At 42.3% G+C, this 280,777-nt stretch overlaps 21 protein-coding genes and 1 long non-coding RNA gene across 58 annotated transcripts in view; 7 read left to right on the top strand and 15 right to left on the bottom strand.

Moving 5' to 3' along the window:
- LOC135250187 (uncharacterized) overlaps positions 1–1,161 on the bottom strand; it is a 5,015-nt gene extending 3,854 nt beyond the window's left edge. The window contains exon 1 of the long non-coding RNA XR_010328870.1: positions 1,009–1,161. This is a non-coding gene — a long non-coding RNA (uncharacterized LOC135250187). The remainder of the gene's footprint in view (positions 1–1,008) is intronic.
- LOC135250185 (CD40 ligand-like) overlaps positions 1–2,977 on the top strand; it is a 4,476-nt gene extending 1,499 nt beyond the window's left edge. The window contains exons 2-5 of the mRNA XM_064326235.1: positions 101–244; positions 530–557; positions 1,157–1,243; positions 2,520–2,977. Of these exons, the coding sequence (XP_064182305.1) occupies positions 101–244; positions 530–557; positions 1,157–1,243; positions 2,520–2,890 (630 nt within the window). The 3' untranslated portion in view covers positions 2,891–2,977. The remainder of the gene's footprint in view (positions 1–100; positions 245–529; positions 558–1,156; positions 1,244–2,519) is intronic.
- Positions 2,978–7,377: 4,400 nt separating this feature from the next.
- On the bottom strand, positions 7,378–39,572 carry LOC135250183 (rho guanine nucleotide exchange factor 6-like). 3 transcript variants are annotated; one of them, XM_064326232.1, is made up of 21 exons: positions 39,234–39,572; positions 34,902–34,986; positions 31,637–31,758; positions 31,032–31,239; positions 30,450–30,520; positions 29,217–29,311; positions 28,329–28,424; positions 27,428–27,550; positions 25,520–25,658; positions 25,182–25,241; positions 22,040–22,186; positions 20,635–20,721; positions 20,321–20,402; positions 19,546–19,661; positions 18,638–18,811; positions 17,168–17,188; positions 15,038–15,131; positions 11,661–11,747; positions 9,695–9,794; positions 9,356–9,410; positions 7,378–9,223 (listed from the first exon to the last, which is right to left on the bottom strand). In XM_064326232.1, the coding sequence occupies exons 3-21, from the start codon at positions 31,685–31,687 to the stop codon at positions 9,101–9,103; spliced, it is 1,929 nt and encodes a 642-aa protein (XP_064182302.1). In that variant the 5' UTR covers positions 31,688–31,758; positions 34,902–34,986; positions 39,234–39,572; the 3' UTR covers positions 7,378–9,100. The 3 variants fall into 3 exon arrangements, with proteins under 3 accessions (XP_064182302.1, XP_064182304.1, XP_064182303.1); XM_064326234.1 differs by lacking the exon at positions 17,168–17,188; XM_064326233.1 differs by lacking the exon at positions 34,902–34,986.
- A 3,644-nt stretch (positions 39,573–43,216) lies between these two features.
- Positions 43,217–60,986, top strand: nxf1a (nuclear RNA export factor 1a). Of its 5 annotated transcripts, none has more exons than XM_064326218.1 (22): positions 43,253–43,370; positions 44,710–44,766; positions 45,612–45,822; positions 46,839–46,965; positions 47,957–48,040; positions 48,170–48,274; positions 48,600–48,680; positions 49,274–49,343; positions 49,540–49,628; positions 50,433–50,540; positions 50,639–50,748; positions 55,208–55,244; positions 56,393–56,461; positions 56,586–56,641; positions 56,967–57,074; positions 57,458–57,516; positions 58,053–58,168; positions 58,322–58,364; positions 58,632–58,704; positions 59,032–59,214; positions 59,399–59,459; positions 60,597–60,986. In XM_064326218.1, exons 1-22 carry the CDS (start codon positions 43,307–43,309, stop codon positions 60,633–60,635), a joined length of 1,950 nt encoding a protein of 649 aa, XP_064182288.1. In that variant the 5' UTR covers positions 43,253–43,306; the 3' UTR covers positions 60,636–60,986. The 5 variants fall into 5 exon arrangements, with proteins under 5 accessions (XP_064182290.1, XP_064182288.1, XP_064182289.1 ...); XM_064326219.1 differs by lacking the exon at positions 43,253–43,370 and adding an exon at positions 43,425–44,085; XM_064326220.1 differs by lacking the exon at positions 44,710–44,766 and having other exon boundaries at positions 43,217–43,370.
- Positions 60,987–61,447: 461 nt separating this feature from the next.
- Positions 61,448–85,340, top strand: atg2a (autophagy related 2A). The gene is made up of 41 exons (XM_064325227.1): positions 61,448–61,996; positions 62,424–62,586; positions 63,063–63,212; positions 63,973–64,075; positions 64,791–64,929; positions 65,875–66,027; positions 66,249–66,348; positions 66,634–66,807; positions 67,078–67,199; positions 67,875–67,950; positions 68,183–68,453; positions 69,307–69,448; positions 69,773–69,871; positions 69,981–70,142; positions 70,411–70,669; positions 71,317–71,404; positions 72,032–72,203; positions 72,748–72,890; positions 74,176–74,312; positions 74,595–74,746; positions 75,013–75,163; positions 75,291–75,475; positions 75,623–75,703; positions 75,982–76,088; positions 76,319–76,411; positions 76,556–76,723; positions 77,547–77,733; positions 77,934–78,060; positions 78,147–78,370; positions 78,488–78,717; positions 78,989–79,124; positions 79,805–80,026; positions 80,469–80,570; positions 81,102–81,186; positions 81,306–81,459; positions 81,566–81,635; positions 81,778–81,860; positions 82,074–82,195; positions 82,599–82,753; positions 83,004–83,156; positions 83,613–85,340. The coding sequence occupies exons 1-41, from the start codon at positions 61,826–61,828 to the stop codon at positions 83,847–83,849; spliced, it is 6,048 nt and encodes a 2,015-aa protein (XP_064181297.1). The 5' UTR covers positions 61,448–61,825; the 3' UTR covers positions 83,850–85,340.
- A 1,556-nt stretch (positions 85,341–86,896) lies between these two features.
- On the bottom strand, positions 86,897–90,736 carry LOC135250181 (peroxiredoxin-5, mitochondrial-like). The gene is made up of 6 exons (XM_064326228.1): positions 90,579–90,736; positions 89,572–89,706; positions 88,995–89,126; positions 88,368–88,406; positions 88,073–88,137; positions 86,897–87,499 (listed from the first exon to the last, which is right to left on the bottom strand). Exons 1-6 carry the CDS (start codon positions 90,588–90,590, stop codon positions 87,391–87,393), a joined length of 492 nt encoding a protein of 163 aa, XP_064182298.1. The 5' UTR covers positions 90,591–90,736; the 3' UTR covers positions 86,897–87,390.
- A 390-nt stretch (positions 90,737–91,126) lies between these two features.
- trmt112 (tRNA methyltransferase activator subunit 11-2) lies at positions 91,127–94,754 on the top strand. 3 transcript variants are annotated; one of them, XM_064326230.1, is made up of 5 exons: positions 91,127–91,472; positions 91,613–91,692; positions 91,955–92,056; positions 92,566–92,658; positions 93,530–94,754. In XM_064326230.1, exons 2-5 carry the CDS (start codon positions 91,618–91,620, stop codon positions 93,629–93,631), a joined length of 372 nt encoding a protein of 123 aa, XP_064182300.1. In that variant the 5' UTR covers positions 91,127–91,472; positions 91,613–91,617; the 3' UTR covers positions 93,632–94,754. The 3 variants fall into 3 exon arrangements, with proteins under 3 accessions (XP_064182300.1, XP_064182301.1, XP_064182299.1); XM_064326231.1 differs by lacking the exon at positions 91,613–91,692; XM_064326229.1 differs by having other exon boundaries at positions 91,127–91,692; positions 93,530–94,191.
- Positions 94,755–95,036: 282 nt separating this feature from the next.
- On the bottom strand, positions 95,037–115,214 carry LOC135250179 (steroid hormone receptor ERR1-like). 3 transcript variants are annotated; one of them, XM_064326226.1, is made up of 8 exons: positions 115,058–115,214; positions 110,165–110,258; positions 103,672–104,055; positions 103,221–103,337; positions 102,819–102,935; positions 101,610–101,777; positions 101,141–101,410; positions 95,037–100,488 (listed from the first exon to the last, which is right to left on the bottom strand). In XM_064326226.1, the coding sequence occupies exons 3-8, from the start codon at positions 104,048–104,050 to the stop codon at positions 100,235–100,237; spliced, it is 1,305 nt and encodes a 434-aa protein (XP_064182296.1). In that variant the 5' UTR covers positions 104,051–104,055; positions 110,165–110,258; positions 115,058–115,214; the 3' UTR covers positions 95,037–100,234. The 3 variants fall into 3 exon arrangements, with proteins under 3 accessions (XP_064182296.1, XP_064182293.1, XP_064182294.1); XM_064326223.1 differs by lacking the exon at positions 115,058–115,214 and adding an exon at positions 113,704–114,226; XM_064326224.1 differs by lacking the exon at positions 115,058–115,214 and adding an exon at positions 110,717–111,844.
- A 713-nt stretch (positions 115,215–115,927) lies between these two features.
- On the top strand, positions 115,928–125,858 carry tgfb5 (transforming growth factor, beta 5). Its single transcript, XM_064326227.1, has 7 exons — positions 115,928–120,558; positions 121,127–121,290; positions 121,409–121,541; positions 122,054–122,164; positions 122,464–122,641; positions 122,858–123,011; positions 124,668–125,858. The coding sequence occupies exons 1-7, from the start codon at positions 120,186–120,188 to the stop codon at positions 124,824–124,826; spliced, it is 1,272 nt and encodes a 423-aa protein (XP_064182297.1). The 5' UTR covers positions 115,928–120,185; the 3' UTR covers positions 124,827–125,858.
- Positions 125,859–130,359: 4,501 nt separating this feature from the next.
- LOC135250171 (hatching enzyme 1.2-like) lies at positions 130,360–132,763 on the bottom strand. Of its 2 annotated transcripts, none has more exons than XM_064326196.1 (9): positions 132,637–132,763; positions 132,496–132,532; positions 132,299–132,361; positions 131,885–132,025; positions 131,497–131,614; positions 131,211–131,389; positions 130,983–131,064; positions 130,759–130,887; positions 130,360–130,562 (listed from the first exon to the last, which is right to left on the bottom strand). In XM_064326196.1, exons 1-9 carry the CDS (start codon positions 132,703–132,705, stop codon positions 130,457–130,459), a joined length of 924 nt encoding a protein of 307 aa, XP_064182266.1. In that variant the 5' UTR covers positions 132,706–132,763; the 3' UTR covers positions 130,360–130,456. The 2 variants fall into 2 exon arrangements, with proteins under 2 accessions (XP_064182266.1, XP_064182267.1); XM_064326197.1 differs by having other exon boundaries at positions 130,360–130,567; positions 130,763–130,887.
- A 3,061-nt stretch (positions 132,764–135,824) lies between these two features.
- LOC135250169 (hatching enzyme 1.2-like) lies at positions 135,825–143,619 on the bottom strand. Of its 3 annotated transcripts, none has more exons than XM_064326191.1 (9): positions 143,493–143,613; positions 137,984–138,020; positions 137,787–137,849; positions 137,481–137,621; positions 137,091–137,208; positions 136,804–136,982; positions 136,483–136,564; positions 136,263–136,387; positions 135,825–136,039 (listed from the first exon to the last, which is right to left on the bottom strand). In XM_064326191.1, coding segments are annotated over exons 1-9 (816 nt in total). In that variant the 5' UTR covers positions 143,562–143,613; the 3' UTR covers positions 135,825–136,037. The 3 variants fall into 3 exon arrangements, with proteins under 3 accessions (XP_064182261.1, XP_064182263.1, XP_064182260.1); XM_064326193.1 differs by lacking the exon at positions 143,493–143,613 and adding an exon at positions 138,125–138,251; XM_064326190.1 differs by lacking the exons at positions 135,825–136,039; positions 136,263–136,387; positions 136,483–136,564; ... (3 more) ...; positions 137,787–137,849; positions 137,984–138,020 and adding exons at positions 141,060–141,302; positions 141,526–141,650; positions 141,746–141,827; ... (3 more) ...; positions 143,155–143,217; positions 143,352–143,388 and having other exon boundaries at positions 143,493–143,619.
- Positions 143,620–146,462: 2,843 nt separating this feature from the next.
- On the bottom strand, positions 146,463–148,899 carry LOC135250175 (hatching enzyme 1.2-like). 2 transcript variants are annotated; one of them, XM_064326214.1, is made up of 9 exons: positions 148,782–148,899; positions 148,641–148,677; positions 148,444–148,506; positions 148,028–148,168; positions 147,640–147,757; positions 147,354–147,532; positions 147,126–147,207; positions 146,906–147,030; positions 146,463–146,677 (listed from the first exon to the last, which is right to left on the bottom strand). In XM_064326214.1, coding segments are annotated over exons 1-9 (816 nt in total). In that variant the 5' UTR covers positions 148,851–148,899; the 3' UTR covers positions 146,463–146,675. The 2 variants fall into 2 exon arrangements, with proteins under 2 accessions (XP_064182284.1, XP_064182283.1); XM_064326213.1 differs by lacking the exon at positions 146,463–146,677 and having other exon boundaries at positions 146,892–147,030.
- A 2,898-nt stretch (positions 148,900–151,797) lies between these two features.
- LOC135250173 (hatching enzyme 1.2-like) lies at positions 151,798–183,993 on the bottom strand. 6 transcript variants are annotated; one of them, XM_064326212.1, is made up of 9 exons: positions 154,119–154,241; positions 153,978–154,014; positions 153,798–153,860; positions 153,467–153,607; positions 153,075–153,192; positions 152,794–152,972; positions 152,472–152,553; positions 152,252–152,376; positions 151,798–152,028 (listed from the first exon to the last, which is right to left on the bottom strand). In XM_064326212.1, coding segments are annotated over exons 1-9 (816 nt in total). In that variant the 5' UTR covers positions 154,188–154,241; the 3' UTR covers positions 151,798–152,026. The 6 variants fall into 6 exon arrangements, with proteins under 6 accessions (XP_064182282.1, XP_064182278.1, XP_064182277.1 ...); XM_064326211.1 differs by lacking the exons at positions 151,798–152,028; positions 152,252–152,376; positions 152,472–152,553; ... (4 more) ...; positions 153,978–154,014; positions 154,119–154,241 and adding exons at positions 181,525–181,902; positions 182,122–182,246; positions 182,346–182,427; ... (4 more) ...; positions 183,703–183,739; positions 183,848–183,990; XM_064326208.1 differs by lacking the exons at positions 151,798–152,028; positions 154,119–154,241 and adding an exon at positions 159,451–159,576 and having other exon boundaries at positions 152,238–152,376.
- LOC135250177 (hatching enzyme 1.2-like) lies at positions 162,409–164,992 on the bottom strand. The gene is made up of 9 exons (XM_064326217.1): positions 164,848–164,992; positions 164,707–164,743; positions 164,510–164,572; positions 164,093–164,233; positions 163,703–163,820; positions 163,416–163,594; positions 163,083–163,164; positions 162,863–162,987; positions 162,409–162,639 (listed from the first exon to the last, which is right to left on the bottom strand). Coding segments are annotated over exons 1-9 (816 nt in total). The 5' UTR covers positions 164,917–164,992; the 3' UTR covers positions 162,409–162,637.
- On the top strand, positions 166,377–188,533 carry LOC135250172 (hatching enzyme 1.2-like). Of its 8 annotated transcripts, none has more exons than XM_064326205.1 (9): positions 166,377–166,511; positions 166,616–166,652; positions 166,788–166,850; positions 167,091–167,231; positions 167,485–167,602; positions 167,703–167,881; positions 168,062–168,143; positions 168,243–168,367; positions 168,493–168,704. In XM_064326205.1, coding segments are annotated over exons 1-9 (816 nt in total). In that variant the 5' UTR covers positions 166,377–166,442; the 3' UTR covers positions 168,495–168,704. The 8 variants fall into 8 exon arrangements, with proteins under 8 accessions (XP_064182275.1, XP_064182274.1, XP_064182269.1 ...); XM_064326204.1 differs by having other exon boundaries at positions 166,378–166,511; positions 168,479–168,704; XM_064326199.1 differs by lacking the exons at positions 166,616–166,652; positions 166,788–166,850; positions 167,091–167,231; ... (3 more) ...; positions 168,243–168,367; positions 168,493–168,704 and adding exons at positions 185,738–185,756; positions 185,904–185,966; positions 186,345–186,485; ... (3 more) ...; positions 187,485–187,614; positions 188,195–188,525 and having other exon boundaries at positions 166,384–166,511.
- On the bottom strand, positions 171,370–174,012 carry LOC135250176 (hatching enzyme 1.2-like). The gene is made up of 9 exons (XM_064326215.1): positions 173,862–174,012; positions 173,721–173,757; positions 173,569–173,631; positions 173,318–173,458; positions 172,959–173,076; positions 172,672–172,850; positions 172,441–172,522; positions 172,226–172,350; positions 171,370–171,739 (listed from the first exon to the last, which is right to left on the bottom strand). Coding segments are annotated over exons 1-9 (816 nt in total). The 5' UTR covers positions 173,931–174,012; the 3' UTR covers positions 171,370–171,737.
- Positions 188,534–188,896: 363 nt separating the features above from the next.
- kcnk4a (potassium channel, subfamily K, member 4a) lies at positions 188,897–197,028 on the bottom strand. Of its 2 annotated transcripts, XM_064326194.1 has the most exons (7): positions 196,885–197,028; positions 194,222–194,488; positions 192,719–192,836; positions 192,163–192,323; positions 191,845–192,031; positions 191,586–191,722; positions 188,897–191,249 (listed from the first exon to the last, which is right to left on the bottom strand). In XM_064326194.1, exons 2-7 carry the CDS (start codon positions 194,408–194,410, stop codon positions 190,611–190,613), a joined length of 1,431 nt encoding a protein of 476 aa, XP_064182264.1. In that variant the 5' UTR covers positions 194,411–194,488; positions 196,885–197,028; the 3' UTR covers positions 188,897–190,610. The 2 variants fall into 2 exon arrangements, with proteins under 2 accessions (XP_064182264.1, XP_064182265.1); XM_064326195.1 differs by lacking the exon at positions 196,885–197,028 and having other exon boundaries at positions 194,222–195,263.
- A 6,549-nt stretch (positions 197,029–203,577) lies between these two features.
- si:dkeyp-115e12.6 (centromere protein F) lies at positions 203,578–230,709 on the bottom strand. Of its 4 annotated transcripts, XR_010328868.1 has the most exons (17): positions 230,450–230,709; positions 227,683–227,912; positions 226,299–226,495; positions 224,813–224,913; positions 224,210–224,277; positions 223,863–224,127; positions 219,552–219,754; positions 219,221–219,346; positions 218,457–218,585; positions 216,358–216,480; positions 215,341–215,476; positions 209,307–212,230; positions 208,530–208,904; positions 207,091–208,357; positions 206,743–206,888; positions 205,015–205,101; positions 203,578–204,554 (listed from the first exon to the last, which is right to left on the bottom strand). XR_010328868.1 is itself a non-coding variant. In XM_064326187.1 (16 exons), exons 2-15 carry the CDS (start codon positions 227,842–227,844, stop codon positions 206,773–206,775), a joined length of 6,192 nt encoding a protein of 2,063 aa, XP_064182257.1. In that variant the 5' UTR covers positions 227,845–227,912; positions 230,450–230,709; the 3' UTR covers positions 203,578–205,101; positions 206,743–206,772. The 4 variants fall into 4 exon arrangements, 3 of the variants coding, with proteins under 3 accessions (XP_064182257.1, XP_064182258.1, XP_064182259.1); XM_064326187.1 differs by having other exon boundaries at positions 203,578–205,101; XM_064326188.1 differs by having other exon boundaries at positions 203,578–205,101; positions 223,863–224,124.
- A 2,110-nt stretch (positions 230,710–232,819) lies between these two features.
- stx5a (syntaxin 5A) lies at positions 232,820–242,298 on the bottom strand. 3 transcript variants are annotated; one of them, XM_064326175.1, is made up of 11 exons: positions 242,146–242,298; positions 239,710–239,941; positions 239,321–239,391; positions 238,685–238,740; positions 238,443–238,513; positions 237,950–238,066; positions 237,672–237,728; positions 237,313–237,394; positions 236,986–237,086; positions 236,390–236,511; positions 232,820–236,227 (listed from the first exon to the last, which is right to left on the bottom strand). In XM_064326175.1, exons 2-11 carry the CDS (start codon positions 239,926–239,928, stop codon positions 236,068–236,070), a joined length of 1,056 nt encoding a protein of 351 aa, XP_064182245.1. In that variant the 5' UTR covers positions 239,929–239,941; positions 242,146–242,298; the 3' UTR covers positions 232,820–236,067. The 3 variants fall into 3 exon arrangements, with proteins under 3 accessions (XP_064182245.1, XP_064182247.1, XP_064182246.1); XM_064326177.1 differs by lacking the exon at positions 242,146–242,298 and adding an exon at positions 241,553–241,575; XM_064326176.1 differs by lacking the exon at positions 242,146–242,298 and adding an exon at positions 240,636–241,424.
- Positions 242,299–244,271: 1,973 nt separating this feature from the next.
- On the bottom strand, positions 244,272–265,732 carry vegfba (vascular endothelial growth factor Ba). 3 transcript variants are annotated; one of them, XM_064326182.1, is made up of 8 exons: positions 264,462–265,732; positions 254,733–254,775; positions 253,799–253,995; positions 253,139–253,212; positions 252,748–252,780; positions 251,807–251,890; positions 250,737–250,886; positions 244,272–249,474 (listed from the first exon to the last, which is right to left on the bottom strand). In XM_064326182.1, the coding sequence occupies exons 1-8, from the start codon at positions 264,537–264,539 to the stop codon at positions 249,453–249,455; spliced, it is 681 nt and encodes a 226-aa protein (XP_064182252.1). In that variant the 5' UTR covers positions 264,540–265,732; the 3' UTR covers positions 244,272–249,452. The 3 variants fall into 3 exon arrangements, with proteins under 3 accessions (XP_064182252.1, XP_064182253.1, XP_064182254.1); XM_064326183.1 differs by having other exon boundaries at positions 250,737–250,883; XM_064326184.1 differs by lacking the exon at positions 251,807–251,890.
- Positions 265,733–265,860: 128 nt separating this feature from the next.
- Positions 265,861–275,450, bottom strand: dnajc4 (DnaJ (Hsp40) homolog, subfamily C, member 4). Of its 2 annotated transcripts, none has more exons than XM_064326181.1 (7): positions 275,315–275,450; positions 273,251–273,388; positions 272,754–272,844; positions 270,929–271,077; positions 270,491–270,658; positions 268,068–268,154; positions 265,861–267,526 (listed from the first exon to the last, which is right to left on the bottom strand). In XM_064326181.1, the coding sequence occupies exons 2-7, from the start codon at positions 273,340–273,342 to the stop codon at positions 267,430–267,432; spliced, it is 684 nt and encodes a 227-aa protein (XP_064182251.1). In that variant the 5' UTR covers positions 273,343–273,388; positions 275,315–275,450; the 3' UTR covers positions 265,861–267,429. The 2 variants fall into 2 exon arrangements, with proteins under 2 accessions (XP_064182251.1, XP_064182250.1); XM_064326180.1 differs by having other exon boundaries at positions 275,304–275,444.
- A 476-nt stretch (positions 275,451–275,926) lies between these two features.
- On the top strand, positions 275,927–280,559 carry nudt22 (nudix (nucleoside diphosphate linked moiety X)-type motif 22). 2 transcript variants are annotated; one of them, XM_064326173.1, is made up of 7 exons: positions 275,927–276,342; positions 277,581–277,717; positions 277,981–278,785; positions 279,354–279,461; positions 279,564–279,661; positions 279,768–279,861; positions 280,136–280,559. In XM_064326173.1, the coding sequence occupies exons 2-7, from the start codon at positions 277,632–277,634 to the stop codon at positions 280,256–280,258; spliced, it is 1,314 nt and encodes a 437-aa protein (XP_064182243.1). In that variant the 5' UTR covers positions 275,927–276,342; positions 277,581–277,631; the 3' UTR covers positions 280,259–280,559. The 2 variants fall into 2 exon arrangements, with proteins under 2 accessions (XP_064182243.1, XP_064182244.1); XM_064326174.1 differs by lacking the exon at positions 275,927–276,342 and adding an exon at positions 276,694–276,715.
- Positions 280,560–280,777: the final 218 nt, after the last annotated feature.

Below are 280,777 nucleotides of genomic sequence, written 5' to 3'. Positions count from 1 at the left end.
ATATGCATTGATACATACAGTATAGAAACTCCAATGAAAACATGCATACATTGAAGCATCTTTTCCTCAAATTTTTATCTTTGGCTTTCTCCCTGTGAAGATGCAAAATGAGTTCTTGGGGAGGAGCTATGACGACTTCATAGTTCTCAAAAGACTACAGGAGTGTGACGATGGAAGTCTGGACTCTAACTCGTTGTTGGACTGCAGAAAGATCTTGGACAAATTCATGGCTGTGATATCAAAGGTGCTGGGTTCTACCATTAATACCATTAATTAATCTCCTCTAATCTCCTTTTTCAGATCTGTGTAACTAGACATGTTGAGGAGTACAAGAACATGTTTTATATGTGCAGTATTAAAAGTACAACAGGCCAACATTCCAAACTGAAATTATCTTATGTGTTCACACCTTTTCAGTTCATGACTTACAGCTGATTCATTTGGAAGTGCAAATAAAACAAGTCACAACTGGTAATGCAGGTACAGGATAGCATTAATATTGTTTTTCCCCTCTGTTTCTATTTTGTAGATATCACAAGCTGGAGCTGTAGGAAAAGGTATACCAAAGTTTTTCTGCATATTTTCTTGCATAGTTTAAATAAATTTACCCGCATCTGCTGCTGAAGCTGTAGTACTGCAATGTACTGACACTGTCACCTTGCCTGGCTATTTCAAATAAGAAACAGTTATAGTCAATGCTTTAGTCAAACTTTGGCAATATTGTTTAGCTCTCTGTCTAATTACTCATTTAGAGTGCATTATTTCTTATCATAGGATAAGCATGCACTTGGATTACATTCTATTTTGGCAGTTTGTTGCTGGTGTGTATGTGTGCGTACTTTGTTGAAATTGTGAATTAATTTAATTTCATAAAACCGACTTATATTCAAGATGCTGAGAGGGTGGGACAGTAATGGTGAATTGCACTTATATAGCACCTCTCATCTCTCACTTGCTATGTTCGGCAGCAAAAAATATCATAATGACCCATGACACCCTCGTACATACCTGAGCTCTCTGGATTTGTGTTTATAGACCCAGAACTCCAGAGCTATATCCCAGTGGCACGGTTAATAACCTGCATGGGAGCAGTTTACTCTGCTGTCTCGCTCCTTCTGAACAGCAAGCTAATGAGGCTGCCTTTTCTCCGTTTCAGGTGCGCTGCTCTCGGGTTCGATGCCCTTCCGTGTCTCTTCACCTGTGGCCCACATGGTGCCAGAACGCCAGCCCAAGCCTCCCACGCGTGAGTGCTGTTCTCTTCCTGTGTCTGCAACACCAAACCCTGCTCTTTCAAAACTGTTACTCATTTGCAGGAATTGTCCCAGTATCCAAAGGGGGCAAGTATTTCAAATAATTGCAATGCAAAAAATGTAATGCTAAAACCCAGCAGACAGCAATAAATAACTAAATATACTGCAAACAATTCAAAACGTACATCTCGCAACACAATTTAAATTAAAAAATGTATTACAACAATATACAACGTCTAATCTAAAGACCTTAAACAGCGGATGTTACAGGCATGGACAGGTTCTGTTACAGAAGAAATGAATGAAGGAAAATACCAAACCACAGTCTGTTTCTCCCTAAATATTCCCCAGTAAACAAATATCAAGGTTAAAAAAACCAAGACAGTGGAATATTCCAAAAAGCCAGGGATTAAAATGTAAAAATACTATATGAGCTGCAAGACAAAAACGTTAGACTGCACCAAACACCAAGCACACCAAACACCAAGAAAAAAAAATGGCCCAGATGCAAGGTATAGATTCCATAGATGGTAATAGCAGATATCAACCCCTGAATGTCCACTGCAACAGATGCTAACTGGCTGAAGCAGCAAAAAAGACCCACAAAGTAAATACAGTTTATGCTGTTGCAAGAGGAGGGGGGGTGGGGGGTGGATGGGAGAGGAAGTGGTTGAGAGAGAGGGGGTTTTATCTGAAGGCTAGAAAATGTATGTATTAAAGTGGCCTTATGTTTTTCAAAGTACAGTTAATCACTATGATATTATTATCAAAAGATTCCTTGTCTTGTAGTCTTTATAATGAGACCAAACATGAATATGCTAGGGGGTAATCCAGCTAAGTTATGAAATACCTATAAAACTGAAACCACTCTGAAAAATTTAGATTTCAGTTATCAGGCCTCAACAACCATCATCTATATAGATGTTAATATTTTCAATCAATGATTTGATGATCTGGCAACATCATCAAACCATGAATGCCATAGATGAATGGATGCACAAATAAAACGATTTCATACAATACTGTACAAAGATCATACATTATTCATATCATTATGGGCAATGCAGGTTGTGAGTACTCATTCAGCTCTTGCCTAACATAAACTGACATTTATATAAATAGTTCTCCAAGTGAAAACGCGTTTTTAATTTTGGCAATCGCTTGTCTTACAAAATCATGTTGCACTGGCCTTTAATTGCCAGGGGAAAGCTAAAGGCCAACACTGACGGCACTTTCACATCTAACATGAACATCCCCTCCTCTCCTCAGCCAAAATTGTGATGTGGAACAGGGATCACTCTCTGCTGGCAAAGGTGACCTACCTCTCTGGGCCGGGTGCACTGAAGATTCTCCAACCTGGGAATTACTACGTCTACTCCCAGGTCACCTTCACCAACACGAGCGCAACACATCCGCTCGCCCACAGCATAGTGCGCACGCGGACCTCTGGGGAAAAAACAGATATCTTACTCAGGGCTTACGCCAGCGTGAAGAGCAAAGACCAGCCGCCAGGAGCAACATCCTTCCAGGGAGGGGTCTTCAAGCTGGAGAAGGACGAGCAGCTGTTCCTCAACGTGACGGACGTCAAATCGCTAACCTTAGACGAGACTAGCACGACTTTTGGATTATTCATGCTGTGAATACAGTCGCCAAAAAAAACCAAAAAAACAATCCCACTGTTAGAATGTTGTTGTCTCCTGACGTAGAGGAAGACCTATCAGACAGACGCACGGACACTGTTTATGACAAAAATGCAGTGAATTTCCCCCACTGCAATAAGGATAATGGGCAAAGAGTCAAGCCCAAGATCAGCCTGAGGTTGGAGATACAGACTTGCTGTGTGCTGATTGGCTACGTGGGGCGTGGGAAACTTTACAAACATGGACTCCTATTGACTAAGGTATCCTAATAAGACCTAATTATCCTATCCTAATTATAATTTTGTTCTTTTTCAATCTCATATCTCTCTTTTTAATTACACTACAATCCAGCTTCATGCTGCACAGTCCAAATTGTGGAAAAAGAAGTATGCATTCGTTTATAGGTGCTGTGTTTCAGTTTAAACTGGGGAAAACCATGGGTCATTAGCACAAACTCCAATCTCCATTTTGATGGATATTCACTGATGCAATTCAGGTTAAGTACCTTGCTTTAGGGGAAAATGACAATTTAACCTGCATCCTGCATGCACTGATTCAAGCCTAGTTTCAAAACAGTAAATTGAAGATGCATATTTCACATTATTTCATCAATTTTTCAAAATTCAACAGTAATAATTGCAGGACTTAAGTATTGTATTCCCAGGCAAGATGCTATTGGTCCTCCATAAAATGAATGTAATGATAATGTGCACATGGGGTGGAGCCACAAATACTTTTCAGCCACCCCCTTCCAATTTCTTGTATCTACTTGTATTTATATATATTACTATATTTTAAAAACAAACAAAAATGTATTTAAAATGCAAGGCCAAAATCAGTCCAATAGCTATTTTTCTTGAGAGACAATAGTTGTTTTCCCAGAATATCTGTGATTAGGTAAGGAATTTTAAATGAAGTATTTTATATATTCATATATTCAATAATTTGTATTTTTTGTTGCTTGAATAATTTATTCTTAGATGTATTATAACAGATTGCTGTTGTAACTGAACATCTTTTATTTAAAAATTTTTCATATAATAATGTGTGTATATGTCTGTTGTGTTCATTTACCAGTCTATACTGGAAAATCAAGTCAAAACAAGACTTCATATTCACATTATGTGCTTTGGTATTTTGTGTAACATGCACTAAATAGATAGCAATAACATTTTACCCATTAGTAACCGCTTCCATTTAGGAAAAATAATAAAGGTTTCAGGTAATTGGGACTGCCACAATGCCCCCACAGTCTGGGTTGTACGGAGAATACTTACGCCAATCTGCCAACTGAATCTAGCAGGTTTTGTGCACTACCTCAAACAGTCTTCTCAGTGGGTGTACTGCAGCTCTGCTTTCCTCCCTCTCTGCGGGAAATTACAAAATACACAAGGAAGGTGTACATATGATTGCATATGATTGATTGATGATTTTGTTGATGACATGTTTTGTTGAAAACCCTCAAGGATCTGCAGCATGTAAAATAACTGAAGCATCTGAGCGAAGTCTGGTCCAGACACCCCCTCCGAGTTGTTATAATTGTCATAAAGGCAAGAGAAGCAGGGCCCTTTTCCCGCTGTACCAGGAAACAATATTATGGTTTCCTGCCACTGACCTAGATTAACTGACCAGATTATTGCCTAGTTCATCAGTATGTTCATCAGTATGCGCAAAGCTGGCAAGTTGGCCGGATTTACAGATTTATTGACTCATCATCATGCTTCTGGTAAATGGATATACGACAACACAAAAGCCTCGCTTGCCCCCAATTTTAAATGTTTGTATTGGTTTCAGTCTAGAAAACAAAATGTGGTGCGGTTACCCATCGATAGACCTATGAGCCACCAAAGTCTACTCTCCAGCACCACAATAAAAGCAGACCACCACCACATCAATAACAGCATGGGGGGGGGGGATAGAAATCCAGTAAATTAAAATGGTGGAGCTGATTGCTTTCAATTCATGAAATCAACGACTGCACAGCCATTGATTTCATGTCAGAAGGCTATTTGCAGCACGAAAGTATGGGAAGTGCTTTTTCTCTCCAGAAATGTATTGGGTTGCTGCCAGAAAAGTTTTTGCTTAATTCAGAAAAGCTTTAAAATGACCAAATGTGCAAAATATATTCTGCAAAATAACTGTATGTTCAAAGGATCTGAAAGGGACATGGTTGCCTGAGGAAACCAATCCCAGCATTCTGAGGAAAAGATAAAAGATGAACCAGAACATGCATTCCGAAGTTGGAGTGCTGATCATCTAGCATCAGTTTTTTTTTCCCATAATGGACGGTTAGGACAGTCCTACTCTGTTAGGCTTTATGAATGAAAGTCCCAGGCTTGTAAAATGAGTAAACCTTCGTGTTACTGGCAGGAACTTCAGAGTGCTTCAGAGTGAAACACTCTTGTCTTATTCGCTGAAGCAAGAGACCCTCATCAAATAGAATCCACCTTAACCTCCAGGGTTACCATGGACACTAATCGCTCATTGCTGGAATACTTATTAAGTTAGTTAAAATATATATATTTTCAAAAATCCCATAGAACTATCAGTAAATCGGATTTGTAAGATTAATTTAGGCTGAAAAAAAACTGCTTACATCTCATGTGATACAAAATGGAAAAAAAGGTATCTCTATGTTTTCCTATGAAATGTAATCACATTGCATTTTTTTTTTTTTTGGGAGGGGGGGCACTTGGTTGCGCAGCGTTTCAAACTCCCACACGGAAAGTGTGACAGCGGTGCTCAGCGAGGCCATTTCTGAGACACACATCCACTGTCGGCTCGCAAGATGTTTACCGGTTGCACATAGTTTCCTGTCAAACCCTTTTCACTCCTCCCTCCCTCCCTCCCCCTCCCCCTCCCCACCCCCTCCGACCCACAGCAAACAAACACAAACTCTGCTTGCTGCCGCAAAGTGAGACCGAACTCACAAGTGTGAATTCTCTGCAACTGCACCGACATGGTGCAAATATCTTTGCCCAATTTAACAAGCCATTTATTAACGACAACAAAATCAAAGTTACACTAAAAAACACTGCAGCTGATCGGTTAGATATAGACCTACTCTGTGCGTGTGCATTTCCAAGAATGTGCACTGGCATCTCATTTAGTATCAATGGTCTCATGCTTTTATTTTGTCTTCTGGAAAGTACGAAAAAAGTACTGTACACAATATTTGTGACCAACGGATGACACCCACAGCCCCTCACCAAGTCCTTGACATCCCTTTGGTTTCATATATCTTCAAATTCAAATGCCAATATCAGCATGACAATAACTACCCACCACTAAATGTTTTACACATATATTCTGTTTTTATTAAAAGAATGTTCTCACAGACAGTAAACAAATTATATATAGTATGCAAGTGCTAGAAAAAAATATTTATAATTGTAATTTGGTTGCATAGAATAAATTCAGAATTTACCAATATGGAATGGGCCGTAGACATGAACCATTTCCTACAAGAAAAAATCATGATCTACAGTAATGTACAATTTAACTCCCCCCTCTTCCACCTGACCTACCTCTCAGACAAATGACAAAAGTCTCCTTACTAACAAAACAGCTTTTAAATTTGAACATTTGCATGACAACTAAGACTCGCCATTGGAACAAAACGACCATTTAAAATGAAAATAAATGAAAAAGCAGAGTGTAAGACAATAATTTTATGAAAATATCACGACTCGTTAACACAACCCATTTGAAATGCTAGTTCTAAGGCTATAAGACACAATCATTCAGCTGACAGCATGCAGACATGATCTAAAGAAATTAATTCAAAGAACCCAACAGCACAGAATGTGAACAGTGTTAATAATCAGTGAAACATAGATGACCATATGATACATTAAAATGGCTGCCTTTATTCATTATTTATATTATTTTACAAAGCCAGTTTAATTGAACAGTTTAAGCCAAAGTCCACTGAAAGGGGAATATTAGGAGAATCAGGGAGAAATTTTTGCATGATTTACTAAGTGGATGACGTTTGTTTAAACCTGTCTCCATAGCAATGCACTATGCAGGCAGTTCCTCAACCATTTACTCTAAATGTGGACCTCCACCTCCATCTCCACCTTTCCCTGGTCACCCAATACTGTGCAATGAAATTTCAAAGCCCCATATGGAAAAATCAAATGGAGGGAAAAAAAGGAAGAAAAAAAACAATAAACCAAAATGGCCCCCCTGTATATAACTGCTTACTCAGGATCTCTGAGGCAGAATGAAAATGGTTCTTAACAGTCAAGGCACATATTTATTTGAAGGGGTGGGGCCTCTGTGAACTGTCTTTCCCAACATTTTAAAAAGTAATTTATTGTCAGATAAACTTCCAAGCCACCCTGGAAAAAAGCATCCCCTAACTGTCCAGATTCAATACAATGGAGTTGTGTGGTCACCCTATTTGGCAGGGATATGGCATTTGTTTTTTTTCTGTGCTTTACGAGGTGGGGGTGGGGGTGGGGTGGGGGGCGGGGTAGCAACAGTCTCCGTACGGGGGGCTGAAGCACTGCCATGACGCAGCAAAGCAGAATCCAGCCTCGTGTCAACAGACAATGAGGTAAAACCATCAAAGTTTTCACCAGTCAGCTGCCAGTACCAAAGATACAGTATTGCCTGCATACTTTAATATCTTTCTGTCAAACAAAAATAAATAAGCTATATAATATTTTGCCCAAAGGATAAAGCTATAAGATTTTTGTTGCTTAACAAGTATTTATTAGACAGTATTTTTCTATACGTATGCATATATAATATACATACGTACATATTGACGTGCTTGTATGTTCTTATTAGAATAATATCCCTGAAAGCTTTGGACTTTAATAAGGCCAACAGCTAAAGGAAATTGTCAAAATTGTATAATAGGATTTGTTTCCATTTTCTCATAAGCTCTTAAAAGCATTTTTCTTAAGCTTATAAAATGAAATGCGGAGCAGACATGCAGACTGGAAGATATATTGTTTGAGAAAACCATATAAGCACATCGTTTGTGATGCTAAAATCATACCAAAAGGCTGTATGGTAACTTTTTAAATCAACATTTTTCTCTAAAGTTAAATTCAGTCAAACCACAATGCCCTTTGGCCCTTAACTCTGAAAAACAAAGTACGCAAGTACAAAATTGTCTTCCCTTTTCAAAGTCATAGACAGTGCTTCGCAGTTGAATTTGGCCCTAAATAACTCAGATCTGTCCCATGTCAACAGTGTACATTTCTCTGTTTGTGTGTAGAAGGAAGACCAGTAAAAAAAATAAACCTGCTAAAACTGAACAGACTGAATGAACAGAATGCGGAGCCGACACTGAATCTGCTTCTGTGTCCTAAACCTAAAGCACAGGCATGCAGACGTAGATGTTTTACCCACCTATCAGAAGGTTTTTATGCCATTCCTTTAAAATCTGTGCAGTAGTCCATATATTCACCCTGAGCTCTGATTCACAGGCCACTGTTCAAAACCTTTTCTGTTGTTTTCCTCTTAAAGATCAGAACAATCTGTAATGGAGGCAACAGCTCACAGTGAGTACCGTAAGTCAGCTGACTGAATATCTTCATCCATTTTCCATGTCTTCTCTGTCCTGGTTTTCACTCCTCTTTGGAAAGGGTTTCAATGTGTCCTGACCATCCACGCGCTGGAGTCAAGTAAGGGCCACATAAAGCGTGGCTCCCATTGCCCCAAAAATGTTCCCATCATGTCCTAAAAAGAATCTTCAGCCCTCTGTCTGGTACTAATTTGTTTTTGGAATAAGTTTTTGTAGAAACTGACAAAACACAAACTTTCAACAAGTAATTTTGGTATTTCTATGCATCAAAGCTAGCTTCCCACACCAACACCCCCGGACCCCGGGCCCCCAACCCAGGCTCATAAAGTCCAAAATCTGCCAGAGCCATTCTAAAAGTCTGCTCCCCAACTGATCTGAGAAACGAAGCACTTATCTCCTTTCTCTTGGAGGAAAGGGGACTCCTGTTCTATGGGAATGCGCACGCAATTAACAATGTTCAGGCTTATAGCAGGCAGACACACGCGCGCACACACACACACTCACACACTCACACACTCACACACACACTCACACACTCACACACTCACACACTCACACACTCACACACTACACACACACACACACTCACACACTCACACACACACACACACAGACAAACAAACACACACACACACACACACACACACACACACACACACACAGTTTCAGTGGCCGCCATCTTCCCAGGTGCAGTCGTTCTTCTGTTTGGCCAGCCTCCTGACCACTCGCTCCAGCTCCTTCCGGGACTTCTGCTCCTCCTCCAGACACTGCCTCATCCGTTTATTCTCCTGAAGAACAGAGAGAAGACCAACTGTCACCGACCGCCCTCCTTCAATTCTTTCGACCGCTATTCAAAAAATTAATTCAACTGAATTGCTATTCCATTTCACTCGTCCAGGAGAATGTGGGGACAACATTACCTTCTTCAGCTCATGGACTTCATCCTTTAAAGCATACACAGCATCCACGAGGCTTCTGCAGCAGACAGATTTGTTTAAATATAGAGGAAAATGCACCTCCATGTAACATCCTCATACAGAATGGAATATACTAGAACATTGTAAATATGTGGGCTAGAACTACAGGTGTAATAAATATATATTTTTAGATGTGCATAAACCATACAATTTAAATGTAAATTAAAACAACCACATCATAATAAAAATAATAATAGATTACATGTATATATTGGGAGCAAAGGGCTTAATTTCCTACAGTAGAAGGGCTATGTGTAATTATGTGAATCCAATCCTTCATACTTTTCCTCGATGACTGTCTGCCCATTACTCTTCATTTCTTCCATGATGATCTTCTCCTCCTCGGGTAGAAGGACCTGTGGCGTTCCCTCCTTCCGTGCCACTGCAAACACACCAGTCTAGTCAAGCGCACTGCTGCTGCAATTCATAGTTTCACGCACATCAGCTATCCGGCTGAAAACCACCTCACATCCCTCTCACATACTGTATGCCTCACATCCATCAGACGTCCTGCTCACATCCATCAGCCATCCTGCTGAAAACCACCTCACACCCCTCTCACATACTGTTTGCCTCACACCCGACAGCCATCCTGCAGAAAACCACCTCACATCCCTCTCACATACTGTATGACTCACATCCATCAGACGTCCTGCTCACATTCATCAGCCATCCTGCTGAAAACCACCTCACACCCCTCTCACATACTGTCCGCCTGACACCTGACAGCCATCCCGCAGAAAACCACCTCACATCCCTTTCACATACTGTATGCCTCATATCCATCAACCAATCTGCTCACATCTATCAGACATCCTGCTCACATCAATCAGTCATCCAATTTGTGTCCAGCTAACACACCACTTACATCCACCTCACCACCTCATTATTATTGCATCTATTTTGCACCCAACCTCCATCCATCACACGACTATAAACCACATTATAATATCTCACATTTATCTGAAATGCAACCCTATATTCATCACATCACTGTCCGTCCACTGTCCAGTATTTTGTCTGAAAGTGGAGATTACATGCGGCTGGATTTAACAATTATTTGTCTACAAATATCCCCCCAAGCAGAAATAAACATCTATGATTTTTAGAGGTATTCAGTAGCTTAAATGAACACTTTAATTAATAATTACACAGTCTGCTTTTAGATAGGCCTTGATTTAAAAGAGCCTAAATTAGTTAAGTTCTTCTTTTTTTTAATTATAAATCCTCGATGTGTGCTCAAATGGCCATTGTGTAACTGACGAAGTCATGCATGCTGTAATGGGGAAAGTTTTGGCGCTCCATGCATTTGCAACTGAAGCCACAGAGAGGCGGTGAGGAGGGCTTCGACCTGCCCACGGCCTACAGTAGGACCACAGTGAGGAGGCTTGTGCTCCTGCACGCTGTTCCCCACCCACAACATTCAAACACGGGGCGTGTTTTCCTACGGCACTGGTTTCTTCTGCTAAAGTCTAACGCTTCGCTGCCAGTTGTGAAACTGTGAAGAAGGCCATACTGTATATATTTACATTTTACATCCAGAAGATCCATTTGCTACTTCAGTGTTTCTTAAACTATGGGTTGGAACACAAAACGGGTTGCGGCAGTGTACAAGGTGGGTTCCGGAATGAGTTTGTAGTCCACTAGGCTACGCTAGTATGTGTATTCAATAGGGCCCTGAAAGGTACTAAATCTCTCATTTTGGTCCTGATTCTAAAAAGGTATTTCTAATTTGGGTCCCGATATTAAAAAGATTAAGAAAAGGTGTTTGGATCAGTTTCCACAGAGTCCTTTGTGTGCTTTTCCATTTCATGTGACACACAGTAAACCATCAGCGGTGGCTAACAGCCGGCTACACTATCTCTGGCTGGAATCCCCCCAGCCAGGGGAGTGAGGTGGATGTGTTCCACTTGTCAAACTTGTGATAAATTACCAAGAAAACCACAACTGCACCAGGCAGACAAGCAGAGAAGAGAAGGACATGAACTGGAACACCCTGCCTGTGCTGAAATGATGCTGTGCGGGCAGGATGACGCAAAAGATTCCTCGTCCACCAAGCACGCATGCATACACTGCCCCGAACGCATGCACCATGGGAAGACTAGGGTAAGAATATACCTCAGGGAACCGTTTTGGTTGGAAAAACAAGCATTTATATTTGTGTGTGTGCATGTGTGAGCCATGTACACACACACACACGTACACCTACATTCACGCACACACATACACACACACACACATTCCTCACCTGTGCTGGCCTGTTGAAAGCTGGCCCCTGTGCAGTAGGCTTCAATGACCTTCAGAATCTGGGCATCCTCCTCCAGGGCTGCTGTGCCTGCCAATCACAAGAATTCATACTGGAGGTGGGTGGAGCCAGGGGCGGAGTTAGATACAGGACAAAGGGTGCCTGATGACTAGTATGGACACTGTTTTAATGTCAGATTTACCTCTTAGAACAGCTGATGACTGCGGTTCTTGCTGAAATTCTGTGTGCGAGTGGTGAAATCATACTTTGGCACTAAGGTGTGTGTCAGCTGCTTATGCGTGATATGCGTGTAATTGCTCTTGTGAGTGCACTACAAGCTCCGAGCCCATTTCTTAGCAGGGCTGAAATTCTTCTCGATTTTAAATTAGAAAAGGCGCGACACCCTGAAAATACTCGCTGATGTGGGAGCAGGAGACTCGGAAACTACTGAGAAACAAAATATGAATATGAATTCTGCCCTTCTGCCCTTCTGTCCTTATGAATTCTGAACTCTGCCCTTCCCTCTGACTCGGCCTCTGACACCCTGCTATCATCACTCTCCACTGCCATTAATACCCTCTGTCCTCTTGTCTCCAGGCCCACACGCCCATCTCCTCCATGCCCGTGGCTGACTGACGTTCTGCGATCTTCCAGGACTGCCCTGCGTGCAGCAGAGCGGAACTGGAAGAAGTCTAGAATGCCAACGGACCTCTCTGCCTACCAGTCCCTACTGAACTCCTTCTCCTCAGCAGTTGCCACTGCCAAGGCAACATACTACCACTCTAAAATACACAAATCTATTGCTAACCCCAGGCAACTGTTTTCAATTTTCTCCTCTCTCCTCAGTAAACCCTCACCCCCAACTCAGACCTCCCTTACTGCTGAAGACTTCGCAGCCTTCTTCGAAGCAAAGGTCACACTCATCCGCAGCTCCCTTGACCCTCCCGACTCCCCACCCTTCCCTCCCCCATCCCCTCTATGACCCTCCCCACATTCTCCACCTTCTCCCCACTCTCTCTCCCTGATGTCTCCCAACTCTTGCTCTCCCACCGTCCCACCACCTGTGCCCTTGATCCCCTCCCCTCTACCCTCCTCCAGCTGATCTCACCAGAGATCATCCCCTTCATCGCCCACCTGATTAACTCCTCCCTGACTTCTGGCACCTTCCCGTCATCTTTCAAAAGAGCCCACATCACCCCCATTCTGAAGAAACCAACACTAGACCCCTGCCTCACCCAGAACTACAGACCGGTATCCCTTCTTCCATTCCTATCTAAAACTCTCGAACGTGCTGCGTCTAACCAACTTTCCTCTTTTCTTTCTAAGCATAACCTCCAAGACCCTCAGCAGTCTGGTTTCAGACCCGGTCACTCGACGGAGACTGCCCTGCTCTCCGTCACTGAGTCTCTCCACGCAGCACACGCAGTATCCCGTTCATCTGTCCTAATTCTTCTTGACCTCTCAGCTGCCTTCGACACCGTTGACCATCCTACACTTCGGTCTTCCCTGACAGAATTGGGAATTTGCGGACCAGCCCTCAACTGGATTGCGTCCTATCTCTCCGGCCGCTCCTTCCAGGTTGCCTGGGCCGGTGCAGTATCAGCTCCTCGTCCCCTCACAACTGGGGTCCCTCAGGGCTCTGTCCTTGGTCCCCTCCTCTTTTCTCTGTATACTAGGTCCCTTGGCCCTGTTATTGCCGCCCATGGCATGTCATATCATCTCTATGCAGATGATATTCAACTTTTCTACTCTTTCTCTCCCACAGACACTCAGGTCTCCGATCGCATATCCGCCTGCCTGAGTGACATCCAGAGCTGGATGACCAAACACCAGCTCAAGCTCAACACAAGCAAAACGGAACTTCTCCATATTCCTTCTCTTACCTCTCCCACTTCTCATCTGCCCATTTCTTTAGGAGACACTCCCCTACACCCTTCGCAGAGTGCCCGAAATCTTGGAGTTGTGCTGGACAACAGGCTGGCACTCTCTGAGAATATCGCGGCAACCACCCGGTCGTGCAGGTTCATCCTGTACAATATCCGCAGAATAAGACCACTCCTCACCAATTATTCCACACAGCTCCTGGTCCAGGCCATGATACTGTCACGTCTGGACTACTGCAACTCCCTCCTGGCTGGCCTCCCAGCATCAGCCACCAGACCCCTTCAGCTCATCCAGAATGCAGCAGCACGTCTGGTTTACAACCTCCCTCGTGACTCCCACGTCACTCCCCTCCTCATCTCCCTCCACTGGCTACCAGTGCAAGCTCGCATCCGGTTTAAGACACTGGTGCTTGCTTTCCAAGCAGTCAAGGGGTCAGCTCCTGGTTATCTGCAGAAGATGATCAGACCCTACAAGCCGGCCAGATCGCTCCGATCGGCTACTACAGGGCGGCTGATTCCTCCCCCAACACGAGCAGCAACAAGGTCTCGACTCTTTGCAGTTCTGGCCCCACGATGGTGGAACGATCTTCCAGTGGAGGTCAGAACAGCAGAGTGTCTGAGCACCTTCAAACGGAAACTCAAGACGCACCTCTTCTCTGTGTACCTCTCTCCTCTTCCCTAAACCCCCTCCCATAACTATTAAAAAAAAAAAAAAAAAAAAAAAAAATTAATTTTTGGTTCAGACTATCTTGTTTCTCCTTAATGTATGCTATCATAGTAAAGGCTTTTTATCTGCATTTTGTTCAATGGACTTAAGTGGACTTGATCCTGAGTTTGGTTACACTGTTGTAAGTCGCTCTGGATAAGAGCGTCAGCTAAATGCCTATAATGTAATGTAATGTAATGAATTATTACAACATTATGATTACTACTTGGCCTATCTGATCGCTCCTCTGACACCTACAGAAACATATTTGTGTCACAAGAGCTCGCAAGTAGTCATCAATATCTTTTCATGTCATATCATGACAGTTAAATTCAGAAATGATCTGTGATTTTGCACGTTCCAGAATTATATCCGGAAACAGTCTTTAATTTTGAATGTTCCAGAGTTATATTTAGCTACTTATAACTGTGTGGGGCAGCATGACAAACCAGTGGGTGGAGCCAATATGGCTTGGAAATTATTGCCAAGTATCAAAGTTTTGACAGATACCACACCTCCACTCCCAACATCAAAATTTGTGGACCCATAATCCCTGCAACCAGCATCATTCCACACCTTATGAAGGGTAAGTGGGAGTACAGCCCCTAGTAGGGTTTCGTGACAATCCCATTCTCATGGATGTCCTGTATTTTGGCCCAAAAAAATTTGTACTCTACGGGATTCCCTTTGACCTTCCTAAATTTATAGTCATCTTCTTTGACTATGAAAGGTGATAGAAGTTGAGCCTCTTCCTTTATCACTATTTATCTGCATCACACTTTTAGGCTTACTTTTCCTCAGGAGGACGTCATCGTCTGACGGCTTTCTTTCCGTTTTTCGTTTTGGAAGAAATTTCTTAATTGGCCTGGGGCTTTTACTGGAGTCCTGTAGAAGTGAACCAGTCAAATGCAAGGGACAGCGGGAGGGAGGGAGGGAGAGAGGGAGAGACGGAGAGAGAAAATGGAGAGTAAGAATAGCATCTGAAGCGATCTCGCTGACACTAAAAGAAAAATTTTGATCCGACTATCAGTACATTGAGAATGCAAGCGTACAACAAAAACCCCAGAGTCATTGTCATTTTCTTTTGAATTCTACTTCTCCTTCAAGAGGTAAAATTCAATGCTTCGTTTACCTGGAGACCTCAGTTCATTTGTCAGCGATATTTAAGATCTGTAAGTGGGTGCAATTTCCTTTGATCTCAGCCAGACAGCGGGGTTTCCCCACAGGTAGAATACCTAATTTAACACTTCTAAAGGATGCCATTTTACATAATGGAAACTGAGCCTGGAGATGAAAATGTCATTTTTATGTCATATTTGGAAAAAGGAACCCTGAGTTTTAAAGCAGTGCAGTATGACACATGCTTAGTGCCCCAGAACCTTACAGTCATGAAACCCAAAACCTCAGGCCAAGGCTCCATTCATGACCAGATACATTAGTTACCCAGGCACATGTTCATATAGGGAACTAAATGTTTTTCAAAGTATCAAAAATAACTTCATGTGCACTGTTACCAATTCAGTGCATGCAACAGCTGCATTGCTTCATGTAACTGTCATGTCAGTGCAAAATGTACTATATACAGAAAGTTATTTTTTTCATGCATCATCTTGCAACAATAACAACAACAACAACAAAAACAAAATTATTTTTATCCACTAATTCTGTATCCCCCCAGTCAGCACACTGAAGTACAGATAGCAGAGCAGCAGGAAAGCAGTACACACATACATACAGATGCATACCTGCACACACAGACACACAAGGACGGTTTGGCTCCTCAAACCTACATGGTTAGCCAACAGTCTTAAAAAAGGACTTCCATTCTCACTCACTATCAATCAGCCACTGGTTGCAGCCAATTTACACACCCAGAACTGTCTACCCCCACAGTTAAAGGAGTTAAACTTAACAGCATGCAGATGTGGAAGGATCCTGTAGCCAGAATTAAGGCTCTCATCTTGTACCATTTTAACTACAGCAGTGTGAGGCAGTGTGTGGCAATTTCACAGGGGGATGGGTGAATGTGAAGTATGCCAGGTATTTGCATGTGTGCCAGTTGAAAAATCAATCTCGTGATAAAAATATATATTCTCCAAAACAAGAGACTTCCTTTTAAAGAAAAGGACCCCTATATCATGAAAGGTTAAAAACCGCAAACCCAGGAGATGATGAGCTAACAACATATCAGCCTGGGGCTTTTACGTGTTTTTCAAAATGGACACAAGGACAAAAGGGAAAGCACAGCCAATCCGAATTCATTGCATATGATAGTGCTCAGATATCGGACACAGGGTCCAGCAGAAAAGCCTTGCTGTAAATGAAAGGGTTTAAAAGCGAAAGTACTGTCCAAACGCCCTCCTGTCATCGGAGGGAAGGAATGCCTGGGACAGGAAATGTCAGAGCAGACCGCGCTGCGCTGCGTGACTTTATTTAGCGCACGGCAAAGCGCGAACAAGACTCTGACAGGAAGTGGCTTTCATCAGACAAAGGTGTGTGTGTGTGTGTGTGTGTGTGTGTGTGTGTGTGTATGTGTGTGTGTTTGTTTGACTGTGTGTGTGTGTGAGTGTGTGTGAGTGTGTGAGTGTGTGCGTGTGTGTGTGTGTGTGTGTGTGTGTGTGAGTGTGTGAGTGTGTATGTGTGTGTGTTTGTTTGACTGTGTGTGTGTGTGAGTGTGTGAGTGTGTGAGTGTGAGATTGTGAGAGTGTGAGAGTGTGAGAGTGTGTGTGAGTGTGTGTGTGCGCGCGTGTGTCTGCCTGCTATAGGCCTGAACATTGTTAATTGTGTGTGTATGTGAGTGAGAGAGAGGGAGAAAGAAAGTGAGAGAGAGAGAGAGAGAGAGAGAAAAGAAGCACAGTCCACAGTTATGGGATGCCATTAATGCACAAGCAGGCCAGCACACAAGCAGGACTAAACCTTACCTTCAGGATATAAGACATCCTCTACAGAGGCCAGTGTGGAGGGAAAGAGAAGACATGCATGAGAAAAACAGGTAAATGTGATCAGGTGAAAAAGACTTAGTGGCAATATGTAACAGTCATAACATCACTGCGGTCCCCATTGCTTTGTCCCTGGCTCACTGAAACCAAGGCCTGGGCTCAATCAATATGGACTCACGAAGGAAGCAGGAAGCAGTGTTTTTTTCCCCCCCAGAAACACAGTCTGATCATTTCACTGATTAACAAAACAAACTTGCCAAACTGAATTTGTGACGAAAAATAAATAAAGAGAGATCAAATCTATAGCCGTTGTCATGGCAACATTTCCGTTTAAAACTAAGGGCCAACGTGGAGGCTTACTTTACAGCATAAGGTCTCCACATAGAGTGAGAAGTGTGCAGGCATCCACCTTAACCACTTCTGGAAGCTCGGTGACTGAAATGCGGCTAATTGGACATTCATGGTCCCTATAGCGTCTCATTGTGCGTATCATGGGACGTCAATCTAGCTTGGAGAGTTCTGGAGTGCTGCTGGTACTTGCGTTATGGTGAATGTGTACAGTAATTCGTAGACAGGTGCCCATGAAAAGCTTGCATACTAGAGTCACGGAACCTGCAGAGGGGAATTTGTTTGCCCAGCAGATTTGTCCGACGTTCCACTGCCTTCTCCCATTCCCACATCACTTCAAATTATCTTATTTGTCAGTCTAATGGCAACCTGTCGTTAGAGGCAGTAGTACAGGGTTTCTTTTTGTGTTGGATTTTATTTCTGTTTGGAAGGAAAGAGTAAGATGTCTTGCGGCAACAGCGTCTTGGAACCAGTCCAACAGAGGCCTCACACTCTGTGGTGAAGTCACATAAATGTACGTTGTTAACTGCACATACCAGAACTACACTTCACCACTGTTTAGCATTTTAGAGCAGGGGTGTTCAATCTTATATGAAGAGCCCACCTCTTTGCCACCACAAACAGTTCAGTTGAATTAGGTGTCATAGTGCTTTGCTAAAAAAAGACAACAAAAAAAGAAACCTGCACCCACACTGGCCCTTTGTGAGGTGAGATGAGACTGGACACCTCTGGCTTAGAGCACACTTGCGTTTCTGCAGCCAGCAGTGTAATTAAGATGCTACATGCAAAGAGCTACGCCACATCATTTGCTGGAATTTTTTTGGCATCATTTTTTTGCTGGAATTTTTTTGCATCATTTTGCATCCCCCTGCCCGCCCCCCCCCCCCGCCCCCCCTGAGGCTCTACCGGTGGGCTGAGGACAGACCCTGGGCCCCTCGTACTTAGTCACAGCGATACCGCACTTCCTACACTGCCTGCTAAACAGGCCTCCCTATGCAGGCTGTGCTGCTGGGTTTTTTTCCATGCTCTCTTTTCTGAGAAACACGCCGACACACACACACACACACACACCAAAACAGAAATACGGGGGAGGGGGTCTCCTACCTCCTTGCAGCCCAGCGCGGCAGAGGGCTTGAGGGGCGGCGCGGGGCGCAGGCAGCTCAGGGACCAGGGCTTGCTGGTTTTCGGGGGCTCCAGGGGTCCCCGCGTTGTGGCGGGAGAGCCGTACCCCTGGTGGCTGGGGGTGCCGGCGGCGCTTCCGTGTCTGCTGTCAGCATTCTGAATTTAGGTAAAGAAAGCAAACATTCACAGAAGATGGAGTGGGATATAGTGTGGATCATGTGCTCAGCGCAGGCCAGAGGACAGCTCTGGAACCAGAATCAACACCAGACACCAACAAAAAAAACCGACATATGCTTTGCAATTTGGTTGACCACACCACACAAGTCTTCCACATAATAGGTCCAGATATGTTACATATTTAGGTTGGTTACGATTGAGTGAGAATGTGAAATAGAGCCTAACCAATAAGATAAGGAGCGTTAGTAAGTGATGATAAGGAGTTAGACAGAGGACTTCCTCCTTCGCTAACCTCAGCTACACAACCAGTCACAGGTTGTGTGTCCAGATTGACTCTCTTTATGTGACTGGCCCTCTTAGTTCGCCTGTGTTTAGACAGCCTCCCCATGCCAAAACTGACTCACTCAGTATACCTGGGCCCAGGCTTACTTTGCTGGTTTGCCTTTGCTCAGATAGAATCTCTGTGGTCTGACTGAATCTCTGTTCTCTGACTGAATCTCTGTGCTCTGACTGAATCTCTGTCCTCTGACTGAATCTCTGTGCTCTGACTGAATCTCTGGTTCTCTGACTGAATCTCTATGTTCAGACTGAATCACTGGCTTTGACTGAATCTCACAGCTCAGGCTTTCTCTGTTGATTTGCTTGTATTAAAACTGACTCTCTCGGTTCCCCTGTAGTCAGATCGGCTGTGGGAGCCTCCTCCATGGTGTTACCTTACTGATGGTGCCCCCAGGGCTGCCTCCTTTGGTGAGAGAGTGCAGGTGATCCAGCCACTCCTGAAGCTCTTGTTGGGTGCTGCAGAACACCATGATGCGATCGATCATGCTACCTGTACACACAAAACCCACACATCGACCAGATCAGACTCTTCAATGGTAGTGGCCATTCTCTGAAATGACTCAGGTTGCGTATAACACTTGATTCAGCACTGAAAGCACCACTTGTAGGCCTAGATTTAATCTACATTCATGCTTATCTTCCAGCTCACAATTAAATGGCAGAGTTTGCATTTTTCTTCACAAACATGATTTTGCTAGTTTAGCAATCAACGCTAGTAACTTGCCAAACTGTACGCATTGAAGGCAAACTTGAGGAAAAACAGAATACTGATTGAATCCTAGCCTTAGTGTATGCTTAGAACCTGCCAGACCAGCTAACCAGCCACTGTCCCTGGCTTATATTTCCAGATTTTATTTAAAAATCGCTCTTTGTTAATAATTGTTGGTGATTGTTCATTTCTTACGCAGTACCTCAGAAGCCAATGCAGCTGTTAGTATAACTCAAGGGGAGTCTGTTCTCCAGCTTAAAGGGAGAGGAAGCAAAGTAGATTCTGACTAACATCTGCAAATAGGCATTGGACCATGTGGAACAAGCTCTACGTTAAGCCACAGAGGAACCAATGATGAGTTCAGACCTCCAGGTCTCGGACACACGGAGAACAACATCTCAGAGGTGCCAGAGGTGTCCTGAGCATTTGGCAGCACACACCTGAGATCTCGAAGGCGAAGTGCGCACTGTCCACGTCCTCTATCTGTCTGCTCACTGTCATCCCCGTCAGAGGTAACCTTCCCTGGGAAGAGGTTAAAGACGGACACCTGTTGTTCTAATTGCAGATGGCACAGGGCTGACTCGTTTATACAAGGAGTGGGATTCTGATGGGTATTGTGTGTGTGTGGATGAAGTGAATGCAAAACAAACATATAAAGAAATCTATCTGTCCTTCCATCCATCCATCCACCTATCCATCCATCCATCTATCCACTCATCCATCGTGAGTTACCTTTGCCTTCCATGTTTCTCACCTGGTAGATGAATCCACTCATGCGAGGACTGGCTGACAGCATGAGCAGAACACCGGGAAACAGCAAGAAGTAGCGCTCCTCCTTATCCTACACCACACACACAAACACACACATGCGTGCACACACACACACACACAAGAAAGCACACAAGCACATAAACACACACACATACACACACACACACACGCACCCATGCACGCACACACACACATACATACACGCAGGCACACAAACACACATACGCGCACACACGTACACACATACACACACAAGCAAGCATGCAAGCGCATAAACACACACACATACAAACACACATACGCACACACACACACCCACATACACACAGACACACACACAAAGGAGAGCCACTATCAGCATCATATCAGCACTCTGACAATAGCAATAAAATGTTGCTACCAGTTCATTTGATGATGGCTTATGTGAAACGGCACACCTAAATTTAACCATGCCAAGTAATAATTATTCAGCTAACCCAAGAGGGAGAAGAGAGATGGAATATATCTGAAATGCCAGCAAATACTGAAGCAGATTTTGATTCAGTCAGAGCAAATGTAAATGACGATTTTCCTGCCTGTGGTAGCGCTAGCTGCCCACAGTAGCTCAGTTTCCCCTCATTACCCTTCACAGAAAAGGTATGCACAACCTGAAAGTGGGCCATCTTTTGCATGCTATATTTGGACCCCCTTCCATTTTTTTAGAGGGTGACAGATTGCAAATTCAATGAAGACATTATCATAAAACTTTGCAGGAAAATGAAGGTCAAAAGCCGCTGAAGCACAGACCTTCACTTTTTCCTGAACAGAAGATGGCACTGAAGGATACACAGCCAGTGAAGAGACACTGAAATATTTAGCAATGTCTCTGCTCAAGGGTGCTTGCTGAAGAACATTCACCTGGGGAGCTACGGTTTAGACAGAGAAGCCATTGGCCTACCGCCATTTCCTGACTGTCAAACAGAGTGAAAACAAAAAAAATAAAGGGGGGGGGGCACTACCAAGATGAGGGCAGCAGAATGGCCGCATGGCTGAGACATCTTCCCTTGTCATTAGGCAGCAGGCCCTAACACCCCCACCAACCCCCAAACTGCAAGAGAATTCCCCGGAGCCCTCAACATAAATCACTTGAGAGGGTGCTCTTAACCGTCCCTTGCTTTCTTACAAAAAATAAACAAAATCAAACACTGAAATTTTACCATCTTTGAATCCAGTTTCATACTGTGCTACGCTGCTAACAGCTATTTTTAAAGCAAGGTTTGTGGTTTTGCTTGCAGCGATTGTGACACGTCGCACTCAGCGACGTGGCGAACTCCCAAGGTCGCTCTGGCTAAGCGCGTCAGCTGAACGGCTACTTTGCGAACGGTGAATTGCCTCTCGAACTCGCTCACCTCACTGGCCGCACTCTGCATGTGCACCTGGGACATGTAGATCACGTGACCCAGAGACCTGATGCTCTCTCCCTCCCAGCCTCGCACCGGCTCCGACACGATCTGCAGCTCCAGGTTCCTGCGCTTCCGCACGTCCTGGCACTGAGACTGTGGGGGAGGGAGAGAAGAGGGAGGTGAGAGGGAGTGACATACAGCAGGGAGAGAGAGGGAAAGGAGAGGGTGCAGAGCGGGTGAAGGAGAGAAGAGGGGGATAAGATGGAGGTGAGAGGGAGCGGCATACAGCAGGGAGAGAGAGGGAAAGGAGAGGGTGCAGAGCGGGTGAAGGAGAGAAGAGGGGAATAAGATGGAGGTGAGAGGGAGCGGCATACAGCAGGGAGAGAGAGGGAAAGGGGAGGGTGCAGAGCGGGTGAAGGAGAGAAGAGGGGGATAAGATGGAGGTGAGAGGGAGCGGCTACAGCAGGGAGAGAGAGGAAAGGAGAGGTGGCAGAGCGGGGAAGGAGAGAAGAGGGGATAAGAGTGAGGAGGGAGCGACATACAGCAGGGAGAGAGAGGGAAAGGGGAGGGTGCAGAGCGGGTGAAGGAGAGAAGAGGGGGATAAGATGGAGGTGAGAGGGAGTGACATACAGCAGGGAGAGAGAGGGAAAGGAGAGGGTGCAGAGCGGGTGAAGGAGAGAAGAGGGGGATAAGAAAGAGAACAGAGGGAGCAACATACAGCAGGGAGAGAGAGGGAAAGGAGAGGGTGCAGAGCGGGTGAAGGACAGAAAAGGGAAGAAGCGGACGGAGAGGAAGAGGAAAGAATGAGGGAAGGGGAAGACGGTGGAAAGAGAGGAAGAGTTTCAGACAGAGAGCGACATGGAGAAGGAGAGAAGGAAAGGGTTCCATCATGTATGGATGAGCTGGCTGGCTGCACTGGGAACTTTTCTCAGACTATACTGGTTCTGCATGAAAGGGGATGAAAAATGAAAAAGACATAATCCCCTGCAGTATGACCTTAGGGTCACAGACTGACTGGCCAACTGAACATGGCAATATGAAGCAGCACTCAATTGTGCCATATATGAGTGCATCTGCATTTTGCATCAATGGTGATAAGGAGGCACATGCTAAATGGAAAGAAGTCAGACTTTCCTTTTAGAAAAAATGCATCGTACAGTAATGTAAAAATTAGACAAAGGGGTGTGTCTTAGGACTATAGCTGAATACAGAGAGGGGGGGAAAAGCCAAGTGTTTCACAAAAGAAAGGTCAGAACAAAAGTAAACAGTCAGAAAAAGAAGCCAGATATAGAATGCCACAGAAAAAGACATGCATTGTTCCAAACCAAAGCAATATGCCTCCTTAGTTTTTCATCATTATTATGACCAGAAAAAATCCCCAAAATATTTTCTCATAATGAAACAAACTCTGGGCGCAAAAGGGGACGCTAGGAGGAGGAAGCGACACGTTGAATTTAAAACACAACACAAACACCGGTACCTCAAAGGGAAACACGTAAAAACGTTGTCTAACACAACGATACTAGTCATGAGTAAAGCTACCAATACATTTTTCAACATGGCGGCGAGATGCTACACAGGCTGGTCTACAGAAATGCCATTGTCTATGGCAAAGATGTAACTAGCCTGTCATCACATTAGTCAAACCCATGAAGACAAAAATACACATCCACTTTTCTCCCTTTTAGAAGTGTCAAACCTACAGAAGAAAAAAATGCGTACTTCCCATGCCACCAACAGAAGGGAAAAAAAAAGCGAACCAAAGGTTAGATAATGTTACCACAATGTTCCATCTCGGTGAGAGAGGGTGCATATGCACATGCGGGTGGCAGCCCAGCGGTGCGGTAACCTTAGGGAAACCTGCAGGAGGGGCTGCAGGAATACTGAGTCACAGCTCCCCGCCGCCCACGCCTCTAAAACTGCTTTCGTTCTGCGCCTCAAACATGCCGCTTCTCCTCCACGAGTAAGCACCGCTTTCGGTACACGTCTACCCACCACGTCTCAGTCCCATACTAAAAATATACGTAGGAACATATGGACCAAGGCATAAAACAAGAATGAAAAGTTTGTGAAAATGACAAGGATTCAATTACTTTGCTGTAGATGCATTTGACTCCTAAGGTAATTAGTGGTACAAATATATTTGGACAACCAATTTTGAAAATGGTCTATACCTCAGGAACCTCTAACATATTTCAGGAGGTTACAATGGCTAAAAAACAACAAATCAAGACCCAAATAATACTGGCTACATAAACTAGGTTAGAAGCAACTTCTCCTCCAGAACTCCCCGATTTGTTCAAACACAATCCAAATTCAAGTACAGGCAGACATGGCAGTTACTCTGCGCATTCTGTTAATCTTCTATGCCACAGAAATTCATTTCAAAGACCACTATCACAGAGCCAATGGAGGAGTTCACAAATGGAGCACTCCTTTGCCCAAACCAACATAAAACGATTGCAAGAGTGAAAGTGGCTTTTAGTTTCCTAAAAATAGGTCCACCAACTCTTCAAAGTACAACAGGTTCTTAACAGCTTTAGTAGTGTGGTGGTAATGTGCAATAAAATGGTGATTATAACATTTTTTATCTACCAACCAAGTCAGACAGCTTATTAATTACTCAACAATTTAGTAAGCTAAATGAAAGCTTGTTATACCTATCAAATATCACTGGCATTGCATGTCTTGCCAACTAAATTAATTGGATAATAGTAAATAAAGCATTTGACTTATTAGCTGACTGCTAATATACATTATATGTATGTGTCAGTTTCCCCCAGTTTTGTATCTCTCCATTTTAATTTAATTGCTTGAACACCACTGGTCTTCTGCTGGCATCTAATGTTACTGCATAAGTAACGAACACCTATCACGTATTTCACCTTTATCTTAGTAGATGTACAAATACCACAACATAGCAGTTCTTACTTGATAAAGGTTATAATAGTATGTGCATTTGCATTTTAATATTCATTTATGGTGGGCAGTTATTATCCGTGGTGCAGACATTACCATGGTATTGCAACCTTATGCCATGAAATAGCATCGGTGCAACAGAATGCCTCTGTATTATATTGTGGCCACAGGCAGGAGACACCGAAGAGCGCACGGTCCCTGAGGTCCAGCGGCAGTTAGCGGAACTTACCGCCAAGTTCTTAAAGGCCGTTGTGGCTTTCAAAATGTCGCTATAGTCTGGGTGGGCTTCCTAGAAGAGGAGGAAAAAAGTTTTTCAATCATTAAAATAATAGTGATATTTTACATCTGTTCATCACTCATCTCACTTCCAACCTACAGGAGCTTATTTAGTAAACACAAGGGCAGTGGTGGCGTTTTCATCTATTGTAGTACCAAAACAAGGCAGCAGAGTGTGCCCAGAGATGGAGAGGGGGGCATGGCAGTGACGTAGTAAAGGAACAGTTGTAAGCTGTGGAGGCTTAAGGAGCAGCGGAGGTTAAATGTGATGACACGGCCAGGGAGGCTAACCTCCACGTGTCTTTCCAGCTCCTGGAGCAGGGTGGGGTATTTGTCCAGCCGCATGAAGGGCCTGCTGAGGCTGCTGGTCAGGGTCAGGACCCCGGGGCCGCTGGTCCCCTGGCTGTCCATGAACTTGTCCAGCTCCTCACTGGAACACAACAGTGCGCAAATGCACATACATATACACACACACACACAGACACACACGCGCACACACACACACACACACATGCACACAAAGACACACACACGCGCAGGTGCGCACACACGTACACACACGTACACACACACACACACACACACACACACAAACATCTATCAATGACAATGAGACAGCCTATGAGCTGAATTCAGGTACTTTCATTAAATGAATAAATGAAAATCATAAATCCTCTGCCAGGCATTCATCACTTTATTAACTTTTTTTTATTGACTTTTAAATTCCAGTTTAAAACTCCAAAAACTGTTAATGGGATCCATATCAATATCTACAATATTTAAACAGATGTTCCACACATTTTGATGAGCAATTCTTTTTAAATTTGCTTATTTCCTGCATAAGCTGCCAGTGATGTTTAATTCAAATGAGTTATGCTCTGAAAAAGGAAAGCATATCTTTGAACGGTTGCTCTCTGTTTCTGTGTTAAACCGCAGCTACTGATATCCTGTTAGATTGGGAGCAATTTCCTGTTTCACTCTCCCTGCTCTCCTCATGTCTCTTTTGTTACCTGAACAAACACGACCAGCAGACAAAAATAAGATATTTACACTGACATTAAAGAGACCACATACCACAGTCAAAAATCTTTAAAAATAGCACCTTTCACAAAAAATACAATTGCCATGAAAGTTGCAGCTGTTCCTGTGTGTGAACAGCGAGCTCTGAAATCTATGTCAATGTCAATTCTGTTGTCAAATTATGGCAATTATGCTATAATTTGTTTGTACAAATCATTTACGGGAGCCTTCCATAAGGTCAACATTTTCACGCAATGCAACAGTTTACTGGGTTCACCACTTACAGAAACATAAAGGCTGCCACCTAGTGGAACTATGAGGGAAGTAGTAAATCCTACTATCTACACTCTACATCAGAGGTCCTCAAACCTGGTCCAGGAGAGCGACAGGGCCTGCCAGGTTTTGTTTTCACCTTAAAATTAGCAACCAGATCAGACCCATTATACCAAGTGAACTGAGGTAACTGTTTAACCTCTTAAAATTCTCAATTAAATAGGGAGTAATAACAAGACCTCCCAGGTTGGTCACCTCCCTCACCTGGTCTAAACAGGGTCAAACAGCTGATAGGACAGAACTTGAACCATAGTAATATCCTTATAATGTTCTACCAGATTAAACACTATTTACTATTTTCTAAAATATCCTTTTTGGGGCTATCAAGACTTTTCCCAGCATGTATTTATTTAAAAACAACCAGAGGGCTAAACGTAAATTACATAATATAATTTATATTATGCCATTTAGCAGTCCCAAACCACTTACAGAGATTGCATTTTACATAAATTTACTTCATATATCTGCATATTTGACTGAAACAATTCAGTTTAAGTACTTTGCTCAGGGTACAACAGCAGCAGCCCAGCTAGGAATAAAGCCCACAACCTTTAATTTGAGCCCAGGTGTAATACCATTATGCTACACTGAGACCATTTATACTGATCAGTCCCCTACACACAAGGCTGAAATGTCTCTGCTGTGAATCATCCATCTCCGTGACTGCTCCTCTGGCCAACACTGGGGCACAATCCGGCCTGTGTGCATCAGTCATAATTCAGCCACAGATCCTGCAGACCCACCAGACACTCAGCTCATACAAGCCCGAATGAAACAAGTGTAGGTGCTGAGCATCTGGTGACTGTGGTGAATCTTTGGCTCAGTGCTGAAGTCCAGGGGACTCACCCGTGGTCAGTGAGCACACACACAGCAGAGGGATGGTTGGAACAGTACGACAGGTACAGCACCCTGATCTGACACAACAGGTTCAGGTAACAGCCACCCAGACGCTGCTGTCCCTCTGGCATTCTGGGGGAATGAGAGAAGAAGAGAGGGAGAGAGGGAGAGAGAGAGAAATATAAAGATATCCTCAACAGGGGTTGGGAGGGGCTACTGGCAAAGAGGTTTACATGAACTCATAACATATACAGTGTTCACAAAAACAAATGGATTAGGCTGTCAACTGTCTACTGCCAGTTTCCCTGTTTACCAACAGAGGGCGCTGCATGACCACAAAAGACTGAGAACACAAGCCACTTTTCCATGTGCTCACTGACAGCTGTAGGTCAGTTAAACCTGAGGACACCCAGAGATATTTCAACGTGATGCAAGCCAACCGCATGTTAGCTGGTGATATAATGAGGTTTATTTATTCAGCATCTCCAACCATACTGCTAGCCTTGTGCGCTAGATCTACATACAAGCAATTTCTTTTCCCAAATCCGTTTTGCCACTCTCTCTCTAAACTAGTTACCAAAAAGGCGGAAGCATAGCTTCATCCGTCACAGGCTGGCAAGTTAACTAAAATTTGTAATTAATTTGCAAATAAACCCAAGAGGCAGAAGAAACTATTCGTTACTGAAGCAACAGTTTGCTTCAACTGAAATGCTTGAAAAATTATATTAAAAACATTAAAACTTTGAAAATTTGAAAAATTCCTCAGTGCATAACATTCCCAAAGAGGAACATTGTCTGACATCACAGAAAAACCAGCCTCTTTTTTGATTAGACAAGAAACCCTCAAACACAGTAATCGGTACTCATAAATAAATAAAATAAAACAAAATGAAAAAAAAAAACCACTTACTTCGCACACTCTTCTAAGGCCACACAGAGGCCTTGCTGAAATGTCAGGACGTCTTCCAGGTTCCCCATCAGGCTTGTGCTGTCTGCACTGGATAGCCTGCTCAATTACAATTACCACACATTTCTAACGGGAAAGGATGGTCCAGTTGTTTCAATGCCCCATTCCATTTTTTAATGACATCCATTACAAACATGAAAAGGGGGGAAAAAATGTTGGAAAATGAGCTAAAGAATATCAATTACACACTGACACGAGGAAGTGCTTTTTTAAAAAAAATTTTGCTGTATGGAAGAGCTGGTTAGGTCATGTAATGTATGGAAGAGCTGGTTAGGTCATGTGATGTATGGAAGAGCTGGTTAGGTCATGTGATGTATGGAAGAGCCTGTTAGATCATGTGATAAAGGCAATAACATGGAGCATTCAAGTCCAGGCTTGGCACGATGCTGGGTAATTTTGAGTCTGTAGGTAACTTGTGTGCCAACATGGGCTGAATGGCCTGTCCTCACCATTCATGCATTCTCATGTCCGTAAACGGCACGGGGTGCTGAATATTTGAAGACTAACAGACTTTAAAAAGCTAAAAACGTAAAGCTCATCTAACCCCTATCCATGTTTTCTCCTACAGTACGGAGGAAGCTCAGGAGCACAGCCAGCATGGAGTTACAGACAGTCTTTCATCCCAGTCACCTGACAGCTAATTTGGGCCATTCATTAGGGTCTTTAAATGACTGCGCTCTTGGTGTTTAGTAATTTATGAACATCTGTGAAAGCCTGTGGTGTTGTGGCTCTCCTGGGAGCAGGGTTTATTAGGTCAGCTGATAATTGTGTTTATTCACCATCCCACTTCTCCCTTCCACAAACCCCCCCGCCCCGCCCCCGCCCCCTCACCTGTCGCTGGCCTGCAGGGGGCGCAGGTAGCAGCCCAGCAGGGCCTGCAGTTCCTTCACAAACTCTCGCTCAAACTCCAGAATGTCCTGGACCACCTGAGACATGGGAAACGCCAATCAGAGCATTAGACACGCCTCTCTATCTGAGCAGGGAGAATGCTCAGTGGAAGACTATCAAAGCAACGCATAATGAGCCTTCCATGCGACGAGGAACAGGAGCCACCGTGTAATCTGACCTGGATTCTATACTTAAATCAGCAGGCTCCCTCCATTTTCTGTATTCTGAATAAAATTAATATAACTAATCAAGGGAAAATAAGGCATGTGTTAATTTATCATCCTTTTATTTCATACTTTTCCAGATGAATAAGAAAATGAGAGCATCTGAATGGAGCACCAGCATTGATACTACTCTGATTGATACTAACTTTAAAGTGATTATAATAATTGAGGCAGGCTGAGGCACAGACAGCACCAAAACTAGAGCAGCAGGAAAGGAATTAATGACCCGACAGTCTGCATGCGACCCAGTGTGGCTATGATGAAATGCAAACGCAGACTCCAGTAGGGCTTTTAATGCCATCGTACAGGAGCAGGGAGCCAATGGAAGCTCGGTAAATAAAGGGAGGCTACTTTCAGCATGGCGCCTGGAGAAATAGCATCTGATCTTAGGGAGAGGTATCAGGAGAAAACATTTATGAATGACAAACGGGAGCGCTGCTTTCGCTCTGACCAAAAATTGAACATAATCAAAAGGGAGACGCTTGTTAAATATTAAAAACAGAAGTTACACAGCTGGTAATCATTACAGACTCAAATGACTGCTAAAGCATACATAGACCATTTTGGTTTTAAAAAATATATATATATTTGTATGCAATCATTATATTTAAATGATATCACATTTCTCTTTCTCTCTTGGTCTCTCTCATACACACACACAAACACACACATGCACACACATTTCTCCAACACCTTACGTAAAATCTTATAACATACGCAATAGGCTTAAGCAATAAAATTGAAGGTGTTAAACCAACTTAAACCAACTAAAAGGATTCCACCTTCCTTGTTCTACATGAACAAGGGGAGGTTTATGTGAATTAGGACAATGATTCTGGGTTCAGAGGTGCTGTACGAAAGGAGAGTCTATGAAACACTGGTGTAAGAAGCTGAGAGTTCACACACAGTGGGGTACTGGTGGTTAAAAGAGGTGGGGGGGGGGGGCACTCACCACACTATAGTAGTTCTTAGTCAGCTGGGGCAACTCAAACCCTTTCAGACCTCTGGGAGACATGGGCTTCTCTGGAGAACACAAACACAGACGCACACAGTCAGTGACTGACAGGTGCCTCGCAAAACTACACCCTCATGCATGCACAGAGCTAGATGCCTTCAAAGCCTCCCGCCACCTGCTCTTCATCAATCACCACTTCAAAACCCCCCGACCGCAAAGGGCAGGTCCACATCACAGTCTGGTGAAAAGTGTCTGCACACCTGGCACTCGCCCACAAGAAGCAGCCACACACTGCTTTACCTTTTTTTTTTTTTTTTTTACTTCATCATTATTATCTTTCGACTTGCCACACTTTCCAAGTTTGACGTGCAGTGCGGCGAGCCGCCATGACAACCAAAACGGCACTCGAAATAAAGCTACCATAACGAATAAAGCTACAGTAATAAATCTGAAAACGGCGGTTACGCAGTTGGAATTCCCAATATGTGCGTTCACGCTCACCTCTGAGACTCTTTCAGGACCAGTAAAATAATGAAAAGCACTAAAGCATGCGAGTGAGTGAGCGTTGTTCCCACTGACCAGAGGGCTTGACCTCTCGGACGTAGTTGCTAGGGAACCAGCCGGTGCGGCCGCCGACGGTGCCTTCCCACCAGCCGCCGTCCTCTTGGCGGGTGACGCAGATCAGGTCGCCCTTGCCGAAGGACAGCTCGTCCTCGTTGTTCTGCTTGAAGTTGAAGCGGGCCTTCACCAGCAGCTGCCCGCCGCCGCCACCGTTCTCCGACATCTCCTGGGGAGCGAGAAACGAGACGGGGGGGGGGGGGTTTATTGGTATAAACAAACCAACCTGGCTGGCTGACACCCGCTCATACTGCTCATTGGGTGTATATGTATAAGTACAGGTCCGAACACAAGCCCTTGAGGTACTCCCAATAAGTCCGGCAGAGTTTCAGCAATGGGGATAATGAGCTTCTCTAACATGTTTGGATTGCTTATGCAGTATGCATATGTTGTTGGAAAAGTAAGTGTGTGTGTGCATGTGTACACTTGTATGTGTGTGTGTGTGCATGTGTACGTTTGTGTGTGTATGTGTGTGTATGTATGTGTGGGGGTATGTATACAGTATGTATGTGTGTGCATGTGCGCATGTGGGTCTGTGTGTGCATGTGCGTGGGTGGCAGCCTTACCACAGATTTAGACTGTCTGCGCAGGGACCTGTTAGACTTGCACGAGGGCATAAAGCGTGCACAGGAAGCCAGGCAGGGTGCAGAAGCGCTGGGCCGGGGGCATGGCCTCTCAGAGACACAGTCTGCAGGCAGGAGCACAGCGTGAACACCAACGCTTCATGTTAAAGCACAAAAAGAAGGGGCTCAGTCTATCATACTGTGGGCACACACGGGTTGGCTGTCTTTAATATCACACATTTCTGCGCAGGCATTGTCACTCTGGCCCCATTTGGGGAAAGTGTGCAGGTGTACCACAGCACGTCCGTGTCACCTCATGTAGGACAAAGCTTGCACACAACAAAACTGATACCCAAGATGTCTTATTCACTCTCAGGGGAGAGCATGGTTTCAGTTCCGTCCTCAGTTCATAAACATAAAAATCTTATTGTAACAGCCAACAACAGGCACTCATATCCAGAGCGACCAACAAAAATACACACTAAAAGGCTTGCCAAAGAACAGAAATGGAAAACATCCCATTAATTAGTTAGAGGGGTCTACTGAAGGGATGTAGGCTATTATAAGAACGTATGTCACATGGTGTCTTCCACACATATCAGGACTTAGGACAATCAAATTATCAGAACCCCTCTTTTGGATGGAGATATCCAAGCTGAGGTCCTGACTCCTTGTGGTCATTTAAGAGATTACTGTCATTATTGCAAGGACTGAGGGGGTTACTTGATGTCCGGGCAATATTCACAACCCGGCATTCTCAACCTGTCTGCCGAATTATCCTCCATTTTACTTATCTTATGACTTCCTCTCTCTCCACCTCAGCTGAAATGTGGTGAGAGTTCTGGTGTAAAATGGCTGCCCTGTATAACCCAGTTGAGCGCTGCACACTGACAGCGGCTGACGTGAGTTTTGTCCTTTGCTACGAAGTGCTTTGTGATCACACGATGAAAGGCAATGTACAACAGCAAATTAATATTATTACTATCAAACAGGGGCTAAATTTAGAAATCACTTGATTGGGTTCAGTGCAAAACAGGAAATTAGCAGTTTCCACAAGCAAGGCCAATTTTCCTTTCAAGCAGTAGAGTCTGCAGACCACTTGTGAGAGCTGGCCGTGTGCCTTTTCATGGGAGGGGGTTGAGGAGGAGACCACAGTTATCACAGCAGGGTCAGAGCTGGCAACGCCAAACCGTACAACTGCATCTGTGCTGCCGGGGTGGGGTGGGGGGGGCACACGGTGAACCCTGCGAGTGCGTTTGATTCCACCTTCCCTACTATTACTGCTGTTTTTAGAGCCGTAGCCCATCTGAATGAATAATGTGCCCTTCTGAACTCTCACTGTTACCCACAGTCTATTCCTTGCTCGGGGGGCAGTGCAAGGCAAATGTACCACATCACCGCTCCATCACAGCACAGCCGTCAACCCAAATTTTACACTGCGCTTCTTCAGGACGGCACGCGATTCCAGCAGCGAGCAAAGACACTGCCGCCCTCCCTCCGCCCTACTTTCCCCACAGGAGGCCTACTCCTGCCTGTAGGCAAGTGAAACCAAAATGAATCATATTTCATTTTAATCAATGTTCTACTGAGTCTGACAAGCAAATAACTAAACCAAAATAATCAAATGGGGTCACATTCAATTTCTATGCAAGTTCATACATATTTTTTTACAATGACAGAGAGAAAAAAAAAAGGAGCTAGTCCTTGCTGTAAATTCAAATTTCTACTGTGCGGCTAATGATCTGCCAAGCTGAAATCATTGGACACACCTTCCCATAATCTTCCCAGTCTCACCTACTGAGGAAGTAGGAGAACACCGGCCCTGTTGCATACACACATTTGTGAGGACAATCCGGGTTACAGGATTAATTGCGTATCCTACTTATAACTATGAGACTGTGGGGGGGCAGAGGTGAGCAGATTGCAGCTGGTGGCTAATCCAGTGGGGGCCCAGTCATCATGGTTCCCCCCATCTTATCCTCTCATCGCAGATGAGGCCTGCTGGCAGCCTGGGTCAGGCAAGGCAACCAATCTGCCAGCTACAGGTGGTAAGGGTTTCAGAGCCAAGCGGCCCAGGGGACAGCCGTGAGCCACCAGTCGTGATGGCAGCCTCTGCCACCTGGAACCCGCAGGTGACCCAGATGGCAGGAAATGGCACAAGATCAACTGTCACCTTAGAAGCCACAGAGAGCAGGACTCAGATGGGGAGATGAAATGGTTAAGTGATATGGCCCTGCCATATCTGTATCAACAAATACAAGATCACTCAAAAAGCTGACCGTCACAGTTTAATATGACTGAAACTTTTACTAAAACCTTGCTCAAAGATACACAGCAGCAGACCAGCAAATCAGACAGCAGAGGCCTTTAAAGATTATTGCAGGCAAATAAGAAAGTGTGATCATAGGCAAAATAAGGTAATTGCCCATCTTGAAAGCAAATTTGTAAAATCTTTAAACCTATTTTTGAGATAAATAATGTACGGAAAAATATGAAAAATGTATGAAAAAAGTTCTTGCTCTCAATGGATTTTATTAACAGCACCAAATACAAAAGTTGAACTAAAACTGTTGACAGTCAATTTGACAGAAAAAAAATAACCTGCGTGTTCCTGGAGACCACAACGCTCAACACAAGGGGAACACACTGATCTGTAGCAAAGCCTCACACTTCCCCATGCCAGGGGACTACTGCACTAGGGGACCACATGATATTTTAAACACTGCAGTGGCTCAAACCATCTGTGTGGCTCTGTTCAGCTCCATACAATTTCAACAGAAGCAGAAAATCATCGGCGAGACGCAGCAACGTTAAAAAGGTTTACATTCGGAAACAGCGGCGGATCGAGTGGCCAGGCCCTCGTGTCCCTGCGATCTCAAACAGTGGGTCGCTGTAATGTGACCCTCCTTACATCAAAGATGCATGTGCCTCTGAATGCCACACTCGACAGTTTCTTCACTGTTGACTTGCACCACAGAATCTACAGACATACTGCATACGTAAAGGAACTGAATTATTTGCTTAGTTTGCCCATATCCAAAGCGATTTCCACAGCTTACAATATTTTACAAAGTATCCAGTTAAAAAGCTGGGCATTCTCAATGAAACAATTCAGGTTAATGGAGGAGAACAGCAGTGATCCACCTGATAGGTTAACTTTTCAAATTCCAAGAACAGTTTCTTACCCAGTATGCTATGCTGCCACCTGAAAAAAAGGAATAAATCTGAATAAAATGATGAAGAAGGGGGATGAGGGGAGGGGTCTTACCTTGAGTAGTGATGTTTACAGCCAACAGGGTGCTCAGAATCTTGCCGAAGTTCTCACCCAAATAAAGGTTCCAAGGTTCAAAACCCTGCCGAAGACACAGGCACTTCACAGTAAACACAAAGTCACTAAAAAGGGGGCAAAACAAGTAGGTCAAAAAAAAAAATCACACGAAAGCATCTTTTCCCCTGATCACAAAGAAGTGAGCAGAGGATGGCTTTGCTGATTTGCGAGCACAAATCGCGGCAGCGTGCGCTAACGTGCTGTTAGCGAGGGACTGAATGAAACCCGACGTGGAGAGGAAAAAAATAAATAAGCCGTCGGGAAAGCAACCCGCATTTTACTGATCCAGAAACAAATCGCTCTTTCCCGTTCGCGATTGGATGCGCTGGCTCTCTGCGTTTTGTTTGGCTCTGACCATTATCCTCTTCCCTTCAGAGGGTAAGGTTACACATGTTTAAATAAAACATCTTAAATATAGCGTTTGGGTGGCTTGGCTTGTGGGTTTTCCTGCCTAAACCTCCCCATACTGCCGGACAGCAGCAGCTGTTCCACTCTGGACACAGCAGATGCCTGCTCTTCAGTGGAAGCCTGTCCAAATGCACTCAGTCATTCATCCAGTCAGTTTACCCCAGCACCATCCATTGTATCCATTTTAATGCATTTCATGCATCACCTTCTGAAGGGGGGACAACACTCCATAATTCTACTGCACCAACGAAAGCATCGACTACTTGTGTTCTCCAGTCCTAATTATAGGCCCATGACATTTGCGTCTGTTGTCGTTTGTAACTATTAAACTTTATGAAGCTTCACACAGGCAGAATGAGCAGCCCATGGGGTCAGAAAAGAAAGCTGAGGTGCTGTGCTCCCGTCTCCTCGGCCCTTCTCTCCCTCTGCAAAGAAGAAGAAGAAGAAAACTTGAGGGCCCCGTTGCCCGCTCGCACGTCTAACCGGGCCTGCGCGCGTATTTTGACGGCGGATAAAAATAGGTTCACATTAAACAGAGCTGACCAGAGCAGGGGCGAGGCCCCGCGCAAACGGAGGAGAAAATACTAATGACACCCTAGCAGGCAGAAGCGGTCGGCTGGCTTTCTTTCTCCCTCGCTGATGTCATCCGCGGCCTTGCCACAAAGGGTCTAATTATGGACACCAAAAATGGCATCAGAGTCAAAAGGGGAAGATGTCTCATCTGCACTGCAGACCAAAAACCCTTTCAGTTTAAACTGCATTCCAGGCCAGCTGAAGAAGCTGCTTCCTTCGGGAACTGTTCATTCTTTAGCAGGGGAGAGAATTGAGAGGATTGCTCCCGAGCTATGGAGAAATGGAGGGGACATTCAAAGCCTCAGCAGTCTCAAGTCTGCCCCCTGAACAGGTGCCCTCTATAATGCCTGGGACAGTAAAAGGAAACACACTTAATTTTATGATGGGGAAATACACCCCCTTCTTACCCATGACCATATCACAGACCATGGCCATAAAACCCAGCATTGTGCATTGTGTGTTTACATAACAATCACGCTAACTGTTGATTTATGTTGTTTGGCTTATCATAAATCAACTGCAATGTCTAAAGTGAATTATATGATTTTCCCTAAAGAGAAAAAACAACCTCCTGTCTCATTATGCACCCTCCACATGAAATAATAATGAAGTGGATGCACCCTGTGCAGGAAGACTGGGGAGAAGTGAGAGTGATCGATAGCACACAGGGCGAAGGGCGGCATGCGGTTGACCGAGGTGTGTGTGTGTGTGTGTGTGTTTGTTTGTGTGTGTGCGAGAGTGTTTGTTTGTGTGTCTGTTTGGGTGTTTGTGTGCATGTGTGATTGCATGTGCACACACTTGTGAGCCCTCCACAGTGACTGCCTATTCAGGAACTGCAGTACGGAATAACCATACACATTGGAGGATTTCGCCCAACTCATTAAAACAAGAAGCAACAGTTAGCAGGAAAGGGGGGAGACTCATGTTTCCCTCCACAGGTTGTCAGGCAGGTCCTGTGTAAGCGAGCAGCCCCCTCAGCTGTGACCAGCGAGCAGCTCTGTCCCTCCGTCCCAGGTGACCAGGCCTGACGGCTGTTTATCAGGGCAATAAACGGAGCCACAGGGGAACAGGTGGGAACAGCGTCTGCTCTGGCACTCTGGCAGTTTTCCTCCAGATCCCCCAGACAACACAGGCGTGGGGACACTTAACCGAGCGATGTAGGCAAGATCTTCTTTAATTCAATCTTTCTATGTGGTCTTTGTACAAAAAAAGAAATTTTTTTTTGCACGAATTTCTGAATTTCTGCCCATCTGGAAGAAGACAAAATGGAAACAAAGAAACCCTTGTTTCCGATTCCCTTAAAAAGGAAGAATGTGAAATGCAGTTGTGTTAGGAGTATTACTAAATTTCTCCATCTTAATATATGCATTTTAAAGTAATGAAATTAAATGGAACTTATGCATTCATTAACCATTCAGATTCGTCACTGGAGTTCACTCACTTACTTGACGTGAAGAGTACAGCAATCTATTAATAAGGTAATGCATTATCTAAACTACATAGCTTATTTTCCAACTCAATGAACCATGAATGTCTCATCAAATAGGAAAAAAGCTCTGTAGAGCTATATATATACATATGCATATACAGTGCCATCTAAAAGTATGACAATGGCAGAGTGAAATTTGTCATTTTTGCTATATAACTAAGGCACTAGGAATTCAGATCAAAGGGTGAATGAGACAACAGTACAGACCATCAGCTGTTATTTCATGGCATTTACATGTGTATAAGTTTTACCATTTTACAGAAACAGTTGTTTTCGCGTTGAGTCCCCCCATTTTTAGTTGTGCAAAATTAAGTTAATAGATGACTGACTGGTGTTAACTGTTGCTCTTGCCTTTTGAACGGATTGTTCACACATGCGTGAGTGTCTAGTCTTGGTTTTAGGCTTTGTTTTCATCTGTGGAGATTGCATTTGGAATCAGAGGCATACGCCATCAAGAAAATAAGAGAACTATGGCTGAAAAACAACTAATCTATAAACTGAGATAACATAATTCATTAAGAAGGAACAGAAACTGGAATATTTTCTGCTGTACAAAAAGTACAGCAGTTTGGAAAGCGTTGAAAAGGAAATGACCCTTTGGTGGAAATAAACACCTTACAGGTCGGCCGAGGAAGACAACTACAGTGAATGACAGATAAACCAAAAGAACTGTGAACAAAGTGGGCAGAGGGCAGAGGTGAGAATATTACAAGCCACTGTACGCAGAAGACATTGAGAGCAGAATTATAGAGGTGACACTTCAAGGTGCAAACCCCTAATCAGCAGCGAGAATCAAAAGGCCAGGTTAGAATTTGCAATAAATATTAAAACACTAAGCCAGAGAGGTTCTAGAACAAAGTTGTATGAACATCAGTGAAACCAAAATAAACATCAACCAAAACGGTGGAAACCGGAAAGAGTGGAGAAAGGAACGAGCATCCCATGATACAAAAACATACCACCCTATCGCTGATATAGGGAGGAAGGGGTCGCATACATCAATGGGAAAAAGAGTCAGTCATCTGATTTAATCCAATCGAGCATGCATTTTACTTGCAAGAGAGGATACTAAAGACAACACACCCCGAAACACTGCAGCTGCAGTGAAGGCCTGGAGAAGCATTTAAATACCATGAAATAAAAGCTGATTGCCAGCAGTTTTGTCTCATCCATCTTTTGACCTCAAATTCAAATGCCTTAAGAATATAGAAAAAAAACCTCACTGTACTTCACTCGACCATCACCATACTTCAGGGCACTTTGTGTGTGTGTGTGTGTGTGTGTGTGTGCATATATTTGTTGGACTGAAAACGTCTTGAAACAGAATTCTGAAATCCTTCAAATTGCTAAATGCAATGCCATGCACAATTTTTGAGAGCACAAATCACAATAATATTTCTTATTGCTAACATATACGCTAGGATTTCCTAGGCCTACCTGTTTAATGAGCGTGTCAAACGTATTACCAATTTGCACGTAACTAGCTGTATTGAACAGGAAATTAAAGGTTACATGATGTTAAACACACAGGACATTTTTACAGTCGTAGACAGCAGGTGCAGCCCATGCAACTTCATAAAGTTCTGCAGAATAGCAATTCTAAGATGAAACCTAATTAGGCAGGAGTATCTTACCTAGCTACCCCTTCAGTCTTTGTTCGATGACATTTCTGTTCACGTCAAGAATAGTGGCAACTAGCATATTACTGTAGGTGACGAACATGAATCTGGAGAGTGCGCAGGAAAAGGCAAGAAGCGGTGCATAGAAGTAGCGTAATATGAAAAGTGACAAAGCACACTCACCTCAGTTTTCAGAGTTGTGCACCCGTTTTAGAGCTCTGTGTCTGAAATACATTCAGCTTCGTTTCTCGGATCCTGACAATACTAAATCATAAAACGAATGGGTAAATTATACATTTAGATCACTATCTTTTAGATCTTGGAAACTAACACGCAATCTCCAACATTTGTGCAAGCACTGCAACATAGTACTCCATGGTCGCTATATACCCAAGTGTGCTGTCTGACTCGTCTGCTTCAGTTTACAAACTGTGTACGCTACTTACTCCCTCTGTCGCCCTCCTTCATACATACAAACGCGCACTACAGGCGCTGTCACACTAGGGTGGGAGATAAAGCGGAAGTCCCGTTGAACGCCTTTTCCGGTATACTGCTACATGCTATGCTAGCGTATTTCACCATATACGGAAACAGCGCAGCTTCATAAAAGCACCCGAAGCATAGAATCGTTCTATAAACGTAAAATTTAAAATCTTAAAATCAACAACGAATGATCGATATGCAGCTTTACGACTGGCATGTCTCTTGGGACGTACCAAGACAGTCGCGACCAAGGGTTTTTTTTCCTCCTCGAGCTTGACAACGACAGCAGGTATTCCTTCATAGGGGCTACTGATGACATATAGAATACCTCCGTGTGATTAAGTTTATTACCCACTTAAAATGTCTTGCTTTGCACCAGACTGCAGTCATCAAATCTCCAGATACAAATGCTCCTTCTGTCGGTTTCCAGTCTGTCTAGCTGTCCGTGTAGCTTTAAAAACACGTACTGTATTCGTGATTGCAGAAGCTACAATGTATGATAAATAACTTTTTTTCCATTGAATATCTTAATCACACCAACACTGAGATTGCTGTCATGACATAAAACGGACTCTGAGACCATTTGACCCAAGATCACATTGAATTTGAATACAAATGTGTTATGCATAAGTTGCATAATGAAAGAGAAATTACATACAATGTCCCTATGTTGAATTAATGTATTGTTTATGTGTGCAAAAATAGATACTTGGTAAAATTTCATAGGGGTAAATGAAAACGTTTAACTTAGTTCTGCTTGTGAAATAAGTCTGGAACATGTTTCCATGGGAGTGAACTCTGCAATTTCAGTGATCGTCCATCCATCCATTATCTATACCCGCTTATCCTGAGAAGGGTTGCGGGGGGTGCTAGAGCCTATCCCAGCGTGCATTGGGCGAGAGGCAGGAATACACAATGGACAGGCTGTCAATCTAGCGCAGGGCACACATTCCATTCACTCACACACTCATACCTATGGGCAATTAGAGTCTCCAATTAGCCTACTTGCATGTCTTTGGACTGAGGGAGGAAACCGGAGTACCTGGAGGAAACCCACGCGGACACGGGGAGAATTCCACACAGAAAGGCCCCAAGTCAAGATTTGAACCCACAACCTACTTGCTGTGAGGCCACATTTTCAGTTATCAATATATCTAAATTTGTTGTGGAGGAAACTGTGGACCTGTGTGCCATCTGCTGGTGAGGGGTGGCTTGCACCATTACACACAAGAGTGGAACAGTTTGGATAACTGCTGACTTATCTCTTACCATTAGCAATAATTGATTGGTGAGTGGAAAGCATTTTTTTTCAGAAGAATTCATTGATCTTCTTTTCTTTACAAGTTTAAGTAGTTGATTGCATATATGACTCATAGCATTGAGGAAATCAGTAATGTTTAAGCAGAACAATTTATTGATGAACACAAGTAATTAGACCAATTTTTAATGTAAATCTTTTTAATTAATTTTGAATTAATGCCAGCCTTATGTGCCAGGGTTCGATAACATTATTACCAAAACCAAATAAGGATATTTCAAATTTAGACAATTGGAGACTGATAGCGTTAATGAATAAGGCTGCTAAAATACGCAGGCATTTTTGCAGAAAGACTTTTATTGCTTAGTTTTTGTATTACTACTGGTGTAAAGATAAAACTTATAGAAAACTTCTCTTAATTTATGGTAAATATTATTAAATGCAAATAGACTAACGAAAATCAAAAAATTCAAAAGCAATGAGATCATTGAGAATCTGTAAAGAATTGAAAGTAATTTAACAGAAATGTGGAACATGCTATTTAGATCAACCCCTGTATTTTTATGTAATTTTTGAGAAATCTGTTTTTATTTTCTTTGGCAGACATACATATGTATATTCTCTGTTATTATGTGAAAAATTGTAATATTTTTGTTATGATGAAAATGTACTTTAATTAAAGCAATAAAAAAAAAACATTAAAAAAAACTTGGTGTTCGTGACTGCATTACAACGTGGCATATGGAGCTGGTGGTTTGCAATCAACACTAACAAAGGAACACTCCTTATCTTAAAAAGACTACTAAATATTTTCTCTGAACAAAGTGCATGTGCTGTGCCTTCTTTGTCTGTCCAACACCAGTTGTATGCTATTAAGTAGCCTATACGCCACTCTTTAAGTGCACAATCTGTTCATTGCTAAGGAATAGGATACTAATGGCTGTAAAGCTCACTGTGTCAAGTTATTTACCATCACCAAAACAGGCGAGCAATATAAACATCACTCTCCACACTAAATCATTTATACTATTGAGCAAGAATTAGGACAAGAATAGACTCAACACTAAAAATAGATAAAGACTGAAATCCCACAGCATGCAGCATAGGCTGCTTCAAGAAGGCCAGAGAGGTTTCTCTTTTTAGCTTCCCCAGAGAACCAGACAGGTAATACATGTGAATAATATTGGCTACTATACTAATACCAATAAATTATGAACTGACTTATTTAATGCATTCATAAGCTACTTTGGAAGTCCTGCCCCAACAGCAGGAGTCTGTTATGGATTCGATTGTTCTGGGGATCTTTCAGTTGGATTCAAGGACGAGCGATCCTCCTTAGGACTTTCATGTGTTTTTTTGTGGTGTTAAATTTCATCTCATTGCAATTTTTTTTTTTTTTTACAACTTGAAAAAACAGTTGTTATTATATTGATAGACTGTTAATGCCTCAATTTGAAATGTATCATTCCTATGGCATTTTCCATAACATTCATGTCCACAGCTGTCAAAAAACTTTCCTACAACTTCTTAGAAGATAGAACCATGCCTAAACTCTAATTGGTTGCAGAGAAATTGATTTGATGTTAATGCACATTACATTGTTTGTAGGCATGATTTTTATTATTTTTTAACTGTTTTTGCACACTGTATCCATTACAGATTCTACCACAAGCATGAATCTTCCTTGAAAAATATTAGACTTTTCAACAATAAAAAAACAATGCAACCATCTATGTCAAATGTAGAACAAAATATGTAAGTCTAATGGCAACAGTGAACTATAAAATCATTGTCCCATCAACCCTGTTACTCCAGTCAGTCCTGCTATTGCAGTGTCAACCCTGTTACAGGGATTAATTTGATATAAAAAGAATAAATAACAAAATAAATGGCATTTTGCCCCCTTTGACTGGGTAAAAAGAACAATGGCCTATTAAGGACTTGGACATTCTGGGGGGTTTTCTTTTTTAAATGTTAGTCCTAAAAATACATTATGGGACACTTGAAAATCAGTTACCCTGGCATAATCATTACAAAAAAAGATAACATTTAAAAAACATTAATCTAAAAATTAACTCAGCATAGATAGGGACCAAAATGCTCTTAATATACCAGGCATTTACCTACAAATATTTCAAATATTAAGGCATATGTAACAGATTTGACACAATATCCAAAACATGCTGAGGATAATGATTTACAAAAGAGAAAGTGTATACAGAGTTGGCACGATACAATTTCCTATCAGTTAAAGTAGTCTATTTTCCCAAAGACTTGCAAAAATTGATTTAAAAAAACATCATTTGAAATGGTACCCTTTTCGTGGAATGACCCCTCAATAGAAATAATATGCTGCACAAACCAGGGTTGTAATCGGGAAGACTAGTTGGTCACGTGCACATCCACTAACCGTTAGTTAGGTTTTTACTGGCTGGAGTCCCTAATTGCTATTAAGTACTCATTTGTGGCGCCAACCTAATTATTTTTTAGGAAGACTCAATTATTGGTGACCAAGATGAAACCCTTCAGAAAGTGGTACCATAACTTTGCTGTGGTTACACATATGCACCGTGACCAAGGTAAAGAAATCAATTGTTGCTAGCTAGCTAATCTAGCTGCATCCGGAAATTGACCCGGCAAAGTTCAATGTTAAACTTATTTTGGTTAGTCTGTCTGCGAACTATAATTTTACAGAACACGTCTTCAAATATATTTAGGTAGTTAAGCAATTGTCAGATTTAATTGTAGAATAATATGCTTTGCAGCGTAACGTTAGCTCCGAACATTTTTGTGACACTCAGATTTAGCAAGGTAACCTTAGGCCGCAACCTTATTCGTTTGCTAGCCAGTGCACTAGATTACTGGTTGCCGTGTTTTAATTAGCTATCTTGGAAATGGATCCTGTTTTGCATGGTTTTGGGGCACATTAAAGGCATCAGCATTGACCTAACTCAGCAGCGATAATTAACCTGGCTTTGCATAAACTTTGCCTTGCCATTTCATACTGAAGACATTCTGAAGAAACGTTTGGGCACGTTTGCAAGAAAACTTATCTCTATGTTAGATATTGGCGAGCTTTGTAAGCAAATTTATAGTCTCTATTTTTTAATTGTGGTGAAATTGGTCAACTTCAATCCAGAAATCTCGTAAACGGTGATGCTTTTGACAGCTTGCTAGCCTGTTAGCCATCTTAACTAACATTCGTTGGAAGTCACGTTGCTGTTGGCAAGGTTAATGCCACTGAAGCTACTAGAAGTCAAGTTAGCTGCTAAATGCTGACTATTCGTAAAACAGGTATTTGGTTACTTTTACGACATTATATTAAACGCCAATTTTAACAATGTATAATATTGAAGAACTATGTGAATTGTATTTAGAACGTTGTTCAATTTTCGAATAAACTGACCACGTTGCCAGCGTTATACGTTGTTTTTTCTGATCGCGGGTGGAATACACTGTTCTATTATTGGTCTAGGCATATCGCACGTAAATCTGGACCAATCGGAGTAGAATGCTCCCTATAGTCATAGAGAACGCAGCGCCGTACCGGAAGTTGGAGCGCGGGAGCATGGCGATTGTAGTTTTTATCCAATAGGATGGCCAGCTACGTCGTTGTTGCACAAGCGCAGTACGTGCTGCAAGAGTAACGCAGAGGCCGAAGCGTAGTTAGCACTAGCTACCTAAAAAATAAATAAGGTTGTTATAATCTGAACGGATCAGTTGGCAGTTGCCGTGTATATTTGTTATATAGTAGCGACGCCCCATCTCTAGGCGTCCGATTTCTGTTTTTTAAAGCTGGTGGTGTCTCTGTACATAACATGGCGACGGCAGACGATGCCCGATACTACAACGGTGAGTGGCCCAGGGGTTTTCCTTATTACATCTAGCAGTAAAATGGAGTTTTCCCCCATCCCCCAGATCATGATGGCGTCGTCTTCCAGAGAGAGGTCAGGAGTGATGGTTGGCCGATTAGAGGTAAAACAAGTAAAGCTAAAGCGGGAAGAATCTTAAACGGCCCAGGCATACTATGGCGAAACCATCCACTTGAGTGTCAGTGAAATCTCGTGTCGCTCAGTCCCCTTATTGCACCATATGTTTTTTTCATGGAACACGCATTTGGATGGGTTGACCAAAAAGTGCGGACAAGATGTACGATTGGCTTAAAAAAATGTTTTTAAGACATTGTGGCACCTGTGGCTGTGTTGAAAAAGTGTGATCTGGTCTCGTTAATTTACACCCCTACTGTGAACCCATGCGACTTTCTTTTGTTGTGTCAGGCTTGGAGTCCTTAAAATATTGGTGCTAATTACAGTGTGTCTCCAAGTGCTCAAAAATATATATTTTGTGATAATATCTGTGATATAATGCTAATTGAGCATATATATACGTTTGTCTTACATTTTGAACTGCTGCTTTTCTTATCCTATTTATTGCCTCAAAACAATATAAAGCCTCAGTTCCGAAAGTTTTGAGGGACATGTAACTGGACTAGTTCAGAAAGCAATTCATAAAAGGACTCTAGTTGCTTAGTTAATGTTTTGTTAATGTAATTGTTTTGTCTTTTCAATTGCAACGTGAATTACTATTAGTTGTTTTGTTACCTGTAAAATTACATTACCTACTGTTTGCAACATGCCTGTTGGTGGTTTGGCTTAATTTGATTTCGATATTTCAGTGATGTAATGTCTGTGTGGTAATGTGATGCCTGCACCTGTACCTTAGTGAACCAGTGCTTAGTTGTTTTTGAATTGCTTTCTTTGCCCCCCCCCCCCAACTGTTTGATGTATGTCGGGATAACGGTGTCTCTTTCTGTCCATTAGAGCATGATGACAGGGTTGGGGGCCCCCAGTTTCGCAACCGAAAAGGACGGGGACCCTTCAGGGGCCGCATGTACAGTGAACAGACGAGGCAGCGGCATCGTGGGGGTCCAGGAGGCGGGCCTCCAGGTCCCAGGGCCAGGTTTGAAGACGACGATGGAGATGTGGCGATGAATGACAGCAACTCACAAGATGGAAGTTCACAGCGCAGATTGTAAGTGGAATAGTGTGTTGTAGGGATGTCACCATACCAAAATTTTGGTGGTCAATACCACCACCAGTGAAATTCCACGATTCTCGATACTTAAATTGATACCATGATAAAAACAAAAAAAAAGAAATCTCCTACTGTAGTACTTCAGCATACACCCCTTTATTAACCATTTAAGATATAAGAATATGTGATTAGACCATTCTTAACTGAACATTATAATGCTGATGCAACAATCACTACTGGTAATGGAAGGCAATGGAGGTCTAGAATACTGACTCAAAAAAAAAAAAACATTAAATGAAACCTACTCTTGAAATGGTTTTGAAAAGGTATGTATGGGCATTAAAAAAAGGACTAGAACAGTGGCATTCAGGTTCAGTAAACGGCAGTCTTAGACTATCTATTTCAAGTACTTCACCAACCATTATTTAAATATGCAATATTGGGCTGGCATTCAGTAATATGACTATGTAAATAGTAGCAAGAGCTCAACAGTTATCACAGAATTACATTGACTTTTTTATTCCATTGCATGGTAATAAAACTTAGAAGTGCTAGTGTGTTGTTCATCTTTAGAAATTGGCATATGAGGCTATGTAGCTAACACAAGTCAATAGCAATAACGCATAAAACAGATTTAACTTTACTTGTTCAGTTGAACGTTACAAGTAAAAGCATTCAATTATGGTCAGCGGCACCAAAAAGCTTTCACACCCTGAATAAAAGGCAAAAAATGCAATGTTGGGGAAAATGTGAGTTTGAAAGCCACAAAAACTTTCAAAGGAGCGCTGTACTCATTTGAACTTGATACCACCGATCCTGTAAAAAAACTAGCACTATTACATTTTCTAAATTTTGGCGTTGATTTGGTACCGAAGTATCGGCCCTTGTGACATGCCTTGTTTGTTGGCAGTTTATTTAGCTGTGCTTAGAATGTAATTTCTGTGACCATGACTCCATTTGTAATGTTCAATTCCAATGCCATTCCAACACTTTGGTTCCACGGTGTTCCTTAGCAACCCATATGGACGGCAAGGTCGCCGGGGTGATGGGCGGTTTGGCGACAGAAGAGGAGGGGGAGGTGGAGGCCACAGGATGGGAGGAGGTGGAGGAGGGGGGCGCAAAAGCTGGTTCAGGATGACTGTAAGTAAACCGGACCGCACCCAGTTATTTCACTTCAGTAGTCAAAGAGCATGTGCTTCACGCCATGCGCCAGCGTGTGTGGTTCAATGGTCTTTTTGAGTGTCACCATTGACCATGGGAAAAATTAGAACGGTCAATTAACTCTACATTTGGCTTTGACAAAGAAAGGGTGTCTAATTTGATTTTGATTGGTTTAATGTGACATCTGTTCAGTGTGACACTGATATAAATGACCATTTACCATGTAACCATTTCATTTCTTTTTCTGCTTATGTGATAAAGATTAGTATGTATGTGGTTCAGTAAACCAGGACAGTGTGCATTCTTACTTTCAAAAATATAACTTGAGTTCCAGTGCTTGCGATGGTGCCTAAAAATATGCTATAAATATTGAATACCAGTATGAACATTGTACATCGCAACTTTTATTTCTGTACGGCAGTTTAGATGTAGGAAATAATAAACCCAACATATGGACACTTTCGTAAACACTCCTAAACATTGTTTCATGTTTAATTTAATCTGTGCATTCGTTAATTTATTAATTTAGTAATGCCAGTATTTTGGCCTGTTGGGCACAGATTGAATTCAGCATTCATTTGTCCTAAGATGTCATTTTGAAATGTATTTGGCTGCAGTGCTCCTTAGTGATGCTTTAGATATGAGATAATGAGACTCGGAGCTCCTTCCTGCTCCCACACAAGAATTTCTCTTGCTCATGTAGAACTTGGATAGTTACTGTGTTCTGCTGCTATTGTCATACTCATGAGTGGTTGTAAGCCAGCAGGTATGGGGGGGGGGTGTAGATTTTGTTTTACTTGTGGTGGTTAGTTTATACATAAGGAAATGGGAAAGTAGAATCACAGCCAAATGGACATGCCTCGGGGGCTTATAAATGTGCGGAACACAAACATGTTGCATCTCGGCTGTGAGTAATTGGTGAATTTCCGCCTGCACTCATGTTGATCACCGCCCACTCCTCTTCCTGCAGATTCCCCACGGGAAGAAATATGACAAGAAATGGCTGCTCACGGCTCTGCAGAACCTGTGCTCCGTGCCTTTCACTCCCATACAGGTGAGTCGGGAGCCAGCTTGAGAACGGGGCTGCTGGAAACCTGACGTGTGCTCTTACACACGGCGCGCTGGCATTTTACTGACTCCTCTGTTCCTGCCTCGTCTGTCTCTCTTTCCCCCTTTAACGCAGTACCACACGGAGGGGAACAGGGCGCAGTTTTTCATCGACGATGCCTCCACTGCCAACGCCCTGAGCAAAGTATCGCGCAAGATCACGGACACTGAAGGCTACAAGGTACCGTTGGCTGATGAAAGTCGCTGCTTCTAAAAGAGAACTTGCCAATTGACTTGGAGTACAGATTGAGCAAATGAGATGGGACTAGGGTACATTTATGTAAATGGAGGCAATGAAGACATTGAATTTGAAGCAGTTTGCGTGGGCAATGGGGATGTAGGTCAATGTTCAGTACAGCCCCTCATCGAGAGAAGGTGCTTCATTAGGTATCCTAAGAAATATCATTGTCTTGAATATGTGTATGGCTTTCCAGCTGAAGTATTTCTCTTTGCTACACTTCAAATTAATATGCATCCCCCTCCCTCCTCCCGCAACTCGCATTCAGGTGACTGTACTGATGAACCCCTGCGTCCCCCCCTCCTCGATTCAGACAGACCTGAAGCCAGAGGACCTAGACCATCTAAAGGTGAGGGGAAATGGGGTTAAGTTGCACATGCAGACTGAAACTACAGCTGAGTGGAACACTGTGTCAGTAAACAAGGTGAACGAGCCCTGAGGCTGCAGAGTGGCTCATCCTGTTAAGGCACTGTGCTAGTGCATGGATAGGCACATATATATGTGTGTGTGCGTACACAGGATTGGGCATTCCAACTTGGGCAGAAACAGGAAAAAAGTTTACAAATAGCAAGACTTATGGATGCTATTTCAAAGAGAGATCTCATTGCAGTGAAAAATGTAACGTTAATGGTTTTAACATACCAGTGAAAAATACTTTAGATCTTCGCTGGGTGGGGTTAGAGAGAATTTTGCCAGGTGAGGGTGGAGTAGGGATGATATTTAAGAAAGAGCCAGAGTGAATTGGATGCTAAAAAGTGGATGGATATAAGCTGCCTTTTGAGATGTGAAAAGACTGGGGAAATTATTGGTCCTGGCGTTAAAGGTAGTTTCCAGACTGTTGTAACTGTTAGTGTTTTCTGTATGTCTTTTTTTCCTTGGGTAATGTGTACATAGTATAGTTTCAAATTTGTACATTGTTCTGAACTTCTCTGTCTCGTCCAGCAATGCATGTCCAAGCGATTTGATGGCTCACAACAAGCACTTGACTTGAACAGCATTAGGACAGACCCAGGTAATACTCCCACCAATTTTTGAATTTATTTGGTTGTTAAAATATTTATGCATTTATTCTCAATTCCAAAAGTGCTTGTAATTTATGGGAGCACTGTAGAGCCCTGCTTACAGCAGTGTACTGTAACATTGGTTAATCTAATTCAAATGCAAATGTAATCCTGAGCTTCCTTCACTGTCTCTCTGTCCTCTCCCAGACCTGGTTTCCCAGAACATTGAGGTTATTCTGAACAGGAAGAGCTGTATGCAGGCTGTCATCAAAATCATTGAGGAGAATATCCCTGGGGTAATTCATCTCAAGGCCAAAGATGCCTCTTATATTGTTATCAGTGAATCCAAAGCAAGCAGGAGCCATGTTTCATATCAGACAATATTTTGTGAATGTTGTGAAAAAAATAAATTTTAAGTGTACAGTTTATACAAAAAAGCTTTTGAATTGGCTCCTATTGAACCAACAGTTGGACCTTTTTTGTATGTAAATTTAACTAAGAAAGAAATGTTCAATATTTTTGTTACTCACTTAAAAATGTGGCTATAATTTTGTAGTTTGTCTCACATTTGTCATAATTTGCCTTGTATGCTTGGATTTTATTTTAAATCTGGAAGGGTTGAGGGTGTCATTTCTGTAGAACTGCGCTTATTCTGCTGGTTCCATGTGACGTGCGTTCAGAAGTCTTGTCTTACGGGGTCCGAAACCGATGCACAAATGGAGAACTTGCAGTTCTGTAGCCCCATTAAATCCGTGGCCCTTCCATCAGATGATGGTGCTCTATTCCCACCCAGGGTCAGTTGTTAATTGTAAAATAAATGGCAGTGGAACACTTCTGAAGTGTGGTAATACTGTCCAGATGCTCTCACTGAAATGGACCCTTGCATGTGCAACGGGAGACGTGCTGACGTGACAGGAAGGAAGGGGGAGGGGTTAGCTTGTTTACTGCTATGGAGGGTCTTGAGTCGCCAGTCTTTAATGTGATTTGGATAACATGCTAGAATGAGTTTTGCCTCTCGCAGAGTAAAATCACTTGTTTTCTTCTCTTCAGTCACTCACACTTCTGTTCTGTGCACCCCCACCCCCCACAATTCTTTCCAGCTGACATGTCTAAATATGAGCAACAACAGGCTTTATAAGCTAGAGGATCTGGCAGAGCTGGTCAGTAAGGTGCCGAACATGAAGACACTCAATCTCTCCAACAACGAGGTAAGAGGCTGACACCACAGGTGATCCCAGACCCGATTGCGCAATTTAATTAACCTTTCTGTGCAAGCAAAGCCCCTTCTCTCTGCTTTTTACGACAGCTGAAGACTGAGCGGGAGCTGGACAAATTGAAGGGCTTCAAGCTAGTGGAGCTGTGGCTGGACAGGAATCCGCTGTGCGACCATTTCAAGGACCAGGCCACCTACATCAGGTTTGTCCATGGCTGATCTCACTGGGGCAGGGAGCAGAGGAAGCGAAGGGGTGCTTGGAGGACGCGTGAGGGGGGTAGGGGCTGGGGGGGGGGGGGGGTTTCTCCTTACAGCGGCATTTCTTCGAAAGCCCACCTCTTGGAATCCTCCGTTATAGGCCATCGTGTCGTCATGGACACCGAGCTGAGTGGAATGGAGTTCAGACAGGGCGGCTTGTGATGTCACAGGTCCTGCAGGGGGATGGCTTTAGTTTCGACTGACTCCAAAGCAAATGGTCACCCTCAAAAATTCCTTGATTCGTCATTGTGTCTGTACCTAATTAGCATACCATCATCTAATTTTTGGGACAAGCTTTGTCGATGATTGATTGAAGGGTAAGAATCACTCGGTGAAGGCAAATGGAGTCAGCCTAGAGTTGGAGGTCAGGTAGCAGGGAGGAAGTCCCTTTGATGTGAAGAGGGATATTGTGGAAAACGCACCTTTTGAATGTCATTGAATTCCAGGCATTCAGTAAAACTTTAGCATGGAGGTGTTACTCTTAGGTCGTACTTGTGGTGTTAATCTCACACCAGAGGTGTGAGTGATTGCCACTTTCAAAAGCCTTTCTTGTTGTGTTTGAGGCGTTCCCTGAGGGCTATTACTGACAGATTCTGGGCTAACGTAACCTTTTAACAGCCAGTCCAGAGTTTCTTCTTCCAGTTCTGAAGTGTGACAGTTTGGGGACCCGGACCTTGAGTTCTTAAAATGGTGTACACTATAAAATAGAATAATGGCAAAATGGTTTCCTGTAAAATTCAGATGAAAATAGATTTAAAATGAGCAATCTAAGCAGGACTATTTTGAGGGCAAAGTTTGTGCAGAATTATTTTAGTCACACAGTACATCTGTCTGATGTGTATCAACTCCTTGGGCAGGAACATTGTCACCTGATACATGTATGTTTGTGTCTGCCTGTGTGTGTGTGTGTGTGTGAGAGTGAGAGACGGGCAGCTTCCAGTCTTGCCCGTCCTCCCCATTGCTCTTCCTTGAGAAGGGCATTTCCATAAGACTTGGGGCAAATAAAATGTAGGCTAGCTATCTCACTGGCAATGTCAGTGCATGCTGTGAAGTTCTATGATACATGGGAGAAACACAGTGGTATTAATGAAGGACCATGGAATCCATATGGTTGTGTTCTTGAATTTAATTTATTTTTAAAAATATATTCAGTTTAAGATGAAGGAATAGGGGGGAAATGCCATTGGATGTTATTGAACAAACTTCCATTGTGCCCTGTAAACAGGGCCAGCAATGAACTTTTTAACAGACCCAATTAGGGAAATAAATCCAACATCATGGAGTATCCTCCATGATAGTGATACAATAATCAAAATAGTGTTATTACACCCTTGTTAGTAGTACCATTTTTTTGTATGGAAACCAATGTGACTGCTTAAAATATCTCCAACATCATGGAGTATCCTCCATGTTACAATGGTACAAGATGTAAAATTGTGTTATTACACCCTTGTTAGTGGTACCATCTTTTTGTATGGAAACCATTGTGACTGCTTAAACGCATTGTTTTTTCCCCCCCAGAGTTTTTACCCACAGTTGTTTTGGTGTCTGTGTGTTGGTGTTTGGTTTACATTTTGCATCTCCTTTCTCTACTTTGCTCTTGAAGTTTCTGTGCTTTCGTAATTCTTTCATCTTTTCTGTTATTCTGTGCAGTGCAGTGGCCCTCACTACCTTCTCTACATACCCCAGAGTCCTACATTTTATAGGACAAAAATCATTGAGGTCTAGTCATTTTTCAGTGTCGTGTCTAGCTTACTGTGAAGCTGTGATACCTACAATGGGGCAATGATAGCCATAGCCCGCTCACCCTCTGGAAAACCCTTTCAGTCGTTTAAAAGGCTGGCATTGGGAAAGCGAACTTGTTCAAACACCAGATATCTTGTAAAGAAGACAGTTGGAAAGCACACCCACCCTCACACCCTTTCTGCTTGTGTAGAAATGCTGATTGGTTCATGGCATCTTCTCCCTCCCCCCAATGTCCCCTTAAGTTTGGGGCTCTGGAATTGGCCAGTGAGGAAGGCTGGTTAGCCAATGACGGGTAAGATCCCAACTTCATTCTCTGGGGCAACCTAAGGCAGGCACAGTCGTGCATCTGGCCACAACGTACACAGACACTACGAAGACATGTTGAAGATGACGATGACTGCTGCTTCTGAGAAGCCCCGGGGTGGAGGGGGAGAGGGGAGGCCATTATCAAGAAGCCACACCCACCATCAAAGCACAGACTCAGCACACCAGTCAAACTGCACTGATATTGCACCCTAAAACTCTCCATCACGGAGGTCCATTTCCTCTCTGAATTTCAATAGGAGAGTGTTGAAAGTCTTGGGATGAAGAGGTGTCGGATTTGTTTAAAAAATGGGTGACACATAAAGTGACCTGCATATTCATAACTTATGTCATACAGTGGAATATGCTGAGAATCCATGCTTTCCATACGCTGACTGGCAGTGAGCAGTTAAAGAAGGAACACAGTTCTTTACTTGCTTGAAATTTAAAACTGAGCTGTAATTAGTCACAGGCTAAAACAGGCAATAATATATGCCTTTAAAAGTGACTTACTGCTTCAGTTAAATATTGCCCAAAGTCTGTTGCACATTGCAGCTAACCCACCTTGTAAGGAGATGTGTGGGTCTAAAATGAGTACTTCAGTGGAGCTGTAATCATATAGTCAAAGATCACACTGAATATTTGGAAGTTAAAAATGCTAAAAATTAAAGCTAGTGTTCTTCATTGATCATGGTAGAGACACTATTGCTGATGATGACTACTGGCATCAATCAAGGTGATAATTTCTGTGATCTGGTTTTGGGGTTAGTGTTTCGTGTTGTGGTACTGAGGTCGACTTCACTGCACACACGCTCCGCTCTTGTTTTTTTCTTTTCTTTTTTCTTCCGTTTTAGCCTTGAGCCCTTCCCTCGCTTGATGTCTTGCATTGAGCCCAGTAGGCGTCGGTTTCTTTCCTTTCTAAAGACAAATGGTGAACTCTGCTGTAGTCCTGCAGGACCTTGTCTTTCAGCGCCGCGTTCTCTTTATGCCTCTGCCAGGACCCTTCTGTCCTGTCTGTGTGCTTCACCCTCCTCCATTCGGAAATTTCACATGCACAGCTGTCATCCCTGGTGCTGATTGCAGTGCCACCTCTGTCCAGCTCCAGGAGGAATGTCCTTTTTGTGAACGCGCAGTGTGTGCTAAGCGTGCGCACGAGCCCGTCGCTACTGAAATGAGCGTGTAGTCGGTGTGTCACTGAGCCTGCACCCCTCGGTGCAGTGCCTGTATGTGGCGGAGAGACGGCCGCTCGGGCCCTCACCAGTCCAACCGGATTGGCCCGTTTCACGCTCCTCCATTCCTCCTCTGTCCCTGCCGCTTATCTTCTCCCTCCTCCTCCTCCTCCTCCTCCTCTCCCCCCCCCCCCGTCCTCTATCTAGTGTCACGCTGACACCAACACCAACATAGAGATCTGTTCACGCTCGAGTCAATTGGCCCTAATCTCCTCCACAGTTACCAGTATCCGTCTTGTTTTGCGTCACTGTGTTCTGAAAACATCTTGTGTGAACGTATAATTACGTGATCACCCCACTGTGCGTTACACCTCCCAGGCTGTGTACAACGCATCCCTTAGGATTACAGTCTCTGGGCCCTCCCCCCCCAACCTTGCATTTCTCATCCTGTTTAAAGTGGTTATTACTGTTTCTGTGCCTATGTGCATGTGTACGTGTGTGGGCTGTGTGTGTGTGCGCACGCACGCATCTCCCCCCCATCCTCTGTCAGAAGCTGCGTGTTGCACTGTCAGTGTGTTTCTGCGTGTTGGGTGGGCAGGTGAGTAACACGATTGGGTAAGTAAAATTTTGGGGTGGGGGTGTTGGGACGAGGTTGGGACGGGGGTTTGTGTGAGACATGAGCCTTTTGGGGGATGATAGAAGTGTTTGGGAATTCAGTGTCCTTGAATACCATTTTCTATAGTGGAATCCCTTTTGGAATTGCTCACCACGTTGTAAAATGGAACTGTTTCCACATCATTATGCTTTTTTTTGGCATCTCAAGTCGGTGAAATGAAGCAAATGCGTAATCATGTCTTGGAAAGCAATCTAAGCGATTGAAAATGTGGTAGATGTCACTGAGGTAAGTGAACTTAATAAGGAGAAAGCAGTCTACACAAAGCAGCCTTGATGGGGGCGGGGGGGGGCGGGGTTGGGTTATTCTAATTGACAATTTTGTTTTCAAAGATGAATTTGTCCTAGCCTTCTCATGTGAGCCCAGTGTTAATTAAGACTGATTTTCAGTTTTTTTATGGCTGGTCATGAGTGTGCATGAGTCCGAATGCATCTGAGGGACTCTGTCTGTGTGTCGGTCCTGGTGAAAGCCAGCAGTAACACTGTCCTTCTGTCTTCTCTCCTCATTGGGCAGCGCTGTGAGAGAACGGTTTCCGCGGTTACTCAAACTGGTGAGATAAGTCATCCTCCCCTGCTTCAGTTTGCTTTCGCTTTTTGCTTCCTGTGACTCCATGGTCCTTTCCTCACCCTCCTTCTCCCTCCTTTATTTTTTCTTTTCTACCCTTTTTTTACCTCTTTTTTTCTTCCTCTTCTCCCATGATGTCTCAGTCTCAATCCCAGAAGTTTTTGACAGTGCTTTAAGTCTTTCAGTATGGCAGGGTAATTTCCATTCCTGTCAGTTTCTCCATTAGGAGTTAATTGCAGCATAGGCACTTAACGTTATGCATGCATTCATCTGTGATAATTGGGGTAGTAAGAATATGATTATTGCTTTTCAGGCATTACAAGCTGTAATTTAAATTATAGCAGGAATATATTTAGATTGAATCGATCTTTTTATAATCTGGTTAATAACAATCTTGTTCATACAAGAATGAATCGTTGGAAGTTATCACACAAGAATGAGCTCAGTGACTTGCCCTGGCTTGCAGCACTATACAGACGCATTGGAGGTTGATTAGGGTTGTTTGAATCAGAGTGTGTATCAGAGGGTTTAGACCTGAGCTAGAATGCGAACCCTAGCAGCTTCCCATTACAGATGTGGCCACCTCTGCTGTATACATAGCTAATTCTAGATCAGTGATCTGCGTGGGAGAACCTTGCGTGATGTCCGGTCAGTCTGGAATAGGCCACCTGCATGGAGGGAGGAGGCAGTTTGGAATAAGGACACAACGTTCGTCACCCCTCCCCTCTTCCAGGATGCTCTGCATTGGTGGACTTGTCCATGTTGGAGATTCTGTTTCTACCTCAGTTACCACTTGTAAAAGTAGATGAGTTGGAGTAGATTAGTCTATTGTTAAGCCTTGATGGACATTTAATTTCCCAGTTTTCTTCAAGTGCAGGGGGCTAATGGAAGGTGGCATTCCTGTTTTAGTTGAGGTTTGCATAGATGCATAGAGTTTCAGAAAAAATGCTACCGTCATTCCAAACGCTACCGTGTTTTAGTTGTGCTTAAGTGATGAATAATAATGCTACAGCAGCCTAAATATTGGATTTTCCCTCCTCAGTTTATATCACCTTGTGTTCTTTCTTTCGGTTAAGGGCTTTCTTTTGTTCTTGTTTTTTTTCCTCCTTTTAAATGTTTTCTCTCCCCTCCTAGGATGGTCACGATCTGCCCCCGCCCATCGGATTTGACGTGGAAGCGCCCACGACTCTCCCCCCCTGCAAGGTACCCGAATCGCGTCCCGTACCCCCGGGAACCCGCCAGCCCTTCTGCAGCCGTAGCTGCTCATAGTGTGCAAACCGCCCCGCTTTGGGCGTCTGTAAACGTGGCCTCCTCTCTGCCGTTTCAGGGAAGCTACTTCGTGTCAGATGAAATCAAGAGCCACATACTGCGGTTCCTACAACAGTAAGTTTCCTCGCTGTGTCTCTGTCTGCACAGGATTTTGTGCACACCACTGAAACATCTCCTGTAGTTAATTAAAGGGCCTAAAATGGGTCTAAGTTCATTTTGTGCCAGCCTTAGCCTAAAATTGTTGTGTACTAGCCTTTGACTTTTTTTGTTAGTTTGAAGTCAGAGCTCCAGTCTAGACTTTTGCATTATGACCTCTTGTAATATAACAGCCAGGGGCCATTTCAGTCTGTACAGTATTTTCTCTGATCTTCCTCCCTCCTGTCTTTCCATGTATGCACCACATTTATTGAGTATTAATCTGACCCCCCCCCCCCCTTAGGTATTACAGCGTTTATGACTCGGGTGACCGGCAGCCTCTGTTGGATGCCTACCACGACGGGGCTTCCTTCTCCCTCAGCATGCCCTTCTCTGGGCAGAACCCCTCCAGGTACAGGCAGCCTCTACCTGTCTTTAACCATATTCTGTAACACTGTATCCCTTTTTACCAGTCTCTCTCCCTGTTGCTCAATCTATACTGCTATACTTTCCCCTCTGATGTATGTGTTGTCGCTGGTACACACTTACACTCTATTCCCGTGTGTGTCTCTCTGTCTGTTCACACTCAGTAACACTATTTACAATGAGCTGTATTTTCCCACGTATACGTGCTAAACACTGTGATGCCTTGACCTGTCATGCTCATTCCCTTCCCCCCCTCTCAGACACACGCTCTATTAGTCAAGAATGCTCGTCCTTGACCTGTTTTTCCCCAGCCTTTCCCTGTCTGTCAATCACCCGGCTCAAAGTCGCACCTCCCCATCTCTGTCACAGGTGCAGTCTAGGGGAGTATCACAAGGACAGCCGCAACATCAAGAAGCTTAAAGATCCCAGTGAGTTTCAACACCGCGGCGCCGTCGCTACAAAAAGCGGAAATTCAAAAAGCTGTTTTACTGCATAATAAAAGCCAGGATTCACTGCAGTTCTCATATATTCTGCTCTGAACGGTATTACTACATGCCCTACTTTGTTGTCATTGTAAGCTGTCCTGTAAAATAAATTCAGAGATTTGAGGTTGTTTGAAATGCAGGCCCCTGACTGAGGAGTCCTGTGTTGGTGAATGCACTTGCTGTGAGTGTAGTCTTGGCCTTTTAGACCGGCCATTATGGGTCCTACACCCCAGCCTTACTGAACAACAGCAAACTTGGGAAACATCCATTAAGGTTTTTTTTTCTGAACCAGCTCACCAATAAGCAAAAAAAAGAATAAGTGGGGAAAAAACATTTGCTAAATGAATGTCACATTGACTCCTTGTGTCTCATGAGTCAGTGCTAAATTAGCGACATCAGTTAGCATAGCTGAATGAGTCTAAATGTGCCAGTAGGGTTTAATTGTGGGCTTGTGTAACGAGTGTCCTTCCTCTGTGTAGCCACTCGATTCCGCCTGTTGAAGCACACGCGGTTGAACGTGGTAGCCTTCTTAAACGAGCTGCCCAAGACCCAGCATGACATTGCTTCCTTCAACGTCGATGTGAACACGTTCACTGTGAGTACTCATCTGTGGTTCCCGCCTAATTTTACCACCTGTAATGAATATGAAATACTGGCATTCACCATAATTTGTGCAGTCGAGTCGTGGCAGAGATTGTTTTACTTGTCATTTTTACCTTGGTTACCGTCGCTGTCCTGTCTTTTCCAGAACACGTTACTGTCATTCACGGTCAGCGGGGTGTTCAAAGAAGGTGAGGAATTTTAGTTTGTTACAGTTAGGGGAAGCTACAGTCTGACTTAGGCTGAAAAGCAGCTCATACAGTTAAGCTAAATTACACTAGGTTGAACTATAGTGCTGTTATGAAACTGCGCTCAGTTACCTTGGACAGGATACTCATTTAACTGCTGAATGCAGTGGATGGACACCACTGCTAGTTTATGCTGATGTGGATAACATTGATTAGCACAGTTGGTCGAATCTCCGTATGCTGACTTGGCTTGATGGTCTCTCCTTGCAGTGGACGGTAAATCCAGAGACTCCGTCAGAGCGTTTTCTCGGGTCTTTGTGGCAGTGCCGGCAGGGAATACTGGGTAAGCATTTCATTAAAAAAAATAATAATAAAAGAAGTGCCTGTCCCAGGACACACGTCATTGTGACATGGCCTGCTGTTCATTAAGATGCGTGTGGTTTCTGCCAGAGAATCTGAAACCCCATAATTACATGTGCACAATGTTGCGCATCCTTCCATTTTTGGGTTTTATAGAAAACTATAAAAACACCATAGAAGGCAGTTTTAGTCTTTCCCCCCCGTTCCATGCATCTTGACTCGGTGTAGTTACTGTGCAGGAAAGCCACACTGACCTCCAGCGTGGACGGCATCTCGATATAAATGGGAATCGTTTCTTCCCTCTCGGCAGCTTGTGCATAGTGAACGACGAGCTGTTCGTGCGGAACGCCACGACGGAGGAGATCCGGCGAGCCTTCGCAGCCCCCGCGCCGACGCCCTCCAGCAGCCCCGTCCCCACGCTTTCGGCACCCCATCAGGAAATGCTGTCCGCCTTCTCGCTGAAGTCCGGCATGAACCTCGAGTGGTCGCAAAAGTGAGTGGGGGAAAAAAAGGGGTTTATGCCGACAGGGGAACAACGAGAGGTTATTGTGTTTAGTCGAAATGACAATTTCTGTATTATAGCTTGGTGGTTTTTAGTGGGAAGGGGGGCCATTTTTTATGGCTTTAAATGTATTTTTAAGGAGTCCATGGTTTCAAAAGTCCATGTGTTGTTTCAGGTGTCTTCAGGACAATGAGTGGGATTTCAACCGAGCTGCTCAAATCTTCACACAGCTAAAGGTGAGTCTTTAGCCCCCTCCCGCTGGGCTGATGCCCGCAGCATCTCACAACTGACCTTCTGTCTTGTGTGATTGTAAGACGCACATATTAACATTCATGAGAGACGCATTATTGATGACTGCTTTTCCATAGTTGATTTAGGCCAGGGCATGCCAAGGCTTGTTCGCACCTTTTGCTTTTCCAGTCTCCTTCAGGCTTAAAGGGGAGGTACAAACAGGGCTAAATATTTTTTTCTGTGACCAAATGAACCTGAAGACCAGTAGATATTGAGCAGTCTGTAGATCTAAAAGGCTTTCTAAGTAGTAACATAGTTGGCTAGCTAGTGTTAGCTGTAAACTAAACCATGTACTAACTCACTGTAAGTGACCTGATGCCAAAACACCTTTTTTCCAATTGCTGTTTGTTAGAAAATTAAACAGTGTTGAGCCTTTCTTTGAGGTTGGACAACTACCCAATGTCACTTCTTTCCATGATGAGGAGCTAGGTGTTCTTGCTATTGAGCTCTGTTGCCAACACTGGGCTACACATGTACAACAGGTTTTGTTACAAAAAAAAAAGACCCCTGAACATATATATAGTTAAGAGTACTACAGGAAGTGTGGGTTGTGGACAGGTGCAGCTCTTCGTGGTATGTGGCGATGCATGTCATTCTGGTACACAGACCAGAGATGGTGGATAAAGGAATGCTGAATTATGCTGCAGTCATTTTTGAAGCCATGCAGAAGGATTTCCCTTCTATAAATGTTGTACCCTGTAATTGGAACCTAGCTAGTTTAATACCTATTATTACCTATTATCTCCATTCTCTATTAATGTCTCCAGTCTAATCTCGTTTCGGTTTTCTATTTAACTGTAGCCAACCGCACCACCTACAACACATAACAAAGTTTTGCACATAATCTGGGTCCAGAATGAACTAATGAACAGGCAAGATGGCTGGTACAGCTGGATTTCAGTGATTTCAGCTTGACATGGACAATGTGAAAAGACTGTTTGTTGCCCAGCGTTTGAAAACCAGTGATGCCCTTGCCCTGCCTTGCCTGTAGAAAGACTTGTAGTGTTCCTCTGTATACCTCCAGACTGACTGTAGTGGCACCCACCTAATGTCTTTCTCTCCCCTCCCTTATCTCTTTCCAGGCCATAGGGAAGATCCCAGACGTTGCCTTCTTGAAGTGAAGACCGAAGTTGGGAATGTTGTAAATTAGTGACCATACATTTGTTGTGAATAAATAAAATTGAAACAATTTGTTTTTATATGGATTTTTTTGCCCATTATTTTGGTTTTTATTCTGTTTTTTGTCAAGATCATAGGAAAGCTGAGGATTCACTACAAGTACAGAACTTTCTTTGTCCTTACCTTGAATTTTCAGATCATTAATGTGTCTACAATTAAAGTATTGCAATTTTTAATTTAAGACTTTGTCTTGTTGAATCTTGCCCTAATGATTGTAGCTTTAATTTTGTACTGTGTTGTTTTTCGCACTAATAAATTGTGACAAGCTGTTGTTACTCAGCATCTATATTTCACATGGTCTCTACAATCTATTTTGTTTGGAATTCAAAGCTATTTGTATGTACTGTATAAATAGCTGCAAATTGTGTGTTCTAGCATAAGGTGTTCTGTTCATAGTTGTTCAGATTAACAGGAGAAGGCTAATAATGGCTGGCAGTTTGCCATTGTGGTTCGGAAAGTTAACAACCTCCCAGCTGCAGGTTCAAAGTCCAGGTAGCTGTAGTTACTTCAATAAGGTAGCTAACATGACCTGCTACAGTGGGACTTGTGTTGTATAAATATCAACTGTGGTGGTATAATAATGAAAGGTGCGCTGTGATTTAAACAATGTATTTTATTGTCGCTTCGTATTACAATAAGATAAAGGATTCGTCTAACTATTCCTACTGCAAGGCAAAACTAGTTTTGACCTTCTTAAAATGGCTTCGTTTTCCCCTCCCTTTCTTGTGCGACAAGGATGGCGTCATGACGCAGCGCCGTCGTCCTGTTCCCTGAGTTCGCGTATGAAAACAATAAACAACTCGAGAACGAGAGCGGAACGGTTGAAGACCTGTCGCTTGGTTTCGACAAAAAATATATTAAATAAACGAACCGAAGCGAACAAAGAATAGAAGACATCGTCATTTTAGGCGGACTTGGACCTGTTCTGTCCCTGACACGAAACCTTTCCGAATTTATGTCAAGCTGGGAGAGTTGACCGTTTTTACCCCCTTCCGTAGCCCCCTCTTTCCCCTTCCCTTTGCTCGTTCTTCACTTGCACACGGTTGTTTGTTATGCGGTTACCGGAGAATCGCTCCATTTTTCGTCTTCCTCCGCCACCTATTTACTCCCTTACCCCCATCTCTCTGGCCCCATGTCCCGCTGGCTCTTCCCTTGGTCCGGCTCAATCAAGAAGCGGGCCTGTCGGTACCTTCTACAACACTACCTCGGCCACTTCCTCCAGGAACGACTGAGTTTGGAACAACTGAGTTTAGACTTGTACAACGGCAGCGGGGTCATCCGAGACATTAAACTCGATGTCTGGGTAAGAAGTCGAATCTGAAAATCTGACTGACTCGAGTAGGCTACATAATTTATTTTAGTACCGTATGTAACGTTTCAGTACAGTACGCGTTTCGCAACTCTTTGGGTTGAATAACACCCTCTGCTAACGTTAGCTTCGCTATGGTGATCATTCTAAACCCCTGTTATGTGTCTATGTTGACTAAGACATTGCCATGCTACAGACCTCTGAGTGGCATATTTTGGGATTTTTATCTGAACGCTAGCATTCGGTTTGACTGCATTTTCAGTTTTGTGTGATGTTTACTAATGGCCATCTAATCTTCCCTTATTTTTTTGTCTTTTTGTCATTTTTTGCCCTTATTTTCCCCCCTCATACTTGCTGTATTTCCATCCTGCCTCATGTAAACCTCTACCCCCTTCTGTTCTGTTTTGCATTGCTTATGCAGTCAGTGAATGAGCTTCTGGAGTCAGTTGGGGCTCCTCTGGAGATAGTGGATGGCTTTGTAAGCAGCATCGCAGTGACCATCCCCTGGGCGGCTCTCGTCAATGACCACTGCACCCTCGTTGTCACCGGCCTACAGCTGACATGCAGGCCAAAGTACAGGACCAGTAAGTAGCCGGTAGCAGCACCAGAGTTCCGAACAGGGGTGTATGGGAAAAAATTGTGGGTGGACCTCTGATTTTTGGGTGTACCAATCGAACACTGGGTGTGCCACTGCCAGTGGTCCTAGGCTTTCAGTAATCACTGTTGATTGACCAGTAAGTGAAGGTCCATATGCCCATGAACAAATTTAAAACCAGGAAGTCCCAGTGCCTGCTGATTTACCTGCATTAGAGACACCTTCATATAATTCTATTGCAGGACTACAGGTGAATTATTGACCAACATCAAACTACAAAGTAGTGACATTCCTGTATATATTCAGAGTCATGATGGGCCTCTGCAGGACTTGGATTCTGATTGGATTACATCCCAGCCACAATAAAAAAAAACTTGTTTAAATTCATTGTCCTCAGTCAACTGCTACTTAATTTAAGCTATGGTAAATCACTGGTGGGTTAAACTGGAACATGTGCGTGTGCAGGTGGGAGCTGGGACTCTCAGGGCCTAGCCTCATGTATGACCTCCAGCATGCAGCTGGCCCAGGAATGCCTGAAGGACCCCCCTGAGGCATCTGAGGAGCCGCCTGCTCCTCTGGAGGGGTTGGAAATGTTTGCACAAACCATAGAGACTGGTGAGTAGCTTGTCACAAAAAGAGCAAAAGGAGATGTGACACTTTTGTATGAGCTGCTTTCACATGTTATTAAAATGGCTTCCAGTGCACCCGTGTATGATGTCATCAATAGAGCAGTGATGGTGGTGTGAAGACACATCTCTTCAGACTATACCTGGACTAACTATCACCACTCTGCTGAGCACTCCCAGTCTAAGATCACTCTTATCACTTATATCCATCTACTTTGTTCCTGTAGCACTTGTTATGCATGTACCTCCTGTACCACTTTCATGTCACATGTACCTCCATCCAGCACTTATATTGGGCTTGTATCGTTATCTTGATGTTGTAGCTTGTTGTCATGCCTCCTAGTTTGACTTAACATTACTCTCTGACCTAGTCTATGCTTACTGTGTGAACTGGACTTAATGTGTTCAAGGCTATGAATAACTGTTACATAATGAGTATTGTACCTTATCGGACCTGTGTTTTGTTGTTGTTCCAGTGACCTTCGGTATGCACTTAGGTTGTATGTTGCTTTGGATAAAAGCATCTGCCAAGTAAATGTAATGTAATGATGAATGTCCAGTCTAGCCTAGTTTTGTTTGTGCCACTTAATAATTAAGCACATAATCTTTATCTCAGGCTTTATTCACAATCTTGAATTAGCCTTATTGGTACTTGGGATGAATGGATGTCCTCTATATCTCAGTGTGTGATATGGTCTGTGGGTATACCCAGTGTTCTAATTAAGGTCCCTATTCTTTGGCTTGTGCAGTGCTGCGTCGAATCAAAGTTACCTTCCTGGACATCATTGTCCGAATTGAACACCAGCCCCTGGATTCTGATACCGGCATTGCCTTGGAGGTGCACATTAAACGGTAAGATGCTGTTCAATCTGATAGAGACAGTTATGGTGAGATTCCTTGTGAAACCTTTGCCCATCCAAGCTCTACACCCTGAAGCGCCTGTTCTTTCTCATTGCCACCATGTTCTGCTGCTTTCCACTGAGGGGTTAAAAGAGGGGTGTTGGGTAATTGTTGATTGACTTTTGATAGTGGTTTGCTGGTTTGGTCCAGGTGGTGTTTCAGAGGCATATAGAGCTTGCTTTTAAAAGATCTTGTGGAGTGTATCTTGTTTGAAATAACACTAAGAGCTATTTGCTTTGTGTAATCTTGGTACATTCAACCAAAAAGTTTTCATGTATCTCATTTCCATATTTTTACTAGATTACTCTGAGGAACTGAAATTAATTTCAATTACATTGGTATGATGGAGGGCTGGGCCCTATAGTTTAGACCGGTGATCTCAAACTCCAGTCCTTGTGGGCAGCAGCCTCTGCTGGTTTTTGTGATGTCCTTTCAATCAGAAGGTTGCGGATGAGGTGGGGGGAGGGGTGGGGGTCAACTATCATGACTCAACGAGAATGATTTCGGAATAAGTCTATTCTGGGTGTGGTAAATGAGACATGCACGCTATAGCCGCACAGAGAGAGTTAATATGAGACTCGGGCGGGGAGAATCGGCCGAACGGGAAAGACGTGGCCGTGCGGAGCTGACTCCCGGGGGACCCCGGCTCTGCTGTGCTGTGTTCCAGGCTGGATTACTGTGACGAGGCGGTCAGAGACTCCAGCCAGACAGTGCCTGTGGACATTCACCAGCCCCCCGCCTTCCTGCACAAGATCCTCCAGCTCACCGCTGTCCAGCTGCTATACGAGAGCACAGGAAGTCCTCAGGTACCTTCCGTACACGCAGCTGCCGGAGCCCTGCCCACACTACCCCCCCCCCTTAGGGAGGTCCCACCCACAGAGACTTCCTGTAGACCTGTGCACTGGCTGGCCTTTCAGCTGTTTTTCTCTTGGAATACCAGAGTCGTTGATATCCCGTGCTATATTTCTGGTGCTGCTAAATCAGTCGCTCCATTGTGGAGCCTATTTAAAGTGCTCACCGCTCTCACTTAGAGTATATCTGTAAACAGAGAGATGTGGGCAGTATTTTATCTCTTCTCTGGCTCCCTACTGTTCTCACGAACACTGGCACACAGCTTTTACCAGTTAGCCATCTTGCTTTGCGGTATAATTTTCAGGTGACCAGCTGCAGTGTTCATATTTGGCTCCATATTTATGAAATGCTATTTTTTTATTGATGTCCTTAATTGATATTTTCTTATTGTAAGAGCAAAATTAAATGTTTTGCACTTGTCTGTTTTTTGGCTGGACCGCAACAGCGGGGCTAGCCCTACTAACGCGAATGTCTGACTGAGTGACTGAGTGATGAAGTTACACGTGTTAGGTCCAGCCATATACTAGGTTTTAACCTGGTCTTGTTCTTGTTGTAAAAAAAAAAAGTCTATTCTTTTTGGAAGTCCAGATTTCCTAGCCTCAGACCCAGAGTGTGGACGTCTTATTGCATGCCTGACAAATCCCATAAGCTGGATGCTCGATCTCTTTGCTCATTGGGTGATTCACATGAATAGTGGTTGCTCAGTTTATATGATTGGCCACTTTCTCACTAAAAGTTCCAGTTCACTAATATGTGCTTTAGATGATCCCCACTAGTAATTAGTAATCAGTCCAGATTGGAGGTGGAGTTTGCTGTCAATCTTTGTGGGCGAGATGCGTATCTCTGCAGGGAACAGTGCTCTCCTGTTTGACCTGTGGGCTTTTTTTTTGTATTTCCAGGATGGCCCCAGCAGCGAGAGCGAGGGGTCCCCCCCTGCGGACCCCTCCGCGGCCCCCAGGCCTCCACAGCACCCCCCGCTGATCGGGAGCTGCTCGGGCTTCATGGAGACCACTGTGAAGATCAAGCAGAACGAGGCGCTGCCCGGGCCCAAGGTACCCTGCACTGGGCCGGTGGCCGCGCTCCTCCACCGGGCTCCTTCTCATCTTCCTCCCCTTCTCTGGTTCACCTCAGTTATCTGACGTTTGTTTCCTTCCCTTGGTTAAATAGTGTGTCAAAGCTGGGGCGGATGTGTCTCATTGGCATATTGCTGCTTCACTCTGTCATACTCTCTCCCCTTCTCGTTTCTTTCTTTCCGTCTCTCTCTCTCTCTCAGTTGGAGCTTGATGGGAAGGTTGGCTGTCTCCACCTGCTGCTCTCTCCAGACCAGATCACTCACCTTATGGACCTGCTGTCAGCGCTCTGCATCGACACGGGTACAGCGCTTACCTGTGCTGTGCTCCACAGCGCCCCCTGCCCCCCGTGCTCTGTCCCCATCTATTGCCCCTGCGCACTTTTACCCATCTGAACCTCGCTGCGTTCCCGTCACTCGCTGCATGCCTGGCTGCACACTGTAATTATACGCCACGTCTCTCTCTGTCCTCCCTCTCTCCCTGTGTCTCTGTCCTCCCTCTATCCCTGTCTCTCTCTCTTCCCTCTATCCCTGTCTCTCTCTCCTCCCTCTCTCCCTGTCTCCCTCTCTCTCCCTGTCTCTGACGCAGAGCCGAGCGGTGGGGAGCGGGGCCACAGTCGGCCCCTGGGCTCGGAGGACCTGCGGCTGATCGAGGAGGACCTGAGCAAGCAGCTGAGCTCCGACCTCACCGACAGGGACGAGGAGAGGGAGGGAGAGGAGGAGCCGGAGGAGGACCTCTTCCTGAGCGGCCTGGAGAACGGAGGTGAGCGGCCTCCCTGGGGACAGAGGAGCGGAGTGCGTCGGGAGAAAGGAGGAGGTGAAGAGGTGTGCGGAGTGTAGGACAGGAAAGGTGACCTCAGTGTGTCACTCCCTGTGAGAAGCTAGGTCCTCGGAAACTGCGTCAGCGTGTGGACATCGCTCTAATTCAGTCTAATTCAGTCTAATTCAGTCTAATTGACTTCATTTTGTTGTCGAAGTGCAGCTGTGCTCTTTGTCCCTCAGCAGGCTTTAATTGTCTGTGTCCCCCCCTCAGAGATGTTCTACTCCATGGGTGCGGGGATGAGCAGCAGTATGATGTCGGGGCGCTCGGGCAGTGAGCTGTCAGACAGCGACATGGAGTCATCTGGGCACAGCCTGCACAGCCTGGGCCCTGGGGTGAGTGTGAGTGTGTGTGTGTGTGTCTGCGTGTGCGTGTGCGTGCATGTGCGCCTGTGTGCGCATGTGCCTGTGTGTGCGTGTTTAGGTTTGTGTATATAGGGCCTGTGGGTGTGTGTCTGCGTGTGTGCGTGTGCGTGCGTGTGCGTGTGTGTGTGCCTGTGTGTGCGTGTTTAGGTTTGTGTATATAGGGCCTGTGGGTGTGTGTCTGCGTGTGTGTATGTGCGTGCGTGTGCGTGTGCGTGTGCGTGTGCGTGTGCGTGTGTGTGTGCCTGTGTGTGCGTGTTTAGGTTTGGGTATATAGGGCCTGTGGGTGTGTGTCTGCGTGTGCGTGTGCGTGTGCGTGTGTGTGTGCCTGTGTGTGCGTGTTTAGGTTTGTGTATATAGGGCCTGTGGGTGTGTGTATGCGTGCCTGCTTCTGTGTACGTGTACACATAGGGGTGTGTATGTGTGCGGAGTGCAGATAATGATGACTTTGCATTTTGTACGTCTGTGTTTGTGTGGGTGTGCATGCCTGCCTTTGAGTGTATGGCCTGCCTGTCTGTGAATATGAATCTGTTTGTATGTGGCAGGGATTAAGGCCCAGTGATTTGGGCTGGGTACTGTACTGTTCCCTCTTAGTACTGTGTGAGCTCATGTTGAGCTGCGTCCTGTCTCTCACACTCCTCTGTGCAGTTAATGATGAACTGTCCCAGACGCTACCCTGTACCAGGATCCCTTTCCAGTCTTCCTCAGAGCACCAGGACCCCAGGTACCTGCTGTACACACATACACACACACACACACGCACACTCACACAGTAACCCCCAACCTAAACAGTAACCTTGCATACAAATCTCCCATTTCCCATTAGTGATACTGAATGGTTTTGATCAGTTCTGTTTAGCTGTCAGCTGGTAATGTGGAGCCTGTTAAAGGTGTGACCACTGCAGCTGCAGGACTCACCGAATGAAGGTGTTTGTAAAAAAAACGGTCTTTTCCAGGTCGCTCTTCGCAGCGCGCCCAATCGGATCCCCTCAAGCCCGACGCCTTTCTCCGCCTCTCCCTGGGCGGGGTCACCCTGACGCTGCTGGAGCAGGAGCCCGCCGCCGGTCCCCCCGGGTCGCCGGGCCCCCCCGGGACGCCCCCCCTGGCCAAGGTGTCGCGCGTGTTTTTCCGGGAGCTGGCCTACTTCAAGGACAGCATGTTCAGCGGCAGGGACTTGGCGCAGCTGAGGGAGGGCTTCGCCAAGGCCTGCCCGCACTCCAACCTCAGGTACCGTATACTGCAGCCACGCTGGCGGCCATTTTGTCATCCTCCTCTATAGTCGCCTGAGCCCCTAACCAATATGCACTCAAACATGCCTCTGCTGCTTAGTGCCAACTATCCCACAGTAGCTGGAACCATGCTGGTTCAGCTTATTATACATGGTACTTTTCTTTGTGTTCGATGTTTAGCCTAAAGAGATCTAGTGGTGTCAGCTAAGCCTAAATTTGTTATTAAAACCGGCTGTCTTATAACTGTATTAAAATAATACTTTCCGTTTGGTTCTTAAAAACACACAAATGATTTTTTATATTTCAAAACAGAACCTCAGTAAAAAAAAGGGAAAATGAACTGTTTAAGCTATGCTGTTCTCACTGCTTATCATGACAACTTCCATTTTGGGGGAATTATGGGTGTGTAATGTCACCCACAGCAATACATCGCTGTTGAAATGCTAAGGTCATATGCATAAGGAAATGGAAAGTAAATCCCACCTCAGCCAGGATGCAGCTGAGGTGTGCCTGGTTACAGACCTGCCCACTGACCCGCCTCAGATAAACAGCACACACCCCCTGCCTGCATATCAGCGGGCAGTGAGGAGCACCCACTGACGAGCGTGCCTGCCCTCTCTCTCTCTCTCTCTCTCTCCCGCCCTCTCTCTCTCTCTCTCTCTCTCCCTATCGCTCTCTTTCTCCCTCCCTCTTTCTCTCTCTCTCCCTATCGCTCTCTCTCTCCCTCCCCTGTCTCCCTCCCTCTTCTCTCTCTCTCTCTCTCCCTATCACTCTCTCTCCCTCCCTCTCTCTCTCTCTCTCTCTCTCTCTCTCTCTCTCTCCATCTCCATCTCCATCTGTCTGTCTCTCAGACTGACAGGTGCTGCGGTCCAGGTGTCGTATGAGATAAAGAGCGGAGGGCGCCGTGCGCGGGAGGTGACCTCTGACCTCTCCTTCAGCCAGCTGGAGCTGCTCGAGTGCCTGTGGGGGTCAGGGACACCCCAGTACACTGAGGTGAGGCAACATTCAAAAACATGCTGTGATCACCGCACAGCACAGTATGTGCAAGAGAGTTCATAGAGAGTTCATTAATCACATCACAGTATAGCACAGCCAGAACAGTGTCCTGATCTCTCATTAGGTAGTAACCCTGAGTATCACAGCATGCTGCATTCTGGATACAAGCAGACAGGTGTTCAGTGCTGTATCAATGAGCCTGTATGTTTCGCTTTTATCATACCATATGAATATTCTCTCTCTCTCCCACTCTGTCTCCTTCTGCTGCCCTCTATCTCTCTTTTTTTTCTTTCATCTCTCTATCTGTCTTTGTCTGTGCAGTTGCTGCATTTTCAGAATGCTGGCTCTTTCACTCTGGGATCTGCAGTCCGGCCCTGTGCTCAGCTGCATTACAGCCTGACTGAGAGACATCATCGCAAGGTACTCTGTGTGTGTGTGTGTGTGTGTGTGTGTGTGTGTAACAGATAACCCGGAGCCTAGCTGAACTGTGTGTTGTGTGATTTCTCACAGTGTGTGTATGCGTTTACAGAGCAGTGCTAAGCAGCGCGTGATGCGCAGGGACAGCGCCGTGCGGGTTGAGCTGGGGGAGCTGAGCACAGAGGTGGACCTGGACGTGCTGAACAGACTGGACCTGCTGACGCAAGCCCTGAGCCACGGAACGCCTCCCAACGAGGGCCACGCCCACTCACAGGTCTCTGTATCTCACAGTTACACTATGAACCTCACATCCACTCACAGGTCTCTGTATCTCACAGTTACACTTTAAACCTCACATCCACTCGCAGGTCTCTATATCTCACAGTAACTCTCTAAACTGCACGTCCACCCACATTTATGCTCCTAACCCACATTTGCTTAAATGTCACATAATACAGTGTAATTTCTCTGCCACTCCCAGCCTGCTCATGATGACCCGTGCTCTTATTTCACTCTCCTCCCTCTCTCTTTCTCCTCTACAGACACAGTACTGCGAGCTCCGCTCCTCCCTCACGGTGCTCTCCCCTCACGTGGTTCTGAAGCTCCGCTTCCCCATCCCGGACCTCCGCCCCCCGCCCCAGCGCCGGCCCCCCGGGCTGCGGGCCATCCGAAACGAGACGCTGAGCCTGGAGCTGTCCCACCTGGAGCTCCGCTCGCAGCACGGGCCCGACCCCCAGCTCGAGGGGGCAGGGGACCCCCACATGACCCAGCTCTTTGAGGCTTGCTTCAGTAATCTCCAAGGTCAGAGAAGCGCTGCCTTACTTCCTGTTCTCTGCAACCTGCTCCCGACTTCCTGTTCTCTACACCCTGCTCCCGACTCCTCATTCCCTGCACCCTGTTCCCTACTTCCTGTTTCCTGCACCCTGCTCCGTAGTTCCTGTTCTCTACACCCTGCTTCCTACTTCCTGTTCTCTGCACCCTGCTCCGTACTTCCTTTTCTCTACACTCTGCTCCTTACTTCCTGTTCTGTACACCCTGCTCGGACTTCTTGTTCTCTGCACCCTGCATCCTACTTCCTGTTCTCTACACACTGTTTCGTACTTCCTGTTCTCTACACCATGCTTTGTATTTCCTGTTTTCTACACCCTGCTCCCTATTTCCTGTTCTCTAGACAGAGAGTGCTGCAGTGGTGTAGTGTTCACTTGTTTGGTTCCAGTCTGAGATCTCTGTTGATTGGTGGAACCTACTTTTTCCCATCTGCTAAGTACCTCCCCACATTTTCCAGATTATTGTTGTTCTTGGCCTCATCTCTCATCTCTCAGACTGTCAGAGTAGTCAAGGCTGAAAGGAATTTTTTGGGGTGGGGGGGGGTATGGCTGTTGGGCTGAGATATTGTTATCAGGCTCAGTCTCCCTCCTCCTTGCTGATTCTCTCTTCCTCTCTTTCAGGAGTCTATGAGGGCTGGGAGGGGGGGTCTTTCCCCTGTATACGAATCCTGAAGAATCCAGACTCCCACCGTCCAGACAGCATGCCCAGGTGTGTGTCTGTGTCTGTGTGTTCAGTCAGGCTTTCAAACATGAAATTCATGTTTGAACTTGAGGTCATATTAATATACTGATACCCTTAATAAAGTGTTTAGCCAATTCAGTATGCTGTGTCATTGAGTTCACCAGTGTCTGGAGTTCTTTAGGAGGAAAGGAATACAACACCACTCTTCCAGCAGAAGGTCATTCAACGCTTAATTGATGGAAGGGGATATTGCTGTCTCAGGTTTTGTTCCAGAATATCACATAAATGCTTGATTGGGTTCAGATCTGGTGACTAAGACGGACACAGCATATGGGCAATGTCAATGTCATGCCCCTCAGATCATCTGGTGGCTACTCGTATTCTCTGGTGGGTGCTTTCTTCTTGAAAGGCAGGAGAGAAATACTTTAACATGGGGTGAAGATGATCACTCAGTACATTTGTACCTAGCACGCATTGCTCTGATTCTGAAGGTAAATGTGTATAACGATTACTTCCTTATGATAAGGAATCGCAGCAGTGTATTTAGTGGATTGACAGTGTGGCCTGCCATGTTGACAGAGTGCTGTGAAAGCTGTAGCGGCGGTTGGGCTATTGTAGCGTATGAAGTGAGTGGTGCTCTGCGTCTCCCCGCAGGATCTCCGTGCGGGTCAGCGATGGCGGTGGTGCCGGCGGCGACCGCAGGGCGGGGCCCAGGCTGGGCTTGGACAGGGACCTGGGCTCCATGTCCCTGGAGAGCCCCTGTGAGCTGAGGGAGCGGGAGAGCTCCCCCTTCTCCTCCAACCGCACCATGTTCGAGACCGAGGAGGTGGGCCTGTCCTCCGTCTGTGTGCGTTCACTCATCTTTCAGCCACTGCTAACGGGATACTGCGCACGACAAGGCCGGGGGCAGTAAGAGCAGGAGTCGAGCTCAAATGGGAAACTGTGGGCCAGCTAAAATGGTGGCCACAGGCAGGTTAACTAGAGAACCTGGTTCATTTTTTTTGCGTTCATTATTTTCATCTGTCGTAACGGAATTATTTTTTTTTAATGAAAAGAACAACAGCACATTAAGCACTAATGGGGTCCATCCATAAAGCAGAGGAACGCTCCCAATGACCACTGATTAAGCAAAACCTGCTTTCTTGCAATAGCATTAGCTCCTGGCACGCGAGCACACCCAGAGATTTATACTGGCCGTGTTGTATTCAACAAGCAGTTTAAGTTATTTTTTTCTCTCCTCATTTCTTCTCTTTCTCTCCCTTTCATCCTCTATTTCGCTCTCTGTTCACTGCGCTCTGTCTTGCTCCCCTCTCCTCTCCTCCCCTCCCCTCCCCTCCCCTCTCCTCTCCTCTCCTCTCCTCCCCTCTCAGATGGTGATCCCAGCTGATCCTCTGGAGATGAAGGAGTTTCAGGCTCAATGTGTGTCTCAGTGCCAGTGTGTGGTGGACATCGTTCTGCCCCTGGCTGTCATACTACTGCCCAGCAAGGAAGCCTACCAGAGTGTGTACAACAGGTACTGCAAGCGTCCATTAAGTGCTTCTTGCTTTATTAAATTTTTTTTTTAAATGTAGTGTCCTATGCCCAGCTACATATATCAAATTCTACCCCGCCCCCCCAATTTGGAATGTCCAATTATCTGTGACTGTGGCCACATGCGTGAACCCTACAGCCAACTCTGGAGAGTGTAGGCGTCCATGGTTCTCCTCCAAAACACGTGGTGCTAGTACTGTTTCTCGTCACACTGTAGACTACAGCTAATCTCACATAGAGTCGTAGAGTCAGAGGTAGACCTGTCATATACGGCTTTGACATGCAGTCTACGGGTGCCCTTATTGACTGGGGGGGGCAGCGGTCACTGGAGAGCGATGAAACGTGGACCCCTAACTGAACCTTCCCATATCCTGGGCGACAGTCATGCACTGGGACGGTCCAGATTCGATCCGAGGCTGTGAGGCGCATCTGTGCACCGCAGCATGGTGCCTTAACCGAATGTGGATCCAGCAGCCCCGTTAAGTGCTTTTTAATGCGTATTGATCCGTAACCACTTGTTGGTCCCCGCTATATACGTTGCCATTTGGACATGTCAAACATATTGTACCGCTCAATTAATTAAGATACTGTCTATTTGTTGCACTAGAGATAAGTGGCACAGTTCCATATTGAGTAGTTCTTCCTGGTTAAAACATAAATACTCAACTCAGAATACTGTACTGTAACCTAACTATGATGTTCTGTAACTCTGCTTAATGTAGCCATATGCGTTATTTTTTATTGAAAATGAGACCAAAAACCCCACAAGAGCACAAGAAGAATGGCGTGTTATAGACATGTGCGGCCCATGCTGAATGTTGGGAATTGTATGATAGATTAGAAGAGTGTGGTTGCAAATGTCCTTTGAATAACGAAAAATGTTTTAGCAAAAACAGAATCACATCTTTTTTTAAACTCAAATGCTACAGTGTGGAGTAAATGCCAAGTTCATAAAATGGCTGGCAATTGAGTCTGTGATTGACTTGGGCTGTGCGTTAGCCAGTACCCACATTCAAATTTCAAATGGATGAGCATTCATGTCCTCTGGGTTTATGTGAAAGAATTTCTACATGAAGGTAAGTTGATTGGGACTGTGAACTGCAGTTGACCCTGAATGATAATTTCAACCCAAAACTGTCAGTAGTTTACAACATGTTACATCACTCTTCCAAGCTCATTCATAATGTTCTCCCCATTCTTTTGATATATGTTGAATATTATTACCTCAGAATGGCCATAAAACAGTCTTTCCCCGGCCCTCCCTCCAGGATCAATAATGACCTGCTGATGTGGGAGCCCCAGCCCGAGGCCCCCGCCGGCTCTAAGGGGCCCCACAGCCCCCCTCGCCGCCCGCCCCGGTCCCAGGACGATGACTTTCGGCTCTGCAAATCAGCCTTCAGATTGGGTGGGTCACTGTGACCATGACCGTGTGCTGCCCTGTGGTGCTTGTGTCATCTGCGTGATAGTGGTTACACAGCGTGATAGATGCGTGATGTGCAAACGAACGCTGTGCAATGTGTTCCTGAAGCTGTTTGGTTTTGTTAAAGTGGTAATGCTTTGAGGTTGGTGTCAAAGTGAAGTTGTGTAACTCCAACTCCCATGGTTCTCGTGTGGGTTATGTGTCATTCATGCTTGCGCATTTTTGGTAAGGAAACAGAAATTATGGAGTTTCCGCTTCGGTCCTCAGACTCTGACTCGGAGGAGGAGGAGCCCTATCACACAGCCGACGAATCAGCAAAGCAGCGTGGAGGGGAGCCCCGCCCAGGACTCACCCAGAGTCTCCTGTCTTTGACCATCCATGTGGGCAAGGGCCGTCTCCAGGCCATGACTGACAGCAAGGTGAGGGGCGGAGAACCAGCAATGTGTGTGTGTATGTGTGTGTGTGTGTGTGTGTGTATATGTGTGTGTGCGTGTGTGTGCGTGTGTGTGTGTGTGTGTGTATGTGTTTGAGTGTGCGTGTGTGTGTGTGTGTGTGTGTGTGTGTGTGTGTGTGTGTGTGTGTATGTGTGTGTGTGTGATGTTTCTTTGAGTGGCATATGTGCAACCACAATGGCTGCTCCATCTGACCCCGCGTCCTCTCTGCCTCCCCACTGTGTCTTTTGCAGGGGGAGACGGGGCGGAAGGTGGAGAACTGTCATGGAGAAATAGTACTGGATGTAGAAGGAGGGAAGATTTTCAGTGTGACACAGTATCAGGGTAACCCCAACCTCAACTTCCTGTGTCTGGAGAGCAAGAAAGTGGAGCTTTACCACAGAGGTAAGACAGGAAAAATTAATGTGGCTGATTTTACTGTATTTCACAATCATGGAAAATTTCCTTGTAGGAGGGTGAGTCAAATTGCACTACTTGTGAGTGTAATTGTTCGATCCTGTTTCACGTGCAGCGGCTGTTCCAGACTCTCCCATCCCGACACAGTTGGAGGTGCCCAGCTTTTCTCCACCCGAACACCTGGACCCTACCATTTATCCCACAGAGGTGGGGGTGAGCAGTGTCGGAGGTCGGGAGGATGGTGCTCAGATGCTCTCAACTGCCATCAAAATAACACTGGACCTCCAGAAGAATGTGAAGGTTGGTTTTTCACCTCTGTTGTAAGTTGTGTTGGCTAAACATAGAATTGATGAGAAGTGGTACGGATGGGATGTATGTGTGAAGTGCTCTATTCTTTTCTGTAAGTATGCGGTGGTCCTTGAAATTGCTCCCCCTCTCTTGTTTTAGGAGTTCCTGGTTGCTCTTCGTCTCCAGGGTGCCACCTTGCGGCATCATATGGCATTAACCAATCATAGCTGGCATGAACAGGTACTGTAACCCCCCTCCCCGCCCGATCAGCATATTTCACTTAATAGGGTGTTCAGCCACCATGTGTGGCCAATACGTGTTGTAAGGTACGTAGTTATAACACCGTTATCATCTTCTCTGAACTCTCGCTATGGTTTCTCTGCGTAGTTCTAAATGCAGTGGGATAGCATGGTGACCCTCCTGGAATGTGTTGGGAGGGGGTGAGGATTTGTGGTGAATATTCGCCCGCCAGTCAGTGTTGGCAGTATTATTTGACAGATGTTCTATACGGTTGACAGCTGGTGGATTTTCTGGATGTGATCGATGACCCCATCCTTGGCTACACGGCCCCTGTGGTTATCACTGTCCTGCACACACACCTGGCGAGCTGCGCAGTCGACTACAGGTACCGCGGCAACGAGACACGTAGCCCAGTCCATGTGACCCACGATCACTGCTTCATTTTACTGGTGTTAAGGAAACAAAACTTCCAAAAGACGTGTAACGTCTGCTCCTTGTCTCCTCTTCATTCTCTCTTTCTCTTGCTCTTTCTCTCTCACTTCCCGTCTCCTCGTTCTCTTTCTCTCCCGCTCCCCATCTCCTCACTCTCTCTTTCTTTCTCTCCCTCTCTCTCAGGCCCCTCTATCTCCCTTTGCGAGTGCTCTTCACGGCGGAGTCCTTCTCTCTCTCCAGCAACATAATCGTGGACACCGCAACCTTCCACCTCAGGTACAGCAAAACGGCTGCTTGCTCAGAACTGCCTTCCACATTGCGTGTGTGTCTGTGTGAATCTGAATGAACGTGCTGTTAGTGGTATTGAGTAGAAACGGGGCTGTGTGGAGGGGATTGACCCCGCCTGCGCTTCTGTGTCAGGTTCATCCTGGACGACTCTGCGCTGTACCTGTCCGATAAGTGTGAGAGCGACGTGGTGGACCTGCGACGAGGTACGAGCCTTTTTCATCTTTCAGGACCTAAGGGCCGCAGACGAACTGAGCACGAATCTGAGAATGTGTCTGTTTCACAACACAGCAGTGACCTTCGGTCTTAATGGGAACCTCCATTGTGGTAAAAACAAGAACTGAAAATGCAGAGAATGGTGAATTAGCAATGTTCCTCAGTTGTTTCCAGTTTCCAAATCCCTTGGTTTTATTTACATTGTAAAAGGAGCAATGGAGCAGTGCGTTGTGGGGCTACTGGCACCTTAGTTCCTGTTTCTTGTGAAGGGACAGTTGACTGTTTTCAGCATCCTGGGGTGTGGTTTTGTTCACTGAGTTGATTTGAAATGCAAATACTGTCAATCACTGTAAATCAACAACCATGAAATTCACACCTTTGTCTACTAAGAACACCAGTCAACACCCCTTCAAAATGGAAGACGGTGAGCCAGAGAGACAGGAGTCCCATAGTGCATTGCTCTCTTGTGTTTATAAACAAAAGGCACGGCCTTTTAAAAAATAACATGCATGGCAGCAATTTTGACCAAAATAAATCAAATGAGATTCCCTTTAAACTCACTGGCGCACTGCATGTGCAGTACTGAATTGTGATGCGATTCTCCCACAATATTTGTGTGTGTGGACATGATTTGCTGAACTGCCATCACCCTGCAAGCAGTGACTAGAAAACTGTGATCTGGCACTGCGCTGGTCATGAAGCTACTTCTCCCATATCTTTTCAAATCACTCTCTGTCTGACTCTTCATAACTAACTCTCCATATCTTTCCAAATCACTCTCTATCTAACTCTCCATATCTATGTAACTCTTTCCATACCTAACTCAAAATCTCTCTCCTTATTTAACTGTCTGTATATAACTTTGCATGTATATAACTCTATTCTCTATAACTCCATTTCTCTATCTCTGTATCCCCTCTGTGCAGACCCAGCCCCTGTTTGAGCTGCGTTGCTCCAATAATGTGGTCCACCTGCACACCTGCGCAGACTCCTGCGCTGCTCTGCTCAACCTGCTGCAGTACCTGGTTGCCCGGGGCGACCTGCACCCGCCCCCTAGGCAGAGCTCTCCCACCGAGATTGCAGGGCAGAAGCTACCGGTGAGAGACGAGAGGGAAAACATTGTAAACTGCTGTTGCTTATGTACTTTGCAATCGTGCTAATTCAGTGTGACTCACTGTGCTTTGCAATACGCAGTCTGTCAGTGACTGTCACATTAAGCTGAATGGGTGGTTGAATAGCTGAACTCAGGGCTGGTTTTGACCCGGTGTAATGTGATTGGCCCCCTGTCCCCACCCAGCTGTCGGAAAGTCCCGCCTCCCTCCCACCTTGCCTTCCTGCCGAGACGGCAGAGATCAACCAATACGACCTTACGGACGCCCTGATTGACACGGAGCGGATCCAGCGGGACGAGGACGTGGACTCGGGTGAGTGGAGACTGCGCCGCCAGGTGTGGGTGGAGCTGAATCCCCAGCTGTGTGAGAGAATGGCTAACCGGCGCGTTCACGTGCAGGCTGTCCAACGTCAGTCCAGCGCGCCTCGCCCGTCTCAGTCTACCTGTTCCCCGGAGAGGCCCCCAAGCTCCGCCCCCCAGAGGAAGGGGAGGAGCCTGAGCTGGACAGGCTGGTTTCGGCAGCTCAGGAGGCACAGCCGGACCTGGGGTCTGAAGAGGAGTCGGAGGGGTCCACCGACAACGACGACTTCTGTATCCTGGAAGCTCCTGGGATAGGCATCCCTGTGAGTCTCTGTCCCTGTTAAATGGCTGTGCTGTGCCAACAGAAGGAGCTTCTCCTTTAAAGGGGCAGCTGTGCTTTCTGCTGATGCTCTGCTCTCTTTCCCCCCTCCTCCCTGCAGCCCAAAGACGGGGAGCCCGTGGTGACTGTGCTGTGTCCCGGGCCCATCCTGGTCAGGGATGGGTACTTCTCCCGCCCCCGGGGCAGTTCGGACCTGCTGCGCGCCCCGTCCCGCTTCCCTGTGCCCCAGAGCCGGGTCGTCCTCCGGGAGGTGTCCGTGGTGTGGCACCTCTACGGGGGCAAGGACTTTGGGGGCAGGCCTGTCTCCGGCCATGGCCAGCACAGCCACAGGTAGGCAGGCTGTCTGTCTTGCTCTCTTCCAGTCTCTCTCCCCTTCCTAGTCTCTTTCTCTCTCTCGATTCCATTCATTGGTGCTTTATTGACAGGGCAACCAGAGGCATATTTTGTAAAGCATCTACAGAACATGAGGAGAAAAAATAAATAAATAAATAAATAAATAAGAACTTAAAGTACTGCAGAGTAGTTGCTAACAACTGTGTAAACTTTTGGTATCGTGAGAATTATTAACAGTAGCATTCTCTCCGCCCCTCCCTCCTTTCAGGGGCCGCTCTGCTCCTCCAGGGGCCCGTGGCTCCCCTTCCCGCTCGGCGGCTCCTCCCCGACCCCAGAACTCCTGGCGCTGGGCGGGAGGGAGCGGCCGGCAGCACAGCCTGCTCATGGAGATCCAGCTGACTAAGGTACTGTAGTACAACACACTATAGCCATACCTTACTGTGGTCCTTACTGTAGACCCAGCTGACTAAGGTACTGTAGTACAACACACTGCACCCGTACCTTACTGTGGTCCTTGCTGTAGACCCAGCTGACTAAGGTACTGTAGTACTGTAGTACATCACACTATAGCCATACCTTACTGTGGTCCTTACTGTAGACCCAGCTGACTAAGGTACTGTAGTAAAACACACAATAGCTGTACCTTACTGTGGCCCTTACTGTAGATCCAGCTGACTAAGGTACTGTAGTACAACACACTATAGCCATACCTTACTGTGGTCCTTACTGTAGACCCAGCTGACTAAGGTACTGTAGTAAAACACACTATAGCTGTACCTTACTGTGGCCCTTACTGTAGATCCAGCTGACTAAGGTACTGTAGTACAACACACTATAGCCGTACCTTACTGTGGTCCTTACTGTAGATCCTGCTGACTAAGGTACTGTAGTACAACACACTATAGCTGTACCTTACTGTGGTCCTTACTGTAGACCCAGCTGACTAAGGTACTGTAGTACTGTAGTACAATCCCACTATAGCTCTACATTGTGACAGTCTACTCGTTCCTCACTGTAGACGCAGGTGTGCGTACATGCTCGTGTGTGACGGTCGTTAACCGCGTGTTCCCGACCGCGCCTCCAGGTCAGTTTCCAGCACGAGTCGTACCCGCTGTCGGTGTCCGCGACGGCGGCGGCGGCGGGGCAGGACGCGGAGGCGGGCGGCGTCGGGGAGCAGCCGCTCTTCCGCCAGGTGTTCATCGTGCAGGAGCTGGAGGTGCGGGACAGGCTGGCCTCCTCCCAGATCAACAAGTTCCTGTACCTGTACACCAGCGAGAGCATGCCGCGGCGGGCCCACTCCAACATGGTGAGCCAGCGGAGCCCTGCCCTACCCCTGCAGCCACTGCGCTTCCACACTGCTGTCCAAACATGAGCGAAGGACAGCCTCTCTCTGTTTCTCAGTGTCTCTCTCTGTTAGCCTCCTCCCAGCCTGGTCTTTGTGTTGCACATTCAGTTGGAACAAAATGCTAATAGGCTAGCTTAAAGGATGATGAACACTATGGAGTCTACCTGCAGGGTAAGTGGACAAAGGGGGGAGGGTGTTTTTTGTGGCACTAGGCCTTCACACATGGTGCTTGGTCCATAATGTTCCTGGTGCACGCTTAGACGTGCTATAAATTCACCCGTCAAAATGAGGGTGTTGGTGGGATAGACTTACGTAATCCACTGCATTAATTAAACAGGTCTGTATCTGTCTGTAGCTTCATGTTTATGTGAGAGTTATCTGAGTGCCTGTTTCTTTCTCTCAGCTGACAGTGAAGGCTCTGCAGGTGTGTCCTGAGTCAGGCCTGGGGGGTCCGGAGTGCTGCCTGAGAGTCAGTCTTCTGCCCCTGAGACTGAACATCGACCAGGTACTGCTGCACGACTACACAACTACAACACACACCACCGCACCTACACAACCACACAACACTGCTGCCCCCGAGATTCAACATGGACCAGGTACTGCTGCACGACTACACAACTACAACACACACCGTAGCACAACTACAACACACACCACAGCACAGCTACAACATACACCACTGCACAAGTACAACACACACCACTGCACAAGTACAACACAAACCACTGCACCTACACAACCATACAGCAGTGCTGCCCCTGAGACTCAATAGAATAGGTAGATTTAAAGCTTATGAAGCTGTATTTGGCATGTGTCGGCACCAAGGTCAAAATGAGTGTCAACATTTGCATTTAATGACATGGGGTGAAATTTTCCTGTAACAAAGACCAGTTGAAGGTCTGAGCCAGTCTATACAACTTCAGCACATCCGTAACAGATCAGAGCACTGGCACAATATGGCTGAACAATAGCCCCATTGTACCGTGAGCGATGGTGCTCTCGCTCACTCTCTCTTCCTCTCTCTGCTTTGTCCTAGGATGCCCTTTTCTTCCTCAAAGACTTTTTCAGCAGCCTGGCCGGTGGTGTCACCCCATACCTGCCTGTCGATCCGGCAACCGAAGGTGAGCTTCATTGTAAACTACATTTTTTTAAAAACTGCCTGTGATTTTCCCTTGGAACCATTCTCTGAGTTTCTCCTCCCTCTGATACCTATAACCAACGGTCACTCTCTGTCTTCTAGTGAAAGCTGATATTTCCCAGAAGCCCTCTGGGGAGGTGGAACCTGGGGCCAGTTTAGGGCCTGACCTCAGCGCTTCCATGGAAACCACTGTCAGTGAACAGAGCTCCTCCTCTGCTGGCTCCTCCTCTTCCACCGATCAGCCAATTTACTTCAGGTATAGCAGTCAACAGACTGGCTGTCAGGTCTGACCAATGGAAAAGTATTTACATTTTTTTGCCTATTTCCTTTCTGTCCTACTCTAAATTTTTACTTTTTTTAAGGGAGTTTCGCTTTACCTCTGAAGTCCCCATCTGGCTGGATTATCAAGGCAAGCATGTCGTCATTGAACAGGTAACTGCAATATTTGTTCTATGAAACACTTTGAAATATTTACGTGCCCAAATGAAAAACTACAGATGTATCTCTGGCTGTTCTATAAAGATGTGTGTCCATGTGTCTGATCATTAATCTGGTTGGGTGTATTGGTTCTCAGGGCACCTTTGCAGGGATCCTGATTGGTCTGGCTCAGCTCAACTGCTCTGAGCTCAAACTGAAGAGGCTGTGCTGCCGACACGGGTATCTTCTTCTCCACCTACTCCTCCACCAGCCTGCCTTAAGCTCACTCTCTCTCACTCTTGTTCTTTCTCTATCACACTCCTCATGTGCTACAACCGTTCCAAACCACAAACATGTTAACGTACACTGAAAGACTCAAAGACTCACCCTGATATTAAAACCGGAAGTAAAACAGAAGTTTGAGCAATCACTGTCACTCTCTCTCCCGCTCAGATTGTTGGGCGTGGACAAGGTCATTCAGTACGCCATCAACGAGTGGCTGACTGACATCCGCAAGAACCAGCTGCCGGGAATTCTGGGAGGAGTGGGCCCCATGCACTCTGTGGTGCAGCTCTGTGAGTGCAGGAAATGGCGTCTGTGGTTTGAGTCCTGTTTGAACCTCATTTCCTCCAGTGGCTTCTCTTTCATTACCCTGTTCAGTGGCTCCCAAACCTTTTTGTCACAGAGTCCCCCAGTGAAAGATTTCTTTAGATCTCATTGGGTTTGTTGTGATACCCATTCAACCTTCGAGAGCCACTGACTTTAGGTGGCTCCCTTTAATCCTCATTCAGAATTTGCAGCCCCCTCTAAATGGGTTAGATTCAGTGGGAGCATGGAAAGGTCAGTCAGTCAAAGGTGTGCTCCAGTTCTGCTGAGTGGTGGTGTTACATTATGTTTATATTCTTCAGGTAAGCCTATATAGAGCCTGAGAGCGCGACTCACACCCCCCCCTCCCCCCCCCTCTCCTTTCTCCACCAGTCCATGGCGTGAGGGACCTGTTCTGGATGCCCATCGAGCAGTACAGGCGAGACGGGCGCATTATCCGCGGCCTCCAGCGGGGGGCGGCGTCCTTCGGCACGTCCACGGCCTCCGCCGCCCTGGAGCTCAGCAACAGGCTGGTTCAGGCCATACAGGTACCGACACACGCGCCGCACGCGAATCCGTGTGTGCGCACAGGTGTGCTGGACGTCCTGCTGGAGCTTTAAGCATAGGTCACACACAGCCTCAGATGGGCTTTCAAATCCAGCTTTGTCAAGCACTGTGGATGCCATGTGTAATAAGCAAACCTGAAGTAAAACCTGTTCTTATGTTGGTAATAGTAATGAGATGCACGCTGTCCACAGTAGTATAGCTGCTAATGTGACACGTTGTTTGCGTCCGTAGGCCACGGCGGAGACCGTGTACGACATCCTGTCTCCAACTCCCCCCCTGACGCGCTGCGTGACCGAGGGCCGCCCCGCCTCCCGCCCGCGCCGCGCCCCCCAGCCTGCCGACCTCAGGGAGGGCGTGGCCAAGGCCTATGACACCGTCAGAGAGGTGCGTGCGCGTAGGCAGATTCTCACACCCACTCGCACAGACTACACGGAACATAACACTGAGGCCAGGCTCTTCGCTTGTGCATGGGATATGCTGTATTTACTGTGGGTACATACTCACAATGGACGTGTACTGAAGTTAATATTCAGGTTAAGTACCTTAGTCAGGGGTATGCTGACAACCTGGAAATTGAACCTGCAACCTCTGCATTTTCCTCCCTGTTGCAGGGATGAGGCAGCTGCACAAATACCACGAGATGTTCCAAATAGGGAAATATAATGTAAAAGGTGGATAAAAAAGTGGTTTTAAAAAGATGTACTGTTCTAAAAGACTTTACCTGCATTGTTTTGCTTAAAAACAACTGGATTGGTATTGCAGGATGCTATCCACCCCATTTTTATGAAGTGTATCCTTTCTTCTTCTGGTCTTCTGCCCCTCCCCCTACTCCCCCGTCAGGGAGTGATTGACACGGCTCAGACCCTGTGCGACGTGGCGTCCCGCGGGCACGAGCAGAAGGGCCTGCCGGGGGCGGTGGGCGGGGTGCTGCGTCAGATCCCCCCCACCGTGGTGCGCCCCCTCATCGTCGCCTCGGAGGCCACCTCCAACCTGCTGGGAGGCATGCGGAACCAGATAAAGCCGGACGCCCGGAAGGAGGACTTCTTAAAGTGGCGCACCGAGGACAGCCAGGAGTGAAAGATTTAGAAGTTGGAGATGAATGGGGGCGGGAGGATGGGCATGGGGGATTAGGCGAAGCACACCAGCCCTGAGTTACAAGAGGGTATGGGAAAGTGTGGGTACACAGAGTTTTTACACAAATGCAAAAAAAAAAAGAAGTTAAATCCAACTGCCACCGCTCATGGAAATGCAGTGTTTTAAGTGGCTTTCAAAATGTGCCCTCGTTCTCTTCCGCATCCGACTGTAAGAGAACCCTCCCTTCATATAGATGACATCATATCATTCTCACAATGCACACCAAGCGAAGCCATTTCAGTGATACCGTTGTTAAAGGGCAACGTGCAGAGCTTGTTCTTAGGTCTCCGTTAGCGATGAGATGGTTGATTAAACTCTTCCTCCCGTTTGTTCTCCCGGGGCAGCAAGCGAACAGTGCCGAGAGAAAGAAATGACTTTTTGTAAAACCAGGGGCGAGGGGAGGGAGGAAGGAATTCAGTGTGACGCAGTTATGGTGGAAGGACTAGAGCGAAGTGGCCTTGCTTTTCGATGTTAGCCGAGAGTAGGAAAGATGTTTGTCGGTTTCACACTCACCCCAATATGCACCTGTGTACGTGTTGTGTCCTGTGCTGTGTAACCCCGCCTCCGACTTACCGCCGTTTGTGCCATAAGCTCCTTCAGTATGTAGGGAACACCTCAGTGCTTACTCACTGCTTCCGTCTTTTCTCTCTCCGCTCCCATCCCTTCTTCCCTCTTTTCTCTCTCCGCTCCCATCCCTTCTTCCCTCTTTTCTCTCTCCGCTCCCATCCCTTCTTCCCTCTTAACGACTTTACGTTTTCCAGCTTTTAATCCCTGTTCCGTCCCTACATCCTCTTTACTCGACTTGTAGGAGTCTCTGCAGCATTGCTGCGGTATTAACGTGACACAGACACATCACAGGGCTGTGAGCATGTTGTGTGTCATCCCTATATAAGATGGCTGCTGGGCCCTTTCACTCCTGCAGTCTGCTGATCTCTGTCCTTTGTATACTTCTCTCCAGTACCTGCTTTGCTTTACTTTATTAGTTGCCTTCATGCGTTTTTTAATTGTTTTTTTTTTTCTATCTTGTAATTATGATTACCGAGTATTATTATTAATGTTTTCTTTTCTCTTTTTTTGCATTCTTCTGTATGGGAGTGTGTGTTCTTGGTGGAGGGTGAGGGAGGCGACGGGTTTACAGTTAACAACATTTTACATTTTTATCCTTTGTTAAATGAGCGTAAAGTGTAAGGGAAATGTGTGTCGGTGCGTGCGCGTGGGTGAGCATGCATGTTTTTAAGGTTAGGTGCGTGTGCATGTTGTTTGAGTGCGACTGGTTGGTTGATTGATTGTGTTTTTGGCGCTTCAGAGTGCGTTTGTGTAATTACCATTATTACTATATCATATGCTGTAAGAACCAACTGTATAATACCTAGACAATGAGTAAAAAAAAATATTAATACAAAAAAATAAAACTTGAAAAAATGTAAAAACCCATTATATGGCGTTGCTAGTTCATATTTTATATCTACACATTATAGCAGCAGAAGAAGACTGATTTTAAGTTTTTATTGGAGGGGGGAGTGTTTCTTGGGTCTTGATTCTGTCCGATTCTCGACTTGGCTGGCTTGGGGGAAAAATTGTTAAGGGGGAGTAAAGAGGTGCAATCAGGTCATACAACAAATCCACTGTTAATCTGCAGTTAATTGCGGTAATGTGCATATATAAACCCCTTTATGAGTTCAGTGACTGCCTGATGTAAAGTAAAGGAGCTGTGCCTCTGATTACAGTAGCTAATTACTTGTACAAGTATTATAACAAAAACTAATTTTGTGATTATTACAGGCTGACTATGAGTGCTATCGCAGAAGGAAAATGTAAAAAAATAAATAAATAACTAAGAAACACTATATGGCACTGTGACCAGGTTCTTATTACTTGGAAAATTTAGTATAATTCTGGGACAATAGGGACAGCTTGTGTCTCATATTCAGTCGACAGCCTAAATGTTACACATACACAACTGCACAATTGGCTCTGGGAGAGATTAACTGTTCCATTTTGCATGTAAAAACAAAAAACCCTCACTTAATACTTAAATTTGGGTCTAAAATCAGCCTGTCCGTTCAGTCCTGACACCAACCACTTAGTGTAACATCTTTAAACTGCTCCAGGATCCACTTTAAGGAAAATCAGTTCAATATACAAAACGTATATGAAAATATGTGGTTGATGTAAAACTGGCTTGTTTTCCTATTTTAACTGGTTTAAAGGTCTGAGGTTTACTATACGTTTCCCATGATAAGTGTTTTTAGGATGGTGTTACACTTGCCGATCCAATGATGATACACCACCACTTTCACAATGTCTCTCTAAAACTTCAATCTGTATGAACAGCCATTTTCTTTAGATAGACTGCAGTAGAAAAAGTTCCAACCTCCCCTTCACTTAACATGAAAATAACCTTTTAAAAATTCTACCTCAGTGATCAAAAGCCAGAGTCGTGTTAGACCCTGAGCTTAATGTCTATATCCTCCCATAATCATTGTAATTTATCTCAGTGTTACAGGAGCTCCCACTCTACCCATCTAGGCCTCCTCAACCAAACCTGGCCAAATGTGTTCCTGCCTCTCCAACCCAGCTGAGGCGTGACTGGAATTCTGGTGCAAATACTGGTGGCTATCCATCACACAGGTGGGTACTCACTGGTGGAGTTAAAGTCTCATCATTGTGAAATGATTTAATATCCATTAAAGGCACTATATAACACAATACGTTATTATTCACTTTGATAAAAGTTTATCCTCTTTTTGTGTTTTAAAGAATTTCTTTCTATAGTTCACCTGGTATTTTTCAAGTCAATTTCATATTTTAAAATGTTTGTATGCGTACCAAGTTCTTCGATAGCATTTTAAGGGAGCTGTAAGGCACTACGTAAATTAAATTCGCGGAAAAGGAAGCGCTATAAAAGCTAAAGCTCTTGGCATCCACCCGACTCACTATAGACGTTTGAAATCTACAAAACAGTACAGTACACACAGTACAGTAAACACTTCACTGCAGTGAGAATCGTTTTATTGAACAAAATGGCATCGTGCCTTTACAACCCAACTTGTGCGTATTTCTCAAAAACAAAAACAAAATTACAAGTTCTGCAATCCAGTTCGGCATTCTACTACGTGACTATCTGTACCCTAATAATACCAGGACATGCCTGCTATAAAACTGTGAATACTTCAGGGAGTTTGGGAGGTAGCCAAACCTGGTCTTGCAAGTGCACAAAAGAACAATTTAACCGTGGAAATAAATTCCCTGCATTGTCTAATCACGTCTCAATGTTACGAGACTGCAGGCACATCCTTGTTCATTCTTCACAGTGGACAAAATTACCTCTGTGACAAAGCATAATACTTTTTTGTGGTACACAATAACAAAACATGGTTGACCACATTAATCTTTCTTGCTTGGACCAGGATTGGTCAAGTGTAACAAGCGGGTGGGGCACTGATGCTAACCGGTTCTGGAGTGTGAAACAATTTGAACCAGTTTAGACCAGCTCAGACAGAATGCTGGAGGCCAGGCTGCACGTCAGGCCAGTCCCGTCTGGTTCTACGTTGATCTTCTTCACCACACCATCCTCCACCATCATTGCATACCTGAACGCAAAAGGACAGAACACCTGATTTTCCAAGTTACAGTTGGATAATTACACAGAATTAATACAAACAGGGATTATCCCATCAGCACTATCCTATTAAACTTCCATTTCAGTTATATGGCAAGTCTGTCCATCCCGCTCAATGGATACAGGGCAAAGTGGCTTGCTAACTGGAGTAAACACATGGCTATTGATATCTAATTCAAAAAGGTACTGTACAGAAAACAAATAAATCTTAGATATTTAAGTTTGGTGTGTTACTGTTGACTCGTGCGGCACCTACAGATTACAAGTTACTATATCAGATCTCAGATATTATATTTGGTGTAAGGAGTGCAAGGAAATCAGCATCGTTCCCACTTCAGGTCAGCGGCAACAGAAATAACAGGAAAGCACAGCATGAATGATGGTTCCAAATGGGGAGAAAATGGAGACAAAGATACAATTTTTTAAAAAAACTTTCAGGAAGAATTTTTTTGAGCAGTAATAATGCTGGCCTCTTGTTTCGTAGCAGGGGGCCGTATAAGTGATGGTGTGAAACAGGATGAAATGACGGCAGGAACTTCCTCACCTCTTAGACCTCTGGTTGCCCAGCGCTTGCACGATCTTATCGTTGTCGAGCAACAGATCGACTTCCTGAGAGACACAAATAGTAGTGGTTATGTGCCACCTCGAAACAGCAAACAATATGCACAATCAATCATGGAAAAAGTAATAGGATGGCTAATATAGTCTTAATTTATAACTGTAGATAGGGGTTAGAATACTAAGAAAACATTTATCTTATTAAACATCAATACATTACAAATAATTAAGTTTTAATATTTTAAAAATATATAACAGCATTCATACTGTTGCATTAATACCTTAGTGAAAGCTCCAGTTGCATCAGCCAGCATCCGCACCTATGATTAAAAACATTAGTGGAATTAATGTATCTGATACAGTGGAACTGTATGTTGGACAAGCTAATGAATGTGTATGCAGAAAACAAGTGATTAAAATAAGTAAACAAATTCAAATGATAAAATCGCTGTATACTATATTACTATTGCAAAAACATAGAAAGAAAAATATAAAAACAATTTTACTTGTAATTTTGGTCTCCAAAACTTCCACAGAATGCATATTATCAATAGAACTATTTTATTCTCTTAATTTACAAACAAGTACTTAGCCACGTGTGTAAAGTTTAGCCACATGATGCTTATAACACTACATATAATGAAAAGGTTTGCTAACATGGGAATGCACAGTGAAATTTACTGCTGCACCGCTGACTGTGGAGTTATCATTCTGTGCCCCCTTTGTGGCAGTCAGTACATTTCGCCATTTCTCTTTCACCCACAATTACAACATTCTTAGATCAGCAGTCAGAGGTGTAGAAATATGCCAAAATGTCCATGACATTTATTTCCTCAGTGCTGTTGCAACCGCATTGTGTACTGAAAAGCCATGGAGAATGGACCCTTGTCACAGGCGCCTGCCCACACCTTGCCGTCCGCTCCGTGCTCCTTGCCCCAGGCGGCCATTACGAAGGCGTCATTGACGGAAATGCAGGCCACCTCCTGTACCCCCTTGCTCCGCAACTGTGCCACCTGCTCCACGAACCCAGGCAGGTGTGTCTGAGGGGGTGGGCGTGGTCACAGGCAGCAGGGGACAGAGAGAGAGAGGTGGGGAGAACAGGGTGGCACAGCGGGAGATGCCAAAAGGAGGGAAAGAGAGAGGGAGTGAAAGGGAGAAGGGATGAACAAGGGTTAAAAAGGACACATTAAGGAAAGGGAGAGAGCAAGTGTTCTGCAGCGCTGTTCTGTAAATCTTCTTCCTCTCAGGTACAGGTGCATATGGGCTGTGCTAAAGACATGCTGGCAGCACATGATCAGTGCTTTGCTGTTACAACAACACTACTAATTACAGTATGTATTTGGCACCAGAGTTAAAGTGTATCCAGTCTCTGGTGGGTTCTGTATACTGATGGTGCATTATCAGTGAAACACCACAGTTCAGCTGAACTGCACATTTCAATTTTGAAGAAAAAAAAACTTGGAAAATGCATAATAAATTGAGTACCTTGGAGCAGCCCGGGGTGAAGGCTCCAGGCACAGCAAAAAGAATCCCCTTCTTCCCCTTGAAGAGCTGGTCCATGGACACCTTGTTTCCAGGCTCACCCTCCTGCACCTCAACAGCAGGCAAAGATTCTCCTATCTGAGGGAGAGAACGAGAGCACATCTCCGATCACAAAAGAGAAAATGCATTTACACACAGTTGCACACACCACAATGCACACTCTTAAATCAACAGAACTCCACATTGGCACTGGGCAATCAATGAATAGGTACTTCCCTCATCTATAACAAGCTCTGAAAGCGGTTAGTTAAATCAGCACTCTGTTCTCCAACACAGCATCACCATATTCCCACTCGCGCACAATGACACAGCACAGACGAGTATTATGTGATAATCTACAGCACCACTAATGGAATGCTTGCGCAATACTGGCCCTTGTGATTGTATTCGCGCTGGCAAGTAAGTGCGACATTAATATTATGTGACCATATTCAGTGGCAAACGCATTACAACGGTAATTGTCTTCATTTAAAAATCATTTTAAGTTGTTTTGTTGACTCAATCGATATTATAACTAAAATACATACATGATTGTTCAGTATCACAAATCTTCACAAGTAGAATGAAGCACTCAAATTATTTCATTGTGTCGGCGCTTATACGGCTTCATACGGGTGCGCGAAATGATCAATGCAACGACACAAAAATGATTGTGTGATAGTAATAGCAACCGTTTGGCTACATGAGTACTGCCAGTTCCATATCTGCATTTTTAAGAACTGAATGACGTCTGAAGTAGGTATTATAACGTTTGCACCGAAAATAATAAAAACGCATGGTAGGCCACCCCATATTAGAGGCCTAACCGTCGCCTGACTTTATTGATTAGGCAGTGCCCTGAGAAAAAAAAAAATCCAAAGTGGTCAGAAAGAGCCTTTGACCATTGCTAAACACACACGACGAAATGTTAATTATTTTCATAAAATGGTTCGCATAGCACAAAGTCCTACCTTGATGGGCATATTGACGAGAAATGTAGCTAGTAGTCTACGCAGGATAGCTCGCGCAGCGCTGGAGACTGGGAATAGTGCAGTGGATATTAGGGCACCAAATGTATCGCTGTCATGTGTTACCAAACGGGGGTGTGTCCACACGCACTAAAATAAATTTCACCTAGTTCAGCGACGAACGCTCGTTCATTCTAGATTTCAAGAGCATTAGTTGGTTATATTCTACACTCGGATTTTTAAATTGCATAGCAATTGTCATTAAATGTTAGAACTAGGCTAACCGACAGCCTTTTATTACACGGAGAAACGTTATATTTTAAAAGGAGTCCAAACATTTCCAAATTCCTGCACGGTGACACGATGTTAACCAGACCTGTGCGATATAACCATAAGTCCAGTTTCAAAAGAGTGATTGTTTTAAATTGTTTTTGAGCATGCGTGGCGTACGTAATTGTACGGTTAGCATTGGATCGCATTGCTGCAACTAATTTGTCTTTTAATATTCAGTTTGAAATGTTAAGTTACAGATACTAAATCTATTTAACATTAATTTACGAACTAGGAAGTTATCTAGTTGGCAAAATTAAATCGTTCTCTCCACTTGTTTAAGACCAATTATTGGATACAATTACTAACATAACGTTGTGTAGGACTCCATGCGTGCTGTATTTTAAACAGTTCGAAAATTTAGAAGAACTTGCATAGTTTTTAAAAGTTTCGGATAAATAAAATCAAAATAAATATTAATATAATCAATTAAAATAGAGCGTTAACTCCAGAGACTGTATAAAAATGGTTAACTCCCGCGTCAAACACAAGAGTTCCCGGAACCTTGTGTAGATGAACCGTACTACTCTGAAGAGACTCTTTCTGTGTTACACTCGGGTGTCCCACGTGAGTTAGAAAGCATCTCTGATCACTGGTCTAAGACGAATAGTTAAAGCTATCGTATATTTAAAAAATCAGCTTTTGACATATTCGACCAGCTGAATAACTTAAAAACTGTTATACCTTCTACTAATTTATATCAACAGCGAGGATGAAATTACTTACGCATAACATGTTGACATCGCACGTAAAAGGGGTTATTAAAGGCTACCCTCTCCTCATCAAGGTAACACGAAGACCGTTTGTTAGGAATTAACTAAATATCAGGTTCCGTCTCGCATCTTTCAATGTTAAATCTAGCTGAGTAGATTTTTTTTGGCGCACGCTGTCATGATACTCTGCCATGTCGTTGCGTTTTGCTAGCTACTTACTAAGCCATGCTCTCTAGGAATGTTATTCATTGTAGTACTAAGCGCCTCATGTCAGTCTTACTGGTTTCCAAGTTTGTAATAATTTCTCTATTTCTACTCGTTGGCGATTGTGCAAAGGCGACGGAGGTGAAAGTGATCGAAGTCGAGTTCAAGCCACAGTTCGTCAGCCGAATGATTCCCAAACTGGAGTGGACAGCATTCGTACAAGCGGCCGACACGGTTAGCCCTTTTATACAGTCCATGGGTTAGTCACGCTTCCAAGCAGTAGTATCTTGATTTGGTAATTATTTATAAAACAGTGCTGTTTGTTTCTAAGCATCATTGTGTGTTTGGCATACTAATATACTATTGAAAAAACATGTGTGTATGCTATTGTTATTATGCATCGCCTTAATTCCATAACTAAGGTGGTCTGCATCAAATAGTGCTGCTTTCTCCACAGGTCATTTTCCATATGTGGGTATAAGGAACTTTGCTGATGACCTGTGTTTTTGAACAAAAATGTGCTAAAAAAAAAAAAACGTTAGAACGTATCTGTGGTCAAGTATGTTTAAAACGGCCATAATATCCACAGTAAAGCTATTAACTATTGAAAGGTACTTAAATCTGGCCAATTCCTCACTGACTGGAATTGACCTACCCATGTCTACGGTTCATTATTGTTTATATACTGTATTCTACCAATATGCTGTTCTCCATCTTTACATTCTGTTTATACCTATCCCCAGCTGGGTCACCTGAATGATCTGCCCAACGAAGTTGTACCTGACTATGAGAAGAACGAGGAGTTTTTGCGCAAAGTCCACCATGCACTGCTGGAGGTACAAATCACTTCTGTGTTCTTACAAGAGAAATGCTTCCTAGCTGTTTTCATCCTGCTGTATTGTGTTAATCATGACACTTAGAACGAGCAGTATTATACTGCCCTGCAACTTTTACTTTCCATTTTCTAAAACACGAGTGCAGAGTGCATGTCCTCTCCTCCCCCAGCCATATAACGTACAGTGCAGTCTGTATGTATTTGGACAGTGATGCAATTTTGGTTGTTCTGTGCTGGACTATAGGGCTAAAACAGCAGAAATTGTGTCATTGTCAAAATACTTGCGTGCTGCACTGTATAATCCCTAGTCTTTCCTTAGGCATTTGTTTCGATATATATAACCTAGACTATGCATTGCACCAGTTCATTTTAAACCAGTTAAAATATTATTCTTCACAAACATTTGAGTTTCAGTGAGGAGGTGTCCACAGTTTCCCAGTTTCAGCAGTTAATCATTTTCAGAGGAATCATCTGCGATACGGCACATTGCAGAAAATTATAGCATTCGATTTGACTGATTAAATGTCCTTGTAATGTGAATATATCACATTTACTCTTCAGTGTGCATTGCTATATCTGGCACAATGTGACCTTAAGAGAGTAAATTATCAGTAGATGTATAAATAAAAACACTTAACAGAGTTCTTATTTACTAATCAGAGGGTGTACTTATTATAGGAACAAAAACCAGCATGTACACTTAGGTGCCCAGGATTGAGTTTGGCAACCTCTACCCTAGATCAGTCCAAATTCTTTGCGTATAACATAATGGGTTATTACGTGGGCTGTCTTGTGGAGAGCCTTGTCGCCATAGCCTTATAGCATTATACTTGCAGAATTCAAGTCACCTCTTTCTCCTTGTTTTTCTGCAGGTAGAGGTGTTGGAGGGTTGCCTTCAGTGCCCAGAGTCAGGGAGAGAGTTTCCCATCACCCGGGGGGTCCCCAACATGCTACTGAATGAGGATGAAACATAGAGACAGATTTCGGTTGCTTTAATTTTTCTAATGCACATACCTGTACATACCCAAATATTGGAATCAGATTAATACAGTTTGTTAGATGCTTACTCCTTTGTTAGCTGTTTATTCAATATTCAGGAATAACTCAATTAGCACACTTCTTATTTCTTCACGATTACAAATGGTGAATCAATTTTAAAAGAGATGGAATCCTTGGCATGCCTTTCTGTTTACTAGAAAACTGCCTGTGTTTCCAGACTTTTGTGCCACCATTACCTTGATTAAGTTTACCTTCGCTCCCCAAATTCATACTGGTTTAAAGACTGCTGGGTATGCTGTAGCCCTCTATGACTTGCTTTACATCATCCTACACCACTCCAATCCACTGATTTCTGTATTGTGTCAGAACTGTAGTGATACAGGGAAATTTGTTTGCAATAATGCTCATTCTAGGAATATTTTCAAATGCAGTAACCCTGGCTAAGTGACATAAAAAATAGTCATGTCTCAAATAAATCATTGTATATTTTAAGATTGATGTGCCATATACACAATAAACAACAGCTGTTCTTCCACATTGATATAATACAATATAAACCAATGTTTGAGAACATACACGATTAGAGAGTGGCTGAAACAGATAATATTGTGTTTAGTCCTTTGGAGGAAGGAAATATTCCGTATTTCATTTTGTAAGGGCCTTTGGTAATCCTGTGTGGCCGAATCTCTGTTTTATGGAGTAGCAAACCAAGATTGCACAGAAATGTTTGTCATTTATTCTTAAATTGATGTATATTCTCACCATTTTTATCCCAAAATGGTGGATAATTGACTATAGCAGTACAGAGAGAAACAGTTTAATTAATGGGGGTTGTCCCTGTCTGATTATGAAAGAGAGGGAAGGGACACCTACAGTCTGCCTGTGCCAACTGCACATGAATTGTATGCCTGCAACACAGTCACAGCACAGCATGGTTCACACTGTGATAATTCCCTCGCTTTCAAGCCCAACTGCAGTTGGGCTGACTGTCACTGCTAATTATCCTCTAGTGCGAAAGGAAATTGGGTGTTCCAAATTGGAAGATACTGTTTTGTGTTTTAAATTCCAAAATTGAATGAAAAGTACAACTGAAACAAACATGAGCTTTCTTGATGCAGTCTTAAATTTGGTCAAATGTTTTTATTTGTGTTTGTGAAATGTGTTATTTGAACTATTTTTAAAATGAAAACTACAAGATTTTTTATAATACGCTAATGAAAAATGCAAAATTCACAGTGATCTTATATATGACACATCTGTAGTACTACAGCCAAATACTTTTACAGCTGGGTAAAGGCAGGTATAAATCATATTCTTTCCATAGTTTTTGAATGTGTCAAGGAAAAGCAAAACAGACAAGTAATGACACAGACAAATTCACACAATGTGATGTCATTTTATTACAAAACACAAAACAGTAATGGGTCAAAAGAAATTCTATTTTGAAAATTCCTAGTCATTTTGAATTGAGCAGCAAATTGTTCTGACAGTACTGTAAGAACCATTTGAGCCAACTGACAGTGCACACGCACACACACACAAAAACACACAAAATAGGTGTCAATAACAATACACACAATCATTCTCAGTATGTTAAATTATAATGAAAATAGAATTTAATATTTAAATACAATTGCTGAAATATAATTCTCTCAATCGCCTTTCTATATTATTACCATTTTTCAAATATTAAGGTTGACTTTACATTTACATGGCTATACAGTAAATGTTTTTTTTTAAATTAAATAAATGTAGATTTTGGTTATTGCTCATATTGCTCCTTAACACCCACACAGTGTAAAAACAATGATAAATAAGCTGTTGCCACCTTATATCCCTTATAAATTATGTGCTGGTTCTCATCATCCTCAAATTCAGGCAAAATGCCACAATGTGATGGGTAACATTAAGAGTACTCCAATTAATGAAATTATTACCACTGTCTGTTGATGCAAAATGTTAGAACCACATTTCAATGTACACAGGACCCATTAAGTAAATTCCTCTCACTGAGACGTTGCCCTGGAAACATACAAGTTGTTCACTCTGCATTGATTTTGCATTGCTTTGTATTGCCAATGAGCAATCGTATTGTGTCAGGCTTTCTTTCCAAAACGAACCCTTTACATTCTTTGAAGCCATTACAGAAATATACAGACTCAATGTCCAGTGTATCCCAGCATAGCCTGATGCACTACAGTACTGCGGTCTTGTTGACGAGACCGTTTAACACAACCCTTACTGCTAACTAAAAAACAGCAAAGCACTGCCCTATCCTATACAGGTTATTCCTATGTTCAGTACCTGATGACTGCTACACTTCATATACAGTACAACCTCTAGATGTGCTCGTTGATGCCAAACAGTCAATCAAATTGGTAAAAAAATTATAATTGGAAGAATAAGAATTGTAGATCCCTGGCTCAACTTATTAAAAAACAGTAGTAAAACTATAATTATATAAAGGTATAATTATATCTTTGTTAGTTTTAAAACCAATATGAAAAATACAAGATGGACAATGAAAACAGTGAACATAGTATTTCCAATTTACATTCACACCATTATCACAGATTACAGGATTTAATTCACCGAACCTGAGGACTGGCCTAACAGTAAAAAATACACAAAACAAGTGAAGTGAATAAACTACATACAATAAAAAAACTTTTTGTCAGGTATGAATCAAGAGTTCAGAACCACAACATAATCTGATCTTTGACAAACCTTTTTCCTCTTCAGTCTAACAAAACATACAGGATATATAATATTGTTTGGATTGTGGTTGTTTGGGGGTGGGGGAGCTTTGCAATCGATTTCTTTTGTAAAGTGCCTGTAATATATTATGAGAAGGGGGGCAGGTTCGCTTATTACTGTAATGTCCTTGTCCTTGGCATAATCACAGTCCCTTGTTTTCTTAGTGTTAAACTTCATGGAGCAGTTGAAAGGAGATTTAAACCTAGAGTTAAAGTTTAGACCACAGTGAACTACTGATTTGAAACTGTAACTAACTTCCTAACTGGCACTTTCTATAGTGGTCTAAAACCTCAAGGTATAGACCCGTGTCCTTTTTTTGTTCCAGCCTGCCAATTATGGTGGCAAACCACGGAGTGCGTCAAAGCAAAAAGGAAGGCTTTTGTATTTGCGCAAGTAGAAACTGCCCACAAATTTCCCCACAAATTAGGTCTTTTCAGCTCTGGTCCTTATGGGCAGCTTTCACTGCACATGAACCATAATTAAATCCATAAGTCATTTTAATGAAGCCGGTTAAACCCTCTTATCTGCTCTCGCTTGAAAGAGACGCATAAAAACATTCTGACTCGAGCCCTGGAGGCGAAGGGCCTCCTTCATAAATCAAGTCTATTTGTGTTGAGTTTCTGCAGCCTCCAATCAGAGTGCTTACGAAAGTGTTTTAACTGATTAACCGATTTCGAATTTCAACAGTGTGATGCATATTACAGCAAAAAAAAGAGCAAAATTTACAACCAGAAATAACAAATACAGAATGAACAGAGATTCTCTGCAATGAGACCTACCAGCAAATGGCTTGGTGATAATGACTTCCTGTCCCTTTGTCATCTAGGGATTTCAACATTCAGCCTTGGAGGGTCACAGTGTCTACCAGTTTTTTGTTGTGTCCTTTCAATCAACAGCCAGTTTGGGCCTTGGAAAAAATGTTGTGTGGAGTCTTTAGCAAATCAAAATCTTCAACTAAGCACTCGAGCGAGAACGCCAAACATAAGTAGACACGGCGGCCCTCAGAGAGATCTTTGCTCTAACCCCTGCAGTCTTTCTGGGTCTGATATTAGACCATCGATTTCAAACCTAATACTCCTCTGAAGATACAAAAACGGGTTCAAACAGTATATTTCGATGAACTATTTTATCTTCATTTTCAGCCAAAATAAGAGTGCAACTAAACTCTTCAGAGTATATTTAAATGTTTCCTCGTATTTCCTTCATGGCAAAGGGTGGTGAGTTTATAGCGAGACTTATTGCAAGAAGGCCAGAGTGCAGCATTACAAAAAGCAGTTATTTCATGTCTACAGAGCACTAAATTACATTTTTTTCTTCATTTCCTTTCTTCAGTCACCCAATTTTCCAGAGGAAAATATTTCACTGCAGTGTGTATAATTTATGTACCTCTGAGAAATGTACACTGGGAAACTTAGCCAAAAATAATGAAATCACCTTCAGAAATGATGCATCTCTAATTTGTAACGTGCCAGATAATGCTGCAATACATGGCCCACAACGAACAAATGATTTCATCAGGGTCAACCGAATGCAAAATTTTCTCAAAGGCTGCAGTTCAGATTAATCTACAAACTACAAATCTTCAGCCATGTCTGAAATATTTGGACTTCAAATAGAGAGAAAATTAACGTTGTCCCCATTAAACAGCATTCCACCATTTAAAAAGAACTCTGAAACGTTATGTCCCAATTTCTTTCTCATTAGAGAAATTATGGTTCGCGTATACCAACCAAAGATTCGGTTTTAACATGTGAAACCCAGACCACACCATTAAGTCTGAAGGCAAGATAAAACATTCCAAACTATGACATTTAATTAGAGTTCCCCTTTAATCAGGGCCTCACGTGTCCACTGGCCTTGGAACTGCGGTCTCAATTATGTGGTCGTTTCCCTCAGTTCCCACTGCACACACCCTCTCATACATACCACAGAATAAACCCGCTCTGACTATCTTATGAAGAAAACCCAGTCACAGCTTGCCCAATACAGACTTGTATAAAATAGGTCATTGCCAGAATTCCCTTTGGTCTCTCCTCTGCAATGCAACAAAATCTCAACAGCATTACACATTTGCAAGAGAATTGTCTAATTAATCATTAACGAGCTCGTCGTGTCGCTTCCGGGGGAAAAAAAAAATTCTTCATTGCCGTGCGCTGCTCCGCTCCAGGTCAGAGTGCATGTATGCATGGATGTCCATCGCCATTGCTATTTGAGTAGCGTTCATTATTTTTAATCAAATATTGCTTTTTATCTTGAAGGCAAAGTATACATTAAAGTGTCCTCCTCAATGCAATCTTGCATTGCTTGGGCAGAGTTCGTCCAAGTGCATGTCTGTCATTGTCCATATTTAATACACATTACTTGTGTAATTTAAACTGGCCAGGAAATAAAATTCATACCTGCAGAAAAAAATAATAAAAACACCTGTAAACCTGGTGAGGTGAGGATTCAGTTTCCATTTTATAGGGGTCTGTACGGTCTCACATTCCTAAAGGATGCGATAAACCTCAGGACCTCCCCTCAGGATTAGCAGAACAACAAGCTAATTCTTCACACTGGACCATCCATCCTGCACAGCTGCACAATGTGTGTAGTGGTAGTGTGTTGCTGCAGAGCACGGTCTCCCTTTGAACTCCACAATAGAACACACATTCCATGTCGGTCATCTCCTCATTTTCATATGGCTTCTCAGTAGGCTCATGGGGGGGTAACGCTTGTTTTCCCTCACTATTGTCCAAAGGTTGGTTAAGGTTCATTGTTGTCCTCTCATCCATTAGCACAAACACTCTTGTCCTACAGCCGTTCTTTGGCATACTGTAGCATGTACACTTGGCTTACCAGCTTCTTCTTGAGGCAGTATCCAGCCTTGGATAGCCAGAGTTTGTGTTAATTTGTTTCGATAAAGAGAACAGAGGTGTATGTCCTGGGGGTTTTGGGGCTCCAGCTGACTCAGTGGAGGTACAAGGGGAGCATAACCAAGGAGCAGGGAAGCCATCTTCCTCATACCAATCCCTCTTTTCCACCTAGCCTTCCTGACAAACACTGGAACAAAAAAAACACCCCCAACCCTTACCATTTGCCAATAAACTAAGTTAAACTTATTTATATCATTCCTGAAGAATAATGAATCAACTTTTTAACAATTCTTGAGAAATCAAACATTATTAGCATTTTTGGTTGTACATTGCTCCTAAATACCCTCCACACACTGCTATGTTAATTAGGTTATACCACCGATTTGTTAGCGTGAACACTAAGAAGAGAAGTTTGTTAAATTATATATTTAAATTATCTGTATGGCACACTCAGACTCAGATTTTTGGTTTGAACTCAACAAGTAAAAAATACCTTGAGATCCTAACACAGACTAAAGTACATAAAAACTTCAACTCATACCAAGCCCAACAGCATTCATCACACAGTAATCCTGGCCTTAATTTCAGAATAGGAACGTGCTTCTTTTTTAATACGGACAAGTTCAATATCTCTAACCGCACGATCCAAAGATGAAGTACCCACGTCCCCATCTTGTCTTGTAGCCCTCTGCTCTGTTCACTGAATGCGCAGACATCCTCTCTCTGCTCTCATTTCCTGTGCTGAGTGCAATCATCCTGCTTCTCACCCCACATCGCCAGTTTCTCTCCATAAGAAGTGTGGAAATAATTTGGTTCCATCCTAATCGCCATCATCTCTGAGTATCTGTATCTCACCCAGACCTCATTTCCCAAAAGCACAAAAGCGCTACCTCTCTCTCCCACAGCCCAAACCGACGCGCCCGCCCTCCCCCGTCCCCCACTTTGCTTCGTCTCCCCCCCCCCTCCCTAAGGCGAGTCCATCATGGCCTCCAGCATCTCCAGGAAGAGCTTGTGCATGGGCACGCCTCCGCGGGTCTTGATGCCGTAGAAGGTGGAGAGGGCGCGGCCGGCCGTCTGCCGGAGGAGGGGCAGGGTGAGGAGCAGCTGCCCCGCCCGCTGGGGGTCCTCCGGCCGCCGCTGGCCCTCCAGCTCCAGCAGGGCCTGGTGCAGGATGTCCCGCAGCTTCTGGACCGCCTCCACGTCCTCGATGTAGACCGAATCTGGGGAAGAGGAGGGGGGGGCAAGAGGTCAGACGCCGGAGAACAAGAGAAAACCCCAGAGAAAAGGTATTTTTTACGGGACGCCATCTTGAGTCGGGCATTTACTCATTATTTCTGTGGGGTACAAGTTTCGCTCTCTTTCATGTACCGCTGAAGCAGAGTAATGTAACCGGGATGTGGATGTGCCAGCTCAGAGCCTGGTCCAGACCCGCACCGCACACGAGGATGGCGGCTGGCGTTTGTCCCGGTTCCTGCGGCGTGATGCGCGCCAGTCCCCATAGCCGAGATGCCATTCCACCCCATAAAACCAAATCTGTCCCCGTAAAGTTGAGCGCCAGGCACACCATGAAACCGACTATACTGGCTTTTTACGTGGCTGGGAAGTGAGCCCACAGCGTTCCGGATAATTAGCATTCATGCCGACGTGAATGCTAAAAACCTCTCTGACCGGAAAAACGCCCCAGTTACCTGAAATGTTACGTTTTAAACGTAAATTTGCATAACCAAAAACTCTCGTTCGAGACAACCATTTATGAAGCATCAAAGGCCAAATATGGACCAAAGATGATTGATTAGGGTCAACAGATGAGGCTGTGGATGAGTTATTGTGAGCTGTAGATGTCAGGTGGCAGAACCGTGGCCGATCAGTCACCTGAGTTGGTGAGAGCGATGGCCTTGAGCATGACAAACTCCTCGCGGTCCAGCTGCAGGGCCCGGTACCGTCGGGCCAGCTGGCTGACGGCGGCGCTGAGCTCGGTCAGCCCAGCCAGGCGGGCCAGCTCCTCGTCCAGGACGAAGTCCTCGGCGAAGACGATTTCGTCCTCGCAGCCCAGCGAGCGGAAGGCCACGCCCAGCACCAGGACCTCCAGCCACACCGACTGCAGGACGGACATCTGGTCTGCCAGGGACAGGGAGAGGAAGCCTGCGGGACGAAGGGGGGAGGGGAGGCGGGGAGGGGGGGGGGGTCAGTACTGACCAACTGCCGTGCTTCATAAAGCGTAATTAAGCACTATGCCTTCTCGTTCCCCCCCCCCACACCCCCAGTTCCTCTTCCCATCACTCCCTCCTCCTCTACGCAGCGCTTCCAGTCTCCTTTTCGCCCCGCGGCCTGGCCTGCTCACCGGGGATGTGCTTGGCCCAGCCGATGATGACGACGAGCTCGCGGTCGGCCAGGTCGCAGAGCGTGGTGAGGGTGCGCAGGGCGGTGTCCGGCTGCAGGGGGTCCGGCATGGCGAACAGCTTCTCCGGCTCGGCCACCAGCAGGTGGGACACGATGACGTTGGAGGAGCCTGAGCAGCAAGACAGACCAGCGGACTGAGAGATGGTAATAATTTTCAGCCACCATTAAGTAAAACAGGCTATATTATATATTACAGACATTTAGCAGAGCTTATCCAGAGTGACATGCACAACATTTTATATAGCATTGTATCCATTTATACAGCTGGATATATACTGAAGTAATGCAGGTTAAGTACCTTGATCAAGGGTATAACGGCAGTGTCCAACCTGGGAACTGAACCTGCGACCTTTAGGTTACAAGTCCAGCTCCTTACCCATTACATATACTACACTGCCACCCGCCGGCAGCTGGACTGGTATTCATGGCACTGTGGATTACTGGTAAAATAAACCCTGGCTACATTTGCTTGAAAAGTTAAAGTTTCTTAGCCATCTAGGACGTAGCTCCAGGCTATATCCGGGTAAAACCTGAGCTGTATTGGGGTTAAACCTTTCTGTTTATGTCAAAACATCTCTCGACCTAGATCTCCACCCCTCTAGATGTCTAGATTCTGACTTTTTCTCTCTGGGATGGTTGAGGATCTGTCTCATACCTTTCAACAAACATATCCCGTTTGCAGCAAACCACTCACAGGGAAATACATCAGTATAACATTTAACAAAATAAAATATGCGAATTGGATGAGGCGAATTTGCTTACATCGAATCTCACACTTAAAATAACTTTTGATGTAGCAGTGCATGCGAGTAAATAACAAAATACGTTTAAAAACTTTCAAATAAATAAAACTTTTAAATAAATAAAAGACTCTTTTAGCTGACATACATCTTTAAATGTAAAAAAGAAAAAAAATTCATAAACGTAACCACAGACGAAATATCAAACAGCTGTGGTGTGGCTGTCAGCCTGACCTTAGACTTGCCCTTGAAGAAAAACGACACCGGCGTATCAGTTTCAGCCAGCCATGTCGCTTCACGCCGCTGCATCCTGCGTCCAGTTAAAGGATCTGTTGACTTGCAGCTAACCGCGTAGCCGCTAACCGCTGTCCCCCCCCCAAAAAGTCACACCGGGACGCTTGGGTCCTCACCTCTCTCGCCCTCTTTCTTCTGCGGCGCAGAAGGGGGGCTCTGGTACGTGGCGTTCTCCATCTCCGGCCGCCGTTTGTACTTCTGTCTCCCGCCCCTCACGCGGTCCAGACGCACCCCTGTGGACGAAGCGGAAAAGGGCCCGTGTGACATGATCCCCCACACAGAGGATTGTGAGCCGTATCGCGGGTCTTTTGGGTGCACGGGCATACAATGAAGACTTGCCAATAACACCTACGGCTGCAGAACTCAATAGCGATTACAAGGCTACGGATAGGAGCGTGCTCAGTGAATCTTTTGCGGTGAAATGCAAGGATGTAGACTGCAGTCGTGCTGAAAACGTGGCTCCTTTAAGGTGGCACAGTACTGAATGAAACTGAGCTGAGTACAGCGCAGGCCCTCACCCTCCTTCAGCATGCCCACTTTGAGGCACTTGGTGAAGCGGCAGGCCTGGCAGGCCTTCCTGCGTCTCTTGGTGATCTCGCACTCGTTGGAGGCTGGGCAGCTGTACTCTATGTTACCTGAGAGAGAGAGAGAGAAAAATGACATTGTCAGATTTCCTCTGCTACACTGTTTCCGGATCCTGCTACAAGACATGACGCAGTCTCTCTTGACATCCTGACGCTACTTAAAAACGATTAGGGGACTGCAGTCATTGAATCTAACGACAGTTGCCCACCTCCATCAATGGAAGACAGACAAATACGCACACACACGCAGACGGACACTCACTTTCACACATATGCAGCCACAGTGGCACACACTCACACACACAGACAAACAGATGCACACAGACACATACACTCACATATAGAACACTCACACACACACACAGGGATCAGTGGCGCTGCTCACCCTGGATGGTCCTCTTGAAGAAGGCCTTGCAGGCCTCGCAGGAGGCCACGCCGTAGTGGTAGCCCGACGCCACGTCCCCGCAAACCAGGCACAGCCGCTTGGGGAGCGTGCTCAGTGCGTACTTGCACCGCCCGCCCCCGCTGCCCATCGAGCCCTCCTCCACACCGTCCACGCCCTCGTCCTTGAAGTGGCAGCGCAGTGGCGGGGTGTAAAGGGGCGGAGAATAGCGTCCGGCGCCCCCGCCGCTGTTCCCCCCGCCGCCGCTCTGGGAGGAGTCCGAGGACGCCCCCCCGGGGCTGGCCAGACCCCCGCCGCCCCCCTCCGGGCTGCTGGGCTCGGCCTTGATGTGCAGGTCGGAGCGCCGGTCCCTGGAGGACATGGTCACTGCAAAGGGAGGTGAAAGATGGTGGGAGTGGGGAGGGAGTGGAGGATGGAGGCCAGATAGAAGAAAAACAGAGGTATCCTGATAAGGCTTCAGGACGCCAGGTTTCAATAGGACATTCAAACAGCCCACGTGCCCAAAGAGCGGCTTACTATTACTACAGACGCGCGATATGGAAATTCCAGGGCCGATATCCATAACCAATATTTGACTGCCCCTAACGGTACCTCACCGTTGCTAACAAAGTTTTCCACATTCATGGGCAAAGTAGATGTGCCACAGATGCAAACTTATGAAGGAAAAATGTAACTAATTTTATTTGTAGAACAAATGGGCATGAGTCTAGAGGGCCACTGAATTTTAGCTTTGCATGTGAGTTTGGTAAAAAATGATATGCGTTAAAAATTAAAAAAATAAATAAGAGGTTCGGCAAACTAGGATCAGACTTTTTCACTTAAGTCACAACATCAGCAGTGCATCAAATATGCTGCCTCTATGGAACATTTATGATGTATGTTGTGTCATCATATCAGCCATAGTATTGGCTTATATTATTGGACAATACTGACACAACTCTGATATTATCATGCATGCCTAATTATTAATGTGAACACGGAACAAAGTTAAGACAGCGGAGAGGCAGCAACCTGCTTGTCACTTCAGACAACCTGACCGGGTCAGAGTAAAGAAGGCCAGCTTAGCGTGTGGCCGCCTGCCCTGGACTGTGGGTCAGGGGGTGACAAGGCTGCCGGCACCTCCCTCAAGCAGAGCGGTCAGGTAACACTGAGGGAGCGATAAACCCAGTGCGATTCTGCTCTTCATTTTCACTACTACTGAAACCTCCTTTGTTTTATTTTTTTCTCCCTCCCATCCTTTTGCAAAGCAGGCTAAGTGACTGCACTGCAGAGCACTTCACAGTCTGTCTCCCAGCTGTGAAGCCAAAGCAGTCCCTGTGAACGGCCCTGTCCTGCACATGCTGCTGGGGATATCCAGGAGCAGGTAAAAACTAACTGGAAACACCTTTGGATACTATGACGAACGTCCACTTTCAACAGGAAATGTTAAATTTCCCTGAAAGGTCTGTGACTTTTAAAAATGCTAACATCAGTGATCTGCGGAATATATGTCGTTACTAATTTGAGTGCGTATTTTATATAAACCGATCAGTGATTGTTTGATCAAACAATCAAAGTACTGGTTAAAACTGCTATCTAACCGCACATTCTGAAAACATTAAAACATTATTATTATATTGTAGCCTTTATAAAAACAACAGACGTATAACCGCACAGCTCTCTAGGGAATCGTTAACTGTAGCTGAAATTCTCCCCATAGGAAAAATTCTGTTTAGTTAGCCTACACATGGCAGCTCATATAGTTCAAGCCTAATTAAATAAATGCTTATTGAACTTAATGCAGCACATCCTTAGCTGCTTACTGCTCTCCTGAAAGTGGGGTTTTCAGGAAACAGAGTAGCTTTGACTCCTGGTGATTCCCTAAGGATCAGTATCTGGCATTAGCAAAGATGAAAAACAGCCGTTACATCAAAATCGGTATGGCTGGTTTGCAAACTGCCCAGCACTGTCAGCAAATAACCTGACCTGCTGAAAAGACATTTTTCCTATTAAACTACAATAGGAAAATTGCAAGAGCCAAAAGAACAATAATGACAAAGATAAAAAATGTTTACATGTGTAATTTGTCACAAAATATAGTTCAATAATGTTGGGGGGTAAAAGGACATTTATATAAAAATAGGAATCAAAACACAGCCAATGAGCAGTGACCTAGTCTACAGTACAATTATTCATCCATACACAGAAAATGCAGTATGTTCTGATAGCGAGGCAAATTTAAAGCTGATAGCTCAATCTCATTAAGTAAGGAACCAAAAGCCCCAGTCTGACTTTCTACCTATTGCCTGTTCATGTCTGTCATCAGCTCGCTGCAATACACCATTCAGCACTTCAAGCATTAAGTGATTTTTAAGCTCTAATCTGCCCACCAAAACCATCTAAACCATAATTAACAAGATCCTCCAATGATTCCAAAATGTCAATCTGTAAGTACATATTTCACATGAGTGGAATACAAAATGAGCACGCAGATGAGCTTAAATACCATAATCGGGGGGCACATTTGCACACCTGGTCAATGTCAACTTCACAAAACAGGAAAACCAATATACTCTGAATGGCATTACCTCACACAAGTAGCTTGGCTTTGCTGGTTAACCTTGTGCACTGCCAGAATGGGCTAAAATACAGTTTAATGGAGGAATGCTGAATGCAGCTTTCATGAGAGCGGATTACAAACGGAGGAGGAGGAGAGGAAGTGGGGAGGGAGTTAAGCATAGGGCTCTAACCTCCGCGACTGAGAAGATAATCCCCATGCACCCACCACCCACACCGGATTAGGATCATTAATCCAGGAGCAAATGGGCTACCTGACAATCCTTTAATTAAACAATCGTCCGGAATCTGGACACTGTCTGGCACGGCATGGCAGGGCAAGGCCTTCCAAGAGGTGGTCTTCCAGTTTCTGTTCATTATCATGAGTCCTGGACCAGAGACCCAAGAACCCCCACCTTCTAGAATTGTGGAAGATGCTGCTTTTTTTATTCTACCACGGCAATTAGGTAAAATTGCTGAATTAAGTTTTAAAATGCTATGAACACATTTTTCGTTCATCAACAACTAATTGTAAGATCCTGTAATTCCCTGTGCAAACATGTGCAAAATTAGCAGTCAATGGTCTGCAAGAAAGCAAAAGAGATTACTGTGGCATTTGGGTCGTTTGTAGCGCTTGCTTCTCCATTCAGGAAGGCTTACCCTGGTCTGCTAGTGGCCTGATGAGCACAACCTCTGTCTTACAGAACATTCTTTCTCGGTCGAATCAAGATTGTCTTTTTTGCTCATCATGGAGCAATACACCGTAGCAAACATTCTGTGCTTTGGCTGTATTTGCGTGTAATGGCAGTAATTATCACAAATTGCATGGACATGCACCTGTTGAACTAAATAGCCTTCTGGGCCTGCACGTATGCACACAGCATCCTTGACTGTGAGGAGACTGAATTGCGTGTTGAGGCACAGTATGAAAGCAAGATGTTGGTAACCTTTCAGCTGATCCTACTACAAAATTTGTCCCATCATTCTTTCCCCACTTCCACACCTCCCTAAACAAGAGCCAAAGAACACTAGATTTCAAAATCATCCCTTCTCTTCATCAACCAAATCACTCAAGCGTCATGCCTCAGCAAAAATACTGCTCCAACACATTCTCTCAAATGAAAGAACATATACAACATCTAAACGTAGATACTACAACAAAGATCTTCTGTGACCTTGACCTGACACTAGATAAGCTTTTGTTGCAAAGAGGGATGGCATGTATCAGGTTTCATCGCAATCCATGTGTAACTGCCCAAACTACAGACTGTAAATCGTAAAACCGATAAGGAGCTTTTGTCAACTTGACCTTAAAGGTTGACCTGGAAATGATTAGAGTTTTTAGGGAAACAACATTTGTGTCCGATTTATTCAAAATCCAAGCATAACTGGCCATGTCTGGTACCAGGAACAACTTATTCAGTAGAACCACAGAAACATGTAAATAAAGATGTAAAGGGTCAGGAATTCTGTACCTTTTTGCATTGTTTTTTCTACCACTAAACAACATTCAGTCCTTTAATCCAGGGCTGGGTCAATGCAGACACTGGACAGTGATCTCTGACCTTGTCACAGCTTGACCTTTGTTCATGGAATTTTAATTTTTGAACTGAACAGAGGATTTCCAAATGGTGAGCTCTAAAATGGATCCAATTCCAGGTTTCAACAAAGATCACATTTATTATCCCAATAAGCAATTACAACAATACCAACCCCAAGATTAATGTAACAAACTCTACTTTAAGGAAAAACAGGCATTAAATGTATGGTATATCTATTTTATGTATACAGATCCTGCCAACCCGTTCAAAATGGAATTAAATCATATCAATACCGACAAAATGTATTTCGGTCAGCTACCATGAAATAGGCAGCACTATTCAATTGTTTTAAGTTTTGTATATTATGCAAGAAGCACAAATTAATTAATTAGCAAAGTTTGTCTTGGCATGATACATACAATCTCTTTGACACTGAATACACAGTTTTCGTACATTGATGACAATGTTATGATTTACCTTTGGTCCACTCTCATTTCCTTCTCCCCCTTTGCTTCCTGCCTTGCTGTTCACCGCTAATGTTGCAATGTGTGTCAGGGTACTGTCCGTCTTACTGCTGTCCAGCCACTTACACATACATTTTCTTATCTCCTTACATAACCAATCAACTTTTCTGTTCTCTACCATTCTGAATACAAATCAAAATCACCGTCCCCCCCGAACCCCAATTCTTTGTTCAAGTCAAGTTACACCAAGGACATCATGCATAAAAATCATCTGATTTCAATTTGACAGTTGAGACCCTTTTCCAGACAGAAAGCAGACCATTAATGATCATAACTGCTTAAAAATGAAGCCATTCGTTAGCTTCCTCAATAAGCCATTATGGAAATGCTTTTACAATTTTCCCATACACCTCAGCTGAAAGGTAGTGCCTGCAGACTTGTATTAGTTTCCACAAATGAGGCCAGCTTGCCGAATATTAAAATAGAAAACTATTGCTAACCATTTATTAAGCATTATGGAAATAGTTTTATGCCAATAATTCACAGACTGTATAAACTGAACAGAACGGACTGTATTAGGTAAATATAGTGGTGGTTATAATTTAGAAGTGTGCCGACAGCCTGGATTTATTTTATTTCTCCATGCCTGCACCTTGTGCCCAGCAATGCTAAAATAAAGGCACAGGAAGCAGCCAGAACACTGTGTACCAGGAAAGAACTTCACATTGCTTTTGGACAGGTGTCTACTATTCCATCATTTGATTTACAGGCTTTTATGTGGAAATATAATAATAATAATTATAATAGTAATAAACAGTCATCTAGACTGAATGGTTGTGCAGTATATGACCTCTGGCCTTCACATGGATATATAGTAAAAATGACTTAACATCTTATCAATCAAATACTCTTCCTGGGCCCAGTTAAATCTTCTCAAATGCTCAGCAATTACCATGAGCCATTCATAATTTGGTCTGTGTGTGTCATATTATTGATGCCAAGCTATAACTTTCACCAGTGTTTCACAGAAACTACGCACGGCATATTCCAAAATAATGCTGCCCGTGTTTTCTTGCATTCACTCAAGTAGCTTCACCCAGTGGTTCTCGACAGAATCTCACCTTAATGTGTGATGAGTGTGTGCAGTCTTGACAAGGCCTATCAGAAAATTGATGTGATGCAGGCCTGAAGGAGTGCTTGTGGTATTGTACTGAAATGCTTTCAATTTCAAGAAATCTCCAGCAATTTATCATCATATAGCATTTGCACATTCATGTAATGATCTGTGCTGTTTGTGCATAATAAGACTGTTAGAAATAGGAATCACAGATCAAGAAGCTCCATAAAACATTTAAAGTATTAATGTGAGAATGTATTTTGCTACCAGAAAAGGACAAATTAAAAACACATTAGTTGCCACTTTTGAGCACAGAATACAAAATTCTAAGCATTTATATACACTGATGGATTTTTCTCTAAATGCCAACAAAAGATCAAAAGAGATCAGACGTCAAGATGAAGAAGCACAAGGCACAAGTTACCTGAATGAACATAGGACAGTGAAAAAAACAAGCAATACTTCAATCACTGCTTTCAAATATGGCTCATTTAGATTCTTTGAAACACTGGTGCAAATTTAGTCGCAACTTTTTAAGGTGCATCATTTCAATATAAATAATTTGGCACACATTTTTTAAAATCGTGTTTTGACAGATGTATAGAGCATCTGTTTTGTGTTTGTGAGGAACTTTTTTTAGGCTGAAAACATTTTTGTTGTGATAACAAATACAGGCCATAAAAGGTGAGCTACCGTAAAACGCCTCTGAGAATAAATGTGCTGTAACAGAACAGAGAGACAAACTAACAAAGTGAAACAGATCTTCAGCCAAACACATTTAAAAATCCTGCATAAATCCAAAGATGCAAAGTCTGTACCTGTGTGTTTCGGTGTCTCCCACTAGGCTTGTTATTTCTTTCTTTCTTAAAACTTCTCCTCACAGTCTTCCGGCACGGTTCTCCATCAGGAAACCTAGCACACATAATTTGATGCATAAGAACGATGGTTTCAGGTTTACAGTGAAGGGGGAAAAAACACACACACACACACACACACACACACACAAATGAGATCACCTGAAAAGAGACAATGATAGAAAGGTCAGAGAGAAAGACTGCCCGCCTCTAGCTTCAGCCCTATCTATACATATGAGAAATCCCTAATCTACAACCCAGTCAATGTAATCTCACTCAGCGCAATCTCAACACAAACACTCCAACAAACACACACCCACAAATGTTACAGGACAGGCTCTAATCATCGACTAGAAAAATAAATAAAAATTGCACTTCTTAAGAATATGTAAAAATACAGCATATATACGTACAATGTAAAATACAGTACAGACAAGCAGGCGAACAAATGCCGACACACACAAAAAGGCAGACTCGATCACAAACACGAGGCCAGATATTTTAAGCAGGGCTCACAGGCAATCACTATGGAACCAAAGCTGCAGAACGTTTCATGTGGGCATTTTATTCCAGCTCTCCGAATGGTCACGCAGTTAAATCCCCATGTCTTTACTTTCCTTCCTTAGTGGCATTTAATGCCTCCATGGAGTACAGTCACGTTTCTCCTTGTCCGACAGTTTCTTCCTTTATCTCAAATGACACCATTTGCTAAAAAGTGCTGACGGAAGGGAAACAAATTATTCCTCTAGTTCTTTGTCTTTCCCACAAACAACGCGACCAGCTTATCTGTCTCTCTTGCTCTCTCCCTCTCACACACACACAACACAAGCACATGCACACATTCACATGCTCTCTCTGCATGAGTGACGCCTTCCAAAGGTCAAAGTCAAAAGAGAGCTTGAAGGGCGAACACACACAGCGGCTACAATACCCCTCCCCTTTGTCTGAGTGTATCGTGCTCCGTCCCACTTCCCCCCGCAAACCCTGCGAATGACTTGCAGCTGCATGACTGCACAAAGAATGACCACACTAACTAGGCTCCAATCAAACAATCATTTACAAAGTAGGCGACCGTGATGAGGACAGAAGACAGGAGGATGATGAATGATAGAAAAGAGATAAAAAATCAATAACAAAATTAAATGAAATATGAGAGTATGAATGGATAGAATACGGATGCAAAAAAAGGAAAGTACTAATAAAATACTGCATTTCATAAAGCACAGCCGCATATATTAGACTGAAACAAATAAGAATGTTAAATTAATTTAAACAAAAAGATAAAATCAAGTCTGTACACAAGTATATATCCATACAAGTCATGTTTCCAACTTGTTTCAAGATTTGTATTCAGTAAGCTGAATACAAAGGTGGCCATTGTTATCCTACCTCCTGCCGGGGTCTGAAAGAGGTAATGTTTGAGTTCAAAATAATGGCTGAATCTCTTGTTTATTTACGTTTATATTTATCTGTTGTTATCTGCCCAGTGGCTTTTTCAGTGTACACACCGGAGGGTGGGAAAAAGTTAACCAAAAAAGACAACAGCGATCATACAATATGACATATGCAATTAAGTACTCACTGAAGAATAAAAACTCAAATTTTACTTGAATTTGTTACACCTAATTTGTCTCAACTTTAAAAAATTTATTTTCATTTGATTAAACTTAAAAAAAAAATTCAGTGGATAAAATCTAAAGTATCGGTGTAACAAATTTAAAATCAAATTTTTGATTTATCCAATGACTCACTTTTTTCCAGCTACATATTGGAGCAGAAAAACAAGAAAAATAACTTGTGTATCACTTCAACTTCTTCATTCTTCACAGGAAATCATGCATGTATTTTAATTCCCTGTGACTATTACAAATCTGTGTGTATAGGCATTGGTGGTATGGAAATTTAGGACTCAGAGTTAACTAGATCCTATAAAGCACATACTATTCTCATTTCTGATTTTTTGTTTAATGTATTTGAAGGCTAGGGCCTAAAACATACCATATAACGCAGAATAAATATAATCTAAAACACAAAAACTCACGTTCTGGTTTCATTCTTGTGTGACCTTTTTACCTCTTTTTAAGGTTAGCTCCAAACCTGGATTCCAGCACCTTAAAAGGGAAACTGCATCCATACAATGCAGACTGACTATGCTTGCTGGATATTAAGTGGCCAAACAAATGAACTCTGACCTGTTCTAAAGGCTAATAGCAAAACTGGATTACAACTTCTTAGTGGTAGGTTTCCCAATCGTGGACTTCAAAGGCAGCAGTCAAGCGGGTTTCCAACTTCACTGCGAATCACCGAAGACTGTATCTTGAACTTGTTCAATTTCAATACAATTTGAATACATATTTAAATAGCGTGACATTCTAAATAAGGATTTCTTTAAAAAATTATTAAAAGATTATTACAGCAAACACTATAAGAAATTATTCTATTGCTGGCATTGTAAGATATATTTGTAACACAGGTGTGGCAGATTATTAGGGTATGTGCCAATACGATTATGACTTCAGTCAAGCAAATTTATGAACGAGTATTAACAGTGCACTCACGTATAAATAGGGAGGAGTATAGTCAATGCACGTGACGTAAGCTAAGTTACCAACTGTGATAATTACACTCACTAATCATATCTATCATACTATAGCAAAATGCAAGGCACATCCTTTCAAGATAATCTCGAATATCCGCACGTTGATATGGTTAACGTGTGGTTATTCTTGAACCGGACAAACACTCGAGGAGAAATAGCCTGCAATATGCAGATGAAAAAGAACATGCATATGGATATGCAGGAGAGCTCTACGTTGTAGCCAGCACACCATTACCTCACTCTATAACTTCACAAAGTAGTGGCAACGTTAGTGATCAGTACCGGGATGCACCGAAATTCGACAGGTTTGCAAACAGGTAGCGGATAGAAATGCAAGCAGTTAACGTACAGTAATTAAGCTAACCCGACAGTTCTTGTATATATTTAGGCTATGTTAATCTAGCTGGCATCTAGTTATGGAACTCTCTGTCTATATGGCTAGGTAGCACTGGCAATCTAGCTACCCAAAACATGAGCAGGCTACTATAGTTAAACTTGCCGAGTGGTACATTAACGTTTAGCTATCGCTAGTATAGCTAACGTTGTGTATGCTAGCTTGATTTAACACAAACGTCACATTCTAGTTAGCACTGCGTGCGTTCGCATTAGAAGACAAGGGGCATGCAAGTTTTTTTTAGACCGTACATTAAACTAACCTACAGTTAACCGTGGCGAACATGTCCTTGATGTAACACTATAACAGCACTGTGCACGTTAGCTAGTTACTCAATTATTGCTAGCTATACATCAACCTTGAGCTCGATCCCCCTCCGCCTTCCTATCTCGTTCTCTCTCCCTGACACACACACATCCACGTTAAGTATAGTGAAGTTAACTTAATCTAGCCATCAACAGAGCACACGCCAACATGATCTAGCATTACACTTCGTTTTTCCACACTTACCAGTCTTTGCAGAATCATCTCCGTCCGAGACGAAGAGCCCAGGAGTCTTGGCTTCAGACCTTTTAACGCTCACCGTCACCAAGGCAAGACTAGTAGCCACCAATGCTATGTTCACTCAGTGTAGCGCTAGCCAGCTAAGTTACCAACAACGCCGCTCTTCGGGTTTGTCAAGCGAGTCATTGTAACGTTGGCGTTACGCGTTTGAGAGACATAGTAATGAAGAATGTTACCAGTACTTAGCAAGCTAATTTACCACATAGGCTAGCTATGTTGCTTGAAAATAACTGAATTACTATTGATAATAGCGACGAGGCACATGCAAATCTAAAACGTAACAATCCAATCGAGCAAATGCAACGTTTAAAAATCCAAATTTCCAGACATGGTAAGTATATATCTTTCTCTGTCTGACTCAAAAGCTCGTATAGCATTTCTCGTCTTCCGTTATAAGCACTACAGTTCAAACCAGATAGCTACATCCCCGGCTGCTCTTTCCCCTCCCTCTTGTTTTGCGTCTACAGGTTCTCTGTTACGTACGAACGCCTCCTCCCGACCAACTTTCTCCCTCTCAAAGCCGCCATAGTGGGGGAAAAACTTGCCGGGTGGTTTAGGACACAGGCGCTGCATAGATCCATTAGGCTAATTGTTTCAGTATGAGGATTTGCCGATCTAATGATCACTCCATGCACTCAATCAGATATTCCCGGTGACGTAATCGTCAAAGAAACTGCACTTCGCCTGCTCTGAACTGGTTGGTCTCCGTGAATCCAGTCAGAATATTTAATTCAGCGTTCTGCTCAGACATACATGCTGAAATTAAGACACTGTTGTAGTTGCATTCTATTGTATGATGTGTGTTATTAGGTTACTGCTCTCTATCTCGCATATGTAGGCTAATGAAATACATAGCCTATAACAATTCTGCAGCTTGGTAATACCAAATATTGCAGTTAAATGCAGCTTCAATTGTAATATTGCCTGCTGTAGCAAAGAAATTACATTATTCGCCTGTTGTAAGTCCTATATACATGCAATTTAAAATAAACGAATAAATGTGCACAACGGGATATTAAATGAGTTCTCACAATACACTGCACCGCTACGAAATAATGTTTGAAATTTAATTTAGAATGAACAAGGAGATACCGTTAGGCGTAGCCTACGTTTTACTCCATATCCCAGTACTTTCTCAACGTTGGTAGGCCTATGTTTGTTCCTTTAGCGTTCCGTACATGCATACAAATGAATTCGCAACGAGCACCGTGTTTGAGATGTTCAAGCCAATAAAAATACGAACAATTAAAGAAAACAAATTTTGGATCTTTAAATTGCTTTGAGAAGCAGGCTACGTTACCTGATATTTTCATGCACATTTCTGTCCCCAACCAACCACCTGTCTCCCGCTTGTCCTTTTATATCTCCACAGCTATGTTGGGGCAGTTGTAGGATGCACCACTGTAAATCATACTCTACTTTAGATGGCTTGGAAAATGTAGTGTCTTGCAGTACTCTCGATGCATTCATTCTCATGACACTGGGCAATGTCACCGAGGGTAGTAAGTGAATCAATACGAGGAAGGTCATCTTAACCGAGGATGTAAACCCTAACAGTTTCAGAGCTGCCTAGAAACGTAGGGCAGTTTCATATTTGTTTATTTGTTGATGTTACGGAACTAGCCCCCATTCGAATATGGCTGAGATAACAACTGTAAGAAAAAAACAAAAGGAAAAATAGACAATATTGGCAATAGGCTACGTATGCTTTTGGACCACTAAGACTCAGCTTTCGTTCTGAAGAAATGACAGATATACCACATATTCTACCCAGCTATAATTTGACTGCAAGTGTCAATAATTTCGATTCCACTTTGAACAATAATTAACGAGGGTGTTTTAGATGTGAAAGCAGGCAAAGTAAAGCGGGGAGGGGAAGATGCGATCTGCCGTCAATCGATGTCGTAGCCTATAGGAAGCTTCCGCGGAGCACTCGGCTAAACGAGTGCGATGTCATTGAGAGTCCTTGATTCAAGGTCACGCCGAAGCCGCAGTGCACGCAACTAGTCCGCGTTGCATTGCACGTTGTTCGCCACACAACAGCTATAGAAGAGATTAAACAAAAACGACAAGCTTAGTAAAATGGCCGAGTGTTTTTACGCATGCCATGTCATTAACGCTGTCATTATTTTAATGTAGGCTACATAAAATCTCTCTCTCTCTCTCTCTCTCTCTCACACACACACACACACACACACACAGATAACTATAATTTGGTAATCTCCCATCAATGTGATTTCTCTGAATTTGTTCACTGCTTGCTTGCTGGTGTAAATGGTTTTACAACCGAGTCATTAAATAGCGTTTAGGCATTGTTCAATCAGGAGGGTAAAGATCACTTTTACTGGTGAAAATAAACCTTCTACTAAAGTACAGTACTAAAAAATGTATACAAAATTTGCAGTCATTGGCCCATTACTTATATTGCTGCTTCAAAATATGAGGCTGTTTGCACTGGGAAGGTTAAGGCTTGTTTCTGTGTGAGAGAGATTCTGGACTGCTGTGTGGTCACACCCTTAATACTGTTGTGGACAACACAAGGTCATACTCTGACATTCAGAGATACTGAAACTAACACCACTAGTGCGGTGAAGTGCAATAATCAGTTAGGCTAAATCTTTCTAGCTCTCTCTTCAAATAGAGCCAACGTGTAGGATATGTCATAGACAAAGGAATCATTTAAACTTAAATTTCTTATTTAAAACTGGGAGTGAGGGTATGTATTTAGATACAATGTGTGTCTAGAACTTGAAAGTAGCATGCAGTACCGAGAGCACAAAACATTTTTGCAGCTTTATGGCAGGTTTTGCAGTATAAGGTTGTTTAAGCTTGTGATTTGCTTAGGGTCAACAACAATGCTGTGCATTTCTTTTTTATAACCCCAGACCACAATTTGTAGCTGCATTGAAGCTCCAAATCCCACATAACCATTTTAAAAGAGGTGATGAGAGTGTAGGTACAGGATTGGACCAGTGTTACATTACTGGTGCATTTGTCTTTTGTTCACTCACGCACACAAATATAAATCTAGAATAGAATTTAATTTGCCGCCTTGTTTCCCTCATTCATTACATATTTTAGCAAAACCATACAGAAATGTTCAGAAACAGAAAATGACAGCCTTGTATTGTAACATGGAAAACTTTGCCTTTTTCTATTACAAATAGCATTCTTAACATTTGAGTTCTGGTCAGCAGTTCAACGTATGAATTCAGTAATTAAATGGATTAGTAGTTTGTAGATATAAGTGCACTTTCGGGGGCTACCGGCTACATTTTGCATGGCAGTGCTTCTACTCCCTCTCGTGGGCATTCTATTGTACGACTTGGGGGAGATATGCGCAAATCTGGCGTCAGTGACGTCAGTAGTTATAATCTGTCCTCGAGCACAAGGTCACAGTCTCGCCCAATTTGGGACGTACATATACATATTTCAGTAAAATAACCAACTAGCGAACCAGTTATGCCGATAAAAATGAAAATGAATGAATAAGTAAATAAATGAATAAACACATAAATCGATAGATATGTAAATAAAATACTCATAACCATCATAACAATACATTAATAATGTACGAAAACACATAAAAGTACATCATAATAGCGTTAGTCTTGTAATTGTAAATTTCTTAAATATGAATAGCGCACACTATTTTAATGTAAATATAAATATAACGTGGCGTACACAGCAAATACAGTAGCCTTCTACATAATGGATACGGAGCAAAATTATTTGGGCGTTATGCAGTAGTTTTAAAAAAACCTACAAAACGGTTTCACCAGTTTGCACGCAAAATGAAAAATGATCAATAATGATTCTCGACACAGAAATCCAAAGTTGTACTTATTTCCAAATGTATGTCTGTGCGCTTGCGGGCGGGCTCGTACTTGTGTTAAAAACTGAACGCAGTGAGATGACGTGGCGTCCCTGTCTATATTTAGATTAAATTAACTCCAAAGGAAAAAAGGGGAAAGAAAAAAATCGTAGTTATTTATAACCAAGAAAGAAAAAAATTGCAATACCACAACCAACCGCCAGGTGTAATGCATTTAATATTTATGCACTTCTGAAAGGCACAAATTGTCTGCAAATGGTCGTATTCGAGTTAAAACAAGAAAAATTATTTAACTTGAACTGTCGTAATACTTTCATAATTATTTGGCAAAACAATCCGTGCCCTGAAGTCTTTCTGGGGGGGGGGGACCGCGTCTCCTTTTCACGTCCAAACTCTTTCGCCCTCTCCCTAGTACTTAAAGCAACACTTTAATTTTTGTGCAATTACAGCATTGCAACCGAAACCATAATAATGTTATAATGGGAAAGGGAGAGAGAACTGCAATAAACCCTCTTTGAAAGATTAACGATCCAGTAGTTCTGAACTGTAATTAGCAATGACACTATAAAGAGAGAGAACAGGAGAATAGGGTGGAGGAAACTGGCAAGGGAAAATTATTAAGAGTTGTATGAAAGTATGGGATTTAAAAGGCTAGAATGAACATGTTACAGAGAGAGACGGTATGAACAAAATTAACAAAACAAAATAAAGGCAGGTAAACAATTACTCAGTCAAGGTCATATACTCTGGGACTTAAAGTGTTTATGTTTTTTAACGATGCATGTCAGTCATGTTGCACAATAATTAATATTTAGTATACTGACCTATGTACTGACTATGTATCTGCATATGTGTGTTCACACATGCACGCACGCATACACACACACACACACACACACTCCCTTTCATCTTATGGAATGTGTACTGACCATGTGCTAGATGTTTAAATACATTTTCTAAAGTGGAAGGGGTGGAGAAATCCATTTTTGTGCGAGACATACTGAAAAGTCTTCAGGAGCGTATTAGTGTTGTGATATATAAATCTATCTTTTTCCAGGTGATAGACTGACTGACTGACTGACTGACTGACTGACTGACAGATAGATAGATATATAGATAGATAGATAGATAGATAGATAGATATATAGATATTTTACCATCTAAATAATCAGACTATTTATAATATGAGCAATGAGAGAGAGGGGGGACGGAGCGAAGATTATCTGTGTTATTTGAATATTTGAAAGATGGATACACCCACACACTCGACACAGTAACTCTCTCTCTCTCTCTCTCTCTCTCTCTCTCTCTCTCCCTCGCTACCACTTTTCAAGCTACTGCAAACCGTGTGCTCACGCGGATCTGGAACTCTTTCCCCTTGAAATCTGAACGATGACAAAATTAAAATATTACTGATTTCTGCTTGGACGCGGCTTCACTGTGGCGAAAAGGCCTGATGAGAAAGAGAGGATTTTTTTCATATTTTAATTCATCTACCTACGGGGATTGTATTCAACCTCAATTGAATAAAAATCGTCCGCTTTTTGTTCCTTTCTTCCTGAAAATCTCAGAAGCATTTTCCCCCGCGGTAAAGTCCTTTCTCTGCACAGTTGAGTATTTCTTTTGTTTTAAGTTTCTGTGTGTAGCCTATACTGTCATATACCGCTACCACCAGCTTCTTTAACTGCTAATAATAATATCGTAAAACCTAAAGTTACTTTTTAAATGCTTCACAGGCACATATTATGTAACTTCATTGTATAGTTCGGCGTCTAATTGAAGGAAAACGGAGCGTAACTTCCGTCATTGAAATGTTTCTCGCTAAACGCTACATCAAATAGAATTTATGGAAAAAATAATTATGCATTCTGTAGCGACGATTGGGCCCTTTGTTATAAATCTCCTGTATATGCAACAGTAAAAAAAAAATTAGATAAAAACATCTATGCAATTTAATCATTTTCCTTTGTTTTAACGTGTGCGCGGAATGGTGTTGGCAAGCTGGTACCTCAAACCCGTTGTTCTTACAGTAACGGTATGTATGTAACAGGGTAGATTTATGTCACATAGGAGCTTTACTTTCCGAGTTAATGATCATTCTGAGTGTTATACAAACCGACTTTAATCTTAATAATGATACAACATAAAAAAATTGACAAACTATATTTAAAACACATGAACTTTTTGCAAGTGCATCATAACTAATATATGCTGTGTGGACTTAAAAAAAAACCAGAACACAACATAAGTCTTAAACACGTTTAAAATAAGTGCATAAAAGTAGGTTTTCAATGTAGTAGCCTAATTCCCCGATCTTGCGGAGCCTATTGGTAGTTAAGTGACTCAAAACATAGCTGCAGGTCAGTGGCTCTTCATAGTACTCCACAATTACAACAAAACTTCTCAGATTTAGTAGGCTGAATAAGCCCTAAATACCTCTGGGGAAACTGAGTGAGGAGGCTGGGTAGTACGTCGGGTCGAGCCAGACAATAGTGTTTTTATTGTATTTTTCCCACTTCTTATGATTTTGTCTTACTACTTAGTCACACAGCCAATCAAACTGTAATTACAAAATTTAATAAGTAAAAGGAAAATGGTCGCGTCAAAACCTCAGAGAATGTGGTTCACGCACCTGGCCGTGCTCCTGCTCGAGCTGCTTGGCACCGTACAAGGTTTTTCCACGTGCCAGTCTTTCGACTTGGACGATTACAAGTCTAAGCGAATTGAGGCTGTGAGGGGACAGATTCTCAGTAAGCTGCGCATTCGGGGGGTACCCGAACCCGACAAGAGCCCGCCACCCGAAGATGTGCCCCTGGAGGTAATGCTGCTCTATAACAGCACCCGGGAGTTATTGAAGGAGCGCGCGCAGCAGGCCGAATCAGCCTGCGAACGTGAAAGCAGCGAGGAGGATTACTATGCTAAGGAAGTACAGCGTGTGGACTTGCAGCCACCTAGGATTGATACGAGTGAGTCAAATTCATAAGCCGAATGCATTGTATTTTATTTAAGATTTTTCCTACAATGTAGACTACTTATTAGAAAGACTGTCTAGGGAGCATTCAACAGCATGGTGGAAACAGAATCTGCTGCTTTTCCCTTTGTTCCCTTGAGGTTCAAACAAGTCATATTTAAATAAACCGACTGTTATGGTTATGTTATGTTGTTATGTTATGGTTGAGATTGGCAGCTTTGGATAAAAACGTCTGCCAAAGAAATGGAATGTAAATGTTATGCAGCTTGGAAACACACCTCCAAAAATTGTACAGTAATTGTCCTGGCCCTCAAAAAGTGAAACATTTTATGTGTTAGCATGAAGGAGGAAGAAAATCCCTTTCGAATTAAAGATAGCAATGAATGCTCCCACCACCATCACCTTTGCTTATTGCCAATGTTGAGCATATTTGCAGTAATGTATAGATTAGTAGAACATCTCATTTGATTCATTTTCTTTTAGCTAAGAGTCACAAAATCTTGATTTGTTTCAGTGAGATAGTGTATTTCATTCTCAATTTGTGCCACCTCTCTCATATACAGATGTGATCAACAGTGGCCCCCCTAGCCCATATTTTCGGATATTGAGGTTTGATGTCACTCAGGTGGAGAGGAACTCTAGTACGCTTGTCAAGGCAGAGTTCAGGATCTACCGTGTACCAAACCCTGGTGCCAATGCTTTAGAACAAAGGATAGAGATATACCAGGTACAGAACTTACATTCATGCACAAAACAACTTTTCTGCCACCTGTATTTCACCATTGACTAAGCAGTGTCTTGATGTAAATAGCGTTTGTGTCATTGCCTCTGTCTCCCTTTGCAAGCTTTTGAAGTCCCGTGACGCAGCGGCCCCTTCACAACGCTACATTGACTCCCGCACCGTACGTCCACGTGCCAAGGGGTCATGGCTGTCCGTCGATATCACTGACACTGTCAAGGAATGGCTGACTCACAGAGGTGAGGAACTGAGACTTCGGGGCTAAGTCAGCTTTTCTAGTTATGGGGACAATGGTCAGACATTTCTGCTCTGCTTCTGTGCAAAATCACAATGCATTCATTTAAATTATGTTGCGTGGTCATCGTTGATGAATATGTAATATTTATTTACAAGATTGTTTCTCAGGCACCATTTTTTTCACTGGCAACCTTACCCAGACTGACTGAGAAAGCTTTTACATTACATCATGTCCATTCATACAGCCGCATATTCGGCAATGCAAGTGATTTTTTCAGCAGCCCCGCGACTGCACCACACTCCTCTCCCCAGTCGCAACAATGTTCTGCCTTATTTTTTCTTTTTTCAGCCTCCCATCTTATCCCTTTCTTTTTCTATGAACCCTCCAACCCACCCTCCCACCCACGCAGAAGCACACTACGCACCTCACACACACACATGCTCAAACACACCTCTCTTTAACTCCCTCCCTTTCTTTGCAGTTTCCCTCGTTCACGCGCTCTCTCTTCCTTAGATAGGAACCTGGGGCTGAAGCTAAGTGTCCACTGTCCGTGCTGCACCTTTGTCCCTTCCACCAACAACATTGTGCCCAACAAGAGCGAGGAACTGGATGCCCGCTTTGCAGGTTGGTGTGTGGTCAATGTAGAGGTCCTTGTGAGCCCCTACGAGAGTTGAAAAGTTGTCACAGTGCTTTGTGTGAGGCCTAGGTCACGTGGTCATTTTTAAATTCCATTTGTCACATGAAGATTGTGTGTTCTGTGTGGGTGTCACAGTGCCATGCACTTGCCTGATGGCCTCGCTAATACTGGGGAAATGGAGATAATGGTGGGGGTCATATTCAAGTTTGAAACGGTTGAATACTGTGGTAATATGTTGGGGCGTAACCCCTGTGTAACTGGCGTATTCCGGTTCACTCCCTAACAGGTATTGACGATGATTTAATCAAGCAGTTAAAGAAACCAGGGGCTGTCAAAGGTCAGATAGAGTTCAGCACCAAGACACCGCACCTTATTCTCACTCTGCTGCCAAGTGACAGGCTGGAGAACCCTGGCAAGAAGAACCGCAAGAAGAGAGCAGCAGCTGACAACCCCACTTGCTCCCGGTACAATTATTTTACTGTGTGCACATGATGCATATTCTGTTACTAATCAGCGTTAAAAAGTATTTTCACCAGAATGCCCTAAAGCTTATCTTAAAACCTGCCGCATGACAACACCAGTGTATGTAGTTCACCCTACATACACAGGGTTAAGGGATATCTCTGTATGCTTTTATACGGGTTGGCAAGTGTGTCTCTGTGACTGTCTCTTCCATTTAGAAATGCTGATCAGAGTTGCTGTCTCCGATCCTTGTACATTGACTTCCGACGTGACCTGAACTGGAAGTGGATTCATGAGCCCAAGGGCTACAAGGCTAATTTCTGTGCTGGAACCTGCCCCTACTTGTGGAGTGCAGACAATCATTACAACATGGTTAGTAATTCCCCGTTCATGCCGAAACTTTGTGCTGGATTGGGTCTGAGGACAGAATAATAGGAAGGGGCTTACTTAGGTGGAATTTGGCGTTGAAATATGTATAGCCTATAATTACATTTCATAATGTTATTCTTGGCAGAGACAAAAAGTAGGAGCCCTTCTAATAACAAAACAAAGGCATGTATATTTTTTGTGTGCCATCATCAAGTTGGCCTGATATTCTTTTGCATGTGCATTTAAGTTAATGCACATTTAAGGGCTTCGTCTTTTACATCAATGTGGGATCTCTGTCTTGAATTTTTTTATTATTCAATTTCCCCATGCCCGTAGGATATTCATTCAACTGAATTTTATACACATGGCTGGATGGCTGTAGGCATTGTTTTCACAGCAAATGGTGCTCTTTTTCCCCCACTCCTGGAGTGTCATTTATACTGTCTCAGTCCCTATTTTTTCTAAATTTACCAAGTGAACTATGCAGAAAAGAGGCGAGCAGGAATTCTTGTCTGTTTATTTTTTAACAGAACAAGACATAGCATTACATGTGCCAGTAGCACTCGTAAATGATGGACAGCTGAACAACCAAATAAACACTGGCTAGCTCTCGGTATAGAATTGGTATAGCAGCAATGCATTTAACTGATATGGTATTCCTCTGGCAGCTGAATCCTCATCTATTGCGCTTCTGTCTGTGTGCTTTAACTAAAGTAGTCCTTTGGCTTATTTAACTAGTAGTTTTGCCTGTTTGTCAGCAGACTGGTGCTTTGATGACCTTGGCCTCTTCCGGGTCTGTTTTAATTCTGTTTTTTATATCTGCTTGATTTAGGTTTAGGCACCGTAAATCTTTGAGCTAGACGACTCACTTTTTTTTAAATCACTCCCATGTTATTATCTTGTGTTTTTTATGAGGCCTTGCATAGAGTGCACTGTCTCTTCCTTCAGGTCAGTGAATCACTAGAGCAAGGGCATTAACCTCCATCTGGATTTGTGCTTTAGCTTTTCGAGTATATATATTTTTTAGAAATATAAACATAAAAGTTTCACTTATGGTTACTGCACAGTTATGGTAATTGTGAATTAGAGGTTTATTAGCATCCACTGACCAAACCTCAATGATAATGAGAACACTCATTTGTCACTGCATTTCAAAAGTCTTTGTACATTTACTGGCAGAGCATGAAAGCATTCCTTCTCCTTTTATGTCTGTAACCGTGCTCGCCAGAGACATATTTATTTATTCTTTTTTAAGAACCACATTCATAAGTTGATTTCAGTTGATCTCCAAATTACCAGCCGGGTATTCTTTTGATGACTGGTCCTAGTAATGTTTTGTAAAAATGATACAGATTTTTTACCCTTTTAAGAAAGAAGCAGTCTTCCATTTTCCATTGGGTTAGATGCATTTTGCAAATTAGGTGGTCCATCATATTTGAACTCTCACACAGAGACAGAGACTAATCAATCACATGCTATTTGAACGCCTGCCAGTAACCGCCATTCTGAGATGAAACGACAGTCGGTGAAAGATGCAGCCCACATGTGGATGCGGCCACTGCCTGTCACAATGACTCTAAAGCCCGCACTCCATAACTTTGTTTTTATAGATGGCCCCTTTTGACAGCCTGCCTCTCCCTCTTGCGCTGTCTCCCGCAGATCTTGCCCCTTTACAACAAACTGAACCCCGAGGCGTCCGCCTCCCCGTGCTGCGTTCCCCAGGAGCTGGAGCCCCTCACCATCGTCTACTTCATGGGTCGCACTCCCCGCGTCGAGCAGCTCTCCAACATGGTGGTCAAGTCCTGCAAGTGCCGCTGACGTAGGGCACGGCGGGCCCCGGGAGGAAGTGGGGGAGGGGGGGGCGTGTGCGGTGGCGGGTGGCAGGTGAAGGGAAGATGGTGAGGCTGAGGTGGGGGCGGTACTGAGTGAGGTGAACGTCAGGGACAGGACGGGGAGGCGGTGTTCCAGCATGCTGCGGTGCTAAGCTGACGTTGCGGCGGAAGCTAGAGTAGCACCGCCGCAACGTGAATCAAAAGGTTCTGCTGACAGATGGAATGGGGAAGAGAGGGAATGTGGAGGTTCGGCTGGGAGGCATTCATTTGAGGATTTCTCTGTCTCGCACCTTCTTTTTTTTTTCTGTTCCTCACGTACGTTGACAACTTAAGATATTTACAAGAAGTTTAACTGGCTACAGTGCTCAAGGAAGTGCAAACAGTCCTCTTATTTCAAAATGTTTAGCTTTAACAGAAAAAGCAATATCTGGTCAATTTGGGGTCAGTATTCCTACAATAATCCTGTAGTACTGTAGCATAATCCAGCTTTGGTTCCTGTATGATGTGGTCATGGTTATGACAAGTAAGAATTTCCGTACTGTTATCAAAATTACACAGTAAAAATATTGTTTTCTTCTGCAATTAGTATTTCCTGCTTAATCAGTCACATCAGGGTATGGAGCATTCCTGGAATTCCTTTTGGCTAAAGCTAAGAACCGAAGCACCAGGTTTTTAAAAAAGTAAATAAACCATTCCCAGAACTATTCACCTTGCTTCTCCAAACAAAATTCAACCAAATTACGTTGTTTAGTCCGTGCTCTGAAAAAAGAAAATCAGTACTAAACAAAGAACAGTGCAGAGTACACAACACCAATAACTTGCCATGTAAATAAACTGCTTACAGCTGCATTGTAGAAAGTTCATTCTTTAAAGGCATTTACAGCTCTATGAAATGGTGAAGGGTGAATTTTCCTGCCAGACAGAAGGGGACAGTGTGTTCGTCTTCCTGAATACTGTATACACTTTCAGAAACTGTAAATAGTGTAGCCAGTCAAAATAAAGTGGTATTTATGTTCAACACGTGTCATTTTCTATATTACACATCAGTGTGTGAGTAGGGGTAGTGGTGGCTGGAGGGGGTGTGAGAGGCTGGAGGCGGTGGTGGTGGTGGTGGGGGGGGGGGTGTAGCTTTACCCAGGCCCAGAAATAAGAACTACAATTTGTTATAAATAAAGTTTTGAGAATTTGGAAATTCTGCTGGTTCTGAAGTATTTGGACTTACATAATGGGCTGAACTGAGAATAAGCAGCATGAAGACCCGGCCAGGGAGCAAGTTCAGCTCTTAATGGTTTGAGGTTAGAGAGACAGAGAAGAAAAGACAGTAAAGTAAAAATAAATACAGAAAGAATAGCCCAGCCAATTTAGTGATTCAGACTGAACCAGCCCAAAAGAAAGAGCTCAGAAAAAGTGCTGAAGTAAATTTGAAATATTTGCCTGTGAAGCAATGTAATATGAACATTATTATTTTAATAAATACAGAATATACTGAATCATACCAAATTAAAGACTGTTAGACCCATTCGAGAGATTTGGAGAAATTCATGCATGTCACTGATGAGAATTTCAAGGTTCTATAAATAAGACAACAGTGAATTAGATAATTACTCTGAATTACAGTTTTAAAAAACTGTAAGTTTAAAAAAATATAAGACTGTAACTTATCTTACAGGGACATTATCAATTTCTTGCACTTCAATGGCAAGAAAAGAATACCACTTGATAAAGTAAAACTTCAACTTCAAACAACAACTTCAAAGTTGTTACCAACATTGAAATTCAGGTCCTGCCAGTGCGAAGCACATAGGCCTGTTTTACCCCAAATGGGAGCCAAGGGCAGTAGAGACGGGTGGATGCAAGAGCGTGGCTTAAATGCAGGGCCCTGCCAGCTCGCTGTGGTCGGGGTTCGAAGGTTTTCGGCGTAAACAGGATGTGAGCGATTCCCAGACACCGACCGCTCACGGAAAGCCAGATTTATACGTTTGGGTAGTAGGGTTTGCGGTGTGGACAGAGAGAAAGAGAAAGAAAGAGAAAGAGTTAGTGAGTCAGACAACATTGCGGGTTAGTTGCCATTTATGGATGTCAGAATGTTTACATATGCATCTGTACAGTATCAACGGCTGTGTGCTGTAGTCTAGGAGGTGTGTGTGTGTGATTCTGCATGCCTGCTAACCATAAGGTTGGAGTTATTTCGGGAGTCCAATCGCATTATATTCATGCAGACAATAGCCTCGTGCTTATTCAGTGCTTGCAAATTTACATTTCGCACACTCATACAGCTGTGTTTTTGGCAGGACCAACTTAAGTAGCAGCTGTATTTCTTATTTTAGGATGCAAAAAAAATGCATACCTCGGATTCATCCTCCATAATCACTACACCATGCTGTTTGAGTGCCTGCATTTCGCCTGTTTTTCAGTTCTAGATGTGCGCACATGTGCGAGTGTATTTGTGTCTGCTTTGCGAACGCGTACTTCTCTGCCTAAATGTTTACTTTCCTGTGATGTTGTGTCTGGCTTCTCCGTGGGTCAGGTGAAAGAGAAACAGAGAGTGGGTTCTTGTGTGTGACTAACAGAGGAGAATTCATGCTGACCAATGGCCCCCTTCACTTCGTTGCCCTGCGAAAACAACCTGACTGTTTACCGGACAGGAAGGTGGGAAGGTGAGATGGGAGCAAGTTGGGAGGGGCAAAGGTAGGGGGGAACGTGTCACTCTGATGAGCTGTCCACGGTAAAACCAGGGAATAGACTGGGGCTAGACCTTGTGGCTTGTTTGAAAGGAGTGGTGTGTATTTGGAGCGTGGGGATTGATTGTACACACAAGAAAGGTCAACTCTGAAATATAGTGAACTACATTTTTCAGGTTAATATCTAGACAAGGTCTGTGATGCTTTAGGAGCAAATGCAGGCCTTCTAGTCATCTGCAGAAGAAACAAGCGAAGGGTGTGGAGGGTGGGGCCACTTTCACCTGATCATATTTCTTTTAAGTTGAGTGTAGGAAAGGAGAGAACTGCATGATTTGGGTGTGCATGAGGGATGTGCTATATAATAAGTGTTCCTGTTGCATTATAAGTACCTATATTATTTTAGATCCAGTACCTATACCGGGCAATGAATGCCCGTTGACCTGTATGGAAAGGGACAATTAGTAGCCAAACGGTCAAGTTAAAGAGAAAGAATGGATTAGGGATAGACACATTCTGGTAGGCTGGTCTAGATAAAAAAATGACAGAAAAGTAAACAGTTGAGGAAGAACAGATTGCAACCTGACTGTGAAATACTGTCATTCTTCCCCTAAACAGAACTTGTTTGAAGCTGGATCCATGGAAAAATGCTGTTACATTCTGCTTAAATACTATCTATTTTCTAAATTTTCTGCAACATCTCTGCTGAAAATGTCTACATTGATGGCTGATGGTCTAGTGCTATTTAAATTCTATTATGGCTGTTTACTTTCTTTTTTTATTGTTGTTAATGTGAGAATTTGCGTTTGCCTTGCCAAACGCGTGAGGCTGTGCACTGCTTCTGCCTCGGGCGGCCATCTTAGGGAAACGCACCTCCCCCTCCCTTTTGGATGTAGTCCTGGGCGCTCCTCCCCACAGGCTTGCACAGAGGTTTCTGGCTTCTCCCTCCCTTTCGTGAAGGAAGTGCATTGCATTCAGGTCTCTGGCGATATTAAGTTAAGTGAATATATGTTAAGTGAAAGAATGTAAGTCACCGTTTAAACAAAAAAAAAGTTAATGTATGGCGAAAACAAAAACATAGTCATTATGCAAAGGTATAAATATCTACTGGGACTTGCAGTGCCACATGGCATAATAAATTTACTCTCGCTATCTTCAAAATTACTATTATCTAGAATAATGAGTACCAATCTAGAATAAATACATGTTATCTTGATTATTAAGGGATGCCAAATTCCTGGGTTGACTAACCCTGTTTTATTGTTTCATGTCTATGCATCCTTAAAGATCGTAAAGAAGCCCTGAGTCAGAGGTTTGGTTTAGACTACCATAGCTCCATAAAAATATAGGACTGCTCACGGATTTATGCAGAACTTTTAATATAATTGAAGTAGATTTTTGGAGAATCTATTGTAGTTGTGGGTTTATAAAAAACAGATATGTCTTTTCAAGGCAGCAACATGAATTATTTTTTAAACTTTTTTTTTAACTAATGTAATTTGGCTTCGAAAGTTAAATAGCTTGTAGAGAGAAAACAAGCAGCCAACATTGTATGAATTTGTGACATGTTTATTATCACTGTAATATATTAAAAATGAAATGTCTATAGCACTTGATAACCACTTCTGTCTTGGTATATATAAGGTATTCAAAGTTTAAAACAAGTATTATGTTCCTTTTTTAAATATAGCATCGATGTTTTCAGATAAGTCCAAATGATCTTCAAAATCATAAAATTCATTCCATATAGATTTAAAAAGAAACAGTTGGCTTTTTTCATTTGCAGATGTTCAAAAAGCTTCATTGTACCCAGTATGCAATTGTCTTCCATATTATTCAGGACAGATATACAGAAGGAATTCTGATTGGAAGCTTAACAGTAAATTACTATTATCAATGCATTGTCATAATGGCTTTCCAGGAAAACTTTGTGTAGATGTTTCATAACAAATCAACATGTGGAGTTATAAAGCACACTGCCACCTAACATATGAAAATGAAATTATATTATACTAATACAATTTCAGTTTAAGTTTTGTTACTCCTCTTTTCAGCATTTTGTAATACCCTTTGCAAAGATAAAACAACTGAGTTATCTTCTGTAGTATCTTTTACTGTTCATCCATGCAGAATCTTTTAGGCTGTACTTGTTGACTGCCCTGTTCAATTAATACCACATATTTCTTTTTTTTTTGTTGCCATTTTTCTACTATTTTCTCCCCAATTTAGTCGTTATACCAATTCCCCGTGTGTATCACAGTCCTGGTCGATGTGCTATCCTCTGTCAGTCTGGGGAGGGTGTAGACTGCCACATGCCTCCTCTGATACATGTGGAGTCGCCAGCCGCTTCTTTTCACCTGACAGCTAGGAGTTTCACTGGGAAAACCACATATTTCATTTTTTATGTTGATTGCCCACAGTAAGAGGCTTTATCTGGCAACTTATTGGCAAATAGGAGGCATTTGATGGTACATTTAGCGATGTTGTGTCTCTGTGATGTAGCAAAGTTTTGTCAATCTCCAATGGTGGTCCGTGGAGTTTTATTTGCCTTCAAAATCATTTGTTTCACAGTGGAGGCAAGCTCCGCTTGCATCCTCCATCAAGCAAGTTTACTACTGTGCCAGTGGTTTAAAATTTCTTTATTATTGATCTAATAATGGAAAAAGTGTCATCTTTAATTTCTTAATTATTCATTTGTAACCATTTGAGGTTGAACAACCCTTTGTCTTTCATGTTCTCAGAGTTCTTTGCCTTTTCGCCTTGGTGACACACAGTATGACACGTCACCTCATTTCCAAATCACACATCATCACTGCTGGTTTAAAATGAATATCCAGTGTGTTGTAACATTTGAAAGGTTTAATTTCATGAGAAGGACATAGCTCAAGACATTCAAATCAGTCACATGTGAATCCCAGTATTACAGTAGCTTTGATGTTTAGAACAATAATATGTAGCCATGATTTCTGCATTTACTTTGACAAAAATGTTTTGAAAATACTTCACATTCCTCTCCACTGCTCCGGCACATTTCATCTTCATGTCTTTTCTGCAAAGTATAAGAGAGACATTTTCCTCTGTCAAGTTGTGAGCAATTACGGTATATTTTAATCATATATTTAAAATATGATTGTTGATGTATATGTATCATACCTTGAGCACAGTTTGGAAATAGGATGGGTGGGAAAAGATTAATCAGTAAATCTCGTTCTTCAGAGCTAAATGAAACATTATCTGTACTCACAGCAGCTGTACAGCTTCTTGATCCTCAGAATGTCCCCCCTGGACATACTTCTCCTCTGTCCAATAGATTGGTTTGGGTTGGGTACGGGAGTTATAGTGTCCATTCCATTGGTTGAGAAAGCAGTTCTAGAGAAGTGGAAGGAGAACACATGATCTGTGTTAAATGTCAAATTCAGTACTAACTGGATGTAGCTATAATGTGAATCTGTCCTTTTTCTTACCTTCCATAATGCATGATAGAAGTGTAGTCATATGGAGTATTCAGATTATTAGTGTCTTGTGTCTGAAAGTTGTAGATGGTGTCTGTTAAAAGAAACAGATACTTTGTTAGCTGTTTGTTACATTATTTGCACAGGACAAGTATATTGTCCTGTACAAATAACTGTAAAAATCATGTTGACCATATCAGTGCAATTTCCTCCTATATCTAATTGGATGAAAGGACTTACGTGGTGCAACATTCTCCCAGTTGATTCTGACGTATTCGTCCCGGTCGCTCCTTGTGTGCTCATGATAGAAACCCAGTGCATGGTTCAGCTCATGCTGAATGATACCGTGGTAAACACAACCATATCTGGCCAGAGACACTACCTGCTTGCCACCAGTTCTCCCCAGATAGGAATAACAGCTGAAAGGAAATAGAAGGTCACCATTTCAATGTAGCCAGGCACACCAAATGAAATCTAAGTAGTATTTTCTTTCCATTGATCCCGCCATTGGCGTAAATGAGCTCACCCATCTCTGCTCTCAATACTGATGAAGTCTCTCTGACTTGACCGGGGAACAAAGCGAATGCAGGTTTCTGTGTTGAAGGTCTTCATGGCATTTTCAATCCGCTTCTTCTGATAATATGCTGTAATGCAGAATCATCCAAAAATAGACATGAATTACATACTCATGGACAGCATTAATATAAATAATGATCACTGGATCTGACCTCTGATTTTCTTTAACAGCAAAGGTTTGTAAAATGTATACTTAATAGACTACTATTGCTGGCTTATTGAGTATGTTTGATGTATTGCCCCAAAATAATTCAGTTGTGTAAAATATTATAACTCTTTTAGTATTAGCACCAGGGGGTTCTCAATGTATGTATAAATACAAATATTCCTTCACTTACAGAATCCATTGCTCACAGTGTAAGGCACTTCAACAAGTCCATCTAAGGATTTCCTCCATAAGCATTGGTTATTCCAGCACTTCATGGCATTTCTGGTGTTTGATACAATCAGGTCTCCCTCCATCAGTATCTCGCTGGACCCTTGTAGAGACAGCACACAGTCATTCAGAGCCTCCTGGCATTTTTAAAAAGAACTGAAAATGTCTCACTGGACTCTTTGTCCAAAACAAAGCCATTTAGAGGATCACAGGTTACTTTGCTGAGAATTCTGAACATTTAACAAAATGGCCATTTTATATTCTGATTTCTCATTCATATTTGTGGAACCTTTAGCAGCATACTAGAATTGTAGCCGTATAATAATGAACATTTTTACGTTTTTAACAAAAAAATTTAAAAAAATATAACACTAACCATTGTTGGATTGTAGAATGCTTGTAGTGATATCCACATCATCAGGATCCTCTATTTGGATAGCTTTGAAACACAAGAATTGAAAACATTCTTTTTAACCCTGACCTCTTACTTGCAAATCAGTACTTACAGAAACAATGCCACATGGAATCAGAACATCAGGTACAGAATTATTTTATTGCCGATGAATTACTCACAAATTAGTGGAGAATCATCCGCTTCACTTCCAAGGTCCTAAAGAAGAAAGGGAGGCAGATGCTCAGTTAATAAAATTGAACACATATTTGAGGTGAGAGTTGAGGGAATCTTTCCACTGTGTTTAGTGGACCATCTCTTACCACGAGGGGATGTGCCTGTGAGAGGCTCAGCAGCAGAGCTAGGATGGTGGAGGTGAGTCTCTGGTCCATCTTCTGTCAGCGTTTGGAGATACTCAGGACGGTTCCCTCACGATGAGCTGATGTCTGAGATCTGTCAGGCCCTGTCTTTTATACAACCTCAGCTTGTAGGTGTGCCTGCAAGGGGATCAGGGATTACAGCCAATTCTCCACACCCAAAATTAGCTTTTAAGAGGGAGCAAACTAAACTAATTTCCCACATTTCAATGAAACTTGTAATTGTTATGCCTCAATTTGTTTACATGATAAGCTGGTAAGATCAAGAAAACCAACCGTCTCCCACAAAACACACAGGTCTTGTATAAAGTACGTTTGAAGTGCTTATTATGTAGACCTCTTTTCTTGTTGTAATCCTTAAGAACTTCTACATGCCTAATCCCTTCGGTTATAATTGAGTGTTGAATTCTTGGGCAGGTTGTCAGTTTATGTTCGTCTTCTGCAGTACACTTAAGTCTGTGAACAGTTGAAAATGCGATGTTTGACAGACAAATTTTTACAAAATAAATTGTGATTTTAAAGTGTCCAAATTGTTTTATGAGGGCGGGTAAGAGGCTAAACTTCAGAAATTACAGCAGAGGAAGAAAATAATCATCAAGATAAAACTGCAGAAATGAATTAATAAAGTACATCAAAGAATCAGACTATTTTATGCAATCCTGTCATTGACTGCAAGATTAGTCCATGTGTGTGTAGCAATGCCATTATTTCACAAACCTGCGTAGTTGGTTTATCGGAAAATAATACATACAGCTTTATACCAAATGGTAATTGAGTTATTTCCATGAACCTTCAATGTGTCAGAAATGAATTTGTTGAATTTAATATTATTACTTTCAGAAAATCCTGCTGCAGATCTGTCTCTAAACAAGTCTGGCACAAGAGTCTTTGACTAACAGAGGAAGAGATAAAATGGTTTTCAGCTTTATTCCTGTGTATTTTAATTAGCAACCTCAAATATTATGGAACATAGCAAGGAAACATATAATTTCTGAGCACAAATATGGAAGCCCCATTTTACAGCTTCACCAGTCACTTGTATTTGGTAAAGATGGCCTCCTAAAGGTACAGTTTTGGTTGGTTATTTCTTCCAATGCTTCTTAACTCATAATGAGTGCAGCTTCAGATCATTTTCAGTGTGGAAAGAGATGCCCATTGCATTACGATAAACAATTATTATGTCACAGGACGCTTGGTATTTATTATCAACTAAACCAACTAAAGGAACAGGTACTTTGTACAACCATTCCCACCTTTGTGTGGAATCCAATTCTAACCATGGCAGGTCTATTTCTTGCAGTCAAACAGGACAGTAAATACAGTGGGCTCGATAATGTTTGGGCCAAATAATTTTTTTTATCTTGATTTGGCTCTGTACTCTACAATTTTAGATATGTAATCAAATGTGCAGATTTTCAACTTTTATTAAACCGCCTCTCATTTTTTTTTAAATTAAAAAAATGTATTACAAATTAGTAAGAACAAAATACATTAATACAATCTACCAAAAAAAAGGAAAGGGGGTGGAGTGCATAGTATCATATGCATGGTACTGTATATGGGCTCCCCACCACCTTCCATCTGTGAAATACGGTGGTGGGGGTGTCATGCGTTGCCTTGTATTGTTTGTAATTGCTAACATGTGTGTCTTCTTTTGTTGAAACTTAATTTACACAGTATGAAAAAACGGTGTTTCAGTTGTGAAAATGAAAGGCCATGTGAATCAGTGTTTTAAGGAAAGCACAAAAATCTGATAACTTGCAAATGTATGGCTGCCACAGGTACTGGCTCACCTATCTTCATTGATGATGTAACTGCAGAATGAATTCTGAAGTGCACAGAGGCATCTTATCTGCTTAAGTTCAACCAAGTGCCTCCAAACTCATTGGATGACGCTTCACTCTACAGAAAGGCAATGATCCCAACAATACTGCTAAAGCAACAAAGGAGCTTTTCAAATCCAAAAACTGGGAATTTCATTCATTCTGGGTAGTCATTGACCTGATCTGAATTCAACTGAACGTGCAATTCACATGCTGAAGAGAAAACTTAAGGCAACTAGCAAGCAAGAACAAGCAAGAGCTGAAGATGGCTGCAGTACAGGCCTGGCAGAGCATCACCAGAGAATGGATACTCAGCACTTGGTGATGTCTCTGTTGGAGCTGATGGACACAGTCAGAAGCTCCTGATAAAACTTCTCCATTGTGTTTAGCAATAACACAGACATTTAATAAATTATTCAGTTCAACTGTAATGGCATTTACATCTCATATTTCATTCATTTCTGCAGGGTCCCTTCCATGTCATTTTAAACACACAAAGAGAAATTGTGTATAATTAAACTCAAAAATATAAGTGGACATACTTTTTGTGGTTCTTGGTAGTATTTAATTTCTACCTGTATATTTGTTGTATTTCAGTTCTATTTACTTCAATAATGACACCATTGGTAACTCTATATGACCCAAAAACCAAAATCCTCACCATCTTCAGCATCACAAATTGCCAGGATTATTACCATTGCCAGGCTAAAATTATAAAAGCTATTGAGAGACAATTGTCTTTTGTACTTTTTCAATATTTTATCTGTAGTGGATGGGTGAAATTTATTTAAGCAGAACTTAAATAGCTCAAAATATGAGCATTTTGGTACAAATTGGTAATGTTAGTTTATTTGTAAAATTTGTAGAAATCTTTTGTGCTAAGTGTCCACTCCCCTTGATTGAGTAACCTCTAAGCAAACCAGTATTGTTTCTGCCATTTATTTTACTTGTTCATTTTCTTTCTTTGGAATTAAGGTGCATAATATATTCTCTGTTCTTGCGTTGCCTTGTATTGTTTGGTTATGGTTATACACTTTGTTGTACGTCGCTCTGGATAAGAGCGTCTGCCAAATGCCTGTAATGTAATGTTTGTAATTGCTAACATGTGTGTCTTCTTTTGTTGAAACTTAATTTACACAGTATAAAAAAACGATGTTTCAGTTGTGAAAATGAAAGGCCATGTGAATCAGTGTTTTAAGGAAAGCACAAAAATCTGATAACTTGCAGATACATTTGAAGGAAACATTTCTATTGTTTGAATGGGACAAATCATAAATCATCTCTGGGAAGAAAAATGAATTGCTAATGTGATTTAATATGCATAAGATTTCATAATTTAGTAACATTCATTCAGTACATTAAAACATTACATGCAAATTCACATTGTTACAATAACTGTGATAAACAGAACAAAGGATTTTTGCAGGCGTGAATGTTCTGCATTTCTTCTGGCAAGAATGTTGTGATTTATGATTTCATATTCTGCTCCAGTAGTCCGGCACCTTTAGTCTCCAAGTATTTATTTTCTGCAACAAATAAGAGATATTTTCTGATGTAAAAACATGCTGTAATTATCACAACTCCAATCAGACTGAAATGGACAAAGACAAAATATATTGTTATGTAATTCTATATTGTTATATTGAACATTGGAGAATTTATCTGGGAATAGGATGGGTGGGAAAACATTAATCGGTGAATATAGTTATAAATAAATATAGAGCTAAATGAAACATCATCTATACTCACAGCAGCTGTACAGCTTGTTGATCCTCAGAATGTCCCCCCTGGACATACTTCTCCTCTGTCCAATAGATTGGTTTGGGTTGGGTACGGGAGTTATAGTGTCCATTCCATTGGTTGAGAAAGCAGTTCTAGAGAAGTGGAAGGAGAACACATGATCTGTGTTAAATGTCAAATACAGTACTAACTGGATGCAGTTATAATGTGAATCTGTCCTTTTCCTTACCTTCCATAATGCATGATAGAAGTGTAGTCATATGCAGTATTTAGATTATTAGTGTCTTGTGTCTGAAAGTTGTAGATGGTGTCTGTTAAAGAATCAGATACTTTGTTAGCTGTTTGTTACATTGGGTTTAAGTATATTGTCCTGTACAAATAATTGTATACTTTGTTAACTGTTTGTTAGAGAGCTTAAACTTATTGTCTATTTAAACGTGAACATAAAAATCATGTTGACCATTTTAATGTAATTGTCCTGTTTTAACTGATTGGATGAAAGGGCTTTTTCAAATAAAATAGGCCCAAAATATGACAGGCAGTTCCTTACGTGGTGCAACATTCTCCCAGTTGATTCTGACGTATTCGTCCCGGTCGCTCCTTGTGTGCTCATGATAGAATCCCAGCGCATGGTTCAGCTCATGCTGAATGATACCGTGGTAAACACAACCATATCTGGCCAGAGACACTACCTGCTTGCCACCAGTTCTTCCAAGATAGGAGTAACAGCTGAAAGGAAACAGAAGGTCACCATTTCAATGTTAGCCAGGCCCACCAAATAAAATCCAGGAAGTGTTATCTTGCCATTGATCCTGCCATTGGTGTAAATGAGCTCACCCATCTCTGCTCTCAATACTGATGAAGTCTCTCTGACTCGACCGGGGAACAAAGCGAATGCAGGTTTCTGTGTTGAAGGTCTTCATGGCATTTTCAATCCGCTTCATCTGATAATATGCTGTAATGCAGAATCATCCAAAAACAGACATGAATTACATACTCATGGACAGCATTAATATAAATAATGATCACTGAATTTGACCTCTGATTTTCTTTAACAGCAATGGTTTCTAAAATGTATACTTAATAGACTACTATTGCTGGCTTATTGACTATGTTTGATCTCTATTGCCCCTAAATAATTCAGTTGTGTAAAATATTATAACTCTTTCAGTATTAGCACTAGGGTGTTCTTACAGTATGTATAAATACAAATATTCCTTCACTTACAGAATTCATTGCTCACAGTGTAAGCCACTTCAACAAGTCCATCTGAGGATTTCCTCCATAAGCATTGGTTATTCCAGCACTTCATGGCATTTCTGGTGTTTGACACAACCAGGTCTCCCTCCATCAGTATCTCGCTGGACCCTTGTAGAGACAGCACACAGTCATTCAGAGCCTCCTGGCATTTTTAAAAAGAACTGAAAATGTCTCACTGGACTCTTTGCTTATTCAGCATACTAGAATTGTAGCCGTACAATAATTAACATTTTTATGTTTTTAACAAAAAAAAAAAAGATATAGAACACTAACCATTGTTGGATTGTAGAATGCTTGTAGTGATATCCACATCATCAGGATCCTCTATTTGGATAGCTTTGAAACACAAGAATTGAAAACATTCTTTTTAACCCTGACCTCACCCTTGCAAATCAGTAGTTACAGAAACAATGTCACATGGAATCAGAACATCAGGTACAGAATTATTTTATTGCCAATGAATTACTCACAAATTAGTGGAGAATCATCCGCTTCACTTCCAAGGTCCTAAAGAAGAAAGGGAGGCAGACGCTCAGTTAATAAAATTGAACACATATTTGAGGTGAGAGTTGAGGGAATCTTTCCACTGTGTTTAGTGGACCATCTCTTACCACAAGGGGATGTGCCTGTGAGAGGCTCAGCAGCAGAGCTAGGATGGTGGAGATGAGTCTCTGGTCCATCTTCTGTCAGCGTTTGGAGATGCTCAGGACGGTTCCCTCACAATGAGCTGATGTCTGAGATCTGTCAGGCCCTGTCTTTTATACAACCTCAGCTTGTAGGTGTGCCTGCAAGGGGATCATAGATTACTGTTAATGCTCTACACCCAAAATGAGCTTTTAAGAGGGAGCAAACTGAACTAATTTCCCACATTTCAATGAAACTTGTAATTGTTATGCCTCAATTTGTTTACGTGATAAGCTGGGAAGATCAACGAAAACCAACCGTCTCCCACAAAACACACAGGTCTTGTATAAAGTACGTTTGAAGTGCTTATTATGTAGACCTCTTTTCTTGTTGTAATCCTTAAGAGCTTCTACATACCTAATCCCTTCGGTTATAATTGAGTGTTGAATTCATGGGCAGGTTGTCAGTTTATGTTCGTCTTCTGCAGTACACTTAAGTCTGTGAACAGTTGAAAATGTGATGTTTGACAGACAAATTTTAACAAAATAAATTGTGATTTTAAAGTGTCCAAATTGTTTTATGAGGGCGGGAAAGAGGCTAAACTTCAGAAATTACAGCAGAGGAAGAAAATAATCATCAAGATAAAACTGCAGAACTTAATTAATAAAGTACATCAAAGAATCAGACTATTTTATGCAATCCTGTCATTGACTGCAAGATTAGTCCCTGTGTGTGTAGCAATGCCATTATTTCACAAACCTGCGTAGTTGGTTCATCGGAAAATAATACATACAGCTTTATACCAAATGGTAATTGAGTTATTTCCATGAACCTTCAATGTGTCAGAAATGAATTTGTTGAATTTAATATTATTACTTTCAGACAATCCTGCTGCAGATCTGTCTCTAAACAAGTCTGGCACAAGAGTCTTTGACTAACAGAGGAAGAGATAAAATGGTTTTCAGTTTTTATTCCTGTGTATTTTAATTAGCAACCTCAACTATTATGGAACATAGCAAGGAAACATATAATCTTTGAGCACAAATATGGAAGCCCCATTTTACAGCTTCACCAGTCACTTGTATTTGGTAAATGGTCTCCTAAAGGTACAGTTTTGGTTGGTTATTTCTTCCAATGCTTCTTAACTCATAATGAGTGCAGCTTCAGATCATTTTCAGTGTGGAAAGAGATGCCCATTGCATTATGATAAACAATTATTATGTCACAGGACGCTGGGTATTTATTATCAACTAAACCAACTAAAGGAACAGGTACTTTGAACAACCATTCCCACCTTTGTGTGGAATCCAATTCTAAACATGGCAGGTCTGTTTCTTGCAGTCAAACAGGACGGTAAATGCAGTGGACTCCATAATGTTTGGGACAAATAAGTTCATTTTTTTCTTGATTTGGTTCTGTACTCTACAATTTTAGATATGTAATCAAATGTGCAGATTTTCAACTTTTATTAAACCGCCTCTTATTTTTTTTTAATTAAAAAAATGTATTACAAGTTATTAAGAACAAAATACATTAATACAATCTACCAAAAAAAAAGGAAAGGGGGTGGAGTGCATAGTATCATATATATGGTACTGTATATGGGCTCCCCACCACCTTCCATCTGTGAAATACGGTGGTGGGGGTGTCATGGTTTGGGCATGTATGACTGCCACAGGTACTGGCTCACCTGTCTTTATTGATGATGTAACTGCAGAATGAATTCTGAAGTGCACAAAGGCATCTTATCTGCTTAAGTTCAACCAAGTGCCTCCAAACTCATTGGATGACGCTTCACTCTACAGAAAGGCAATGATCCCAACAATACTGCTAAAGCAACAAAGGAGCTTTTCAAATCCAAAAACTGGGAATTTCAATCATTCTGGGTAGTCATTGACCTGATCTGAATTCAACTGAACATGCAGTTCATATGCTGAAGAAAAAACTTAAGGAAACCAGCAAGCAAGAACAAGCAAGAGCTGAAGATGGCTGCAGTACAGGCCTGGCAGAGCATCACCAGAGAAGATACTCAGCACCTGGTGATGTCTCTGTTGGAGCTGATGGACACAGAAGCTCCTGATAAAACTTCTCCATTGTGTTTAGCAATAATACAGACATTTAATAAATTATTCAGTTCAACTTTAATGGCATTTAAATCTCTTATTTCACTCATTTCTGCAGGGTCCCTTCCACGTCATTATAAAAACACTTGTGTATAATTAAACTTAAAAATATAAGTGGACATTCTTTTTTGCGGTTCTTGGTAGTATTTAATTTCTGTATATGTATATGTGTTGTATTTCAGTTCTATTTGCTTCAATAATGACACCATTGGTAACTCTATATGACCCACAAACCAAAATCCTCACCATCTTCAGCATCACAAATTTCCAGGATTATTAACAGTGCCAGGCTAAAATTATAAAAGCTATTGAGAGACAATTGTCTTTTGTACTTTTTCAATATTTTATCTGTAGTGGATGGGTGAAATTTATTTAGGCAGAACTTTGGTAGCTCAAAATATGAGCCTTTTGGTACAAATTGGTAATGTTAATTTATTTGTAAAATTTGTAGAAATCTTTGGCGCTAAGTGTCCACTCCCCTTGATTGAGTAACCTCTAAGCAAACCAGTATTGTTTCCTCCATTTATTTTACTTGTTCATTTTCTTTCTCTGGAATTAAGGTGCATAATATGTTCTCTGTTCTTGCGTTGCCTTGTATTGTTTGTAATTGCTAACATGTGTGTCTTCTTTTGTTGAAACTTAATTTACACAGTATAAAAAAACGATGTTTCAGTTGTGAAAATGAAAGGCCATGTGAATCAGTGTTTTAAGGAAAGCACAAAAATCTAATAACTTGCAGATACATTTGAAGGAAACAACTACTTCTATTGTTTGAATGGGACAAATCATAAATCATCTCTGGGAAGAAAAATGAATTGCCAATGTGATTTAATATGCACCAGATTTAATAATTTAGTAACATTCATTCAGTACATTAAAACATTACATGCAAATTCACATTGTTACAATAACTGTGATAAACAGAACAAAGGATTTTTGCAGGCATGAATGTTCTGCATTTCTTCTGGCAAGAATATTGTGATTTATGATTTCATATTCTGCTCCAGTAGTCCGGCACCTTTAGTCTCCAAGTATTTATTTTCTGCAACAAATAAGAGATATTTTCTGACGCAAAAACATGCTGTAATTATCACAACTCCAATCAGACTGAAATGGACAAAGACAAAATATATTGTTATGTAATTCTATATTGTTTTATTGAACATTGGAGAATTTATCTGGGAATAGGATGGGTGGGAAAACATTAATCGGCGAATATAGTTATAAATAAATATAGAGCTAAATGAAACATCATCTATACTCACAGCAGCTGTACAGCTTGTTGATCCTCAGAATATCCCCCCTGGACATACTTCTTCTCTGTCCAATAGATTGGTTTGGGTTGGGTACGGGAGTTATAGTGTCCATTCCATTGGTTGAGAAAGCAGTTCTAGAGAAGTGGAAGGAGAACATATGACATGTGTTAAATGTCAAATTCAGTACTAACTGGATGCAGTTATAATGTGAATCTGTCCTTTTCCTTACCTTCCATAATGCATGATAGAAGTGTAGTCATATGCAGTATTTAGATTATTAGTGTCTTGTGTCTGAAAGTTGTAGATGGTGTCTGTTAAAGAAACAGATACTTTGTTAGCTGTTTGTTACATTGGGTTTAAGTATATTGTCCTGTACAAATAACTGTATACTTTGTTAACTGTTTGTTAGAGAGCTTAAACTTATTGTCTATTTAAACGTGAACATAAAAATCATGTTGACCATTTTAATGTAATTGTCCTGTTATAACTGATTTGATTAAAGGGTTTTTTCAATCAAAATAGGCCCAAAATATGACAGGCAGTTCCTCACGTGGTGCAACATTCTCCCAGTTGATCCTGACGTATTCGTCCCGGTCGCTCCTTGTGTGCTCATGATAGAAACCCAGTGCATGGTTCAGCTCATGCTGAATGATACCGTGGTAAACACAACCGTATCTGGCCAGAGACACTACCTGCTTGCCACCAGTTCTCCCCAGATAGGAGTAACAGCTGAAAGGAAATAGAAGGTCACCATTTCAGTGTTAGCCAGGCCCACCAAATAAAATCCAGGAACTGTTATCTTCCCATTGATCCTGTCATTGGTGTAAATGAGCTCACCCATCTCTGCTCTCAATACTGATGAAGTCTCTCTGACTCGACCGGGGAACAAAGCGAATGCAGGTTTCTGTGTTGAAGGTCTTCATGGCATTTTCAATCCGCTTCTTCTGATAATATGCTGTAATGCAGAATCATCCAAAAATATACATGAATTACATACTCATGGACAGCATTAATATAAATAGTGATCACTAGATCGGACCTCTGATTTTCTTTAACAGCAAATGTTTGTAAAATGTATACTTAATAGACTTGCTGGCTTATTGACTATGTTCGATGTATTGCCCCAAAATAATTCAGTTGTGTAAAATATTATAACTCTTTCAGTATTAGCACCAGGGTGTTCTTACAGTATGTATAAATACAAATATTCCTTCACTTACAGAATCCATTGCTCACAGTGTAAGGCACTTCAACAAGTCCATCTGAGGATTTCCTCCATAAGCATTGGTTATTCCAGCACTTCATGGCATTTCTGGTGTTTGATACAATCAGGTCTCCCTCCATCAGTATCTCGCTGGACCCTTGTAGAGACAGAACACAGTCATTCAGAGACTCCTGGCATTTTAAAAAAGAACTGAAAATGTCTCACTGGACTCTTTGAAGTCAAAACAAAGCCATTTAGATGATCATAGGTTACTTTGCTGAGAATTCTGAACATTTAACAAAATGGCCATTTTATATTCTGACTTCTCATTCATATTTGTGGAACCCTTAGCAGCATACTAGAATTGTAGCCGTACAATAATTAACATTTTTACGTTTTTAACAAAAAAAAAAAAAAAGATATAGAACACTAACCATTGTTGGATTGTAGAATGCTTGTAGTGATATCCACATCATCAGGATCCTCTATTTGGATAGCTTTGAAACACAAGAATTGAAAACATTCTTTTTAACCCTAACCTCATACTTGCAAATCAGTAGTTACAGAAACAATGTCACATGGAATCAGAACATCAGGTACAGAATTATTTTGTTGCCGATTAATTACTCACAAATCAGTGGAGAGTCATCTGCTTCACTTCCAAGGTCCTAAAGAAGAACGGGAGGCAGACGCTCAGTTAATAAAATTGAACACATATTTGAGGTGAGAGTTGAGGGAATCTTTCCACTGTGTTTAGTGGACCATCTCTTACCACGAGGGGATGTGCCTGTGAGAGGCTCAGCAGCAGAGCTAGGATGGTGGAGGTGAGTCTCTGGTCCATCTTCAGTCAGCGTTTGGAGATACTCAGGACGGTTCCCTCACGATGAGCTGATGTCTGAGATCTGTCAGGCCCTGTCTTTTATACAACCTCAGCTTGTAGGTGTGCCTGCAAGGGGATCAGGGATTACTGCCAATTCTCCACACCCAAAATTAGCTTTTAAGAGGGAGCAAACTAAACTAATTTCCCACATTTCAATGAAACTTGTAATTGTTATGCCTCAATTTGTTTACATGATAAGCTGGGAAGATCAACGAAAACCAACCGTCTCCCACAAAACACACAGGTCTTGTATAAAGTACGTTTGAAGTGCTTATTATGTAGACCTCTTTTCTTGTTGTAATCCTTAAGAGCTTCTACATACCTAATCCCTTCGGTTATAATTGAGTGTTGAATTCATGGGCAGGTTGTCAGTTTATGTTTGTCTTCTGCAGTACACTTAAGTCTGTGAACAGTTGAAAATGCGATGTTTGACAGACAAATTTTTACAAAATAAATTGTGATTTTAAAGTGTCCAAATTGTTTTATGAGGATGGGTAAGAGGCTAAACTTCAGAAATTACAGCAGAGGAAGAAAATAATCATCAAGATAAAACTGCAGAAATTAATTAATAAAGTACATCAAAGAATCAGACTATTTTATGCAATCCTGTCATTGACTGCAAGATTAGTCCCTGTGTGTGTAGCAATGCCATTATTTCACAAACCTGCGTAGTTGGTTCATCGGAAAACAATACATACAGCTTTATACCAAATGGTAATTGAGTTATTTCCATGAACCTTCAATGTGTCAGAAATGAATTTGTTGAATTTAATATTATTACTTTCAGAAAATTCTGCTGCAGATCTGTCTCTAAACAAGTCTGGCACAGGAGTCTTTGACTAACAGAGGAAGAGATAAAATGGTTTTCAGTTTTATTTCTGTGTATTTTAATTAGCAACCTCAACTATTATGGAACATAGCAAGGAAACATATAATTTTTGAGCACAAATATGGAAGCCTCATTTTACAGCTTCACCAGTCACTTGTATTTGGTAAATGGTCTCCTAAAGGTACAGTTTTGGTTGGTTATTTCTTCCAATGCTTCTTAACTCATAATGAGTGCAGCTTCAGATCATTTTCAGTGTGAAAAGAGATGCCCATTGCATTACGATAAACAATTATTATGTCACAAGACGCTTGGTATTTATTATCAACTAAACCAACTAAAGGAACAGGTACTTTGTACAACCATTCCCACCTTTGTGTGGAATCCAATTCTAACCATGGCAGGTCTGTTTCCTGCAGTCAAACAGGACAGTAAATGCAGTGGACTCCATAATGTTTGGGACACATAAGTTTATTTTTTTCTTGATTTGGCTCTGTACTCCACAATTTTAGATATGTAATCAAATGTGCAGATTTTCAACTTTTATTAAACCGCCTCTTATTTTTTTTAAATTAAAAAAATGTATTACAAGTTATTAAGAACAAAATACATTAATACAATCTACCAACAAAAAAAAAGGAAAGGGGGTGGAGTGCATAGTATCATATATATGGTACTGTATATGGACTCCCCACCACCTTCCATCTGTGAAATACGGTGGTGGGGGTGTCATGGTTTGGGCATGTATGGCTGCCACAGGTACTGGCTCACCTGTCTTCATTGATGATGTAACTGCAGAATGAATTCTGAAGTGCACAGAGGCATCTTATCTGCTTAAGTTCAACCAAGTGCCTCCAAACTCATTGGATGATGCTTCACTCTACAGAAAGGCAATGATCCCAACAATACTGCTAAAGCAACAAAGGAGCTTTTCAAATCCAAAAACTGGGAATTTCAATTATTCTGGGTAGTCATTGACCTGATCTGAATTCAACTGAACATGCAGTTCATATGCTGAAGAAAAAACTTAAGGCAACCAGCAAGCAAGAACAAGCAAGAGCTGAAGATGGCTGCAGTACAGGCCTGGCAGAGCATTACCAGAGAAGATACTCAGCACCTGGTGATGTCTCTGTTGGAGCTGATGGACACAGAAGCTCCTGATAAAACTTCTCCATTGTGTTTAGCAATAATACAGACATTTAATAAATTATTCAGTGCAACTGTAATGGCATTTAAATCTCTTATTTCACTCATTTCTGCAGGGTCCCTTCCACGTCATTTTAAACACACAAAGAGAAATTGTGTATAATTAAACTCAAAAATATAAGTGGACATACTTTTTTGTGGTTCTTGGTAGTATTTAATTTCTACATGTATATGTGTTGTATTTCAGTTCTATTTGCTTCAATAATGACACCATTGGTAACTCTATATGACCCACAAACCAAAATCCTCACCATCTTCAGCATCACAAATTGCCAGGATTATTAAAATGGCCAGGCTCAAATTATAAAAGCTATTGAAAGACAATTGTCTTTTGTACTTTTTCAATATTTTATCTGTAGTGGATGGGTGAAATTTATTTAGGTAGAACTTTGGTAGCTCAAAATATTAGCATTTTGGTACAAATTGGTAATGTTAATTTATTTGTATACTTTGTAGAAATCTTTGGCGCTAAGTGTCCACTCCTCTTGATTGAGTAACCTCTAAGCAAGCCAGTATTGTTTCTGCCATTTATTTTACTTGTTTATTTAACTTTCTTTGGAATTAAGGTGCATAATATATTCTCTGCTCTTGCGTTGCCTTGTATTGTTTGTAATTGCTAACATGTGTGTCTTCTTTTGTTGAAACTTAATTTACACAGTATAAAAAAACGATGTTTCAGTTGTGAAAATGAAAGGCCATGTGAATCAGTGTTTTAAGGAAAGCACAAAAATCTGATAACTTGCAGATACATTTTAAGCAAACAACTTCTATTGTTTGAATGAGACAAATCATAAATCATCTCTGGGAAGAAAAATGAATTGCTAATGTGATTTAATATGCACAAGATTTAATAATTTAGTAACATTCATTCAGTACATTAAAACATTACATGCAAATTCACGTTGTTACAATAACTGTGATAAACAGAACAAAGGATTTTTGCAGGTGTGAATGTTCTGCATTTCTTCTGGCAAGAATGTTGTTATTTATGATTTCATATTCTGCTCCAGTAGTCCGGCACCTTTAGTCTCCAAGTATTTATTTTCTGCAACAAATAAGAGATATTTTCTGATGTAAAAACATGCTGTAAACATGCTATCACAACTCCAATCAGACTGAAATGGACAAAGACGAAATATATTGTTATGTAATTCTATATTGTTATATTGAACATTGGAGAATTTATCTGGGAATAGGATGGGTGGGAAAACATTAATTGGTGAATATAGTAATAAATAAATATAGAGCTAAATGAAACATCATTTGTACTCACAGCAGCTGTACAGCTTGTTGATCCTCTGAATGTCCCCCCTGGACATACTTCTCCTCTGTCCAATAGATTGGTTTGGGTTGGGTACGGGAGTTATAGTGTCCATTCCATTGGTTGAGAAAGCAGTTCTAGAGAAGTGGAAGGAGAACATATGGTCTGTGTTAAATGTCAAATTCAGTACTAACTGGATGCAGTTATAATGTGAATCTGTCCTTTTCCTTACCTTCCATAATGCATGATAGAAGTGTAGTCATATGGAGTATTTAGATTATTAGTGTCTTGTGTCTGAAAGTTGTAGATGGTGTCTGTTAAAAGAAACAGATACTTTGTTAGCTGTTTGTTACATTATTTGTACAGGACAAGTATATTGTCCTGTACAAATAACTGTAAAAACCATGTTGACCATATCAGTGCAATTTCCTCCTATATCTAATTGGATGAAAGGACTTACGTGGTGCAACATTCTCCCAGTTGATCTTGACGTATTCGTCCCGGTCGCTCCTTGTGTGCTCATGATAGAAACCCAGCGCATGGTTCAGCTCATGCTGAATGATACCGTGGTAAACACAACCATATCTGGCCAGAGACAGTACCTGCTTGCCACCAGTTCTCCCCAGATAGGAATAACAGCTGAAAGGAAATAGAAGGTCACCATTTCAATGTAGCCAGACACACCAAATGAAATCTAAGTAGTATTTTCTTTCCATTGATCCCGCCATTGGCGTAAATGAGCTCACCCATCTCTGCTCTCAATACTGATGAAGTCTCTCTGACTCGACCGGGGAACAAAGCGAATGCAGGTTTCTGTGTTGAAGGTCTTCATGGCATTTTCAATCCACTTCTTCTGATAATATGCTGTAATGCAGAATCATCCAAAAATAGACATGAATTACATACTCATGGACAGCATTAATATAAATAATGATCACTGGATCTGACCTTTGATTTTCTTTAACAGCAAAGGTTTGTAAAATGTATACTTAATAGACTACTATTGCTGGCTTATTGACTATGTTTGATGTATTGCCCCAAAATAATTCAGTTGTGTAAAATATTATAACTCTTTTAGTATTAGCACCAGGGGGTTCTCAATGTATGTATAAATACAAATATTCCTTCACTTACAGAATCCATTGCTCACAGTGTAAGGCACTTCAACAAGTCCATCTAAGGATTTCCTCCATAAGCATTGGTTATTCCAGCACTTCATGGCATTTCTGGTGTTTGATACAATCAGGTCTCCCTCCATCAGTGTCTCGCTGGACCCTTGTAGAGACAGCACACAGTCATTCAGAGCCTCCTGGCATTTTTAAAAAGAACTGAAAATGTCTCACTGGACTCTTTGAAGTCAAAACAACGCCATTTAGAGGATCACAGGTTACTTTGCTGAGAATTCTGAACATTTAACAAAATGGCCATTTTATATTCTGACTTCTCATTCATATTTGTGGAACCCTTAGCAGCATACTAGAATTGTAGCCGTACAATAATGAACATTTTTACGTTTTTAACAAAAAAATTAAAAAGAATATAACACTAACCATTGTTGGATTGTAGAATGCTTGTAGTGATATCCACATCATCAGGATCCTCTATTTGGATAGCTTTGAAACACAAGAATTGAAAACATTCTTTTTAACCCTGACCTCATACTTGCAAATCAGTAGTTACAGAAACAATGCCACATGGAATCAGAACATCAGGTACAGAATTATTTTATTGCCGATGAATTACTCACAAATTAGTGGAGAATCATCCGCTTCACTTCCAAGGTCCTAAAGAAGAAAGGGAGGCAGACGCTCAGTTAATAAAATTGAACACATATTTGAGGTGAGAGTTGAGGGAATCTTTCCACTGTGTTTAGTGGGCCATCTCTTACCACGAGGGGATGTGCCTGTGAGAGGCTCAGCAGCAGAGCTAGGATGGTGGAGGTGAGTCTCTGGTCCATCTTCTGTCAGCGTTAGGAGATACTCAGGACGGTTCCCTCACGATGAGTTGATGTCTGAGATCTGTCAGGCCCTGTCTTTTATACAACCTCAGCTTGTAGGTGTGCCTGCAAGGGGATCATGGATTACTGTTAATGCTCTACACCCAAAATTAGCGTTTAAGAGGGAGCAAACTAAACTAATTTCCCACATTTCAATGAAACTTGTAATTGTTATGCCTCAATTTGTTTACGTGATAAACTGGGAAGATCAACGAAAACCATCCGTCTCCCACAAAACACACAGGTCTTGTATAAAGTACGTTTGAAGTGCTTATTATGTAGACCTCTTTTCTTGTTGTAATCCTTAAGAGCTTCTACATACCTAATCCCTTCGGTTATAATTGAGTGTTGAATTCATGGGCAGGTTGTCAGTTTATGTTCGTCTTCTGCAGTACACTTAAGTCTGTGAACAGTTGAAAATGCGATGTTTGACAGACAAGTGATTTTAAAGTGTCCAAATTGTTTTATGAGGGCGGGTAAGAGGCTAAACTTCAGAAATTACAGCAGAGGAAGAAAATAATCATCAAGATATAACTGCAGAAATGAATTAATATAGTACATCAAAGAATCAGACTATTTTATGCAATCCTGTCATTGACTGCAAGATTAGTCCATGTGTGTGTAGCAATGCCATTATTTCACAAACCTGCGTAGTTGGTTTATCGGAAAATAATACATACAGCTTTATACCAAATGGTAATTGAGTTATTTCCATGAACCTTCAATGTGTCAGAAATGAATTTGTTGAATTTAATATTATTACTTTCAGAAAATCCTGCTGCAGATCTGTCTCTAAACAAGTCTGGCACAAGAGTCTTTGACTAACAGAGGAAGAGATAAAATGGTTTTCAGCTTTATTCCTGTGTATTTTAACTAGCAACCTCAACTATTATGAAACATAGCAAGGAAACATATAATCTTTGAGCACAAATATGGAAGCCTCATTTTACAGCTTCACCAGTCACTTGTATTTGGTAAATATGGCCTCCTAAAGGTACAGTTTTGGTTGGTTATTTCTTCCAATGCTTCTCAACTCATAATGAGTGCAGCTTCAGATCATTTTCAGTGTGGAAAGAGATGCCCATTGCATTACGATAAACAATTATTATGTCACAGGACGCTTGGTATTTATTATCAACTAAACCAACTAAAGGAACAGGTACTTTGTACAACCATTCCCACCTTTGTGTGGAATCCAATTCTAACCATGGCAGGTCTGTTTCTTGCAGTCAAACAGGACAGTAAATACAGTGGGCTCCATAATGTTTGGGACAAATAAGTTTATTTTTTTCTTGATTTGGCTCTGTACTGTACAATTTTAGATATGTAATCAAATGTGCAGATTTTCAACTTTTATTAAACGCCTCTTATTTTTTTTTAATTAAAAAAATGTATTGCAAGTTATTAAGAACAAAATACATTAATACAATCTACCAAATAAAAGGAAAGGGGGTGGGGTGCATAGTATCATATGTATGGTACTGTATATGGGCTCCCCACCACCTTCCATCTGTGAAATACGGTGGTGGGAGTGTCATGGTATGGGCATGTATGGCTGCCACAGGTACTGGCTCACCTGTCTTCATTGATGATGTAACTGCAGAATGAATTCTGAAGTGCACAGAGGCATCTTATCTGCTTAAGTTCAACCAAGTGCCTCCAAACCCATTGGATGACGCTTCACACTACAGAAAGGCAATGATCCCAACAATACTGCTAAAGCAACAAAGGAGCTTTTCAAATCCAAAAACTGGGAATTTCATTCATTCTGGGTAGTCATTGACCTGATCTGAATTCAACTGAATGTGCAATTCACATGTTGAAGAGAAAACTTAAGGCAACTAGCAAGCAAGAACAAGCAAGAGCTGAAGATGGCTGCAGTACAGGCCTGGCAGAGCATCACTGGAGGAGATACTCAGCACCTGGTGATGTCTCTGTTGGAGCTGATGTACACAGTCAGAAGCTCCTGATAAAACTGGTTTATAACTTTGTGTTTAGCAATAATACAGACATTTAATAAATTATTCAGTTCAACTGTAATGGCATTTAAATCTCTTATTTCACTCATTTCTGCAGGGTCCCTTCCACGTCATTTTAAACACAGAAAGAAAAATTGTGTATAATTAAACTCAAAAATATAAGTGGACATACTTTTTGTGGTTCTTGGTAGTATTTAATTTCTACCTGTATATTTGTTGTATTTCAGTTCTATTTACTTCAATAATGACACCATTGGTAACTCTATATGACCCACAAACCAAAATCCTCACCATCTTCAGCATCACAATTTGCCAGGATTATTACCATTGCCAGGCTAAAATTATAAAAGCTATTGAGAGACAATTGTCTTTTGTACTTTTTCAATATTTTATCTGTAGTGGATGGGTGAAATTTATTTAAGCAGAACTTTGGTAGCTCAAAATATGAGCCTTTTGGTACAAATTGGTAATATTAATTTATTTGTAAAATTTGTAGAAATCTTTGGCGCTAAGTGTCCACTCCCCTTGATTAAGTAACCTCTAAGCAAACCAGTATTGTTTCTGCCATTTATTTTACTTGTTAATTTTCTTTCTTTGGAATTAAGGTGCATAATATATTCTCTGTTCTTGCGTTGCCTTGTATTGTTTGGTTATGGTTATACACTTTGTTGTACGTCGCTCTGGATAAGAGCGTCTGCCAAATGCCTGTAATGTAATGTTTGTAATTGCTAACATGTGTGTCTTCTTTTGTTGAAACTTAATTTACACAGTATAAAAAAACGGTGTTTCAGTTGTGAAAATGAAAGGCCGTGTGAATCAGTGTTTTAAGGAAAGCACAAAAATCTGATAACTTGCAAATGCATTTGAAGGAAACAACTACTTCTATTGTTTGAATGGGACAAATCATAAATCACCTCTGGGAAGAAAAATGAATTGCTAATGTGATTTAATATGCATAAGATTTAATAATTTAGTAACATTCATTCAGTACATTAAAACATTACATGCAAATTCACATTGTTACAATAACTGTGATAAACAGAACAAAGGATTTTTGCAGGCGTGAATGTTCTGCAGTTCTTCTGGCAAGAATGTTGTGATTTATGATTTCATATTCTGCTCCAGTAGTCCGGCACCTTTAGTCTCCAAGTATTTATTTTCTGCAACAAATAAGAGATATTTTCTGATGTAAAAACATGCTGTAATTATCACAACTCCAGTCAGACTGAAATGGACAAAGACAAAATATATTGTTATGTAATTCTATATTGTTATATTGAACATTGGAGAATTTATCTGGGAATAGGATGGGTGGGAAAACATTAATCGGTGAATATAGTTATAAATAAATATAGAGCTAATTGAAACATCATATATACTCACAGCAGCTGTACAGCTTGTTGATCCTCAGAATGTCCCCCTTGGACATACTACTCCTCTGTCCAATAGATTGGTTTGGGTTGGGTACGGGAGTTATAGTGTCCAGTCCATTGGTTGAGAAAGCAGTTCTAGAGAAGTGGAAGGAGAACATATGATCTGTGTTAAATGTCAAATACAGTACTAACTGGATGCAGTTATAATGTGAATCTGTCCTTTTCCTTACCTTCCATAATGCATGATAGAAGTGTAGTCATATGCAGTATTTAGATTATTAGTGTCTTGTGTCTGAAAGTTGTAGATGGTGTCTGTTAAAGAAACAGATACTTTGTTAGCTGTTTGTTACATTGGGTTTAAGTATATTGTCCTGTACAAATAATTGTATACTTTCTTAACTGTTTGTTAGAGAGCTTAAACTTATTGTCTATTTAAACGTGAACATAAAAATCATGTTGGCCATTTTAATGTAATTGTCCTGTTATAACTGATTTGATTAAAGGGTTTTTTTCAATCAAAATAGGTCCAAAATATGACAGGCAGTTCCTTACGTGGTGCAACATTCTCCCAGTTGATCCTGACGTATTCGTCCCGGTCGCTCCTTGTGTGCTCATGATAGAAACCCAGCGCATGGTTCAGCTCATGCTGAATGATACCGTGGTAAACACAACCATATCTGGCCAGAGACACTACCTGCTTGCCACCAGTTCTCCCCAGATAGGAGTAACAGCTGAAAGAAAATATAGGGTCACCATTTCAGTGTTAGTCAGGCTACCAAATAAAATCTAGGAAGTATTGCCATTGATCCTGCCATCATGGCAAATGAACTCACCCATCTCTGCTCTCAATACTGATGAAGTCTCTCTGACGCGACCGGGGAACAAAGCGAATGCAGGTTTCTGTGTTGAAGGTCTTCATGGCATTTTCAATCCGCTTCTTCTGATAATATGCTATAATTCAGAATTATCCAAAACAAGCACAAGTTACTCATGGACAGCATTAATATATATATAATTAATATATTATATATATATAATTATAAAAATATATTAATATATTTTAAATCATAGTTAGCTTTTTATACAAAATATTATTACTGGCTCATGTTTGATCTCCATTTCCCCCAAATAATTCAGTCATGTAAAATATCATTACCCTTTCAGTATTAGTACCAGGGTGTACATACAGTATGTACAGCATGAATATAAATATTCCTTCACTTACAGAATTCATTGCTCACAGTGTAAGGCACTTCAACGCGTCCATCTGAGGATTTCTTCCATAAGCATTGGTTATTCCAGCACTTCATGGCATTTCTGGTGTTTGATACAATCAGGTCTCCCTCCATCAGTATCTCGCTGGACCCTTTGAAATCAGAACATAACCATTCAGAAGATCATGGGTTAATACAAAGAAATAAATATTGACAGAGAATGCTGGAACATTTAACCTTTATGCTGGAACGTGTAACCTTTAAATACATACTAGAATTGTCACAGTATAATAATGAACATTTTTAAGTTTTTAAGAAAAAAATAAAAAATATAACACTAACCATTGTTGGTCTGTAGAATGCTTGTAGTGATATCCACATCATCAGGATCCTCTGTCTGGATAGCTTTGGAATACAAGAATTGAAAACATTCTTTAATTCTGACCTCATACGTTCAAAATGATGTCACATGGAATCAGAACATCAGGTGCAGAATTATTTTAATGCCGATTAATTACTCACAAATTAGTGGAGAATCATCCGCTTCACTTCCAAGGTCCTAAAGAAGAAAGGGAGGCAGACGGTCAGTTAATAAAATTGAACATATATTTGAGTTGAGAGTTGAGGGAATCTTTCCACTGTGTTTAGTGGACCATCTCTTACCACGAGGGGATGTGCCTGTGAGAGGCTCAGCAGCAGAGCTAGGATGGTGGAGATGAGTCTCTGGTCCATCTTCTGTCAGTGTTTGGAGATACTCAGGTTCTCTCACGATGAGCTGATGTCTGAGATCTGTCAGGCCCTGTCTTTTATAAACCTCAGCTTGTAGGTGTGCCTGCAAGGGGATCATGGATTACTGCCAATTCTCCACACCCAAAATTAGCGTTTAAGAGGGAGCAAACTAAACTAATTTCCCACATTTCAATGGAACTTGTAATTGTTATGCCTCAATTTGTTTACATGATAAGCTGGGAAGATCAACGAAAACCAACCGTCTCCCACAAAACACACAGGTCTTGTATAAAGTACGTTTGAAGTGCTTATTATGTAGACCTCTTTTCTTGTTGTAATCCTTAAGAGCTTCTACATACCTAATCCCTTTGGTTATAATTGAGTGTTGAATTCATGGGCAGGTTGTCAGTTTATGTTCGTCTTCTGCAGCACACTTAAGTCTGTGAACAGTTGAAAATGCGATGTTTGACAGACAAATTTTAACAAAATAAATTGTGATTTTAAAGTGTCCAAATTGTTTTATGAGGGCGGGTAAGAGGCTAAACTTCAGAAATTACAGCAGAGGAAGAAAATAATCATCAAGATAAAACTGCAGAAATTAATTAATAAAGTACATCAAAGAATCAGACTATTTTATGCAATCCTGTCATTGACTGCAGGATTAGTCCCTGTGTGTGTAGCAATGCCATTATTCCACAAACCTGCGTAGTTGGTTCATCGGAAAATAATACATACAGCTTTATACCAAATGGTAATTGAGTTATTTCCATGAACCTTCAATGAGTCAGAAATGAATTTGTTGAATTTAATATTATTACTTTCAGAAAATCCTGCTGCAGATCTGTCTCTAAACAAATCTGGCACAAGAGTCTTTGACTAACAGAGGAAGAGATAAAATGGTTTTCAGCTTTATTCCTGTGTATTTTAATTAGCAACCTCAACTATTATGGAACATAGCAAGGAAACATATCATTTCTGAGCACAAATATGGAAGCCTAATTTTACAGCTTCACCAGTCACTTGTATTTGGTAAAGATGGCCTCCTAAAGGTACAGTTTTGGTTGGTTATTTCTTCCAATGCTTCTTAACTCATAATGAGTGTAGCTTCAGATCATTTTCAGTGTGGAAAGAGATGCCCATTGCATTACGATAAACAATTATTATGTCACAGGACGCTTGGTATTTATTATCAACTAAACCAACTAAAGGAACCGGTACTTTGTACAACCATTCCCACCTTTGTGTGGAATCCAATTCTCACCATGGCAGGTCTGTTTCTTGCAGTCAAACAGGACAGTAAGTACAGTGGGCTCCATAATGTTTGGGACACATAAGTTTATTTTTTTCTTGATTTGGCTCTGTACTCTACAATTTTAGATATGTAATCAAATGTGCAGATTTTCAACTTTTATTAAACCGCCTCTTATTTTTTTTAAATTAAAAAAATGTATTACAAGTTATTAAGAACAAAATACATTAATACAATCTACCAAAAAAAAAAGGAAAGGGGGTGGAGTGCATAGTATCATATATATGGTACTGTATATGGGCTCCCCACCACCTTCCATCTGTGAAAAACGGTGGTGGGGGTGTCATGGTTTGGGCATGTATGGCTGCCACAGGTACTGGCTCACCTGTCTTCATTGATGATGTAACTGCAGAATGAATTCTGAAGTGCACAGAGGCATCTTATCTGCTTAAGTTCAACCAAGTGCCTCCAAGCTCTACAGAAAAGCAATGATCCCAACAATACTGCTAAAGCAACAAAGGAGCTTTTCAAATCCAAAAACTGGGAATTTCAATCATTCTGGGTAGTCATTGACCTGATCTGAATTCAACTGAACGTGCAGTTCATATGCTGAAGAAAAAACTTAAGGCAACGAGCAAGCAAGAACAAGCAAGAGCTGAAGATGGCTGCAGTACAGGCCTGGCAAAGCATCACCGGAGGAGATACTCAGCACCTGGTGATGTCTCTGTTGGAGCTGATGGACACAATCAGAAGCTCCTGATAAAACTGGTTTGTAACTTTGTGTTTAGCAATAATACAGACATTTAATAAATTATTCAGTGCAACTGTAATGGCATTTAAATCTCTGATTTCACTCATTTCTGCAGGGTCCCTTCCACGTCATTTTAAACACACAAAGAGAAATTGTGTATAATTAAACTCAAAAATATAAGTGGACATACTTTTTGTGGTTCTTGGTAGTATTTAATTTCTACCTGTATATTTGTTGTATTTCAGTTCTATTTACTTCAATAATGACACCATTGGTAACTCTATATGACCCACAAACCAAAATCCTCACCATCTTCAGCATCACAAATTTCCAGGATTATTACCATTGCCAGGCTAAAATTATAAAAGCTATTGAGAGACAATTGTCTTTTGTACTTTTTCAATATTTTATCTGTAGTGGATGGGTGAAATGTATTTAAGCAGAACTTTGGTAGCTCAAAATATGAGCATTTTGGTACAAATTGGTAATGTTAGTTTATTTGTAAAATTTGTAGAAATATTTGGCGTTAAGTGTCCACTCCCCTTGATTGAATAACCTCTATGCAAACCAGTATTGTTTCTGCAATTTATTTTACTTGTTCATTTTCTTTCTTTGGAATTAAGGTGCAAAATATATTATCTGTTCTTGCGTTGCCTTGTATTGTTTGGTTATGGTTATACACTTTGTTGTACGTCGCTCTGGATAAGAGTGTCTGCCAAATGCCTGTAATGTAATGTTTGTAATTGCTAAAATGTGTGTCTTCTTTTGTTGAAACTTAATTTACACAGTTTTAAAAAACGGTGTTTCAGTTGTGAAAATGAAAGGCCATGTGAATCAGTGTTCTAAGGAAAGCACAAAAATCTGATAACTTGCAGATACATTTGAAGGAAACAACTACTTCTATTGTTTGAATGGGACAAATCATAAATCATCTCTGGGAAGAAAAATGAATTGCTAATGTAATTTAATATGCATAAGATTTAATAATTTAGTAACATTCATTCGATACATTAAAACATTACATGCAAATTCACATTGTTACAATAACTGTGATAAACAGAACAAAGGATTTTTGCAGGCGTGAATTTTCTGCATTTCTTCTGGCAAGAATGTTGGGATTTATGATTTCATATTCTGCTCCAGTAGTCCGGCACCTTTAGTCTCCAAGTATTTATTTTCTGCAACAAATAAGAGATATTTTCTGATGTAAAAACATGCTGTAATTATCACAACTCCAGTCAGACTGAAATGGACAAAGACAAAATATATTGTTATGTAATTCTATATTGTTATATTGAACATTGGAGAATTTATCTGGGAATAGGATGGGTGGGAAAACATTAATCGGTGAATATAGTTATAAATAAATATAGAGCTAATTGAAACATCATATATACTCACAGCAGCTGTACAGCTTGTTGATCCTCAGAATGTCCCCCTTGGACATACTTCTCCTCTGTCCAATAGATTGGTTTGGGTTGGGTACGGGAGTTATAGTGTCCAGTCCATTGGTTGAGAAAGCAGTTCTAGAGAAGTGGAAGGAGAACATATGATCTGTGTTAAATGTCAAATACAGTACTAACTGGATGCAGTTATAATGTGAATCTGTCCTTTTCCTTACCTTCCATAATGCATGATAGAAGTGTAGTCATATGCAGTATTTAGATTATTAGTGTCTTGTGTCTGAAAGTTGTAGATGGTGTCTGTTAAAGAAACAGATACTTTGTTAGCTGTTTGTTACATTGGGTTTAAGTATATTGTCCTGTACAAATAATTGTATACTTTGTTAACTGTTTGTTAGAGAGCTTAAACTTATTGTCTATTTAAACGTGAAAATAAAAATCATGTTGGCCATTTTAATGTAATTGTCCTGTTATAACTGATTTGATTAAAGGGTTTTTTCAATCAAAATAGGTCCAAAATATGACAGGCAGTTCCTTACGTGGTGCAACATTCTCCCAGTTGATCCTGACGTATTCGTCCCGGTCGCTCCTTGTGTGCTCATGATAGAAACCCAGCGCATGGTTCAGCTCATGCTGAATGATACCGTGGTAAACACAACCATATCTGGCCAGAGACACTACCTGCTTGCCACCAGTTCTCCCCAGATAGGAATAACAGCTGAAAGAAAATATAGGGTCACCATTTCAGTGTTAGTCAGGCTACCAAATAAAATCTAGGATGTATTGCCATTGATCCTGCCATCATTGCAAATGAACTCACCCATCTCTGCTCTCAATACTGATGAAGTCTCTCTGACGCGACCGGGGAACAAAGCGAATGCAGGTTTCTGTGTTGAAGGTCTTCATGGCATTTTCAATCCGCTTCTTCTGATAATATGCTATAATTCAGAATTATCCAAAACAAGCACAAGTTACTCATGGACAGCATTAATATATATATTATTAATATATTATATATATATAATTATAAAATATATTAATATATTTTAAATCATAGTTTGCTTTTTATACAAAATATTATTACTGGCTCATGTTTGATCTCCATTTCCCCCAAATAATTCAGTCATGTAAAATATTATTACCCTTTCAGTATTAGTACCAGGGTGTACATACAGTATGTACAGCATGAATATAAATATTCCTTCACTTACAGAATTCATTGCTCACAGTGTAAGGCACTTCAACGAGTCCATCTGAGGATTTCCTCCATAAGCATTGGTTATTCCAGCACTTCATGGCATTTCTGGTGTTTGATACAATCAGGTCTCCCTCCATCAGTATTTCCCTGGACCCTTTGAAATGAGAACATAACCATTCAGAAGATCATGGGTTTATACAAAGAAATAAATATTGACAGAGAATGCTGGAACATTTAACCTTTATGCTGGAACGTGTAACCTTTAAATACATACTAGAATTGTCACAGTATAATAATGAACATTTTTAAGTTTTTAAGAAAAAAATAAAAAATATAACACTAACCATTGTTGGTCTGTAGAATGCTTGTAGTGATATCCACATCATCAGGATCCTCTGTCTGGATAGCTTTGGAATACAAGAATTGAAAACATTCTTTAATTCTGACCTCATACGTTCAAAATGATGTCACATGGAATCAGAACATCAGGTGCAGAATTATTTTATTGCCAATGAATTACTCACAAATCAGTGGAGAATCATCCGCTTCACTTCCAAGGTCCTAAAGAAGAAAGGGAGGCAGACGCTCAGTTAATAAAATTGAACACATATTTGAGGTGAGAGTTGAGGGAATCTTTCCACTGTGTTTAGTGGACCATCTCTTACCACGAGGGGATGTGCCTGTGAGAGGCTCAGCAGCAGAGCTAGGATGGTGGAGATGAGTCTCTGGTCCATCTTCTGTCAGCGTTTGGAGATACTCAGGACGGTTCCCTCACGATGAGCTGATGTCTGAGATCTGTCAGGCCCTGTCTTTTATATAACCTCAGCTTGTAGGTGTGCCTGCAAGGGGATCATGGATTACTGTTAATGCTCTACACCCAAAATTAGCGTTTAAGAGGGAGCAAACTAAACTAATTTCCCACATTTCAATGAAACTTGTAATTGTTATGCCTCAATTTGTTTACGTGATAAGCTGGGAAGATCAACGAAAACCAACCGTCTCCCACAAAACACACAGGTCTTGTATAAAGTACGTTTGAAGTGCTTATTATGTAGACCTCTTTTCTTGTTGTAATCCTTAAGAACTTCTACATACCTAATCCCTTTGGTTATAATTGAGTGTTGAATTCATGGGCAGGTTCTCAGTTTTTGTTCGTCTTCTGCAGTACACTTAAGTCTGAGAACAGTTGAAAATGCGATGTCTGACAGACAAATTTTTACAAAATAAATTGTGATTTTAAAGTGTCCAAATTGTTTTATGAGGGCGGGTAAGAGGCTAAACTTCAGAAATTACAGCAGAGGAAGAAAATAATCATCAAGATAAAACTGCAGAAATTAATTAATAAAGTACATCAATGAATCAGACTATTTTATGCAATCCTGTCATTGACTGCAAGATTAGTCCCTGTGTGTGTTGCAATGCCATTATTTCACAAACCTGCGTAGTTGGTTCATCGGAAAATAATACATACAGCTTTATACCAAATGGTAATTGAGTTATTTCCATGAACCTTCAATGTGTCAGAAATGAATTTGTTGAATTTAATATTATTACTTTCAGAAAATCCTGCTGCAGATCTGTCTCTAAACAAGTCTGGCACAAGAGTCTTTGACTAACAGAGGAAGAGATAAAATGGTTTTCAGTTTTTATTCCTGTTTATTTTAATTAGCAACCTCAACTATTATGGAACATAGCAAGGAAACATATAATTTTTGAGCACAAATATGGAAGCCTCATTTTACAGCTTCACCAGTCACTTGTATTTGGCAAATGGTCTCCTAAAGGTACAGTTTTTGTTGGTTATTTCTTCCAATGCTTCTTAACTCATAATGAGTGCAGCTTCAGATCATTTTCAGTGTGGAAAGAGATGCCCATTGCATTACGATAAACAATTATTATGTCACAGGATGCTTGGTATTTATTATCAACTAAACCAACTAAAGGAACAGGTACTTTGTACAACCATTCCCACCTTTATGTGGAATCCAATTCTAACCATGGCAGGTCTGTTTCTTGCAGTCAAACAGGACAGTAAATGCAGTGGACTCCATAATGTTTGGGACAAATAAGTTTATTTTTTTCTTGATTTGGATCTGTACTCTACAATTTTAGATATGTAATCAAATGTGCAGATTTTCAACTTTTATTAAACCGCCTCTTATTTTTTTTTAATTTAAAAAATGTATTACAAGTTATTAAGAACAAAATACATTAATACAATCTACCAAAAAAAATAGGAAAGGGGGTGGAGTGCATAGTATCATATATATGGTACTGTATATGGGCTCCCCACCACCGTCCATCTGTGAAATACGGTGGTGGGGGTGTCATGGTTTGGGCATGTATGACTGCCACAGGTACTGGCTCACCTGTCTTCATTGATGATGTAACTGCAGAATGAATTCTGAAGTGCACAGAGGCATCTTATCTGCTTAAGTTCAACCAAGTGCCTCCAAACTCATTGGATGACGCTTCACTCTACAGAAAGGCAATGATCCCAACAATACTGCTAAAGCAACAAAGGAGCTTTTCAAATCCAAAAACTGGGAATTTCATTCATTCTGGGTAGTCATTGACCTGATCTGAATTCAACTGAACGTGCAATTCACACGCTGAAGAGAAAACTTAAGGCAACGAGCAAGCAAGAACAAGCAAGAGCTGAACATGGCTGCAGTACAGGCCTGACAAAGCATCACCAGAGAAGATACTCAGCACCTGGTGATGTCTCTGTTGGAGCTGATGGACACAGTCAGAAGCTCCTGATAAAACTGGTTTGTAACTTTGTGTTTAGCAATAATACAGACATTTAATAAATTATTCAGTGCAACTGTAATGGCATTTAAATCTCTTATTTCATTCATTTCTGCAGGGTCCCTTCCACGTCATTTTAAACACACAAAGAGAAATTGTGTATAATTAAACTCAAAAATATAAGTGGACATACTTTTTTGTGGTTCTTGGTAGTATTTAATTTCTACATGTATATGTGTTGTAATTCAGTTCTATTTGCTTCAATAATGACACCATTGGTAACTCTATATGACCCACAAACCAAAATCGTCACCATCTTCAGCATCACAAATTGCCAGGATTATTAACAGTGCCAGGCTAAAATTATAAAAGCTATTGAGAGACAATTGTCTTTTGTACTTTTTCAATATTTTATCTGTAGTGGATGGGTGAAATTTATTTAGGCAGAACTTTGGTAGCTCAAAATATGAGCCTTTTGGTACAAATTGGTAATGTTAATTTATTTGTAAAATTTGTAGAAATCTTTGGCGCTAAGTGTCCACTCCCCTTGATTGAGTAACCTCTAAGCAAACAAGTAATGTTTCTGCCATTTATTTTACTTGTTCATTTTCTTTCTCTGGAATTAAGGTGCATAATATATTATCTGTTCTTGCGTTGCCTTGTATTGTTTGTAATTGCTAACATGTGTGTCTTCTTTTGTTGAAACTTAATTTACACAGTATAAAAAAATGGTGTTTCAGTTGTGAAAATGAAAGGCCATGTGAATCAGTGTTTTAAGGAAAGCACAAAAATCTGATAACTTGCAGATACATTTAAGCAAACAAATTCTATTGTTTGAATGGACAAATCATAAATCGTCTCTGGGAAGAAAATGAATTGCTAATGTGATTTAATATGCACAAGATTTAATAATTTAGTAACATTCATTCAGTACATTAAAACATTACATGCAAATTCACATTGTTACAATAACTGTGATAAACAGAACAAAGGATTTTTGCAGGCGTGAATGTTCTGCATTTCTTCTGGCAAGAATATTGTGATTTATGATTTCATATTCTGCTCCAGTAGTCCGGCACCTTCAGTCTCCAAGTATTTATTTTCTGCAACAAATAAGAGATATTTTCTGACGTAAAAACATGCTGTAATTATCACAACTCCAATCAGACTGAAATGGACAAAGACAAAATATATTGTTATGTAATTCTATATTGTTATATTGAACATTGGAGAATTTATCTGGGAATAGGATGGGTGGAAAACATTAATTGGTGAATATAGTTAATAAATAAATATAGAGCTAAATGAAACATCATCTATACTCACAGCAGCTGTACAGCTTGTTGATCCTCAGAATATCCCCCCTGGACATACTTCTCCTCTGTCCAATAGATTGGTTTGGGTTGGGTACGGGAGTTATAGTGTCCATTCCATTGGTTGAGAAAGCAGTTCTAGAGAAGTGGAAGGAGAACATATGGTCTGTGTTAAATGTCAAATTCAGTACTAACTGGATGCAGTTATAATGTGAATCTGTCCTTTTCCTTACCTTCCATAATGCATGATAGAAGTGTAGTCATATGCAGTATTTAGATTATTAGTGTCTTGTGTCTGAAAGTTGTAGATGGTGTCTGTTAAAGAAACAGATACTTTGTTAGCTGTTTGTTACATTGGGTTTAAGTATATTGTCCTGTACAAATAACTGTATACTTTGTTAAGTACTGTATACTGTTTGTTAGAGAGCTTAAACGTATTGTCTATTTAAACGTGAACATAAAAATCATGTTGACCATTTTAATGTAATTGTCCTGTTTTTACTGATTGGATGAAAGGGCTTTTTTTCTAATAAAATAGGCCCAAAATATGACAGGCAGTTACTCACGTGGTGCAACATTCTCCCAGTTGATTCTGACGTATTCGTCCCGGTCGCTCCTTGTGTGCTCATGATAGAAACCCAGCGCATGGTTCAGCTCATGCTGAATGATACCGTGGTAAACACAACCATATCTGGCCAGAGACACTACCTGCTTGCCACCAGTTCTCCCTAGATAGGAGTAACAGCTGAAAGGAAATAGAAGGTCACCATTTCAGTGTTAGCCAGGCACACCAAATACAATCCAGGAAGTGTTATCTTGCCATTGATCCTGCCATTGGTGTAAATGAGCTCACCCATCTCTGCTCTCAATACTGATGAAGTCTCTCTGACTCGACCGGGGAACAAAGCGAATGCAGGTTTCTGTGTTGAAGGTCTTCATGGCATTTTCAATCCGCTTCTTCTGATAATATGCTATAATGCAGAATCATCCAAAAATAGACATGAATTACATACTCATGGACAGCATTAATATAAATAATGATCACTGGATCTGACCTCTGATTTTCTTTAACAGCAAAGGTTTGTAAAATGTATACTTAATAAACTACTATTGCTGGCTTATTGACTATGTTTGATCTCTATTGCCCCCAAATAATTCAGTTGTGTAAAATATTATAACTCTTTCAGTATTAGCACCAGGGTGTTCTTACAGTATGTATAAATACAAATATTCCTTCACTTACAGAATTCATTGCTCACAGTGTAAGCCACTTCAACAAGTCCATCTGAGGATTTCCTCCATAAGCATTGGTTATTCCAGCACTTCATGGCATTTCTGGTGTTTGATACAATCAGGTCTCCCTCCATCAGTATCTCGCTGGACCCTTGTAGAGACAGCACACAGTCATTCAGAGCCTCCTGGCATTTTTAAAAAGAACTGAAAATGTCTCACTGGACTCTTTGAAGTCAAAACAAAGCCATTTAGATGATCATAGGTTACTTTGCTGAGAATTCTGAACATTTAACAAAATGGCCATTTTATATTCTGACTTCTCATTCATATTTGTAGAACCCTTAGCAGCATACTAGAATTGTAGCTATACAATCATTAACATTTTTACGTTTTTAACAACAAAAAAAAAAAGATATAGAACACTAACCATTGTTGGATTGTAGAATGCTTGTAGTGATATCCACATCATCAGGATCCTCTGTTTGGATAGCTTTGAAACACAAGAATTGAAAACATTCTTTTTAACCCTGACCTCATACTTGCAAATCAGTAGTTACAGAAACAATGTCACATGGAATCAGAACATCAGGTACAGAATTATGTTGTTGCTGATTAATTACTCACAAATCAGTGGAGAATCATCCGCTTCACTTCCAAGGTCCTAAAGAAGAAAAGGAGGCAGATGCTCAGTTAATAAAATTGAACACATATTTGAGGTGAGAGTTGAGGGTATCTTTCCACTGTGTTTAGTGGACCATCTCTTACCACGAGGGGATGTGCCTGTGAGAGGCTCAACAGCAGAGCTAGGATGGTGGAGGTGAGTCTCTGGTCCATCTTCTGTCAGAGTTTGGAGATACTCAGGATGGTTCCCTCACGATGAGTTGATGTCTGAGATCTGTCAGGCCCTGTCTTTTATACAACCTCAGCTTGTAGGTGTGCCTGCAAGGGGATCATGGATTACTGCCAATTCTCCACACCCAAAATTAGCTTTTGAAGGGAGTGTACTAAATTAATTCCAGCGATAAATTTAAACAATTAATTAAAACCCGTTATTTACTTTACATTTTTAAGGAAGGTTGATCAAGGTAAACAGAACCCTTGTAATTCTTTAGAGAAGGCTTGAAATATTTTTCTTAAATATGCTTGTTACATGGACTATTTAATACTCTTCAGTATTCATGTTTCCACAGCTTTTCGTGTTCAATTATTTTACACATTGGTGTCTGCAATTCAACAGTACCCTGTCAATTTCTCCGTTATCTTGATTAAGTCTATTCACTGCCAAACATTTTCAATTCTACATGTAATATTAAATCATAGGCAATTAAAATATCCACAATTCGACAAAAAATAATTTCTCTTCTGTCAAGACTGTGAAGGTCTCAAATTCATCTGTGTGGGCCACAGAAGGTGAAATACACTACTTATTAAGAAAATGAGCAGAGAAAAGGAATTATATAGAAATTTTTTTATAAATTAAAATAAAAAAACACTGTCACATTGCTTATCTGTTATTGAGACTGTTTCATACAACTTTTCAAACTCATGAATTATATTGATATAAATACAATGATCTAGTAATTTATTGCTTTGCATGACTTTGCAAGTGATAATTATATTTTCCCAATTTTCATTTGTATTTCTGTTTCACTTTTGTTTATTCTATATAAATAAAATTGTGAATAACATCGTAATTGTCTTAGATTTAGATTTATAAATGCATGTTGTAAATTACATATTTGAATTGTTTTTCTTTAAACTATGAATATATCTTCTATTACAGTTAACATGATATACCAGTCTATTCAGCTTAAGCATCTGTGGACTAAGATGAACTCAGGTGCACTACATTCACAATACATTTTCTAATTTGTGTCGGGTTGAAGATACAAACTTTTTTTTTCTAATTTAGAAAAAAATGATGATGAACACAAACTGAGAAGACAACCCCTGAATGCCCATGAATTCCAGACCCCACCCTATAAATGTACGTAATGAGATTAGGTATTTACAAGCCGGTAAGAATCAGAACCCAAAAAAGGGCTGTACAAAATAAGCACTTAAAACCTACTTAAAACAAGCTCTGTGTGTTTTCTGGGAGACAATCAGTTTTCATGATCTTCCCAGCTTACCACTGTAAACAAAATGAGGAATAACAATTACAAGTTTCATTGAAATGGTGGAAATGAATGTAGTACACCAAAATGCTAATTTTGGGTGTAGGGAATTGCTGATAATCCCTGATCCCCTTGCAGGCACACCTACAAGCTGAGGTTGTATAAAAGACAGGGCCTGACAGATCTCAGACATCAACTCATCGTGAGGGAACCATCCTGAGTATCTCCAAACGCTGACTGAAGATGGACCAGAGACTCATCTCCACCATCCTAGCTCTGCTGCTGAGCCTCTCACAGGCACATCACCTCGTGGTAAGAGATGGCCCACTAAACACAGTGGAAAGATTCCCTCAACTCTCACCTCAAATATGTGTTCAATTTTATTAACTGAGCATCTGCCTCTCTTTCTTCTTTAGGACCTTGGAAGTGAAGCAGATGACTCTCCACTGATTTGTGAGTAATTCATTGGCAACAAAATAATTCTGTAACTGATGTTTTTGACTTTATATAGTATTTATTTCTGTAACAATATAACTGCAAGTATGAGGTCAGTATAAAAAGAGTGTTTTGAACTCTTCTGCTTTCAAGCTGTTCAAACAGAGGATCCTGATGATTTGGACATCACTGCAAGGATTCTACAGTCCAACAATGGTTGGTGTTTTATTTTTATTTTATTTACTTGAGACAATGCAAAGGAATCACAAATAGATATTTCTTGTCGTTTTTGAATTTCTACATTTTCAAAGTGTTGTGAAGGGCTCTGCAACTATGAAAGAATGAAAATTCAGAAAACAGAGTGCCCATATAAAATTTCTCTGCATTTTGAAGACATTTTCTGTTCTTTTTAAAAATCCCAGGAGGTTCTGAATGACTGTGTTCTGTTTCTAAAAGGGTCCAGCGAGATACTGATGGAGGGAGACATGATTGTATCAAACACCAGAAATGCTATAAACTGCTGGAATAACCAATGCTTATGGAGGAAATCCTCAGATGGACTCGTTGAAGTGCCTTACACTGTGAGCAATGAATTCTGTAAGTGAAACAAAATCTGTATTTATTTACAAAAATGAAAAAGGCAATGATATTGTGCATGAATGAATTATTTGGTGAAATAGATATCAAACATAGTCAATGGACCAGTGATAATATTATGCTTTATACAAGACCACGTTTTGCATATCTTTAAAACATCACATTTTGGTACTTTAAATATTTGTACATATTATAATTCAAATGAAAGTTCTAATTTTTCTCATGTTTGTTTTTGAATGATTCTGCATTACAGCATATTATCACAAGAAGAGAATTGAAAATGCCATGGAGACCTTCAACACAGAAACTTGCATTCGCTTTGTTCCCCGTTCGAGTCAGAGAGACTTCATCAGTATTGAGAGCAGAGATGGGTGAGCTCATTTACACCAATGGCAGGATCAATAACGCTACTTAGATTTCATTTGGTAGGCCTGGCTAACACTGAAATGGTGACCTTCTATTTCCTTTCAGCTGTTATTCCTATCTGGGGAGAACTGGTGGCAAGCAGGTAGTGTCTCTGGCCAGATATGGTTGTGTTTACCACGGTATCATTCAGCATGAGCTGAACCATGCGCTGGGTTTCTATCATGAGCACACAAGGAGCGACCGGGACGAATACGTCAGAATCAACTGGGAGAATGTTGCACCACGTAAGGAACTTCCTGTCATATTTTGGGCCTATTTTATTTGATAAAAGACCTTTCATCCAATCCGTTACAGCAGGACAAATACATTAAAATGGTCAACATGATTTTTATGTTCACGTTTAAATAGACAATAAGTTTAATCTCTCTAACAAACAGTTAACAAAGTATTTATTTCTTTGACAGACACCATCTACAACTTTCAGGAGCAAGACACTAATAATCTGAATACTCCATATGACTATACTTCTATCATGCATTATGGAAGGTAAGGAAAAGGGATGTTTTCTCATTATGACTATCCGGTTAGCAATGAATTTGAAATTGTTTTTAACAGGGACCCATTTATTTTCTTTCACTTATCTAGAACTGCCTTCTCAACCAATGGACTGGACACTATTACTCCCGTACCCAACCCAAACCAATCTATTGGACAGAGGAGAAGTATGTCCAAGGGGGACATTCTGAGGATCAACAAGCTGTACAGCTGCTGTGAGTATAGATGATGTTTCAATAAGCTCAGAAGTACATTTACCGATATTTCCTTTCATCAACCATCCTTTTCCCAAATTGTTGAATTTTCAAATGCCTCATATTTTTCAGAGAGAGAAGAGAAGAGAAATTCTTGAAGACAAATGATACCGGACTGCTGGAGCACAATGTGGAGTATTCATTAATCAAGATATGACAGTCAGATGACATTCAGAACAAGAATTCCTGTGTGATTTTTCTTCTGGTTGACAGTTATTGTAATAATGTGAATTTCCGTGTAACTGTTTGAATGTACTGACTGAACGCTACTACATGATTAAACCTTTTAAAGATTAAATTACATTTGCCATTCATTTTTTCCCCCAAATTATTTATAATTTGGTCCTGTTCAAACAATAGAAGAGATGTTTTGCTTTTAGAGTGTCTATAAGTTCTCACCACTTCCAACACAAGGCAAAACAACAACAGAAATTTGTTATCCATGTGAAATTTAAAAAGTAAAGACATAAGATGTCAAACAACAACATAAATGCAAAAGTAATTTCATTTCTTCATACAGTCAGCAGATAACAGCAGGTTAAACTTTACATGATGAACTTTGAGACAAAAGCTGGAGTTATTGTATGTCCCACACACCAGATTGATGTCACATTATCACCTAAATAATAGGGTAAGAATTCTATTTTAGGCCAAAGTACCATTTGTGTAATTTCTAATAGACCACAAAACTGGTTTTCCAAGACACAAAGTGCTTATAATAATTGGGGCATAATTGGTGTTATGTTTTGGGATATAATTTCAGGTAGGGTTAGGGTAGGAAAATGAAATTTTTTAGGGTTCAGGCAAGTTACGGTTATGCTCCGCGGCAGGGAAAAGGGTAAGGGTTTGTTCTGGATCTGAACAACCAAAATGTTTTGCTCATGGGGAAATATATTTTTCAAAATAAAATTACAAATTTCACACAGATCACCTTGCCGTTTCCTTGTGGAATTAATCATAGCTAGGTATAATTAGTTTGTTTTCCTTTTTAATGGCAAATCCCTTATTTGAGATGACTCTTTGGGCAATATTTAGGGTTAAGGTTAAAATTAGGGGTAGGATTTTTGGGTTAGCGTTAGGGGTCGTAAAATCACAAGCAATAGTGTTCAGGAAACTTTATGGTTACATTTGGGGGTAAGGGAAAGAGTCAGGACAAGGGTTTGTTCTTGATCTGGATGAGCATATTTTTTTTAAATCATTGGGGTCTAAAGGATTAGCCCATTGTAGTTTGGTATTTTTTCAGTGAAAATGACAAACAAATTTCCATTGATTTATTTTGTTGAATTGATCATAATTAGCTAATTTTTCATCCATTTTAACAGATTCCATGTTTGAGATGACTCTCGGATACTTATTTATATTTTAGGATTAGAGTTAGGGTTAAGATTGTAGCTAGGAAAACTGTAAGTGTTAGAGTTACGTTTATGTTTGAGGTACGCAAGGCAAAGGGTTAGGACAGTTGTTTGTTTCTGAAGGAAAAAAATGGGAAAAAGCTGCCCTTCAAATTATAACAACCATTTTTAATTTCACGTGGCAGTTGGGTTTTGTATTCCAAACCCCTTATCCAGAAGAAATCCTCACCACATGCTGATTCCCATATAGCATGCAGTTCTGACCTGGAACCGGCTTCAGACCAGAAGATCCGCAAAAAGCAGTGGCACCCAGCTTGGGCCTCCGTGCCAGTTTTGGTCAGGAGGTCAGGAGCAAACGTAACAATTTTGACAGCCTGTGGATTCTGGCCTGAATCTGATGGCCAGAACTGAGTGCAACATCCACACTCTGAGCCAAAGGTGATAATGCAGCACTGGAGCTAATGACACATGCACTCCGGATGCACTGCAGGCATTGGCCCCCTGTTTATGGAGGCCAGACGAGCCTGTGTTATGGTTCCAGCTCAGATGCTGCGATGGACTCGGAGCCTTACCCAGGCCAGATATATGTTGCTATGTGGACTGTGCCTGGCTGACAAACAGGACTGATGATATAATTGACCTTAATGTCACGCAGGTAAGGGGGCTTTCAGTCTGCAGGATATTCCAACACTCATACTCAAGTGTGACTTCCCTGGTCCGTCAGGTGCCAGCATTCTGTGAGCTCCAGCTGTGTAGGTTATGCAGTGCACTGACTGCACAGCTCAGCAGGTGAAAAACAGAGAAAAGCAGCCATTTATTGACAGTGAGTTCCTGATAAAATGCCTCCATTAAAATATTTGCCGTACTGCATCTGTCAGTGGTAGTCATACACACAAGGCACAGCAGGGTTGTTTCAGTGGCAAATAATTTTAAGTAGAATTATCTCAATTTTAAGTATCTCAATAATACAAACTAGAAAAGTAATCAAAATTAATAATAAATACATATAATGTTGACAGAGAAAATGTTAGTTTTTCTAAGATGTGGACAGCATTAAAATGTTGAATTTATGTCTATATCAATACAGACATATTGCTTCAATCTATGGAACCCACAAAAAAAGATTGCTTTTGCAATCTTCAGTATCCCAGATCAACCTGGTAGGTGGCATACTCAGACATAGAGCAATGTAGACAAAAAATGACTTTTGTACTTTTTCCAAAATTTTGGCTATACCATTTGGGTCTAATTTATTGAACCCCCTAATGCCCTCAGGGTCAAAATGACAGCAGAAAGGTTAACAGCAGGGAAACCCCCCAAATTTCAACATGAAATTTGTTGAGTTTCCCTGGAGTGACAACCCTACCATTATGAAAAAGTAAATATTTCCATTTTTATTTTTATAAAAATGTACCACTATCAGGGTACAAATTGCCTTATGTGTCTTTTTTAACCCCTTTTTTAACTTTCCTTTTGTATTTGATATTTGATTTTCTGTTGTTGTTTGCTTTTTTTTTTTTTAGAATCAGCCACCTTACATTTTTGTTTCGTTTTGTTGAGATTTGATGTCCACGGTATAAAAAAACTGAACATTGATTCAACTGCAAAAGGTGATGTGAATCAGTGTTTTTAATGAAACCACAAAAATCTAAAACCATACAGATTCTTTTAAAGCAAAACATCTCTGCTACTGTTTGAGCAAGGCCAAATTATAGAACAACTCTGGGAAGAAAAATGAATGATTATTGCAGTTTAATCTGTGTAAGGTGTAATCAATTAGCAACAATCAGCAATTCCATCAGTTACATACAACATGAACATCATATTATTACATCGATAACCATAACTAAAATGACATGTCTAATTTACATAATTAATCATTACATGATTTTTTACATTTAATCTGGTTAAAATATATTGATGGATTGCTTAACATTCCACTCTGGCAGTCAGGAACCGGTAGTCTTCAAGCTTTTCTCTTCTGCAAAATATAAGAGATATTTTCCACAGTCAAGGTCTGATTATCATAATACCAGTCAAGACATATATTGTTAATAATTCCACCTGAATGTCCAGTTCGTTAACTATTTTTACATTACATTACAGGAATTTGGCAGACGCTCTTATCCAGAGCGACGTACAACAAAGTGTATAACCATAACCAGGAACAAGTATGACGAAAACCCTAGAGAGAAGTACCGGTCCAAGTGCAGGGAACAACTGCATAGTTCAACTTGGACCCTGAAGGTTAAACTGATTAACACTGACACAAACGAGAACAGCAACGACGCAGTCTATGGAAAAATACAAGCAGTAGTTAAGACAGGTGCATTAGCCAAGTCACCTACGAAACAGCTACCAAGGATCGTAAATTAGGATTGTATATGACTCTTGCTGCTGGCTCAGGTGAGTGAAGGCATTGAAAATGTAGTTTTTCAGAGTTTAATGATGCATTGTCTGTACTCACAGCAGCTGTACAACTTCTTGATCCTCAGAATGTCCCCCATGGACATACTTCTCCTCTGCCCAATAGATTTGTTTGGGTTGGGTACGGGAGTTATAGTGTCCATTCCATTGGTTGAGAAAGCAGTTCTGGAGAAATGGAAGAAAAATAATGTGTCTCTGTTAAATTGAATTTCATATTGACCAATTGTTTATTTGGAAGACATCTCTTTTCCTTACCTTCCATAGTGCATGATAGAAGTGTAGTCATATGGAGTATTCAGATTATTAGTGTCTTGTTTCTGAAAGTTGTAGATGGTGTCTGTTAAAGAAACAGATACTTTGTTAGTTTCTATTGAAGAGTGTAAAAATAATGTATACCAAAGAAATGCAATTTCCTGCCATATCAAATTGGAAACCAGTGCATGGTGATATTAAAGCATGTACAAAATATGACAGGCAGATCCTTACGTGGTGCAACATTCTCCCAGTTGATTCTGACGTATTCGTCCCGGTCGCTCCTTGTGTGCTCATGATAGAAACCCAGCGCATGGTTCAGCTCATGCTGAATGATACCGTGGTAAACACAACCATATCTGGCCAGAGACACTACCTGCTTGCCACCAGTTCTCCCCAGATAGGAATAACAGCTGAAAGGAAATAGAAGGTCACCATTTCAGTGTTAGCCAGACACACCAAATGAAATCTAAGTAGTATTTTCTTGCCATTGATCCTGCCATTGGTGTAAATGAGCTCACCCATCTCTGCTCTCAATACTGATGAAGTCTCTCTGACTCGACCGGGGAACAAAGCGAATGCAGGTTTCTGTGTTGAAGGTCTTCATGGCATTTTCAATCCGCTTCTTCTGATAATAAGCTGTAATGTGAAATTATTCAAAAGCAAGCATGAGAAAAATTTAAACTTCAATATAATTTTAAATATAATAAAATAATTATAAAATGTGTCTTGTTTTGACAAAGCATAATATTATCATTGGCCCATTGACTATGTTCAACCTCTATTTCTCCAAATAATTAATTCATGCACAATATCATTACCCCTTCAGTATTAGTATCTGCGTGCACCAATGTATGAATACAGATTTTGCTTCACTTACGGAATTCATTGCTCACAGTGTAAGGCACTTCAACAAGTCCTTCTGAGGATTTCCTCCATAAGCATTGGTTATTCCAGCACTTCATGGCATTTCTGGTGTTTGACACAACCATGTCTCCCTCCATCAGCATCTCACTGGACCCTTTTACAGACAGCACACAGTCATTCAGACCATAGTGCGATTTGTATAAAGAAAATTTGCTATTGTTGGGCATTGTCAAAAGTTAATAAAAATTTTAAAAAAACACCAACCATTGTTGGACTGTAGAATCATTGTGGTGATGTCCACATCATCAGGATCGTCTATTTGGATTGCTTAAAAGAAGAATTAAAAATATTATTTTTTTGACATGAAGTCAAAAGCATCAGGTACAGAATTATTTTATTGCCAATGAATTACTCACAAATCAGTGGAGAGTCATCTGCTTCACTTCCAAGGTCCTAAAGAAGAAAGGGAGGCAGACGCTCAGTTAAAATATTTTAACACATATTTGAGGTGAGAGTTGAGGGAATCTTTCCACTGTGTTTAGTGGGCCATCTCTTACCACGAGGGGATGTGCCTGTGAGAGGCTCAGCAGCAGAGCTAGGATGGTGGAGATGAGTCTCTGGTCCATCTTCTGTCAGCGTTTGGAGATGCTCAGGACGGTTCCCTCACGATGAGCTGATGTCTGAGATCTGTCAGGCCCTGTCTTTTATACAACCTCAGCTTGTAGGTGTGCCTGCAAGGGGATCATGGATTACTGTCAATGCTCTACACCCAAAATGAGCTTTTACAAGGGAGTGGTCTATTTTCATTTCCACCACTTCATTGAGACTTGTAATTTATTTGCATAATTTTGTTTACAGAGTTAAGCTGAGAAGCCCAATGAAAACCAACCATCTCCCACAAAACACACAGATCTTGTGTAAAATACTCTGATTGTGGTTAAGCCTCAGATTCATAGCCAAGTCATCATTTTGTTTTAATCTTTGGAAGTAGATTAACACACACATAGTCTGTATACAACTGAACATTCTAAATCTGATAGACAAAAAATATAATCTTGGAGTTTATAAGATAAAGTGGCATAATGTAATTAAAGCATAAAGTAACTAAATTCACCTGTAAGCTCTGTAAAATTACATCATCCTTCAAAAATATTTTGGGGGTAAAAATGCCATAAGAACACTGCAGAAAAGAATGAACACTGTATGTGAGAATAATCAACAAATTTTACATAACGTAAACATTTATGGAGAGATTAGATCATTTGTGATGTTAAAATGAAGCGTGTATATCACTTTTAATGCACTTTTAATGATTTAATAATATGTCGAGAGAGAATCATTTTTATTTTCTTATATTCATTTAATAAAAACTCAGCAGCACATCTTTTGGTAATATTGTCTTGTACAAGGATGTGCTACAGATACCAACAAGAAGTCATATGGCTTTCAATTGCAATTCTGTGCATTCTCATGAAAAAATTGATTTACGTTTGAGCACAATTAGCGGGGTTTACATTAACCAATTAGAAAGAGAGAGGATATGATTAGTAGGAGTTGTGGGGGATAACACGAGAAAGAACGAGACGAAGAGTTGCTTGAGTGCAATATGTACGGTGCAGTGAATACAATGTACAATATAGTCATTGCAGCCGAGCAAGACAGATTATAACTGGCTTTCATGTCGCTCAGGTAAGGGGGCTTTCAATCCGCAGGATACTCCCCCACTCATACAGGTGTGACTCCCTTGGTCCGTCAGGCGCCAGCACAGTGCACCAGATCTGTAAGTCATGCAGACCTCCACTGAAGTTCTCAATAATGATCAGTCTCTCTGACTTGACCAAGGAACAAAGTGAATGAAATACTGGACTCATTTCAATGATAATTTTAAAATAATTTCTCAAAATCTACTTAATATTGTTATACTGGGTGGATCAAGGCAAACAAAACCCTCTCCTCCAAAATAAAGGATTTTTTACGAAAGGGTTGACATATTGATTATGCAGCCCCTCATTCCATCAGCTTTAGGTTTTTCCACTGCTTTTAATGTAAAATTATTTTACAGTTTGGTATGTGCAAATTAGTAGTAGGCTGACAATCATTCTGTTATCTTTAAATTTCTAAATTATGTTTATTCACATGCATTTAACATGCAATAAAATAGACACAATTGCATATTGAGGAGGAATGTGTTGTGAGTCAGCCAAAGGCATGTTGGGTTTTTGTCCTGCTCTAGTCATTTTGCCTTTTCCCTCTTATTGATAATAAACCCACTCTTTTAATTGGACCAAGGAGGTTAGCGACAAATGTCACAGTCCTCAGGTCTTGGGGATCAGTTGGACTAGATGCTACTATCACAAGTCAATTCAGATTACTCCATCCATTTCCATTGGGGCTCAAACAGAAGGCTTTACCTCTGTCATGGTTATCTTTTATGAAATGTAGACAAAGTCAAGAGTATACTTATTGCCAAGCACCAGAGACAAATAGAATCCCCAGCTCCCAAATTCCATGCTCAAGCAGTAAAATTATTGCGACTGGATAGAAAATGATTACTGAAAAACATTTACTGTAAAATGACAACTGGAAAAGACCACAGCATTACCATTAATGTTAACAGCACAGGTCAAAATGTCCGTAAACAAAATTTGTGTGTTTTGTAGGAGACGGTGGGCTTGTACTGACCTACACAGATTAACACTGTAAATAAACCATCCTGCAATGATTGCAATTTAAGTGAAACGGAATATATGTTCTACAAACGTACTTTAGAAGCTTATTTTGGGTGTGGATGAATAACAACATGCCTTAATCCCCTCATAGACAAACCTTTAGACAGCTCTATAAAAGACAGGACATTGCAGATCTCAGACATCAACTCATCGTGAGGGAACCACCCTGAGTATCCCCAAACACTGACAGAAGATGGACAAGAGACTCATCTCCACCATCCTAGCTCTGCTGCTGAGTCTATCACTTGCACATCACCTCGAGGTAAAAGATGGTCCACTAAACACAGTGGAAAGATTCCCTCAACTCTCACCTCAAATATGTGTTCAATTTTATTAACTGAGCGTCTGACTTTTTTTCTTCTTTAGGATCTTGAGAGTGAAGATGGTGAGTCTCCATTGCTTTGTGACTATTTCACTTGAAGTAAAATAATTCTGAACCTGATGCTTTTGGTTTCATGTGGCATCTGTGTCTATAACATTATAACTGCAAGCATGAGGCCTATATAAAAAGAGTGTTTTGCATTCTTCTACTTTTCAGCAAACGAAATAGAGGATCCTGATGATTTGGACATCACTACCAGAATTATGCAGTCCAACAATGGTCAGTGTTTTATTTTATTGTATTAACTTGTGACAATGTATAGGGATGACAGCTGTTTCACCAGTATAAATATGTCTTAAAAAGCGACACAACAAATAAGAAATGAGAATGAGACAATACACAATAATGATAACTAAGCATAATATTTACCATTGGACATCACTAGCTGAATTTTACAGTCCAACAACTTTTAGTGTTGCGTTATTTCTTGTATTGTCTTGGAACAAAGCACAATAATCACTAAAACATTTTTTTCCATTATTGTTTTTCTACAATTTCAGAATGTTGTAAAATTGTAAGATGTAAGAAATTGTCTCCGTATCTCCTTATATAATTTTATGAATTTTTGATGCTCCGCTGACTGTGCTGTCTTTAGGGTCCATCGAGATGCTGATGGAGGGAGATCTGATTGTATCAAACACCAGAAATGCCATGAAGTGCAGGAATAACCGATGTCTGTGGAAGAAATCCTCAAATGGACTTGTTGAAGTGCCTTACACTGTTAGCCGTGAATTCTGTAAGTGAATGAAAATTGTATTTATACTGTACATACTGTAAGGACAACCTGGTACTAATACTGGAAGGGTAATGATATTTTACATGGCTGAATTATTTTTGGAAATAGAGATCAACTATTGTCACAAAGCCAAAAAAAAAAATGCTTTAAATATGCCTTACAACATTGCTTGAAAAATATTTAAATATAAGGGTGAAATCTTGTAAATATTTCTTTGTTTGACAATTCATTTGATGATTTTGCATTACAGCATATTATCAGAGGAAGAGGATAGTAAAAGCCATGAAGACCTTCAACACACAAACCTGCATTCGCTTTGTTCCCCGTTCGAGACAGAGAGACTACATCAGTATTCAGAGCAGAGGCGGGTGAGTTCATTTACACTGATGGCAGGATCTATGGCAAGAAAACACTGCTAGTATTTAATTTGGTGGGTTTTGATAACATTGAAATGGTGACTTCTATTTCCTTTCAGCTGTTACTCCTATCTGGGGAGAACTGGTGGCAAGCAGGTAGTGTCTCTGGCCAAATATGGTTGTGTTTACCACGGTATCATTCAGCATGAGCTGAACCATGCGCTGGGTTTCTATCACGAGCACACACGGAGCGACCGGAACAAATACGTCAGGATCAACTGGAAGAATGTTGCACCACGTAAGGAACTGCCTGTTATATTTTGGACATGATTTAATATCACCAAGCACTGGTCTTAAATTTGATACAACAGGAAAATAGATTGTAATGGTCAACATTTATTTCTACTCTTACTTTAAAAGAGAAAAGACAACATACATAATCTTGCTAACAAACAGCTAATAAGGTATTTTTTCTTTAACAGGCACCATCTACAACTTTCAGAAACAAAACACTAATAATCTGAATACTCCATATGACTACACTTCTATCATGCACTATGGAAGGTAAGGAAAAGAGATTCTCATCATAATAGCATTGGTTAAGCAATGAATGTGGAGTTGAATTTGACATGTATCATTTATCTTCTTCCACTTCTCTAGAACTGCTTTCTCGACCAATGGAAAGGACACTATAATTCCCATACCCAACCCAAAACAATCTATTGGACAGAGGAAAAGTATGTCCAAGGGGGACATTCTGAGGATCAAGAAGCTATATAACTGTTGTAAGGTCAGATGAAATTTCATTAAGCTCTGAAGTATATATTCTGAAATTACAATAATGGCCACACTAAGGAAGTAAGAGAAAAAGAAAACTGCTTTAAACTTATACACTGCATAACAATTTGATTTGTCTGACCAGGGATGTTACAGACACATGAAGCATTTGAATCTGTGTAGTTAGCCCTATATTCATTTTTTTTTTTTTAAGAATATGCTTTCATGTTTTGCTTATAGAATCTGCCTTGTTGTATGTCATGCCTTGACAATAGAAAATTTCTCTCATATTTTGCAGAAAAGAAATATATGAATATTGAAGATGATGGACTGGTCAAGCAGAATATGACATATTCAAGTCAAAAATATCCTAGTCAAATATCCAGCGGAATAATCGTGGTTGCATATCATTTTGTACTGATCATCAAAGTTATTGTGATTATTTGAATGAATCCGTTATTGTTTGAATGTACTGAACTTAATGAATGTTAATTTAATGTTAATTAATTATTAAATCTCACATATACTAAAATACAGTGGTGGTCATTCCTTTTGATGGAACTGTTATGAAACACAGGAGTCAATGACAAGGAATGGGAAGGAAATCACATCCTGCACTTGACCATCCCCACATGGCCCATCTGCAGCATTAAACCTGACCATATATTGGGCTTGGTTGTGGTGGGGATAGGCGCTCTCTAGTGACCCTCCCTCGTTGACTGGGTGCCTGCAGCGTGCTTGCCTTCCTCCTGCTCACGTCTGTGCAAGCTTGGCTTGCAGGCTTTAATGCACAAAGCAGCAGCTGGCGACATCACGTGCTTCAGAAGGGAGAATGTTTCTGTACACACTCTCCTGTATCGACTTTAGAGCAACCGCATACGATTAGGCATTCCAAACTGTGAAGAAAATGGGCGGGTTTTTCATGAATATTCGTGAGTTGCCCTGAGTTGCCATTTTACAGAAATAAATAAATAAATAAATAAATAAATCCGTCCAGCCAGCATTGCCAGTGGTAAATCACATGTTGATCCGAAACAGCTGTAGGCTATTGTGCCTGTTTATTACAGTTTTGGAATGCTGAGGAGAAAGTGTCAGCCAAAATGCTTCCAAGCTAGCTTGAAATCTGAGATAAAGTTTTTCTTTTTTATGATGTGGACAGCATTAAAATGTTGAATTTATGTCTATATCAATACAGACATTGCTTCAATATTACAAGCAGCAGTGAATCTATGGAACCCACAAAGAAAAATTGCTGTTGCAATCTTCAGTATCCCAGATCAACATGGAAGGTGGCATATTCAAAGTTAGAGCAATGTTGACAAAACATTTTTTTTTGTACTTTTTCAAAATTTTGGCTATACCTTTTGGGTCTAATTTATTGAACCCCCTAATGCCCTCAGGGTCAAAATGACAGCAGAAAGTTTAACAGCTGGGAAAACCCCCAAATCTCAACATGAAATTTGATTACTTTCCCTGGAATGACAACCCTACCAGTTAAACATTGCCTTTTTTATATTTTTATAAAAATATACCGGTGTACAAATTGTCTTATGCGTCTTTTTTTAAACCCCATAGTTATATAATCAGAAGTGCCACACATCTACTACAGCAAAAAGAACCAATTATGCTGTCTGTTTCGCAGTAAATACGAGTGGTGCAGACTGAAGAAGTTAAAATAAAAAAAAAAAAAAAAATTCACCGATTTATTCATGAGTGAGACATTTCTACAATAAAAATATTGATTTAGGCTTTAAAATTCTATGAAGATGCTTTTCACAAGGGGTCCAATGAGGGAGAATATATATATACATATATATATATATATCATTCTAGTATCAAATACAAAGTACAAATCCAGAGTTCCAAAATTATTTTTTTCTTTCCCCCCTTTTTGATGTGTTAGAGCAGAGAACAAGAACAACACCTTTCCCCCAACCCCCTGCCCATCCCAAACTTTCAGAAAAAAGACAAAAAAAAAAACACACAAACAATTAGATTAAATTAAGCATTAAATAATAATAAATAAAACACAGACAAAAAAAAAAGAGTAAAATGAGATAAAATAGGGAGGGAAGTACAAAAAGAAGGATGCTCCAGGTGTCCACCAGGAAGATTGGATGTGCTGAGGATCAGTTGGGGTCCAGAGAGGTAAGAGTATTCACATGAGATAATAGGCTGCCATCTTTTGTAGAAATTGGCAGTCGAGCCTCTTAAGGAATATTTCACCTTTTCTAGCGACAGAAAGGACATTAAATCATTTAGCCAGGATGTAGTAGAGGGCGAGTTTGGGCTTTTCCACTGTAACAGAATACGTCTGAGATGGACCCCACCTGGAAAGAGAAAACAAGGGAGGCCAAAAACAGCTTGGTGGAAAACTGTGACCTCGGAACTGAAAAGGGCAAACCTAACCTGGGGCAAAGCACAACATGCTGCACAGGACAGGACCAGATGGAAGCAGATAGTCGCAGCCTTATGTTCCACAGGGAACGAAGAGGATTAAGTAAGTAAGTAAGAATGCGTCTACGGGCTATGAGTGAGGCAAAGGCAACAACATCAGCATCTTTCTTAGTAAGACTGGCTGGTATAGGAGGTACCCCAAAAATGGCTATTAAAGGGCAGGGCTCTAGTGTAATATTAAGGGCTTTGCCTATCATATTAAAGAAGCAGGACCAAAACTCAGCTAATTTTGGACAAGAAAAAAAACATGTGAGTATGATCTGCCGGTGGTGAGCCACATCTATCACAGGTATCACCTGTACCTGGAAACAACCTATTAAGCCTGGCTTTTGTAAAATGAACCCTATGCAGGACCTTAGGGAGAATAATTTTTGACCCTGTGGACATCATGAGGGGTGCATGTAAAATATGAAGACAGTATAAGGGTTAAGTGTAACTGTAGGATGCAGATTCGTAGCATAAAAACATGAACCTTTTTACCAACAGATAATGTTCATTATTTCTCTAGCAGCTATTTCTTGTTTCAATGTGGTTATGAATTATAGAAACTTTAGAAACACAGTGTCTTTCCCCATTATTGAGTGCATTACTATTCATTTCCTATCTTGATTATCTTTTTCTTTTCTTTTTTATTTGATATTTACATGCATAATTGATTTTCTGTTGTTGATTGCTATTTTTATTTTGTTTATTTTATTTTTTTTTTGAATCAGGCACCTTACAGAAACATTTTTGTTTCCTTTTGTTGAGATTTATGTCCACAGCATTAAAAAAAACTGAACATTGATGTGAATCAGTGTTTTTAATGAAACCACAAAAATTCAAAACCGTACAGATTCTTTTAAAGCAAAACATCTCTGCTACTGTTTGAGCAAGGCCAAATTATAGAACAACTCTGGGAAGAAAAATGAATAACTATTGCAGTTTAATCTGTATAAGGTTTAATTTAATCAGTTAGCAACATTCAGTCAGTAAATTCCATCAGTTACATACAACATGAACATCATATTATTACATCGATAACCATAACTAAAATGACATGTATAATTTACATAATCATTACATGATTTTTTTACATTTAATCTGGTTAAAATATATTGATGGATTGCTTAACATTCCACTCTGGCAGTCAGGAACCGGTAGTCTTCAAGCTGTTCTCTTCTGCAAAATATAAGAGATATTTTCCACAGTCAAGGTCTGATTATCATAATAACAGTCAAGAAATATATTCTTAATATTTCCAAATGAATTTGGAATGTCCAGTTCGCCAGCAATTTATAAGCTAGGATCGTAAATGACTCTTGCTGCTGGCTCAGGTGAGTGAAGGCATTGAAAATGTAGTTTTAATGATGAGTTTAATGATGCATTGTCTGTACTCACAGCAGCTGTACAACTTGTTGATCCTCAGAATGTCCCCCTTGGACATACTTCTCCTCTGTCCAATAGATTGGTTTGGGTTGGGTACGGGAGTAATAGTGTCCAGTCCATTGGTTGAGAATGCAGTTCTAGAGAATTGAAAGGAAATAAATAGGTCCCTGTTAAAAACAATTTCAAATTAATTGCTAACCGGATAGTCATAATGAGAAAACATCCCTTTTCCTTACCTTCCATAATGCATGATAGAAGTGTAGTCATATGGAGTATTCAGATTATTAGTGTCTTGTTTCTGAAAGTTGTAGATGGTGTCTGTTAAAGAAACAGATACTTTGTTAACTGTTTGTTAGAGAAATTAAACGTATTGTCTATTTAAACGTGAACATAAAAATCATGTTGATCATTCTAATGTATTTGTCCTACTATAACTGATTGGATGAAAGGGCTTTTTTCAAATAAAATAGGCCCAAAATATGATAGGCAGTTCCTCACGTGGTGCAACATTCTCCCAGTTGATTCTGACGTATTCGTCCCGGTCGCTCCTTGTGTGCTCATGATAGAAACCCAGCGCATGGTTCAGCTCATGCTGAATGATACCGTGGTAAACACAACCATATCTGGCCAGAGACACTACCTGCTTGCCACCAGTTCTCCCCAGATAGGAGTAACAGCTGAAAGGAAATAGAAGGTCACCATTTCAGTGTTAGCCAGGCCTACCAAATGAAATCTAAGTAGCGTTATCTTGCCATTGATCCTGTCATTAGTGTAAATGAGCTCACCCATCTCTGCTCTCAATACTGATGAAGTCTCTCTGACTCGACCGGGGAACAAAGCGAATGCAGGTTTCTGTGTTGAAGGTCCTCATGGCATTTTCAATCCTCTTCTTCTGATAATAAGCTGTAGTGTAAAATTGTTCAAAAGCAAGCATGAGAAAAATTTTAACAATATAAACTATATTTTAAAATATAATAAAATAATTCTAAAATGTGTCTTGCTTTGACAAAGCATAATATTATCATTGGTCCATTGACTGTGTTTGATCTCTATTTCTCCAAATAATTCATTCCTGCACAATATAATTACTCTTTCAGTATTAGTATTAGCACCAATGTATGAATACAGATTTTGCTTCACTTACGGAATTCATTGCTCACAGTGTAAGGCACTTCAACGAGTCCATCTGAGGATTTCCTCCATAAGCATTGGTTATTCCAGCACTTCATGGCATTTCTGGTGTTTGACACAACCATGTCTCCCTCCATCAGCATCTCACTGGACCCTTGTAGAGATAGCACACAGTCATTCAGACCATAATGCGATTTGTATAAAGACAATTTGCTATTATTGTGCATTGTCACAAGTTAATAAAAATTTTAAAAAACACCAACCATTGTTGGACTGTAGAATCATTGTGGTAATGTCCACATCATCAGGATCATCTATTTGGATTGCTTAAAAGAAGAATTCAAAATATTATTTATATTTTTATTGCCCTCATACTTGCACTTATATTGTAACAGAAATAAAAACTAAATGAAGTCAAAAGCATCAGGTACAGAATTATTTTATTGCCGATGAATTACTCACAAATTAGTGGAGAATCATCCGCTTCACTTCCAAGGTCCTAAAGAAGAAAAAAAGGCAGACGCTCAGTTAATAAAATTGAACACATATTTATTTGAGGTGAGAGTTGAGGAAATCTTTCCACTGTGTTTAGTGGGCCATCTCTTACCACGAGGTGATGTGCCTGTGAGAGGCTCAGCAGCAGAGCTAGGATGGTGGAGATGAGTCTCTGGTCCATCTTCTGTCAGCGTTTGGAGATGCTCAGGATGGTTCCCTCACGATTAGCTGATGTCTGAGATCTGGCAGGCCCTGTCTTTTATACAACCTCAGCTTGTAGGTGTGCCTGCAAGGGGATCATGGATTACTGCCAATTCTCCACACCCAAAATGAGCTTTTACAAAGGAGTGGTCTATTTTCATTTCCACCATTTCATTGAGACTTTTATTGATAATTTGTTTAAGTTAATAAAGCCATGAAAAATCTCCACAACACACGATCTTGTGTAATATCTGATGGTTAAGCCTCGATCATAGCCAAGTCATACTCTTTTTAATCTTCGAAGTATTAACACACTAGTCTGTATACAACTGAACATTCAAATCGATAGACAAAATATAATCTTGGAGTTTATAAGATAAAGTGGCATAATGTAACTAAAGCATAAAATAACTAAATTCACCTGTAAGCTCTGTAAAATTACATTATCCTTCAAAAATATTTCAGGGGTAAAAATGCCATAGAAACACTGCAAAAGAATGAACACTGTATGTGAGAATAATCAGCAAATTCTACATAACTTCGCCATTTATGGTGAGATTAGATCATTTGTGATCTTAAAATGAAGTGTGTATTTATTACCGCACCAAACATAGTTTATTTGATGTAAATTGATACAGCTTCACACTGAATATCACTTTTAATGTACTTCTAATGATTTAATAATATGTCAGGAGATAATAATTTTTATTTACTTATTTAATATAAACTCAAAAGCACATATTTTGGTTAATAAAAGAGAGAACATCAGTAGTAACAGTTGTGCGGGATAGTGAGAGAAAGAAAGAGAGGAAGAGTTGCTTGAGTGCAATATGTAAAGTGCTGTGAATACAATGTACAACATAGTAATTCCCAAATGTCACAGTCCTCAGGTCTTGGGGCTCAGTTGGATTGGATGCTACTATCACAAGCCAATTCAGATATATCATTCCATCGTTTCCCACTGGCGTGGAGGGTTGCCGTTCAAACCCCCCTGGCTGTCGAAGTGTCTTGAGCAAGACACCTAACCCCTAATCCCTAACTGCTCTGGCGAATGAGAGGCATCAATTGTAAAACGCTTTGGATAAAAGCGCTATATAAATGCAGTCCATTTACCATTTACCAAGGCTTTACCTCTGGCATGGTTGTCTTTTATGAAATGCAGACTCCTTAAGTGTACAGACAAAGTCAAGAGTATACTTATTGCCAAGCACCAGAGACAAATAGAATCCCCAGCTCCCAAATTCCATACTCCAGCAGGAAAATTATTGCGACTGGATAGAAAATCATTATTGAAAAAACATTTACAGTAAAATGACAACTGGGAAAGACCACAGCATTACCATTAATGTTAACAGCACAGATCAAAATGTCTGTAAACAAAATTAGTGTGTTTTGTAGGAGACGGTGGGCTTGTACTGACCTACACAGATTAGCACTGTAAATAAACCATCCTGCAATGATTGCAATTTAAGTGAAACGGAATATATGTTCTACAAACGTACTTTAGAAGCTTATTTTGGGTGTGGATGAATAACAACATGCCTTAATCCCCTCATAGACAAACCTTTGGACAGCTCTATAAAAGACAGGACATGGCAGATCTCAGTATCTCCAAACGCTGACAGAAGATGGACAAGAGACTCATCTCCGCCATCCTAGCTCTGCTGCTGAGTCTATCACTGGCACATCACCTTGAGGTAAAAGATGGTCCACTAAACACAGTGGAAAGATTCCCTCAACTCTCACCTCAAATATATGTTCAATTTTATTAACTGAGCGTCTGCCTTTTTTTCTTCTTTAGGATCTTGAAAGTGAAGATGGTGAGTCTCCATTGCTTTGTGACTATTTCACTTGAAGTAAAATAATTCTGAACCTGATGCTTTTGGTTTCATGTGGCATTTGTGTCTGTAACAATACAAGTATGAGGCCTATATAAAAAGAATGTTTTGCATTCTTCTACTTTTCAGCAAACGAAATAGAGGATCCTGATGATTTGGACATCACTACCAGAATTATGCAGTCCAACAATGGTCAGTGTTTTATTTTATTGTATTAACTTGTGACAATGTATAGGGATGACAGCTGTTTCACCAGTATAAATATGTCTTAAAAAGCGACACAACAAATAAGAAATGAGAATGAGACAATACACAATAATGATAACTAAGCATAATATTTACCATTGGACATCACTAGCTGAATTTTACAGTCCAACAACTTTTAGTGTTGCATTATTTCTTGTATTGTCTTGGAACAAAGCACAATAATCACTAAAACATTTTTTTCCATTATTGTTTTTCTACAATTTCAGAATGTATTGAAATGAAATTGTCTCTGTATTCTCAAAAAATAAATCTCCTTATAGGACATAATTAATTTTTATAATCCATGGACTGTGCTGTCTTTAGGGTCCATCGAGATGCTGATGGAGGGAGATCTGATTGTATCAAACACCAGAAATGCCATGAAGTGCAGGAATAACCGATGTCTGTGGAAGAAATCCTCAGATGGACTTGTTGAAGTGCCTTACACTGTTAGCCGTGAATTCTGTAAGTGAATGAAAATTGTATTTATACTGTACATACTGTAAGTACACCATGGTACTAATACTGGAAGGGTAATGATATTTTACATGGCTGAATTATTTGGGGAAAAAAGATCAACTATTGTCACAGAGCCAAAAAAAATGCTTTAAATATGCTTTACAGCATTGCTTGAAAAATATTGAAATATAAGGGTGTAAATATTTCTTTGTTTGACAATTCATTTGATGATTTTCCATTACAGCATATTATCAGAGGAAGAGGATAGTAAAAGCCATGAAGACCTTCAACATACAAACCTGCATTCGCTTTGTTCCCCGTTCGAGTCAGAGAGACTACATCAGTATTGAGAACAGAGGCGGGTGAGCTCATTTACACCAATGGCAGGATCAAAGGCAAGATAACACTTCCTGGATTTTATTTGGGGTGCCTGGCTAACATTGAAATGGTGACCTTCTATTTCCTTTCAGCTGTTATTCCTATCTGGGGAGAACTGGTGGCAAGCAGGTAGTGTCTCTGTCCAGATATGGTTGTGTTTACCATGGTATCATTCAGCATGCGCTGAACCATGTGTTGGGTTTCTATCATGAGCACACAAGGAGCGACCGGGACGAATACGTCAGAATCAACTGGGAGAATGTTGCACCACGTAAGGAACTGCCTGTCATATTTTGGACATAATTTAATATCACCCAGCACTGGTCTTAAATTTGATACAACAGGAAAATAAATGGTCAACATTCATTTCTACTCTTACTCTAAAAGAGAAAGGACAACACACATGATCTCGCTAACAAACAGCTAACAAGGTATTTTTTCTTTACCAGGCACCATCTACAACTTTCAGAAACAAAACACTAATAATCTGAATACTCCATATGACTACACTTCTATCATGCACTATGGAAGGTAAGGAAAAGAGATTCTCATCATAATAGCATTGGTTAAGCAATGAATGTGGAGTTGAATTTGACATGTTTAATTTATCTTCTTCCACTTCTCTAGAACTGCTTTCTCGACCAATGGAAAGGACACTATAACTCCCATATCCAACCCAAACCAATCTATTGGACAGAGGAGACGTATGTCCATGGGGGACATTCTGAGGATCAAGAAGCTATATAACTGTTATAAGGTCAGATGAAATTTCATTAAGCTCTGAAGTATATATTCTGAAATGACAATAATGGCCACACTAAGGAAGTAAGAGAAAAAGAAAACTGCTTTAAACTTATACACTGCATAACAATTTGATTTGTCTGACCAGGGATGTTACAGACACATGAAGCATTTGAATCTGTGTAGTTAACCCTATATTTGTTTTTTTTTTAAGAATATGCTTTCATGTTTTGCTTATAGAATCTGCCTTGTTGTATGTCATGCCTTGACAATAGAAAATTATTGTCAAGGCATTATATCTCATATTTTGCAAAAATAGAAAGAAATATATAAATATTGAAGATGATGGACTGGTCAAGCAGAATATGACATATTCAAGTCAAAATATCCTAGTCAAATATCCAGCAGAATAATCATGTTTGCATATCATTTTGTACTGATCATCAAAGTTATTGCGATTATTTGAATGAATCCGTTATTGTTTGAATGTACTGAGCTTAATGAATGTTAATTTAATGTTAATTAACTATTAAATCTCACATATACTAAAATACAGTGGTGGTCATTCCTTTTGATGGAACTGTTATGAAACACAGGAGTCAATGACAAGGAATGGGAAGGAAATCACATCCTGCACTTGACCATCCCCACATGGCCCATCTGCAGCATTAAACCTGACCATATATTGGGCTTGGTTGTGGTGGGAATAGGTGCTCTCTAGGGACCCTCCCTGGTTGACTGGGTGCCTGCAGCGTTCTTGCTTTCCTCCTGCTCATGTCTGTGCAAGCTTGGCTTGCAGGCCTTAATGCGCAAAGCAGCAACTGGCGACATCACGTGCTTCAGATGGGAGAATGTTTCTGTACGCACTCTCCTGTATCGGCCACAGAGATTTCAGCTTTAGAGCGGCCATATACAATCAGACATTCCAAACTGTGAAGAAAATGGGAGGGAAAGCATAACTTAAAGAGTGTTTCATGAATATTTGTGGGTTGCCCTGAGTTGCCATTATACAGAAATAAATAAATAAATAAATCCGTCCAGCCAGCATTGCCAGTGGTAAATCACATGTTGGTTTGAAACAGCTGTAGGCCATTGTGCCTGTTTATTACAGTTTTGGAATGTTGAGAAGAGACTGTCAGCCAAAATGTTACAAGGCTAGCTTGAATTCCGGGAAAATGTAAAAAAAAATGAATGGTGACGTGGAGTCAGTGGGCACATGGATGGCAAATTAAAGCAAGTAAAATCTCCAGCACCTACAATCATGGTTTGACAAAAAAGACGTTGACACTTACACCACACAGTATCCTGCCAATTTTGTTTATTGTCCTTCAGAGAACTTCAGTCTTCAAGTGTGTTTTTTATTTTTTGAGCTTACTTAAATAGCTGTCGGATCTTGGGGGAAAAAAATGATCTCTGGCAAATAGAAGGGACATATGAACTTTTAGTCCATTTGACCCAGGTACAACTGAGAAAACAGAAACCTTCTTACTTAGAATAGGCCCACAGGCCATGCCCTTCCAATAACAAGAAATGACTAAGCACGAGGATCAGTCATGGTACCAATAGATGGAAGTCATACTTTGTAATAATAAAGTTACCTAATAAGGTTATCTTTTATTACCTGAAATGAGTTACCTGAGCAAACAGTTGTGTTAAGTCGGCCCTTAATAACATTGCAAGCATAGGACATGCATTTCAAAACCTTTGACATTTTACTGTAGATGCATGTATGAACCGGGGGGGAAAAACACGATTTATATCATTTACTTAATTCATTATATGACAAATCAACTTCAAAACAAATAGTGTTTCTCAATAGGAGGTTTACAGCTGATCAGCTGAAAGTTTGCATTACATTTGGTGAACTATGGAGGGAACCAGTGGTGGAGCCGCAACTATTGTAGCTGTTACTCCAAGGACAGGCAGCCCTCGTCATATCCTCATTCTGGATATACCTGGCTAGAAAGTTTGTAATAATAAAATATAAAAAAAAAGTTTTTATAAGTTTTTAAAAACTTTTTAGTCAAAACCCCATTTTTTTAAACAGGCATTACTGATTGTTTAGACACTGGAAAAAGAAACTTTTGTATTCAGATAATAGCTTGCATTCATTTAGCCACCTGATATATACCCCAATTTCAGTGTTGTTTTCCATACAGTCAAACACTTGTTTAAGGATAAATACAAAAATTGTTTCAAAATAAATAAAAAAAATGTTTGAGAGAGTACACCCTGGAGATATTGCAGCCTTTACCAGGAAAAGGCTGGCGCACTTGTGGTGTATTTGCACCCTTAAGTCCAGAAGGGGGCGCCATTATACCACCCTGACAGACAACCAAGGCCAGTTGAAGGGGAAAGCAGTTCTAAGGGAGGCTCTTTGCTCCAAGGCACTGCAGAAAAGTCCCTCAGGGCATCAGAGCTGGGAAGACCTGTTCCACTTCCTGCTACTCCATACTGCTGATTCAGTTTTTCACAGGGTCAGAGCAGTTCAAAACTTCTTTGTATACATCTGAATAAATCAAAATTCATTCAGTAATTGCATTGCCACAGTGAAGAGTGGCACACAGATGAACCACGCAGAACATTTCCAGCCTTGCTGGTCTGGAGTTGTCTACGGTTCCTGAAGGTTAATCCCTTCCTAAATCTCTCCTGTCACACACACACACACACACACAAACAGAAAAATGCACACACACATGAGTGTGCACACACCCACACACACATACACACTAACACACACATATATATAACACTAACACACACATATATATAACACAATCAGCAACATCTCCACCAAGTAGCCGACATGAATTCAAATCCAACTTTTGCTCAAGTGAAGGGTCATGAATCTTTTCTGAATGTCAGAATTGACTGAGCCTTCCTCAATATCTATGAGTTTTGGGTAAGGGTGAGCAAAAAAAATAAGGCCTATCTGCTACTCTGGAATCTGGCTTCAGTGTCTGCTGATGCCTCTTGGGCTTCAGACTACATTTCCCATGAGAGCCGGCAACATTAGCTCCTTCCTGGGTCCTCTGGAGGAGGTGGAGGAGGGTCAGAGGGCGGATGCACGTCCCCATTGAGCTCATTGTTTTCCATGTCATTACAGAGGGGAGTTCTGGAACTTTTCTGGGGAAGTTTTTTGGAGCGTCTTCTCTTCGGCTTCCGCGGCGGGACAGAATTGGGGCGGGTGCGGTCGAGCAGAAGGTCCGTTTTCAACCTGTCGCTCCGGGCATCTGAGGACTCATCGATGTAGGCCAGATGCTCCCCAAAATAGTCCAGGGGTTGGGAGTTGATGGAGTCTGGGAGGGAATTGGGGGCCACTTCTCCCCCTGAACTCTTCTTGGGCCACCCCCGGCGTGCCCTCTCTGCGTCGGACACCTCAGAGCCAGACCCGGTATCGTCAGAGTAGTGCGAATTGGACGAGGATCCTGACTCGGACCAGCCGTTGGAAGGGTGGCCATTCGCAGACCCTCCAGCACCCGCCACACTCTGCCCCGCTCCGTGGGTGCGGCCGCGAGGCCCGCGGTGGCGTTTCCGTCGGCGACGGTGGAAGTGATCGTTGAGGTCCAGCCGGCTGGGGATGCGGAAGTCGACAGACATGTTCTGAAAGTTCTGGGTCCAGTCAGTAGCGTGGGCTCTGAGCCCCTCCATCTTACGGGGATCCGAAAGGACAGCAGAGGAGAACGGGAGAGAGAAGAGGTAAGAGGGAGGAAAGCAAAGAAGGAAAGAGACAATGGAAGAGGAGGGAGAAGGAAAAGAATGGGAAGAAAGGGTGGGAGAGAGATCAAGGAGAAAAGAGTGGTGATGGGAGCAGTGTCATAATGATAGTGTCACAATGTACAAAACTACCTCAGTTAGGCTATTGCATTTCTTTACCTTTCATTCTCCCCATTCTCTCTGTACTTATCCCTCACTCTCCCCATCTCTCTGTACTTACCCCTCACTCCCCCCATCTCTTTGTCCTTTGCTGCTCTCCCTCATTCTCACCTCTGCTCGAGTCCTTTTGGACAGCACCCGCAGCCATTTCCCAATCATAGTGAGGATGGAGGCGAAATAAGCCAAGCCAACCAGGATCCAGAACCACACCAGGGGCTTGTAGATGGGGTCATCCTCCGCTTGATCGCCTGAAAGGAGGGAGGGAACAAAAGCAGGGCAAAAATACAGGGAGTGTATGTAGTTTTTATACAGCTTTTTTTATTTTTAATTTTTTAAGTTTTTTTTGACAGACAAAGGCTTCATCTCTTACCTGCCACGTAGTCTCCAAACCCAACAGTAGTGAGGGTGATGACCACAAAGTAGGTAGCTTCCAACAGGGTCCACTTCTCCATTTCTTTAAACACCACCGTTGGCACGGCGATGAAGAGCAGACAGCCCAGCAGGATGGAGAGGACCGCTGAGATGACTCGGACCAGAGTGGGACTGACTCTCCTCTTCTGAGAGACAGAGAGAGGGAGTCGGAGGAAAGGTTCAGGATTTTTTAAAAGAGAAAACACTTCTATTTAACCACAGCTGAGCTCTCTGGCAAGCATGCTCTCGGTGCTGGAGCAGCAGAGCAGCCTCTCACCAGGACGAAGGTCTCTATCTTGCCGACAGCCTTCCTCAGCCCCGTGCCCAGGTGGTCCCCCACCCCTGCAAGCAGGATCCCAAATATGGGGATCCCCACTAGGGCATAGAAGATGCAGAACAGCTGGCCCCAATCTGTCTTTGGGGAAATGTTCCCAAAACCTGGGGCAACAGAGTGTGTGTTTAGCAGATTCACTTTGCATTCAGTTTGATTTGTTTCGCTCCAGAATTACAACAAAAACAACAATAACACTATTACTACTACTACTACTACTGCTGCTAATACTGCTCAAACTACTACTACTACTACAAATACCATGATCATCATTATTACTATTAATGTTATTGTTGTTTTACAACAGGCAAAATTAGAAGTCAACTTCCACAGCCCTATTATATCTGTTCTGTGTTCCCTAAAAGCTGATGTGAATGAAATGGATCAGAAGACAAATCACAGAGAGAGAACAATGCAGATTATTAGACTATTACGGAGAAAAATGAAGTGCTTCTAAGATGGGGTGTTATGGTGACAGGATGGAGCCTTAAGAGCAACACACCAATAGTGGTAATGATGGTACCACAGAAGAAGAACGCACTGGCCAGGTCCCATCTGCTCCTGTAGTCAGATGAATTACTGGTGGGGGCAACGCCTGCTCCAAAAGCCTTTTCTACCTCCTGGAGGGAGGTGCGGGGGGAAGGGGCGGTAGATGGGGTGTGAAATGGAGGAACACAAGGGGAAATGCTAATATAAGAATAATAAATGTTATTTATATAGCAACTTTCTCAGACCCAAGGTCGCTTTATAAAAAACATAAAAGAGATAAAATGCATACTAGATATACAGAGAAATATGAAACAAGAATAAAACAATAGAAAAACAAAATACATGTGAAGACAATAGGATGACACGGAATCATAGAGCACCAAGACACTAAAGAGATTAGAGGCAGAAGAGGGAGTATATTGGAGAGGATTGTTAAGAGGGGGTGTGAGTATGGTACTGCTGGTGGAATAGGTATGCTTTAAATGAGAAACAACGAGAAAGAAGAGGAACAGAGAGGATCTGTTAAACATATATATTTCTCATATCCCCATAAGAAAAAAGTTTAAGTATTAAATTTTTTTGACATAATCAAAATACTTAAGCTTGCATGTTCTTTTAGCTCCGACAAAGATCTCTGACCAAAACATCTGTATTAAAGTTTCTGTGTTGCAAGTAAGCAGTGTTGCAGTAATCAGCAAATCTTTTTTCTACTAGATTCTTGATATTAAGCCCAGAGACTCATGTCCACTTCAAAGGACAAATACAAATTGCCATGTCTTAGGAGGTAAAGGATACCAAATTTGAACTCCACGCTTGTGCCATTTACATGTATTTTCATGTTGTCGTAAATGTCTTTTAGTTAAATAAACACTGCACTGAGGGGACTGGTGGAGAGATAGAAAGAGAAAGCAGATCAGTCTAACACTAGGGGATCAAGAGCAACTCACACAAAGCAAAAGAAACCCTCCCTCTAGTCAAAAATGTTCCCTGAACAAAAAAGAGGTGATATGCTCTTCCAGCATGCTGCAAATCATAGGTTTTTATATTTTACGTTTTATTTAGTTTACTTTTTGCCTATATCTTTTACCAACATGTTGTGGTCAGCAGTGTTCATCAGTACAATGGAAAGTGTACCTGTGATAGGGTACACTATGTTTATCTGCATAATGAAGAGAGCACTGTACCTGTGTTGTGGTCAGCAGTGTTCATCAGCACAATGGAAAGTGTACCTGTGATAGGGTACACTATGTTTATCTGCATAATGAAGAGAGCACTGTACCTGTGTTGGGGTACACTGTGTTTACCTGTATAATGAAAAATGACTGTACCTGTATTTGGGTACACTGTGTTTACCTGTATAATGGAAAATGACTGTACCTGTGTTTGGGTACACTGTGTTTACCTGTATAATGAAGAAAGTACTGTGTCTGTGCTGGGATACACTGTGTTGATCTGTGTAATGGAGAGTCTGCTGTACCTGTAGCCTGAGGACTGCATCTCATTAGGGCTTGTGTACCTGTAAGAAGTCCTGCAGGTGATCGGGGGTGACGCAGGAGTGGTTCCTCAGGAAGCTGAGGCGAGCGCTGTTCAGCTGGAGGTGCTGGCTCCGTTCCCGGGGAGCCTCCAGGTTCCGGAAGACCAGGGCGCCCAGGACCAGGTACAGCAGCACCCCGGTCAGGATGGCCAGAAGGGTGGAGCAGTGCATGGCCACGCCCCTGCTTCAGGCCCAGCGTGTCGGGTCCCAGGGAGCCACTGGCGCTGCTTGCTGTGGCCTGTAGCACAGCTGGGGCAACAAAGATGGCCGCTGTGTCACCAAACCTGCAGAATTACAGCACACACCCCAACATACACATCCCAGCTTAAACCCGAACCTAAAGCAAAGAGCACAGTCTGATCACAATGGGAAGGGCGGGCGTTTCCACCAGCTTCACAAGTGGAGAGAGGGATGAGGGAGAGGGATAAACGGAGGGATTGGGACGGAGTGAGATGGTGCTAATATGACTGAACCATACAGTGAGAAGGAGGGGTTACTGGGAAGGGGGTTATGAGTTTTATGTGTAAATGAAAAATGCTCTATTTATGCTTCCAGGTGTGTGAGAAGGCAAGTGATGTCAGAGATGGAGAGAGAGAGAAAGAGAGAGAGATCAAAAGTGATAGACAGGGAGATTGAAAGTGTGTGTGTGTGTGTGTGTGTGTGTGTGAGAGAGAGAGAGAGAGAGAGACATTGCATAGCTTGTGCATACCAAAAGCCGGTGAGCACTTGGACCGCCTGTTTTCCTTGATGTGATGAAATACAGATGGAGTGAGAGAGAATGAGAATAAACTTTCTTCCTTTACTGCCCTCCTCTGCGTTCTCATGCCACTGAATACTTGTAATAAAGGCTTTTTTGTGGGCACATCTAAATGGAACAAGGGACTGAAGGGTTGCAAAGAAGAACAAAAGGCAGAAAAACAACTGAAGAGGGCTAAAATAATCCTTCGCCAACTTATTTTGGCTCTTGGTTCATGCTTCTAAAACTCTTTACTCCTGACTCCTAAAATAATATCCTAAACACAGCATCCAAACACAGCATAGGAAAGTGCAATCGTTTAATCTGTTTGTGACAACAACAAAAAAAGTATCAGGGAACAAAATGTCAGATATCACGGAAGAGTTATGACAATGATGACAAAAAAAAGATTCATTCTTTGAAATTCCTACATTCTACAAGGAGGGAAGCCAGTGCGGTCTTATTTGTAACATTGCAAAACACAGATTTTTTCCTTTTATAATATTTAGATGTGACATTGACACACTCTTCAATTTGGTTGTCCATTTGAATACTGTGCAATACCAGTGCAAAATGTACAATTCCCTGTAAAGCTGGGAAATCAAAGCTTGTGTGTGCCTGAGGTATGGGTATGCTTTCATAGGTCTGCTTTTGTGTCACTTACAGTAAGTCAATTGGCTGCACAGAACAGCAATGCTGAACCATCACATATCAACAAAAATTGCAGTGGTTTTGCTAACTCCTGTTACTGTACGAAGCATGGAAGATATATGTATATTTGTCTGTGGGGGCAGACCACAGAGAAGGGGGGGGGGGGGGTGCAGCTTTGTAATCACAGACATGAAAGCACAGCCCTAGATCCAATCTAAATATTGTGTGCTTTGTCCGTAGTGCTGAAAACCGAAATTAATCGAGTGATTTTGTATACAATACTATGACTATAGTTGCCACTGATATTTATGAAAACAAGAAATGGGGAGAAAAGCCACATTAGTACAGAGAACACTGTTGTTAGATTGAATGTGGCCCCTACTGAGCACAGAACAAGCACACACATCCCTCCACAGTCTTCTGCTTGAAGCTACCGCTTGGCCTGTGCACGAGTGTTTGGGTAGAAGAGATTTATGGCACAAACATTATATCCAGGACTTCTCATGAGCTCACACACATCATAGCAAAACACACTCACACATGCAGCAGCTCTCCTGAAATCTCCACACATTTGTGAATGCTCTGGTGAACCTTTTTAAAGACAGACAAGCAAGACAAAATAGACAATCCCACTGCATTTACCCAGATATACTACAGTTCAACTACTTTCAAAATTACACTTCAGGTTCATCTTGCAGATGCAGATGAATAAATGAGAAAAAAGCAAAGTACTGAAACTATATTGTTTTTTTTAATGAATACAGATAAAAGATTTAGATGAAGAGCTTCATTTGAAGCTGAAAATGAGCTCTTTAGTTTACCCTTCAGCCTGCTTCTCCACAGTCCCTTACTTTTATCTCTGAATCTCCTGAAGTGCTCAGCTCCACGGAGTAATTCCCATAAAATTTTCCTTCACCGTTCGACACACCTCCATCATTGTCCATCCTCGATTCATTATTTAAGGTGGTTCCTTTACCACTGAGCCTAGTACCTTACAAAGACTATATAAAAAATGATTTCCGACTTAATATGCCTGATAGTTAAAATTTAATGAAAGTGATTCCATTTGTTGAAGCACAGAGAGCTGTGTAGACACACCCATACAGACAGACAACTTCACAGTCTGACAACACTCATGCATTTATGTTTATATGGTACACAAGTTCAAAGCAGAAACCTAACCTCCATCATCCATGTAACCAAGAGCTAGAATACCCATCAACTGAACCCACCGCAACGCGTAAGACTTGCTCCTTACCTCAGCGTTAGTGGTGCTGTGATCCTCCGGTGTCCGTTTATAGTTTGTACGTGCCCTCCTCGCTTACAGATGGCGGCTATCGGAGCGTGCCAGCGTGTGGGGAGGACGCGTGTGCGCGCGTGTGTAAGGAGCTGTTGCAGAATGCCGAGTAAGAAATTAGAAGGCACAACATCAACCTGACTCTCCCAATGGGGGCTGAGAGGGAGGGAGAGGTGGAGAGAGGGATGGAGGGAGGGGTCAATGCAGAAGCACTCTTGGCTCAGCAGAGCTGAGGTCATTCTGTCTTTACTCTGTCTTATCTTGTTTTCTTGTATTAGTTAAGACCGTTATAAAGCTTCTCCATGACAGAGCAAATGTCTCCCACCAGCAAGTTTTATGTAAGCCCACTTACAGTACTGTACATCTCAGCCTGTACATATTCCCAAGCCATTTCAAAATGAAAATGTCATTTAGTCGCAAGTCTAGTGAGTCAGTCCCTCCAATGCACTTTAAATCTGGAGGCACATCAAACAAAGCCAGCAGCAGTAGGGACGTAAAACATCTTCAGGGGTCTGAAGCTCCAGTGTACCAATGAAGAGCGGCTGGGTCTACTCTACTTTATCAAAACCTTACATCGGCCCAAGAGCAGAGGGAGAGAGATTGAAAATGATAGAAAGCAAGAGAGGAAGAGGAAGAGAGAGAGAGGTGACCTTATTTCAACCCACTGGTATATGTAGCACCCGCACATACATTCATTCCTCTCTTGAATCCATGTTTGCCTGGAGGTGCAAAGGGCCTCCTGTGGGCCTAATAATGGACTGCATAATAATGGGGTCAATGGGGAAAGTGAGAGGGGAACCAGTGAAGATCCCCTACATGCAAAGGTCATATCTCATGCATGGAATAACAAGTTAATGTATGCCAAAACTATATTAAGTGTGTGTGTGTGTGTGTGTACGCGCGCATGTTTATATTTCTGTACGAGAATGGCATGTACAAACTCACTTTATTGATTTGATCATTTAGTGTACAACTCACGAGGCGCATTATTGCATCTATTATAAATAATAAATAAGCTTGACATTGTGTACAACAACCTCAGAGATTGTTGTATACAAGAATATTAATATTAACCTTATTATGCTTTTTCATGTTACATATACATATTCATTATCATTAAATATTTCCAAAATACAGAATATTTTCACTTTAATTTGAAAGAAAATTGTATGAAAAATTATTATGGATAATTCTAAGACTTTTAAAGCAAAGAATTTAGTTAAACTATTGGATATTAAATAAATATTTAACAGTGCTTGTCCAGTTTTAATGAGCACTACTTTATTAAAAGGAAGATCAATAAGGGAAGTACAGTATCTTCACATGACTCTTTATGGATACCAAAACCATAGATGCAAGCATCCTGGGTACCCAGGGACTTTCACAGTTAATTACAGTGTGGAGATCTTCGTCCAGCTGCACTGTTAGCATGCAGAAGTGGAGACACACACACACACACACACAGGAGGGACTGGTGCACTGTGGGCCGGGTAGGAAGTTCATACAGTAGAGCGTGGAGGACCAAAACAAAGGCAGTGAACAGCCTTGAGCGGATTACTCTGATTGCACTGCCTGTGCCTTGGCATCTCTCTCTGCTATCGAACTGAGCGCGTGCGTCCCCGTCTCTGTTTACTCCGCGCACAAGCATGAATACCTGTCACCGTGTCTGTGGGGGCCGTTTGGGCTGATACTCGACTCTGCGACGGTCACATTACCCCTCCAGGACACGTGCCAGGTCACCCCGCAGTCCCCCCCACGACCGCCATCGGCCAGAGATGACCCCCATCACAGCCCTCCCGCCCCCCTCCAGCCGCTGGAAATGCTGCTGTGTGTGCAGGCGGAGGAGGATGCGATGACATTCCCAGGGGTATCTGGTTAAAGATATTGAACTTGCAGGCATGCCCATAAACTCCTAAACATTACTCCGTCTCTCCGCTCTCTCTGTGCCTCTGTCCCGATCTTGGTCTCGGTCTCTGTCCCTCCATCCCGCTGCTGCAGCCCTGGTGGAAGGGTGCCAGGCTATTTTTGTACCTAGGCCTGAAATTAAAGATATATCGCACTTTATGAAAGAGCGCCGACATGCCTGTTTTACTGCTGTTGCCCTGTCTATGTGTAGCATTGCATTTACAACCCTCTGGTTTCATGGAAACCCTCCTGATTCATTAGGGAAGATATGGCAAATTACAGTTTATCATTTCAATCAATTCCTTCAAGTAGTTCCAGACGAGGATAGTGTTTCTATGTGATCCTTTTGAAATTGAGATGTGTATGATTAGGTAAGTCTTTGGGATGCAAGTGGTTAGGACTACTGCAGTCCTCCAACCAACACTGACCAAACCCTTAACTTTCCATACTTCCTACTTTAAACCTTCAGTTTCTTTCCCTACCTTGTCACCTCTCCCCAACCCCTACTTCTCTCTGTAAATCCAGGCTTCCCTCGGTCATCTCTCTGACTCACACTGAGGAATGAGTTTATTTCACCAGTGTTTAAATTAAGCATTAAAAAGGTGCATGGCAGCGCAGAGGGTGGAAAGTCTGTGTTGTCTCAGTCTGTCTCCATGCCTACCTTTCATCTTCACTCCTTGTGCTCAATCACTCTCTCCCCACTGAACTTTGACCTTTGAATTTTACACATCCCTGAATTCCAGTCCCTCTCCTTCTCTCGCTAACTTCCCATACTTCCTGGCTTTTCCATACTCCTTTCTGTCACAATTCAGTCTTTGCCCACACTTGACTGTTTAGATGAGGTGGCTTAATGAGAAAGAGAAAATCATCTGTACTGCCCAGATCAAGTCCTGAACGAGTGTCAAACTGACAGGAGATGGGCTTCAGTGTCCCTTGGAGGAAGGGTTTGGTTTCAGTCAGATTGATTAAACCAAGTGACGTCACTCGCTAATGATTACTCTAGTTCACTCCTCTGGTTAATATCCTGCTACAATCTGCCTTTGATGCTGCACCTGCACAGTCCTCCTCTGCACTATATTAATCGGGAACCTGCATATGAAAAAAAAAAAACCACAGGCTGTAATCAGTTGTATGAGGGGATGTTATTGTCAGTTCACTTCAACCTGATGGAGGAAGTTAAAGTGATAGAACAGGCCTTTCAGAATATATGGAGAAAAAAAGAGTTGTGATGAGAGCATGCTGACATTCTAAGTGAGGGCCATCTGCACAGTCAGTGTGTGAGAGATGTCAAATGAAATTTTTAAATATTTAAAAATGATGAATCCTAAACTGTACCAGTCAGCACTTCTCTTCAGCAGCTATGCAGGGTGGATCATAAGTAGTCTCTGCTTCGCCAGGAGGCAGGGCTTCGGTCTGCAAGGTTGTCCTAGATCTTATCGAACAGCATATAGCATATATGCCCCAACACTGGTACCTTCAGCAAACTAACACACTGACTATGGTGTGCCACTCAAAACACATCAAATAGAAAAAATTATTAGTTTTAAATCTAATTTAACAATCATATAAATTCTTACTCTGACAGAAAATTACAGTAGTAATGTAACCCTGTGTCATACAAAAAAAGTGCCATTCTTATGACCTGTCTTAATTTTACATAATTTTATATGGCAGTACTCAATAAGAAAAAAATACTTACTTTCCCTGCTGGTACTTCGGATATTTCACCAGCTGTCAGCTGGTAATGAATGCCAGGCTCCATCTGTAATATTTTCCTTCTCTTCCTGACTGACCCTGTAACATTTGCTGCTTCTGAGTGTGATGAATGTAATCACAGAAAGACAAAGACATAGATGCAAAGAGAGAAGATCCACACACAGTAAAACACCTGGGCTAATACAGTCACGTGTGTATCATCCACACCGTTTAAAGAGAAAGAAAGCGCCCCAACCCAGGAGAGTGGGAGTCAGATAAGACATATGAGACAATCTAATAGTACTGGATAATGTATCATTAAATATTTCACAGGGAGCATTTTTCAATCCAAAAACATTTTTCCCTGTAAGGCCCCCTTCCAGAATGTCTGATGGTGACCGGGGAAGGATATTGATTTGCGACTCAATGTCTGCAAATCCCGTCTCATTTATTCATTAGACGGCTGACCGTCAAATTAAAACACCAGAAGTCTTGAGTCATGGATTTGTTAGAGCAATATGCCGTATAAAGCAATTACCGGATTTTAAAATGTAATACCCGTTTGGGTTCTTGAAACTTTACTGACATATACTAATCATTTAAAAAAATATTATTAGTAAACGCAGAACAGATAGATGTATTTATAATGAGGATGTACAGAGTAGGACCACATGAAAACTGGTAACTACTCTATAAACATCACAACAGGCTTAGGCTTATAGCCTAATTTCCTAGTTGCTTTCTCAGAATTATTGCAAATATATGATCATTCCTAAGCAGATTTTTTTTTTTAAGGATCCGTTCACAACAGACAAACACTCCGCTTAACCCTGATACACCTGTCAACACCGGATACAAAGACTCACTTCTCATACTCATACGCCTGTAAGCACAAAACTCAGTACATTAAAGAGATATTATGGACACCTCAGAGCTACATTTATTCACCATTACTTAAGTGTTGGTGATATTGGTGCAAACAATTAGAGAAACATGTAATAATAGGATAGAAATAAGTTAAAGGCCAAGATACAATCTAAACATGCCATTCACTTGTTTCCCTATTAAAAATCTGTTGTGGAAGCCAAGTTCGTTTAGAGTCACATATCACAATAGATAATTTTTTAAAAAATTAACCTTAATTATTTTACTTTGGATTTATAAATTTGATGTACATTTTTTAATTAGTTTCATTACAAAAATCAGAATGTACACTTGCCATGCCATTTTTCTCTTTACGTTTTAGCAAACTGTAGCATGGAGACATTTCTACTGACGCAGTCCACACCACGTCAGCTGTGCTAATGTGCAGAGGGCAAGGGCACAATCTGATGGGTGAGTGACAACAGCAGCAGCGGTTTTAATGTCTTTCCTCAGTTAAAAGTGAACACTGTGCTCACTGTTCTGCCGCAAATAGTGCTGAGACGAGACGAGTAAAACGAGAACAGCATTCTGCAAAACAAGCACAAGAGAATTAAGAGCCGAAATGGAAAAATAACAGACTGAACATCAGCTTCACACAGATGACATCAGAATTAACCGTCATCACACAAGCAAATGTATGAAACGTGATTATGACACAATGAACAGCCCCTAAATCTGAAGGACACGGTACTGAGATCAAAAACACGACAAATACTTGCATAAAACCCGAATAAACAAAGATTAAAGTGTCACCGTAGACTTCTATAAATAGATTTCCTGGAAAGACAGAACATCGTGTGATACTATGAATTTATATAAAAACAAATCACACTGAAGACAGACATTTCGCAATTCAAGCTCAACGCGCTTTATTCACAGACGTTTTTATTCAAAACATGGGACCACAAACTACAAATACAAAGTGATAAAATTTAAAAATAAAATCACACTTCACAGCTTTAAGTACAGTGCCACACGTGTGCCCTGTCTGATGGGTAATAAGCTCATTGTGTGTGTGTGCGTGTGCGTGTGTCAGTTCAGCGAGTGTACACAGCATGTGTCTGGTAAAACACTGCATTTTAAAATATATTAACTTGAATAAACTTGCAGTTTATGTAGAGATTATGATGCTTACGGTGTGCAGTTCTGCTTGACTTCAGAGGCGCGTACACACTTCCCGAACCTTCATAAGAGCCTGTGCACATCATGCACTATTAAAGTGACAGTTCAGCCAAAATCCATACGAGCATCCTGCTCGCCTTCCAGTACAAAGCATCAAGCATCTCAAGGAGAGTTTTTTATCAGAGCCAAAAACAGTGAGTCTGACAGTCATGCACAGAATTGCATTACTGCCAGCAAACTAACCATGTCGCTCAGCCATGTGGTTCATTTGGATGTTGAGTATGCGTGTTGAAATCTTCGCTGCTATTACTTTTGCAGATCGGAGTTTTAAAAAGTTCACAGGTTCGGCAGTTTGACCTAATTTGAGAGAGTCTGCTTTCACTTTTCTAACTTAATGTTGAAGTACCATGTGATAGAATATATATGCTTGACTTCCAATTGGACTACACGGCTCAGTGACTTCGTTAGACTGTAGGCAGGAAATTCTAGCACGCAATAGGGAACACGCTAGCTCCAAATACCCAAACTGCCCTTGTTGACAGATATCAGTGCTAATGATGCTAGCCACTAGCAGACTTTAGATGCACGTAAGCAGCAAATTCCCTAAAAAGCATCTTCCCTAAACTACTGCATTGAAAAATATTTACATTGATTTTAGGATGAACTATCACTTTCTAAAAAAAAAACTATTGTAAAATTGCAGTAATATCTACACAAAATTCAGAACAGCTACAGATTGAACCTCATCTGTGCTGAGTGCTCAAAGTTTGAAAACCATTTATATAATTATATTATTGAAAAATCTGCCTAATAATGCACAAGTTTCAAACAAAGGCAATGCTCTAACTGCAAAAGCTCATACAACACACATAAATTAGCATCTTGCATTAATGTGATCTATATTAACAAGCACACTTGTCCCCAAAATCCAAATATTTAAAATACAACCTTGAAAAATATATTAAACTATAAAGAAATGTACACTCTAAAAAAAAAAATAAAAAAATTAAAAAAAAGTCATAGGTCAAAACCTTAAAACATAAAACTTTCGATAGCATCAGTGGATATACATTCATATATTTGTTTATGTACACCTGTAAGCGCCCTTCCATAGGCGAGTCGGGGTTTCTACGCTGCGAATGCAAGACAGAAGGTAACGGGCCCGGCTCAAGCGGCTGATCACCATAAATGGAGCGGAAAGGCAGTCCTGGTTTATTGTGAGTGCAGGCAGACGCACACAGCACACACACACACACACACACACACACTCTCACGGTCACAGCACACACACACACACTCTCACGCACACACACACTCATACAGTCACACACACGCACACAGCACACACTCATACAGTCTCATACACACACACTCGGACACACACACACGCATACAGCGCACACTCACGCACACACACACACTCATACAGTCTCAAACACACACACACACACAGGCATACACACACACACACACATGCGCATACAGTCCCACAGAAAACCACTCTCAGCCTACTATGCTGCAAACTGGCTGGTATTAACACGCTATTCAATAGCTTGAAAATATTTCTAAAGATGCTCGGAGGGCACATACACGCACACACACGTGTACACAGTCACACGGTAAGTCAGGGTCTCCCTGTAGTGCACATTTAGTGAATGAGGGTGGTGGGCCTTGTTCTGTGGCTTTGTAAGGGGAGGTGACTTTAGCTTACTTTTCATAACCATATAGAGAATTTAACTGACTCAAACATCTCAGTGGATAATACCCCAAGATTACAAATAATATCGCTTTAAATAATGTCACTTTTCTCAAATAAATTGCCACAAGTTCTATTATACAGTACTTGTCTCTATTAGTCAAAACACAAAACTCTTTTTTTGGACACACCAAGCACACAATAGGCACATGTCCTTTGTAAGGAGAACTAAAATGCTGGCTATAGCCATACACTTTCTTAGTATTTTTTTATCCTCAGTAAACCATTCAGGAAGTATCCTTTCAAACACATGGTTACATGGTGTTTGAATATTCAAAACTATTCCATTACAGAAGCCCATACTGAATGTAGCTCACTCGATCAAACCAGTTTTAAACCAACCGTCCAAACTTCCCTCTATGGTGAGTGGAGATTAAAGCTTCATAACAAACTCACCTCATGAAGCATTTTTTATTTACTGCTAGGTGTTTCATATTTCCCTGGGAAAAATGTATGGGACACGGTTTATTCACTGGACATGTTTGCATGTTATTGAAGAACAGACAGACAGCTGCTGTGATGAATCTACCCCAGGTTTGGGAAGCTACCAGCTGTGCCACGGGTTTCGGCTGCAGCCTCTTAACGGTAAAACCAGCAGACCGGGGGACGAAAACGAGTGTTTTTCCATCCCCATAAACGAGTATCAGAGGGAAAATAACAAGCAGCTGAGACCTGGCTGGGCTCTTAACTGGAGCGGACTCACTCCATCTCATCCCATGTAGTGCTGAAGTTCTCCTGCTTCAGCAGGTCTGCACTGGAGTCCATGGTCTGCAAACCTGTTACAATAAAACAAAGCAAACAAACAAATATAGGCCATTGAGACTTCAGGGTGGACACTACAAATCGTCACATACGGGCTGAAATCGGGGTTGTTCCAAACTCCTCACAAAAGGGAATTTGTAGAAACGGGTGCCACTGTTTTGTGAAAAACAAATGCGTCAAACCCACCCACATTTCTACTGCGTCCTCTACAGGTGGGATGAAAACTCCAGTGAACGGCGAGTTCACTGAACTCTCCTAAAACACACTCTCCCAGCAGGCTTTGCAATACACAATCACAGACAGTGCTTCAACCCGTGTCAGGATGTCTGAAAAATATTAACTGAAGTGTTTTGACTGTAGTTCAAACCAGGGAGCAGGGATGACAGCAGCAGTTCCATTTTGAAGAGAAAGCGAGCGTACGCGTGGACGCGACAGGGCTTTCCATGTTTGGAAACGCATGTCTGTGAATACTGTGTGTGTATACATGACCGGGGGACAGACGTGCTGCAGTACTGGCAACATGAATAAACTGAGCCTCAATAAGTGCAAATCCCCTTGTCTGGATGTTTTATGTTGGGGTGTGGGTTTCTAGGAGACACCAAGTGACTGACGTTAGTTAACTGGGGGATAAATTTACTCCACATCTTATGATTTCATTCGTGTTCCAGACACCCATATTCACCACTTGACAACTGTTCAACAGGGTTTGGTACTTTACTTATTTGTACAACTGCAAATTTACTTAAGTAACTCGATTCAAAGTTGTGGCAGCAGTGGTGTACCTTAGATCTGAACAACCTTCTGGTCCTCGATTCTGTTTACACAACCACCCAATCTTTCTGTGTGATCAACTTGTACTTAAAATAATATTTTTTTTATGTGTTTGAGTAACAGTGCATCTTATCCTCCACCTAACACTGCCTCTGCTGCAATGCTGCAAAATCTGAGGCAAATATGCTGCACTAACCACATACCTGCACACTACAAGCATTCACTTTGGTGTATTTAATAAAACTGACCTGCCCTTCCCTAGTCCCACAGGCCCTGCCTGTCAGTGTGTAAAAGAATGCACATAATTGTGTCCTGAATGCCCTTATCACACTTTTCAGAGAGACAGATTACAAATTATTAACTTGTTGCTTGCTTAGACAGAGGACATATTTGAGAGCTCTGTATGCAGTCTACACATCGGCCATCAAGGCCATTCTGTGTGAAACAAATACCCTTGATCATTCTAATACGCACTGAACCCCAACAAACCTCAATAGCAACTAAATTACCAAGACATGTTCAACACTTTCAACATGCAGATAGCAATGCCTGAGCGTGATTTACACATGCTCCAAACGCGGTTGGCCAAACAGCTGGCTCAAGTTATATACACAGTCAAACACAGTCGAACGTGTCAAATGCCATGCGACTCACAAAATGTGTCATTTAATCTCGAGTGAGGAAATCCAGGTGCTGATAGTAAAGTTAACCTGAGTGGGTCAGGCCGAAATTTACTTTACTGCAAACAGAGTTCTGTGACCACACGTGAAGAAGAACATGCGGTGACTTTGTCCATGTGCAGGTGTAGCTGTCGTGTGTGGGTTCAGCCACTATACAAAACGTGTGCGTGAGAGTGAACAGAGGCGTTTAAACTCCCACTCTACCTGCGGGGTCAGGGGTCAGAGGTGTCAGAGCTAATCCTGCTCCTCCTCCGCCTGCTCCCTCAGGGGGAGGGGCAGCGCGTCGGTCCCCAGCAGGCCCCTCCTCAGGACATAGGGACAGGCGGGGCCACTCGGAATATCGGCAAAACCTGGGCGTGGGGAACAACACTGGCTGTCATTACCTTAACCGCGGCTCCTAGACATACCTGTACAGGACACTTCACTCTGATGCAGTATAAACAGATCCTGGATGACTCTAGCTGCAAGAAGCTAAGCTATGATGTCATACAGCACAACTTCGCCTGTCGCTTAAGAGCCTGTCTCTCGAATAGAGCCTTCAGATATACGCACCCTTCATGACGACCTCGGGCAGCCCGTAGGGCTCGTACTCCGTGTCGTCGAAGGCGGCCGAAATTCGGCTGCGGTTCCGACGGATCCTCTCCGCCAGACGCGCCGGGTCGGCAGGGATGGGGAACGACCCGGAGAACAGAGGGCCGGTTCCGCCCTCCGGCGCCAGCATGGGCGACAACGGCGGCGAATATGAGTTCTGCTCAAACTCTTCGTTGCTGGTGTTGGGATCTTCGTCCTGTATCTCCGCAGGCTCGGTCTGGGTGCTCGAGTGCTTTATCTCCCCGCCACCAGCAGGGGGCCCAGGCGTCGCCTGTTCCACCCCTCTACTGTCACCATCCGTCTGAGTGGCCATGCTCTGAAGCTCTTTACTCACACTGCCCTCAGGGTCGCCCCCTGCCCTCTGCTCTATGAAAGCCAGACTCTCCACTTCAGTCTGAGTTTGACAGTCTCTGGTGACCACTTTTGGCCCGCAGGGGGCACTGTGTTGAGGTGGCAGAGGTTCATTTTCTCTCTCTACTCCAGGGCAGACAAGCTTTGGCATATCAGTGGTGCTGTCCGGTGACTGTCTGTGGGTTGTTGTTAGTGTATTCCCTTTGGTAGTGTCAGCCTCACTGAAAAGAGGGGAATCATTCTTCAAGCCATGCTTACTTTCAGTTTGAGTTTTTGTCTGTACACAGTACATTTGAGTGTCTTCGGTTATGAAAATGCTTTTTGTAATTTGTGATTCCTTTCTTTTTTCTTCCAAGAGGGAGTTATTACCATCTCTATGTGTCTTCCCTGAATCCGTAGTGCAATCTTTAGTGTTGACAGAGCACAGAATCTGTTGATGTGGCTTCTCAACCCCCTGAGTTTCTTTAACAGGCGCTAAGTGTTCACTGACTGCACCTGCATTTTCCACTACAGGTGCATGAGTCCCTTTGCGGTCCATTGCTTTGTTTGTGCATTCGGTTTTGGCCAGACTGCCTTCACGGGAAGCTGCTTCGATATGGTCCTCTGTAGTTCTGCAGTCTGCTGCTTTGGACTTGCTGTCATAATGGTTTGCACCTTTCTCCTGATCGTCTCTGTGAGTGTTCTCTGTTGCTTTGGTCTGTTTGCCTGCAACGCAGGACTGAATTACCTTAGAGTTGTCATCACTTTCCACAGTGACTGAACTAGGATGACTAACATCATGACTGCCCGGCCTGATTTCGGTCCCTTTATCCATGTCCCTGTGAATCATTGCTTTGGTCTTGAAGTCTGTCATAACATTAGTATCAATAGTTGGCACCTGGAAAAAAAGCAGAAATAAGCACATAAACAAGGCATCATTATCCAAACTCTCAAAACTTTGGTCAAGACGTCAGATTTATAAGTCAAGGTAGAACTTCTTGACTTCAAAAGCAAACAGATGAAAGGTCATAACAATATATTTTCAGCAAAAACCTAAATATCTGGCTCACCTGGATAGTCACCGGCAGATTCCCTGTGCTCCTGAGTGACTCCAGGGTCCTCTCAGTTGGGTTTGAGGAGCCTTGTCCATTGTCACGGTCAACTCTTTCAGCTGGTGCAGAATTTTTTTCAGAGATGTCTAGCCCGCCATACTCCACCTGCACATCCAGTAGCGTGTGTGTGGACTCAAGGTCATCCCCGTTGCAGGTTAGGACCAGCTGGTCTTCACGCACCACTACTATTGAGCCTTGGCGAGAGTGAATGGCGGTCTCCCCTGTTAGCAAAGGGGAGATGGGCTCTCCAGTGACCCTCCAGACCTCAAGCTCTTCTGCTTGTCTTGTGTTCTCCTCTCGCAGGCTAGAGACCTCGGACTGGAGTTCTATCAACTGGGATAGAAACAAGATGAGACTAATTAACCCTAAACGAATGTTAGCTTCTGCATGTTAAACACTTCTAAACCACAACCTTTTCTTTCCAATTACTATGTCCTTTAAAATGTTTTCCCCCAGATTTAAATTTCATTTTCATAATAAACCCAATTACTATTCCCAGCAATTATAAGCAGAATTATTATATAATTATGATTATGATTCCCAGGAATTATGAGCAGAACTAAAAACACAAAGATGAACACTATAAATGGTATTTATAAATCAATAAACATCTTACTCTTAAATGAACATGTACAAACAGTAAAAAAAAAAAAAAAAAACCCTGCTTCACATCTTTTAAGCAAATTCGGAATAAATTAGGAAAAGTATGAAAATCAACCATGGGTTTAAACCAACCTGCTTCTGAAGAGCTGTGAGCTGAGACGGAGAGAACTGGTCTTGCTCCATTCCAGTTTTGCCTGTGACAGTCTGCTGCTGGGCAGTATCATCATCCATTTCCCCAGATTTCAGACCACATGGTTCAGACTGGATTTGGTCCTGTAGGTCTTTTCCACCGTCCAGATGCAGTCCATCATTGCTGTGAGGACTGGTGAGTTCCTGGGCAGGCGGCAATTTCAGCAACGACTGTGAAGCCACATCGCTTTGACTGCTCTGTTCACTCATAACCACCCTCTCTATACCAACAGACCCTTCATCAGCTAAATTTTCAGCTCTAGTCAATTTACTGTCACCATCACCCAGCTTGCAATTAGTGCCACTATGAAATCCGCTCTCAGCAATAGCAGCTAACTCCCCCTGTCTATCTGGAGGACACACTGCAAGAGCCCAGGATCTCAATGCCTGATTTTCAGCTTGCAACCTGATAATGGCGTGATGATGTTGATGATGTTGCACATCCGTATCTGACTCTGAATCTTTGTTGCTCTTGTTGTGTGCGTCACCTGCCTTTTGGCCTGTCGACATTGTTTGCTGCATGCTCCCTTCTAGAAAAGATGTGGTTTCAACCATTAAATTCAGTTCGTGGTTTTCACTTTGTTCTGTCAGGAAGTCTTGATTCACAAAAGCTTCCACTCTTCCCATTGCTTCCTCGGCATGGGTGCCCGAATCTCCAGAAACAATGATATTCTGTTGGCTCTCACAAAGAAGTCCTTGTTTAACTTCTGAATCCAGAGGTTGTTTTTCCTGCTTGTTTGACAACTGGGCTTGAGATAACATGGACTGAAGCTCTTCATTCTTTGCTCTCACTTGGCTGAGATCTTCCTTGGCAGCCTCTAATTCGGCCACTAGTCTCTGAGTGGTGCCATCTCCTATGAGAGCACTTAGGTCTGCGTCCAGACAATTCAGTCCTTTTACAGTCGCAGCTGCAGCGAGTTTAGATCTCAGTTCTTCATTCTCAGCCTTCAAGTCACGTAACTCTGCCTGAAAATCCTTCACAGAGCCGTCATTGTTGATACTTTGTAACATCTGCTCCATAGGAGGAGTCATCGAAAGAGAAGTCTGGCCAGAATCCTGAAGCGGGCTTCGGTCAGCCGTTTGCTCAGCTTCACTATCTGGTGTGACTGCCTGACCCGGGGTTGAAGGGAGCGGAGAGTTCATCTCCACGGGCCCCGTCTCCTCTGGTTCTTCAAAGCCCTCACTCCCCAGCTGCAGCTTATGCTTCTCCGCTTTCAGTTCAGCGATTTCCCCACGACAGCCACGCAGTTCTTCCTCCAGCCTCTGGAGGGTGCTGTCCCTGTCCTGCAGCTCCCCCAGCAGGTCTGTTATGTTGCCGCTCTGGTTTTCGAAGGCAAGGGTCAGCTGTTTGGTCTGGTTAGTCACTTGGCTCTGCAAGACCTCTAGCCTGGCCTGGGCCTGCTTAGCCCTTCCGGCCTCCCTGTCCCTCTCACCCCGCAGTTTCACACAATCACCCCTTAGGCGTTCCACTTCCAGGACCAGCTGGACCACCTCATCTGAATCCAGCAACTTCTCTGATTTTGCTTGTGTCCCTGGCCCATCAACAGCAGGCTTCGCCAGATAAAGCTCTCTGCTTTCTCCAGGAGGTTTTGAGGCTTTTGCTCCCTCCTTGCAGATCAGGTCAATTTCTACCTTTTCCAGGGTCTCCTCTTCCACAGAGTCACAGAGAGGAATGGGTCCAGCTGGCGATGGAATCAAATTATCATCTCCAGTGGTGACAGAATTGTTGTTGTTGGAGTTAAAATCCAGGATGAGGGGTAGTAAGGGATTCTTGGCCTCTTCACTCCCCTTTTTCCCTTCCAATTTCGAATTCCGCAACTCCTCCAATTCGGTCTTAATTTCTGCCACCTCCTCTTCCAGAGCTCTCCTGCACTCCTCACTTTTAAATCTCTCCGTCTCCCCATCCTCCTGTTGTTTCCTGAGCTCAGTCTCCAGTGCCGCTAGATTTGCCCTCAGCTTGTCTACCTCAGCCCTCTCCTCTTTGCCTTCTCTCTTCTTCTCCACCTGTTCTTCCCGACGCTCGGACTCCAGGGCATCCAGGGCTTCTCTCAGCCTGCCGCTCTCCTTTCTCTCCTCCTCCACCTGTTTCTCCAGCCGGCCTCCTTCCTCCTTGAGCTCCTGGGTCTTCTGGCGGAGCTGCTCCACCTGGGAGGAGTGCTTTCGGCTCACCTGCTTCAGCTTGGTCCTGGCCTCCGTCTCCGCCCTCCTCTGGGCCTCCAGGTCCTCCAGCCTCTGCTCCAGCTCCCTCTTGGCCTCCCTGAGGTCATCACGCAGGGCCGCGTTTTCTCTTTTTAGATCCTGTAAGGACGGCGAGCCATGCTGGCCTTTGACACCAGATGAGGAAATGGAGTCCTGGCTCAGAACACCCACACCATCTGGCTGGGTATCGCCATCACTGCTGTGATGTTCTTGCTTTTCATCTTTGGTCAAGACGCTGACGTCCCTCTGCAAGGTCTCGCCTTGGTCAGTCCCTGCATCCTCCTGCTCTTTAATGGACGCTCCCTCCTCATCGACAGATGTTTCGTCTCTCTTTAGTGGAGTCGTCTCCTTTCCTCTCTGTTCATCCTCCTCTTGTCGGGTTATGGAGCCTCTCCTATCAGCCTCATTTCCTGCCCTCCCTCCTTCACCTTTCGGTGCTTGGGACCCAAACTCCCCTATAAAATCAGAGTCTATGCCCTCCGCTGGCTCTCTGTCTGTGGGGTACTTGGCCCTCTGCTCTTGCTGCTCTTCCCTGGATTTTTCGGGCCTGGCAACCTTCTTCTTCGGCACGTGTGAGGGGCGATGGGGGGTCACAGGGCAGGAGAAGCTGTCCCCGACAGGGAGACATCGTGCAGGAACTGCCGGTGTGGCAGGGACAGCAAGCCGAGCTGCAGGTGGGAAATTGGAGGGAAAGGAAGAAATAAGCGGACGGATAAGACAAAGAAAGAAAAAGCTCTTCACCTATGTTTAATACAAAGGGAAATATCTTTCCATCGGCCTGTAACTCAAACCACCGGCCTGTAACTTCCAATTTGGGAATACTCAGAAATGCTGCATGGCGAAATCACGCAACTCTGTGTTCCAGGACGTTCTCACACAGAATGCTGTGCAATCACAGGATGTTCTCCATTTGCTCATTTTCACCCAGTGCAAGTTCCAGCGTAAGAAACATTCGTGAGACAGCAAAGACGAATAACAGAAAGCAGACAGTCAGAAGATATAAACACATACATTAAAAATGAGACTGATAAAAACAAAAGAATGAAAGGAATTAAAGATTGATGGGTTCCATTTTGTGATGTATCAACTTCGTCTGCGGCTATGAATACTGCACATTAAAAACAAAAAAAATGAAAAATACAGAGAACATAGTCGTCAAATGTGACAGCGCAAAGGAAAGACTGAGGAAGGCTGAACCAAAGCATTAATAAAGTCAGCTCCTCTTTGCTGACTGCCCACATTATTAAACAAGCTGAAGACAGGCTGCTGTGGCAAGTACTATGAATTATTTATAACTGCGTCTGGTCATACTTACAGTCCTCTACTCACAATGCTACCTCAGTCTTATGGGCATTCGGAAGAGTGTTGTTCTCTGAATTATTTCAGAACTCAAAAAGACTGTTCTGGAGTGCAAAGTGTCGAAAATCAGGGGTAGAGAATATACTATATATGGTATGGTATTTATACATAAACTGGTCTGTCCAGAAGAACCCAGTCTGATTAGCTTTTTACAGAGATTACGATCTCCCTCAATGTGCAATGACAGTTCACTCCACATGTTTATGTACAAAAAAACAAACAAATGAAAGGCCAGTTTAGTGTTTACACCTTACTCTTACATTCATGAATATTTTTTCCAAGAATGTAAGGGTAAGGTTTATAATCAGATGGCCAACTAATATTAAAGAAATGCTGCTAAAACTTTCAGTAATTCAGTAATATTTCAAACACATCACCTGCTTCCACTTCAAATGTATAAACTGATCATGTCCATTATGTATGCGATTAAATAACAAAATTAAGGTTTTAAATAAAACAGGCCACTCACTTGCTATGACAAATACAATGAAAAGAGGATATTCAGAGCTAATAAAAAAAATACTTAAAATACAGTACGATGGTTAGGATTCGAGGACAAAGACCAAATTATACATTCCATCTTAGCGGGCAATGAATCCATTACAACCATATTGCTACACCACTAAACCCATGTTATGAGTAACCATTAATTTAAGGTTTTGGGATCAGTCAAATAATTACATATTGGTTTAAAGCTTCAAAATATTATTTTCTCGAATTAAACAGTGTTTGCCTTTACTTTAAAACATAAATCTTTTCACATATCTTGTAATTTTACTGTCATTGCACAGTACAGCGCAAAAAGTACAGCAGTTTGATAAAGTACAGTCCCAAGAGAGACAGCAAGTGCAATAGGTGATGACTCCATTGAAAAATCTGCTCTGTCAGAGAAACAAGAACAAAACAAGCCTAACGAGCACTTATGTGCCACTCAAAGCATTACTAAGCCTTCTATTAACAATCCAGTGACCAATTAAAACATTTCCTCATTGTTCTACAGAATGTTAAAGGCACTTCCTGAAACGGAACTTCCCGAAACCAGGAGAGCTTTTAGCACGAATGCATTTTCTCCCTAATGTACCATTACAACACAGACCATTCCGCCAATAGGGGGCAGCAGAAAGACAGCAAAATACAAATGGCCAAAATGACATGCAGTCAAAGGGCATACCAAAAGTATTAGTCAGTTTGCCTTTGAGAAGAAAACATGTGAGTGTGTGTGTATGTGTGTGTGTGTGTGTGTATGTGTATGTGTGTATGTGTGTGTGTGTGTGTGTGTGTGTGTGTGTGTGTGTGTGATAAAGACAGATGTCTTACAAACTGCTGTTGTACCACAGCAAACAGATAAACTGAATTGCTTCACTCAGGTGCAAGCTACTGCATGCAATATGATCATGAACTCAAACCACATCGTAATGTACTCGTGTACTGTATACCGGCCACTATGTGTACAATGTAGACTTCATGAGCCCCTTCACCAAAAATCTCACCTTCACTGCAGAGCTGACCTCCTTTGATTAACTGATCAATTGGTCGAAACACTCCTTTATTGGCCAAACCCGCCCCCCAAACTCAGTTCGCAATTTACATTGAAAAAGTCAAAAACAACAGCACAAAATTTGTTTCATCATTTTGATCATTTGACTTTCGGTTGAAAAAAAGTGTTCATTGGTCGACCAAGATTTTATCTGGTCGAAGGCAGCCCTACTGCAAAGTGAGGTTTGCATTGTTGTGTAGTTTACATGGTGAAAGTAACTCGTTTTACTGCAGGGAAATCTCCATTTCCTTCTGGAATTCTCTCACAACTACTCACCCTCTAACGCATGAATAATGAACAAGCACTTCATTTTTAACTTCCTGCACAAAGTTTTTGATACCCGAGTGAGCCTTCAAAAATGAAAAAACTGTCCTGAAAAATTTTCATGGAAATGTTGAAATTTGATTTTTCAAAAAAAATCAAGTTGAAACCAAGTTTCAACTTAATTTACCCCTACCTTCTGTTACCCCTACCTGCCCCTATGCGCATAATGCTCTGGGAAGCCGACCACACCCTTTCTGCAGCGTGACTGCCTTTTAGCACACTCCTAAAATGGACTTCAAATTCCACACAGTAGGACACAAGCCAACTCCGCTAAGCATTTGGAGTATGTATGCATTCAAACGATAAGGCGTGATTTTTTTAAAGTTAACAACAGCAATTGTAAACAAATTTGCTTGGTTTGTAGTTTGTTGAAAAATCAGGAAAAGGGTGTCAAATCAACTTGTTTTCTTATTTATTTAAAAACAGAGAGATAATGATACCAACATATAGTAAAAGTAAGGAAGACTTACTCAGTTTCAAAGCACATGACAAATCACAGAGTTTGTGATGAGTTAGTCACAGACGTGTGACATCATAAGTCAGCTGACTGCTACTCACCCTGCAGCTCTGACACCAGCCTCAGGGCCTCAGCCAACTCCCGGCTCAGTCTCTTCACCTCCTCCTCCAGACTCTTCACCCGCTGACTGCTCTGCTCCAGGCTCAGCCCCAGACTGTCCTTCTCCCGCAGCGCCTCCTGCAGGACAGAGTGCACATTACAAGTGTCTGACACAGAGGATGGGTCCTGCGATTGAAATTAAGTTAGTGAAAAAAGCTGCTCTGAGAGGGACTTCACAGAATTTTTATCAGGCAGCAGCCAACGTTTCATTCTGAAATTCATATCCAACCGTGTTTTTGAGCCAGCAGGGAGAGGGTGATACTGTGCCACTCTCATGTCCTTGAACAAGAGCAACACCAGGCTGTGGACCTGATAACATTAATCGTGACCGAGACAACAACAGCACCACTCCTTCTCCAACACTGTGGCAAACTGCTTATCTTTAGCTTGAATGGCACTGGATGGTGCAGATGGGGGGGGGGTTGGGGGAGGGAGGGGCCAGATGACCCTCGTCAGATAAATGTACTGTTCCGTGTACGGCTTTCTTGTGAATTTGCGAATGAGCTTGAAGGCATCTAGTAGCTGTGTATGTCAAAGTTCAGCTAGGGCATTTCACACGTTGCTAGTGCAGCTGGCAGTACGCATGGCAAACTGACCCTGGGGTCAACAGAACAAGCCTTCATCCTCCCAGAATGCTCTAGATCAGCCTCAAGATGCACCTACCTCTAGCCCACCCTTAATAGCCTAGAGAACACAGCTTTGTAGCAATAGTGTACTTGTACTTTGGATTCGCAACAGAAAATGCCTTCCAACAACCAGCATGTTCTGGACTATCTTCAGAACAATTCCATACCATTAAATTGTCCTGAACGGGCTACAGAAATAGCTTTGTATCATTAGCAAGAGTGAAGTGGCTACAGAATGTAGCATTGTACAATTAGCTTGCTCTGAACTAGATACAGAATGTAGCTACGAACCATTAGCTTGCTCTTAATTGGCTACAGAATGTAGCTTCATACCGTTAGCTTGCTCTGGATCTGTGCCTCTCTCTTCTGGCACTCCTGCAGTTCCTTTTCTGTCCACTGCAGTTTGCCCTTCACACCGTCCAGATCTTTCTCGAGAGTTTGTTTCTGCAGCAACACCTAGAGCCAGGGCAAAGTGGAGTGAGGGAAATTGGAGAAATAGAGGGATGGAAGAGAGGGAAGTGTAGGGAAGAGAGAAGGAAGAGTAAATAGAAAGAGTATGAGACAGGGAGACAAAGACCGGAAAGTACAGATGGAGAAATGGGGGGGGGGGGGGGGGTAAAGAAATGGACAAAGAATGAGGAATGGATAAATGGGCAAAATAGGGGAGGTCAGTAAGAGGAGGGAGGTTGAAATTGGGAGGGGTATTGTAGAAGGGACAGCAAAGAGAGGGGGATAAAAAAGAAGAGGGGGACAATGGTGGGGGGGGGGAGAATAATGGGGTAGAACACAGATTTAATCAATATAGTTATTTTTTTAAGAATCAATCATATTTTAAAGGTAAGGACACATGCAGCATGCTGTCCAACTGGAACGTGCAACTGCAATGGCAGTTCATGCCCACATCAATGACAGACGGGTTCAAATGCAAATTCAAAAGGAGAGGCAAACAATCTGGTCTGTAACCGAAACCACAGTTTTGGCAATCACCATCTCTGCTTGACAAACTGAAACTACCTCCACACTACTACGGATATCTGGGACACCACAACACAAACTAGCACCTGTGTCCCCTGTTTTACACCTACCCTACCCTTGTTACCTTTGCTCAGTATTGCAGCCTGGTGACCTTTCAGTTCACTAAATTATGCTTAAATGTAATGTAATATGGTTCATATATGTAGTCAGCATAGGCATACACATATGTGGTTATACCGCAGAATTTTGAAGACAATATGAACTGGAATATTGGAAATGATTTTTCATGGAAAACCATTTACCAAATAAAAAGACTATGCATTTTGGTGGATTACAAGGATCACTTGGAGTCCCACAGACAAGGTGGATAGCCAATGTGCGCCCCCTCAGGTTAAGCAATTCCTTTATGCAATCCAGTTCAACATGTAGCGACACCCGTAGAATAAGCAGGCTAAAATGACATCTCTCAGTGACTCTGAAGACAACCAACAGAGTCGCACGAAGCTGAAGTGTAGCCAATGAGACGGACGTGGGTGTGGAATTTCTCAGAGCAATGGGAACATTTTGTTTTCTCTCTCCTCCTTATCGAACTCCCCCTTCCCTTTCATTTACCCCTCTGTCCCAGTACCTCCCCCTAACTCTTCGCCCATCTCCCTTTACCCAATCATTCCCTTTCAAACTCATCCTCCTGACATCCACCCCCCCACCCCCCCCTACTCCCCCCTCCCTGTAAGGGAGTGCCAGTGCATGAGAGACAGGGAGGAGCGTGCAGCTCAGATTACAGGACGAGGGGAAAAACAAAAGAGGCAAACCACACAGAGATTATCACACACTGACCTTCAGGGCTCAAAACTCCATTGTGAAAAATCAGGATGGGGAAAAAAGAACAAGAGAGAGAGTGGGGGAGGGAGAGAGGAGAGGAGAGGAGAGGAGGAAAGTGGCATTAGTTTCTGGCCCGTAGAGCTCCCAAATCCATGGTGAGGATAAAACAGATGGTGGGACAGAAAGGCAGAGACAGACAGAGGGGGAAAAAAGAGAGGATACGCAGCCAAGCAAGAATTTTGGTACAGAAGGTCTCAGCACTGACCCTGTGTTAAGCTTGTGCCAGGCGGGTCACACACACAGAGATGCTTCCCACCGACAACCACAGTTTAGAGTTCTGAGAGACGGCACTGAATGAACGTTGGAATACTAGCAAATTAAAACACTGGGGTCAATGTCTGAGGGCAGCTGGCAGTCAATGTACATCCTGCCTCGTAGCCAAAAAAAGACCCAAATGATTAGTTCCAATATGTTCTTTTCTTCTTATGACTGATATGACTCCAGCCAACCAGCAGACCCTCGGTGTGATGTTCATTGACTGATTCGCGTCTGTGCTGCTTGTGCGTCTGTGCTGCACGCGTGTCAGTGCTGCACGTGGGTCTGTGCTGTCTGTGCATGAGAGGTGGGGCTGGTACCTTGTCACACTGTGCCTGCAGCGTGTTGTGCAGGGTCCGGGCTTGCTGCAGCTCCTGGTTCAGCTTGTTGCTCTCCTGCTGGTGCTGCTTCTCCCTGGACTGGCTCTCTTTCTGCAGCTCCAACAACTCCTAGAACACAGAACACAGTTACTACAGAATCGCTGGAACTGAAGAGACTCACACAAACACACACAGGCCGTGCGGATATGGTGGGCGATATACCCAAAAAAAAGTCCTGCACATCCCTAGTTCACTCTGCACAGCCACCAAATGATTCATTTCCCCTAATGGTTGCATTCATATTATATTATTTTGGAAATTTTGCTGATGCATTAAAGGGATGTTTGAAGGGAGTTTCTCCCCACTAATCATGTTATAAACTGGGGATGTCGGGCTGAAAGCATTCCTACATCCAGTGTCGGTTGCTCACTCTCTGTTAGCCGTTAGCATCGTAAGCCAAACAACACTGATTTAACGGGGGCTGAGAATCACACTGACAGCCACTTAACAGAGAGTACCAATGAGCCAAACCTAAATAAACAGTTCATCATGTGTTTATACATATCATGTAATAGATACGTGCCAATATAGCCTAAGAAAACAGTACTTTTAATTATTTTTGGACTACTTGCCAAAACGCAGTAATGCACACAAATGTACATATTCTTGCACGCGTGCACACGCACACACGCGCATGTGCGCACACACACACACACACACACACGCGTACACACACACACTCACACACACTCTCTCTCTCTCACTCTCTGGTGCTCTCTCTCCAGGTCCTTCCTGCGCTGCTCGGCGCTGCGGCGGCTGCTCTCGGCGTTCTGCCTCTGGCAACCCAGCTCCTCCTGCAGCTGCTTCACCCGCTGCTCTGCAGCCTGCGCCTGCGCAGCCAGCCAATCACATCGCACGAAACCAGTGAGCCAATATAACAACATACAAAAATAAAATACAGGCAAAATCTACTACACTACATTCATGAAGGCTGAAGTTACAACCGGTCTCCCAGGTCTATCACACAAATTATTTACATTACACCTTGTCTCACCGGATCTCCACCCCTATGGACCCGCCCATGCCCCAGCTCACCCTGTCCTTCTCCTTCTCCACGCGGCCGTTGGCCCGGACCAGTTCCTCTCGGGCCCGAGTCAGGGTCTGCTCCCGGGCAGCCAGCTCCCCCTGCACCTCGGCTAACCGGGCCTCCGACTCCCGGTGCCGGTCCGAAGCCGAGCGGACCTCCTGCTCCAGAGACTGAACCCACGTCTGAAGCTCCACGACTTTGGATCGTTGGACTGGGGAAAGAGGAAGAGGAAAGGAGAGAGGGAAAGAAAGAGTGAATAACCAGAAAATAGAAGCTAGCTACAGTAACGATAGATTTTGATTTTCTTCTTATTTGCATCTAAAAGGTCCTTGGAGAACAGCGATGACGAAAGTCAACATATATAAAACAATTTGTAAATGACATATTTTTGCATTTTCTTACTGTAAACTGTCTTCTAAAGGGGAGACGCCAGGAAATATAACAAAACTGCATTTTATCACATTTGGGTATGTGTACTATAGCATCTAATTATACCTGCACATATCTGTCCTGCTACTGTAGAATACTCTGGAAATGGCATCCATCACGTTTGTGACATCACTATGCCCATTTTTTTCAAATCAACACAAATGCAACTGCTTTTAAAACCATTCATGCAGAGCATATGACAGACTGAGAACACAGCTCTGCGGCCAGTAAGTATTGATCAGTTTCAGGAAAATGTGCATGAAGGGGAACATGGCTATTAACAGCACCGCCTCAGGGGCAGTACGACAAATACTGTCACAAGCGCAACTGCAGCCCAATAACAGTCTTGTTTTGGGTGGACACCAAAAAATGACATTTAATAAAGCCATATAGAAGTCCAGCATGCGAGAAATGCATTTACGACAGGATCAATGTATGGCAGATTGAAAATGAGAAACTAATGTTCAGTCTGAAAAAGAGTCGTAAAGTTACTGATTCGCATCTGGATCTAGGCATTGTGCTGCAGCTGTAATAAAGAATACATTTAAACAGCCACCGAGAGGCTTTCTGGTCTTTGTCAGAACGATTTACGTTCTGGGCACCACACTGTAAGAAAGAAACAAAAGCACAAAGAAAGGCAACTACACTGGCTCCAGTTAGGACAGTTCAGAGGAAATACTGAAGACACTGAGTACTAAATATTTCTCAGGTTGACTCCTGTCAGCAGATCAAGTCACTGTTAGGGAAATTTTTAAAGGGAAATTCTTCACGAACAGGAAGGATTTAATTTTTTTTAAGAAAGCTTGCCAGACCACATAACACAGGTAGAGACCCGAGGGGTGTTCCAGTCCAAGCTTGATGAAATAATGACGCTAACCTTTCAGTAAAAGATTTATGCTCCATGATATCTACGTTCAGAAATGCGATGCAAGGTTAATGCGGGTTCATTCAACACATTTGAAAAATACTGCAATACAATATATTTTTTGTTTTTCCTCAAAAGGAAGAATTCACCCATAATACATGAAACAGTCCTTGCAGCAGTAAAACCAGACTGTCAAAGCTCAAGGGAGTGTCGATTGTGAAAAGGTCATGGAGTCACTCTAAATACATTTTACTATTTGTGCAAATGTTTGTGTGCTTTTTATTAAGGACAGGGATGTTCAATAAAAATGAATCACTTCTAACCAGTATTTGTCAGAGCACTTAGTGGTGTAAAAACGCCCGTCTTATTGTCATGCCAACAAATGGCACCTGAACGGAGCTGAAAAGGGATTGGGCCTAATGGCCGACTACATAATGAAAGCACGGTTTATCACGAATGGAAGCCCTGCCGCAGGTGAAACGCAGACGGCCAATGAAAAGGCAGAGCGGTGAGTCACACGGCCTGGGCTGACTGTGCGGCGGGCGACGTGTGACGCTGACGTCACGCGCGGGGCCAGCTGAGCACCGAGCCAAGCACCGGAGGGCTCGGTAATAACGTCCGTTTAAAATCCAGACGCCGCTCTTCTGAGCGCTGAGGTCAGCCAAACGACAGCTCGGTCTGTTTTCCCAAAACGGACTCCCCCCCCCTTCGCCTCGCCGCCTCGGGGCTACATGTCTCTCCGTACTCCTCCCGTCCCTCCCAGCCCGTGGAGCGCGGGACTCATAAAAATGACAATGGAGTTTTACTGGCAGCGCGACTGACCGAACCGGCTGGAGCACAATGGCTGGCCCTCAGCTCTCGGGCGCTGTTCAAACACTGCTTCTGCATGCACGTGACACCCCCCGCCACGGACTGCGCAGGCAGCCAATGCCGCCACTCCGCTGCTACTGTGAACTGCGGCATTTTGCTCAGAGGAGGTATCATGAATATTACAGGAAGGGGAGATAAAAGCAGGACTTTTAAAAGTGCAGCTCTGAGGCTGGCAGACAGGCTAGTTCCCACACGCAGAGAGCAGGTGTGCGCGCGCGAGAGCACGCGGGTTTGGGCGTGCTGCTGTTCCGAGCTCAACCCGCGGATCAGGGTGGCAGTCTGCTGCGCAGCAACGACGCACACGGTGAGTTCCCATAGCGACACTCTCCGGGGGAGTCAGAAAGTTAAACATGGGAAACGGAAAGCGCAAGCGAGGACTCAACAAACAAGAGAGGAGAACCACCGTGTGAGGGATACTCCCAAAACACTGACAGAATCGCTGCCCAGGGACAGGGCCCTGTCCACCGGGGCCTCTCCAAGCCTGGATAAACCACACTGCCCTGCCCACTAGGGCCTCTCCAGACCTGGATAAACCACACGGCCCTGCCCACTAGGGCCTCTCCAGACCTGGGTAAACCACACGGCCCTGCCCACTAGGGCCTCTCCAGACCTGGATAAACCACAACGCTTTGCCCACTAGGGCCTCTCCAGGCCTGGATAAACCACACTGCCCTGCCCACTAGGGCCTCTCCAGACCTGGGTAAACCACACTGCCCTGCCCACTAGGGCCTCTCCAGACCTGGGTAAACCACACGGCCCTGCCCACTAGGGCCTCTCCAGACCTGGGTAAATCATACTGCCCTGCCCACTAGGGCCTCTCCAGACCTGGATAAACCACACGGCCCTGCCCACTAGGGCCTCCCCAGACCTGGGTAAACCACACGGCCCTGCCCACTAGGGCCTCTCCAGACCTGGGTAAACCACACGGCCCTGCCCACTAGGGCCTCTCCAGACCTGGGTAAATCACACTGCCCTGCCCACTAGGGCCTCTGCAAACCTGGATAAACCACTCTGCTCTGTCCACCGGGGCCTCCCCAGACCTGGATAAACCACAATGCCCTGCCCACTAGGGCCTCTCCAGACCTGGGTAAACCACACTGCCCTGCCCACTAGGGCCTCTGCAGACCTGGATAAACCACACTGCCCTGCCCACTAGGGCCTCTCCAGACCTGGATAAACCACAATGCCCTGCCCACTAGGGCCTCACCAAAATACTAACCTTTATCCAGGCCTGGAGCGGCCCCGGCAAACAGGGCTGTGTCTGTTATCCAGGACTGGATAAAGGTTAGTATTTTACGGCCTGCCAGCGAGCAACAACATCATCATGGAGCGCACTGATAACGACAGGGACTGCGTCAAAACATCACTACATTATTATTAAAACGCTGAGCAATGCCGCAATGCAAACAGAGGACGACGAGGCAATAAATCTATCTTTTTATCAACTAAAACAAACATCCACTTTTTCCATTGAGTCGTACACAACGTGAGCCCCTCCCCTTCCCCCGTCCCACAACCACACCCACACCCACCTCTAAAGCACTGCAGTAATATCAGTGCTGCGGTTTGCGAAAAGCCACTCGGAATGCACATTAGGACAAAACAGCCTTTGTGGGGCGTTACAGGGCAGAGATCCACAGTCAGCAAACACCAGCGCGTGGCGCGGGGCTGACGTCACGGCGTGCCCGTGGGAAACGCAGAGCCTGGCATTATCTGACGCGGCCTCGGCCGGGACAAAGCCGGGGTCACGAAATAATCACACGGGAAAAAAAAGACGATGCAAGGAAGCAACAGACCTGAGAAAACAAAGGCGGAGGGCGAGACGAGCACAGTGAGGACAGAATGAACAGACAGCACCACCGTCTATGCAGGTCTATGAGTGCATGGGAGTGCATTCATAAGGGTCCGTGTGCCCTTCTTCACAAGGAATGAAAAAGCCAACATGTATTTTCTGTCTCTGTATATAATTAAATATAACATGTAATTACATATAAACCAAGACATAATCACAGGGCAGCCCTTAACAGTCAGTTTACTAGAGTGAACACATAACTTTATTTTTACTGAGTACACATTTGCAATGATAGCGGTACGTCCCACCCCAGACATGCAGAGGGCAGTGTTGAGAGAGAGGGCCAGAGCTGCTGTCACTCACTGTCATTCTCCTTCCTGACGTCCGCCTCCTTCTCTGCGTCCTCGGGGCTGCAGCGCTCGATGACATCGCCGGTGGGCGGGGTCAAGGCGGCAGCCCTCCCCCTGGGGGCGGACGACGCCTCCTCCCTCTCCCACGGAAAGACGGCGGAGGCGGAGGGGGGCTTGGGCTGGCGGCTCCGGCGGCCGGAGGGCGGGGTGCTCTGCAGTTGCCGGGGGAACGGGGAAGACGCAGGTGTGGGGCCGTGCTCGGCGAACTGCAGCTGCTGCTGGGGGCGTGTGGACAGAGAGGCGCTTAGCCGCTGCACGGTGTGGGGCAGCGCGGGGCGGACTGCGCGGGCGCAAACTCACCCTGACGTGCTGGGCTCTGACCTCGCCGTCGCCTCCTCCGGACGAGTCCTTCTGCTCCCTGCGGGACCCTGTGGGGGGGGGGGAGGACACGAGAGACATGTCTCATTTTGACAGCTGTGAACACAACAGCAGCAAATTCATGGGGGCTCTCTACTGTACACCTGGCATTAGGAGGACATAACCAATGTTCTGGGTAGGGTTCCATTTGACCCACACTACGGGTTTGCATGTCAAATTCAGCATGCTGAAAAACCAACCGCGGGGGAGGGAGAAGGAGAAGCTGAGTCAGAGCGGTATTTTAGGACAGAGCTGCGGACGGGTTAAGGCTGCCCTCCCACACAGAGAGATGAGGAAAGAGAGGTGGGAGCAGAGAGCACTGAACGGACTGAGAGAGGTGGGCAGAGACAGAGAGATATACACACAGCTGCGCCACACAATATGAAAAATACGGATAACCAGCTCCCCATAGAGAGACTGAATGAGAGGCAGGAGAATTGAGAAATGTTGAAGAGAGTTAGACAGGGAAGTGATTTGAGAGATGGGGAGAGGGACAGACACAGGCTATGCAGTGAGGAGAGGAGAGGAGAGGAGGGACAGGGTTACCACTGTGTTCCCATGAGGACACATTCCAGCAGGGAGTGGAGAACAGCGCAGAGTCCCCAGAGCTGTTGGCATTCTGCAGCTTTTCAAGCTCCGCCTCCAGCCTGGAGAAGAGAGAGATACGACCAATCACGTCACAGGGCCCCCCCCTTTCACATAACTGCAAGTTCCACAGAGGAAACCAAATACTTTTGGTACACTCCTTAATACAGTGTATTATTCACAGGTATCCACCGGATCTCGCAGATCGTGTAACTTGTTCATTCTGGGGTACAGCGTACGGCCGCAGTGCTTTGGAAGTGGCGCTGCTGAATCGGCCACGTTGATCATTAACCATCATTATATGACTCTGAGGGGCAGGTAAGCCTGCGTCCATTCTTTCTCCATTCCGCCGCACATCCTGTGCACTGGTCTGCCCGCTCATTTATCGCACACCCGCCCTCACACGCGGAAGCCAGCGCAATGTCGGGTAACCAGCCGCACACCTTTCGCCGTTCAGCCTTCCTGACAGTAAAAACAGGAGGAACTGGTACAGTCAGAGAGCCAACCCACTGCTACGATCGTGATCAGTACAGGCCAGCGTTTCCACTAAACGCGCTTTGCAGCGGCACCTCAGCACTGAGAGACCTGTATCGCCGCTCCTGTGGAATTTAGAGGTTTTCTGATTATCTTTTTAACTTTTATCGCTCACTCAGGAGCCGTCCGCTTTGTCCAGTCACCAGTGAGGGTGAGTGGAGTAACGGGGCCCTACGAACGCAGTGGTCTCACTCTGGGGCCACAGTCATAAGGTCTGACTAGGCGGACTACTCAGGAGACTGATTACAGGCGAAAGCGCGCAGCCACCGCGCAAACCTTTAATCTCACATCTAATTAGCAGTCGAGTGGCAAGCAGTGATTCAAGAGCAAAAATAACAGCTAGTATGAGGTAGCGCTAGCTAGCACCAACCCCTCTCAGTCTAAGGCCCTTACCACTAATGCTGGAAAGACTCTTAGGGAAAACCTGACAGGCCCACTCTCCCTGCCAGTGCTTTTTTAATCAGGGAAACACACTCATCCTTTTCTATTCAGCCCGCAGTTCTCCCCATCTATCCATCTTTGTTCTGACATGACCATCTCATTCACTCTCTGCCCATCTCTCTCTCTTACTTAGGCAACAAAAATCCTGTCAAAGTCAGTCTAAATCACATTATTGTGACACTCGGACACACTCAGACACAGGACAGGTGTAAAGCGTTGACCATATTTCACTGATAAATTAGATTAGAGGTGTCAAACTGAATCCCCAGGGGGCCGCAGTGGCTGCAGGTTTTAGCGGTTTCCTTTCTATTAAGGCCCTGAGAACAAGGTTTGTGGATTCCTCAGGAAATCAATGACTTAAAATGAGACACTTGTGCCGAGAACATCCCAAAAACCAGCAGACACTGCGACCCTCCAGGAATGCAGATTGACACCTGTTAGATAAAGGTGGGCAGCCATTTCTCCTCCTCACCGTTTGACCTCCTGAGTGAGCGTGTGCGACAGCGAGCGGGCGGAGTCCAGCTGCCCCTCCAGGCCGCACACCTGCGCCTGCTTCACCTGCAGCTCCTGGGACAGACGCTGCCGCTCCCGCACCCCCACCAGCACCTCCTCCTGAGAGCTCTGCAGGTCCTTCCGCACCCCGGCCAGCTCCACGCGCACCTCCTCGAACTGCGTCAAAATTCGATCTCACATTCAATGCATAATCATGACCGTGGAAAAAAATTGTTTCCAAACCATCATAATGAAGTACACAACTACACAGAAAACTGTGTAATCAAAAATCTAAAATGTTGATGCGAGTATCTATGCACGCTGCGCAAAACTAATTAATGCCTATACACTGGCCCCGATGATATGGAGGGCCATATGTTCAGGTGCCAAATTAACAGTTCATCATCTTCACTTAATAGGGATGGGGATTATAGCCAGGAGGATACATGTTTTATTTGAATTAGGCAATATTTTCATGCAATGCTTGGTGCGTGTCATCATAGTTATATTTCTCAATTCATATAAATGTGGCAGTAGGTATGTGTTGTGTCATCACAGTTGTTTCAAAATACAAGTCAATTGTTGTGTGTGTGTGTCTGTGTGTGCATCTGCTGTGTGATTATGTGTGTCTTTGTATATTCAGGTAAATTCACTGTCATGCAAATGGTAGATGCAATACCTTATGTCACATTGGGACTCGGTAGTAAAAACAAATACGGATTTCTCCTGGAAATATCTGGCAGTTGTGGCTAGCTAGCTGAGATGGGAATTGATTTAAGCCTAAGATACAGCCAAAAAGAGTTAAGTTGCCAAAACTATAGCTATTCTGATTTATTTAGGGTGTCCCCTTTATAACAATAGTAGTAAAGATATACACTTTACAGGGTACTAAAGTGCTTTACGACTGGAACATAAAAATGAATTTGAAGGAAAAAGATTACTATTCCCTGGGGCATCCTGTTGCTCCTAACATTGTACCTATGCCCTCTCATGGACCAGGACAAATCACCTGCATGGGATATTGGAAACTGTCACAAGCAGTGACCTCTTTGGTCGTTTACATATACCGTCCTCATATGTGCCATGAAATGATGTCAATAACCAGCTATTTTCAGTGACTATGAATTGAATTTTAGACAGTGAGTTTCTGCTTGTAGAGGGCAGTCACTGTACTAGAGAGTATGTGTGTAGAGTTCAGTCTGCGTGTGAGTGTGCAAGTGTGCACGTATGTGTGTGTGCATTTGTGTCTTCTGTTTCTGATTCTAGAGGGAGGTCTGTACCAGTGTGTGTATGTGTGTTTGTACCTTTGGTTTCTGCTTATAAAGAAAGGCTGTGATAGTGTGTGTGTGTGTGTGTGTGTGTACCTTCTGTTTCTGCTTGCAGAGGGCAGCCTCTGTGCTCTCCAGCTGCAGCTGTCTCTGCTGCTTCTCCCTCTGCAGCCGGTCCTGTTGGGCCTGCAGCTCCCGCACCTTCTGCAGGGCTGTGCCCGACAGCCCCGCCGCCCAGTCGCCCACTGCCCAGCTCATCCCCGCAGCCCCCGCCTCCGAAACCCAGCAGAGGGGAGAGAGGGGTCAAGACCACGCCATGGGCGGAGCTGAAAGGGAACGGGCCAATGAGAGGTCACAGACAGACCGCAGAGTGCTGAGATTTCCCAACCGCAAATCCGCAGTCCGACACTATGTGAGCCAACACACTCTGTGTGGGTGTGTGAGTGTGTGTGCGTGTGAGTATGTGTGTGCGTGAGTGCACATGGAAACAGGGTGAAACACCAGAGCAGGGCTTTTACTCTCGGGACAGAGGGCTGACAGCTGGGGAACCCTGCTGCCAAAACAGCACACGTCACACCGCTGTCATGGCAACACACAGTTCAAATAACATGAGCTGCTGTGCTGAAAGCTCGCTGCAAACAGCAGCATTCAAAGGATTTACCATTATGCAATAAGACCAAACTGAGCACACACAGCCTCAAGGCTTCTGCACTCTCCTTAGTTCAGAAAACTGGTAGCCAAATTATCACACAATGAGAAGCTGAGCAGGACACAAACCTAGACCTATAGACAATGGCGGAACAAGAGGGGGGGGGGGGGGGATGAAGACAATCATGGTTACGAATCAGGTGCCTGCATCAAAAAGCAATCAAATCAGTCCACATAAAGGCATGCACCTGAGGCCAAGCAATCCAAATCAGGCAGTACAGAGGTACGCGCATAAGTACATAGTCTCCAGTGCAGACCCACAGGAACACAAACACCATACTGAAACTTAAAGCTGGGATGTGCAACCAGCTGAAATATTGCCTGTACAACACAGAGAATGGGCATAAGCCAGGAGACCCAGCAGTATAAGAGTATTCAACCATGCTGAATATATTTGCAATTAAACTTGCATTAAACTTAAATCACCTTGCAGACAGCAGCTTCTGACAATAAAGCACCCTTCTTAGAATACACTATCGCAACTTTTTTCTCTGAATTTCCTATGGGCCAAAGATCAAAATAAACCCCCAGTCGTCTGGTTTAAAACTCCTGCACAGGGAAACCTAGAAATTCATCATTTCTCAGTTAAGCAAACAAGCTGAGGTCACACAGCTGTTTTTTCCAAGTGCAATCGGAGTTCATACTAAAACAAAATTAAATCAAAAGAACCCAGCCATCCCCTCATGCAGAGTTCAGGGGGATTTGCAGTGCTTACAGGCATCACATGTCATCCATAGGACTTGGGGGAAGGGGGGGCAGGGGAGTATTTTTTAAACTTAAAGAACAAGAGGCAATATCGTGTGCGGTTAATACTGTGTTTACTTTCAGTACCACTGACACTGTTAGCCATAATGTTGTTTCTACAATTCTCAGAAAATATTTGAATGGTTCCTGGTGTGCTCTGATACAGGACAGAACCAGATATTCGGTTGGGAGGGAAATTGTGTAATGGTTAAAACGGATTGGCCATCAACAAAACATTAAATTAAAAGCATATTTAATTACATCTAAATACACTGCTAAACGAAGAGCCAAGCATATACACCAGCAAAACAAGCGCACTTAATCTTTATGCGTGCAACATTTCCATGCCATCTGCCCACTACCAGCTAAATCTGACGGTGCCACGATTTTCCAAATACTCAAACTTCAGACAACTCTTGATTTAAGTATATTAAAGCAAACAAATAAGGCGAACGGTTGCGTTTTCCATTAATCATGGTGGAAAGATTCTAGATTGTCTTCCCAAACTAGTCTATGGGTCAACAGAGCCCGGAAGCCGTACAGCATCCCAGAGAACGAACTGGAGCGTAGGCGGGATTTCATGTCGTTAGTAATCTGTCTTTGTCCAAATCCTTCGGGACACACAAATGTTACTAACTATATCCGCTTAACAAAAAACGTATTATCGTGTTCATAATCATTTTAATAAAGTAACATTTATTAGTAACAAGACTTTCGCTAAGCGTAGTTCATATACGTAATGCCACTGGGAAATGTGCAAGATAGATCTCTAGCCATCTATGGAGGAAAACTTTTTTTGAACCCACATATAAAACGCTGCTGGGCAGCTAGCGTGCTACCAAACAGGTTATCGTAACGTTAAGCCTTTTCAGATCCGTCTGACCGGACATACGTGTTGCCCATTAAATGAAATGCATGTGTTAGTTAACGCTAGCTAGGTAGCCACAGTTAACTAGCTACCATGTCCCTGCCAGTACTGTAGTTAGCAAACAGTGTTCCCTTGTCACTTTGCTAGCATGTTGCCAATAAATTACGGTGCGCCGTTACCGTCAGCTAAAGTTAAAACAATCTAGATGTTCAGTTAAGTAACTAGACTCGCCACGTTAGCTACCTAATTACAACACAACATGACCATGTAACGTTTACTAACTTAGTGCCGATAGCAACGAGTAAGTTCAATGACAAGTAATGCTACTAACCTAAGTAGATCTACGTCTGTGTAGAGATATCTACAATTAATTATCTAAATGTTTTGTAGACTGTCTCCCATTTGAGGTTAGCTGGTTAGCGCAATGTCTAGCCAGGATGTAACTGGAATTCTGACATATCTACTAGTCTAACTATACATTATAGCCTAGCTTAGTCAAGTTTAGTTAGCGAATTAACTTGGTAGATAAAAAAGATAACTTACCCGGCTTTTAAGACACTTTTAAACGCTGGTTATGATTTCAAATAAATCTTAAGACACACTGATGGAGTTTCAGTTCAATTGTATAATGCTCTCAAGACCGCCAACAAACAAAAAACGATATTAGATTTATTATTTTCTTCCGTCGGGCATGTACTCGCTCACAAGCTCAAACTCGTGCCGCCTGTTGCCCTGTCACTCAGCTGTTAGATGCTCGCCAACTCCACAGACACGAGGCGGAGGTCGGTGACGTGTGATGAAAATTAAATAAATGAGGGAAAAACGAAAAACGTAACCGGCTGCGACGACATCTGGTGGCCATAGGCTGGAGGGCCACACACCTTACGGACAGTAACCTTTGTTGGATAAAATTTATTGTAAGTTTATTTAATATTCTGTAACGCATTAGATATCTATCCACCAGTGCGCAAAAGACTCATCCTAGAAAATAATTTTAAAGGTGACACTGTTGTTTTGGTATACCAGGAAACATGTGCACAAGGGATGGACCAGTTTCATATGTTTTGAGTATCTGACGGTCTACTGATTAGGTGCTAATGTGTCTAATGCCATGTAATTGAAAACAACCACGACCGGATGTACACATTTTCTCGTATCAATGCAAAACAGGCATTGAACTGTTACTATATAAATATTTATTTCACAGTGCATGTTTCTCAAGATGAATCAACAGCAGCGTGAACAGAGATAAACTATCTACAGTTACACCCAACATAAACATATTTTTTATTCTTTGAATATTTTGTTTATGGACATAATTTGACTGGAATGATTACATTCATTATAATTATTTGTAAGGTCCACAAACTGCTTGGTGGATGGTTGTCAGGTCAGTTTCATATTTAGACCAATATGCTTGTCCTGTATATTGATTTTATTTCTTTTACTTAATCTAAAACATGATGCAGAGCCATTTTTGTGTTAAGATACTAAATCTGTGACTAGTATCAGTTGAGCACAAATCATAGTTTGTACTCCATTGATACCAGCATATGCCTAAACCACAGTACACTTTGTGGCTCAAGCATACACTGAACTTAAGTGATGCGCCTCCCCCTCCAGCGATGCGCCTCCCACTCCAGTCCCCAATCACCAGCTGAGGTACACCCACTTTTCCATGAAGTGTCACCCATACAAAGCCTCTTGTCTGAAAAGCTCTTGTTGCTACATTGCCTCTCCCTCGCAGAAAGATTCAAACTCGAGTGCCTTCCTCTCCCTTATCCTCAGTATGTCCCTGAAATGATTAAGTTGCTTTGCAGATTCACATTAAAACTCTCCAGGTCCATTCAGCAGTGTGCCATCAAAATCCCGTTAGGATGCACAGCATATACGTCATAGCATCTCTCTCTCTCTTCTCTCTTCCCCCCCTCCCCCCTTCCCCAATGCTCAGAAAGATGGTGACCGGGTTTGACCCTGAAGCCCATGGGGTGCTGCGCATCCTCCACTCGTTGCCATGTGACTGCCGGGGGTGGGGGCCGGGGGGGGGGGGGGGGTCTTTGGGGAGGAGCACACGAGGGTGCAGGCCAGCCACTGGGAGAAGCAGCTCCTCTCCTTCATCGCCTTCTGCTCTGAGCACCGCATCAAAGGAAGCAAAATTAGAGGGGAACTATTAAAGGAGAAAGACCGAGAAAGGGAGATGGAAACCAGTACGTACATGACGTAACACTGCTCTCAGAGAAAGATGGTTCAGTCATCTCATCCGATTCATATCCAGAGGACTAAGAAATCTGAAAACAAACTATACAATGTAATAAAATACAATTTTACATATAGATTGGCATTAAGAAACATCACTGAATGTGGTGCTTTACTGTGAGCATGACAGATTGAACATTTTTCTTCTTAATTTAGATTACCCATGTGTGCACATCAGTATTCTGTATAAGCTCATTCTTTTAATGTTCATGAACAAGAATGTAGTTCTGTGCCTTTAATGCGATTTCACATACATGTAACAGAATCACAACAAACAGAAAGGAACACTTCCATGTTTTAAAAATTTTTTTTTAACATAATTGTATTTGTGCATTGTCCACAAGTATGATTGTTTTCAATGTTATCTTTCATGCTGGCTTGGAAGAGCACGAGTATAGTTTAAATACAGGTAAATGTAGACGTTGGGAGATGGAGGAGGGTAGCACAGGACCTTGTACACATGATCTGCTGATACAGAATCATGTCATGTGATTGGTTGAGAAGGTTTTATCAGAACAGGTTATACTGGATGTTAACAGCAACAAATTACTGTAAAACTGAAAAATGCTGTTTTGAACAAAACCGAAAGTTTAAAATCTGCTGAAGAGGGGGCGTGGCAGTAAAAGATACACACAGAAAGGCACACGGCAGATGGTGTTGCGTTTTGAGTTTGCTTTTTAATATTCACTTCTCAATACATTATTTGCAATTTATACAATAGAAGCATTGGGCTAAAAAGTCAGAAACAGGAGAGCTAAAATAAAAAAGTGTCATTACAGACACTGTTCTGTAGGTTTACGCCATTCTCTTATTCACATTAGTTCTAGAAAGAGGGAGAGGAAGAGACCGTTGTGCAGAGAGAGAGAGAGAGAGAGAATATAAACAAAATAAAAATATTAGTGTTTGACAGAAAAGTATGGCAAGATGGAGAACAAGCAGCGAGGAATCCATGTCAAGAAAATGGAGGGAAAGTGTGAAGATGACCGTAAACAACTAAAGAGGTTTGGAAATCTACCAAGTGCTTTCAGAAAATGTGCTGCTCTTTAGAAAATGAGGATATTAAGCCTCAAAAGGCCAGTCTCTCGCTCTCCCTTTCTTGGCTTTCACTGTCCCTCACTAGTCCCGTTTTGGCAAATAAAACCCCAGGAGAGAAAAAAAGAAAAATAAATGATGACATATACAATTTTAAACATTTCACGATTTTATCTATATTTACACTTGTTTTGCGGTTTAACGTTAGATGTAGCCGGCAGCTCGGATACTGAAACCGCAGGAAGGAACCCCTGCTCTCTTTCAGCACCCCCACGCTCCTCTCCAGCCAAGATACAGGGGCCACTAAAGTACCCCCACCCCTCCCACCCCCCTTTTCAGTCCATTTGAGAAGGCAAGTCCAAAGTTGATCCCCTAATAATATTTACAGTTACTTTCAGGGTGAAAAATCACAAGTAAAATTAAAAGATCCATTCAGTCAAATACGTCTCAAAATGTAATAAAATGCAGGGGTGCGCATGTGTAACTTTCTAAAATGGTCTTCAGGTGGAGGAACACTTTAGGACTGGCTTCATCAAGGCTGTAAGGGAAGCAGCACTTCCTTACGCTGCAGCCATTGCACAGAACTGTTAGTAATGCCGAGCAACTGTGCAGACAGTCCCCTCCCTCGCGCTCACTCCCATCCTTCAATTTCAGATGGAGGCTACTGTAAGAGCAGTTGGGAATCTACCGACAGAGAGATAGAGAAAGAGTACAGAAAAGCTTCATGCCATTGAAGAGTAAGAATCAGCTTTCCCCCACCACCCAAGGAGGTCATAGAAAGGGTCATCTGGCATTGTGGGGGGAAAAAAACAAAACAAATAAAAGCTCTGCAGTCACCCAGATAAAACAGGAACACAGGGCCCAGCACAAAACATTACTTTTGTTCCTTTCAGCGCTGACCTGTTGGGCGTTGTTAAATAATACATCAGCGGATTCACTTCACGCATAATGCCCCATGTTACAATGCAGGCCCCCGGACTACTCTGGGCGAAGTACCAAGGCGGCAGAGTGTACAGCTGGGACCTGATATCAAGTGATAAATAATGTGGACACTTCCCAACACATCTGGGCACACGCCTAGGATCGCAGAACCAAGAAACCACTTTTACAAACGGAGCACCTCGATCAGGCCGCAGTGCTTATTAAGGCTATGACTGCCAAATATTAGTGCCAGATGTTCCCCTTCTCCCTCTCTCTCTCCCCTCCTCTTTCTTTCTCTCCCCAGTCTCACTCTTTTTTTTTTTTTTTTACAAAGCAGGAATGTTTCTAAAATAAAATTGAAAAAAAAAAAAGATTAAATAAAAATCTACAGTAACCATGCAGTCATGGTATCAATATCTGGGGTCTTCAGTGGTCTTTTCACCCCCAACAAAACTGCAATGCTTAAAAATTGGGACGTGAAGAAGTTTAATTCTCACATCAGCTCTCTCAAACCAATACAGAACATATATTTGCATTTTGCCACAAAACCGAACAATGGCAAAAAAATAATAGCAACACAAAGTTTCAAAAGGGTTTCATCATTCCATTCAGATCAAATGGAGATTGGAAATCAACAGGGGGATTCCAGTAAAAGAAACGTGGCAATGGATAATATTGTATAACACTATCAACAGGGGAAACTCTACAAGAGATGGCAGCACTTCACAATGATAGCAACTCCTCAGAAATGGCCAACAATGCAATGCAAGCTCCTGTATGCAGACAAATTTATCTTCCATGCCATTCAGCCCACGCAGCCAAATGACCTGCCAGGAAACAATTATGGGCTGGGAGATTTGGTTGCATTTTCCTGCACACAAAAGACGTTTATAAAGCCAGTGAAAAAAATTCTCTCTTCACACATAAAATTTTCCCACTTCAAGCTGAACCATTGTCTCTTGTGTCTCAGAAAAACCTGTATTTACACCCCAAGAAAATCCTTCATTTTAAATCACGGCCAAAGGAAAGCACTGGTCTTTATCGCCAGATGGTATCAGAGGACACGCTGAAGATTAATCCTTAACTAGAGCCAAACGAAGCGACTCACCCTTACCGTGTAAAGGCATGGACGGGCGTTTCATTTCTCACAGAAAAGAGAAATGTGGCCAATTAACTCACAGATCTATTCTCCATATTATACCCCCTGAGTAGAGCACTAAAGGGAAAAACAGCACTGGTTTTGAAGCAGTTTGGAAAATTAGCTCAAGTAATGGAAATCGTATTCTGTAATCATTATTTTTAAAATCATTTGTGTTTCAAATAAAACTACAACACCGTATGAAATAACGTTTTAAATGTATGTATCTCACTTATTTTATTATTTTCTGACATGTAACTGGTGGCATACAAAGGTCTCGAAAAGTCAGTGAGAATACCAGTCACCAGGCAGGCAGATAAGACCTGCCATTATGCAACTTGTGTCCCAGAAATAGTAATTTATGCAATATTTACCTTCACCACCTCTCAAAAGAGAGAATGAGATATGGAGACAGAGTTCTCAATCACACTCTCAGAACGTGCACACACACACACACAAACACACGCGCGCACACACGCGCACGCACACACACACACACACACAAACACATGCGCACACACACGCGCACACACACACACACACACACACACACACACAAACGCACGCATACACACACACACACACAAATGCACTCACACACACACAAAGGCTATCGCATGTTAACGCGCTCACCTGCACACACACATGCTAACACAGACACACACACATGCACTCGTTCTTCAGTCATCCGATTCCCTCCCAAACCACTCCTCTCTTAGCCATCTCCTGTCCGCTGTACTCTGTACTGTAATGTAGCCTGGTCCTCCTCCTCCTCCTCCTCAGTCTCGTCCCCTTCCTTCGCCTCCGCTTGCGCTCAGGCCAGGAAGACCACAAAGACGATGAAGAAGACGATGAGGATGAGGAAGATCTTCACCAGCAGCCAGCGGTGCGAGGAGACAGACTGGAAGTACTTGAGGATCTCGCCGTGGGCGGCATCCACGTTCAGCTGCGTGTCCTCCACGTTTGCGTCGATCCTAGGAAGGAAAGGAGGAGAGGGAAGGTTCAAAGGGGAAGAAGGAGAAGGTTACATAAAGGGTGAAGCAGACACCCTTATCCAAACAAACTAACAGGACAAACTTGCTTCCTTGCGCCCGCTACAGGACCCCTCATACAGCGTGCACCTCCCCCTCTCTCACCTCTGTACAGTCTCCTCCTGCTCCTTCACCATGTGTGCCAGCTGCTGGAATATGGAGCCCAGCTCCACGATGGTGGACTCGATGTTCTGCATGGTGTCGGCGCGGCTCTGTATGTAGGAGTCCTGGGGGGCAGGAGACCGACACAGCCGTGTATCAGTGAGGCTTACTTAAGAGTGCCCGACATAGCGCTTCTGGGGCAATATCAACAGCCAGTGTGTAACTGGCCCTATTCTACACTACAGCATATAGCATTATAGCATCAATGCAAACTGCATCTAAGTTCCAAAATTCACGGAGGAAGCAGATAAGAACAGAACTTATGAAGGAAAAATGTAAGAAATTCTGTCTGCACAACACAGCATTTCAGCTTGCTTACTTTACTATTAAGCAGAAATCAAGGGTCTAGAGAACTACGGAGTCTTCGTCAGCCAATTACAATATGACCCCAATATTATCTTACATCCCCAGTAAGTTACTAATATACCACCATCGGTGGCACTTGTGTCAACACAATGAGTGACACTGTTACCAACACCATAGAAGTCATTTCAGAAAAGGACTTTGGGCAAAATACAGTGCATCAGTGGGACAATCACCTGTTCGTCTATGAGCTGCAGCTGCTGACTGGCGCGCGAGTCCATATCTATGGAAACGTCGCCCGACCTCTTCGTCTCATCCTGCATCAAGACGGAGCTCTCTGAGGAAGACGCAAAGGGAAGTGAGAAACGAGAGAAATAAGCAGAGCGGACAACAGAAACATACCAAGGACAAAGGAGGTGGGAAAAGAAGATACAAGAGTATCAGTGGCATCCCCTTGACTGATCATGACAACCTGTCCATGTTGGCACAGAGACAAAATGGCCACTCAGAATGCAGAGGGACGAGGACGAGGGGGGGGAGGGGGGGTAAGAAGAGGGTCTTACTGAAGTTGTTGGCGTGTAGAGGGGAGGAGGATGCTGGGGCCTGAGAGAACTGCTCCCTTCGACTGCGCTGCTGCTTCAGGTTCTGCAGAGGGAAACAAAGTCACTCTGTGCCACCTGCACACTGAGGCTGCACACCGCAAGAAGCCTGCAGCCCACCATGGACCCCTGATCCCTGACAGACAGCGAGTCCGCTACAGAGAAGCGCCAAGCGCCACTCAGGCAATGCCGGGTATCAAAAGTGAGGGGGAGGGGTTAACAGTAATAACATAAAATTAGAGGTCAGGCAAATAGCAGTTAGGTAATGCAGTTTTGTACAAGAAGCAGAAAATGATTTCCATGACCACTCCTTTGAGGCTTACCTCTGTTCTCACTTCAAGCACTGATTTGAAGTCGTTTGACATGGACGCGAGTTTAGACTAAAAGGGAAGGGAGAAAACACAAGGCAAGGTTAGACTTCCAACTCCGACAAACAGAACGAAAATATAAGGTAGTATCGTAAAAAATCCTGAAAATAGCAAAGCAACACACCGGATGAAGATTGAAAATTCCATCACATGTAAAATAACATTTTCATGAAGCATGAAAAATCAGTGTATTAGAAGAGCTTGTAGTCGCTGTGGGCGGGGCCAAGACCTACCTGCAGGGAGACGACGATGGTGTTGGAATGTGTCTGGACATGGCGGCCATTTTGACTGCTTCGCGAGCGCACCAGCTCCTGCAGCTGCGCTATCTGTTTATTCAGGCTGTTAATGTCCTAGGAGAAACATTTGACATTTGGTATATCAGAAGTGGGGCACAGAGGTGAGACCAAAATAACAACATTTTTTAGTTATTTTTAAGATACAGCACATAGGCTGCAGTCACCACAGACAGGTGTTTCTGCCTGTGTCTGTCTAGCCGCAATGCTAATTTCTTTCAGCAAGGAATGAAACAACTAAAGGAGGCTGTATTATAGTGACTGTATTATTATATTGACTGTGTAATTATTGATTATATTGACTTTTACAATTTACTTGTGCTGGTCTTTGTCCCCTCACACTCAAAATAATACATACAAACTAGGTGCGCCATCTTTGGGGTGCAAAAAACACATATAAACACACACAGGAAACGCAGCACGGTTCCATTACCTGCTTGATAATGTATGTTAGTTCTTCGATCTCCACAGCCTTGTCATCAAACAAGGATTTTCTTTTGGCAACTGTATATTTAAAAAAAAAAAAAAAAAATTTTTAAGATTTAAAGAGTTAAACCAAAAAACTTCTATGTACTTATTTGTTCATGACCTTTGCATCATTGTTTTTCATGTTAACCATAACTACCACCAATATATGATTTTCATCAACAGCAACAGCAGCCAATGAGCTCTTACGTATTGTGAGCTTTTCCAGTTTGGCGAACGTGTTGCTTAGGTCTTTTCCGATCCTCCTGCGTGAGAAAAAAGAAAGCGAAAGTAGGAAATGATTGTAAGGTTTTTTCCCTTGAACAACCAGCCACTACCGTAAATGATCAGTAAGGGACTCCCCTAAATTTTAGAAGCATGATAGGGGGCATATAATACAACTCATCAGCATAAAAACAAGGAAATGTATGTAATGGCTTTTAACCTTTCTATGAAATTACAACATTACAGCCAATAGGGTGTCAACTAAAACAGCACTGCTCTTGCTTTTCATGCACACATTTGATCCTTTCAGATAATCATGAAAACACATTTATCAAATGTTAAATTAAAAAATAGTTTTACAAAGCGCACTTGTCATGGCCCAAGCATAAACTTTAAAAAATTTGTCCACGAGCCACGTTTTTGTAATACTTGCAGCATTTAATTCCATTAATACCCACTGCAGCCATAATAATAACATTACATTACAGTCACTTAAGCAGATAATTTTATCCGGAGCAACAAGGCGATAAATGGAGCTCACCATACAAGCAAAGGGTAATGAAGCATAACAGCATGCAAATGACAGCGAGCAAAACACATGAAAAGAATGCAGGGACTGACTTAGCCATGAGCGTGAAATCGCTGCGCTGTCGGAGTATGTTGAGGGCTGGTTTATTGCTCTGGATCCCATTCTGCACGGTCCAGAGAGACGAACGCACAAAGAAAAACAAAGAAAGATTAACGTGCGACCCACACACCCCTGCCTCACCCTCCGTCACTCAGAACGTCAAAGAATCATTTATTTAGGGAAGCAAACCCATGTTTTTCGTCAGACCACCTTTTTGGAAGGACCGGCTACAGCCAGTTTGAGACTCGCACTAATGAAGCTGAGGTCTCCCCCGCTGAGGTCGAACTGTGGGATTTTCCCTTTTAAAACCGGCCGCGACCCCGCAGCGCGAACGGCGCACATGAGAGGATGTGTGCGTGCCGCGGGGCGGTGAGCTTCTCACCTGTCTTCCCTGTAGAGACTTGCAAGCTGACAGAAACTCCTGCGTGCGATCCCGACAGGACATGTTGCTGCTGTCCACTGGCGGTGGAGCGGTGGGGGGCGGCGGGGCTGCTACGAGGGGCGCGTCTGGCGGGTGGATCAGCTGTGACTGGGTCTGAGAAGGCCCGAGGTACACCCCCTGCTGACTGCTTCTAGGACCGTGGCGGCGACGCGTGTTCATGGAGACTCATCACCTGGGAGGGGTGTGGGACAGCATTATACTGTGTACTTACCTGTACCTGTTCGCTAGCAAGAGCTGCCTGCCTTTCCCTTGCTGCGACTGTTCTACTGCAGGCATATTTGCACAGTAGATGCTCAACATCACAGCCTTTGACCAGGCGTTCCTCAGAGATCACTGCTTGCGACTCTCTTCTGAGTCCGCTAGATTAAACAACTTTAATCTGCTGTTCCAGCCTATGTTTTTTCCTACTACTGATAATCTAATAGCATTTAACTAGTTCATCTGCCAGCCCCCATGACATACCAGCTCTACTAGGCAGCAAACTTCCCCAAAACCACTGATTCTATGAACATGTTGTTCCATTCTAGAGGGGGATGAATCTAGAATGGAACAACAAATTATCTTTGCAACGACCTCTCCTTGATAAATAAAATCATTGTGTTGCTGCCATCACAGCTCCTTCCATCCAACATTAAACCTGACACCCCTGCAAAACCTACATCCTTGGCAACACATCTCAAAATACATTCATCTCCAGGCCCTCAATAATGCAATGAGCTACCAGAAGCACAGAAATGGTGCTTGTTAATGTTGCTCTTACAAATATACCCAATTGCCTGGAATCAAGTAAACACACTGGTTTAAGATAATGTCATTTTTGCTCATTATTGTTATACTCTATGTTCAGTTTAATATGGCGAAATTACCTTGATGATAAAAAATAACTGCATGGCACTATGTTTCCTTGAGGAAATTGAAAGCAAATCTATTCCTGAAGTCCCAAAACATTGCTAGCACACTAGAGAAGTGCTTGAAATCAACATAACAAACTGGGAGGGAAATGCAACCATTAAGCCTATATATGTTAAAAGAAAAAAAAGGATTATGTTCGAGAATTACTCGTGTGTGTACTAAATACTAATACAAGTATCAATTTCTACTTTTTCAAATAAAATATCAGTAGTGCACTGACATTAAACAGAACTCAATAAACTAACGTTACACATTTATAGCTTTGACTTAATCCAGTGGATCGTGAAAAATACATTGAGTAAGCACATCAGAAACTCCCAGACTTCAGAATAAGTTACCTACGGGTAATTTAGCAAACAAAGCTGCACAATTCAAAAATTAAACAATCGTTCCAAATCCAAAACATGCCGCGGCCATCAATATCATTCTAGAATTATTTTCCGATAACAATCCATGACGATAAAAATGAATGTTAAAAAAATCAACACATCCATTGGTCACAGTGTATCAAAACAAACAAAAAATACACGCCGCACCAACTACAATCCATAGACAACCAGCGGTTACAGCTGTTGAATACGTAACATTACGCCAGCTGGGTAAGAAGCAAGATAGCTAGCGCTAGCGACTTTCAGATAATGCAAGCCCAACAAGTTGGTAACAACTATAGATCAACCTTCAATATATCATCGTATCTAAAACACAATGTACGAAACTTAATGTGTAGAGCCATGCTTTTTGTTCAAAATTGATTCAAGGCAAATCTGAGAACTTAGTCCATGGACTGAGCTAAAGCTAGCGCGCTAGCTGCCAGCCATTTAATAAACTTAGCTACAAGAACCACAACCTAACCCTTATTTTTCTGACCCACCTCTTCACTGATCCAATTGACTGATGGATCTACCATTTCCTGCCCTTCCTAAATCATACAGAAATTCCATTGGACAACTCCATTGCATTGAGTCATTAGAGTCCGTTTCCTCACGTAACTGGTCAAAAAGCCACATCACTCGGCAGTTACCGGCTTCCTCCTATGATCTGATTCGATGAGATACAAGTCATCTGTAACCATATTCTAACTTCCCATTGGTTGTATTACCCATCAACAGCAATCAATCCTCTTCCCGTTAAAGCTTGAAATCGCATTTAAAGCACAACTTAAATAATACAACATATAACATCGTAAATATAATACCATAGCCCGCATTTCAAGTATAATGTCGACCGATTCGCATATAAACGGTATAAGCCTACACAATGTACCATAAATTAGCAAACGAATGTACTGTTGCGAATTTGCTGATAGCTAATGCTAAGTAGTCTAGCCAGCTAACAATCAGTCCATTACTAGCTAAGCTTAAACAAGACACCAATAACTGGTCGAATAGGCTTCACAACTGGACCCTTATCAATCCGGAAGTCTATCCCAAATGAAAGTTCTGATAGATTTAGCTCCGTTCTCACCGGTAAATCCGTGTCTTTTTCTTTCAGTCTTCCTCAGAGCCTCTAGTTACTGTGTTTGAGGTTTCGATCCGGGTCAGTCACCGGATTGCTGACGTAAGCGCCACGTCTACCACTTCACATTCTCTCGTGTGTAGTCATATCGTGTGATGTAGTCACTACGCGATAACACATAGGTGAGGAAGTCCGAAAAAATATTAGACAAGTTATACAGGGCAAGTGCTTATGGGATTTAAGTATGTAAAAAACTTGTGGGACGATACATTGCAATGATTGCCTATGCTGTTACCAGTGGCTTGTCTCTGCTTATTTCAAACGTTTACTGGCAGAACAAGTCTGACTTTCTCTTATCAACTACCGCCACCAGATAGCGCAATTTCTTATATTTGGGATCATTAATTTACTACTGTTGTTTGAATGAGTAATTCTCAAAAGTTGGAGATAATGTGAAGAAAACATTGTCAAAACACATACAAATAAACATATATTGTTATTTTTTAGGTTATGTGAAATTAACAACTGAAATTATTTGTAGGTTTAATTGCTTCAATCGATACTTTCCCCTCTGCCATTCAGATTTTGCTCATTAAACATTTACATAGCTGACAAATAATGCCACAAAAGGCTAGAAGAAAGAAATAGCCAATAAAACAAAGATTCAGTGCTAACAAGGGGAGAGAAAACTGTGAAACTAAAATAGAGATAGTGCACCGAACCCGCTTTCTATGATTTCCTGATACCTGGATAGCAGTACCTGCATCCCCCAGCTCAACAAGAGCTGGCATGCTCGGATGGGAGCAGCATACTCTCCCAACCCCTCCCTCACTGAAATGCAGCAGGTTCTCTGTCCCACCCCTTTTATGTTCTCCATTTCATTCAGCTGCAAACTAGATGCACAGACAGAGAACCTCACTGGCACATTACCAAAGCTAATGGCCCTACAAATTAATAAGAACTACACGTCCATTAGCACTGATATTGTGTAGATCTCACATTACCTGTTCCCAATGCAGTGAAAAAGAAATAAACAATAAAAAGGATGCACATTTTCATGATAGATAACGTTCTGTTTAGCTAGCGCTTCTTTCTAATTCAGAAAACACTATACAGTGTTTATTGTCCACCTGGGTCATAATACCTGTCCATTAGGCTATCATTTCCCGCACACACAAGTGCACAAGCTCTTCCTCCCTCTCTCTCTCTTTGAGAGATATGATCAAATACATACACATTCATGCTGCCAAATGCCAGTGAATACATACACAGCTGCCCCAACAAAAGGCTGAGAAAAAAACATGCCTGGAGTTTTTATCATCAGAAAAACATGACACTTCACACAGATAGTGGAAGCAAACACGGGGCAGTGTTTATAAATGGAAATGAAAAGAACAGGAGAAAGAGATGGCTGGGGAGGAAGATATAGACAGATGAATTGGGATAGGGGAGACAGGGAAAACAATTGAGGTATTCAAATGGGGAAAATATCTCCACTTGCCTGGGCTTCGCATCTCATAGTATGCTTGGGAATGTATGCTCCCTAATGTTTAGAACCATATCCAGAAAAATGTTAGAAATATCTTTTGGACGTATAAATTATTATGTTCAAAGATATCAGAAAGAACCCAGGCCTTTTTCGCTCCTGGACTCCCTCTGTCTCTGATTTGCTTCCTCTCCGTTTTTCTGTCCCTGATCCCGAGTCTTGTACAGGCCGCTATATTTAGCCCTGGCAAAACGCCCCGAATTCACAACAGACAGGTAGGACGGTATCTGCTTGGCACACACGCTTGCATTGATTCTTTGGTGCTGAAACACGCACACACAGACACACTCAGTGTTTCTCAGACATTGACTCAGCACTATAAAGACAAGCAAGAGGGGGAGAGGGACAATATTATTTTTCATTTCATCACTGCTCTTCCCTTACTCCCAGTTAGCTTGCCTAATTATCACCTTGTTTGTCTTTCATTACAATTGAAATTGCCGTGAAGTGAGGGATGGGGAGGGAGGGAGGGAGGGAGAGGGGAAAAGGCTGGGGGATGAAATCTGAGAGTGATGGAAGGAGTAGTACTGAGAGAGATGAGGACAAGGACACTGACAATGCAGGGTAGAAACCACCCTTGTGACAACCATTTTCAAAAATAATCCATTTCCTTTAATAATATGTTGAACCTTATATCATGGTTTAATATTAACATCACTTGTTACTCATGTATCAACAACAATAATATTCTTGGTCACATTCACATTTAAATGATTAATAATACCATCATAATGTAACATAACTGACAAACACAATTTGTACACTTGCACAGACATCAAATAGGGCACAGATGGTGTAGCAGCAGTAATATTAATCATATCATCATTATATGCATACATACACTGAATATATAGATTGGAGTTGGGGGTTGATTGAAACTGAGCAAGACAATCTAAAACCAGTTCTATTCAACACTTCTAAATCTGGGGTGGTAATAAGACTCACATTATATAGAACTTTAATTTACCTAAGGTCACTGGATAATACACAAGTCATTAGGTGCTAGATTTATTCTATGCTAAATCATGTTTTTTGTGTGTGTGGGAAGCAGAGAGCAAGCAGTATGTTCATATCACTAAGCCCGCACTACAGTTCCTCTGTGTTGTTTTTGCTCAGTACAAGTCTTCTGTAACTAGCCGGCCGGATCAAGCTCCATACACTGAGGTGTGTGCTGTACATTGAGCATATTTGTGGAGACAGAAAGTCGGCGTCAACACATCCTGCACTTTCAAAGGTACTCAACAACGGTGTGTAAATTCCATCTGGGTACACATTGTACTTGTCCCAAATATTGCATGTGGATTTATCACACTTAACTTTTATAGATCAGCCGGGGACAATGGACCGAATGCCTCATACAATACATCCTGTGCAATGTCTCGTCAGTGAGGCTTTGATTTGTCCGATGTGAGTGAAATGAACTTAAAAAAAAAAAAAAAATGTTACAAACTTCTAAGTAAGCAAAGTACTCATGTGGAGGAGTAAAATGCGATAAATAACAATAAATAGACATTTTATCCACCCCAACACTGGTATAAAAACACACATTTCTTCAGCTGTCAAGAGTGAATGCTACTCTACGCTGTAGCTGCAATCAGCAGTGTCTCGCTTTCTATCCCTCCGTCACCATCACCCCCCCCCGCCAACACTAAAAAGTTAAGGCTTGAAACTCCCGACACTTAGAGGGCTGTGGATGCGAGTCACAGATGGGGGCCCTGTGCTTGCTGCCTTAAAATCCAACTCTAAAACCCAATTGCTTAAATGGTCCAGGAATGGGATTAGAACTTTTGCCAGATGAATAAATTATGATGCGGCAAGAGAAAGTGGGTTATGCCGCAAGCCTCCTGATCTTGTGTGTATTCTGGCAATGAAGAGAGGGGTGGGGTGCTAGGGAGTCATAAAATGGGGAGTGGGGGCTGCGGGGGTGTAGGGTTGGTAAAGAGCGGGAAGAGGAGGCAAGGGGAGAAGAAAGCAGAAGCTATTAAAACGAAAGCCTGTGACAGCTTAAGAGGGAGACACAGCTGCTAATGAGAGGTCACTAGGGTTGTACTGGAGAATCTCAAAACAGGAGATCAATGAAAGAAGACAGAAAGAAGGGGACAAAAAAAGGATTATGGCTAATTATAGCGAGGTTATGAGGAAACACATCTAAGTACTGAGACCGAGGTTTGAGGACACCTCTTACATTTCATCTGTCAGGGGGAGGATAAAATTTGACAACTCATCTCCATATAGATATAAATTCTAGTTTATAGCACCACTGACAAAACTCCCAGTGCTTGGGTAGCATTTACATTTTAAAGAACAAATCTCCAGCCCCCTTTTCTATACACGTAGAACACATTCATTACCCCTCCGTTTAATAAGTGGTCTGAGTGATCTCCAAAGTCTGAAGCTCAAAATGTTGCATATGAGGGCAGTGGTCGTTAGGACACTGGACTTTGGACGTGAACAATATGGACTAGAATCCCAGGAGGGCCACTGTTGTACCTTTGAGCAAGATATTGTTTCTCTATTGCTCCAGTAAAACGTGGCTGTATAAATGAATTACAGAGGGTTTAAGTATTGAAAGTTGTCCTAGGTCAGGCAATCCACTAGGCAGTAAATAAGGTATGTTGAAAGGTATAATAAAACATTCTAGTGTAGTTTAGTGGCAATGGTGATAGTATGTTCATAAACAAAATTTGTCTAAATGTATATTCTTAAGTCATTTGGCAGACGCTTTTATCCAAAGCAGCTAACAAAAGTGCATTTTGTATGAGAGAGCCCAAATCTATATAATGGACTCTATCACTGATGCATATTCTTTTAAATTGGTGTTTGTGGGTCAGAGTGGTCATCTGAATGATGTTTCTACAAAGAAACTTTGATAGCTACTACCCCAAATTATCAGTTAAAGAATGCAATCTTAAGATTTCCACCATAGTCATGAGCTGTATGACAGAATGAGCTCTTATCTTTATAGTTGCTTATCAGACTCAGGTAGCTAACTCTACAGCCCCTCACAAACAGAAGGATCAAAGGGAAATTATTATTGTATGGGCTGCACTGGGCGGGCCATGTTTGGTAATGCCCTATGGGGTCATTTTAAAATGAGATATTTCATGGCAGATGTATTTGACCATCTCTTGTGTTGTACTTCTTCACTTTCCCTCTCAGACACATATGTGGCACATTTCATTAAAATGCTTCTTCCTCAAATTTTAATGATATCCTAAGGCACGGTACTCACAATAAAAACTTTGGCCATCTTTGGAGATTGTTTTTTTAACACTGATTAATTCTGTTGAAAATGTCACAGCACCTTAAACCAAAGCAATTTTCAAATACTTGTAAAAATAAGGAAACTGAGTGTTATTTCAGTGTATAAGGTGGGACAAGGAGTGGGCTCACAAAAGGAACAGAATGACTTGCCGTCAGTTACTTTATCTAGTGGGGTCAATTATGGACATTTCTTTATATCTCTGATAAAATCAGTTAGGAGGTTATGTCATACAGAACGCAAATGTGATTTCCTTTGCTCCTAAACCAAGGGCCTTCTCTCAGTTTAAATTCAATGCAGATATGCTGACAGATTCTCTGGGCGTCTATTGTGTACATGGTCAGCCACCCAGAGAGCTTCTTAAAGGAGACGGATTAATGACAAACAAAAACATAACAAACACCACACACACACACACACACACGTATGCACACAAAAATAAAACTCAGAAAGAAAACATTCAATAGTTAAAAAAACAAAGCTTGTTTTTGACAAAGTTTAAAGGCAACATAAAAATGACATTAAAAAAATATGTAATCACCCAAACTCTTGCGAATATATATTTATATAAATTTAAATATTTTTCCTTTTTTCAGTCATAATTATATCAAGAAAAGCTTATGGTTACCTGTGTGTTGTCTTTCTTTATGTCACAGTGTTTCCAAGATATCCTGAAAGTACATCTTTCATTTCAACGTTAAGAGAGAAAAGGTGCATTAAAGTGCCCAACTGTGTTTATACTGAAGTTAACAGAGGTTTATGGGTCAACGTCAATGGTCCCTAAAAGATGGAGAACAGAACATATGTGTTTGTGTATATATCTCAGTGAGTTAAGTGAATGAATTTGTGTGTGTGTGTGTGTGTGTGTGTGTATGTGTGTGTGGTGTGTGTGTATGTCAATGGAAAACAGCCAGGCCTCCTCATTATTGGCATTCCCCTCACTGCTTAGCTGAAGTTAAAAGCTCATTCACTGCCACAAGGGAAGAGAAAAGACTAAGCAAATTCAAACAACAGACCCCAAATGGGAGATTCATTGATAGAGTTTGTGCCCATTTGATGGACTCATACGCAGAGACAAAGGATGAGAGAAAGCACATGCAGGTTTGTACAGCTGTTAATGGGAAGACCACACCGACTCCCATTGAAATGTGTTCACCTAAAACCAAAGATTCAGTGAAAATAGACCTCATGATATATTCTGCACATGCCTGTGGCTCCGAATGTATAACTGTGTGTGTGTGTGTGTGTGTGTGTGTGTGTGTTTGTGTCTTACTTATATAGTGATATACTACAGGCACATGTTCATTTAAAAACATTAAAATATCGAATAAAAAAATAGTTTGGGGCACACTGGAAATATTTCTCAAATGTATCTGTGTTTTGAACATAAACAGGTCTAGACAAAATTGTCAAAATATTTGGAAGGCCACCCACCTTTGTCACTGCCCAGCCCCAATTCCTCCACATACTGACCTAGTGCTTCACCCTTCAAAACTACTGCAGAGCCCAGAACAGAGGACTGTTCTGGTATTGGTCCAAACCACAGCAGGGTTTTTTAGCTCCATATATCTGTGCATTCTATGTCTACACAAACCCCATGGCCACATACTAGATAATACTAATTTCCTCATCATACAGAGGGATTGGACAGAGGGTCATGTGACTCAGCTTTTAGTGCCTTAAATGGGAGGAGGAATCTTTATCTTTTTGACATTTGTCTGACTAATTACAGCAGGCTACATAGTCTATCACAGTATCATAATGTGTCATTTAATAATCTCAGTACTGACACCTCCTTCCAGTTAGGCTCAACGGTTGCGTCACATGCTCGTCTGACGTCATGACGCAGTTGGTATCCTTGTTCAAATAATGGCTGCAGATGTGGGAGTAGAGCCCAGCGATCATGGATCAGGAAAGCTTCGGAGAGTTGCCCGAAATTGAATCAACTCCATGTCCCATGATTCAGTTGGCCAGTTTGTCGGAGCCAGTGGCAGACAGTGCACAGTACCTTAAAGGGGCCAAGAGTGCTCCACAAAGGTCGAATGGGATACGGACAGGTTCTTCCAGGAAAATACATGGCGTGACACAAGTCCCTCCTCACAGTCCTTTATGTATGCAGTCTACTGGCATAATCCTGTGGTTCCACCCTCCAAAATACCTTTATTGCATCTTTTCTGGTCCTTCCACTTACTTATGGCGAAAGATCCTCCATCTTACTTATGGCATCACGCCTGATACAGCCCAGTCTAGCAGCAAAATGCTCATGTGATGACAGTGGATAATATACACATATATATTTACGTAAGACTACTTGTGGATGACGTTTTGGAGGTGAGGGGGCTAAAGGGACGCGAGTGTTTTTGTTTGGGCACAGACCCTCCTTCCCCTATCCGCCTGCTCATCAGTCCCCTCCCTCATCACTGATTCTCCTCTCCGTCACAGAAAAAAAACGTCCCTTTGCCTTCTCCAATCAATCACGTTGGCAAGAGGGAGAGTGAGTTCAGCTCATCACCGCCTTATTGCCTCACATCTGAAAAAGAAAGGGACAAGGAAGGCAGGCGTGAGAGCAGTAAAAAAAAGCTTGAGCTCTGGACTATTCCATTCTGACATTTACAGCTACTGATCTCCGATCAGTGCTCATGAGGAACGCTCTTCAGACCGTGACACCAATTATTCCCAGCCTGCTAGTCAGGGAAGAAAGTGGGTGATCAGAAAAATGAAGGTAATTTGAAATGCAACATGTGCATTTTAGTCCAATCCCCCTAGTCCAATACTGACAATCCATCCATCCTGGCAGCTGTTTTACAGAACTGTTAGCAGAACAGACTTGTAACCATGGTTGGACGTTAAAAATTCCGGGTGGGACACTGCAGTTATACCCTTGAGCATCATATTTAATCTAAATTGTTCAGTAAATATCCAACTCCCATTAGATAAATAGGAGGGTCTACACAAACAGGACTGAAGCCTTCAAATATACGTGAAGACCAGGGAACCTTGGCTGCAATATTTTTGGACTTAGCCAACAGGCCTTCTGAAAAACCAAGGTTTTAATTGCAGGGTTACAGGAAAATCCAGCCCAGAAATTCAAGTAGGATCTGTTTTCACACTGTGCATCACGTGCCTACATGCACAATTACCCACGCCAAACTGTCCTGTAAGTTTAGAACCTTACCCTCCTCCTCCTCCAATACTGTAAGCTGGCCTCATTACCAGCCTTGCGTGTAAATACTGGATACATACGAAAAAAGGTATCAAGTTTAGAATTTCGACCGGACTTCCCCTTTAAATTATTACATAGGTGCTGTCTCAGCTGAATTTCTACTCCTAAAATTCTAGACTGTTTACAATAAAACTGTCTGAACAGTCTGCCTCAAGTATGAAGCCGTTCACACCTCTACTTTTTGGACTATTACAGATTGTTTGCACACTTTGTTTAAATAAGCCTTTGAGTGCTTATGAGGTATCATGTATATGGATGGTACCATATATCAATTTTAGGTAGTAAATATTTGATCATGTGCCACAGGAAAATCCATGAGCATGTACAGAAACAGCATGCACACATGTCAGTCTCCACCTTGTATAATATATATATATATAGTATAATTATGTGTGTGTGTGTGTGTGTGTGTGCGTGTGTATGTATATATGTATATTTATACACACATGATAAATATTGATAGCATCTCTATTTTTTCCTACTGTATGTGCTGTGAGACAAATAGCTTATTTTGACCATATAAGCATATTGTGTCCACAGAGGTGCAGGTGGCGGCAGCGTTCTCTGACCTGCAGCTTTGCGGGTTGAGGTGCCTCCCTCTCTGTTTGCAGCTGTCGTGGGTCAGGCTGCAGCGACACTGACACGACTCGGGGTCCAGCACCCTCCTTCGCCCAGGACACGGGGGGCAGTTTGGCCCAGGGGTGGGTGGAGGGAGACCGCTTCGGGACAAAGGAGGAAAAGACAAAAAATTACAGCCAGAATGGGGGGACATCACAGCCACTGCTGAAACTCCAGTTTATCAGTTTTGGCGTTTCTCCCCCGACTGGGAAGTTCATTAAAACAAGGTTTGTAAGGGAAAAGCACAGCTGAGTGACTAAATTGAGTGGAAAGTCAATCTTGGTGTGTGCAGAAAAGCCTGCACTCACAGTAACAGACAGAGAGCACTTTTCAACCAAATTAGCCCAATTTTACACATGACATAATTTCAATTGGGGGCAGGGACAAGTGATGGATGAGGGTGAGCAACAAGGCTTCCAAAAAAGAGCCACTTGTGCACATATCAGGGGGAAAAAACTAACCACTTCAGACTATAAACTGGAAACAGCCGAATTGTCGAACCAAAATAAGCCAGACCCATGCACAAACATATGCATGCATCCATGCACACACACACACACACAAGACACTTATACACACTCCAACGGTATTACCAAAAAGCAAGGGAAAAAATAACAAATTATAATGGTTCTGAAATGGTCCATGTGCTTCCCTAAAAATAGATTTATATCATAAAAAGCCAATGCAGGTCTGAGGCTATTAATGCTGTGGCAAAAACAATATGAGGTCATTATAACATCACAACAACACGGAGAGACAGGTAGGTGTTAGATGGGCAATCAATGCAGCACAAATGCGGTAAGTATCACAGGCACTCATGCCAAGACATGCAGGATTAGGTTAAGAGTTAATTAAGCAAGGCAAGGGCTGCCGATTTGCTACCATTGTCAACACTTCAGCAATTTAATGTATTCTGATATATAAATACATATTTATTTTACCCCAGACAGAATTGGGTGAGGAAAGTGTGCAGCCCTTGCCTTGTTAAGGTTTTTTTTAATTTTTTAAAAAATCACCGTACGATGGTTTGATTTTTCCACTTTTCTTTCGTTTGGATTTGCCTCCCTCCCTCTGTCTCCCTTTCCTCACGGGGCTTTGTTCCTGCCTTCAAGACAGAGACACTCCCTCAATGGCCGCTCCTCTGCCCAGCACCCTTTCATCAGAGCAGGCTTGTTCCAGGGACCGGCACTGTTTGGTCTACGAGTGAAATCTCCCGCGTCGATAACACTGCTATTATCAAGCGGAGGTCGGAGGGAGCCAAAACTACAGGCTTTTAAGTTTTACCTCGGCCCATTAATGGAAATCTCCTAAAGGAGCAGGAGGCCTCCCCAAGAGAAGCCGAATAATCCACGATTCCTCTACATTTAATTTTCTCTACATTAAATTTTGTTGCTGCTGTAAATAACTTAACTTGTGCATGCTGCAAACTGCTCAGTTTCTTTGAAGGTGCTGCCCGTGACAGCCAATTACCAAACTTTCAACTTTACGTTTAAATCAAAGAAAATGTCACAGCACTACTTAGAATATATCATTTTATCGGAGCACTTTCATGACAAAAAACTGCTGTTATTTTACAAAAATATATGAAACACATAGCCGTCCATGGCTCGGAATAAGGGCTGATAAGTTGTGACCACATAAAACATGGTGACACGCATCTAAATTTCAGTTGGCTGAGGCCTACACGTAGACATAAAACACTCTGTGGAAAGCCTAGAGAAGTTGTCATCCGTGGCCTGTGAGTTCCTGACTGGGACTGCACAGAGCCATGCGGTGGTGTTCTAATCTCTCTTTTTCAGTACACCCAGTGAGCACAAGAGGAAACCGACGTCTCCATGGAATCAATGGTGCGTGAAGAGAGATTCGTCTCGTGGGAGAACGGGTAGGAAAATAACCACCCCAAACACACATACACACACACGCACTCACACACTCGGGCATCGCAAAACAGACGGCACTTACCTTACAGGCACTAGCTGAAGCTCTTTTTTTAGTCTGCAATGGGAGGGAGGGAAGGAGAGAGAGAGAAACAGAGAGAGAGAGAGATAGAAAGAGAATGAGAGCTCACAGAGGGATGGATCATCAAACGCAGTGGAGAAAATGTCATGGCGAAAACGGTGTTCTGACATGCCCCTCACATTAAAAAAAACAACAGCATTACAGATCATCATCGCTTACTTTAATACCTTAAAGGAACCAGCGCTGAGGACAGCATTATAATGAGGGGGTACAGTGGGACAATATTTCACTGGAAAACATTTTGCTTGCAAAAACAGCTGAGGATACGTGCATAATAACTTCATGCACATGCGCATGTGTGGACAGTTCTGTATGATTGTGTGTGCTTGCTCACCTGCACTCACACTGGCTGTGCTCGGTGAAAGGCATCTGCACCAGCTCATGCTTCAGGTAGGTGGTCTTCATGAGTTGTGGGGGGGGGGGGGGCAGACACAGTTACCACTGACTGTTATAGCACAATAGCACACGCCATAAATCATGGGCTCCACACCACTCACTGGTGCCCACTGCAGCCGGCTTAACTGTGATTCAGCAAACTGACTTTGTATGACAGGTGCTAGTGTGTGAAGGGAGATAAGGCCAATGCACTTCCTCCCTCACTTCCTCTTTCTCTACTACTCTTCAAAAGAGAGAGAATGTGAGAATGTGTGTGTGTGTGTTTCAGTGTGCGTGTGTGTCGATATCTCCAGAGTGAGTATGTTTCTTTGGGTGTGTATGTCTGTGAGTGTGTGTGTGTGTGTATGTGTGTGACTGCGTGCATGTGTGACTGTGTGTGTGTGTGTGTGTGTGTGTGACAGTGTGTATGAGTGACTGTGTGTGTGTGTGTGTGTATCTCCACAGTGAGTATGTTTCTTGTGTGTGTATGTGTGTGTGTACCGTCACAGTATTTTGGTTGAGGTGTGAGTGTATGTGTGGGTAGCCCTCAGTATTTCTCTAATGTATGTATGCAGGCTTCCACAGTGAGTTCATTGGCAGGGCATGCGTATCTGCATACCTCCACGGTGAGTGTGTAGGTGTGCGAGGGCACACACTCCAGGGCCTCGTCCGAGCAGCAGCCCCCACAGCGACGCAGGGCGACGCAGGAGGGCAGGAAGAGGTGCTGGGTCTCCCGCGGGAACTCCCTCCACACCTCCACCAGGGTCTCCCGGGGCTGGCACCCACTCAGACTGTACACCTCCAGCCATTTTAGCACTGAAGGGGGGAGAGGCATTGCACATGTCACTCTCACAACCGCTCAATTAATCGACCAATCATTAATCAAGTCAATCAATGAGCTCCGCTTATCCATGCGTCACTTCCTCACCCACTCAATCACAACAGCAATGTCAACACTACCAAAAGAAGGGAAAGTTGAGAAATAGAATGGATTGAAAACAGAATGAAAAGAGGGCAAGGACTTTTTGCAAGCAGACACCTGTCACATGTTATGTGCAATGATCTCAGATAACTATTGAGAACAACTATTGTTATTTTTCAACAGGTCGCGTGTGTGTGTTTTTTATGTTAATTGGCTGTGGAAATGGTATCACATCCAGACTAAAATACCTTCAGATACTGTGACTGTGACGCAATATTTCACTAATATAAAAATCCATATTTATCTGGTATTTATACAAAGCAACAGGTAGCATATAATGTGTTGAGTACCGTCTCTCTCCGTCTCCCTCCCTGATCAGTAATGCCGCATATCAGATTTCTAGTCCTGTAATGGCTCCTGTAATCCTTCTGTTCAACAGCCTAATTGACAATCCAACAGAAAGAGCTCCCCCCAGCCACACGTAGACATGGGCTCCACTCAGAACGTACGCACATGCAAACACACGCACGCTTTACCAAATTGCCTACGAAAAACACGGGCATTTGGTCACATTCCAGCCACTCAGCACATGCACACAGCGCCGCTGACACTCGGACAGACCGGTCGGTACCTTCTCTGGATCTGTGATTTTCGGCGGGCTGCCAGTGAGCCAGCTGGAAGACAAGAGGACAGGGAGAAAATGTCAAGTACAGGGGAGGGGAGGGAAGAGACGCGAATAACACAGTTTAATGCGACACTGACAACATCAGTGTGACGAACAAAATGGAAGGAATCAGCCTCGAACCGCAGGGCCATGACCATGCAGGACTACTTGACTGGCTTATGAAAAATAACCCTGTTAACAAGGACACTGCTGCACAGAATCAGTTTGGGCAAATTATACAGCTGCAACGGACGGTGTTCATAAAAGCAAGAAATCTATTGCAAGTGATTTCTCAGAGCGCCAGGACGTTAATCAGATTCACTCGTTTGAGGGGCCGTCATGGGAACAGTAATGAGCTCGTCTGGAGCAACGGACTGAGGATGACTTGGGATAGGAAAAGCAAAAAGATAGATCAAGGGTACGAGGGTACATTGCATTCAAATGTGCTACTAAAATAAACTTATCTGAATAATCATAATGAAAAATCTTAATGGCTTTCACTAGAGCAAGGTGAGAGGGAGGAGTACAGAAGGAAGAAGGAAGAATAATGACAGAAAAGAAGAGCAATGACAAAGCAATTTAATTTGAAAGGAGAACAGGTTTATTGATTCGCCCGATGACGTTGTTCAGCACAACGTGAGTCCAATTTCCTCGCAAAGATAAACAAACAATGGAATGGAATTGTAAAAGATGGGTATCTAAGAAAAACACTTTCAGTTTCATCGCTGTGTGTTGGAGCAGAATGGGGATGTGCCATCCGTTTACGCTTTTAACATTACAATTTAAGTCTTTGAAGGGTGACACAACCTCATTTTCACTGTAACGCACGCATGTACTGACTGACATGCTCTTGGGAGTACGCAACACGCATGCACGCACACGGTCAAGTCCAGTCTCTGGCACAAGGCCACTACCAAGAGAATGTAGACTTTGCCCCTTTTTTCTTCTTTCCTTTCATTTCTGGCTTTGCCCAGTTTGTTTGTGAACAAATTCATGTGTGGCTGCAGTGTGATTTGCGTGAACAGACGAGCGCATACAGTATATACCTGTTGCCGGTAGATTTATTCATGCTCGTACATAGTATCTGTGTATTTTATGAGTTTGGGAGAAAAGCAGCATGTCTCCACGTTAAATTTTGTAATTCATTCAATCTGGATCAAGGTTGGCAGCTACATAAGTTTGAACCAACTCAACAAAAACCTATGCATCATGAATGAGTCATTGCATCATTTTTTGAGCGTGGATCTCGATATCGGTTGACTATCTTTGCGCAGCGAATGATCTAGGCCTCTCTTTGTCAGGGTGTATGCCGTGTCGGTTTATCGCTCTTGTTCCAAACTGTACGGCAATTCCCCCAGCGAGCGGCACCACCCTCTTCCTCGATATCGATTACTGCAGAGCCCACATCTCTTCCTGGAAAACGACACACAAAAAAACAAAAAGAAAACGGCTACACTGGCCAAAAAGAAGTGGGCCGTAGCCGGGTACCCCCATGTCCTTCCGATTTCAGCACGTGTCTTTAGATCGCTTCTGTATGTCACTTTCATTCGTTTCTGTGATGGGAAGACACTGGTTTTCCTTGAAATGCTTACTTGACATGGCCCGTGTTGTCCAAAGGGCAAAAACATCGTTCATACTTGTGTGAGTCGCCACTTCAACAAATGGATATGCATATGTCTTCGCAAACATTACTTAAATTATCATGACATGCCTTAAAGTAGGTTTTCATACACAGAAGTGTGTGTGTGTGTACGTGCAAGTACGGCTGTAAAATGTATCCTTCTAAATGTATTAACGAGCTCTCAAACCCACCGCCCCCCACTGGAGACTGGTGCTGTACACGGTCAATAAAGTTGCTGGACTCACGGCCAATCTCCAGGTGCGAGGTGCTCGGCTCGTAAAAAAGTCACATGCCGTTCATTTGCATATGAAACAGACCAGTCTTCACCTCGGCGCTTATCTGATAGAAATCTGCAGGAATGCACCCCACGCCGCCATCTCCTTCACCACGGACGCACACACGCATACAAACACGCAGGTATGCAAGGGACCCTCATAGGGCATACTTGGACACGGATGGGTGCACGAACACACAGGAGCGAGAGACGACAGCGCGTTCAGACCGAGCGAGGGAACATACTCACTGCTGCGCGCAAATCCGGGGGGGGGGGGGGTGGTGGGAGGGTGGGTGGGGGGCGGGTGGGGGGGACTGTGAACCGGGTCAACCGCCATACAGCAACGGGAGGGAGAAGGGCGCTTTGGCTTCATACAAATGAATGATCACAGCAAAACAGGCCGAGACCCAAACTCCTAATACACCAGACAGGGTCAGAGATAGTGACAGAGACAGTGCATCTGGGATCGTGTCAGAACTGCTTACTGAGAATCAGTGGGCACAACAATGGAGTGTTTTATTGGTTATACTTCATTATTTTCTATCAAAAAAGACCTCATGTGTCGTGTACTATGACTTAGTCCAGCGCATGTGCGCCGTACAGACAAAAATTATGATCTCGCCCTGATCTACCATGATGAACTCCAGAGCAGTCGGTGAGCAGTGTTCAGGTGTTAAGTCAGCACCTGCCCGCACATATATAAATCTGCCCAACGGTCAGCACACGTCCGTTCTCTATGCGCTTGAAGCCCTGCTCGTGTGTGTGTGTGAGCACAAAGGTTACCCTGTCCATGTCAATGTTGGGAGGGAGGGAGGGAGGGAGGGAGGGAGGGCGGGTGGGTGGGTGCATATCTACATGTGAGCGTGCTGTGAGCCAGCTCGCTCAGTAACACTAGGCCAGCTCACTGTGTTGCAATGTGAGTGAAGAGTCAGCCCCTCCCACCACCACAGCACCAGGGCCATTGTGCAACTTGTACCCCCCCCCACCCCCACCCCCTTCCTCAAAAAAAAAAAAAAAAAAAAACGGCAACCCAACCCCAAACACCCAGAAAACAAAGAAGCTGGCACTGCTACACTCCCGTCATTCATTGTTAAATACTATACGCTCGCCAGCCACTTTGTTAGGTGGACCTATCCAGTACTGGGCAGAACCCCCTTTTGCCTCCAGCACAGCACAAATTCTTCATGGCATGGATTTGACAAGTTGGCGGAAACATTCCTTAGGGATTTCGGTCCATGCTGACTTGATGCGGTCATGCAGTTCCCGCGGACTTTTCTGCCACACATTCACGCTGCGAACCTCCCATTCCACCGCATCCCAATGGTGCCCTATTGGATTGAGATCTGGGGGACTGTGCAGGCCACTGGAGTAAAGTTAAGTCACTGCCATGTTCCTGGAACCAGCCTGAGATCATGTGTGCTTTGTGACATGACACATTGTCTTGCCGCAAGTATTCATTAGAAAAAAAGAGCAGGCTGTGGCCATAAAAGGATGCACACAGTCAGCAACAATGCCTAGGTATGCTGTGGTATTCAAAGAATACTCGGTTGGTATTGTGGGGCCTAATGAGTGCCAAGAAAACATTCCCCGCACCATTACATCACCACCGGCCTGGCCCATTGACACAAAGCAGGATGGATCCATGGATTCATGCTGTTTAAGCCAATTCTGACCCTACATTCCGCATTTTGCCGCAGAAATCAAGATTTGTCAGACCATTATTACATTACATTACAGACCAGATGACGATCTTCTTGATCTTTTTGATCACGTACCCACTGTAGCCTCATCTTCCTGTTCTTAGCTGACAGGAGTGGAACATGGCGTGGTCTTCTGCTGCTGTAGCCAAGTTTGCATTCAGAAATGACCTTCTGCCCACCACTGGTGTGAACAGATGTAATTTGAGCATTTGTGGCCTTTCTGTTAGCTTGAGCAAGTCTGTCCATCCTCCGCTGACCTCTCTCATTAACAAGGTGCTAACAAGGCAGGAACCACCACGTCTGACACCAACAAATCACGATCAAAGTCACTTAGATCACAAATCTTGTCCATTCTAATGCTTGGTCCAGCAAAAAACCCTCTTCCACATGTCCTCATGTTTTATATATTAATTTGCAGACACATGATTTTCTGTTTTAAGGAGCTGGCCATTTGTGTTAATGAGCAGGTATACCACACAAAGTAGCTGGTGAGTGTATATTATGAGCCAACAGTTCAATCCATACAGCCTCTATGACTACTCACTCCATTAATACCAGCTGTGCTTGGACTGACTGTAACACTAACCACAGACCTGAAACAAATAGACTTTGTACATGGTAAATATAAGATATAACATCAACAGGCAAATAACTTCAGACTGTGCTGAACTTGATTTCCATGTTTCAACATAACATGGGACACTGACCATGTGAACCGCACAGGACCGCCCAAACCTGGTCAACTTTCATGATGAGCCCCATTGATGTGACTGGAGCCTAAAGACATTGACAATGGCCAATTATTATGGGCAACTTCTCAGTGGACACGGTCTGAATCATTATAATGGCAGATGCTCTCACTCTTAATGTAAAATAACAAATCTGCCATAAATATAGCCACACTCATGCTCTGTTGTATACATTTATTCATTACTTTTGCCATTATTGCTTTTTTGGCTGCAGCGCAACAAACGCGAATGTCCGTGATGAAGTTACACCATTGGTCGGCCGAGTTATGAAGTTACACCATTGGTCGGCCGGTCCAGCCATATACTAGGTTTTGACCTGGTCCTGTTTAAACACTGCAGACATCTAAGCATCCCAATGTTGAATTCACCTGAACTGCCTCACTGGGTCTGAATGCATACAGCGCATTGCACAAACACAGAGACGCACACCCCCCCCCCCCCAGACCAGAGCTCATTACTGTGAAGTGAGTGCGTCTGCACGAACGTCACTCAGTCAGCTGCGCTCATAGACATGCATACACAAAATCTCTCTAATTATCTCTAATGAATGAGAGTCCAGATGCTAGCGCGGGGATGAATCCAGGCCTGGAGCACTGGGATTCTAGACCCCAGAGGGTCTGACACATTCCTAGAATGGGGCTAACCAAGAGAAATGAAATCGTGATCCAACAAACAACAAGATGTAAATCGATAAAACAGAACAAATAGAAAAATTCTGTCAACAGCCAGGTATACAACTAATGAGCGGGCACTAGGCTACAGTCCCAAAGGCTACTTTTCGGTTAGCGCTGACGACAAGCAGTTATTAAAAAAAGATAAGGTGTTCATAAAAAACTGATTTCACTGTCCCAAATAAGGACACCATTGATACGCATCATTGATAAACAAACAGGAGTTCATGTTAATGACGACAGTGACAGCCTGACAGGCCACTGTTGTCTTATCCGGGTGTGAGCCAATGCTGGGGTACACATGGCAAGTTACTAGGGACGAGAGATCGTGCATGTTCTCTTCTGAGGACTAAGGCTAAAGTGTAAACTACCAAAACACATTCAGTCCCTATCCTTAATCCATCACATTCCCAAGGGCACCGGAGGAAAGGACTGATCAGCGGTGAGAAAATGCTGGTCTAGACCCTGTGGCTGTTACGTGTGGAACAGTGCTACAATATTTGAAAAAAAAAAAAAGCCTGTCACTGCATGATCACTGTCTCTCCAACACCATCACATGCACTGGCCTATTCAGTAAATTACACTGCCGAAGTACTTAAATGTGGTGCAGCAGAACTCAGGATAAGAAAATGGCCACAGGACCAGACGGCTGCAAGAATCCCAGGTGTTCAAACCAACCTGATCAGCACATATGCTGTTATATAAATGGGACGTGCGTAAAAAAAAACAAAAAAACACAAGCAGCCCAAATCATCCTAGACTTTTTGGGGGCGGGGTGGGGGTGGGAAATAAATCCGTATGGGCAGTAAAGAAGCAAGAGTTTTCAACAAAGTGTTATTTGGACAAGATTTGTACAACATCCCTTAATTTCAACCCGTCACAGAAATATAGTGGCATTTTCATCTGAGGCAAACTGAAATATAAACAGCCCGTTTCTAGTGTAGCTCAGTCTTAAGCAAAACACTCATTACGTGATTCATTTTCATAAATTCTTTTGTGCGGCCCACCCAAATAGATTTCCCCCCACCCAAAAAGATTTTTTGGTATTTAGTTGCTTATTTCTATTTAAATGTCAAAGTGATATACAGCTGACTCATTTCTCTGCCCCCCCCCCCCCCTCCATGTAGAGTAGAGCAAGGAGGACAGTGCCTGAACGTGAACATAATTAGAAGGACAGTCATGCGGCTGTATCTGTGCCACTTAACAAAAGTTAAGTTTTTCAAAATCTGTTAAATTTATCCGTTGTTATGCACCGCTTCTTCAAAAGAATATGTCCTCTGCCCTAAGCAAGACTGCAAAGTAATCAGCATTATTTGGTTTGATGTTAGCTAGCATTTAGCAAGCATCTACATTCACCCAGCTAACGTTAGCTGAGATAGCTAATTAAAACATTTACACTTCACTTTTGACATAGATGAGTATCGAAAAAATTGTCTTAAAAAAGGCTAGAGAAGGGAGAAACTGCAGCACAGATAGGCTGCCATAACATTACTGTTACAGTACCAGTTACGGTTAACAGTTCAGCCAACTAACTTTAATTGAAATTGATGAAAATCATTGTGTTTAGAAATGGCATTTTGGATATCAGGCACCAATAACTTAAAGCCCCTAACTTATGCTTAGAATTTGTATGTGATAATATAATCCTCCAAATCATTCTGACAGCATAAAGGCTTGTCTGTAACTAATTCCATTAATGCAAAAATTGTTTTATTTTTGTTTCCTTTTGCATTCTGTTCATTTTCTTTGTAGGCAGTACAACCTTATTTTAAAAGTGCCGTCCAGATTTCATTTTAATCTGGAGACATGGCCAAAGCATAAATAAATAAATAAATAAATAAATAAATAAATAAATAAATAAAATTGCCCTAACACAAAATATAAATAAAGTGCCCAAACACAAAATGTGAACTCTAATAAAAATGTGAAATTTAATAACCTCACAATAATGCCACAAATAAATTCTAAAACTCTCAACCTGTGGGAAACACTGGACTGAAAGAAGTCTTGTCAGGGTACTGCGAACGCTACCAAAGTGAAACGGTGCCCTCAGATTCGGCCACGATAGCTAGCTGTCTCTTTTCCTCTCAAAAAAACATGCTTTACATCATCTATCCCAGAAAAGTGGCTTGGCTTTCTGGACACCTTGAAACTGAACGCACACTTTTGCTAACCGAGACTAACTGGAACAGTCATTTATAGCCCCTGTGTGGCTCAGCCGGTAATGGCGCTCACCAGGAGCGCAGGCTGGGCCCTATCGCCGAGGCACCATTAAAACCGGTGTCTAAGCTACGTCATTAGCCGACTGAGAATGAAAGGCCGCGGCAGCAGAGCACAATTGAGTTCATCCCACTGGGGTGGGTTGGACTTAATTTGTTTTGTGTTCCTGGGGTTACCACTACATAAATTGCCCCCCCCCAGATGATCTCCGGAGCCCCTTCGCATGACCAGCAGCCACCAGTGAGTGATGCGCCTCCTCTCACGTTAGGTGCCAGCTCTCAAGCAGCACAGCGTGCGGCCTGTGGGCGAAGGTACTGGAGGAGCTTTCACACTTCAGCTGCTACGCTTCCCTTTACAGGCACAGGTAGCGTGGCGGTAATGCGAGAGCACAGTTCAACTGGCAATTTCAATGACAATGAAAACAAACGTTAAGCTCGCTAACCACGCTCCAGTGAAACTCATGTGAGACCTGGTCTTTTTCCTGCAATTTGTTCAGTAGTTTCGATGCCACTTCAGCAAGGACATGCGTCGTTACCTGTTAGCCAGCAAATCAATTTTTATTCTTTATCTCAAAATGTAACAGTCCCTGTATTGTGCAACTTCACTGTGGTCATATGACCAATTATAAATACAATAAAAATACCTTCCGTCCTCATGCAACCTGTTTTCATGAGTTAAAAGTTGTGAAATGGAACACACTGCTTTGCTGGCTAGCCAGACAAATAACCAGTAGTGGAAGGAAGCTCTGTCATTTATCTGGATGTCTTATATGCTGAATTAAGGATGACTATTTCCTTGAGGTCTTAGGACTCAGTGTCGTCATTTTTAAATAAAATATTAAAATGAAATACAATCCTTCTGTATATAATCCTGACACTCATTATCTAAAATTGAGATCTATCGGAAAGATATCAAATATTTGCACATTTATACAAGAATATTGTTTTTTAAAAATATATTTAAATGTGTATTTATATCTTGTGATAATAAATTCATTATTCATTTATTCAAAGTCTATATCAATAAATAAGGACCTCCAGCTGTCTCTTCCACACGACTCTCTTGTAATAAAAAAAAAGATTTAATACCAATGAGACAATCTGTATAAACAGAGCATAAATAACAATAAAATAAAGAGCAGTAGTGTAAGGAATACAAAATGAGGAGGTGGTGAGAGCAGTAAACAGTCGTTGAAATATACTGACCGAGTGACAATGACGTTTTTTGGGAGCATGCAGACTATGACACCTGATGTAGAGGACAGTCCAGAAGAGTCTCTATACTGACCTCCACACCAGGCATCACAATAACACAGTCATTACCATGAGAACATTAGAACTCCCCTAGGTCCCACTGCCTCATTACACAAGACAACCAACCGCTGCTACACATAATTAGAGAGCAGGAGAGAGATGTGCTCAGATCCAATAAATGGCACTCAAATCTGGAGCTGCACATAATTTTGTAACGGAGACGCAGCAACTGCACGCAACTACAGGCCCAGGGCCTGATGCAAGGACAGACAGAGGTGCGAATATTAGTGCTACGCTAGGTAGTCTTTTGGGCATGTGTGGAGTAGTTATGGGACTCTGGTTTGTAGTTTCTATGCCATGGTGGGCAGGGAGTCTGTTAGGAAATATGTAACAGAACCAGAGTACAAATACAGAAAGTGATAACATTTCATTTTAAGAAATTTGTGCACATACATGGGCAATGTAGCCTATAGATAGTCGTTGCGCCTGTTACCGATATAATTCAAATTGTAGCCTGCATAGGTTTCAGTAGTTGAAAAAATAATCTCTTGGGTCACGGATGTAAAATCACCCGCCTGAAGTCGCTTTCATTCGAGCAGGTTTTCATACAATGCCAAGGGGATCATCCACGACAAAACAGAACTACGTGTTCTTGAAAGAACGGCGGTAGACGTAAATAAAATGTGCAACTTGGTATGTGAATTTAGCGATTGTCTGGTGAAAGATAATAAGCTTTTGGCTATCACTGTATAGTCACGTACACCTTCGGCTCCGCTCAGCATGTGATACAAAGTACATGTCAGTTACTTGCAACAGTCGCATTGTGGCAATACATTTAACATGATAATAAATGCATATGCTGAACATTATATGGCACAGCACTTTTATAATGGAAGAAACACGTTTATGGTGACAAATGTCAGTGACCGCAAGGGTAAATAAACATGAAACTCGTAAATGTTCGGAGCCATTAACAGGCTATGTACCGTGACATTCATTTCACAAAAGGACCGTGTTTTACGATGTCAGTAAATTGTTCCAGAAGTTGCCAACATAGGCAAAGAACGACAGCAGTATTGCAACTAGCATTATCACTCCGAGCAATGTCTTCTATTTGGAGGCAAACCTATATATATATATATACATATATATATATATACATATAAACATTTATTTTAATAATATATACATATATTATTTTTACATACCTTGGCATAAGACGTGGGCATTCTGGTAACCAAGACGAACTGAAACATTCCTAGAATAACTTGAAGCTTAATCCCCATTGTTAAGGTTCCAAAAGGGACACAAAGTGGAAAGCTCTCTGTAAATTAACTTGTTTTTTAAATTTCCTTTTCTTCTTTTCCCCCCTTCTTTGTGTTTATTAACAAAAATTTCATATGTTTAAGTCCATAATATCCATCGCCGGTGTGGATTAGCCGAAACCGAGGTACAGGACAAAATTTCGAAACCACACAGTGCGACCACAGCTCCTGTCATTCCACATCGCACACGCACCCGAAAATGATATTAATACTGAAGTCTATCCAAATTACACTAAATTCGCCCACGAGTTCAGCTAAGCGGGCTCAAGCACATTGCTTATTGCATTAATTGAGCATTTTAAAAAGCCTAATGTAACAAAATGTAAGCACAGACTTAAGTCTAAAGGGTTATAAGGACTATATATAGCAGTATCATACAAGCTGTTCTACTGTAGTCTATTTCCACTTAGCTAGCTAAGAAAAAAAAACAGTTCGGGGTCTATATGAACCAGATTTTAACAGAAGCGAATGTTAGCTCGCTAGCTCTGCATAAAAATGACCGAGAAAGCGTCAAAGGTCCTTGAACAGACAGCGGGAGTACGATGTGTATTTTGTCAATATAGGTCCATTCAAAATCCGTGGGAATAGTTCGGAATGTTGTAGCTTATCCTCAAAAATGCTTGAAACTGTACATTTTCTCTTTCTCCAATAGACCGGTTCCGGCTTTGAATCCTCTCCGGGTAACACATTTAATGATAGGACGGCAATTTAAACCGTTTATTCTTGCCTTACGTTGGAGCACCGTCATATATTCAGCATCCAGTTCTTCTTCTTTTAATATAAAAAAAACTTGACCCTTATCAAAGTACAGGTTGGCATTATCACATTTCAAGACCCGACGAATAAAAATATTTGGAGACGGGTTCTTCATGCATTTAGTCCCTTTTCACGTGTTCTTTGCCCTTGAGAACAAAATAAAAGCATACGCAACTCTAAATCCACGTAACCGTCGCGTTGTCAACTTTTATTTTTTGCAGGGAACAGGCTCGCACATATGAACTGTTACTTTCAATCCGTCTGTCAGGCAGTCAATCATTTACTCTCACTATCTGTTCCTCTCCGTCTTTACTTAATTAGCTAGCTGATTTGGAAAGGGGAGGTGGTAGGTGGTAGAATGGGGCGGTTAATACCTCTCTCTAAAACTGTGCTGGTTCACACAGTCGCCTTTTCTCTCCTTCCAGTCACCCACCCCCCCGCCAGGTTGTCGACATAGTTTCTCTCCTCCCACCGTTTAAAGAGGTAAACACTTCTTCAACATAACACACCTCCAAAACAACAAATATGACCTGGTGATTAAACAGTATTTATTTACAAATTGTTGCACACATGGGCGAAAAAGTTACACTACCACAATTACAATGTTGCAACAAGTGACACAACCCATCCCCCCTTCTTCACCATCATTGAAAACATACAGAAGTGAGATTATTAAAGTATTTAAAACATCATTGCAAAATTGTAATCTTGGCTTCTGGGCCCTTCTCTGTTCAAATTCCAACGTGATGAGGTAACAAGTTTAGGTAAGGTCAAGTTAACAGTTTACAGTGTCCACGACAGGCCTTCTTGGGAGCTCAAAACAGAGGAATGACATTGAGTACACTTTTTTTCTCAAATAAACAGGGACTCAAAACTAAATGTAATAGTGGGAGACTTAGACAGATTTGATTTAACATACTAGGTCAAGTGAGGATATGAACTCAAAGGTACTTCTTTCGACAGTTTCCCCCCTTTATTACATATGCTGTAAATGGAAACATTCAAAAACCAAAGTGACAAAGATCACCACATTTAGCTCCGCATCACCGCATTAGATCACAGTAAAAACGTTTCATAGGAACCCCAGAACAGTCGTCTTTGGCTGTCATTCATGCGCTTATCACGAAAAGCAGCTAAAATGTCAGATGGTGTAAATGTTAGTGCTAATAAAGTAATTAAGGCTAGAAGCTGGCATGAAAACCAGAAACAGATATGGCCCTCGTTGCCCACCTCTACCTTATAATCTGACATCAAGATGACCCATAAAATTCAGCGAGGATATGGGTGAGCAGCATCCGGGGGGGTGGTGTGCATCCAACCAATTATTCTGGCTTCATTCTCTAAACAACCCTTTGACTCAGGCCTGGTTCTCTCCTACACTGGACCACAGTAAATTGTGTAGTCTGCAGCTCATGCCTTATCAAAAGGCATTATATTTAATAAATGACCGGGCCTTAAATCCTGAACCAGATCGGCCCTTTTTGTGTACCCCTGAGGATGCATTACACAATGAAGGCTGCATAATTCCCAGTAAGAGAGATTCCTACGTCAGCAAAGACATTACGGAAAACAGCTGGCAGTTGGTTCAGCCTTTCTTTCCAATTAAAGAAAGCTAAGACCCAGCCAAAATATACACTAAAAACAATTGCATGCTCTTGACAAACTGATTTTTAAAAATTGTTTTCGTACCTTTTCTATTACCATCACAAGAGTTGGAAAAATCAACCACTCATCTCAGAATACTTTTCCGTCACCCGTTCTGTGCCTGTAACACTGGCAATGAGTTTACTTCAGAGGCATCTTATTTATGGAGATACATTTTATGGGATCAATCAATCAGTCTCTCTGCATTTCCTGCTCTCAAGCACCTGTCCCTTTTTCTACCATTTAAGAGGCTAAAAAAACCTCATTTTCACACGCTCAATCGCTCACTCGACGATTTCACGCAAAGTCTAAATAATGGATAGCCGGTCCCATCCCACCCACGCCCCTTCCTCCCAGCTCACGCTTACTCGTCATCACCCTTAATAATACCTGTACGTTTCCTTCACGGTCCTCCGTGTGCTGCACATTCTCACCACGTCTGCCCCTGCCTTTACTTGTCATTCCTATCATTGCGCAGTTTGTACTTTTCGAGAAATTCAGCATGTTTCTGCCTTAGAATCTCTGTCTGCTTTTTGAAACCATTTGCCCTGCAAATCACAGAGAGAGAAACAGAACACAAACTTACCAACAAGAAATATATTTCATATGAGTCAGTGAGATGGAATTGATTATATTTTCATGCATTTAACATGGTTTCACTGTCAGTATGACACGGAAAGGCACATTTGGTTCATTTTCCACGCAAAATAAGTATGTATTATGTATAACAGATTGAAGAGATAGATTGCTATATTTATACTCAAAACATCTGCAAATACAACGTACATCACTCAAAAAACCCATATTCAGAAAATGGGTAATAATAATACACAACCTGCACTGCACTGAAATAATGTATGTTTTACACAGCCAATAGGTCAAAACTCATATTAGATGGTAAAACATAGTGCTGGAGAGCAATGGGAGATAAAACTGTATGTTTGTCTATATGTCTGCTCACAATGCGTGGATTAGCTTCAAATCCACAAATCCTGTTTGCCTGCATGTGTGTATGTGTATTAGTTACATAATTTCCCTAAGTGGTGCTTGTGTTTACGCTGTATATCGGTATATACATCGGTGCCTCACCTGGCTCGTTCTTTAGACTCATTGTAAATCTCTGTGATCACTCTGTCCTTTTCATCCATGAAGTTATTGTGGACTTCTTCAAGTTTCCTGTACACAAGATAGGAATCACACACAAAAAAACAAACATGGCGTCATAAGTTCAAGTTCACCATTTTATCCACACATGCATACGTACCCACACACATATGCACACACACAGATGCGCGTGCACGTGTGCACACACACACAAATACGCACACGCACACACATGCATACACACGGACACACACACGCTCGTACACGAACGAGAATGCCCAAATGAAAACGTGGTAGTCTGGACGGGAAGTCAAGGTCAAAAAGTCAAAAAAGGCAGCATCTCCTGCCTCTTTCCCAAAACACATTCATTCGCCCCTTCATCATAATGTTCCCATCACTGACAGCAAATGGAGTGAGTGCCTCCGTTTATTTTCTCCCATATAACTTTAATGCAGCCCCTGCTTTCACATGCTGGATAAAATCCATATCAATGAGCTCCCCACTGTTATTCAGTGGCTGGTAATAAAAAAAACTAGGCATGTCTGGAAAATCAAAAAATATTTTATAATGACAAACACTGACATTTCTCTCAAGATTTTACTGAGCTGTGGCAAGATATTAGTTTGTTATTAAATCCACTATGTGAAACAAAGGGGTGTATGTCAGTCCTCTTGCTAATGCTCTTTATAAGCAAAGTAATCCAGTCTTTATCCAGTCTTTATCCATTTGAAATAATATGGTGATTCATACATGAGCAAATATTGATAATGCTATCAATCTCATGCAAGCAAAAGAACACACAGGCACACAAGAAAACAAACACACACACACACGCACATCTACAAGTAAACAATGTTCATTGGGTACAAAGCAAAGAACAGAACAAAAAACACTTAGAATCTATTCAAAAGCGCACATTAGATTTGTTTTTTTAAAACGCAAGAGCAATGTTTCTACCTCAAAAAGAGAACTGAGCCAGTCATGCAGTGCATGGTAATTAAGAGCTTCCCCCGCTGTGATACAAGGATAAAGCATCTCTAAAGTGTACACAGGTACCTTTTGTTCAAAACTCTTTTAACACTGTAGCTTATTGATAGTATTACTTCAACGTTACATTCAATAAATGCAATGTTACTGCACAAATTTTGTATTTATGAGCAGCAGAGAACAAAGTACTTACATAGTTTGCAAACTCATACATAACGCGTAGATGAAAGGGCACTAATTATTGAAATAATCTGGCCCCAAAACAAAATCTTATCTCACTTATTATATTATTACACCACTTGAAATGACTTTTTAAAAATCATTTGCTTCCTCTCCTGAAATAACTGAAAACAGCAGGTGAAAATATACACGCGGTTTAGATAAATAACGCCAATGCAACCGGGCAATGTGTAAAAACAGCCATTATCTAATAATAATAAGCCAGTCAGCCTGTCCCGCTCAGGCCAGCCTGCTGACACCTGCGTTTAAACCTCACAAGGACGCACGAGTGCCAGAGTACTAAACCAGGAGTACAGAAGATAAAATTTACAGTTTGTTGCTAGGACAAAAATGCACACACAATGGCATCTGTGTGGTGAGTCGTGGTTTGTGTTGGGAGGCAACCTTGGTGAATGAACTTTTGGCTGGATTCAGGAGTGGCGTGAGAACAGCCGACGTATATAAAAATACATGACCTTAACTGAAACACAAGAAAGACATCTCACAATTTTCGTTGAACTGCCACTGTTTGTTGCCTGCATTTATACGTACTGCACATCGATGCACATGCACATATGAATGGACCACTGCATGCGTGCACTATATTTGCAGACTTGTGTGCAGAGTGTGTAATGTGTCAATAGCTAGTTGCTTCAGATGCTGCAGTAAGCAGCACTGGTTAAAAGGAACAATGCTTGTCTGGATGTAAAGTGTGGAAGCCTTCAACTGGTAAGCCAATATTCCAGTCTGGCATTAAACTTTATTCATTCATTAATTCATTCATTTATACATCTGTTGCCCAGACAGGGGGGGTGTACTTATCCAGTTCCCACCCTAGATTGGAGTGTTCAATCATCTCCAACCGCGGCTACATTTGTGCGTGAACCCCACTGCCAATTCACAAGAGTGTAGACATCCACAGCTCCCCTCTGAAACACATGGTCTCACACAACCTGCCTTCTTTCCGACTATGTCCTCCCATACCTTGGGTGACGCAATTGCCAACTGCATGTTGCCCTATGGCCACAGTCGGCAGTGGCACAGTCTGGATTCGAACCAAGACACGGGGCTCACCCATGCACCACAGTGCGCCGCCTTAACCAGATGAGCCATCCAGCAGCCTGAGCATGAAAACTTTAAACCATAAAGAAGCCCTAATTCTAAGTTCAATGGTTGTGCATACCAGTCTGATTTGCATTTACCTGAAACCAAGGTAGTGGAATACCAGGCTTGCCACCATGGCCACCAGGCAGTAGCCAACCAGGCGCAAGTTCAGTTTCTTCTTCTTCCTCAGCTGCTCCGCGGTGTACTCCTGAGGCGCGGCATGGCGAAACTGCTCCCAGTACTGTGAACTTTCCGCAGACTCCGGTCTGCGACAGAGAAAACAACAGAGCGGACAGCTCACTGGTAGAAGCACTGCTGTTGCAGAGCAAGCAATGCAGAGAAAGGTGCTTATATGGTAAGGAGAGAAACCAACTGTTGCTAAGTTAAAACTCCAGCACAAACAAGGCAAATGACTTGGGTGAAATCTGAGAGGACTGCAGCCAGAACGTAGCACGCACACAAAAACTAAGACGGGACATAATGACTACTGCCTTCACCACATAGTCTTTGCCCATCGCATGAAGGCTCTCCCTCACCTGAACGCCTGCCCGACGTGGTATGGCCGCTGCAGACGCAGATCGTACTCCTTCCTGGAGCCCTCGCGGCTCAGCACTCTGTAGGCCTCGCTCAGGGCCACAAACTGGCTGTGGAGGCCCGGGTTACTCAGGTCACTGTCAGGATGCAGCTGCAGCAGAACAGTGCAGCTGGTAAGATGAAAAGCTGCAGTGTTTCTCCTGCCCATGGATGACCGTGAACAGCGTACACGACCGTAATACTATAAAGAACAATTACAGAGGTAGGCAGAACAGAACTAAGGGTCTAATGTGTATAGCAATACAAAAGCAAAGGAAAATAATGTATGTCGGCAAATCAAATAAAAGAGAGTTAATGTGACATACTGCAGACTTCCACACGGAACACATAGTACTTCCATTTTATAACATCAAAGTCGGTGGCCAGAATCAAGAGAAGATGTAACAGCGATCTGTATGTCGGGAGATCAGAGGTGCTCGCCTGAATAAACGGATTATAAAACCCACACACCATTAATCACAACGGTATCAAACGGAAGTGAGTAGACGTAATTACAGAACTGTTAAATAAATTACTTTAGTTCTTTTATATTTACTTTTGGGGCCTAAATCTAAACGGTTCACCATTTGTGCAAACACTGAAAATTGTGCAGTGTTTGTAGTAAAACACCATGAATAAAAGCAGTAAAACAGAGCTAAAGTGCAAGTAGATACAGTGATTAAAAGATAAAGAGAAAAATAAATACTGCTACAAGTAGAGACTTCATGAATAGACAGTTTGGTAGACTGCCAGCCAGACACAGGCCGTGAGACATAGAGGTAGATGGACAAGCAGTGAGTAAAACACACTGATAAGCTCAGTGTAGTGAGTCACTGTTGAAGAAAAAAAATACTGCGCAATATGTCTGTCAAACCTTCAAACAAGAACTCTCCTGCACCCTCTCCTTCAATCCCCGCTCGCCCCATCTCCTGCTCCCTCTAAGGGCTTTATCTCAAAGTCTCCATCGGCACCATCCATAAGGGACAAGTCGCCCCTATCCCGCACCCCTCTGCCTCGCCGCAGACACGCCACAGCGCACACACTCCCTTCTGGGGCACACACCCTTGTTCCCTGACGCTTCGCACATACTGACATACGGTGTGCACAAGCAGCTATTTCTGCTTTGCCTGACCGGAAAATATGTATATACCAATACAACACATAAAAAGGGTCACTGGCATAGATCATATGTTGTGTTTTTATGGTTTTATATTGTATATAGTATATTTGTCTGCTGTTGTGTTTATATTCTATGGTATTGTTATTTGTGTCTGTGTACTTGCACCCTCGTGGCCAGGTCGTCACTGTAAAAGAGAATGTATTCTCAATGACCTATCTGGTTAAGTAAAGGTAATGTAATGTAATGCAATAGAAAGGAGTCACATACATACACATAAAGACTTGAAAAAAAATTGTGTGTGTGTGTGTGTGTGTGTGTATATATATATATATATTTACACACTGCAATACTATACAAGATTACCCTCTAGTGGACAAATAGCACTCCAGCAACCACACGTTGCCATATATTTTCGCTGTCTTTTTCCAGTCAATACTGGTCCCTTAAAATTTTCAGCCACTGGTAACCTCTTTGTTCCATGTAAAATGGCTCTATGCCTTACCATCAAAAAAATAAAAAATAAATAAATAACATTTCCTTGGTAACTGCAGTCAAGGGACAGCAGAAATCTTTTCCGTTCAATGTGCCCCAGCCCACAATTATATTGCATTTCATGCTGGTAAATGACAAAAAAAAAACATGTTTGAGGTATATGTTAAAGATTGTACCTTTTTGGATTTGTTAAAAAATGCATTCTTAATTTCTTCCAACGAAGCATCAGGCTTTACTCCCAAGAGTTCATAGTGGTTCTCACCAGATCTGCAAACAAATAAGCAAAGGAGTCCATAAAGGTACACTACACACATTGCATAATCAAAAGACAAGTCTATGAATGACCTACGCCAGTCATAAAACAGTCTTACACTATGTCCTTATCAACATTAGTAATGCTACTCATGTTCACTCCTGAGTACATGCCATTACAGATCAATCAGCAGCAAATATGATTTTATTGCTTTCTGCATTCAAATGTTATTCAGTGAGTGGTTAAGATGCTCTGCTGTGCTGATCAGCATCACAGTAGTTTCCATGACTCTACAAAGTATCCACAGGTCTTACAATTATCTAGACAATTTCAACCACAAAACCACACATACACAAATGATGCATGTCCACCCTCGTGTTTGAAAATCCATCTTCTCAAAAATCTCATACAACCGTATACCTGTATACAGCACTGAGAGAGAGCAAGCGAAGTCCACTTCTATAGCGCCACAGGCATCTCCGACAGAGGACCATGTGCGCTTTCAACTGCATGATGGGATATGGAGGCACCTCAGACCCAGGTTACAGGATCCTGGACCTGAACAGAGCAGAGATCCACACACACTGAAAGGCTAAAGTGGAAAATGAAGAAATGGAGAGAAATATCTGGAGGAAAACGAGTGAATCTTGATGTGAACGAAAAATGTAAACGTGAAAGTGAAGGGTTCAGGTGGTCCTGTAATATGGGTTTGAGTGCACTCACACCCTTAGATGGCAAAATTGAGATTAATCGTCATTGACCAGCCAAAGACATACCACCATGTATTATGATCCAGCTATACAGCTCAAGCTCAACAGGTGTAGGCTTGGTTACAATTTGGACGGGAGACCTGGGAAAGCTAAGTTGTTGGTGGGCCAGTAGGGGACAACGTTGAGAATATAATGCCCCAGTATAAAGGAGATTTCTGTGCTCTAGGAGATGCTGTCATTTGGATGATATGTATAACCAGGTCCTGACTCACAGTGGTCATTTAAGTCAAGATCCAATTGAACTTATTGCTATAAGTACTGGCTGAACAATACAGACATGTGTGTAACAAATTGGTGTTTCCACTTTTTTCACTAATTGTACAGCCAATACCCACGTGTGATTCTCTAAAACAAATACTGACATCTATAAACAAGATACTGTAACAAAAGCACATCAAAATTTTAATCTTTTCATTTTTTATATTGCATGAAAAATAATGTATGTTCAGAATGCACTGTTATACAAATACAATCCATACAACCCTCTTGCAAAGCCTTGTGTAAACACAGAACATTTTCCACAGTATGTCTGATACATCTGCCAGTGGATTCATAAAAGATACAGGCTACACTTTTCTGCATATGGCTAAGATTTCAGCATAATTCTTTAAACAGAGACATGGCACACTGGTACAAAACATGTATACAAATGCACTACTTAATGTTTGCATAATTTATTGTGAAATAAAATATAATTGCAATATAAAAACACTGCATATTATATTTAGGCTTATACTGAGTAGGTTTGTCTATATTTGAGATTTAATTTATCTAAATAAATAATTTATCAAAGGGTAACCGTACGCAGCGCACATTTTACTTACGAAACAACTAAAAACTACACTGAAGAGATATTTGAAGAAAACAGCAGGAAGCTGGTCCAGTCGAACAGCCTTGACATGTCCCACTTACAAGATGTGTGCTTAAAAACATAACTGTGAGCCAAGTATGGTCAGTGTTATACACAAGCTCTAAACATATTGATTCCTGTGAGAGAATTCAGTTTGTTTACCACAGTTGGGAAGGGGTAATGGTAATACCGTAAACTAAATGTTAGCCATACCAACTCACACAGCCTGTATTCATAATTAACTTTATTATTATTTGTTGTTATGAGCGTGAGACACCCTGACTGCTTACGTCCCCATTTACTTTATCAACGTTACGTCCCGTTTTAAAACATTGTGCAAATAAACTATAAATAGGCTACTTGTCTCGATTAATACTGCATTACAATCACTGGAAACTACGAAATGTATACAAAAACCCAGTAGCCATAGCAAAGTTGAGTTATTTACGCTAGTGAAACCACGATCACACGCAAATTTGCAGATTCTAGACAGATAACATAACTAGGAGGCTAAATAGCCAACAAGGTACATTTAGCGAAATGCATGATTTTCTGGTTCCGTTCAATCAGTGGCTCTTAACGTTCCCTAACAAAAATCCTACGAGCTGTACAGCAAGCTTTACGTTCCCCCGAAACAAGCGGCAAAACACGGAACAAACCAGCCACAAAGGGGGGCGTGATCAAGTCAGGAAATTGCCAGGCTGTAGCACTAGAGCCGTCACTTCAACAGGCCGAGTCACCTTAAATATCCAAACAAACTATTGCAAGCTTTCTGACACATACTTACAAAGTATAATATTTTTAAAGTTACAACTATATTGAAGTGACAACGTTAAAGGTATGCAATACTCACTTATTACGTACCGTGCGGTTGTTGCATAAGTGTCACTCAGACAGAACTAAGTTACGTAGCCTGTACACAACTGCACGTTTTCCGTTCGGCGTTTAAACCCATTGGCTACGAACAAGACAGCTGCTGAGTGCGCTAGTTTATTTTCACGTGATAACGATGTGATATGACAATGGTAGACCTACATAAAGGGGCTCGACATTTCTAATGACTTTGAAGATACAATCCCACGGTTAGAGGTTTTGTCCGGATCAGCACATTGTGTGCACTTCGTCGAAACCGATGTTTTGTCAATTAGCACTTGTATTAGGCCATTTCCTTGAGATCATATTCAAACGGAGTGTTTTATTATAAATTTAACTAGCCTACTGTAAACTGTGTTGGAAATGTGCTCAATCGTAAGTCATTGTTATATTAATTCGCATGTAATTTATTGATACGTGCGAAGAGCAATTCAGTCATTTCACCAATACGACTATTGGTTTTCTCTTACCATCTAAAATGAAAAAACGCGTGGTTAGCAAATTTGTTACTGACGATTTTGTTTTTGTTCAAATAGCCATCTATTTTACTTTACTTCCCTAATTGTTGCTGACTAGTAATATTTAACACTCGTTGAAATACAAAAAGTGGTAGCCACAGACAACCCTTAAACTGCTTTCCTTGCGTTATGAAAAAAACTTTTCAGATTCGGTTTTAACGCGCCGCTGAGGACAGGATGACATAGGGGTAGCCTATTAAGTTTTTAAATATTTAATAATGTAATTCATATATTTCAAATGTATCATTCCGCCTATCAAGATAGCCATATAGCCATATTTCTCTACAGCCACCGAGTTTGATATAATAATAATAATAATAATAATAATAATAATAATAATAAGGTCACGCCTGTCGTTATAAAGAGGCTAGCGATTGAATAAAAAATTTGGGTTAGCCAATAGGAAAGCGTATTCGTATTACTTCCGTCTTCCGCGTCAGGACATAACCACTACCAACACTCCTGTCAAGACGACGAAGCAAAGGGCTGAAGATGCTTTAGGTAAGTCTTCATTGCAATTGTTTCAGTCTATTTGCGGCGTGTTTAGCCACCTGACCACCAGCTACGTACAATATTCAAATACAGGGCTGCCAAAGTCAGAGGTTATTTTGGTTCTGAGTTTAGTCAGTACGTCGTTAGACTACACGTAAACTAGCCTGCTGTGTAGCTAACATTAGCGGCAGACGCTATAGTCCAACCCTCAATTGTTCGTCTTAGTTGCTAAATTACTTGAAAGCATGAACGTAGACTACACGTAATCTTGGACACTCAATACTGTGCTTACTCATTCGTAATAGGGTGACATAAAAATGACAACGTGTTTCATCGTGGCTAAAGTAGCTAGTTGTTATAACTCTAGGCTACGTCTCCAGAGGTAATAAGTGGACAGCTTTTCTACATTTTTGTTACTTTTCCTATAACAGGCTACGCCTTCAATAGCAACACGTGGACAGACCATAGGCTTTTCTACATTGTTGTTCTTGAATATACATTGTTTGAAAGGATGACAACATCACTGGTGTATGTGTGCACACCCTGTCTTCTGCGCGCGGGTAGCTCCACACCTTTGTTTGTCTCTTGTTAACTTGCGCATTTAGAAAAGGCTTTGACGAGTACCTTCCGTGCACACCCACGTAGGCTAAGTAGTTGTGCAAAAACAAACACGCCTTAAAATTTCAGTTACACCCCTTGATGTAATCCATTCCTGTTTTATTGCTGGACTGAGGAAGGTCCTTAATGCAGGTCTTGTTGGATGGTCGCCTTAGTAACAGCTTCATAGGCTACTGATCGAGTGAACGATACTTGGTAATAATATTTGAAAAAGTAAAGGAGATCCAAAGCAGTGAAACAAATGTGCTGAACCGAACCATCTGAATGACTGAACGCTTTCCTGCGACCTTTTTGACCTTTTTGGCAAAATAGTTTGTACATTAGTGGAAATAAGGGTGTATAATGGCAATGCTATTTAAAATGTAGTTGTGAGCAAATGTACGAGCTGTAACAAAGTGTTCATATCAATGTTAAAATGACAAATTAAAAGAACAAATCTGAACTGAGAACATTTAAAATTTAAAATGTAATGCAATTAAAATCAGTAATTTGTCTATTACAACCTGGTTACAGGATTCTAAAGCCTAGTTAAAGGAGCATTGTGTATATGGTGTATTTATGGACTGTGTTCTGCAAAGTAAAAATACCCTCAAAATAAAATGTGATCTATTTTGGCATGTGCATAACAGAGGGCAGCCAGGAGGAGGACGCGTACGAGAAAGTGTGGTACAGCCTGCTCGATGGATCCAGAGGCATCTGTACTGCTGGACTGCTCACCCTGGAAGGGCCTGAGGGAAGCTCAGGTGGAAGTGGAGCTTTCAGCCAGGTAAAGCCTCCACAGTCGCAACAACGAGATGTTGCACATCGAACTCGCCATTACTGATCGTAGTAATGTCTTAAGTGTGAGAAGTGTGAAGTCCAGATGCTTGCATCCCATAGTTATAAGCTCAGTGGCATCTCCAGCACGCATGCCAAGTGCAAACGAGAGTCATCAGTTATGTTTTATGTCACAAGCTGTCTTCAGGATCTTACCGTGAATGCGACTTGTAAATGGATGCATTTCTCTCTCTCTCTCACTGTAATTTTCAGGTATAACCGTAAGAACGTGGCAGAGGTTGAACAATACATCGAGGAAGTGTGGACAGAGAGGGTGACCCAGGATCCCTGGCTCTTCAACGGAGCCAAGTTCAGACTCTTCTCTGCTAGACTGACACCTCATCTCTCCTGCAATGACATCCAAGGAGCAGGAGATGCACACCGGGAGGGGTTTAGTGTGAAGCAAGAAAGCAGGATAGGGGCTGGTGACGGTGATTCAGTGGCCTTGTCTCCCACCGCAAAAGGCAGGAAAGTGGATTGGAGGAGAGGTGACACAAGAGAACAGAGTGGGGCAACCAAACAGACCAACGAGGGGCAAAATAACACGGAGAGAGTCAGTGAGAATGGCGGAATGTTGGAGCGAGAGAGAGGTGTATGCGCTCCACAAGAAATACAGTGCACTCAGAAAGACACAGGGTCACGTGTAGACTCGGAGAAACACGCACTACACCCCCAAAACAAAGGAACAAGTTATTCCAACTGCCACAACGACAAGCTGGCGACGTGCCCACAGGCACAGAGAGGAACGGAGAGAGCAGAACACGCCCGCCTGATCCTGCAGCTCGGCCTCACCTGTTACAAAGACTTCCTGGGCACCAACTGGTCCAGGGGGGTGGGGGCCCTCATGAGGCGCGGGGCGGCCGAGTTTGGGGACCCGCACGCCCTCCTGGCCCAGCCGCTGGGGGTGGGAGGGGTGCTGCGGACCGCAGACGGCCTGCTCGTGCTGCTCAGGAGGAGCCAGAGGGTGGCGGAGGCAGCGGGGCTCCTGGATATACCCGGGGGTCACCCTGAACCCAAGGTGAGCAAAAGGAGAGCAAAGGGCTGAGATGTGGAAGACTGGGGCTGTGGAATGCTGTATCGATTGAGCAAATGTGCCAACAGCAAATTTAAAACATTTAGATAACACTGATGAATGGAAAGTGGGATTTAGTAATTATTAACATTTGTGCTTTTATTAAGTGCAGCGTGAGCTGTAAATGTGGTTCCAGGACAAGGCAATATGTCTGATAGTACAGTAATGTACCATGGTAATTGTGGTATGATTAATTATGTCATATAATTAGAAACCAGTGTGTGATACACATACCTCACAGTATTACATTAAGGACATGGTTCAAAACTGTTGATATAAAAGGACTGATTAACTAGGAAAACCCATTCCATTGTTATTTTTAGTTTGGATAAAGCCACTGAATGCTTCACTTGACAGCCTCAGTGTATAGCTGTTACACAGACACTGGGTATGAATGTACATGGCAATAAGTAGTGTGAGTTAAAGAACTGTGCAGTTCTGGAAATGAAGAGGATTGTAAAGGAGCAGTTTTCTGTCCCGTACACTGTGTCTGATGCGTTGGCTCCTCTCTCAGGCTGTGTGCCAGGGGGTGAGTGAGGACAGCATCCAGGTGGAGCAGCTGACGGAAAGCGCCGTGGTCAGGGAGCTCTTCTCCTCCATTTGTATGGAGATCAGGGACGAGGTGGGGTTCTCTCTCTCTCTGGAATTTGTGTGCACAAGACATACATACATGCCCACGTCCCTGTCTTAACGCTGAACCTGGACCTCCCCCCACCATCTGCAGGTGAACATTCCCCTTAGTACGCTAAGCGAGCCGGTCCTGTTGGGAATCGCCCTCAATCACACCAGCGCGGGTCGACCCAGCGCCGAGTTCTACATCAGGTACCGGCCCTGTGGGATCCCGTCACATCATGAATGTGCTAGCTGCTTAACATTAGCCTATTACAGCTCTGTACAGCATGGCTCTGACTCACAGTTCTTTGTCTAGTTGCTCTCTATCCTCTGAAGAGGTGAAGAAGTTCTATTGGCAGGGAGGCCCTGAGGCCCACGAATCTACTGACATTGTTTTTCTGAGCGAAGAGGTAAGGAGAGGAGATCATACACCACTTACTTTATTAGTACATGTTTAATGGATTTTTAAATTATATGGCAATAGTTGCAGTTCCATTGTTTGGCCAAACTTATGTTTATTTGCTGACAATATTTTTCACCAAATATGGATGAATGGCGATCAGAAAAGCCGAAACGATTTAATTTTCTAGGATGGAAGAATATACAGTAGTGATAGTCATGTAAGCGTCTGGAAATTAAGCGATCGGTTTCACAAATAAATGCGTTTGTGTGCTTCCGCCGAAGGAAATGATGCAGCTGGATGATTGCGCCCCCTTGTGGAAGGAGCTGTGCCCCTCGGCCAAGGGAGCAGTGATGCTGTACCGGCTCGTGTTGCCAGACATACTGAATGTTTCCACCGACAAGTGAACGAATGGATTTGATTGATAAAATATCTGTAAAAGCCAAAATACCAGGGCATTAGTATTTTATGTCAAAATTTGAGCGATTACATTTAAACACCAGCACAAGCAAGTGGTGGCTCAATGAAAAGGATATGTTTAATAGCCACTTAAGGAAGTTACCCCAAGCAACCAAAAAAGAAACAGCATCTAACTTACAGACAGTATGAAACGGTTATAAAATACATTCAGTACATTTAAAAAATATATTTTTAAGTACATTATTTAGAAGATAAGATTGATTTTAATAAACTTATTTTTTGAATGTGTGCTTTCTTGTGTGATTAATGTAGGCAAGCAAGGATGATACATGGGAAACACAGTATTTGCCCCTATCCTATAAAAACCACACTGTTAGCGAACACTTTTGAAAACAATGCATGCATTTTGTAATGGTATCTTAATAATACTAATTTACTTGTGATTTTACTCTTTTAAGTTTAAGAATGCTCTTCTGTAATTCGCTAGAGGTGAGGGGCAAACGCAG

The sequence above is a fragment of the Anguilla rostrata genome, chromosome 3 (genome assembly GCF_018555375.3).
Source record: "Anguilla rostrata isolate EN2019 chromosome 3, ASM1855537v3, whole genome shotgun sequence".
NCBI classification, from domain to species: domain Eukaryota; kingdom Metazoa; phylum Chordata; class Actinopteri; order Anguilliformes; family Anguillidae; genus Anguilla; species Anguilla rostrata.
Note: the sequence above shows the minus strand (reverse complement) of the source record. Positions and strands in the feature narration are given on the sequence as shown.

Bases quoted from the DNA above. Each gene is read 5' to 3' on its own strand.
- si:dkeyp-115e12.6 (XM_064326187.1), bottom strand. From the start codon at position 227,844: ATGAGCTGGGCAGTGGGCGACTGGGCGGCGGGGCTGTCGGGCACAGCC. The intron at 224,278-224,812 runs GTAACCCTGTCC...CCCCCCCCACAG, and splicing joins GTCCTCATGGGAACACAGTG to GGTCCCGCAGGGAGCAGAAG. The intron at 215,477-216,357 runs GTATGAAGCTAC...TCTGTCCTGCAG, and splicing joins AGATCCAGAGCAAGCTAACG to GAGGCGCTGCGGGAGAAGGA.
- LOC135250177 (XM_064326217.1), bottom strand. From the start codon at position 164,916: ATGGACCAGAGACTCACCTCCACCATCCTAGCTCTGCTGTTGAGCCTC. The intron at 164,744-164,847 runs GTAAGAGATGGT...TTTCTTCTTTAG, and splicing joins CACAGGCACATCCCCTCGTG to GACCTTGGAAGTGAAGCGGA. The intron at 163,821-164,092 runs GTAAGTGAAGGA...TCTGCATTATAG, and splicing joins CACTGTGAGCAATGAATTCT to CATATTATCAGAAGAAGCGG.
- dnajc4 (XM_064326181.1), bottom strand. From the start codon at position 273,342: ATGCAGTTGAAAGCGCACATGGTCCTCTGTCGGAGATGCCTGTGGCGC. The intron at 271,078-272,753 runs GTACAATCTTTA...GTTCTGCTGCAG, and splicing joins TTTTTAACAAATCCAAAAAG to CTGCATCCTGACAGTGACCT. The intron at 267,527-268,067 runs GTGAGGCACCGA...TGTGATTTGCAG, and splicing joins GAGTCTAAAGAACGAGCCAG to GGCAAATGGTTTCAAAAAGC.
- LOC135250176 (XM_064326215.1), bottom strand. From the start codon at position 173,930: ATGGACCAGAGACTCATCTCCACCATCCTAGCTCTGCTGCTGAGCCTC. The intron at 173,459-173,568 runs GTTGGTGTTTTT...TGTCTGTAAAAG, and splicing joins GATTCTACAGTCCAACAATG to GGTCCAGTGAGATGCTGATG. The intron at 172,351-172,440 runs GTAAGGAAAAGA...CCATTTCTCCAG, and splicing joins TCTATCATGCACTATGGAAG to AACTGCTTTCTCAACCAATG.
- tgfb5 (XM_064326227.1), top strand. From the start codon at position 120,186: ATGGTCGCGTCAAAACCTCAGAGAATGTGGTTCACGCACCTGGCCGTG. The intron at 122,165-122,463 runs GTTGGTGTGTGG...ACTCCCTAACAG, and splicing joins ACTGGATGCCCGCTTTGCAG to GTATTGACGATGATTTAATC. The intron at 122,642-122,857 runs GTACAATTATTT...TCTTCCATTTAG, and splicing joins GACAACCCCACTTGCTCCCG to AAATGCTGATCAGAGTTGCT.
- kcnk4a (XM_064326194.1), bottom strand. From the start codon at position 194,410: ATGCACTGCTCCACCCTTCTGGCCATCCTGACCGGGGTGCTGCTGTAC. The intron at 192,837-194,221 runs GTACACAAGCCC...ACCTCCCTCCAG, and splicing joins ACCTGCAGGACTTCTTACAG to GAGGTAGAAAAGGCTTTTGG. The intron at 191,723-191,844 runs GTAAGAGATGAA...CCCTCCTTTCAG, and splicing joins GTTTGGAGACTACGTGGCAG to GCGATCAAGCGGAGGATGAC.
- LOC135250172 (XM_064326199.1), top strand. From the start codon at position 166,443: ATGGACCAGAGACTCATCTCCACCATCCTAGCTCTGCTGCTGAGCCTC. The intron at 185,967-186,344 runs GTCAGTGTTTTA...TGCTGTCTTTAG, and splicing joins AATTATGCAGTCCAACAATG to GGTCCATCGAGATGCTGATG. The intron at 187,389-187,484 runs GTAAGGAAAAGA...CCACTTCTCTAG, and splicing joins TCTATCATGCACTATGGAAG to AACTGCTTTCTCGACCAATG.
- nudt22 (XM_064326173.1), top strand. From the start codon at position 277,632: ATGGATCCAGAGGCATCTGTACTGCTGGACTGCTCACCCTGGAAGGGC. The intron at 278,786-279,353 runs GTGAGCAAAAGG...CTCCTCTCTCAG, and splicing joins GGGGTCACCCTGAACCCAAG to GCTGTGTGCCAGGGGGTGAG. The intron at 279,462-279,563 runs GTGGGGTTCTCT...CACCATCTGCAG, and splicing joins GTATGGAGATCAGGGACGAG to GTGAACATTCCCCTTAGTAC.
- LOC135250181 (XM_064326228.1), bottom strand. The intron at 88,407-88,994 runs GTGTGGGCAGGC...TTTTAATCATAG, and splicing joins AGCACGGAGCGGACGGCAAG to GTGCGGATGCTGGCTGATGC. The intron at 87,500-88,072 runs GTGAGGAAGTTC...TTTTGCGTTCAG, and splicing joins GGCAACCAGAGGTCTAAGAG to GTATGCAATGATGGTGGAGG.
- stx5a (XM_064326175.1), bottom strand. From the start codon at position 239,928: ATGAACACGCGTCGCCGCCACGGTCCTAGAAGCAGTCAGCAGGGGGTG. The intron at 236,512-236,985 runs GTGATTGTCCCA...CCTGCCCCCCAG, and splicing joins TGCAGCTCATAGACGAACAG to GACTCCTACATACAGAGCCG. The intron at 236,228-236,389 runs GTGAGAGAGGGG...TTTCCTTCCTAG, and splicing joins CAGGAGGAGACTGTACAGAG to GATCGACGCAAACGTGGAGG.
- LOC135250175 (XM_064326213.1), bottom strand. From the start codon at position 148,850: ATGGACCAGAGACTCACCTCCACCATCCTAGCTCTGCTGCTGAGCCTC. The intron at 147,758-148,027 runs GTAAGTGAAGGA...TCTGCATTACAG, and splicing joins CACTGTGAGCAATGGATTCT to CATATTATCAGAAGAAGTGG. The intron at 147,031-147,125 runs GTAAGGAAAAGG...CCACTTCTCTAG, and splicing joins TCTATCATGCATTATGGAAG to AACTGCTTTCTCAACCAATG.
- vegfba (XM_064326182.1), bottom strand. From the start codon at position 264,539: ATGGGGATTAAGCTTCAAGTTATTCTAGGAATGTTTCAGTTCGTCTTG. The intron at 252,781-253,138 runs GTGAGCAAGCAC...CTCCCATTGCAG, and splicing joins CACAGCCAGTGTGAGTGCAG to ACTAAAAAAAGAGCTTCAGC. The intron at 250,887-251,806 runs GTACGGTGATTT...TTTGTCCCGAAG, and splicing joins AGTGGAAAAATCAAACCATC to CGGTCTCCCTCCACCCACCC.
- LOC135250179 (XM_064326226.1), bottom strand. From the start codon at position 104,050: ATGTCCTCCAGGGACCGGCGCTCCGACCTGCACATCAAGGCCGAGCCC. The intron at 102,936-103,220 runs GTGAGGGCCTGC...CTTCGTCCACAG, and splicing joins AGTGGGCATGCTGAAGGAGG to GGGTGCGTCTGGACCGCGTG. The intron at 100,489-101,140 runs GTGACTGATCGG...CCTCTTCCCCAG, and splicing joins CATCGCTCTCACCAACTCAG to ATTCGGTCTACATCGAGGAC.
- LOC135250183 (XM_064326232.1), bottom strand. From the start codon at position 31,687: ATGCCCTCGTGCAAGTCTAACAGGTCCCTGCGCAGACAGTCTAAATCT. The intron at 19,662-20,320 runs GTGTGTGCTGCC...TTGTGTGTACAG, and splicing joins CTTCGCCTTCGAGATCTCAG to GTAGCATGATCGATCGCATC. The intron at 11,748-15,037 runs GTAAGCCTAAAA...TGTGATTGGCAG, and splicing joins TGACGTCCTCCTGAGGAAAA to GCACAGCAGCCCTGGAGGAG.
- trmt112 (XM_064326230.1), top strand. From the start codon at position 91,618: ATGAAATTACTTACGCATAACATGTTGACATCGCACGTAAAAGGGGTT. The intron at 91,693-91,954 runs GTAACACGAAGA...GATTGTGCAAAG, and splicing joins GCTACCCTCTCCTCATCAAG to GCGACGGAGGTGAAAGTGAT. The intron at 92,659-93,529 runs GTACAAATCACT...GTTTTTCTGCAG, and splicing joins TCCACCATGCACTGCTGGAG to GTAGAGGTGTTGGAGGGTTG.
- LOC135250173 (XM_064326210.1), bottom strand. From the start codon at position 183,916: ATGGACCAGAGACTCATCTCCACCATCCTAGCTCTGCTGCTGAGCCTC. The intron at 158,306-158,407 runs GTGAGTTCATTT...ATTTTCTTTCAG, and splicing joins AGTATTGAGAGCAGAGATGG to CTGTTATTCCTATCTGGGGA. The intron at 157,711-157,805 runs GTAAGGAAAAGG...CCACTTCTCTAG, and splicing joins TCTATCATGCATTATGGAAG to AACTGCTTTCTCAACCAATG.
- atg2a (XM_064325227.1), top strand. From the start codon at position 61,826: ATGTCCCGCTGGCTCTTCCCTTGGTCCGGCTCAATCAAGAAGCGGGCC. The intron at 70,143-70,410 runs GTCTCTGTATCT...TCTCCTCTACAG, and splicing joins AGGGCCACGCCCACTCACAG to ACACAGTACTGCGAGCTCCG. The intron at 82,196-82,598 runs GTGAGTGCAGGA...TTTCTCCACCAG, and splicing joins GCACTCTGTGGTGCAGCTCT to TCCATGGCGTGAGGGACCTG.
- nxf1a (XM_064326218.1), top strand. From the start codon at position 43,307: ATGAAACCCTTCAGAAAGTGGTACCATAACTTTGCTGTGGTTACACAT. The intron at 50,749-55,207 runs GTTTGTCCATGG...CTCATTGGGCAG, and splicing joins GACCAGGCCACCTACATCAG to CGCTGTGAGAGAACGGTTTC. The intron at 56,642-56,966 runs GTAAGTTTCCTC...CCCCCCCCTTAG, and splicing joins ATACTGCGGTTCCTACAACA to GTATTACAGCGTTTATGACT.
- LOC135250171 (XM_064326196.1), bottom strand. From the start codon at position 132,705: ATGGACCAGAGACTCACCTCCACCATCCTAGCTCTGCTGCTGAGCCTC. The intron at 132,026-132,298 runs GTTAGTGTTATA...TGTCTCTACAAG, and splicing joins CATTCTACAATCCAACAATG to GGTCCAGCGAGATACTGATG. The intron at 130,563-130,758 runs GTACAGATAATG...TTTGCAGAAAAG, and splicing joins AAGCTGTACAGCTGCTGTGA to ACATGAAGATGAAATGTGCC.
- LOC135250169 (XM_064326190.1), bottom strand. From the start codon at position 143,561: ATGGACCAGAGACTCACCTCCACCATCCTAGCTCTGCTGCTGAGCCTC. The intron at 143,218-143,351 runs GTGAGTAATTAA...TGTGTTTCAAAG, and splicing joins AGATGACTCTCCACTGATTT to CTATCCAAATAGAGGATCCT. The intron at 142,246-142,353 runs GTGAGCTCATTT...ATTTCCTTTCAG, and splicing joins AGTATTGAGAGCAGAGATGG to CTGTTACTCCTATCTGGGGA.